General features: G+C 40.3%; 7 protein-coding genes across 29 annotated transcripts; 1 reads left to right on the forward strand and 6 right to left on the reverse strand.

Annotated features, from left to right (window-relative positions):
- Positions 1 to 13,983: 13,983 nt before the first annotated feature.
- cps1 (carbamoyl-phosphate synthase 1, mitochondrial) lies at positions 13,984 to 67,754 on the reverse strand. 2 transcript variants are annotated; one of them, XM_074659622.1, is made up of 39 exons: positions 67,566 to 67,754; positions 67,387 to 67,468; positions 66,264 to 66,373; positions 65,876 to 66,020; positions 65,204 to 65,293; positions 65,046 to 65,102; positions 64,868 to 64,960; positions 64,641 to 64,730; positions 63,586 to 63,714; positions 63,114 to 63,220; positions 62,579 to 62,720; positions 62,249 to 62,326; positions 61,249 to 61,347; positions 60,798 to 60,893; positions 59,418 to 59,607; positions 59,017 to 59,174; positions 57,796 to 57,924; positions 55,575 to 55,719; positions 53,787 to 53,997; positions 53,384 to 53,582; positions 53,080 to 53,256; positions 50,980 to 51,098; positions 45,125 to 45,266; positions 44,739 to 44,804; positions 44,471 to 44,534; positions 44,133 to 44,314; positions 42,240 to 42,434; positions 38,880 to 38,947; positions 34,643 to 34,718; positions 32,391 to 32,468; positions 29,956 to 30,063; positions 29,614 to 29,703; positions 29,078 to 29,248; positions 22,306 to 22,380; positions 22,090 to 22,188; positions 18,358 to 18,417; positions 18,048 to 18,160; positions 16,232 to 16,361; positions 13,984 to 15,376 (listed from the first exon to the last, which is right to left on the reverse strand). In XM_074659622.1, exons 3-39 carry the CDS (start codon positions 66,332 to 66,334, stop codon positions 15,263 to 15,265), a joined length of 4,356 nt encoding a protein of 1,451 aa, XP_074515723.1. In that variant the 5' UTR covers positions 66,335 to 66,373; positions 67,387 to 67,468; positions 67,566 to 67,754; the 3' UTR covers positions 13,984 to 15,262. The 2 variants fall into 2 exon arrangements, with proteins under 2 accessions (XP_074515723.1, XP_074515722.1); XM_074659621.1 differs by having other exon boundaries at positions 67,387 to 67,754.
- An 11,402-nt stretch (positions 67,755 to 79,156) lies between these two features.
- myl1 (myosin, light chain 1, alkali; skeletal, fast) lies at positions 79,157 to 85,956 on the forward strand. Its single transcript, XM_074659623.1, has 6 exons — positions 79,157 to 79,394; positions 80,912 to 80,939; positions 82,884 to 83,027; positions 84,337 to 84,510; positions 84,602 to 84,679; positions 85,420 to 85,956. Exons 1-6 carry the CDS (start codon positions 79,266 to 79,268, stop codon positions 85,446 to 85,448), a joined length of 582 nt encoding a protein of 193 aa, XP_074515724.1. The 5' UTR covers positions 79,157 to 79,265; the 3' UTR covers positions 85,449 to 85,956.
- A 556-nt stretch (positions 85,957 to 86,512) lies between these two features.
- On the reverse strand, positions 86,513 to 187,117 carry map2 (microtubule-associated protein 2). Of its 16 annotated transcripts, XM_074659626.1 has the most exons (21): positions 187,014 to 187,060; positions 186,650 to 186,738; positions 156,146 to 156,199; positions 141,658 to 141,796; positions 130,419 to 130,677; positions 121,767 to 121,856; positions 120,061 to 120,135; positions 116,259 to 116,474; positions 112,652 to 112,948; positions 108,111 to 110,987; positions 107,760 to 108,002; positions 106,243 to 106,380; positions 105,147 to 105,208; positions 102,866 to 102,997; positions 102,569 to 102,713; positions 102,222 to 102,278; positions 101,190 to 101,491; positions 95,228 to 95,320; positions 91,742 to 91,823; positions 89,526 to 89,638; positions 86,513 to 88,348 (listed from the first exon to the last, which is right to left on the reverse strand). In XM_074659626.1, the coding sequence occupies exons 5-21, from the start codon at positions 130,618 to 130,620 to the stop codon at positions 88,127 to 88,129; spliced, it is 5,346 nt and encodes a 1,781-aa protein (XP_074515727.1). In that variant the 5' UTR covers positions 130,621 to 130,677; positions 141,658 to 141,796; positions 156,146 to 156,199; positions 186,650 to 186,738; positions 187,014 to 187,060; the 3' UTR covers positions 86,513 to 88,126. The 16 variants fall into 16 exon arrangements, with proteins under 16 accessions (XP_074515727.1, XP_074515730.1, XP_074515728.1 ...); XM_074659629.1 differs by lacking the exon at positions 186,650 to 186,738 and having other exon boundaries at positions 89,577 to 89,638; positions 187,014 to 187,117; XM_074659627.1 differs by lacking the exon at positions 186,650 to 186,738 and having other exon boundaries at positions 130,419 to 130,673; positions 187,014 to 187,116.
- Positions 187,118 to 189,446: 2,329 nt separating this feature from the next.
- kansl1l (KAT8 regulatory NSL complex subunit 1-like) lies at positions 189,447 to 211,023 on the reverse strand. Of its 4 annotated transcripts, none has more exons than XM_074659644.1 (16): positions 210,807 to 211,023; positions 208,234 to 209,353; positions 202,955 to 203,108; positions 202,232 to 202,384; positions 200,911 to 201,014; positions 199,525 to 199,699; positions 198,297 to 198,471; positions 197,638 to 197,769; positions 194,907 to 195,053; positions 194,722 to 194,819; positions 194,336 to 194,448; positions 193,375 to 193,447; positions 193,181 to 193,281; positions 192,679 to 192,799; positions 190,332 to 190,578; positions 189,447 to 189,911 (listed from the first exon to the last, which is right to left on the reverse strand). In XM_074659644.1, the coding sequence occupies exons 2-15, from the start codon at positions 209,310 to 209,312 to the stop codon at positions 190,357 to 190,359; spliced, it is 2,847 nt and encodes a 948-aa protein (XP_074515745.1). In that variant the 5' UTR covers positions 209,313 to 209,353; positions 210,807 to 211,023; the 3' UTR covers positions 189,447 to 189,911; positions 190,332 to 190,356. The 4 variants fall into 4 exon arrangements, with proteins under 4 accessions (XP_074515745.1, XP_074515744.1, XP_074515743.1 ...); XM_074659643.1 differs by having other exon boundaries at positions 202,955 to 203,111; positions 210,807 to 211,021; XM_074659642.1 differs by having other exon boundaries at positions 202,955 to 203,132; positions 210,807 to 211,021.
- Positions 211,024 to 217,184: 6,161 nt separating this feature from the next.
- Positions 217,185 to 218,876, reverse strand: tas2r201.1 (taste receptor, type 2, member 201, tandem duplicate 1). Its single transcript, XM_074658812.1, has one exon. It carries the CDS (start codon positions 218,403 to 218,405, stop codon positions 217,389 to 217,391), a length of 1,017 nt encoding a protein of 338 aa, XP_074514913.1. The 5' UTR covers positions 218,406 to 218,876; the 3' UTR covers positions 217,185 to 217,388.
- A 576-nt stretch (positions 218,877 to 219,452) lies between these two features.
- Positions 219,453 to 236,908, reverse strand: heg1 (heart development protein with EGF-like domains 1). Of its 3 annotated transcripts, none has more exons than XM_074659646.1 (15): positions 236,125 to 236,908; positions 236,075 to 236,094; positions 228,301 to 229,879; positions 226,625 to 227,190; positions 225,767 to 225,880; positions 224,975 to 225,097; positions 224,763 to 224,866; positions 224,596 to 224,651; positions 224,217 to 224,377; positions 223,616 to 223,750; positions 222,595 to 222,637; positions 222,456 to 222,493; positions 222,203 to 222,290; positions 220,925 to 221,102; positions 219,453 to 220,789 (listed from the first exon to the last, which is right to left on the reverse strand). In XM_074659646.1, exons 1-15 carry the CDS (start codon positions 236,511 to 236,513, stop codon positions 220,646 to 220,648), a joined length of 3,738 nt encoding a protein of 1,245 aa, XP_074515747.1. In that variant the 5' UTR covers positions 236,514 to 236,908; the 3' UTR covers positions 219,453 to 220,645. The 3 variants fall into 3 exon arrangements, with proteins under 3 accessions (XP_074515747.1, XP_074515748.1, XP_074515746.1); XM_074659647.1 differs by having other exon boundaries at positions 228,301 to 229,567; positions 229,610 to 229,879; positions 236,075 to 236,907; XM_074659645.1 differs by having other exon boundaries at positions 236,075 to 236,907.
- Positions 236,909 to 239,864: 2,956 nt separating this feature from the next.
- Positions 239,865 to 260,118, reverse strand: slc12a8 (solute carrier family 12 member 8). 2 transcript variants are annotated; one of them, XM_074659649.1, is made up of 15 exons: positions 259,910 to 260,118; positions 259,209 to 259,283; positions 258,915 to 259,058; positions 258,275 to 258,421; positions 256,418 to 256,609; positions 256,081 to 256,312; positions 248,984 to 249,097; positions 248,668 to 248,755; positions 247,964 to 248,051; positions 245,464 to 245,610; positions 242,579 to 243,212; positions 242,377 to 242,474; positions 242,164 to 242,281; positions 240,567 to 240,627; positions 239,865 to 240,292 (listed from the first exon to the last, which is right to left on the reverse strand). In XM_074659649.1, the coding sequence occupies exons 3-15, from the start codon at positions 259,050 to 259,052 to the stop codon at positions 240,124 to 240,126; spliced, it is 2,226 nt and encodes a 741-aa protein (XP_074515750.1). In that variant the 5' UTR covers positions 259,053 to 259,058; positions 259,209 to 259,283; positions 259,910 to 260,118; the 3' UTR covers positions 239,865 to 240,123. The 2 variants fall into 2 exon arrangements, with proteins under 2 accessions (XP_074515750.1, XP_074515749.1); XM_074659648.1 differs by lacking the exon at positions 259,209 to 259,283 and having other exon boundaries at positions 259,910 to 260,117.
- Between the last annotated feature and the right edge of the window lie 1,057 nt (positions 260,119 to 261,175).

A 261,175-nucleotide genomic window follows, 5' to 3' on the forward strand; every position in this document is an offset into this window, starting at 1 on the left:
CAGAGGAGCAGCCTATACTGTAGCTTTTCAAAATGTTCCCGGAGAAAGAATCGTTCGTTCCTCAAACAATGAGGAAAGCGCTTCAGACAAGGTTCATATTAGTTAGTACTCATTATTTTTGTTCCACTGGGAGAAAAATTCTAATTTTCCTGCCACTGACTCTTTACAACACTCTGCATACTATTGAATGTGTAGCAGATAAAGGAGTTTTGGCTAATTGCCCATAGGGCAGGTAATCAATAGTTTGTGTTACTATGCTATCAAGATCACAGTGTCCTCCAAACAACTTTTTACTTAAACACATGTATATCCTGCATCATATGGTGCCTTACAGTGCATTACGCTCGGCTTTCACTGAATAATACTCAAAATGATTTGATGTTGTTTGACTTGATAATTTAAGCAGTCACCACACCGAAAAATCAAGGAAAAGAAGAAAGTCCCCATAATTTCCTACACCTGTAAAATTAAGTTCAATCAAGTTACTTACTTGATACTATGACTTTTTTTCATGAAAATTGTCAACATACTATACTATGACATCTTCATGAAAATTTTCGAAATACTGTACTATGACTTTTTCATGAAAGGTTTCCGATATACTACACTATTACTTTTTTTCGGAAAATGTTCGACATACTGTATGACTTTTTTTCATGAAATTTTTCAACATACTATAATATGACTTTTTTTCATGAAATTTTTTGCGACATACTATTCTATGACTTTTTTTCGTGAAAATTTTCCAACATACTTTGACTTTTTTTCATGAAATTTTTCGACATAATATGCTATGACTTTCTCATGATATTTTTTGACATACTCTATGACTTTTTTCATGACATTTTTGGACTTACTATACTATGACTTCTTCATGAAAATTTTCGACCTACTAAGCTATGACTTTTTCTCATGATATTTTTTGACATACTATACTATGACTTTTTTTCATGAAATTTTTCAACATACTATAATATGACTTTTGTGAATTTTTTCGACTTACTATAACTTTTTTCATGAAATGTTTTGAAATTGTGCACTATGACTTTTCGACATACTATACTATGACTTTCTTTGGTATAGTATAGTATGTAAAAACTTTCCCAAAAAAGTCACATTATATATCAAAAATGTTCACGAAAAAGTCATAATATAGTATGTCAGAAAATTTCATGAAAAAAGACAGTAAAGCATGTTGAAAATTTACATACACGTATATACATTCTATATACATCCAGCCTCTTACATTATGAAAAAACCTCTTAGTATTGTAGAACATTTTAATGTGTAATATACTGTATGTATATTGTGTTAAGCTGTGGACATAAGCATAGCCTAAAACGAAGTTTCCCTACTTTCTGTCAGCTCAGTTTCAGCTTTGATATTCTGCTCTCAAACAACTATCACAGCCGGATCATGGTGTAGTCAGACATCACGGGTTGCTAGCGCTGTTTGAAAGAGCTGTTGAGACACAGGAACAGCCGTGAAGAGAGAATGCAGTCGAGCTGAGCAGAAGTAGAAACTTCACAATTCAAGATCCTCCTGTGAAAGGCTAACTGACATTGAGAAGAAATATGAACATGAAAAATGTCACAGTGAAGATCTTTTAAGACTTTATCAAACAAAAATGTAAAATGTCAAGAGTTTTATTTAAGGTCATCAATTCTGTCATTGACCCTCATCCTCGCTGTCAAAGAATCTACTCTGAAATGTGAGGGTTTCAAGGTCAAGAGTATAAAACTGCAGAGCACTCTATTACACAAACTGGATATTTTCCCTCCAAGCAATGTTACAATGACTGCCTAGAGACATAATCTCACTTATTAACTTGATAGAGTGAATTTCCAAGATGAACTCCACCACTTGTTTGTTAGATGTGGTTCCTACTAAGTGTCTAAAGGGGCCAGCATATCATTTAAAATTGTCAGTGGATCTAGCATTAACATGCGATAATCACACTAACCCTTTAAGGTTTATCTTTCTATCTTAATGTTTAAAATAAATGTTGCATAAAAAAATAATAACAGTAGAATATCTGCATCCACGGATATCAGCTATGGTGTGCCACACGGTTCAATCCTGGGTCCTATTCTTTTTTGTATGTGCTTCTATTGAGCTCTGTAATATGTAAATATTAGGGCTGTCAAAGTTAACCCAATAACGCGTTAATGCAAATTCAATGTAACGCGACTAATTTCTTAAACGCATTATCGCATATTTGCGATATTTAGGTTGTAGCGGGCTCCGTTTTAAAGGTAGAGTTAAGATACTGGCAAATTGGCATTCTTTAAGTTTTGGGTTGCTGGAGAAAAAGTATAAAATAATGCCTGACAATAACTGATATATAAAATCAAACATTTTAATGTACAAATTGTCCCTGTAAGTATTTGATTTGACTTTTTCCCATGGCTATTGTCAAAAAGGTTAACAAAAATCTCAATAAATAATAATATTGAATCGCAATACTTGTAGAATCTCAATATATATCGAATCGGCATCCAAGTATCGTGATAGTTTTTAATCGGGTGATCGTCCCAGCCTCACTAGAGACACATATTACCCCTCTTATAGCCTCTGTGTTTATCTGTGTGCGTGCATACAAATAGCACATATGTGATCTGGAGAGAGAGAAAATAGAGGTAGGGACGGGTGCCACCTCCACTGAGTATTAAAGATGGGGATCAAGTGGTAATGTAATAAGGGGTAATCAATGAGGACTTTTATCTCATTATGGTTTTTGTTCCCTTACCCAAGCAGCCATTATCCCTGTGGGCGCTGTTGCCACTGCATTACTAACCTGTCGTACCTGGTGTGCCCCCCCTTTGCCAGACATAATAAATGTTATCGTTCCCCTTTGCCAGGGATTGTTAAATTGAAAACAGCTGACACAAGCTGCCAGGCATTGCATCAGAGAACAGACTACCTCTCTCTGTTTTAGCCCTAAGGCTTTTATAATCAAGTGCAAGACACCGGACAGCAAAGAGAAGAATGGCATCGCTGTCTCTGTCATGTGCACATGATTATCAAGGCTAAGAGACAGTTTAAAGGAACTTAAATTGGGTGATGTCAAAAATCAACTACAATGAACTGTAAAGATGCTTAGCATGATATGGTTTTAAAATGGCAATGCATCTTGGGATTTTAGGCTTTTTTTTTTTTTTTTTTTTAGCAACGCAAGCCTTGCCAACAGAGGTAAAGGGATAGTTTCAATGTGGCTCAAAAACAGAGGAGAGGCTAGGGATCAGACTTAACAGTAGCCCATGGTGAAATATTTACTCGGCCTAGATTCATATCTAATGAGCTTAAAGAAACCCAGTTATGCAACAGAGCCAATGTTAAATGTTTAATGTTGTGAACACACTGGAGAGACCGACACTCGTCTTTAAATGAGTTCATCTTGCTTCCCTCATACAAAGTCTTTGCGGAGCTCTTTAAGCTTTCTTCTTATGCAACCTTTTCCTATTTGTCCTATGAATATAAACCGTATGAATCAATCAATTTCAGAGTCCTGTCATACTATGCTCAGGCTTATCCTTTGAATACGTTAAGTGTTTTACAATATTGTTGCTATTAGTGATTATGTAGAGTGAGTCGGACCTCTACAGCTGCCTGATAAGTAAGAAGTTTTCCTCCATACAGTATGTCTAGCAGGCCTGCCTCGGTGGGAGCTGTTTGGTGATTTGAGCAGCACTGAGCCATTGTTCCTACACGTCTCTAATTAGCTGCGAATATGCCAGCTCTATTCATGTAGCTTGTCTTAATGTCCTACACTTTAAGGAGCCCACTCAGCACTCATCTGCACAGATCTGTACCCCAGGGCCGGAGAAAGAAAACCCAAGGATAAAACAGTGAACCCAGCTTGATGGGATAGCTTTTGATGAGTCTAATAATCAAACAAAGTCTGTCATTTTCATGAAAGGCTTTTTTGATTTTGTTTTTGAGGGCTTTTTTTTGCCTGGGCAATGTGTCTGTGTCACTAAAGGCGACGTGGCATAAGATGAGTTGCTTTGAGACTAATAAAGCCCTGTGGTTCGTTAGGAAATGTGGTTCAAGTGATTCTGTGTCAGTCTCTGTTAAGAGTTTGACTTTACTCAAACCTTTCATTAACAGTCGGACACTAACCCTGCCCTGATCAAAAAGGAAGATGAGTTGTTGGGGAGTTGCAAGAAGAAAACTTAAAGAGGCAGCAGGTGTGGAATTCAAAAGAAATTGTTCCAGTTATGTTTGAAATTATAAACCACTTTTAACGTTGATCTGAGTCACGGTAATCTTTCAAACTTATCGCCGTGTTTTTTCCCCCCAAAAAAACTTAATTTTCAAGAATATTTTTGATTCTTAAGGTCCAATCTGTGATCCAAATGTAATCAAACAACTACTGTATAGCTGTCAAATAAATGTAGTGGAGAAAAAAGTACAATATTACCCTGTGAAATGTAATAGAGTCGGAGTATAAAGTACACCAAAATGTACTTAAGTACAGTACTTGAGTAAATGTAATTAATTGTTAATGTTACGCCCAATACTGTTTATCAAGCTTTGTCAGACAGAGATGGACATGAGACCTAAGGATGTCTCTCACTTTTGCCCATTGCTGTTTTCTTTTCCATTTTTTTCTACTGCTTTACTCCAATTTAGAATACCAATCCGTATGAAAGTATCCAAGTTATGTATTTGTGCATGTAAACATGATAATCCTGATTTCAGTAACAAGCCCTATCCCAGTTTGAGAAAGCATGAATATCCTAGCTGGAGTACACTGATAGAAACTGGACCACTGTGGGATGTAAAGATCTTCCAGGTTTCTCATTAGTGTTTCCCAGGTGCATAGGTAGGTGCGTCATCAACCCAAGTTAGTGCCGCATCATCTTTCATAACTGGTGATTAGATGGAGAAGCTAAATTCAGAAGTGGTAAAGGTTGCTGTGTTCAGGCAGCCAAAAACCCAACACGGTTTATCCTCAACTGCTGAGGTAACTAGGTCAGCACAGATATACAACGAGAGGCTAGATGCAGATGGGCCAAGACATTGAAGCAATGCCTGGAGACCGTTGTAAACCTGGATAGAAATAGAATCGTGTAATTAAGGATATGAATAACCAGACTTTTTATGTTCTATTTGAACTTCACATCCCAGATAAGTGACCCGTCTCAAGGACCAGCAAGAGTTGCTAATGCAACAGCAAGGATAATCCCTCACTGGCTTCCCACCCACAATACTTTATTATGTTTGAATGTAATTATTGAATAAATACAAATTGTAATTGTAACAAACTGGATGGGCCCAACAAACACAAGGATTTCATCCAGGAGACTGCTGCTCGTGTCACTTTCAATCAGCTGATCATTCGTGTCCTGTGTTCACAACGTTCAGTTTCATTTTAACTTTACAAACGTAACCGTTTTAAGCCCAACCATGAAGTTTTCTTTCCAGATCCTAACTAAGTGTTTTTTACTTTGCCTACTTCTATCATTTTTCTCTATCAGGACATTGTATCATGTGTTGTCTTTGCATACAGCTGGTATTATCTACATCTGTAAACCCACTGAAAGCTAGGGGTGGAAAAAGAAAATGTGATTCACCTATGTTTCGCAATTTGTTTTTTACGATTTTAAAACAGATTTTTTAATGCTTTAATGATATATTTGACTTCAGAACATCTCTGACTAAATACAGGCTGCAAATCAAACATTTTTACTGTATCAATTTGGATATTTTCCAAAGTAAAAGTCCTTAGAAAACAAACAAAAAAATCGCAATAAATCATTATATTGAATCGCAATACAGATTGAATCGGCACCCAAGTATTGCGACAGTATCAAATCAAGAGATAGGTGTATCGTCCCAGCCCTACTGAACGCTGAATAAAGCAGCCTCAGTGTAAAACTGAGTGCGATGTCAGAACAGCCAGATACTAGTGATTGGGAAAAGCATTTATCCCTCCCAAAAAAATCAATACAGAGAAGGCAAAGTTTGACCAAATAATGGTGGTTACCAAACAGCTGTTCATTCAGGATATCAGTCTACTAAAGCACCACTGTCATTGTGGATTTATAGCAACGCCCCTCCCAGCTCTGTGATTGCTCAATTGATCACGTTTCACACAAACTGCTAAATTTACTAGTAAACCCATGCTGGGGTGCAGAATGGTTAGAGGCTTTAAAACATAATCCTATGATTCTCAGAGGGTAGAGCTTTCCCTGGTGTATGTTCTGAGCTTTGCTGTGAGTTCTAGCAGACTAGATTTCACTAGCTTCACAGTTGTGAGTGTGTGTATTGGGGGATGAGGGCGCAGCACACCTTATCTTTGGAATTCAAGACTAAGCCTGAGTTACAACCTTCAAGGACCGTACAGGGAAATCATCCCTTCATCACCAGAATACTAACGCCGATCCACCACGGCATTTAATTGCCACCGCCTCGCGCTAAACAAGGGCCGTGATTGAGCCTATAGTGAAAGTTTTGTGATGCTGATTGCAAAATATACTCTTTAAAGCCCTCATTCTTAAAGTCCACCCTTGAAACCCGGGAGGTAAAAACATAACAAAAGGGAATTTGCCATCACTGCCGTTTCTCTCGCAAAGTGTTCCTATTTGTACGTTAATAAGGAAGTAATTCTGAAGGTGTAATTTAAGTGGGCTCATCAATCAAGCTTACATATACGGGGATTTAATGTGATTCAGGGGTAGAGTAATTAGTGTGTGAGGCTCAGATTCTTCATTGTTAAGACATAAACAGATATCCTACCATTTAGACCGGCCAAGGCATTCATAGTGAACAGACCCTGAACCAACAGTCCTATAAAATAAGTGGACAGTGTTGCACCTGTGATTTGGCGAGGAAAAACTGTCATGGCCAATTTCAAAGGGGTCCTATGGGTACCCACGAGTCTCCCCATTACAGCCCACTTTATGATAATCACATGCAGTTTGGGGCAAGTCATAGTCAAGTCAGCACAATGATACACTCACAGCTGTTGTTGCCTGTTGGGCTTGAGTTTGCCATGTTATGATTTGAGTATATTTTTTTATACTAAATGCAGTACCTGTGAGGGTTTCTGGACAATATTTCTCATTGTTTTGTGTTGTTAACTGATTTCCAATAATAAATATATACATACATTTGCATAAAGCAAGCATATTTTCCCACTCCCATGTTGATAAGAGTATTAAATACTTGACAAATCTCCCTTTAAGGTACATTTCGAACAGATAAAAAATGTGATTCATTTGCGATTAATCACGATTAATCATGGAAAATCATGCAATTAATCTACAACTACATATTTGAGTTGATTGACAGCCCTAATACAGTACGTAGCTAACAAAGGCACACTATCTGGTAGCCAAACCAGTAAATTGATGTACAAGGTCCATCAGCCACAATACTGCATATCAGACTTGTCATCATAAGCAATAGTCTAATGAGCTAACTAACTAGTTTGAAAACCCTTTTTTTTTTAATTGCATGCCATGGAGGCCTTATCCTCATAGCTTTATAAGCAGGTTTACAAACAGTATGTGTGAAATGTATCTTCTATTGGAGACAGGATAACTCACTGTAAATGATTTTCAAACTCATGAGGTGAATAGAGGCTGTCAAACAATAGGTGACTTTATTGTAGCAGCATGGAAATACATTATGGCAATCGTTTCTTTACAGATGGAAACTCTAACCGTTTCATGGCGCGGGAAACAATTAAGCTGCACGATCACTACTGGAATGAGATAATACTACAGCTAATGGGGTGGTGTCTTGCTGTCAGAATGGTATTTACCACACACCCGGAACAGGGCAAACGATGAGCTGAGGCTCTGTAAAGCATTAAGCTTCCTGGATTGATCTACTGTATTCTCTTTATCAACAGAATGTGAAGAGCTTACAGTGTTGACATCATGTCAAAGATGTCTATGTATTGTGTTTTGTAGGGATATCTACTGAAATGAGCACGCTAACCAGCTAGCCCCGACCCGTCCTTTCTTGTAATACTACTTGTACCTCCAGAGGCGATAGTGAGTCACTGTAGTGTCCAGTCTGCCCTCACTCCAACCTGAGAGGACGAAGAAGTAGAGCTGCCCTGAGGGCTTGTCAATCGCATTGAAGGTTGCAGGGTCCATGTACATTTTGATAGTTTGTTTAATTGGATTTAATCGAAAGTGGCAGAAACGAGAAAATTACTTGTATTTTTGTTTTATCTTCCCCACCACCAGGAGACCACTTTGCTGGTAGGAGAGCATCGGGCGGCTCCAGGAGATGGACCTTCAGTTAGCTAAAGCTGTAGCAACTGAAATGCAGCCAGCGCAAACCCCAGCGCTGGGAGTCACAGCAGGCAGGCGCTGGATTTGAGTTGCTACAGCTCAGTTAACTGAAGGTCTGTCTCCTGGAGCTGCCCAGTGCTCTCCTCCAAGTCATCTCCTGGTGAAACGAAAATACATAATTAAAATATTTGTTCTCATTTCTGCCACTTTGGATGCAATCCAAAAAACAAACTATCCAAAAGTACTCGGACTGTAAAGCACTCGGTTAGTGGCACAGTACACACAAAGATGGCTAACGTGATCTACTTATAGGCCGACGCCACACATTAAGATTATAAGATAGCAGGGTTATTTTGATTGTCTCTCTTTTTATTTTATTTTTTTTATAACTAATGACTGTAAATTCAGGTTAAAAATGCGATAGGGTAGCACATCCCAGATTTCAAAATCAAGGAGGACAAAATACTAGCATTTCACTTGTTTAATTGGCTCACATCACACTAGACATACTCTTAAGCATTTCGGCACAGAGCCTTCTTCAGAGCATTATGTGATCACATTTTATGCTTATCGGACTTTAGGTCTAGCACTTCACCGTGAATCCCATTGTTGAAGTGCTACCTCCTTCACCAAAATGTAAATTTAGATTTGAGTGTGTGTGTGTGTGTGTGTGTGTGTGTGTGTGTGTGTGTGTGTGTGTGTGTGTGCTGGCTGGGGATCGTCATTCGCCAAAGTAGGCGACACATGCTCGTACTACATAGTCTGATGTACACTACTGCAAACCATTTTATGTACATCCATACTGCTGTGTAATTAAAAATGAATGAAATCAATCAAACACTTTTTTTTCTTAAGTAAAACTCCTCAAATATGTATTTGAATATACTTGTTTTTTTATATGGTCAAAAAGCAGATTGGGCCCTTTAACAACCCGTTGTCCAAACGTGGCACTCGGCCACCAACAACTATGTGACTCATCCCGAAGGGATGTGCTGTCTTCTAAGCCCTGCTTGCTCCTCACCTCCATAAATAATTCATTTAGCACAGCATGAAAAACGCATGTCAATTAGCCAGGTTTATTTTTTCCTCCAATGAAAAAACAGCGGGTCTCTCTTCATGCCAGCTTGAGGAATGTAGTGAAACAGTGCATTATTTAGCATTTCTGGACATGGCTGCTCAGACTACATGGCCTCATTCTTCTTGTCTGACAGTGTCAATTATTCTGTTTGATTTGAGCCGGCATATCTTTTTGGTTGGTGGGGATAGATTCTAAGTTTGCCAGCTGTGATTGGCTTTAGTTTCCATTACTCCTTTACAAGCCCTCATGTTCTATGTATCAACATTGGCTGCTGAATGTAATTACTGAAGGAGCTGGCTCACTATTCCCCTGTCTGTCTGGGTTTGTAATGACACTAACGATAACACCAATGGGCAACACATTTACTTCAATCAACATAGCAATTAAGAAATTCCTCAAAAAGCAAAAATAGAAACCAAACTTGACATAAAAAACGCTCGTATAACAACAGCTGTCTCATATGATCTAGTGTGAGAGACCAAAAAACAGAAGAAACTGAAGACATGCTTGGAAGTCCCGGTGGATTTTTAAGCTTGTTATCAACAATAGTTTTGTGTCAACAGCTCCAGTGTCAATGTGTCTCAATAATACAGTGCCACGCCATCTATACATTCGAAGTTGACGTCCATTTAAAAAAGTAAAAGAAAATTAAAAATTGTCAGTGGCACAGTTGGCTGTGCAGCTTTGATTAAGTGCAAATCTTTAGCTAAACTTGAAACATTCTCAGCTTAAGTTTACCTAAAATAGAGATGTTTTGTTGGTTGTCAGTTTACAGCAGTTGTTTTTCATTTTGCTCACCCAAAGAAGGCTCATATAGGAACTAAGAGCTTGGTGTACTCCTACAGAATTCAAGGCCAGCAGACCCAAAACAGATCAGTTTTTCATAATAACAGAGTAGGGTTACATTTAACAATGCTGTACTTTAATCAAAGTGGGATTTGCAGACATACTGCACAAGAAATAGGGGTCTACCTGGGAGTTACTGTCAGCAATGAACACCACAAGCCGCCCCTGTTGCTTGGTTACTGTGCTTGCAGTGAATCGTGACTCTGATGGCCTTGGGCTGCTGGGGTAGAATTAGTTCAACTGAACATGATTTGAGACTTTGCTTATACAGAATTTGATATTTTCTGTGTGCAAGAGTCAGTCAAAGGAAAGTATAATTTTTTTATTCTGTCTGACATAACAAGGAATCATGAATATATTTAGATTTCTTTCTCACTTCTGCTCTCACATTCTTGGCCAAAACCAAAGCCAAGAAAACCACAATTATACCAGACAAGTTACACTGAACTAAAAGCTATTCAAATGTTAACTTTAGGGTGAAACTCTAAAGCATGACGCCCCACATCCCATTTGTGCTTCCTCATCAGCAGTTGATGGAAAAATAAACTGTGGATTATTCATGGGTGATGTAGCTACACATTTTCTCCATGTTTTCCCCAATCGATTGTCAGTATTGGCACTTTTTACTTCTTGACTATAAAAATGTGTTTTGCTATATTAATGTGTTGGAAAAATACAAACATGTGCACATTCCTAAGGTCATAACAGGTGACACTCATTGCCCTTAAGGCCTATTTCTGTTTCGGTGTCGGTCACCTAGTTAACGAACTTGTAGCGCCTATTTGAGGACAAGTAACCCTAAAAAGGACAGAAGTGTCAGTCAGACAGACAATGTGAGATATACGACTGTGAGCCTGCACGCAAGGGTATAAATGTCATGAAACGGAGAGCCTCTGGGCTCTCAGCCTTGAACATTTATGTTGATGGTTGTTTGCCCACTTGCAAGTGTTTATTAAACCTTTAAAAGACTTTCTCTTGATTTTCGAGTCCTTCACAGAAATTGCCTCCACAATTAATTAATGTAATTCCTACAGAGATAAAAGTGTAAACTTGAATAATTATTCCACACAGCACGCTGTCATTTTGGGTCAGTTGATGGTACGGTAGGTGTGGAGGTGACCTGCCTGGACCCGCGTGGATACCCTAGCTTTCAGTTTATTCTGTTATGAGGGGAATGATTCAATGAAGGCCTGCTTTGACACATGCAGTCCTCCCTTCTACAGTAAATGTCATGTTGGCAACCAAATCAAGTTGTTTTTTTTACAGTCTAATTGGTCTTTTGGTCTTATGCCTAGTTCACGCTACACAACTTTAGCCCCGACAGCTTTTGGAGCTCCCCGACAAAAGCCCCAGATCAGAGGCAAGTTGTGTAGTGTGAACTGTACAGCGATCTGACGGCTTTGAAAGTCACGTAGTGTGAACTTGGCTTTAGTCGACTAAGATTTCTTTAGTTGATTAGTCCTTTTTCATGCTTTTATCACGCTGAATGACTTATTTCTAAGAAACTTTTGATCTCCGTTAAACACAAGACTTAAAGTGGCAGTTTGTGGGGGATTCTTTGTGGTGAAACTCAGTTTTACAGATCTTTTGTTTAAAAGTCTGACTTTTGCAGATCCAAAGCAATCTACGACACTAATTTAGATATGTTTCTGTAAAATGAAAAAAGAAACGTAGGGCTCCTATTAGACGTAACATCACTACCACTGAGCAGCCCGTACTCCAAAAAATGATGTTCCCATAAAACTAGATTGCATTCTGAATTATGTAAGGAAGGAAACATATTTTGTTGCAGATTACGTTTGTCTTTTACGTATCACAAACACCTTTGTTATATGTCTGTGGACGGCAGCAGCGAGTTACGTAGTACAACGAGCGATGTGCAGAGCAGGTGACGTGACCGTGAATGAAACATACTCATTTCTTGCGTTATAGTTTTGTTTTTAAGACATTTTAAGCCAAACCATGATGTTTTTTACTAAACCTAATCCAGTAGTTTTGATTCCTAAACCTGATTATTACGTAGAAAATACGTTTACCTCAAAACATATTTTGGTCATGCAGTTTCGTTGTATGGGAACGTCATTTTGTGTGAGACACAGAGTGGTGGTAATGAGTACAGTTCTCCACTGAATCTCAAATGAGAAAAGCAGTTTTGTCCTCTGGTGGAGAAGTGAGCTCATACTAACAGCGAGACCACATTTACTGTGTAGATACTAACTTCCCCCTCTAGCTTTTTAATCTATTTGTTCAGAGTGGGATGTGCTATTTGTGGATCTTTCAGTGCTATAGGTAGATGCAGTGGATGTTGCTTAAAATCCTCAGTTACCTGCACAAGCTGAGGCAGAGGAGTGAGGCTGGTAAACTTGCATCAAATAGCTGGAGGAAGGTTGCCAAGGATTTGCAGGCAGATCAATATTAGCGGTCTTTGGAGAGTTGTGTTGTCTGTAAATGGAAGCTGAAGCCGTTACGCCAACAAGGGTGCAAAATAACTTAGACTAACTGTATAGCCTTATAATAGCATTAGCCTTGTGTTAGGTTGATAGTGTATTGAAATCAATTTGTTGCTTGTGTTTAACCTTGTTCTATCACTTGCCCCAACGGCATAATCATGCCCTTGATACGTATGAATGATTTCAATATGCTTTAATGAAATTAGAGGGATTCAGGATCTTTAAAGGGTGTTAAGAGTAAGGTGTGTATGAAGAAGGTGGTTTACAGTTTTCAGTTTTACTGGCTATTTCTAAGTAAATATTGGGACTGCTTTAGATTCAATTGGAGTACATGTGCATTCTTGATGGTTTTAACCTACAGACAGCAGCACCACAGACATTCTGGACTTAGTTAGAAGGTGTGGACTTAACTCTTTGAGTCATAGTTTTTGCATTTCTGTGAGTCTACACATATAATAGCCCAAGTTTAGGTTACTCCACATTTGTGTCAGATTCATCTATTAGAGGGTTGTGCTATTGTTGGACTTTTTAAACGCATGCTGTTGGCATAACAGACTTTACTGATAGAAACCCTAAGTGTTTTTTATCTACACATTGCCCCATTTTAGAGTCAGTATGCTATATTTTTTTATTAACCTCTTGTACCAAACTATTCTTTGGAGCTTAACAGTACACCATCTCTTGTTCTGTTGCAGTTGTATTGTGTTGTGTTTAAATGGGCTGTTTAAAGCGGAGGCTGTGGGAGGGAAAGCATGCTGATCTTAATTAATGTCCAATGCAAACAACAAACACACACACACTGACACACAGGCCAACATCATGTGAGATAAGACTTCATTGCGTTTCAGTGGATTCTTAAAGAACCATAACAGGAACAACAACATGTAAGAGTGAGGGATTATTGCTATACAATGCATAGTTAGAGTGTGAAAGATACAGTACAGTTTATACACACACATAAATCCAAATATATAAATATATAAAGTTGTCATTAACTTCAAACCTTTAGTCTTGGGGTTCCATGATGGAGTTCTCAAAAATAAAATTATCCAAATTACCTTAATTTCAGCTATCTTATCTTCTTAAAAGTCATACATATAGTACATGTTTACTATATAATACATTTCCTATATACTACTTTTCCAACATAATTTGAAATCTATGTCTGGTTCAGACTACACGATATCAGCCAGATTATAGCCATGGCCATGGAAGTAAATTTTTCGGTGCATAATAAGTTAATGTATTGTAGTTTATTTTAGTAATTTATTGTTTTTTTTCCCGTCATTTTATAATATGGCTGAGGATAATTTTCATATTCCCAACGGCCTCATCTTTTTCCTCCTCTGACGACCAGCTACGATTGGTTGGGGACCAACGTTTAGTCTGTCATGTCTCTCGGCCAAGTCACGACAATAATTTATTACTCTCAATTGCCTAATCTGACATAGTGACCATCGTAACCGACAAAATATTTGTGTAGTCTGAACCAGAAATCTGCCCAAATCATAGGTATTACAATGAGCCCAGGGACAGCTGAGAAATTGGAAAAACATGTCATTGCATCACATTTACAGATTCAAAAAAAGAAAGGAAAAGAAAAATCATAAATTAAAGTGAAAAAATAAAACACTAACACACCAGCAACACAAGGTGAATGAATTATGAATTGAATTCCCTCTCTGGTACCACTTTATAATAAGTCACCCTTTATAAGGGGGTTATAAGTTGTAACTATTTATTAATAATAAGTAATTCTTCAAGACTTTGCAGCTCACTTATAAGCCATTAATAAGAACAACTTTTGGATTGCCAGGTTGTGAAACTTTTCTGTGGCTGGTGTTTATCCTCCTCCAGCATGACACTTGTTTTGTCTTTTTAGTTGTTCAGAGCACGAAGCCGCGGCCTGCTCGCTGTAGTCGACAGCCTCGTCTCAGTCTGCAGTGCCCTGAAGCCCCTCCCCCACTGCTGAACAAAGCATATTAGTATTGAACATGTCGCCTGTCCAAATTGCACCAAATTCGACATAGCACATAGTACACGCAAGGCGTCTTTCTCCATATCAGCATCAGTAAATCTGTGATCGACCTCATGGTCTGTTGAAGAAAGCCGTGAACATGCATCTATCCGAATTACTTACACCTGGCTTAAACTAGTCGCACCTCCTCAGCCAGGTTTGGCCAACGTATAAAGCCAGGATGCACTGATTAGCCGAGGTCTAGCCTCGCTTTCTCTCTTATTCTGGATTTCTTAATTCTGCTTTTGTTTAATAGTCCTCCGGCGACCCAAAAGTTGTTTGTTTTTTAATGGTTTATAGCTGATCTGTAAAGCATTTGTAAATTAATTTACTGACAAGTATTTAAAAACTTGTTACAACTTATAAACCCCGTCAAAAGGTATCTTGAACAGTGTCAAAACAGTGGTACCAATCTGTCATGATGCATCAACATCGTGAGTCTTTGTGTTTTGGTCTAGGGAAACTGACAGGACTACAACCCCTTCCACTAAAATAACTCTACTCCTTGACACCATGGGATGGTAAAACTGAATGTTTAAGAAACAATACTACGAACATTTGCTCCGATTTAATATTGCTGTTTTACAAAGGAAACCAAAGGGAATGGTAGGAAGCTTTAGCCCTGCTGGTTAGTACCTCTTCGTTGCCTTTCTTTCTCTCGGTAGTGGAAGAGGCTGGTAGTGTCGAGCTCACCCGCATGGCTGATCGCCTCCGCAAACAGTTTCACCACCTAATACACACAGAAACTAAAATTACCGCCTCGCAGTTTATGCCTCTGCCAATCAGTCAACTTGCAGTTTACATCCATGTCTGTCCAAAATGTTATTACTACATCATTTTATCCTATTAAGACATTTGTGTGAAATTGTCATAATTAGCATATGAATTCTTGAGTTATGGCGAAAAATGTGTATTGTGAGGTCACAGTGACCTTTGACCACCAGAATCTAATCAGGTTATCCTTGAGTCAAAGTGGACGTATGTGACAAATTTGAAGAAATTCCCCCCTGACATATCACATTCACGAGAGAGGGTGGACTGCACGAAATGTGTCTGTAACTTATTAATAATAATTCAAATGTCAACGTTATGAATTAGCGGCTGCCGGAGAAGGGGACCAACATTAATTGGCGCTGCTCCTGGCGACTAAAGGGGCTTTTGTCATGAAAAAACTCACCAAAAAAAACATCTATTTGGTTTTCTAAATGTTATTCGATCAATATGACAATACAGGCATGTGCAGAATAGGTATTTAGGAAAAGTCAGGGCAGGAGGGAAACATATCATATACAATGACGGTATAATTAAAATTTTGGAACCACAACGTTAAATGGCACGTGCTATTGCGGTCCAAGTGTTAATACTGATTGGATTGAGAAAAAGTAATAAATTGTAATATTGCGAAATGTTTAAAATTGCAATAATATCATGTGGTGACCTAAGTATCCTGATAATATGGTATCGTGGAGCCTCTGGTGATTCCCATCCCTATTGGACATCCACATAGAAAGTGGCAAATATCTCTTTTAAGCTGAAGCCCATCAAGTGAGTTTCCCCATTCACTGACAGTGTGACATTTACTGACCTGATAATTGGTGATGAGGGCAACACCGTGGTCGACAGCCAGTCTGCGGATGAGGAAGTTATCTTTCAGGTGGCGACTGTTGTTATTGGGCAAGTTGACCACCAGGTCAATATGACCCTCGCTGATGAGTCTATAAAAACAAACAAAGTGTCAGATTTGTGATCATGCAATTGAAACAAACAGTTTCCTGTAATTTCAGTTGTTTGTATTGTTGATCCCGTTAAGAATCAACCCTTAACTCTGCAAGTCTTTGCAGCTTTTAGCCACTTTCAGCATTTTGATTTGGTTCTGCAGACCACACAATAGTGCCCCAATGACTCTCACTCCCTTATGTAAAGCGGTTAACTGGTTCTAGCAAACTAGCTTAGACAAGCTGATGGTACACAGCCTACCCAGTACAAAATAACAGCGAGCAAAAGTCAACTAGAGACTGATGAAGAAAATCATCTAGCAAGCCAAAGTGACCCAGATATATCACTTAACTTTGTACATCAAACCGGATGGGTTGGGATGTCTGTACTATTCTTTTTCGGCTGGATGTGAAAGGCAATCTTTTACTAATATGTTTGCTTTATGAACTTGTATAAGTATATAAGGGCTCTGCTGCTGAGAGTTTGTCTTCCTCCTAGTGGTGAAAAATTTGCATGCCCACTGTGCCAAATAAAACTAAATCTTTTTTTAGGCTAGTTGGGTCGGTCGTGAGTCGGTTACACACACATAACTCTCATTTAAATGATTAGAAGAAATCCAATTCCTAGAACAATTAAAGCTTTTCAATGGAGTGAAAAAGAAAGTTTAGTTAATTAGAAGTTTCCTTGTTTATGAGATGTTTTCACTGATCATGTAAACATCTTGCAAAAAGGACAATTAACCTAAAATTACCCCCTATTATAGAAGTGTTTGAATTCATTTTGTTTACCTCTTATATATGATACTGAAAGCATTGCGCTCTCTCTCACACACACACACACACCTGGCTGTGTGGCCTTTTTTATTTGAAGGCCTTTGACAGACGGCATTGAATTAGTGCTGAATTCTAAGAAAATATGGAGGACAGACAACAGTAACAACAAAGGTCGTGTTCTTCCCCATAAAGAGCTGGCCTCTATGCCACCTTGCACAGCTGATGCCTGCCTGCCTGCCAGCCTTGTGTGCGTGTGCGTGTGCGTGTGCGTGTGTGTGTTTGTTGTTTTGGTCTAGGCCTATAAAATTCATTTTACATCCTCTTATTCGCCAGCTCATTTCCAAACATATAGTCCAGATGGCTTCATTTTATCATGATCGTGACTTGTTTGTGGAATTATTACCTGAAAATTATTCTACAACTATACTAGAATTATTCGATGTTGTCTGCACATTTGAAAAAGGTTTCTGAACAATGACTGGAGGAAATGCAATTTTTTTTTTTTTTTTTTTATTGGCCATGGACAAATGAAAACCAAGATGCTTCAGCTGCTTTTTTCATTTCCCCAAACTTGACTTGACATTGCTCTGACAAGACTTGCCTCATCCTTTCTATTCAAGCCCTAATTCTGACTCTGGACTTCTAACTCTGCTGCATCTTCTTTGATTTTGTCAGCATATTACAGAGATAATGAAGAGGCAATGCCCCTAGATCTTAAGGCAGTATCTGCTTAGATATTAGATTAGATATCCTGATTTATGTGTTACTTAAGCACTGCCTCAGGAAACCATAAGCAAAGTTAGCCTCAATGTTTTGGTGCAGAGTTTCAATTAGCTGACTTTGTTTTCCATGTTTCCTTGATGTGACAAAATGAAAGCATTAATTAAGTGTTCAAAACGAATATTTCCCAACCTTTTAATACTGGGCAAACTGGTGTCTTCTTCCTTATCAGAGGGCCAGGCAACTGGAGTGGCAGGCACATCATTGGCACACAGCCAGGCAGAAGTGGCTTCGGTAGCATAGAGCTAGAGGACAGAAATAAGACAATCAAATAAAAAACAATATTGAGGGGACTGAGGTAAGTCTTTTTTAAATTGTTTAATAAGGGCAGAAGCATAAGAAGCCGGAAGCTCTATCAACCAGTGTGGAAAATCTAGGATGAAAATATGATTTGAGATGAGAAGTCTGTAGTGTTTTCCACAAACAAGCTTTCAGTACTCACCTTGAATCCTTCCTCTTTCAGCTGGTGGGCTGTAGCCAGGAAATTGGGTCGGAACGATTGCTGGACGAGAGAGAAGCAGAAAGAAAGGATGAAACAAAATGCAGCATTAGAAATACAGAGAAAAGAAGCGTTTTCATGTTGATTTCTCTATTCATCCAAAATGGTTCACAGTAAATTGTAGGACAAAAAAAGTCCATCACGTACAGTTCATCTTTGAAATTAAATTTAAGAGAGTATTAAATTTCCACTCATCTCTTGGGCCCCTTTTCAAATCAGTAGTCATACTGTGCAATGGTCAGACCCTTTTCCTCTTTTCCTTACGTTGATGTATCAAATATTGTCGCATGATATGTTATGACACAGAATGTGACAGTCATTGCGGTGCACAAAATGGATTGCAGTACGTATACCTAGTAAATCTTCTCAACAGGTTCCCAAACAGAATATGAGAAATGTGCAGTGCTATGAAGCAGCTTTTTTTTAACATTGGACTGTCTATTTTCTCTCTCACTCTGCTGGGATGGTTTTGCAATCTGTATTTTGGTCACAATCAGCCAAAAAAAAATAGAAGAAGTTCTCTGACAGTAGATGTGTTTACTGTGACAACAAACAGCGACTGTGTTACAACTCAGAATGAATAATTTCCAAGCTTACCAGGAACTCCAGTTCCACTTCCTCTAAAGGTTGCTTTATTCCCTCCCTGAATGGGAGCATTTACTACATTTGCTTTGGAAATCTGGGTTTGGTGACAGCTTTAGTTTTTGAAGAATGTTCAAGTTTTGGTGTTTGCTGTTTATATTAAGGATGCCATTGTTATTTAGGGATGTTTTATTCTTCAATTTAGTTTTGTGTGGGTGATAAATGTCCCGATATATGGACATATTCTGTAGTGGTGTGGCCTGCCTACCCACAGCAACTTGCACTGACTGTTGTGAGGTTTGGATATGTGTTGTAGACCACCAGTGTGTTTTGGACATGAGGAGAAATAATTAAGGAATCTTGTACGGTCATTGTTTGTTGTTAGTCAAACTTTTGAGTTTCAAGTCTTTTTGGTTATGCACAACTGTAGTTCGACAGTTTCTCCAATTCTGCCTGGCTTATTTGTGGCCAAGTATCCCGGGCTCTCTCTGATTTTCAGTGCCAAAGTTACATTTATTCAATTTGGTTTTATTTTCTATGATTTCAGGATTTCATTTTATGCTCAGTTTTCCATTTGTTATGAATATATTTATTTATTTTCTGAGTAACTGATTCTTTTTTATAATTTATATATATTTTTTTCTTTTCTTAATGTTTAACTTGTCTGTGGCTGCTGACATGTTAGTATATGTGATTGTGGTAGTCAATTGACTGTGAATATATTTACTTGCCTTAGATTTGTTACATCTGCAAAAAAATATATTATCATATTTGTCACACAAACAACACAGGATGTAAAGGAAGAATACAAAAAAAACATGTTGTAATGCATTTATGTTAGACATCAGCTTCAAATGACCCACTTAATGGATTTCACCAAAAGTGCTGAAAACTCCTTTGTGAGTTTTTGCTGCTAATTTGCAAACTGATTATGCTCAAACTGGGTGCCCTTCAGCTTAGTAAACAATATGCTTGCTAAAATTACTGCTGTCTCACCAAAACCATTGTGATACGGTTTGTTATTCTTTGTATATTCTGCCTCACTAAGTCTTATACGACATACAGGTTTCTAATTTGGTGTGCAATTTTGACACACCGTCTCTGTATTGGTACAAAAAAAAGGTATTAATTAAAAAGACAGAGGCAAACAGTGAGAATTGGAGAGACTGTGACAGAGAGAGAGAGACAGAGAAAACAACTTTCCAGAAAAGCAGCAGTTTTATCACATTGCAGCTACTGTCTTTTTACTACTTTTTCTGTCTGTATGATACATCAAGTGTTTGCTATGAGTGTAAATTATCTTCCTTCAAATGACTCAAAGTAACCAATGTGTGTAGCACTAGAAACCTGCAGTAACAGATTCTTTTGGGCCAGCTGGGGCGTAAGAGGGCAACGGAAACCAGTTATCGGCCACGCGTGCTTTTAGACTATGCACAGTCCGCACTTTGTCTCAGTATGTTGTACACACATCAAACATAAGACGGACACAGCAGCTGTTCGTTCAGATTGATGATTTTATGCCAACCGGTTGAACCGGCATTTGTTATTATAACACGTTCTGTCAAATTGAAGAGTAGCCGACATCAGCAACCTGTGTCAACAATGTCTCAGCGCTAAATCCAGCTTGTCTTACAATAGTAATACACAATATGAAAATGTGATTAACATAATATTATGTTTGTTTATAAATGGAATAGCCACTAATGTCTGACAGGACACCCGCATCTGTTGAGTCGAGGCCCGGGACTTGGACATAACACCGGCAACATGAAGGAAATCAAATGCAAAATGTATCAAATAAAGACCGTTATAATCCTCCATCCTACAACAACCTTTCTCAAAACTATTGGAGGTAAATCACATCTGTGTTTCCTGTTTGTTCAGGCTCGTCAGCCTTGTTACGGTGCATACAGTACAGTATATGACCTCAGGCACTTGCCTTGAAGTGGACCTGTTCCCCAAGAGCACCAATTATACAGCTAGCATTGTGAGTGCTTTGTTAACGCTGCATTAGTCAAACTTGCAGTTCGGCAACCCAGGGTGGCAGCAGGACTTAATTACCAAAGCTCATGTAATGTGGTGTCATTAAAAAGTACAGTACTCAGGCTTACAGTTTGTTCTTTTCTGCAGCTGTGGATTTAGAAAGGATTGAGAGATATTTTTACAGCAAGTTTATCCAGCAATGGTTATTTTTACAAAGCACTTGGTTGATGAGATAAAACAGTTTGTACAGTACTTAACTAGTTTGTCATTTTTTGTGAGATGTTTCTCTTTACCATGGGATTCTTTAGAGTGATGATTATTGTTTGTTTGGATACTTGATTGAGTTCTATGTTTGGACAGTTCCTCTTATTCATTTAAGTAAAACCAGCCGATTAGACTGTCGTCAGGCTATTCAATAGGCGTCATCAGTCGCTATAAGCCCCAAACATATGGGTCAACATGGGCTTACTACATACATTTGTAGGTTTTATCATCTATTCATATGGTAAATAATAGAAAGAAGGTATAAAAGAACACGACAGCAACCTCTAACGACTGTAGTAATTATGACCGGAGCAGAAGCACAAGTCAGGCGCTCTAGTATCGACAGTGTGAAACTCCATAAGGGTTGGAGGGCGTCGCCCAGGAGACCGGAGTTCACATCCCGTTTTACGACATGTTAGAACATGTTGCTTTTAAGTTTCACTTTCACAACGTAGTAGGCATAGTAGGCCTCTACTGACCCACATCTATGGTGCTTATAGCGACTGATAATGCTTATTTACTGTCCTGATAACAGTCGAATTGGTGCAGCAACAGCATCATGTTTACTCATCTCCAGTTCTGATCTCTCGGGGTCATTCACACAGTGTCAATCGAGTGCTGTTGTCTTTAAGTCACATGAGAGTTGTTAGCGTTGCATGAATGGAGGTGTGATTCGGTGTGAAAGAAACTGCGGAGTACCAGGCTGGCATTGTAAGAAGCTGATAGCCTAAAAGATTTAGGCCACCTGTTCAGACTACAGTTTGCATTTGGTGTCTTGTGGGTAGGAGGCACCAAAAAGAAACACAAGCAGGAGGCGAGTGGACTTCCAGATGGCTGTAGTCTTACCTGAATCCCAATCAGGATGCCTTTCTTCGGTAGCTTAAAGCCTGTGGAGAGCATAGCCTTCAGGAACGCTGAATAAATGTTTGGTCCAAAACAAGCTACCTGCAATAAAACACACAAATGAGAGTAACTGTTAAAACTGAATCTCCATATTAAATGTGAAGAGAAAAAGAGACTGCACAACAGACATATTGGATTGTACGACTTGGAGGAGCTTACTTCTCCAGTGGAAGCCATCTCACAGCGAAGCACAGGGTCTGCATCCCTCAGCCGTGGCCAGGAGAACATGGGTGCCTGGTGACATAAGGGAAGAGGAGAGGGATTTGTTTCAATATGCTTTTGAATAATAGGTAATCATCACATGTAATGCTTGTAGACCTACATCACTTCTTTTGAAAAATCTCCTTGTTTAGTTGTAAGCAGTAGTTACTACAAGTCACAATGTCAGTTGGATCAGTTCTCCTGACAGTTAACCATTGGCCATGACTGTTGTTTATACAAGTTCCTGTTGATTAAACATGAAAAAATCCTACTGTTTTTCCAACAGCAGTGGAGGTATTATAAACTTCTAAACAGTAAGAAAAATGGCAATCAATAGAGAATCATTTCCAACATAAATGGCATCAGTCCACTGGATTCATTTCAAAGATTTCATGACACCGCTGCCACCTAGAGGTGCTTGCATTCCCTTAAAAAGTAACAGGTGAACTGAGCCTGTGGTCGTTGCATAATATGCATACGGGAAATAATGTCTGTTTAATGATGAATAAAGGCTCAAACAAACTAACAAGTGTTTTTTTCCCCCCAAATACTGCTAATTAATTCATTTTGTCTCACGCAAACCACCATTTTTGCTTCGACTACGAATGGTTAAGGGGTACAAAGAGAGAGGGGTTATGGTAACACAGAGAGAGTTAAGGAGATTAGCGCTTCAACTGCAGGTGAAGACAGACTAAATGGGACAATTTGAAAAGAGAGGAGGCTTTTCAAACTGCAGGCCACCGCTCGCTTTAACAGCCTGTTTGACATGCCGTCTCCACAGTCCATAACTGAGAAGAAGGTAGGAGGCCTGAGTGATAGAGCAACAGCAGGGTGAGCCAGAAGATGAGAGGGAGTGTGGAGGAGAAGACGGAAAAGGAAAGAAGATAGAACAGGAGAGGAAGAGAAAATAAAAATAGGAGAAAGAATAAATTGAGTTAAACCTGCAGTAAACAGAATGTTTTTGGCATCACTCGGCAAAAATCCATAATAATCTTTCAGCAAATTGTAATTCAAGTGCTCAGAGAAAACTAGACTTCTGCACCTCCTCTTGGCTCTGTTTTCAGGCTTTAAAAAATCTAGCCCATTAGAGGAGACTTTGGCCAATCACAGGTCAATGAAGAGAGAGCGTTTCTATTAGGTGTTCCTATTGGCTGTTCATTCAACGGAGGCATCTGTCAATCACTCGCCAACTCCAGCTGGTCGGCTGTGCTTAGTACTTCCTATACTGATTTCAACAAACTTTCTCATTTTACAGATAAACAGTACACTACAAGATGTTTCTGGAAACATTTGAGATGAGAAATAGGCATTACAGTAACAGAATATTGATTCGTATTTGATCAGCGCTGCCTAGTTTGACCGTTTGATCGGAGTTCGCGAGTGATTGACAGCTGCTCAGAGACGGCAAGGCTCCAACTCGGCTGATTGGTTGTTTTCCTCCGGTCTGTGAAATCTTGCAGATGCCATTAGGAGCACTGGAGGACACAGAGGCACATGTTTTTGTATTTTTCCAGATTACCCGTCTCATGCACTACTGTCAGGATATAGTGATCGTTTTATAAAATGACTTTTTTTAATCATGTTTGCTCTAATTGTTTACACTGCAGCTCTAAGTGTAGAGGGTAAATGAGAAGAATTGAAAGAAGAAGAAATGGAATAAAAGGAGGGAACAAAAACAATTAATGTTAAATAAACCTAACAATTAAAAGGAAGATGAAAAGAGGGAAAGGAAAAGATAGAATTATACATTTTAAAAGAGGATATGGGGAGTAAGGAATGATTGAAAGGAAAGTGTAGGAACAAGAGCAGAAGACAGTAGTTCCTCCTTCTTGTGTTACAGACAAATTAAGAGTGGGGCGCCGTGTGGGAAGCCATTCTTATTTCCCCATTTAAAAGCAGACAACCCCCATTACCTTGAAGAGAGAGAGAGGTGGTGTGGCGTTGTGTGGTTCATGCATAAGCACACACACACACGTAGAGGCAAGGGCCACTAGGGGGGGATTCATCCTTGAAGCGGGCTATCTAATCAGCTGAATGTAATGTTAGCATACTAATGTAAGAAGGGACGGCGAGAAGTGAAAGCAGACAGGGAACCAGCATCGCTTATCGTGGCTTTGTTCAAAGAGTCAGAGAGAGACAGAGAAGTATGCATAGATAAAATAGCAGAATGTAACCAAGAAAGAAAATGAAATAGAGGGAGGGAAACACACACAGAGAGGGAATAGCAGTGAGAGGGAACTTTTAATAGTGACGAGACAAGATACTACAATGTAAAGGAGAATTTGTGAAATACAGGACTAGACATTTGCTGTGTAAATCCAGAATAGTGGATTAGCACATAAATCCAATAAAAAAGGGGTTCCCCATATTACCCAGCAACCAAATCTGCAGCACTTAAAACTATGCAGCAGGAAGTGGAAATATACAAGAGCCGTTAGAAAAAAATGGCATCACTAACACCAGTGGAGATTAAAACGGTCTGAAAATGAGAAACCGTACACAAGCCTTCATGAACAGAATTATGAAAACCTCGGGGGTCTCAGTTATAATGGTTTGCCGTCCAATTGCAATGGTGTGTCTCTGGGACAGAATGTATGCTACACACAATAACCAAGGCTCCGTAACCACAACATCCAACCGACACAAACACCCCATCTCTCTATCCCACACCGACCGCCCACTCCTGAGAGACAGTACAATTGTGAAGCTCCACAACATGAACAATATTATCTTGGGGTACCAGCTGAGCTCCAGTGGAGAAGGAAATGAATAAAGTAAGACATTTCCACATAAGATCGTTGCTCACTATGGGCCTTGTTAGAGGTGGAAGTGGCACCTGTGTAAATGTCTTTATCTTCACAGCTGAATGGAAATTAACAGGTATATTTGTGCTAACAGATTTTTGAATGGCAATTCCCACATGTTTTACTGATGGCGGATATTACTACACCGTAGTTTCCGTTTTCTGAAAACTCTCTTGTCATTGGTATGCTAAGGAGAGCTAAATGGTTGGTATTGTAGGGCATTACCAGGGGTTTGGTAGGGTTTTCGTAGGTCATTACTAAGACATTGTTGGGTGATTAAAATGTCTACATGGCTAATGCTACGTGGTTGCTAGTGTTTCCAGGATGTAAATAGCTAGTGGATAGTATGTTCGGCTTGGTTACTAGGTCAGGCTGATCTCATACACTGCTCGTAGCTACACCTCCAAAAAGCAAGGTATTGTAATCCATACATTACCCTCGTAATTGTGAGCCAAGACAGGTGATTTACTATAAAGAGCAACAAAGTCCGCGTAGGAAAAATAATCTTTGTGGCTAGCGTGGGTGATTTCACCATTAACCTGAAGCTGGCTGAAGGTCTGAAAGAAAAAAAGTTTGAAAGAGAATCAAACTTTAACCAATAAGAAATTGTGAAAATTTAAAATTGTGGGAGCACTGTGTGTGAGACAATTATGTGAGATATGGTAATAGTGCGCAGTGATCCCCAAGCCAACGTATTGTCATACAACGATTCCGACGATACCTTACGAAAATGTTATTCCTCCTTTTTTGTTCGTTTTCCTAAGAATGCCCAGCAACACGTGTCAGTTTCCGCTCATTACAGGCATACAGTCTTTTCAAAGTAAACTTACGTCTTCACAGGAAACAACTTTGTTAGGTTTAGGCAACAAAACTACTTAGTTAGGCTTAGGAAAAGATTGTGGTTTGGCTTAAAAAAAACTCCGGAATTGCCTTTATTTAAGTACATAAGTTACATTACAAAGACATTAACGTTGACTTCTGGTTTCACAAGAGACTCGAACACCGGTCTCCTGGTCAAGAGTCTGGCGTTTTTTGACCCACCCATCCACCATGACCTCCTCCCTACGCGATGTTCGCTGCTCTTTATATTTCCTGGTTCATGATTACATGAATTACACACAAATTGATTTCGTGGGATATATACGAATTACAGTGCATTACTTTTCGTAGGTATAGCTACGAACGGTGTATGAGAACAGCCTGAGAACCAAGCACACTAAAGTATTGACAATATTTGACAGTGTGTAGAAATGCATTAACCATTACATTAAGTCAATCAACATCTTAACTAGCAGATATTTCTATGCCAACATGCTTTTGTTCAGGTACCCATCTGGTGGTATTAACATAACCTCCTCACATTGAAGCTTTTACAGAAATATAAGTTCAGTTTGATGTTTCTAGCCTGCCTTTTTCTCAAGTAATTGGGCGTACAAGAATGTGTCTATCACTAAAGTCACTAATGTCCTGCATGCCATGGTCAAGGGAACAAAAATATGCAACAGTTAGAAGTTATTTTTCTTCAGCCAATAAGTGCACACTGGGGACTGACACCAAACCACCAAATCCACTTCCTCCTCCTCAAAATGTTGTTTTCGTGCTCCTCTTCCTCTCAGTATAATAAATACCACTGTGTTATTGCTCCTATGAGTTTGTGTATGAGGTAGAGACGGAAATTACACAATGGGGACTTGTTAGTGAAGGGAAAACAACATGGCCTCAAATGAGGGACTGTCAGAGAGAGAAAAGAGACAAGAGCAACAGAGTGCGGATGAGAGGGAATGAGACAGATAAATGAAGATGGTCTCTCTGGATGGCAATGACATGAGGACAGTGTGGTTGAAGGCTTAGAGATCATGTTTTGATGCCACACACTTCAGGCTACTACGGCTGAATGATGGTTTTAGACGTCACAGTGTGTTTATAGTGGGGGACTTGATGTTGTGGCAGCAATAATGTGTTGAACAGGAAGAAAGAACTATCACTACTTCTATAAACTAATCGTCATGTATTGTGACAGGGTTTCCAGCAAGGCCCGTTTTGGTCGGGGGGCATGAAGTCTGTATCATAGACTCCAAGTAAACTCTGGAAGTCTTTTAAGCCTGGCGCCTGGAGTATTCAGAGCTCTGATTAATATTCCTCACCACTGTGCAGACTAGAAATTGAAAACTTTAGGTGGTGGGGAAGAGTGGGGGATTATACCTGCGTGATTGGCTCCAAACTACAGCCATTGTTACAGCAGCTCTGTTGTAATTAGAGGGAGAAATTACTTTGGAAAAAATAGCTTCGGAACAGCTGGCGACACGTAAACTCTCTCATACCCAATCTAAGAAGTAAGCCTTCCAGCCGGTATGAGAAAGCACCTACTACTCCCCCTCATCATGCCTAGGTGGAGGGATGGAGCAGTAATTGCTGTCTTTGTTACGTGATCCAATGGAAGCTGTACTAGCAGAACCTGCACTATCTATTAAGATATCATACATGTAGGGTTCTTAACATAGGAACTAATTGTCCGACCATTACTAATACATCAGGCTGTAAGAAGTTCAGAGACATGGTTATTAGGACTTGTTAGAAACATTTTAAAGTCACTTTTATACAACAAGTAGTCATTACCATTAAACCAACTATTGTGTTTGAGGCCATTAAATCTCTTAAGTCTTTAAGAATTACATAAACCTGTATGAATCGAGATTTCATGACATAATAGCCTAATAAAACCTTTTAAAACAAATTGTATGTTATAAAAAAATCATTTGTCATCAAAGGATGTTTTTTCTTGTAAATCCAGAAGTACTTGACCCAGAAACGGTGCCCTGGCGCGACTTAGTTTTATTTTTACGTTCGAGTCTTGTTCTCTCAGCACAGGGAAACGTTTGCAAGGGTTTTCCCATTCATTACCATGGGCCTTACTTGTACACTATGTACACTACAGAGGTGATTTTCCTATGGAGGCACTTGATCTTGATAGAATGTTCATGTTCAAGGTCAGTAAATAGACTAGAAGGCTAAAAAAGGCGTGTGCTTGAAGGAACAGTGATTTATTTTGTATCGTATAAATCACAAGTATTTTCAACATATGTGATTTCAAACTTGGGATAAGTTTTTCTGAATGTGAGGCTGTTTTTCCAGGAGTTCAGAATCATTATGTTTGGCAAAGCGCAAAATCTGATGTCTAGAAAAGCAGTAACAGGTCGACCTAAAAATGGTGGCTAGCCAAATGCTCCATGTTACGGTGGCCCTGAGAGCTCAACACACTCTAAATAGACACAACACAAGCAAATGAAGAAACGTCCAACTTGACGACACCCAAAAACATAAATTTGACTTCACACGAAAGCATCAATTTGACGACACGTGCACAGCATTTAGCAGTAACGGGTTGACCTAAAAATGATGGCTAGCCAAATGCTCCATGTTACCGTGGCCCTTAGAGCTCAACACACTGCAAATAAACACAACACAAGCATATAAAAGAAACATCTTCACCAACAAGACGACACACAAAAGCATCAATTTGACGACACATGCACAGCATTTAGAAAAGCGCTGCAAGAAGCTCACAAACACGATGGAAACTGTTTCCAGGGGACACTAAAAAGTGATGCACACAGCTCGGACACACTTGTTGCCATTGTTTTTGGCTTATGAAGTTATTGAAGTTGGCCATCTGTCCCTGCTTGCACTGGTACAAAACCATTTCTAACGGCAGCCCATTGTATAGCAAGCTTGTGTTTACACCACGAGGCAGAAAAGTCCTCACTCACTTATAATGCTATCAACTTCTTATTCATTGATTTACCCATACATCCATTCACTCTCTGTGCTCTATAAAAACTCAACATTAAAATAAAACAAATAAAGATTGAAGAAAGCCAGTCACACTGTTCCCAGCTCGCAACAGTTATTTCAGTTTCCTTTCTCACCTTGATGCCAACGTAGTCTACAGGTATGAAAGGTCTGTCCAGCGAGGGGAGGCTGGCCTCATCCAACGGCTCTCCCACCATCACTCTGGTTGCCACATTGATAAAGTCCACACCGATTGTTTTCGATACAAAGGGGAAGGAGCGCGACGCCCGCAGATTACACTCTATCACCTAAAAGGGTACACAACACAAACACTGTCATTTCGAAAAGACAAAAAGACACCCATTTATTGCAGACTTGTCAATGTACACATTGGCTAAGGCTAAAATTAACACACTCAGTGCAGATATGCAAATTGCCAAAGCACAAACATACTGCATAAGTGGCCAGAGTATATAAAGAAACATTTCCTGTATGTGTGCTGTAGCTGGGACAGCAAAACTGAAGGCAACAACATTGATCATAAAATCCATCCAACTTTGCAAATAAATCTGAACGCAAGGTGATTTCAATTTGTGAGTGAATTGCATTTGCTGCAACCAGGTGTGAAAATGTCGATCTATCACTTAGTCACACCCTAAGAAATATTACTTACCATGACATCATTGCCTTTAACCAGAAATTGAGTGTTAAAGGGCCCCGAAATTTCAAATGCCTGCGCAATTTTCCGGGTGGCAATTTTAACCTGAGAGCAATGAAAAATGAACACACAGATATATTATTTATGAGGCGGTCTTAAACACTTTCATCCCATAATATCTCCACATACACAAATCGAGAGCACTTTTTTTCCATAATGCACATTGTGTTTTAAATGCACACAGCATAGAGTATGAGTGAAACTGCTGGTTTCCCATTGAATACCAATTGGGTCATTAAAAAATGATAGTATAATTGGTATGGTTTGAGTGTGAATGCTGAGGGTGACTTCACTGACCTTTTCTAGCGCCCCTTGGCTAATAGACTGGGTTGGTAGCATTAGAGTGGCATCTCCTGAGTGTACCCCCGCATCCTCCACATGCTCGGTTATGGCGTGGACCAGAACCTGGACACAGACACGCAGTGATTATGTCACACTTAAAGTATTTGCATGCAGATCATAGCTCTAATAAGCGGCAGAAATCCCTACTCAAGGCAACCCAACTTTTGCAGCCTCGGTCTGTTCTCTGATGAGAATTTGTCAGACTTGGAGGCATATGGCCTCCAGACTTGATGTGTTTATACTTACAGTATGTCACAGTGCAAAATAGTATAAAAAAAAATGCAGTGTCAACATATATTGAGCCAGTTCAAAAGCAGTGAGTGCTAAGAAATTAAGTAATTAATAAATTCAGTCAGGGCAGATTAAAAAATATGCTCAGGACAAAGGGTAAATATTTGTTGACGCCGCACTAAGTCAGAAACAATGTACGCGGATATGCAGTGTCAAAAGAATAACTTCCAACATTTCACCCACAGGCGATGAGATTTGTATCACCAAGCATCTCTGTGTGTGTGTGTGTGTGTATATGTGTGTCTGTAAATGAGCTGCCGTGTCATTAGCTCATTTAAACTGCTGCTAACCACAGCATTCATTAGCACTCTTCAGATAGAGCCTGTAATTAATACGTATTATCTCTGACTTTTCCACTCTCCCACACACACACACACACACTTACACACAGGCTGGCCAGGAATAATGAGGCCTGTTTGGTATTCAATGAATGGACAGCTTGTTAATGTGATACTGAAGATAAAGAAGGGGGTTGTATTCAGGGAAAGTAGAGAGAGAAAATCTACCATACAACTGGATTGTCCACGTTCCAACCGACACCCTTGAAATGACTCCCACAGCCGAAACAATAGAAACACAGACCGGGCATTCAGGACAAGTACCTAGGTGGCTCTGTCGCCTAATGCAACTTAAAATGCTAACAATTATAGAGTTACATACGTTTTCAAAACCAGCTTACTGTTAAGGGACTGTAATATTTTAACGTACAGGAATCATCAGTCTGTGGGATTCCATGTGTCTCAGGAGTCATGTTTTCCTGTATCCTACATGTCTATACATCTATTTCTTTTGCAGATTTCCCCACAGAAAAAGAAAAATGTGTGCATAAAGACACACGTGTGTATTTTTATACTGAGAAACCTGTGGATTTTCATTTAACACTCATAATAGTATATCTAAAAGAAGTAAATGCAGATTAATTAGAGGATCCATTCTACACATGAGACGTATAAAAACACTGTGCTCTGAATGATGTCCAATAAAAAAAATAAATGAATTACCTTTTAAAAAATTCTTAAAATTACACCCACTCATACTCCTCATTGAAAAATCTATCTATGAATATGCAAATATTGTTAATTTGAAAAATGTAACACCTGGACACAAGATGTCTCCTATTTCACTGAAAAGTGTATTTCACTGTGTGTTCCAATACCCATACTACCATACTATTTAGTATAAAAGAAAAAAAGATTTAGTATGTCCCAATACATCAGTATACCAAAAATACAAGGATGGTAATTGCAAATTAATCACACATTTTATAACTGTGGAAAATCATGCAATTAATCACAATTAAATATCTTAATCAATTGACAGCCCTAGAATTTTGTAATAATACTGTGGAATACATTAAGTTGAACAATATGATAGTGTGTGTACAGTACATGTATAATAGAGCAACACAAAGCAGAGGAATACTACCAAAGAAAATGACAAATCTGTGGTGCATGCCAATCAGATATGAAAACAGTTTGTTGAACAAGAATCATTTCAATATGCTCTAAACTGATCTAATCTAAAAAAGAAAAAAAATATTTAGTATCACCACTTTGATGCATTTTGGTTTTAATGTATTCCATTTTCCCAATCCGAACTGTCTGGGCTGTAATGTCTTTTCACCGAAGATGAATGAGATTACTTCCACTTTATTCATCTACTGGGCTCAATATCTGTCCTACCTCTCCATTTAAACTGAAAAATAATGGAGGACTGAATAATGCCGGGCTGCGGAGATGAATAACAATGACACTGTTATAAATGAAAATATGGTCAAACAGGGTGTCAATATGAATAAAAGCAGTCTACAAATAATGTTGTTTTCCGGGCTGTTACACTGTGCAACATTATGTTACATTATGCAGAAGATGTACACTCTCCTAACATATTCTGAATAAAACCACACTCACTTTTTACTTATCTTCTGGTGCTTTGAGTAATTATTGCTGGCAGAAAATGATAATGCGTCTGACGCATGTAGTATATTTAACCTGTACTCTCAAAGCTTCTTCACATACACTGTATAGCAACACAGTGTCATTAGGGAGAGTAAGATAAAAGCTCATATAACTAGACAGAACATGTCAGTAATGTCTCACCTTTCCACCTTTGGCCACAGCATCCACCTCGACCTCCCTGGCACCGCGGATGAACTTGGTGATGACCACTGGATGCTCCTGGAGGAAAGACAGCAGGATGGTTATTCTATCAATTAATCAAAAGGGAAATAACTCGGCCTGAACACGGATGTTGCCTTTTGTGTGTATTGCTGTCTGTATGATTTTAGTTAGTGAAGATCTTATTATGGCTCTGTGCTCCAACACACTCAAATGAAACAAAGACTCAAAGTAAACTTAATTCTAGTGAGTGTTCACAGGAATACAGATTTTTTGCTCTGCTTAAGCTTTTACGATTGAATAGTTTACTGTTCTTTAAAAATCCAAGTTTGATACCTGACCCAAATCCAACTCCGCCTGTGATTCACATTCATTTGCTCAAGACTAGACTGTAGGCAAAAAGTGCAGATGGTTGCAGTTACAGGCCCGACAACCCATCTCCAGGGACGTCCCTGCTGATGTTTATGGGTCATAGACTTCAAACAACAAACTGTATTTACTGCAAAGGATTTGACACCAAATATTAATTATGATAACTTTTTTCAACTTGTCAAATTGCATTTTAATGCCTTAACGTTAGGACTTTTTATTAAAATGTCTACAAGTCCTACAGTGCTGATCTGACTTGGACATTAGCACCCTTAAATTATAGCTGAAGTTCATCAATTCAACCTGATGGTCATTAATGTGCTGGAGTACAGAGCCAACAAAAACAAAAATATGTGTCAATAATGTGTAACTGTCATTGTGCATATGTTGTAAGAGTTGAGTGTGAAACAAGAATATGTCCTTAAAGGCAGGGTGGGCGATCTAGAGAACTAGCAAGAGTACACTAGATTTTTAAAAATGATTCAGCGTAGAAAACGAGCCGAGTGTTGCCAACTTTTTTCCAGTGAAAGCAGTTAGCAGCACTAGCTTCTAACTTGCTACAAAATTCCTTTAATCTAAAGAGAAAGTCGCCGAGTCAGCAACACTGACAGTCCGTCCCTTCAGGCCTCCCTCCAAAGCCACTCCCCCACTATTATCATTACGAACATAAACACATAATAATGAATGTGAACGGCGAACATGGCTATTGTTAGTAATTGCGCATCCGGTGATGCGCAATGATAGGTAGACAGGAAGGCAGGCAGGTAGACGGGTATTACAGTCCCGCAAAAGCCATAGATACCAGATTTTTCTTTTTTTTTGTCAGAGCATTTGATGTATTGATTACTATCGGGATGTAATGAGAATTTCAACTAATGTGCTAAAAGTGTTTCTAAAATCTTTACCCTGCCTTTAAAGGGTAGGGTTGGTAGTGTTGTTCAAATACAATTTTTTGTTATATTTGTAGACATTCTCATTACATCCCGATAGTAATCAATAAATCAAATGCTCTGACAAAAAAATAAATAATAATACGCTATTTGTGGCTGTAACAGGACTGTAATAAACCCGTCTAATCATTTCATTCAGCCCGAATTAAATGATTGAATAGCCTGCCTGTCTACCTGATCGCACTCTGCCCGTGCACTCATTGCATGTCACCGCAAGCTGCTACCTTGACAGCTGTGAGCACTAACAATAGCAATGTTCGTTGTTTGCATTCGTAATGATCATTTTGGGGGAGTGGCTTTGGAGGGATATCTGAAGCGACGGACTGTCAGTGTTGCCGACTTAGTGACTTTCTCTGTAGATTTAGGGGCTTTTGGAGCTAGTGCTGCTAGCTACTTTCATTAGAAAAGAGTTGACAACACTGGGCTCGGTTATTCGGTTGGATCATTTTTAAAATCTAGTGTACTCTTGCTAGTTTCTCAGCATTACTGACTCTACCTTTAAGACCTGTGAATCCACTATTGACAGGCTTGCTTTGGTGCTGTGAAGGCGTGATATGGGCATGTGTGTGTGTATGCCTCTAGGGTAAGGGTCAGGTAGGGGCCCTTGGAGTGGCCAGGTGCCCCAAAGCCACCTGGGGGTTCAGTGAGTAAAGATGTACACACAATACTAGCCAACAGCCATGACAGCTGGTAGCATCAGTTAATTGAAAGCAGAGGGAGAATGCAACACAAAACAGAGAGTCTGATAGTGTGTGTTTGTCTGTGTGTGACAGAGAGAGTGATCACTTGTTCTAACAGCTAATGCAATACAATTCAAGACAAGTGAAAAATGAAAAGCCATGGTGTGACTTATGGAGGCAATATGTCTCTTTCACATGTGCAGGCATGAACACGCAGAGTTAACACGGATCGCACCTGGGACACCTGTGTGGCCTCCTCCAAGAAGCGTTTCATCTCCTCTTCTCCGTACACAACGTTCATCGCAGAGCCACTGGTGAGATGCAAGCAGGAGATAGAGAGAGAGAGAGAGAGAGAGAGAGAGAGAGAGAGAGAGAGAGAGAGAAAAGACGAGTGAGGCAGAGGAAACAAAAGGCCACAGGAGAGGAAGAGAAGCAAGCAAACAGGAGAACATACAAGCTTCAAATGATCGTTCAAAACACTCATTATTTCTCCGTTGCATCACTATTACCATCGGGAACAAGGTCTGGAAACAGTCAAATTAAGGAGAGAGAGGGAGAAGAACAGCTATTTAGGTCGAAAAGCACTCCAGGCTCTTGAAAACGAGTTCAGAACTTAGTCATTAAAAAAACAACAGATTTAGGTTTTGTTGTGGTTGTTGTTTTTGATTTGAGACTGCTAGCTGGGCTATCAAAGGGAGAGAAACAGGACAGAGAAAGGCCACCGGCTTGGGTCAGATCTTTATTCTTTAGCTGTCTGTTGCTCAGAGGCAGACATATGTCCAACCCCAAAATGAATTCTGACCTTTCATTTGAGTACCAGCCATAGAAGATTCATATGCATTTACATTCAGGCATATCCTTGACTCAGATGCCACATAGTTGCTGCATGACTGTTCTCTGGATTTTTAAATTAATCATTTAGGAGAAATGACTTAAATACAATTCTGCATGATGTTATTAAGAGTAAAATAAAGTTTTTATGTTGGTTCCTGAGAAAAATGAGTCAGCACTCTGTCGAAAGGCTTTTATAAGAATCAGATTAGTATGCATAAATATGTTTTTTTTCTCCATCAGTCTTAGGCTTCAGTCTTCAGGCTTATTCTGTTTTAGCAGTATTAATAGTGGTGATGATTGTTGTGACGGCAAAGTTTTTGTTGTTGTTAATCGTATCTTGTTTGCCTGAAAATGGTCAAATTTATATTTTTATACCAGTGGACGATGAAAAGTTGAAAAGAGTCGGAGTGACATAGAGAGTCGAGAAGTCCCGCCCCTTCCGATGGACCGCCAACGGACCTTATTCGAAAAAAAATCCATACGGTAATCAACGGCAAGAGACAAATAATTTTTTGATCCTGTTTGAATTGCGCCTGAATCACACATATGATGTTTGTCAGTTTAAAAGATTAAAGTTGCAGTTTGTTGTAAAACTTTGAAGTATCAGACTGTGAAAATACGTAATTAGAAAGACTACACACCCAAAAGTTGTGTAAGTGACGCCTCTCTCGCTGAAGCTACGATGCCTGTGTGTTTCGTACTGGGATGAACTCACACCAGCAACGGGTCTTGCTTGTTCTTTCGCTTCCAGGCTGATAAAAAGACCAGGAGTCGCTGGATAAAACACATCAGGTAAGATAACGTTTCATTTGTGTATGGAACATAGCTACGTTAACTAGCTGGCTGGTATCGGTGACGTATATTGTGCAAGACGAGAGATGTAGTTCACTGAGCGGTTACACACAAACACGATGGTACTACGACAAACTGCGACTTTCTTGAATAGCAAAATCATGTTTTAAATTGACGTGTGATTCATAGCGCAATTCAAACGGGATCAAAAAAATGTGTCTCTTGCCGTTGACTACCGTACATATTTTTTACGAAATTACCTCCCATGGGGAACACCGGAAGGGGAGGGACTTCGCCTCTTTGTTATTATCTTAAATAAGACTGACTTGTTCTGTCTATGTCGACAGCAAAGAGGTGGCAAAATTTAAAAGGAACTGAGGTGAAACTGTCCTAATACAAATCAAACACTGGATCTAAAATAAGACAGTCATTTTTGGTTGATGTTCACATTGCTATCATTTTGATATAGCAGGGAATAGCATCTGCCTTAACTTACGGCTAATGGTCAAAATATTTAAAAATGAAAAGCAATGGAGTACACATTTTAGAGAGTCATTTTTTAGACTGTCTCCACAAATATTATTTACAGGCCCAATGTTTTTTTTAGTCATCACCAAATCCTGATTTCATTTCAACACCTAAAAAATCCCCAGGGGGAAGGGAAATTTAACAGTTACTACAAATCTAAAACAAGGGGATCACAATAAATCTACCTGATGGATTTTTATAAAAGTGAGCGAGACAGTTTTCATGCTTGGGTTTATTACTTATAGGTCGGATTGGAACATTTCTCACCCACACAGACTTGCTTTCACATAGTGAGGAATTCCTCAGAACTACTGTGCATTTGCATTTTACTCAGCACTTGTAAACAGTGAAGAAATGAGACACTTTCCAAATGTTTAAGCTATGGAAAGACATTTTGGAAACCCTTTTACGTATAAAAAAGTTGGAGATGAAATAGCAAAACTAGAAACTAGTTTGAAAACTGTCTGATTGCTTGTGCATATCGTTGTACGGCCGTATCTAGCAGTGTTGGCACATCGCGGCAAATATATTTAATATATTTTTATAACCAAGAGGAATGATGGATTTAAGATTAAATAAGATATAGGTTATAAGGTATGATGTGAATATATTTTAGAGCTGAATACTTCAAACTTTGTGAGTTTTGGTGTGTGCGCATTTTACTGTTATAAAAATATGATGCATGAATCTGACAAGGAAGAGAGTGTTTGGTGTGGAAATGTGAGAGTTTGTGCATATGTACCGAGGCTGAGAAGAACATTCAAAAACCATTAACAACTATGTCAAAGTGAAAACGCTTTAGGGATGGGAAGAGATCAGAGGGAGTTCACCCTACGTTGATGCTGAGAGGAAAAGAGAGGAGAGGAAAGGCTAGGAGAGAAGAGAAGAGGCGAGGAGACGAGACAAGGGCAGATGAGAGGATAGGGTAGGAGAGAGAGGAAGGCGGAGGAGAGGAGAGGAGAGGAAAGGAGACGAGACGAGGGGAGAGGAGACGAGGGCAGAGGAGAGGAGAGGATAGACTAGGAGAAGAGACGAGAGGAGAGGAGAGGAGAGGAGACAAGGGCAGCTGAGAGGATAGGGTAGGAGAGGAGAGGAGGGTGGAGGAGAGGAGAGGATAGGAGACGAGGGGCAGAGGAGAGGATAGGCTATAGGAGAGGAGGGGAGAGGAGACAAGAGGATAGACAAGGAGAGGAGACGAGAGGAAACGCAAGTAGAGGAGACGAGAGGAGAGGAAAGGAGAGGAGAGGGGAGAGGAGACGAGGGCAGAGGAAAGGCTAGGAGAGGAGAGGAGAGGAGACGAGGGCAGAGGAGAGGATGGAAGGGGAGAGGAGAGGAGAAGAAGGCAGAGGAGACGAGAAGAGGGCAGATGAGACGATAGGGTAGGAGAGGAGAGGAGGGCGGAGGAGACGAGGGCAGAGGAAAGGGTAGGCTAGGAGAGAAGGGGAGAGGATAGACAAGGAGAGGAGAGGAAAGGCAAGGAGAGGGGAGGGGAGGGGAGACGATGGCAGAGGAGAGGAGAGGATAGACTAGGAGAGGAGACGAGAGGAGGGGAGAGGAGACAAGGGCAGATGAGAGGATAGGGTGGGAGAGGAGACAAGGACAGAGGAGAGGAGAGGATAGACTAGGAGAGGAGAAGAGAGGCTCATCTTTCTCATTAAAAGTATCCAACAGAAGTCAATATACAGTAGGTGGAAGAAATTGGAATTGCAAATAATAATAAACTCTGCATTATAAATAAACTCTAAATTATTAATGGTATGATTATGGCTACTTCAAAATCAAGTGGTGGATATCCCTTAAATTACTTTGATATTCTGTAGTTTTATGTGACCTAGTGTATGACACTCGATGATTAACAGGCACGGACAGAATCACTTTTAAAACAACATCACAGTTTAAACGTAAAACCATTAAAAGTCTCCCTCATACAAGTTTGTGCTCAGTGACACAGCCTTGATGAATACAGGGTCTCATCACGACATCTGCTGGACTAAAGTGTCACTGCAATATTAAATGAGCTGTAATGTGAGGAAAGTTCATTAATCATCAGAACTAAAATAGTGTTTTACTCAGTTAGCAATAAGTCTGTGAATTCAATATTAAGAAAATAAATATTTTTTTCTTTCATGCCTCAGCCAACCAGGACTGCACTGTTGTTTCTTAATATACTTTATTGACTAGAAATTGAACATAAAAAAACAAATTCAGATTATTTGTGTATACCAAAGCCACTACATTCATGGTTAAGTGCCGGCTGATATGATAATCTTATGCACTGTAACTTCAGAGTATGTTGGCTGACGTGTGTTAAAACTTACCTGAGAACATAGGAGGGGCGCAGCAGACAGGGGTAGCCCACCTGGTTGGCAAAGTTAAAGGCATCTTCCTTTGAAGGGAGAGAAAAGCACAGCAGATGTTGTAAGCTTTATTTATCATTTTGATTGATTAAGATAGCGTGTCATCATAGTGATTCCTCCAGAATAGTCTGTCACAATTTGGAGCCACTTAATAACACATGTTAAAGGGATAATTCAGGTGTTTTGAAGTGGTGTTGTATGAGGTACTCCATAGTAGGTGTATTACACTTCCTATTATCTCTTCCTAACTGGATGTGATGCGAACATCGGATTGTTTCAGTTTTTCCGCTCGCCCTGGCTCTATTCATGCAAAGTTTCGCGCTCCTCCAACCTAGTTCCACTGGTAAAAATCAATGCTGACAGTAACTGACAGTTAATCAATATCACTCTATGTAAAAAAAACACATTTTAACCACCTAAAAGAAAGGCCCACCTATCCATTTAAGTGTACGCTATATTTTCACCGCTTTATCTTGCCGTCAGACAGCCCCTTTCCTTTTCCTTTCTGACGGGGAACTGAACTGAAAGTGAAACGTACCTATGCTCTCTCCAAAGTCAGCAGGATCACATGACAAAAACAGTACAGATACGTTTCACTTTAAGTTCAGTTCACTGTCAGAAAATATTCTAAATGTAGCGTACACTTATAACGTATAACATTTTTTAGGTGAGCCTTTCTTTTAGGTGGCTAAAATACATTTTCTGCCGTCCCCGCCAACAGCACTGTATTGCTTTGCTGCGGTGCCGATGCATCCTGTCTGTTTCTCCAAACTGGGGGCACGACCGTCACCTACTGTAAGTAATACACCTACTACTGTATGGATAAGTACCTCATACAACCCCACTTCAAAACACCTAAACTATCCCTTTAAGTTCGGATGATATGGCATGAAGCTCTTAGCATTACGTTTTACACAAAGATTTCACGGTAGGGAAATGTGGTTAAAATTGTGGGAAATGCAGGACAAATATTGAAAAAGTTTTAACTGTTTACCACAAGAAATGGGGAGGTTTAAAATGTAAAAACATTTGATTGCTCCCAGACTTACAGTCACTGAGGTACAAATCATTTTTAGACAGACAAAGAAGAAAAAGCCTTCTAACAAACTCAAAAGCAACAGAAAGCAGCCTATAGTTCAACATAAAAGTGATTCTTAAAAAAACAAAAAGCACTTAGTAAAATAAAAGTAAAAAAAGAAAAGAAAAAGAAATACAAATTTGGTTGATCCATGGCCTGGAAAGCTCCATCACCTATCACCAGACTTTAACCTGAGCTTTGTTTTGCATTTCAATCTTTATGTAACTGTGTATTTATCATTAAGGAATTCATATAACGTTGGAACACTGTATGATTAGAGCCACTTGAGACAGAAAAGAAAGAATCAATATCAAATCAAGGCTGCGTGTTTGCACTTGTCCTTGTAACAAACCCTCTCATACACAATTTTACCCATTCTCAATTAAACTACACACATTTTTAAAGGCTTCAAGAATGAAAGGTGTACTCCAAAGTCTGCCAAGAACAGGACAAATCAAAAGAGTAAAAAGGGAGAGGATAGGTGCTCCAACAGTCAGAAAGTAGGGCTTTAATTCATCTCCCTTTTGATTTTCTTTTCTTCCGTTCAGTTCACATAAGGAATGAGAGAAGAAAGAGTCGTAGAAGGAGTCTAGCAGTGAGAGTCCTCCTCCTCCTCATCATCATCATTATCATCATCGCTCTTTCTCTCTTCTCTATCTCGCAGGTCTAGCTTCTTTCTCGCTATCATTACCCACTGTTCACTCGCCAGGTGGGATACCATTAACAAACACAAAATAGCCTCCCAGAGACGCAAGAACCATCTCCCCACGGCTCTACTGGAGTTATTCCAGCCCAATAAAAACAAACTGTTTCTTCAAGCTCGGCAGGGAAATAGAATATGTAGGTAGGCTCTGGAGAGACACAGAATTGTATCTGTGTGTAGCGGATAATCGCTCCTCAGTGGTAACTGAATACATGAGCAACGGTAATGGAAGAGACATATTTCAGCGCTGACTGCAGACACATTTCAGTGCTCCGCGTGGTCCACAGAGGGGCCTGCCAGTGCTTCGTTTCGTTCTGATGTAGCCGCCAGCTAGTTGAGAGGGCCAAACACAAGGAAAATGCTAAACAAGACAGTAAGTCGAGGGGGACACTGTTCTTATGAGGAGGAAAGTTCTACGAATAATGAGACAAGTTTGTCTGTAGGGGAAGGTTTGATGTTGTAGGGCTGTAACTAAAGATAATGTTATGTGTGTTTGGCGTGGATTTGAGGTGGCCAAATCAAAATACGTATTTTTAAATATATTATAATAAATAGGGCTGCTCGATTATGGCAAAAGTTATAATCACGATTATTTTGGTCAATATCGTGATCACGATTATTCAACACATTGACTTTGGAAACATCATAAATTAAGAAAGAATATTTTGTAGCCTACATTTTAAAGTTAAATGCATAAATCTGGTGCATTTTGGGAGCAAAATTAAGAGGCTAGATCATAATCTTTGGAAGCCAAAATCTTAATTGACTTTGAAATTTGATTAATTGCACAGCCCTAATAATAAACCAGAAAAAAAAAAACTTTTCCCAAACACACGCACCAGGAAAAAGTCTACAGTATGTTAGGAAAACCAGATTTATTTGGAAAAACCCAACTTTAACTTGTTAGTGATACCATAATACCTTCAGGAGACGTATTTTGGTACGATTATATTATTGTTGGTTAAGTTTTAGTTTGACTGGAACTTTAAGGGCAGAATATTCTGCATAGGCATAAAATGTGCCAATAACTGCTTTTCAAGGTTAGGACACGGTGTTACACCTTAGTTTTTAACAATACAATATGAGTTCTTATAGGGTTCTGTGTAAATGCAAATGTTAGACTTTCTTAAAGTAGATCCATATGTAAACAAATCTAAATTAGAAAATAATAATGACCTACATGGGAATGTCTTTTAAAAGCAAACATCATTTGCCTGAACTAACATTCTCCGAACACTCGGAGTTTACCTTCCTCTGCTAACTCATTTTCTGGTGGAAACCCTGAAACCTGTTAACTCGGGGAAGTCATCCTATTACCGTCTGTAGCCGGCAAAAAACACATGAGTGTTGGGAGTATTATCTTAGAGCAAGAGTAAATCTATGACACTGCTTCTTGGTGCTCAGGTCCCGCTCCACAACATTCACATACCTTGTAGGGGAGCAATTTGAAAAGATTTTCTAAGCACAACACATATCAGAAAATATCAAGCTATAATATATCATTAACGTCCCTACTATCCATTATTTATTTGTCTCTCACCAGGGAGCTGAGGGCCCTCCATGGGGCTTGGGCCACCCCGAGGTCATCTAGTATCCTGGAGAAGACGGAGCGTTCCTCAGCCCGGTCGATCTGCAGGGGGCTCGTCCCCAGAATCTTCACCCCACTGAGGTACAACGGGACGGCCAGGTTGTTGGGGATCTGGCCTCCGACTGACACAATGCTGCCAGAGCAACCCTGGAGAGGAGAGAAAAACAAGAATGTGTGAGCGAAACAGAGGATAATAACAGCAGGTATAATAAAAGAATAAGAAGTGGAAGGAGGAGAAAAAGGACAGGAGAGGGAGAGATGCTCTGTCAAGTCTTGGACCTCCTGCCACAGGCTTCAGCCAAGATTTACAGTCTGAAGCCAGCTTCCAATTATTCTGGCCGCTGATCACATAGTGAAAATATTAGACAAAACAACAACAAAACAGTTGATCTCGGTCGTGCCATGAGTTTAGTTGTCACTAGGGACAGTGTGCGTGTGTGAACAAAGTGTGTGTGCTCCTTTTAATAACAGCATGCAGCCCCCTTTTCCTGTCTAGCTGATCCAGGGGGGATGTTGTTTCCATGGCAATGCCAGGTTGTATCTCTTCATTATTCATGGGCCTGCTCTCCTGCTCCTGTCCAGGGTTTATCTCCATGCTCTAATGCCGTATTTATCACACATACACACACAGAGAGAAAGCAAGAGGGGACTGTAGCCGTGAGAGAGGGATTGATGGTAATGCCATCACCCTGAACAAACAAACACTTAATCACACTCTGATCCCATCGTGACTTTAACTAGAGTACAATTCCCCTGCGGGGGAAAGTCAGTGGACATTAGTACAAATGCAAACACACAACACAACATAAACACACAGATATCAACAAACATATACATAGAAAATATCAGGGCAATAGTTTTGCAAGTTGGGCTCCATGCATACCACAGACATACCTTATTGCATTGGGCAATAAGGTGAGAATTATATACCATTATTAGGGCTGTCAAAGTTAATGCAATAATAATGTGTTAACGCAAATTTGTTTTAACGGCACTTTTTTTCTTTAACGCATTAATGCAACTTGCGATTTTCAATTAACCTCTTAAAAATCTGACGGGCCGTCGTCGGGCCCGGCCGCTATTCAATCTTTCGGAGGTTGTAGCGGGCTCAGTTTTAAAGCTAGAGAGACTACACTGGCATCACATGAAACTAAAAAACCCAGGGAATCCATCGGTACCAACCATGTCATACTAGCCTGTTGTGAACTTGCGCTAAATTTTGGCGAGGAAAAACTGGCATGGCCATTTTGAAAGGGGTCCCTTGACCTCTGCCCTCAAGATATGTGACTGAAAATGGGTTCTGTGGGTACCCACGAGTCTCCCCTTTACAGAAATGCCCACTTTATGATAATCACATGCAGTTTGGGGCAAGTCATTGTCAAGTCAGCACACTGACACACTGACAGCTGTTGTTGCCTGTTGGGCTGCAGTTTGCCATGTTATGATTTGAGCATATTCTTATGCTAAATGCAGTACCTGTGAGGGTTTCTGGACAATATTTATCATTGGTTTGTGTTGTTAATTGATTTCCAATAATAAACATATACATATATTTGCATAAAGCAAGCATATTTGCCCACTCCCATGTTGATAAGAGGATTAAATACTTGACAAATCTCCCTTTAAGGTGCATTTTAGTGTGCTGCGCCGCTTTCAAATGCATATCAGGGACACAGACAACGTTCTGTACAACTGATCCCAGCCAGGAACAACTTAACCAGTTCTCAATAGCCGAGTCTAACAATGCACGACTTGACTACTACAGCCCTGTATATAGGTCATGTGTATATATTTTGTTTGAATTTTGTCAATTAAGAAATGGCGTGTTCGCATGTGTGTCCTAACCTCCTGTTGGGTGATGTCCAGGATGCGTTCCAGGGTCAACTCCTCAAAGTAAAGGCGGTCACACTCGTCAAAGTCGGTGCTGACCGTCTCAGGGTTGTGGTTGACCACCACCGTCTTCTTGCCCATCTGTCTCAAAGCTCTGATGCTGGACACCGCACACCAGTCGAACTCCACGCTGCTCCCTGGTGGATCAAACAGTTGATACATTTATCTACGTTGGCCATAAACAGAACGTCACAAAAACAGCATAACAAATACATAACTGCATATTAATGTAATCAGCAAAACTTTTATATGAACAACATGAAAATGATATGAAAGCGTATTGTTGAGCTCACCAATGTGGTAGGGCCCGCAACCAAGAACCATAATCCCCTGGTCTTTAAATTCCAGATCATTCTCCTGTTGGATCGAATAAATTGACAAAACCATTGTTGATGACGCACTCTTGTGGACATCAATAACTCTATAGCACAACAAAAACACATATCTTACAAATAATATTACTCATATTCTAATTAAAAAAAAATGTCATAACAAATTATTATACTGGATACATACTATACATCGTAATGGTACTATTCTCAGTTAGCAGAGCACACATACCTGACCGTGATAGGTACAATACAGGTAGTTGGTCATGGCTGGATACTCTGCTGCCAAGGTGTCAATCTGAGAAGAGGGATCAGATAAAACAGAGGTTAAAATGGGTCAGATGTCAGAAATGATAGACTGTTGTTTAAATATTATATATTTTTTCCTTTTGCATGTTTTGACCCAAGAATCAGGAATTACACTCTCGACAAAACACATCAATACTGAACGATGTGGAAAGAGAGTCGATGCTTTAACCTTTATGCCCCCTACATATTTTCATACTCCCCTCACTTACATTTGTGAACAAAGGAAATTGTGTACGAGTGTGTGTGTGTATTGATCAGGCAGAGTAAGTTATCTCGGTCTATCTGAAGAAGCAGCTCGGTGATGCTCACCTGTTTGACCCAAGGTTTGATGCCGTGAGTGAGCCTCAGCTCTCTGGCTGCACTCTCATTGGAGCCCAGTATCTGACCAACCTGCAGGTCTGAGAAGCCGTCTTGTTTAGCCTTCAGCAGCAGCTCCTTGGGTACTGTGCCACTGTAGGAAAAGACAATAAGTAATGGTGACTATACAACGATTCTTAACTTGCAGATCCTATCTTAACTGTTTGGTAACCATGGTTATTACGGTTAGGACCTGATTTAGGAAAAAGCCATTACAGATGAACAATTCCTAAGTCAATGTTCCTATCCTAACTTAAGATAGGAAAAGTGTCCTAACTTCCCAAAATCTTACATACACTCTCCTAACTTTAAGCTGTCCTAACTTTCACTTTTCTTCAAGAGCTGCCTTTCTCTTCGTATCACTTGTCAGTGTACTTATTTTCTTTTTAATGCATCATGGATGCCGGATATGGTGGAGACTGTGTCTGCAATCTTAGCCCACTCTCTCTCTTATCTCCAGAGTTAGTGTTGTTGTAAATTTCCCAAAAGAACATCTATGGATTTCTTTTCAGATGTTACCAACACCTTTAACTCATCTGTCTTGAAGTTAACTGCCCGCCGTTGTTTTTGCTCCATTTTTTGTATGTTTCAATGAGAAAAACAACGGTTAGAAAGTTGTTTATCGCGGCGAGATAAAAAAAAAAATAGTGTTGGTTGCTAGGTAACAAACATAAAGGTTGATAAGGGGTGTTGGATTGAGGATTTAGGATTTCCATACCTGAGATAAGATAGGATGAAGTGAGATAAGAGGTTTCCTAAAGTTAGTTAGGATTTGCATCCTATCTTAGACTCTTTCTATCTTAACTTAAGACTTAACATAGGACATTTCTGTAATACGGTTCCAGGATCACTGCCGAGACATTACACCCCATTTGCATTGGAACAACAATGCTCTTTTTTTTTGCCATAACCAAATCTCCTTTTATGCCAAAAGAAAAGCTGTTTGATTTATTCTCGTACCGCACTATGTCACCTGCAGAGTAGAGGTTACTAGAGTCTGTCAATCATCTCTTAAGTTTAAAAGTTTAATGCACAGTATGCCTGACATGAATGTGGTAGTGAGGAAAGGGAAGCAGAGGTAGTGGAAAAGACGGACAGGTGAGTTTATTATTGAATATTTTCTGTCTGCGGCCCCTCTCATATATCGGTGTATTTTCAAATCCACTGAACTAAGAGGGTCACTCCAGCAAGTGGGTCACGACTAGCTCGCCTACCCAGCGATGTGGACAGGGAGGAACAGCCAACCTCAGAGTGATCAATAACACATCGACAAGCATGGCACCGAGGTGCCAAAGCACCAGGTTGGCAAGTGCAGCCATTTAAAACCCACTTTTAATCGATAAATCTTTAATGCCAGCTGTGAGGTTAAACAGAAAAATGGTGGCAGAAATAAAGTATCAAGAGGCAATTTTGAACTGGACCAATTTATAAAAAAAAACATGAATTTACTTAAATTAAACCATTTTGGACCAGCTGCATTTCCATTTACTTTATTTGTTTTACTTAATTTACTGGTTTTGCATGTATTAGTGTATATATAGAACTTAATACTTATAGTCACATCTTGCTGGTTACCGTTTTATATAATGGCAAAGTAGAGTTTACAGAAAATGATGGGACAGGGAATGCTTGAATTATACTTACAGAATTTCTTTGTGAATCTGTAATTCAGCATTTTTAGTAGGAAGGAGGTGCGCTTGGACGGAAAGGATGACACAGACGTGCCATGGGATTTTCAAAACAAAGTAATCTTGAAGATGATGATACGTATCGAGGTTTTCTAGCCCACAAAACATCTAAAGGTCAGCTGGGTTTTGCTCAGAGTTAGGAAAGTGTGAAAAGCCAGCGACTTCACAGTGAGATGCCAGTGCAGCGACTGGACTCAGCTGATTTGGCCAAATTTTTTTTTACAGTGCATACGATATCTGCTTATTAAAATCACACTTGTTCTATTTCTGAACATGTTAAATAAACAAGTTTCAGTGTATGAAAACTCCATCGTGTCCCTTTGCTTTCTGTTTGTGTGCCAAGTTAAACTAAACACATGAATGCATGATGGAGTTGATATTGATCTCCTCATGTAACTCCCACTAAGGAAGCAACAAGCGGATTTCTTATAATGTCACAGTATTTTTTTTACCTCTAGGTAGAAAACGAATGAAGGGATTCTTATTTGTGGTAAACCACAACTTGCTCTCCCTCCTCCTTATCTGAATTATTTATGACCTTGTAGCGTAACAATATTGGAAATGTCAAGTGTGTTTTAACTCCCACTGCACACGGCCGGGCTGAGAAATAGCAAAGCCAAGAAACAATGAAAGGAGAGAGCAGCTGAGTTAGACTCACAGGAGGGAAAGACATTTGATCTGAGAGCTCGGCTGTCTTGTGTACAATTATCCTCTCTGAAAGAGCAGTTTAGAGCGAGAGGGAAATCCTTTGCATGCCGTGAACTTATGTACATCTGCCCTCACAGACAAATAAAACATGAAAAACACATTAAGACAGTGTGTGGTGTGTTTGTGTGTATTCAAAGAGTGAAGAAAAGGGACTGCCAGATATTTCCACATGTGCTCACAAAAACACACGCAGACAAACTAAATTTGGCAAGAACCACCTTCTGGATTTTCACACTTTTCATTTTCTAAATGATGTGATTCATGTCATGCACAGGGCTTGTATACCTAATTATCTCTGTCCTCATACGCAGGTCTAACAAAAATCTGATTTGTGGTTGTATGTCTATAGGAGTTTGATCATACTGTATTTAAAAAGAAAATGTCAATGCAGAATATGGAATATGATGGTACAGGTATAATAATGGTGAACAGGGGTTGGGGGAAAATGTAAGAATTGAGATTCTTATCTTCTAAGATAAATAAATTTAAAATTAAATTCCACATAAGGACCTAGATATTGCTACTGATGGACAATAATACACCAAATCAAAGTTTTCTCAAGCATCATTGTGTGATTTTCTGTACAATTTATTTTTGAAATTGGCAAGTTTCTGAGAAATAAAAAGGCAGCTCACCTAAGCCTCCTATTTTTTTGTATAACTTCAATTTGATGTTCTTGATTAGCACCCTTATGTACTGAATTGAGACTTGATTTTGAATCGAATCGTGAGATACCTTAACATTCACAACCCTATTAGTGTATAATTTGATAACCAATATATGGTTTCAGTAATTTTTCCAGTAAAAAACCAAACACCAAACATCATCTGGTTCCAGCAGTGAGAGGATTTGCAGCTTTTAGCTTATTTTACTTTAGTCTATAAAATGTCAGAATATGGTGAAAAATGTTGATTCCCAAAGCCCAAGATGACGTCCTCAAATGTCTTGCTTTGGCCACAACTCAAAGATATTCAGTTTACTGTCATAGAGGAGTAAAGAAACCAGATAATATTCACATTTAAGAAGCTGGAATCAGAGAATTCTGACTTTTTTCTTTAAAAAAATACTCAAAACAATTAGCCGATTATCAAAATAGTTGCAGATTAATCTAATAGTTGACAACTAATTGATTCATGGATTCATCTTTGTAGCTTTAATCCAAACTCTACAAAGAAAGTACATGTGCCTCTTGCACAAATTACGAAAAATAAGATGTCCTCACTTTGAAGGATTCTTCTCATCTCTATCAATACGTATCCTTCAGTCCTAACAGTCCAACACTCTTATGCACACAATGAGTCTGCTGACCAGTAGAGCCTGAAGCCCACCTGTACTCCGCTCTCCGCTCCATCAGTCTGGCAGCAGCCTACTGTTGTGTGCCCATCCCAGTGTCCCCTGCTTCAGAGGCAGCGGAGACTACAACTGCCTTCCATGTGTCAGCGTGTTGCGGTGGGCGCCCACCAGACAGTCCAGCCATTAATTATTAAACAGCGGAGTCAGAAGGAAGCAGCAGGTAACCTGTGGCTGAGCCATGAAAATTCACAGCGACTGTCCAGGTAAGAGCCCGAGGGCAGAGAGAAAGAGAGAGGCGGGTAAGAGGAGGTGAACCACCAGAGAGGGAGAGAGAGACGTGAAGAGACTGGGGTCCATCTCATTTTGAGGACCAACATTTTCCTATTGAAGAATATTCAATCATTTCTAGAAAGAACTAGAAATGATGGTGAGCATAACTTGCCAGTAATACGAATATTCATCGAGTGGATTGTTAACTGTAATAGTTAATCAGGATCCTGCTTTGTCATATCAAACAGCGCTGATTTGTGTTTTGTCTTTTTATGTTACAACTGTGGGACACAGATTTTCTTCTGAAAGCCGGAGTAATAATATGATTAAACTGAATTTATTAATTTAATACGAAGAATGAGAATGGAATTTCCCTGCAGGTTTTACAGAGCTGCGGTCAGACAATAGTCAATTAATCGTCTGTAGCGAGGGGCCAATTCTAACCTGCAAACCAACAAAATCTAGGGCAGAAATAATGAGACGGATAACCAGGAGATGAATGTATATGGTAAAGGGGTGAGACTGACAGTGAGTGAGCCAGCTTGGGAGCTAGAAATTATAATATATTCCATAAAATGATAATAATCTGTGAGTCTGCCTGTGGTGCAACAGACTGCAACTTTATGGATGGATGGACGGATGGATGTACTGTATTTTGGAGGAGATAGTTCCACTTGACTGGATATTTTCAACCATCAAAGAGAAGGAGAGAGTCGGACAGATACAATATAGTAAGTGTAACTTCTACTCTAGTTCTTGAGGATGTCACAGCACTATGTACACACTGCACACACTCACATAAGGACACACACACATAAGTATATTACTACTAGGGCTGTCAAAGTTAACGCGATAATAACGCCTTAACGCAAATCTGTTTTAACGGCACTAATTTCTTTAACGCATTAACGTAACATGCGATTTTTAATTGACCTCTTAAAAATCAAACGGGCCGCAGTCGGGCCCGGCTGCTATTCGATCTTTTGGAGGTTTTAGCAGGCTGAGTTTTATAGCTAAAGGGAAGATACTGGTATCATATGAAAATATAAAATCTAAGAAACCATGTCGTACTAGCTCGTTACAAAAAAAGGGTAAATAACGCTCCAAACTTACGTTCAATTTTAGGGAGGAAAAACTGGCATGGTGATTTTCAAAGGGGTCCCTTGACCTCTGACCTCATGATATGTGAATAAAAATGGGTTCTATGGGTATCGATTGACAGCTCTAATTACTACCATTAAACCACAGGCTAAAAATAAATCCTATCACTTGAATTCTTACAGTTACAGTGTGTAGGATTTGGTGTCATCTTTGGTTGCAGATTGCAAGAGTACCCCTCCGCTCACTTCTCCCTTTCCAAGACTGTGGTAATGTGAGGCGCAGACTGCAAAACCGTGCCAACGCCGTTCGCCTCGCTCAGAGGCCATCCTTACCATAATAATGTAAGTGCAACAGAAGTCAGACGGCAGCTGGTGGTACCACGGTTTTGCATTCTTCAGCTCAAGTTTCACAAGCGTGTCGCATTACTACGGTGGCCTTCAGATAACCCTCTCTAGAGCCAGTGCTTGTTTTGTCTGTTCTTGACTACTTTAGAAACATGGCGGAGCAACATGGCGGACCCGATGAAGAGGATCCGCTCCCTATGTAGATATGAAGGGCTCATTCTAAGCTAACGAAAACACAACGATTCTTAGTTTCAGGTGGCTATTCACTAATGAAAACATAGTTATAAATATTATATTCTATTTCTACCAATAGACCCCCGAAATCCTATAAACTGGACCTTTAATTCAACAGCACATGCACACACTAGCACGTTACAGAAATTAAAAAGTAACAAAAAGTTACCTGTTGTAGTTTCCCAGGTGTTTCTCCAGCTGTGTTATCCTGTAGAGTTTGTGGAGAAACCACTTGTCTATGGACGTCAGCTGATGGATCTGATCAACACTCATATCGCTGTGGAGGGCCTAAAAGGTAGAGACATGAAACAGACTCAGCATTACATTTATCATTCATTATCAATTTCATCATTCGTGCCCTTTATGGGATCATTCAGAGAGCAGAAACATCCAATAGGTTTCACTAAGTTTCAACAGATTCTTTAATAAATTGCTTGTGATTAAAATCATGTTACAAATCATTCAGTGAACTGCTATTGGATAGGACATAGGTCATTCAGAACGGTCTCTATAAATAATATGTTTTTATCCATTACTTTTTCAAGGACTCCTTCACGTTAAATCTATTGCAGGAACAATATATTACTCTGCCAATATTGACCTTTTATGAAAAATCTGATATCAAGCCAGCCTGTGTCATTAACCTGTAATATGACAGAGGTTCTGCCCTGACAACAGCTTGTAAATATGTTTTATCATTTTTATATTATACGGCTGAGCAGAAGAATCATTCCAGGTTAGTGTGGGAGGATTTTACTCAGCAGTCTGTAAAACTTGCAGTGATACCTTGCCCTGTAAATAAGAAGCTTCTAATCAAGCTGCGACTTTCAGAATTTTAGTGTCTCGTGTGATTTCAGAAGCAAATCCAGATGCAAACAGATGCAAATGCTGGAAAAAGTACAATATGTAACAAATGTTAAAGAAACCTGCTAATATTTTACATATCAGAAAACTACTTCTAATTTATTTTCCTCCAGTATCTTCTATCTATAATAATAATAATAATAACTGTTTAGGAGGATAGGTGTCTCTTATGGCCTTGGCTGTCTTCATTTGTATGCTTTCCCCACCATAACAAAATCCAGCTGGTGGGAAACAGAGAGGTGAGCTGAGAGTAACAGTGACTGTGCTGACCACCTTTAGGCATTATAGCTGGTGTTTGATTGCTTGGAGATAAGATGTGGATCATTAATCCCTAATGCTGTCGCCATCTTCAATGATCCCTCTCCATATTCAAGGGGACAAAATATAGCTCGGCTGTCGGGACAACAAGCTCGCACAGCTGGAGGTTTTGACACTGAGACGACCTCATTCTGCTCTTCTTTCAGCTGGTGATAAAAGTATGTTGAAGTGCTGGACCTGCAGATGTTTTTGACCTTGCGATAGTTCACGCGATGTCTCTGTGTTTGAATGATGGAGCTTGACCCTGTGTCTAGATGCACTTATAAAAGTGCTGTTTCACCTTCGTCTGATTCTATGAGGAAAAAGAAAGGCGAACAGCACTCTATTAGGCAAGCATGCGATTTGATATTATACTTTATTGCGATTTTTGTTAACTTTTTTAACACTAGACCATGGGAAAAAATGTAATCATACACTTCTGGGGACTTTCTTTGGAAAATATCTAAATTAATAAAGTAAAAATATTTGATTTTCAGCACGATTGATTGATTTTCAATCAAATATATTGATTCTGGCATTAAAAAAATCGATTTCAAAAACGTATTTTGTGACGTCACAGTGACCTTGATCTTTGACCACCAAAATCTAATCAGTTAATCTTTGAGTCGAAGTGGAAGTTTGTGCCAAATTTGAAGGAATTCGCTCAAGGCGTTCCTGAGATATCCTGTTCACAAGAATGGGATGGACGTGAGGTCACAGTGACCTTGACTTTTGACCATTAACCACCAAAATCGAATCAGTTCATCTTCGAGTCGAAGTGGACGTTTGTGCCAAATTTGAAGATATTCCCTCTAGATTCCATCTGTTCCTGAGATATCACGTTCACGAGAATGGACCAGACGGACAGACAACCAGAAAACATAATGCCTCCGGCCACGGCTGTCGTCGGCACGTAGGCATAAAAAGAGAAGCATCTCCTCACAATTACGCATTCACAACTAGACATGCAGGAAGGCCAGGGACTCATCTTGCTCCGCATTTCATGCTTTTTTCATGATGATTTTTCTGTAACACTTCAAAATGTGAATTTAATGAGAAAACTGTAGTGGGCATCATTTATTATTAACGTTATGAAAGATTAGTGTACCTTGGCGAGGGAGAAGATGCGGGTGATGGACGGCACAGCGAGCTCCTGTTGCAGGTCCTGGGTGTCGGCCCAGGCCTTCTTGAGTGGCAGCCGGGGCACGAAGCCATCCACTGATGGATGACACATCCTCAGGGCCTTCTGCACACTCTCCTCAAAGGTCCGGCCAACTGCCATCACCTGAATCCAGAACAGGGAAATACATGACAGAAGAATACAGACGTGTGAGTGTTGGGAATAAGGAAGCGGATGAGTGAGTGAAAGACTGAGTGAATGGGTGAGTGTTTATCTGTGGATCCTCCCCCACCTCTCCGACACTCTTCATGGCGCTGCCTATTTCATGGGACATGCCCTGAAAGCGGTCCAGGTCCCAGCGGGGGATCTTGGTGACGATGTAGTCTAAACTGGGTTCAAAGCAGGCCGTGGTCTTCTCCGATACAGCGTTCTTGATCTCCGGTAGGGGGATACCCAAAGCCAGCTTAGCGGCAACAAAAGCCAAGGGATACCTGGGAGATGGAGCAGGGAGACCAATATCAACTAGTGGTTGAAGTTTCTGCACTAAATAAGCATTATTAGCATGATCACACAATAATGATCTTGATTAAAACTGTGATGTTGTATTGACTCCTATACTTTGTCCTACTGAAAAGCTCCAACATCTTTTTGATTGTATATGTGTATATATGTTGTATATGTATGTATTCTCTCACCCAGTGGCTTTCGATGCCAGAGCGGAGCTTCTGGAGAGCCGGGCGTTAACTTCAATGATGCAGTACTCCAGGGACGCCGGGTGTAGGGCGTACTGGATGTTGCATTCGCCTATAATGCCAAGGTGACGAACCACTTTGATGGCCGTCTCACGGAGCATGTGGTACTCCTCGTTGGACAATGTCTGGCTCGGTGCCACCACTATGGAGTCACCTGAAGAAGAAGAAGAAGAAGAAGAGGAAGGATTTAAAGGTCTTAAACAATAATAATAATAATACATTTTATTTAGTGGCGCCTTTCTGGACACCCAAGGACACCTTACAAAAATCTGTTAAAACATAGACAGATAAAAAACAATATAAAAACAACAGGACATGACAGAGACATATTTGTACAAACACATAGGATGGGTGATGATGAGTTCTAGAGAGAGTAGGCCAGTTTAAACAGGTGGGTTTTCAGGAGGGATTTGAAAGATGTGATATTGTCAGACTGCCGGATGTGTGGGGGGAGTGACTCTGCAGTTGGTTAATGAGCTTAAACATCACATAAAGCAACCGAAGCCTCTTTCTCACATGGATTTGAATTTAAAACAGGCAGCAGCACATATCCCATGTAAAGCATAACCCTATACATCTCCACATTTTGCGGTAAATGTTTAAGAAACGTTGAAGAATATACTGTATATTTGGGTTATGTATTGGCAAGAATGTGGCGATACAATACACATCATGATACAGGGGTAACGATTCAATGTATTGCGATCATTTCTAATCAAATTTGAGGAAAACGGTCATAGTATAAAGAACACACACAGTAAAAAAAAAGTGATACCCAATTTATGCAATTCTAAAACTGTTTAGGGACCCCACTATACAGAAATATTAAAACACACATTTTTAAAATAGGCAACAAAACTGCATGACTTTTGCCCACAACTGCATGTGATTATCATAAAGTGGGCATGTCTGTAAAGGGGAGACTTGTGGGTATCCATGGAACCCATTTTCATTCACATATCTTGAGGTCAGAGGTTAAGGGACCCCTTTTCAAAATGGACATGCCAGTTTTTCCTCGCCAAAACTTTACCTAACTTTGGAGCGTTATTTAGCCTCCTTCACTATGTTATTAGGTTTTTCTAGTTTCATATGATGCAAGTATCTTCACTTTAGCTTTAAATCGAGCCCGCTACAACCTCCGAAAGCCAGAAGGGCGTCCGGGCCCGCTGTCTGGCTGTCAGATTTTTAAGAGGTTAATAAAAAAATCAATAGTGTTTTGGAGAATCGATACAGTATCGATATTTTCTTACACCCCTACACAGGAGAAGATCGCATTTTAGATGAAAAACACAACACAACATGTCTGTTTATGATTTGTAATTTGCAAAGACCACTTAAACCACCTTTATTCTTAGGTGCACTTCAAGTGTCTCTACATGTTCTGGATGTTGGCTATGAGAACTGAACTAAACCCAAAGTTTTCCTCCCAAGTATTGACCCTTAATGTTTTTTTATTGATCTACAGAAATAACACAAGGACTAAAACATCTACGTCATCCTGAACATCCATGAACAACCTGCTAGCATTGAAAAGAGCAAAAAGAAAACCCGCTCACCCTGAAGCAACCTCCCCAGAGAGAGAGAACGTATGTGTTTATGAGATAAACAGAATACAAACAGCAAACAAACTGAATCAAACACAGCAGAACAGAGACGCTGTAAACAATAGCACAGAACAGAGCACGACAGTCTGAAGACAAACACATCAGTATGTAGTGCATGCTTTAATACCTGTGTGAATGCCCAGTGGGTCGAAGTTCTCCATGTTGCAGACGGTGACGCAGTTATCGGCCACGTCTCTCACCACCTCATATTCCACCTCCTTCCAGCCCATCAAAGACTTCTCCACCAGGATCTGACTGCTCATAACCAGAGCCTACAGTACACAATATACACACAATGTTATCAGTTCAGATGCAGTGTGTCAGAATTAGCATTTACACAGCTGGTAGGCACAATAACATGAATATAATTCAATACAACAGCTCTGCAATGTAAATTCAACAATTGGAAACTTTACAATCAGTGGCGGTTATTTTAAGCACTGATACTTATTACCAATGCTTAATGCTTTATCATTATATAACTGCAATGAAAACTATATGGGATGTACGGTAAACATGTTTTAACACTCCCCCACATTGACTGATCTTGAGCCATTATCTGAATGTACTCAAAAACATTTTTAATTGACACACTGTTATTGATTTTACACATAAATTAACATTAAAAACAGATTGGGTGATATATATTGAGGCAATGACTACTCATTCAGTAGAAATAATTAATAATTAGATGTTATGTACACTAATTAGCTATTTTTTCTAATGGTTTAGCATAATAAATACATTGCCTGACTGATATTTTTTGTACTTTTTCCTTTCCAGTGGAGGATACTGTATGTTACATACATATAACTCCTCCATGAATCTTAATGTAAAACCAACTGTCAAAGGAAGGGAACATTTTTGCATATGAAGGAAACATAGATGGTTGAACACATGCAAACAACCGAGAGACAAATAACTTCCTTAACAATATAATGCAATTTAATACACCTGCACCATGAATTATATCCTCAATAATTAGAATAAAGTTGAACGAAGATCTCTCACAGTCTCATTAAAAACTCTAAACCTCAGTTACATCCAGTATGCTGTAGTATTTTTTCCATGATCACTGTATTGAATAGCATCAAATCACACAAGTGTTATTGTGTTGACTTTGTTATTGTGCCTATTCCGGTATAGATTTTGTACTAACTATTCTTCTTACTGGCTATGCTTCTTTTTGGGGCGGCAGTAGCTAAGTCTGTAGGGACTTGGCTTGGGAACCGGAGGGTTGCTGGTCAAGTCCCTGCATTGATTATTTACAAAGTGTGGACTGGTAGCTGGAGAGGTGCCAGTTTGCCTCTTGGGCACTGCCAAGGTGCCCCTGAGCAAGGCACCAAACCTCCAGCTGCTCGGGGCGCTTGTCCATGGGCAGCCCTCTCGCTCTGACATCTCGTCATTAATGCATGTGTGTAGCTCCTGTTTGTGCATGTAGTTTGGGCCTTTGTGTGTAATGTGTAATGTGATTTGTTTTTTATATAATAATATACTTGATTGCAGCTTCCCTACATATAATTGCACCTACAATGTAGAGTAAGGTGTGCAACTGGTCTGAATTCATAAAGGTAAGTAACAACAGATATCTTTTTAATTTATTAAGACTTGGAACGAAAATGTGGTAACCTGTTACAAGGACGTGTACTAACAGTTTGCACAATTACACATGCAATGGATAGAAATAAATATAATACTCTTTTTGATAACGCTGAGGACATACAGTAGGGTTAAAGGAATAAGTACCTTGGGTTTTCACTTTGAATCTTTATCAAAGGTCAGACAAAAGCCTCGTGAACTATATTTGCTCTGTGCTTCATACAAAACAGTCAAACAGCTGCTGAGCATAACTGGCACAGAAACATTTGCTATTGAAACTTCCAAATGAAACACAAAATAAATAACTTTAAATGCAAAACGGGGAAAGCAGCAGGACTTACAGCATGGCATAACAAGTATGCATCAATCAAACAGTCTGGCACAAACTGTTCATGTTGCAGCCTGTGATCACAGATTATAACCAATTCAGCTGTCAGACTATAATAGTAGTGTATATAATAGAGCTGGATACCGGATGAGCACAAAAGAATGTTGCTAAGCAACAGCAAACTATTCCCTTCTTGGCAGAGCATCAAAGAAACACATCTAAACAATTTCAAAGCTTTTATCTTTGTGCAGGTTAATGCTGTAAACACGGGTAAAGGTATAAACTAGAAAAGATTGTCAGTAACAGTCTGGGTAAAATGCTTCAATTGCTGATTTGATCAGCACGATCAATCATATGTAAAGAAAAGAAATTACAAAGAATAAGAATTATAATTGCACTACACTGCACCATTTATTCTGACCTTGTGGGCAGTTTCCTCCAGCTTCTCTTTGTTGGAACACAGACCAGATCCCAGACCACCAAGGGCATAGGCTGACCGTAACATCACTGGGTAGCCAATCTGCTCTGCTGCTTTCAAGGCATCAGGTACCTGAAAGATGAACACAAATATTACACTGTATTTACACTGCTCACTTAACACGTAACCCTCAGGCATCACTAGGGACATTTTTGGCTTTTAAATTGTTTCATCATTTTGGCTGTGATAATGCATATGGCATCAAATTTGGCAAGGATGACTCTATAAAAAACTGTGTAGCCAAAATACAGACACTCAGGCCCCTAAGGACAAAAATGCCCCCATAGAAACCCATTACACACACTATTTTTGATCCCACGGCCATTACAGCATAAAACCATGGATTCTATTATATCAGGCTTTCAATCTAGAGCCCTGGCTTCAAAACTATAGTTTTTAATATTTTCCACCTAATTGAGCCATTTCCTCATGTTTGTCATATAAATACACAATGTTCCTGGTTTCCACTGGGGGCATTGCTGCCGTAATATGGAGCACTGCAGAGTTTGATGCAATAAGTGCATCAAAACCAATGTTGTTGCTAATCATTGACATATCCCAAACTATAAAAAATAAAAATCCCTCTAGTAATTAATATAATTTTTTTCATAGAAAAAAAACCCAGTGGCATTATGTAAACAAACTAGCATGCACTGCTGCCCTTCTTTTAAAAAGAAGGGCAGCAGTGCATGCTAGTTTGTTTACATTTAATGTACTTTACTTAATTTATGCCTTCTATGAATTACGTTTTTATTGTATTTTATTATTATTTAATGGGTTTTATCTTTCATTTTATATTAAGCATTCTATGTTTTATATTTTTTTTTCTGGTTTTATTTTCCCTCTTAATGTTTGTAAAATAGTTTTTATATTCATTTTAGGAAGGGGGACGTTTTTGTCTCTAAGGCAGTAATTGTCAACTGGCTGTCTGCAGACCACATCCGGCCCGCTGTTAGCGGCCATTGTTGAAAAATAAACCCCGACATGGACATTTTTGTCCTCTAAAGACATCAAAGCAATTTTTTTTAAAGAAATGCACAAGGGTTTAAAACACACAAAAATACAGAATACATCTACACTACATATGCAGAATGTATATCATCTTTGTCTTACAAAATTTACAGAAAGAAGATGATCTTTTTTTTCTTGTTATTGGATCCTTACCGACCCCACAGCAAAACTGGGTGCAATCTTCTCATTAATCTCCATCAGTTTGTCAGCAAACAGTTGTCTGTCCTCTGTGGCCATGATGGACTCCACCGGGGTTCCTAGGACCTTCACCCCGTACTGCTCCAGGACTCCACTCTGGAACAACTCAACTCCTGGACACCGCACAAGACACCAAACCACACAGATGCACGGTTAAACATACAGGTAATCTAAAAAACATTAACTCAACCAGTAAGCGGAAAAAGTCTCACCGAGCATTGCATATGCCATTTAGTGAATAGAGACCTACAGTAACATGAGCTTCTCATACCTTTGGTGTTTGTTATTTCCTACCCTGGCAGTGCCTTGCACAGAACTCTACGACACATTGCCGCAAACAGTTGCACACGTCTCACCGCAGTTGAGTGCAGTCTGTCCACCCATGGAGAGCAGGATGCCGTCTGGACGCTCAGTCTTGATGACTTCAGTTACAAATTGTGGCGTGACCGGCAGGAAGTAGACAGAGTCGGCCTGCTTGGTGCCCACTTCATTGGTCTGAACCGAGGCTATGTTTGGGTTCATGAGCACCGTCTTCAGGTTTTCCTCCTACAACATCATGTCCACAAGGTTAATTATATTCTGTCCTCATTGTCACATTTATAACATCCATATCTTTCATTTTAAATGTGTTCAGCCAGGCATTTATTTCTGTTGCTTAAAATACAACTTTTGACAATAGACCTTTTTCACAGCAGACATTTTGACTTGTTAGAATAGAGCAGGCTTATTAAATTGGCGGCCAAATCCGGCCCTTTAACAACCTCAATCTGGCCCTTTGATCATTTATAAATATAAAAAAAGATATTAAAAAATAATAAGTTCTTCCCGTTCATCAACGTTACACCTTAACATACTAACGCTGTTACGGACTGTTAAAAGCAACGTCATTGTGTTTTATTTAAATAACCTGATTACATAACACCAAGTTTATGGGTGTTTACATTGTTCAATTATTAGAATATCATAATTTTTTTAGTAAGCTAATTAGGCCATTCATTAGTTATGTCTTATTAAACACAGAAATACTTATTTTCTTAAAACGTTTTAACCCAGGCTGTTTAAGCAGAGGGAATTTAGGAGAATCAAACTGAATAAAAAAATATGTTAAATGCAACAAGTGTTTATTAAAACAACAACCTACTAAGATTAAAAAGGTTTATTGTTTTCACATTTAAATTCCTAGCTTTTCAGATCAGACATAGGAAATGGAAATGTCAGGCAGCTTTGCACTTCAATGTTTTTCACCCTAATTTTATTGTTCACACCTGTGCTTTTCCTACTGTGACATGTCAAAATCTCCTCCGTGAAAACTATTTCCAGTGACTAGCATGGTTACCATACAGTATGCACACCAAATTATTCAAATTTGTATATGTTTATGTGTAAAACGTCTTCTGAAGGTTTAAAAAAAAAAAAAAGGTCTGTTCTAAATGTTGAATAATTATTTTTTTGTAATTCTCAACAATTTCTATGAGAAGACTAAAACCATTCAATCAGTTCAATACAGTTTTTGGCTTGGCAGACACATTAAAACAAACTCATCCGTCAGTGTCATGTAGCGCCAAGCCCCTTCGTTTTCACATACAGAAAACTTTTCAAATAAATTGTTTTTATGTTTAAAATCAGTAATTTTCTAAAACAGCAGGGTACTGTCGTTTTTAGTAAAAGAGGGGTAAATAGTATGATCCATTTTTTGGGAACCTTTCAGCCACAGATTAACATTTGTTATCTCTTACCTTCAAGGCCTTGATGGCCTGAGATCCAGAGTAGTCAAACTCTCCAGCCTGACCGATAGACAGACCACCGGAACCCAGTATGAGCACCTTTGACACCTGCATTTACACAAATAGACGGGAACACATGCAATGGTTAACAGCGTGCATGCAGTAACTAACAGCAGCTGCACATTTGCAATAAAACATAAATACATTCATTGTCTTCAACATGGTGACCCTGAAACTCCTTGACACGTAACTAATGAACTAATGAACTTTTTAATTGTTATTTTTCACTATAAATCATTATAATGATTATATGCAGCAACTTGTAAAATACTACATCCTGGTATTTCTTGTAAAGTGACCTATTTGATAAATTCTCAGATAGCCTTTTACACACCTAAAAACACATGCTGTTCATAAAGGTATACGTGAACCTGCTGGACCTGTGTGACATCCAGTACTATACCTTGGCTCTGGGAGGAGTGGGGGGTTTCTTCGGCATGGCTGAAACTATATTGCCATCTTTTCCTTTCTTGATCAGGGACATGAAGACATCAAAGAGGAACTGTAGAGACAAAGAAAAATACAAATATAACCACAGCTTGAATAGTATATTAACAGTTTAAGGAGGAGCCTGAGTTTTTGTTAGCCTCATGAAAGTGAATAAAAACATTAACATTGAACCCTGTACAGTATAATGGATAGTTAAATGATCTAGTACCTACAGTATATAAACTATTGAGTGGCATCAGTTACCACAGTAACAAGTAAAGTTGGAATGAGCCAGTTGTGGTAATTAGCAATTGCAACTGACTGTTTGTTGACAGACTTGCAAACTGTTACTCTTTTTAAGTTATATAGAAGGTAAAAGTATAATAAGTGAATCGTTTTAAAACATATTGCACTTCCCTGACAGTCAAGGACAAGATTTGTCATGGGCACAGTGCAAGATTTTTGTGATGCCCCCCAAAAGACAGACCCAGGAGGAAGGCGAGAATTCTCCAGCAGAGCTGTCAACTGCATGTTCTGGTAGAGAGGACAGGTCTTATTACTCTGCCTTAATATGACAGAGGTTACAACATACTTTGACCAGGAGTTGAACTACAGTCCTTGCCTGTCATGTGGGAGACAAGAACTGTAGCACAGAATCATCAACGCTTTATTGTAGGGAACAGGACGGACACCTGTGGCTCTGATGCCGTCAAACATCAGGCACCACAGATGAGTATACTTTTCACTGCCAGTGATGTAGTAACTGCCTTTACAGTATATCCTGTTATCTTTTTACCACTATGTCTGGTTTACATACCACACAATATACATATAAACAAATGCAACCGCATTGCTGCTTTAGACGTTTACACAAGTCCTGTTTCAATGGAGGACTTCGACTGTACGGATAGCTTTACTTAACTTTAGTATAGCATTCAGGTACTTTATGCAGCACTATCAAAGTCTTTAATTACCTCTGTGTCGGTGGGACCGCCTTTAGCCTCCGGGTGGAACTGGGCCGTGAAAACAGGCTTAGTGTTGTGCATGATGCCCTGGAAAATATGCAGAGTTGATGTAAGAAAAGTAAAATAAAGCCAACAGTATTCCCCATTTCATTTGTTAGGATATCAGAAACAGGTGAGTCTATTTTTGTAAAAATTTTATTTTGTGAACTACAAGGTCTGTAGACTTTGTACTCTACCATATGCATATCTTATTTGCTTGACTACATTTAGTCTGTAAGAGAAACTGGTGCTTTTTATCCCATAGAACAGAAAAAGACTTTCACACAGAGTGAAATCAACCTCATTGGTGCCATCATTGGCGTTGATGAAAAGCGGGCTCCACCCTGGAGGCAGGGACTCGCTGTCTATGCCGTAGCCGTGGTTCTGCGCCGTAATGAAGGCCTGGCCCGTCATCACATTCAGCACCGGCTGGTTCTGGCCTCTGGGGAACCACAGAAAACACATATTTCCTTCTTTTATTTGTTTTGGATGCACCCAGGTGACAGGATACACAGTCCTACAAATGGTGTCACACTGATCAACTGGTGGTGGCAAGACAAAGATGTGCTGCAATTCTCCCACAAAGGCCGGGAAAAAGAAGACCGCAAGCTAGTAAACGTGGTTGTAAACAATGCTGGATTAAAATATGTCGGCTTTGCAAATGTTTTATGAGGAAGGAAATGTACTTGACACGTTAGGATACACACAATGCGTTTTGATGAGTAACACTGAATGTAAACAAGAAAAGTCTACAGGGAACATTTATATCTCTATGGGGATTCTTTAAGAGTGAGCATATCGTGCCTTAATTATGCTTATCTATTAAAGAGTTCACCTGTTGCCCATAGGTAGCTTATATGACTGAGCTCCTGCAGCCAGAGCAGTGATCTGGTTGCCCATACAGATCCCAAACACCGGCTGGGGACGATCACTCTCCAGCACCTTCACAGGACAAAAAAAAATATTTTATTAAGGTACGCTGTAGATCAGGAATATAATCTAAGTCGTGAAAATAAAAAATGTGAAATGTTGTGGATAGCTGTATACTTTTTTTACAATATTGTAACTTCAAGAGTAAACAAGGCCCCTAAATAATATGAAACAATATGAAAGAAAATAATATGTAAAAGAAAGAATAGATTTACTCTTAAGTGTAAAATCCTTGCTTATGGGTGTGATATTCTAGCTGGGTCTTTGTAGCAAAGCAGACTACAACATGCAGCACTGTAAATAACTACTACTCTTTGTGGTTAAATCTCAAATGTTGCACAAACAATCAGAAATATGTAAAGAGCACCATGTCCTACCTTGCGGACATTGTGGATGAGTGTCTTTGCCAGAGACGGATCTCCTGGTCCGTTGGAGATGAATAGGCCGTCGTATTCTAGAATCTGCAAGTCCTGATCCCACGGTACGAGGTGGACCTCTGCACCCCTCTGCACATAGAGACATATAGAGCATACAGAGACTCTGTAATCTTATGGTATTGCTTAATGGTCATGTTAATGTGAAGACACCTAAAATAACTCTAAATTTGACACCACTTCAGAATTCATCCCTCTAGTTGTTAACATAGCTGTTACATGTGGTGTTATTGTAAATGACATCAAATAAACCCATGTCTTAAATGAATGCTCCAACTGTTACAGATCTGATCTGTCTAGACAAAATCTCCATACATTCACTAAATATAACATATGTTTGCTAAAGTCTAAAGACTCCAAAGTTCTTCAACAATAATAATATTAGTATATATATATTAGATACAATTAGAGCAAGAAAATGGCTCATTTTGTCCGACAAACTATCTTCAGCCTCCTTAAAATAGCAACATCACCATGGCTTTTTATGGACCAAGAGGTGAAAAATTGCGGTTACTAATGCTACTGCAAATGTGAACGGTCAGACGGCCAGAAACTCATCAACAGACCAATAAAAGGGAAATAAAGGAAGGAAAATATTTTTTTCTGAACAGACAAAACAGACTGCTGTAATAAAAGCCTGCAGGCTGCTTTTCATGACTTACAATCACAACCAATTACAAGCTAATATTAACACTATGAATAACAACAAACCATCAAATGGAGCATAAACATAAGAGAAGCTGTCTGATACAGCCGGATGAAACAAACAAACTACAGGATGGTTTTTTTTTTCAATTTTTGTAGCTTGTTAGACCTAACATTACCATCTCATATGTTCTAGGTCAGGTTACAGAAAACATGTGTTGACTTCCGTTCTATACTTGCGCAGAGGACATTCTGTATATCATAAAAACATAATTTCTAAGTGTGTAAACTAATGAGGATGCACACTCAACAACAACGATGGCATGTTTTTAGCCCGTCTTATTTTTCCTCACCTTAACCAGCAGGCGAATGATGTTGTGTTTAATACCACAGTCAACAGCCACCACTTTTATTGGGTTTCCTTTTCCAAAAACTTTGGTTTCCTGCAGGGTGGAGGGACACAGAAAAGAGAGGTCAACACCATTTGTAGACAGAAAACAAATTTGATGTGAGTTGGTCTATTGTACCAGGCCTATCTGGTATAATGGGGAAGTTAAATATAATAGTTGGCAGCAGTTACCTTGGTTGAGACCTCTTCTATCAGGTTTTTCTGGTTGGGGTCGGATATCTCAACAGGCTGCCCATCAAATTCAATCTTCCCCAAAGCTGTGCCCTGAGGAGGATTCACAATGACAGTGAGTAATCAACCAATCTATAAGTAAAAGAAGCAGCAGTTCAGACCTGTGCATTTACAGTACCTTATCTCTGATTATCTTGGTCAGCATTCTGGTGTCTATTCCAAACAGTGCAGGAATCTTTTAAAAAGGGGGAAAGTAAAATGTGTAAATTCACCAGCAGCAGAGTCAAACTCTCCTCTCTGACATTACACCAGATATTTGTCCATTTGAATCCAAACCTTCTCTTCTTGTAGCCATTGTCCCAAAGACTTGACAGAGTTCCAGTGGCTGTACTCGTGACTGTAGTCCTGAACAAGAAGACCAGATACCTAGAAACACCAAAGCACATCACCAACTTTAAAAAAAAGGTCAAAATAAAAAGCCACCGAGTAGCTCAGTCCATTAACTGCATAGGTGCGTTGTTTAACATGTGTGAACACATCATTGTAAATGGACACCCAGTGTAGTATAAACACAACCAAGCATGTGAGTCCACATCTGTATTTGGAATATATTCAACCTTTAAGAAAACTAGAAAATATTTACAACTGACAAACTGAAACCAGGGAAGTTTTAGCATTTTGCCTACAAAATGAATTAAAATGAGTCGATCATAACAAGATCAAGAGTCTAAAGCCACGCTGTAGCTCTGTGAGGCTGTACTAAGCAGTGCTTTGAGCTAAATGTCAGCATGACAACATGCTAACAATGACAATGCTATTTATGATGTAAACCACCATAGTTTAATGTCCACATTTCATGGCAATCCAGCCAATAGTTGTTGAGACATTTCACGTTAAAACCCACAAATGTGAACCTCACGGTGACGCTAGAGAAGAGGAAAAGTAAATCCATCACAAAAGTCAGTGGGGTTCATCCTCTGGGTATCGTGAAACCGCTGGGTTTCCTACCTGGATGCGGTCTGACTCCAAATTTTTTCTCAGGCCCAGTTCGTCCAGCTCCTCGCTGTTGGGTATCCCATAGTTTCCCACAATAGGGTAGGTCAGGGTCAGGATCTGACCTCTGTAGCTGGGGTCAGTCAGGGCCTCAGGGTACCTAAAGCAGGGAAACAGCAGGATATCATGATGCGGTGATGATGAAGCACATCATGTCATCAACATCTACGAAGAGAGAAAGTGCAGTGTAACTTTGTCTTGTAAAACTAAATGAATACTACACTTAAGATGCAAGGTAGTCAATCTCAAAGCATGGTTGATATTTTAGTATTCGTATTAAGTGCACACTTTTGTCTTAAATCTAACGTAGTTCCACTTATCAGCATGTCTCCTTCCTTCTTACCCCACCAGGCCAGTATTGAAGACGAGTTCCCCAGCTACAGAGGCATCATGCCCAAAGGAAAATCCTTTCATCCTGGTGCCATCCTCCAAGACCAGGTGGGCCGTCTGGGCCTGGGAGTTAAAAGAGAGCAGGCAGATGACAAGATAAATCTCCCACAAGAATAATGCATTCTCTTTATATGAAGCAAGTTTGGAAAGACCAAAGGCAAAAGTTTGAAATAGATGTGTTGGAAGACTTTTGAGTTTAGGAGTGATGGCAGCCAGTGAGACTCTGGGACTTCATGCTGAAAGTGCAGGACAATGTGAATTGTGCTGTGAATGCTGAGACTGACAAATCTGTTCTTCTCTTCTGTGTGTATGTGTGCTGTGTGATTTTTAGCCAGTGCCCATCACAAGAACCAGGACAAATTAGTACACTTTTCCTCTCTTATTAAAGACTCAAATACATTACAGATATATATATATATATATATATAACATGCTTACATATTGATATACAGTTACATTCTGTGAAAGTGAGGTGAAGAGAAAGTCAGATGTTGTGTTTTGTGAGTTAATATGCAGTAAGCTTTACTTGTCTGACCCCATACCAAACTGCATTCAAAATCCAGCAATTTACTGCAGTCTTTCATAACAGCACATGCAAATAGGTCAGACAAGTAACTTAATACATCTTATTGAATCATATGTGAGCTCCTATCAATTCGGCGTAATGAAAAACCACCAGAGAGAACTTCTAACAATACAATTACAACTTTTCCATCTGCTTCACGCTGCTACCTGCAGCCCACCATGCTGTTTCTAACGCATAGTGATTTAACTATAACTGGTAGCACAAAGGTTGAATTGCATTAAAATGATAACTTTTTGTTGTGCTAAATCTATGCCGAATATAGGAGTAGCTCTTGCTGTTTTTGAAAAACTGCTGTAAGTACCTGTTATATGTTTGTATATTTGTGTAAAGGCAAGAAATCGCAGAATTTATAGATTTTTCTACCGGATTCAGCAATGACATCCAGAAAGGCTCCTTTGGGCAGCACTTCTGAGGAAGTCTTGAACATTTTTCTTTCTTGCATTTTCCACTCAAAACGAACAGTTTTTTCACTCTTAAATCATTTTCTTACCTTGACACTAAAAAGTTGAGTAGTTTGTCTCAGCCACGTGTTTCCTGCTCTTCTGCCAACTTGTCTCAGAGTTTTAATGACGCTGTTGGCCAACAGGATTTTTGTCATGTTATAGCTTCAATTAAGTAGCACCGACGTGAGTGAGAAGTTTGCCGAAATAAAAAGGATAAAATATTTACACTGTCTAACAAAACTGTACAACTCTAGGCTACGTGTGAGTTTTGTTTGGGAGACAGTTTCGGGTGAGTTTTTTGGGGCTGCTCCCTCGTGCCGTTACAGAGAATGTTGTTTTCCTCAACGCACGAAGCGCACAGCGTTCTGATTGGTCGACAGGAAAAACGCTGACTCTGTGTTAAACGAGGGATGAACTGGGATTCACACCTGTTTAACATTTCGAAACACTACACATGATAGTAGATGAGAGCAATGAAGCGTTTTGCAGGCCAAACAAGTTTAACTCTTTCTGGTGTACCAATACATTAACTCATAAAATTGTTATATAGGTTATCCATAGTTATAGTAGGCCTACTAGTTTATTTGTATTAGATAAACATTTATTTTAGCTGTGTTTTTTTGTATTTAATTTGAGCACCATTATAAAAGCTGTCTTGAAACTTCAAATAACTTAATTTTTGTCTTGTTATTTATTTATTTATTTTTATTTTTATTTTGTCTGTGTGTTTTCTTTTTTTCTCTTTTTCTGAGGTTATATTTAGGGCTGTTAATCGATTAAAATATTTAATTGTGATTAATTGCAAATTAATCACACATTTTTAATCTGTTCAAAATGTACCTTAAAGGGATATTTGTCAAGTATTTAACACTCTTATCAATATGGGAGTGGGCAAATAATGCTTGCTTTATGCAAGTGTATGTATATATTTATTATTGGGAATAAATTAACAACACAAAACAATGACAAATATTGTCCAGAAACCCTCACAGGTACTGCATTTAGCATAACAAATATGCTCAAATTATAAAATGGTAAACTAAAGCCCAACAGATAACAAGAGCTGTCATTGTGTCAGTGTGCTGACTTGACTATGACTTGCCTCATGTGATTATCATAAAGTGGGCTAGTATATAAAGGGGAGACTCGTGGGTACCCGTAGAACCTATTTTCATTCACATATCTTGAGGTCAGAGGTCAAGGTACTCCTTTGAAAATGGCCCTGCCAGTTTTCCCTCCACAAAATGTAACCTAAGTTCTAAGCTTTATTTACGCTCTTTCACGACACGCTAGTATTACACGATACCGATGGATTCCTTAGGTTTTCTACATTCATATGATACCAGTATCTTCACTCTAGCTTTAAAACTGAGCCCGCTACAACCTAAAAATCGCCATTTGCGTTAGAGAAATTAGTATTTTGTCTGTATTAAATATTTTTTTTAAACAGGGGAAAAAACTGTGCCTTTTTGAAGAAAATGTTCACATTCTCCTTCATTTAAACTGCTGTCTTTCATCCTGTTTCTATCTGATGCTGTAGAAAAAGTGCTACATTGACTACTTATTTAAAAATTACCACACATGAGGAAATATTAATTACAGCTTACATAGGACATTGAAAAGGAACTAAAAGAAAGTGCATGCCAAATGACAATGAGTGCACCTTGCTTGCATCAAACTTGTGTGTTGTGCTTTCAGTGCAACAAACTCTTTTTTTCTGAAGCCAGTTGCCTGCAAAAGAAAAGGCACACTGACCACGAACAGGCTGCATGGCGGTGGGATTAGAGTGCTGCGTGTATTTGCTGATCACTGCAAGACCGGTCCTCTGTGGAGAAGGCTGCCTGACTGCCACTCTGCTGGGTTCAGCAGTCTGAACAAAGTGGGTGTGAGTAATAGGACTTCTGTGGATCAGGAAATACCCCCACACTCCAGAAATTACACATGTGCTCTCTGTTGAACTTATGTCACTGAATTCATATACATTTAAGCTCATTACCCACCCATTCACTTCTGATTTTGGTAGTTTTGTGTAGGTCTTCTGCATTTGTTTAAAACCCCTTTTTTTAACTTCCCTTTTGTCTAAATTCAGTCTGTCTCCTCCTGTTCAGTAGATCTGTGGAGCACTGGTGACATCCAGTGGTAACGTGTGCTAACAAGGTTCAGAGGGATTTGTAGTCAGTTAATAGTCTTGTAGTAGTGCGCTTGCTACATAGGTTAAAGTGCAGCTCCATATATATATGAGTTATAGTTACAACTGAGAGGCCTCTCGTATCGTTTAAATGCCAGCGTGTGCGGCAGAAGCTATAATGGCTTTGCAGTTCACACGACACCTACACTGAAGTCTACATTTGTATGTTTATGTCACGTAGGAAGTGTTGCATAAAAGTGAAGGATATATCTGCATTTACACTACAAAGTATTTATTCTCTGCTAAGTACCATTATTCTTATCATTAATGTGTTTATGCTCCAACAAACTACAACATTTGCAGAAGTATTTTTTGTTGAACAAAAGACTGAACTGAAGGTCACCAACCAGGTTAAATATAACAGATACTAAACCAGTCAAACTGTAATGGGTCCTTATGTGTCTGTGTATAATTTACTAAAGAACTGTACTTAAGTACAATTTTGAGGTACTTGTTGCTTAAGTATTTCCATTTTCTGCTACTCTATTCTTCTACTCCACTATATCTCAGATGGAAATATTGTACTTTTTACTCCACTACATTAATTTAGCTAATACTTTATACATACAAAAACATACAGTATGATATGCTTTTGTGATATGATGCAGTGATGTACTACTAGCCCACCCAGTAGTATATAAAGTATTTTAATTGACCCCAAATTCAAGGACGACAACATTAAAATGTATGTGTTAGTGATAAAAACAGAATAATATAATATTCTATAAGCATATCTAACTTTAAAAGGAGCCGTTCTGCATAATGAGTACTTTTACTTTTGATACTTTCAGTACATATTGCTGATAATACCTCTGTACTTTTACGTAAGTAACATACTGAACTTGTAATGGAGTATTTTTAGACTGTGCTATTTGTACTTTTACTTTAGTAAAAGATCTGAGTGCTTCTTCCACCACTGATATTTGTCTAAATAAATGGGATACAATGAAGTCCAGGCTGTTTAACCAGATTGATCATGATGATTGTTACTACTATTATGTCCTGCAGCAATGTAAGTTTTTATTAGGTTTATAGTGCTGCCCATGACATGCATTTTTTTTGGACTTTTTGGGATCTTATGTGACCACATATACTAGATAATATTCAACATTTGATGCCACTTTATACCTTTGCAGGAAAACAAACGTAAGAAATACAAATCCAGTCATTTGCCCATTGATATTATTTCCATTCTTGGGGGGGGGTTTGCAAGACACCCACCAGTGCTGAGTGATGGGGGAATATGTTAACACATATGTTAAAACAAGAGTGATTTCCTGCAGTAGAATAAAGTATAAACAAAGATGAAACAATTGTGTCTCCATTGTCTCCCAATCCTAGACATAATTCAAAAACTTTTTTTGTAAAAGACGCAACAGCAGCAGAGTTGTAGTGAGGATTGAACACACATACACTATCTGCAAAATATACTTTATCTCCACACATTTTGACCTTTAAAACTGTGTAATATGATTATTAATACCCAAAGCTTATCATATGAAGCCTTTAGGCTATCATCCCAGGCTTCCTACTTACACTATTATAAACTCTGCACACAAACTTATTTTAGCTTATTTTAATGAATTATTTTCCATTTCAAAATTTCTATTTTCAAACAGTTGTCTCCTCAAAAGGCAGCCCGGGCTACTTACTGTCAATGGTGGAACATTGCTAGGTGATGATTGGGAGAACATGAGACGCCTGTGCAATGTACTGTATGGCCCTTTATTACTGGGAGTGCTGTGATTAGCTGCCCTCTGAATTCCTCCACTGATTGGCCGGGGTGAGGACTAATGAGCTCCGGTGTCTGTCCCAGGCGGAGGGACCCCCACATTGTCTGCGGTTTCAAGAATGAGCTTCAGATGGTGACCGAGCTTAAGAGGGGACGTGAATAGACAGACAGGCTCCCTCACCTTCCTCTGTGCCAGGTTTCCAAGCATAGTCTCAGCCCTGAGGTGACAGAAATAATGGACGGTTGTTTCAAGGATCTATGATGGTGTTTGTTCAGTACAGGATTAGAGTAACGTACCAGTTTGAAGAAATTGGCACTTTATGTATCATTCTAAGCCAAGATAAGGCAAAGGGTTTGACATTAGACACAAAATAGATTGAAGAAGAGAATGAAATTTGCAGTGCAGTACAAAATAAGAGAGTGAATAGCCCCTGATTTAATCTAACAAAAGGGACTTGTAAACAGAAAAGCTTCAAGCCTCCATTTAAAAGAGTTGGAGAAGACTTCAAGCTTTCTGGCACAGATGCAAAAAACTGAACACTGCTTCCACACGCCTAGACTTTAACTCAGGGGTCATATGACTTGAGGGATGTGGATGGTAGTGATGGCTCTGAAATTGGTTCGCAAAAGGGTTCATTTCTCGAGGCTTCATCCGGGCTTCATGTGTGGAAAAAAAACACCTGTTGGTCAAATAGTGTAAAACAGGCAGATATGTGGCAGGCAGTGGTTTAACCAGGCAGAGGGCAGTGCATGTGCTTGTGTAACTAAAGGAAAATGATAGATGGGAGACACTTTTCGTTGTTATTCAGGAATAATAAGTTCTCAACTGTATTTCGGCTTCGGGCGTCTTCAATGACGTCATCGGTCTAAAACGATACAAGCCTTGATACGCGAGTTGGGATGACAATGGGTTGCAGCTGCTCCACCTTTATAGTTTGAACCTGATTTTGTTCTGTAGCAGCACTCTTTGGCTGGATTTTACATAGTAGTGATACTAGCAGTAGTAGCGGTAGTAGTAGTATTATCTGTCCTTTTTCCTGGACCAGAAGTAAGCCCAGTTCTAGATGACAAACAACCTATACAAATAGATATGTAAAATGATTGTCACCTTTTGTTATTCCAATCAATTATCCTCTCAACTAATCAAGTTAATCGTCAAAAGGGTCTATAATTATCACAAAGTGGTTCACTCAAGCCCCATTCAACTGTGACAGGGCTAACTTGTGTTCTATTATCACCATCTTTAGTATTGTACTTTGCTCCCATCCTGATACCGCGTTACAGTATATGTGCTGTGAAGTTAAAAGAAGACTCCCACACAGACAGCGTCACCATTCTTGTTTTGGATGATGGCAACTCCAGCGTTGTAAAAGGAGGACACAAGTCATCAGCTGGAGAAAGAGAAGGAGGAGAGCGTCGCTTAAGAACGCTATCGGATTCCCTTCCTCTGTAGTGAGGTAGTGTCCCCAGGAAAAAAGGGCAGCGATCGGCGCTTTGTTTAGCCTGGCCCTATCTAATCCCTGTGTGGCTTATGAGAGAGAGCGAGAAAGGGAAAGAGAGCATGCATCAGCCCCTTTAAGGAGTCATGGCCCCCGCTCTTAGAAATCCCAAGAAACTTCACACCTCTCTTTAGGGACTATAAATAGTCTCCATCTGTGCCCCCGGGCTCAGTTACAGCCTCATACCTTTTGGCATGGTTGGAGGGCAGGGAAGGAAGCACTCAGGGTTTGAAAAGGAGGAGGGGAGGGGTGGACAGAACCAGAGTCCAAAGGCTACTCTCTAGTCATCACACATGGCTGACTGGGTGACCTCTGCTGCATTTTTTGCGGCAAAGGAAGTCCATCGGCGCTCCCTGTCATTCCCTTCCCTACAGCAACTCTCTCGACGCTCCATCTCCCCGCGGGGAGGCGAAACGCCAACGACCTGGGAGCACGCGGCATCTTAGGAATCTTAACACCACACAGCACTCATCGCATGATTTTTTTTACTCAAGCTCAGGTTCTTCACATTTCATTAATCATACTTAACGTAGGGGGATCTCCCCAAGGTTGGGACAGGCCCTGTGTCTTCAAATCAGCTGTCTTTCACACAACCTTAATTGTACAGCTCACAGTTTCATGGTTGATGTTTTAGATTTTGTTTTACATTTCTTTATGACAATTCTGTGAACTGAGGGCGAATTGGAGAGATCACTAAAATTGCATTGCAGCAAGTGGGCACAAGTGCTTCAGATCACACCGCCATTCCTGAGAGGAGACTTTTATAGCGCATGTCCTGAAGCAAACCCCCGCCACCCGCCTAAGGAAAAAGCTAGAGGGTCAGGAGGTGACACAGATAGAAAGACCTCTCACATCTATCTATCCTTCAATCTAAACTGACACAATCCAAGGAAGCGTCTTTGTCTTAGCTGATGAAAATCAACCACGTTTTCTCTGCTCTATTCCATTAACATATTGTTTCATCCCTGCGTTCGAGACCTTGTAGCCCGCAGCATCCCTCTCTTAGCTGCTCATGCAAATTAGGCGAAATGATTTAAATAAAATGAAGAAGCCGGCTAATAATAGTGTTTTGTTTAAATGCACCTCATGTGTTCTGTTCCATTTTGTGCTTCCCATTACTGTTTGCTGATGCTTAAACATCCCAATTTCCCCATAGTGTTTACTGATGTTTCATCTCATCTTATTCCCATCGGGCACAAAATAATTTGTGTTTTGATTGTGTTTGAAACACAGTCGTGTGGGGAGATTGAAGCTGATAATCTTTTAGGTAGCATGGACTTTTTGCACACACACACGTTTGTTGGCTCAACTCTAAAGTTATATGACTGGTTGAATTAGAAATTGTCTGAAGACGCACACATGTTGGCCCCAAGTTAGACCAGCCTGCCAAAAAAAGGAACACAGGTCAAGTGAATATCAATAGCTGTGACAGCTGTCATTCATGGTCTTGGCCCTATTTATAGATCAGTATTGTCTGAGCTTGGAAGAAGAAAGACACTTCAGCCTGTTCTCCTTCCCAGGGCGTCAAATACCAACGCTTTGTCACAGCCGTCTGCGTTAGATACTGACGCACAAGGGCACCGGGCTTTCCATTAACTACAATGTAAACCCATCCGCTTTGAACACTCATGGAAAGTGGGCCGTGAGTGTGGCGACATAGATTTAAGAGCAAAAAGACACACACTATGCGCGTGGGAGGGAGGGCAGGTGGATGGGTTCAACAAACACAAGGCTTTCATCCAGGAGACCGCAGTTCATGTCCTGTGCATTACGTTACAATCAGCTGATCGTTTATGATCGTTTTGCCTTTTTTATTACTGAGCTTTAGTTTAATATCACTAATCCATTAAAACTGGGTCTTTGGCTCTAAACACTGAATTTAAATTCACGCAGGTTATAGCCATGTCCTCTTCCCAAATGTGCTTTATTTTGTTGGTATTCCAGATGTCACTATACAAATGGAGGAACTACTCCCAGTTCAATCCGGTCTCACAGGAAGGCTTATGAACAGAATGATATTACATGAAGATTTCTCATGTCATGAGGATGCATTTTAGGCTCTTCGCGTGTCATTTGCATGCAACGTCTGCAGTTGGGTTTAGGCAATAAAACCACTAAGTTAGGTTTAGGAAAAATGTCATGGTTAGCCTTAAAATAAGCACGCAAACTAAGTAAAATACATTTGGAAACAACTTAACATAAGTGCAGAAAACACTTCAGAAATGTCACTAAAAAACACGTCACAAATGTCACAAACATCACTAATGTAACTAACCAGACCACAACATGGTGAAATGATGTGAAATTAATGAAATTTGTTCTCCTGTCTATCATGCAGACAAAGGCTTTACTAATTGAAAACAAAAGACAGAAAACACAGCCACTGTCCCATGGACCTTAAATTGAATTTCCTCTTTCCTCATCCTGCCATCATGTTATGCCAGCCCGTTGTCATTCCCAGGGCATCAAATACAGAGGCTTTGTCACGCCCCTTGACGTGGAATACCGACGCAGAAGGCATCTGTATGAGATGCATCGGACTTTCAAGTAACTACAATCTAAACCCATCTGTGTCAATATTAAACGCTCAAAGAAAGTGCACGGGTAGTATGGTGACGTAGTTTTAAAAGTGAAAAAACACACATCAGGGCGTGTGTGAGGGCTGGTGGATGGGTCCAACAAACACAAGGGCTTTCATTAAGGACGTGTGAAACCAACAATGTGTTTGTCTTTCAGTTCACAACGTTAAGATTCATTTTCACTTTACAAACATAATAGGCTAATTTTAAGCCAAACCATGTGTTTTTTTCCTGAAGTAGTTTTGTTGCCTAAACCTAAGCAAGTGTTTTAGTTTGAATTGTGTGTTTGCTGCGACCGTAGTGGAGCGTCATAGTTTGACACGCTGGGCTTCCCAGTGAATAAGAAAGTGACGCAAATGTGATGAGTTGGGATGAGAATGTGTTGCGATGGCAGTGCTGGTCACCCAGGTTGGTTTTTTAAATAGAGCTTCACATGGCATGTGTCACTGTTGTGGCCTTTACTGTGCAGTTGAAGCCCCTTTCACCACTTTAAAAGACCTGACCTCACACCTCCAGTATGGCTTTTCCCAAAGGAGCGGAACACTGATGATGAATAAGTAAAGGGTTACATGCCTATTCAGAAGGAGAAGATGTTTATCTTCACTAATGTGATTCTTTGAATGACTCAGTAACAGTACACTAAAACATATTTAGAAGCCTGTTTGTTCAGGTTGCTGGAGAAAACGTTACCTAAAATGCCCCTAAATGTCTGAAATGGATTATTTGACTTCACAAGCAACTCTTTCTTATAAGGTATAATTCACACCAACAAATAAACTTGATCTGTAATTGTTTGTTTTCACTCACTGACCTGCTATCACATCCTAATAAAGCCCAACTCCTCCATGCTGCTGAATCCATTAAGACTCTATAGTGGAGCTCAGATTGGACTGCAGCACAGGTGCAGGAACTGGGGCAGAGTTTCTATAGGGGGCGGGAGTGAAGGGAAGTCAGACTTCGGAGAAGGTGCAGCGGGGTGCCGGGGGTGAGCCCTGATGACAGCTGAGGGACTGCGGCTTTCTCTGGCTTGCCCTCATGGAGATGGGGTCAGTGAAAGCAGGGGGGTCTGCTGTAGGGTGGAGGAATTTCTGCAGTTCCTTCGTCACCAGGCCCTGTCATGGTGGTGGGGGCACGGCTGCACCGCTGGCACTGGGAGACAGATATAGACAAGAATTAAGGAGACAGAATTTGCACTCTTAGCCTTGTCTGGGTTACTGGCATCAGCAGCTGAAAGCTCCACTACATCTCCATCGCCCTGGGCTTTTACGTCACATCCGTCCTGGGAGTGGAGGAGCCACTCACCCCACCGACAGACCACCAAATTGAACACAGGTGCTGCTCTATACCCAACGCACACTGACAGCGACTGAAATAAACAATGGATTATTATTAGAGCTCACTTCCACCACCTGTCCACCTAAAGCCTGCTCCTTTGACAGTTTCTCAAACACAAATTTGAACTAGTTTGGTCGGTTGCTTCTTGGCATGTTTTTTCTTTCCACAAACTTCCACTTGCATTTATTCCTTCTTACATTATCCACACTGTTTGGCACTAATACATACAGTATATATTCTAAATGTGTTTGTTTCATCATTTCACTGAAGCCAGATATAAGATGGTCATACTGAGTTAAATATGTTCTTATGGCTACACCATTACATAAAAGCAGATATTCTAGATATGTTGTGCATCATTGTATACACATTTGATTCAAATTTACCCCCAATGTTGAATAATATATATCATCATTTTGGAAACTCTGGGATATGTGCTATATTTCATATAAAGCTCAATGCAACGCTTGGCTACACAGCCGTTGGTAAAGATGGAGATGGAGCCATTGATGAGTCCAGCAGAGTTGCAGTCAGATATGAGTTACACCCACATCAGTAATATTATGGTGAATAAAAACGTGATCACGATAGGGCAAAAGAACCCCACGAAAATCATATTTTGGTACTTTGATGTATCCTTTTGAAACAGCTCATGATGCAAGATGTCAAAATGAGACATGACTCCTGAAGATGTGGCTTAAAGGATAAAGGTGGGAAAAAGTCAAATTAGGTAAATGAACAGAGTTTAAGTGGAGTTGCCCTAAAGTACAATACATGTCAGATCTACTCTGATACTAGGCTACAGAGCTCTTTTCTCTTTTCTGGGATGTCTTCCTCCCTATTTCCAGTAGACTATCTTAGTTATGACCATTCATTGAAACATTAATTACTACCTGGCAGAGGATTGTGTTTTTAGGGTGTGTTTGTTTACCAGGGAGAAGATGGTGCAACTCCACATTTGATTTCTTCACTTTATGGCGAAAAAGCTCTCCAACCTTTTTCAGCGCTCAATTTAGGCTCTAATGAGTCGTTAACTTTGAGAGGCTAGACACCCATTAGTGTTATTTATCACATGCGATTATAGAGGTGAAAATGGGCCCAACATTATTTGTCTTTCCCATTTTTTTTTTTAAAGCGCACAGAAAAAAACATTACTACTACTAATAATAATAATGATAAAAAAATTATACAAATTGTCAATATTTGTGTTTTAAATATGGAATGCACCCAGTAATATGTGTAGTTTGATTGTAATGTGTCATTTGATTGTAATGTGATTATATTTTGTATTAATAATCTGAATCTGTAAAGTAACTAAAGTTGTCAGATAAATGTAGTGGAGTAAAAAAGTCTAATATTTCCCTGTGAGATGTAGCTGAGTAGAAGTAGAAAGTAGCAGAACATGGAAATACTCAAGTAAAGTAGAAATATCTCAAAATTGTATTTAAGTACTTACTTACATTCCACCACTGAGTACATTTTATATTGTTGTGTTTTAAAATCATTATTTACTGCTCCTTTTGGAATAAAATAATTGTTAATTATTTAACTGCAAAGTAGTAATGTGTTTTGATACCTTCACTTTTTTTTTGCATTAAATCATACCAGGATGTTTGCCACCAGACGCCACTGCGCCAAACCATCCTCAAATAGCCGAGAATGTTTTCCCAGATGGGTCCAACGTCGTGCGTAATGGCGCGTAAAGCTGTGCGTAAAAGTGGAACTGTTCACTTAAGACAGACAGACAACTAAGACCCAAAACAAAAACAAAAAAACACATCACAATTATTCATACAGAACCCATTACAAAAAGGAGCATCTGTCCTCTGGATTTACATGTCTTTAGCAGCACATTCATTATTATTTAGCAACAAGATGGACTGATGGACAAAAGCGTTCTTTAGACTGATGCAGGTTAAATGTAGGGACTCTGAATCTCCTCTTGGAGGGCAGGAGTTGATATTCCCCATTTAAAACATGTAAGGGATCAGACGATATGCTGTTGGCAAGTCTGAGTATACTCTTGTTGCGAGCTGCTTGAAAGGAGGCTGTCACAGGTTGGCCAATGATCTTCGCGCAGATTTTGATTTGGCTATAAAGTTTAGTTGTCTTTCTAATTTTTTTTTTTTTAAAGCGCCAAACCATCCTCAAATAGAACCGAGAATGTTTTCCCAGATGGTTTCCAGCGTCGTGCGTAAAGGCGCGTAAAGCTGTGCGTAAAAAAGTGGAACAGTTCACTCAAGTGGTCTATAGGAAATCAACTGTCCCCAGGAAACCTTTCACGCCCTTTCCAATGTTTTCCTTTTTCATTATAGATATATGGCGGAAATAAACCCTTTCTGGAACGCAGCCCTATGTATTCCATGTTTAGAGAGAGGACCCATCACACACCCCTTCCACCAATCCATCCAATCCTTACGCAGGAGCAGCGTTGACAGGGGTCAAGAGGAAAAATAGCCACATATATAAACGCCCAGGCGGTCACTTCTTGCTCCGAGTCCCCTCCACACTGTGCTATACACTCCTTGTGTTGTCATCCGAACCGGGAATTGTCTGTGCTTCAGGAACAAAGTACTTCTACTACTAACTAGAAATGGCACCCAAGAAGGACGCTAAGGCTGCTCCCGCCGCAAAGGCTCCTGCTGCAGCAGCACCTGCACCCGCACCTGAGCCAGCACCTGCTCCAGCTGCAGCTCCAGCTGTCGACCTGTCCGCCGTCAAGGTACATATGACCGTGAAAAGCATGACTACACTGTTAAGAATTTCCCAGTAGAATAACAGTAAAGAACTGGCAGCAGGGTTGCCTTTATGTTACTGTAAAATTTACATTATTATACAGTTTGAACAGTTTTTTTTTTATTAATTTCACAGTATTTTACAGTTAATTTACTGTTTAAAGATACATTATATAGCAGTTTTTCACCTTTCTTTTACATTATCTTACTGATTTGTTTTAATGCACTATTTAGGTTGTATTTTTTACATACATTTTAATAAACATTATTTTTTGCGTAGATGAATAGACTTAGCAGGTTACAGACATATCAATAGTCACACTAAATACAATTAAATGCACTTAAATGCTGGCTACAAGCACAGAATGCAAACCATAACAACATGTGAGTGAAGAACAGAGCTAATTCACTGATTTTACAATCATGTACAATGTACAAGCCTCACATGTGCAGATCAGGTCCCAGAATTCATAAAAATACTGCATGAAACTGTTACTGATGATACTTTAGACAGTTGATCAGCAGTAAAGTGCTGTTTTTTTAAGAATGCATTATAGTCCTATGAGCGTAATTTAACAGGTTTTCTTTTGTATTAACAGTAAAGCACTGTTTTTAGCAATAACAGGTTAATACTGTTGAAATCCTGCTGTAAATTAACAGCACTTGTTTACAGTGTAGGCTACTGCAATAGGGAGGGATGGAGATAGGATTATGGCTGCTAAGGACTTGACTTTTCCACTCACACTCTAAAAGATGACAAAAGTAGACCGATTTTAGTGGTTCACTGAGGGATTTTGGTAGAAAACAAGCAATCTTTTGTCATTTATATTTCACACATTTCAAGAAAATGTGAGAATAACAGAACACTAATTTGATCAGAGGTGTCAATGTATTTACAGTGCAAAATGCAGCCTAATTGTACATCTTATCTTAGAAAGAAGACTGTTGTGTTGTTGGTTGTGTTCCAAATCTAAATTAAATTGTGTTTTTTGGTTTAATGCACATCCTTAATCACCTTGACATGGCCAGGTACCAAATATCACAACCAGAGATGACACATTTCTATGAACATCTACGAGTAGATGCACAGTTAAGAGTGAGTTAGTGAGAGCAGCAGCAGCAGGTTTGGATGACTATAGAGTAGAGTAGACTGAGGAGAATGACTGGGACCATGGATAGCTCACTTAGGTTTAGACCACGCCCACCACCTCTCTGGATTGGACTAACAGGATGGTGACTAATGTGTGATGGCTATGCAGGGTGACACCAAATGTGGACATGTTAATGTAGCTAAAGTTGGACCTCCACAGATCGGGTGCCTCTACGTGAAGCTAATTTTGGCAAAGAGACAAGTTTAATCCCGGTCCAGACCCGATTAATTAGTTAATATTAAGTGTAAATGCCTTTTGAATACAAGTGGTTATCGTTGTTGATTAAATGGCATGTCAAAACTCTTGCATTTGTATGTGTTGTACTAATACGGCTGCTGTGTTTTGGCTCCTAGATCGACTTCACCCCAGACCAGATTGATGGTGAGTACACCTCATTTTACCGTTGCTACCATCTGACACTCCACACAGCCCATAAAACTAATCCTTCTCATAAATGTCTCTTGGCCGATCAGAAAAAGCCATAAGTATAATAAATCACTATGTAGGAGATTAATATATTTGAAAGTAAAACAATGTAAATGGAGATTATGGTTACCTCGTTTTTGTGTTTTGACATTCTTGACATTCCTCGGTTGAAACAGATAAAAACTTGAATGAAACATCACAAAGTAAGAATAAAAAACATAGTTTCTTGGCTGCACGCCTTGCTAGTTATGTACAAAATGTACACATCATGGGATTGTCAGCTGTTGTTAATGCAACATTTTTCAAGTAATAGTGCATAAATAAAATAGTGTATTGTGCATTCAGTGCGAAACATCTGGAAACATCACTCCTAAAAAAACAAACTGATTGTGCAAACTGTTACCATCAAGAGTAGGTAAAACACAGTAAATCAGCTGGTTTCAAGTCAAAATTCATGCAGACCATATCACATATTAACCAGCTGATGCAAAGGGTTTCATGTCCTGACTGTCACAAATCAATTCAGCCAATCCCTGAGTCCTGATTGTCTATTGGCCGCTTGTTGGTGAGATATCAAACCATGGTTTAGAGGAATGGTTAATTACTAAACCTGCATGCTGTTGGTCCCATCTGACCCTGGGCAGGACACCACCTGACCAGACCTGTCGTCTGGCCGGCTGCTTGTTACGCTGCAGTCAGCATTCCCTACTTTTACTCAGCTCACCCGTAGAGAGCCGTGCCTTTAAAAGGAGGGGGCTCATATTCTCAGCTATGTTTATCAATTCTAAGGTGGTCTTTTAAAAGAGGCCACAGCGCTGCTGAGAGAGCGAGAGAGAGAGAGAGAGCGAGAGAGAGACAGCTGCGATAGAAATAGTATGAGTGGTGACAGAGCTTAGGAGTCAAGCCATAATACCACAACCTATAGAGACGTCTTGCCCTTGTTATATGGCGCCCTTGTTGTATGTTTCCCTTGTTTAGTTTGTACAGGAGCTGCCTCCACCTGCTGGCAGGCGAGCAACAGCCACAGCTATACTTGGTGACATGCAAACCACTGTCTCCAATTGTGGGGAAAACACATTTAACACATACTGTACTATATATATTTAATATAAAACGTAATTAATTCAAAATACATTTTGTAGCAGGAGCTGATTAGATTATTATACCTTAAAGGAGTTTCATTATTAAAGGGCCCGCGTGTCGCATTTCAACACATTCTCATCCCAACTCGTCACATACTGACTGCTGTGAAATAAACAAAAACACTTGCTTAGGTTCAGGCAACAAAACCACATAGTTAGGTTTAGGAAAAAAACAACATGGTTGGGCTTAAAATTACTACGTTTGTGAAGTGAAATTATGACATGACGTTGTGAACAAGTGACGCGAATGATCAGATGATTGTAAAGCGAAAGTGAAACGTCTCCTGGATGAAAGCCGTTTATATTTACATACGGAGCGGGTCCTCTTCACATTCATGGTTATCATGTCGGCCACGGTAGTTCTCCTACACGCATTGCAACCAACTGATACTTCTCTTTGGTGTGCCAACCTCAACGCTAGATGCCATCAAATTATCTTCTCTGCTCAAATATCTGCACCTTTAAATCTCGATATGATTTGACTTTGCAGGAAAATAATAAATAAATAAACTATTTTAAAATACGTAAATAACAAAAACATACAAATAAGCGCAAGCCAAGTTTATGCAATTAAATGTAAAATGCTGCTGAATAATTGAAAGTCCCTCAAACAATATTATAAAAATATGATATTGTTCAAAATGATGACATTACAAAGTGCAGTTTAGGCATTCACACACCTTACAAACAGAAATCACTTAATGAATATATTGGATTCATTGAGGTGATGAAATCCTCTCCTTCCTCCCCTCTGCAGACTACAGGGAGGCCTTTGGTCTGTTCGACAGGGTGGGTGACAACAAGGTGGCGTACAACCAGATCGCTGACATCATGCGTGCTCTGGGACAGAACCCCACCAACAAGGAGGTGGCCAAACTGCTGGGAATGCCCTCCGCTGAAGGTAAGAGACACATTCAGCTTTTCTTCTATTAGTGAATACGATTTTTAATATTTTAACACGATTTTTGTCATCATAGTAGGGTTTTATAGATTAAAAGTTTTGAAAATGTGTTGTCATATTTGTTTGAAGTTGATCATTTCATAGAAAATAATTCCTAAAAATGCAAATAATTAAATTCTTCTTGGGACTGAAAGGCTACTTCAGACTACTGGACATACAAGATACTATTTCTAGTCCTTCTAATGATAAAATTGTTGATGTTTTTTGTATAGACATCAGTGTGAGCTGCGTACTAGTCATTACTAGCAGCACTTTCAAATAAACATAGTTATAACCGAGTAGCTCATAGGGCAGATTTGTCTAAGAGATGATATTTAGAGTGTGTGGTACGCAGCAATGCATGGCATTTCTTTTGGTGCAACTTTAACGTGGGTACATTATGTATTATGAGGAAGAACATATCAGTACCTGCTTTTAAGTCGGGAACCAGTCATGTTCAGTCAAATCAGCTCTTTCCTCTGAAATCTGAAAACACATGGAGCACTTCTGTCACAAGAATGTCAAGCAAATACAGAATAAACAGAATAACTAAAGTAAATACTCACAGGCTGAAAATCCTACTTGTGCTGCTCCTGTAGCCAGAGGTTGAAACTGTCACCTTTTTGAATGCACTGTAGTAATATTAATAACAATTATACATTGTATTTGCAAAGTGCTTTTCCAGACCCAAAGCGCCAGGACAGATTTACACCAGAGGTAGAAGATGTACACCACTATGATATGTACTAATGCAACATCACAGTTGGGTGTGGTCACGTGCAAAAGTTCACACATCCTACTGGGATGGTTAGTGAGGTCAGACAATTTGAATCTTTCAACCTTTAGATTAGTCAGTGCAACAAAGCTTTTCTTTCATTCAAGGATTGGTCGAGTGTTGCTCCTTATATAGAGAATCGTACTTTTGATGCCTCTGATCTGGTCTGTGCAGACAGGTGATGATATGAGTGTAAATCTCTGTAACCTTTAAACCAAAATAGCCCCACGATGCTCAATCATTACTGACAGAAGCAGTACTGAACCTCACTCTGCACTGTGGCACAGTCAATAAGACGAAATGAAAAATAAAGAAATAACCAAAATCTGTCACAACACCTGTAGAGACGCAGCACCTGTAGTACAAAGGCGGAGATATATTATTGATGCTAAAATTGTGTTGACAAGGATTTTGTTGTTTCTATTGTCTCAAACCTGCGTGGCTCGTTCACCTCTGGATGTAACTGACCGTCATTTCGTGTGTCCTCTCATACAGACATGGCCGGCAAGAGAGTAGAGTTCGAGGGCTTCCTGCCCATGATCCAGTCCATCGTCAACAGCCCAAACAAGGCACAGTTTGAGGACTACGTTGAGGGTCTGCGTGTCTTTGACAAGGAGGGCAACGGCACAGTGATGGGCGCTGAGCTGCGTATTGTTCTGTCAACACTGGGTGAGTGAGGCCACTGGTGTGTCTCTCTGTGTGTGTGTGTGTGAGTGTGTGTGTGTTATTAATGCTGGTTGTCCTCTGCCGCCCCCTACAGGAGAGAAGATGACTGAGGGTGAGATTGATGCTCTCATGACAGGACAGGAGGACGAGAACGGCTGTGTCAACTACGAGGGTGAGCCACAAATTACGACATTATGACTACTAATAGATGCTAATATAACAATCTTTTATTTTTTATACCGTTACATTCCTGTAATTTCTATAATAATAGTACTTATGTTCATGAAAGAACACATTAAGAATATGAAAAAAAAATACATGTATCTTTCAGGACCTTTGCCTCGCTCAGTTTTTTTCTTGTACATTTATGACTTTAATCTCTTAATTTTTTACTCTGAATATTAACACACACACCCCTTCCGGCTCCATAATTATAATTTTTTACGTTATTATTTTTGCACTGCACCATTTTCAACAAAATTTGAAAAATAACCCTGATGATGTCACCATAAGGAAAGACGCTGTTGAACTGTATTATGGGAAGGATATCTCGACCTCTGCTGCTTCAATTTTGACCATTATTTTTTTAATCTGTCCCTTATGAGTCCCCCATCTTTATGGAAGTGCATTACTAAAGTACTGGAGTGCCCCTTTAAATGCATACTTAACCCAGAATGTGAGGTGTTAATTTCCACTTTCCACAAATATTTCAATAAAGCGAATATACAGTATATTTGATGGTGCATAAACCAGACCAAACACATTTTAAAGTGCTGTCGTCAATATCTAAACTGTTATATGTCATTTATATAGATCTATATATTCATATATAATTGGATAATTCTTCTCCTCACTCACTCATGTTCCCCCTCTTCTGTCCTCTCTGTGTGCTGCCCTGGTCTCCATCTGCAGCCTTTGTCAAGCACATCATGTCTGTGTAAGGACTCTGCCTCTGCGGTGGTGAGCATCGTATATGCGCAGACCCCATGGTGTCGCGACATCCACTCGCTGTTTTCCTGTACCACCTGAGGACGCAGGGGGAACAAAGGACTATGAGATGTCATTTCCTGAACCCTTCTTTTGTTTTGTTCTACACTTTTTGTGTCCAACTGGTGCTTTTTTTCCCCTCTCCTCCTCATCTTCCTGCTATTCGGGAAGCTGTCCTGATTTCCCACGAGAAGTTTTTTTTCCTCATCTTTCTCCCCCGTCTCATTGGAGATTTCTATCATCACTGGTTTTCAAAGTGGAGCAGTGATGGAGGGGGCGGTGGGATCATGACGACCACCCCCTCCCGTCACTTTGCGGTCTGGCTGGCTCTCTATCTGCCAGTGAAGTGACTGCTCTGGCCCAGGACTGGCCATCAAAATGAATTCACTCCTCGTCCAACCCACCCCTATAGGTCTTAACTTATTGTATCCTCTGCCACAATAAACTTTTCACAAACTCCCATTTTATTTCCAAATTTCTGACTCAGATGCATGTTAAAGGAATAGTTTGACATTCATACAAAGTAGTACGTCCCAATTGTATGCATACTGCATGCAACAGTATGTAGTTTGTAAGTGCAGCTGTAGTATGTACTAAAACTAAAAAGAAAAGTGATTTTGAATGCACCCTATGCCTACTCGCATACTATGCAATACATACTAAATATGTATATTATCATTCAACACAATGTGTGAATAAACAGTAGTTTGCATCTTTTCGGACGCACTGAGCAGTGATTTACGTCGTCTGAGACGTGTAACCATGGTAACCCATGCCAACCTCACGTGACCAAAACGCTGGTTTGTAAGAATCAAAGTCTAGTGAATAGTGTCCAGCGTTGCATACTGTAATATTTCACCGGAAAAAGTATGCATTTCGCATACTATTGGTTTCATATTAAGGTTTCTGACAAAACTAAAATATCTCACATAGTGTTTTAGCGTACTAAATAGCATGTTAGTGTGGAATTTCAGACGCAACATGTCTTGTAATCTAAATAGAAAACAGCACTCCAGTATCACTTTTTGTCCTTTTTATTGTCATTAATTATTGTAATTGGTGTCATATCAACAAGAGAAAAACTGCGTACATCTACTTGACCTTTTAAATACATTTACAGTTGCTGTAGGGTGGAGCGGGAGGTGGGAAGGGGGCACACGGAGATGGGGTATGCAGAAAAAACACAGAAGCAAACAAACAATCGCAGGTGAGGGCAGTAATTAGGCGGGAGGCAGGATATACCACAAATGGTGTCTGAAAAAGAAACTAGATCACCCCAAACACTTTTTTTCCTAACAGATGTAACAGGATCCGAGTTCCCTCGGCCGTTTTATTTTTCTTCATGAATCGTCTTTTTAATGGATTTTTCAAAATATTTTTTTTTTTTCCACTTTCGTCTCCCACATATTGCAACGAAACATCCAGTTACGGTAGCATACGTCGTAAAACGGCATGGGATCTGCACCAAACGCACACACACAGACAGATTTCAGAGTAGCTGCATGTTCTGCTAAATCTCAGGTCGCATTCGTAGCGTCGTCCTCTGTGGTTCAGACTGTCCTGATGAGTGCAACATCAGCCTGTGTTAGCGGAGGAACATCTGCACTGTGAGCTCAACATCTGCAGCTGTAAAGACGAGATACTTTTAGCTGCAGGTTTGTGGAATGAGCTCCGGTGTTTAATATTGTTCTGATGTATAAACAGGCGTCTAAATTGAACTACTGAGCGGGTACGAGTGTATGATGCTCTTCAACAGGACTGAGATGCATTCCTTAGCAACACCAAATCAGCTGTCTGACATTGTCACCAAGCATTACACTGTAAACAACTAATAACTACAAAACATGAACTGGTTTAATCTTTATCCAATAATTGAGGAAATAACTTACTAAAATCCCTTTTTTTTAAGATTACAAAATAGCCTCTTTTCATATTAGAATCAATACATGCTCGTCATAACATGACCTAGTTCTTGCAGTAATGCAATTTTACAGGTATATTTTATAGCCATATTGTCACTTCCTTTTAAAATGTTTTTAGGACATGTAGATGGCAAAGAACTTGTATTTTTATACATGTTTCTATATATATTTGTTAAATATATTATATATTGGATGACAAGAATGACTTGCAGTAAGGATGCTTGGTTTGTTAGGGGGGTTTGGCGTCCATGCACGTTTACTGAGCAAGAACAACACGTGCTGCATGGTGTGCTGGCCACATTACTTCTTATTTAATGTAGAAAAAAAGGCTGTAGCTTCTTCAAAACACTGATCCAGGACCAGTTAAGCCAATATCTGGCCCCCCCCCCCACTTTGTATATACCACTTAATCTAGGACCAGCGCTCAGACTGAACTATTCTATGCAACATCATTCAAAAAGAGAGAGAGAGGCCAACAAAATGAATCAGAAATATAGCACATATTTGGGAAATAAAGAAGACCAAAGTACTGTAGCTCCTAATTCGAGTCTCTACTTAGAGTTGAGTGATGGATCTGGAAGTGGAGATGTTTAGAGGCTGTGGTTTAGCTGAGGTCGGCCTCAGGGTGGCAGGAGAGGGCAGAAAAGTTTGAAGGGATCAGGGTAAGAGGATGTCTGGGGTTGCAGATCAGGAATCCAGAGGTCCAGTGTTCACAAACCCTGCTTGGCCAGAGCCGCGGTGACGTCCTCAGCCAGAGTCGCTAATTGCGGCGACTCCAGCACGTTGAGGCTGCCGGAGGACGATAGTTGGCTGTCCCGGTTGCGCTGGGGGGACTCCAAGCCAGACATGCCCGGCGACTGGACGACGATCTCTGCTCCGTGGTCCACTTTTGCCTTGGCTTGGTCGCGAAACATCAGCCTGTGGGTCTCAATCTAACGGAGGCAGGTGAGGTGGTGTGACGCGAGATGTGGATGATCAAGAATAAACACATCATTTTCATATCATGTAGAGTGAAAACTATGAGAGGTTCAAGCCCCTTTAATCAAAGGTCAAAATGTTTAACTTTGAAAAGTCATAACTCCTATGACGCAAGTCTGATTTACATGAAACTTCTCTGCAACCTCTACAAACTTGCATAAATAACCTGAGCCTGACTAAATTTTTTTTGCCATTTTGAATTAAAAATAAAATAAAAAATCCTCCTAAACCCTAGGTCTGCTACAAAATCTTCTGTGGATCATAACTGTACCAAGCGTATAAAACTTATGCTGATATCACATCGCGTTTTCAAGAAGCTGACCAATGAACTTTAAAAGGGTGGGGCTCAGCACATCAATAGACCTAAATCCACAACCGTTGGGCCAATCATCACGGAACTTGCAGGATATGTCCACATAAGCACGTGAAACATACCCTGAAAGTTTCATTCACATTTAACACGGGGGCGTTTCGTAAATGAATGAGCGTCCGTCCACTCATCATAAAACCAGTTAGTTATCTTTAATACAGGTGTCGGAATGTGTCAAAGGTCTAGACCCCTCGCAGCTTTCAACTTCTAACGGTCTGTGTTGGACTGAACCCCGGACTCAATACTTGCGGCTAAATTTTACATGTATCTTTGTGAGACAGCTTCAGAACAACTGCAAATAGAAAAGTTTAACTTTAGAGAACTGCACCAGTCTGTTTTCTAGATTTTACTCAGACGCTGTAGCTCTTAATCCTACGCTGACTTCAGAGCCTACCTGTATACTTGATCAACTTGGATGTTTGGATTAATCTGTACATTACCTATTGATAGTGGCGTATACTATACCTTTACTGCTACCTTCACAGATAAAGGAATACAAGTTTTTGGAAGATTGGCTTGTTGGAAACTCATTCCAGACTACGCACATATCCTTTAAGATTACAATAACGTTTATACAAATGGATATTACCATTCTCTTCACTTGACAGGTAAATTAACTGAAGAGTCTGTGCACCATGACTCGTATAGGAAATTACACTCAAAAAAGAAGTAAAGAGTGTTTCATACAAGACTTGAGACAATCTCTCAAAAACGTGTTGTTCCTTTAAATCATGGATTGGGAGCGTGGAGCTGACACTCACCGTGACACGGTTTCCACCAGGGGTGTGCTGAGCATTATCCATGGAACCCACCTTGGCTTGGGCTTTGTCTTTGAAGTCCAACTTCACAGTCTCTATACGCACATTACCGCCCCCTGGGGAGGAGTAAAGGAAGTGTTAAAACTGTACAGAGAATTGACATGAGAGATCAACTCAGGTTCACATAGACGGACAAAAGGTAAAAGAAAAGTCAAGGTGGTTGAAAAGTTAAAACCCTGGTCTGTTGAGACAGGTTTCATTGGGAAAGTGAATGCGTACTAATGCTGTACTGGAGGAGCGTGCCAGCTCAGCAAACCCTCAGTGAATAAAGGTTAAAAGATGGACAGAAAGGGACCAGCAGATGGAGCTGCAGGACCTCAACACCATGTGGGAGGGGAGATGGGGGCTACCACACCATGCAGCAAAACAGCAGGGACTCTGGAAAGCTGTCTGTCATTCAGTATCCCTGTCTGGTAGTGTTCCTAGATCTTTTCAGTATTCAAGGGCTAGGTGAGTTGGATCATAAACTAAACTGTGAAAACACTTTCCTGAGACCTGCATCATCCAATGAACGTCTGAAGAACAAAGCATCGTTAATAAAGTGAGCACAAGTCGTTGATAATGTGCGTGATTTTTTGGTCACTTTCACAGTTTAGTCAAAAATCTAAATTGGGTGTATAACCCTCTCCAGGTTTGACCCGATCCAGTTTATCAACAGCTCATCAGCATCCTGCTGCTCCACACTCACACACTCAGGTTAGAAATACAGAAAACGGGGAGGCCGCCAGTAATCACACCACCTCCCACATTCGACCGCCTGTGGACGGACACATCGAGCTGTCAATCCAAATAGAGTTTACTGCTTCATCTTCATCTGGCTGGAGTGTTATTTCAGGAGGTAAATATAAACTGCAAATTACATTCTTTATTTAAATTGGAATAGATTACACTTTATTGCCATTTAACAAACTGCCACAGTGTATTAAAGTTCATGGCTTGCTTACACACTGTATACAGGTAAACAAGTCTTACACCTACACCTAATTGGCCCCATTTACATCTGTACCTGGATAATGACGTCCGATCCATGGGCATTTGCATTTACCAATTTTCAATTGGCTGAGATCCTTTCTCAATGCTGATCCAATCACATTCGGATCACAAAGCAATCTGCGTGCTTTACCTTGCTTTAAAAGAGACCCACATAGACCTATTTTTGTATTATTTATGGGGGGAAAGGGGGTCTTTAGGGGCAGAGAGCAGGTCTTCAGTATATGCCACATAGAAAGCTGGGAACCTGAAGATTAATTTGAGATGCAGCTCAGCACTGTGCGTAGTTTGGAGTGTATAAGGGCTTATAACATTATGATAGATGTACTGTATATGATGGCCAATCCCATGCTCACTTATACCTTATAAATTGTAGCTCTGAATACTGTAGGTCTCTAATTTGTGATTGTAAAGTCTCATGAGGCTGTGATTATCTTAGAGGTCACCACAGGTCATTCCATATGGAGGGTTCAAATTTAAAGAAATGGTTTTACTACAATGAAATGGCTACTATGGGGACTAACATCATGACACATGAATACAGTTCATTGAATCCACAAGAGTCTCAGCTTTACAGTGATATCCAATGTATGTAATTCCAAGACTGTTTAGGGACCCCAGTATGCAGAAATATTCAAATACACCATTTTTAGTATGGGCAAAAATAACACATTTATACTGCACGCAAAAAACAGCATGGTTTTTGCCCAAACCTGCATGTGATTATCATAAAGTGGGCATGTTTGTAAAGGGGAGACTCGTGGGTACCCATAAAACCCATTTTCATTCACATATCTTGAGGTCAGAGAACCTCTTTGTAAATGTTTTTGAAACAGTTTTTCCCCGCCAAAATTTAGTCTAACTTTGGAGCATTATTTAGCCCCCTTCCTGACAAGCTAATATGACATGGTTGGCACCAATGGACGCCCATTCTAGCTTTAAAACTGAGCCCACTATAGCCTCTAAAAGACAGCAGGTCTCACAGGGTTAACATGGATTTCAAGTGCACCTAAGCAGTGCTTAAGAGTGCTGGACATGCCCCATATAAATTCATATTGCAAAGTTACGAGATTACATCGGCAACCTTCTGCTGACAAGCGTGCTTCTCTAACTTTTCTTCCATCCGTCACCCCCAGTGATCCCCTGAAGGAGTACAGGCTGGCTGTTACCTGGCCGGTGATGGATGTTGTCTAGGGAGCCACACTTGGAGGTCACATGGCTCAGGTCAATCTTCTTGTTCTGTATCATCACCTAGAAGAAGCAAAGTCATGAAAAGACAAGGTCAGAGCTTACAGTTCACAGTGAGGTTATAAACTCCCACTCATATAATGCTTACACAGAAAGATCCAAACAGTATCTTCCCTTTTCTGAATTACAGTGTAGAGAGGGATGTAGTATATCTGATCTGCACAAAACTGCAGCTGCTATTTGAAGAAAATGATTGGGTATCAGCTGAGGATTAAAGCTGAAGTTTTCACAGCGATATCTAATTGCATGTAATTATTAGAAAACACAAAGCACGAGAGCAGAATACCAGTGACTGTTAAATAACGGTCCTTGCGTTCTGCTGTGCAGGGAACCGCTGGTGTGTGTTAAAGCAACCGAACCAAGACTGAACACAAGCTATGTGCTGTAACTGTGTCCTGAGCTAAAAATGTTTTCTCAAAACCTGTCAAATATACACCATAACAGTCAGGAAGACAGGGAAGTAGGAATGCACAGTTGAAGGTGGCCACAGGCAGAGAGAAGGGATATAGATGCGTAGTTATGTGACACACCCTCGGGGATCTGAAGAGAAAACCACAGAGAGATACGTGAGGAGTGAACCGATGAGACGGCAAACGGAGTGGAGCCATAAAGCTTTAGACACAGCACAATGAACGGGAAGAGATATACCACGTCCAGAGCCACGCCTGTGGTCAGCAATCACTGTGTCACCTCACCGATTTAGTTGATATTGTAACCAATGATTTTCACTTTGGTCTGCTTTGTTACAGAGCCTGAGAGGAAAGAAAACGAACAGGGAAAGTGAAGCAACGATGACAGCACAGGTCAGCACAGGTCATGAGCCACGTTACAAACCACAACCACAGAGTACACTATGCACCAAAGCCTCTTCATCTACCAGGAGTCCCTCACACATGCACGACACCAGCAAAGATATGCAGCATGAGTTTAAAGACAGGGATGAGATGTGGTTTGTGTCGGCGTGGGTGAACATGTGAACATCAGACTGCAGGTTGGCTCGTCTCTCCAGCGATCGTATCTTTATGATTAACTGTACTGTTGGAATCTTTAACATTACACACTACATTTGATTTTTATTTTGAGTTATTCAAAAGAGAATCGATGAAGCCGACCAGTACATGTTGACATGCTTTAATGTAAAAAAAGAAAGCTTTATTTTTTCCCATACCGACTGTGCTGCAGCATAGTTTGCTCTGATTGGTCAGCTGGCAATCTGTTGTGATTGGTCAACTGAACCAAACTCTTTGGACTCCTTTGAACACTTTTGTTACGGCAAAACTGGGAACAAAGCAATTGGTGTTTTTTTAAGTGACAATATTCCACAAACACTTGTGACTTGTTAAAATGATTAACTTTTCTCTTTGGTTACACCACTATGAAATTTAACCAACACAGTTTAATAAACAGCCATGAATTTGCCGTGTCACATGATATTGTTCATCTCAGTCACAGATAAACTTTAATTGCAGTTAAAAATGTAATATGCCACTGGCATCACTTCTTTTTTCTTTTAAACCTCTTGGAGGGAAGATGATACATGTCACTGTTGCCCCGGTAACCTGGAGATGCAAATTAAAAGAGGTTTGATGAGAATAGACTATCCTGAGGGAGGTGATGTAAAGTCAAGAAAGACATTTTAATTGTCTTGTTATTATCATCAACCTGCACGACTGCTTTAATAATGCACATTACTCTGTGCTACATGAAGCGTGACGTTGAGGATGAGAGATGCTGGCAAGAATCTCTTTCTATGCCTTTTACTTTCTGTATAATAAAAGTGAAACACACAAGCAAAACATGAAATCAGGTGCAGCATGAGTGAGCGACTTAACTATAAACTCTACAGTGAGGTGGAAAAGCACAATGAAACACTGAAAAAACACAACACAACAGAGAGATGACACCGACACGAACACCGAGACAATGGACTTGCAGCACAAGACTCACGTTTCCACCTCCTGCCGCGTAGCCCCGCCTGTCCAAGGACCCACACCTAGACTGAACATGGCTATAGTCCAGCTTAACACTGGGGATGAGAACCTGCAGGGGCGGAGGTCAGGAATGAGGACGGAGAAGGCTCGGGCTTTCTGTTTAAATATTCTCTCCTAGACATCTGAGTTTGTTTGACTGTGATGTAGGCAGTGGTATTTGACCTGTTGCTCTAGACAAACAGCATTCAATGATACAATGACTCTAAGCTAACAGGCAAGATAGAGTCATCTCACTACCCAGCATGAGCTCTGACCCTTTGTGTCAGCCTGGCTTATGTCATCTAGAGAGGATCCTCTTTACTCTCGGCCCACCTCAAGAAATCAACATTATATCCATTAAAATACTGGATTCCCTGCAAACTAATGGTGCTTGAGCCAAAACAAGTTAGTGTGCCTTTCAGCCACAGGGGGATTTGTAGGTAATAATTACTGGCGTGGGTGCAGAGTATCATCAAGTTTTGAGATATTACTGCAATTAATTTGTTTTTACACATACTTTGAGTCCACAAGGGAACGCCGAACCTTCAGGAAATCTTGACATCACATTGTGCGTCACAAGAAGAGACAACTCCACAAGAACATACTTGAATAAGATGCCAGAATTTCCTTTGAGACTCAAGTAGATGCAAAATCAAAGCAGTGAAAACTTGAGACCATTAGTTTTTAGGGTGCGAGGATGATTAAATATGCGTGTGCTGCGATGGTAAATAGCTCTCTGTGACTGCAAGCAGAGAAAGCAGGAGTGAGATGCAGACACTGCAGAGTCGGTACAGTACATAACACTAACGATAACTACATTTTACCCAGCAGCACAGTAAAAGCAATGGGAACAACACTGGGTAGGAGAAAGACTTACATACAGACATATTCAACGCATTTTGAGAAGAAAGCGCTAAAAAATTTTAAAGGAGAGGAGAGAACATGAGGAGATAACCCTGAGAAGACCAAAGCAATACTTTGAAATGCTTTTAAATTAATATAATACCTATTATAGTAAAACCAAATGCAAAGAATTGAGTACAGACATACCTCTTCAATATGTAGGTATACATATATGACATAGTATCCTAGACAGATATATGACAAACAACAAGAGGAAGCTCCAAATCTCACATATTCACATAATGAGACGATGAATTAGATATATAAAGTTCAATGGTGAGAATCAAACAGCGGTGGAAAAATAGGGAGTGGGGATAAAAGACAAACTAAGGTACTATGATACTAGACCATCAGGCTAGCCATGTACTGTACCCAGCACAACAAAACCAACTCGTTGCATGTCACTATAATTGGACTTGGAATAAGAATATACAGTAGGATCACACTAGAAATACATGATGGTCTCTCCACACTTCTCCCACATCTAAGGATCAAAAGGGGGGAAACACTTGGTCACGACAGAGGGGTACATACATTGCCTCCATGGGGAGAGTGCGTCACATTATCCTTGGAGCTGCATTTTGTCTGTACTTGACTGAAGTCCAGCTTCTTGTTTAAAATATGACTCTATGGAGAAATACAGAGATAGTGTGGGCCTCTTACATGGTGGATGGGAATGAATGCTTATCACAACACCACTGGGAAGAGAGACCATAGAGGATACTGATGTACAATGTATATTTGTTATTTATAAAAAATGTTTCATGTAGATAAATGACATGCCCTCTACTGTTGATGATTTGATTTTTGATAGCAATTTCAAAAGAAGTCTTTAAAAAGTCTTCCTGTTTACAACAATCTCCTGTTTAACCCTTGCAGTATATATTTTGAGAGTTCCTCCAAACTCAACTTTCTCACCAACTTTAGTGCCCGATGAGCCAGTGGAACAAACAATCTGTCATTCACACTGATTATTATTGTATTGTAGGGGTGCAAGAAAACATTGATACACTTTACTATTGCGATATTGTGTTTTATGATACTGTGTCCCTCCTCAAAAACACAGATTTTTAACACTTGATTTTTAATTAATAGATACAGTCTGTATATACTGTAAATAAATATAAATGTAACATTGTCTGTTTATATTTTTTTATTTACTTAATTTACCTAAAGAATAACTTGTTTTACTCTGATTTTATGTTCTTCATACTATGACAGTTTTCCTAAAATCAGATTAAGAAAATCAATATATCGCCTTGCTTACAGTATCGCACCATATTGAATCGTAACCTCTGTATCATGATACGTTTATTCAGATGTTTGCCAATACACAGTCCCACTGTGTTCCCATCATGGTTAAGTTAATAAACAGGCCAGTTAGTTGGTGTATTCCTTTAAAGAGACCCTAGGTTGAAAACTACTGAGTCTGGACTGTGGCACTCAAATAAATTTAGACTTTTTACTCAAATATAATCACAAATAATTTAATTATAGTCAATTAATACATTTATCAATTTAAAAAAAAAACTATTTCATGGTAATCGATTACATTTCAATTCAAATGATGCATTCATAAACTCAAAAGTAAATGAGCACTTTATTTAAAGACGGACCTCTTGAATTTAAAAATATAGGCACCTAAAAACTGAATTAAGTCCAACCACAGCAGGAGCTGTGATTGGCTCGATCCCACACACGACTCCTTCGTACAACAGCTGTCCAAACAGCTCCTGCTGCTGCTCTGTGGGTTCATTAAATATTCAATATTCAAATATCCGTTAATCGTACAAAATAAAGAGTTAACAGAATTATTAATTGGTAAATTAAAGGATTTAATTAAATGCTTTTTTCCACGTTGACTTTATTAATGCCTCATTAAAATGCAAATGTAATCAATCAAGACCAGTTTCTCAAATGTATTAACTGTATTAATTGATTAGAATTAAACACTGTAAAGGTTTTCATTCACATTCAGTCACATTTCAACGGTGCTGAGGTGTACCAGCAGGTCTCGGGTCCAAGTCACACTGTGTGCCGCTGACAGGCACAGAGTAACGGAGATGAGGCGCAGCACTGACTTCCAGATCCAACGGGTCTTGTGTTTGGCCCCTGGTGGCATGTTTTGGTCCTTGTGCTTCTACGAGGACAATCATCGGACAGGTCAGTGGCCGGGCAGAGGCCTGCTATGGGCTGGGGGAACTACTTGGACCATAGAGCAGCGAGAAACTAATAGAGGTCAGGAGAGGAACATACTGCTGTCATGTGAAAACTGTTTTATGGGTAACTAAAATAGTCTACTTTGGGTGGAGAGGATTCTACCAACCCAAAAACCCACCAGAATACTGAAAATCTAATGGAAACTGAGCTTAAAACATGACTGTATTTCTTGGTTCTGACATTGTGGAAATAGGAGCTTACGCACAAGAGTAGCTCAGGAATATATCAGTCACAGAGGGGGAACAAGACAGATGTGGGTTGAAGTGGATTGAGAAGAGGACCACAGTCGAACCAGCTTTATTATTCAAAATTTTCTAACTGTGTGTGCAGGAATGTAAAGATGATCTTTGAGGTGGCCTTTGTATTCCCATTTCACGATAGACTTTCAACTGTTCTGCTGTCGAGGAAGAGGAAGAGCAAAGCACACCAGGGAACGGGATTACCACCCTGCCATACTTACGCGCCTCATCCAGTGGTAACAGTGTAGAAACCGCTGAATGAATTATTCATCTCTGTTAACTGTAGCAGCTAGTTTAGAAGATATAAAAACTGCATAGTGTGGTTCATAACATAAAAAAATCTGCATGACTTGCCCCAAACTGCATGTGATTATCATAAAGTGGGCATGTCTGTAAAGGGGAGACTCGTGGGTACCCATATAATCCATTTTCAGTCACATATCTTAAGGTCAGAGGTCAAGGGACCCCTTTGAAAATGGCAATGCCAGTTTTTCCTCACCAAAATTTTGCGCAAGTTTGCGTTATTTAGCCTCCTTCCCGACAAGCTAGTATGACACGGTGACCAATGGATTCCTTAGGTTTTCTAGTTTCATATGACACCAGTATGTTCACTCTAGCTTTAATACTGAACCCGCTACAACCCTAAACATCGCAAGTTGCGTTAAAGAAATGAGTGCCATTAAAACTAATTTGCGTTAATGTGCTATTATCGCGTTCACTTTGAGAGCCCTAATTTCTATGATTGTCTTGTAAATCACATTCAGTAGTTATTCATCCCTCTCTGAGGGGCTTTTGTTAAATCCACCTATGAGACACAAATAGAAGCCTTTAGCTTTGTCTAGACACTTCTTTCTGAATCTCACAAAACATAGAGATGCCATTAAACATCTTGAGTCATCTCATCAAAAGACCGTAAAGTTATTGCCTTAAGAGGCAAATTAAATTTAAATTTTTGTCAGACAGCTTGAGGTTAAGGAAAAGCTGCTCTGACAGTCACCCCCGTGTTTTAGACGAAAGCTGCCATCACCGTTTTGTGTTTGAATGGAGACGCCTAACAGTAGTGACACACACACACGTGCACACACATGCACTGTGGGGCGGTGGGTACACATTATTGAAGTTTGTCTAGACAGGATTTCTGTGCAAAATTCTCAGCTAAGGTTATGACATAAGAAATAATTTGATTCATTGCTGTGTCCATCTAAAATGAGGAAGTAACTTTCTTACAGGGCACACCGTGTTCCCGATAACAGATGTGAAAAAGTGTGACAGCTAAACACAAGCACACACAAAAACAAATTCTCCCTTAAGCATTAGCCAACCAATTCCATAGCCGCAAGACTACACCTGAAACACCTTCCAATGTGGCACTTGGATGTAAACACTGGACTATCTATGCCGCTAAGACAACTTTTCACAAATGCTCACATCACATCAGCTGACAACTTTTGGCTCCATGACACACCCTCTCTGCACAGCCTGCCACACTTGCATGTTAAGAACAACACTGCCAGTGTTGATATAGCATAGTAACTGATTATGACCCAGCATGCATGCTTGCACACAAACAGCACATGCAAGAATGCACAGAAAAACTCCACTCAGGCCGTTTCTCCTGCAGATGACAGGCAGGCGTTTGGAGCATGATCCCTCCCTATTTTGTGGTTGGCTGCACAGAGCGGAGCAGAGACCTGGCAAGTCATAAAGATGTCAGCCAAACGCTTATACTCCTAATCAGGCCATCAGTGGAGGCTTGTAAGAGCTGATGGCTACAGACACACTGCTGTTTTCATCACTATTCTTCCTGTTGCAGCGCTGACTTGGTGTTTCAGACTGGAACACGATATTTGTCAAACTGTAGTGGAGGGTATACACTCCCAAACACCCCGCTAATGCAGACTCTGTGCAGCACTGCATAGAAAACATTTGAAATGCAGATTTCTGTTAGCTGAAGTGCTTTCCTCAGTTCCCAGAGCTGGGGGGATAAACTGAAATAGCTCCGACACTCACTGAGATGTCAAAGTCAGGTCACTTTACTGTTTATTGAAATCTGGGGCCTCAGAATTGTAAAAGTTAGGGGTAAGACGTAACATATCTGACATAATAGAGGCCTGATTTTTACTTGAGATCTTGTCAACATTCAAATTATGGTGATATCATTCTAAGAAATGTCCACCTCAGCTTTTATCCTCAGTATTATTGATCCATGGATGGCAGCACAGCCAGAGAACCGAGGCACATTAGTACATTTCGGTATTTTATCTGACTGATGTTAAAGCCGCTTTAAGCAATGTTTGACCATTAGAGGGCAGAAAAGAGTCTACATCAACCTCACAGCAACATAACCTAGATATACTATAACTCCCTGTGGTTAATGTGTTCTCAAACAGTTCCTTACTTTTATATACATCCATGAGACACAGAGTAACACGGACAGCCCTTTTAGGGCGCTTTCACAAGTCATAGTCCGTTTGGCCAGTCCAAATCAGAGTGAAATTGATACTTTCGGTGCGTTTTCTATTTAGTCTGGTTCGGTTTCACAACGCAATAATTAAAGTGGACCAAATAAATGAATAAATTTGCTTAGGTGGGTTAAAGTAGCGAATTTATTTTTTTCGTCTTGAGAGCTACCTTCTATGACTTTGATATAGGCCTATTGCTGTAAAAGTGTTTTCACTTTGATTCCACATTGATCTAAGCTACTGTGCGCACGAATCCCTTCTCCTCTAGTTTATCTCGAATGACTTTATAAACGTCACTATTTTGTGGACTTTATTTAGCATATTCTGTATGTTCTCTTCGTCCCTTATGTCAAGCAAACATCGGACTTCTGCAGAAGTCCAGATCCGTCCTCTCCCCCTCATGTTAACCTGTCGTTTACCTGTATCCATCTCAACAAATGCCAACACAGGAAGCCTGCATTTGGTTCGCTTGGAACCACCTCTCACAAGCAGTCTTGGACCGGTTGTTTTGGTCTGCACCAGAGTACGATTATTGTGGTCACAGCTGCCCAAATGAACAGCACAAGAGTTTGATTAAAACTGACTAAATGTTGGCTTGTGAAAGCGCCCTTAGAGTCTTCTTTCTAGCCTTTTGACAAATCTGAGTCTTTGGTTCACAAATTACTGCGACACACTTGACTCTCTTCACATCTACCCTGGCTCTCTGCCATTTTACAAATAGCAGGAGTAACATAATCATGTGTGCGAGGAGCAGCTGCCTAGAGTTTTATACAGGGGCACTACTGGGGAGTCAACCATGCTGACTGGTGAATCAAAACAATGATCTGAAAGCAGCTATAAACTGCAAAGAACTGCAGAGCTGGCTGTTGGTTATCAAATGCATTATTCAAATCAATATTAGCATCAAAAGTATTGCTTTAAATAAGTTGTAGGCTAATCTTTCTCATAAGTCTTCATAGATTTTTAAGACCTGGAGAAACTTTGTAATTATTTCTGATGCACTAGCATTTTATGCATTGTAAGTTAAGAACAATAATGTCATCGGTGAGTCAGCATGTTTGAAGGACTAACATTGGAAAGAGACTAAAAAAAGACAATGAGTGTGGAGAGGTAGGAGAGAAGGGCCATGGGAAATAAACATATCAAGGCAGAAGAAAAAGCCAGAAGATGTTAAACACATTTTACAATACAATTCGTACTAGGACATTTACCGCGGGCCTCGGTGCGTACAAATGATATATATTCTATTTTTATTTTTTTTTCTTAATGCACAGATGTGGCAACATTGTAGTCTGTCTCCACTTTATTGCTATTGCTTCAAGATTTGAAGGAGAAGATGAAGAGTATAGCCTGGTAGGAGATAATCAAAAAGTTTCTTTGTATGCAGATGATGTCTACATTTTTATGGACAGAACGGGGTTTACCAGTGAAGTTGTTGATTTCTGTATATTATGTATACTATCAAAAAAAGTAGGAAAAATAGAAAAATATGAAACAAGTAAAAACAGGAATGCAACATTGCAGAGGTGAAAAAAATAAGCAGGCAGGTAGATAGAAGTGAGGGAAGAGCGTCACCTGTCCTCCTTTGGGCTGGTACTTGATATTCTCTATGGAGCCGATCTTGGACCTGATGTTCTTGAAGTCCGGCACCGGCTGGTTGATGATGCGGAGCTGCTTGGGCGTGGTTGCAGGTGACTTGGGTGGGGTGCGGACCACGGCCACCTTCCTCTCCTGGGAAATCAAGCTGAGGGAGCGTGGGGTTCCAGGGGTCCTTGAGGATGACGAGTAGCTCGGAGGGGTTCCTGGGGTGATGGCTGTGGAGCCAGGGGTGCGGGGGGTGGAGTGGCCACTGCGAGCCGAACGGGAGCGAACTGATTCTGTAATTGGTGGGGAGGAATACAAGGATGAAAGTTATTGCTGAAGGGGAAGGCGTGCTTTATTATATATCATATACTATTCTAATTGTCATATAAATTATTTTAACTCCAATTTCGGTGGATTCAGTGTTTCAAATGGGAAATCAGAATAATATATTGCAGCACTGTATATCAATCATTATCATTATATTATTGAGTCAATCATTATTTAATCAGATGCTGAGATTTTAGGCTTCTAAAGGCTAACTTCAGTATTTTTCAACCTGGACCCTATTTTCCCATGTTTTTGTGTCAAAGTGACTAATGGAGAAAACACTTTTTGGAATCGGTCCAGTATTGAGGGAGAACGCTGCAGCCGCCAGCCACTTAACAATCTGTAATGTAATCATTTGGGGCAGCCTGGCACCGTCAGTTTACATCACTAAAAGTGCTTGTTTATGCCACTGACAGGTTCAGATTGTTATTATAAGAGTCTGACAACATTATGGAAAGGACCTTACAGAGAAATTAAACCTTTTTTAAAAATTACTGATGTTATCCTTTAAAAGTCACTTTTCAGACCAACATAAATACAGTATTTAATGACACCAAAACATAGACTATTTCAAGTCTCCTATTAAAATATTTTCCCATTTACACTGAGTTACTAGTTAATTAAGTTAATCTTGTACAATTTAATGTAAACCAATACAGCGACCATAGTGACAGAAGTATGAAGAATCCCATCTACCTGTCATGCTAGGGGCTCGTCCTGTCCTATGCTCTGCCCTCATCTCTGTGCGAAACGCTACAGGAGGCAAAAGAGGAAATGTTTCAGATTTAGTTAAGGGGGATGATGAGGGGGGGAAGAAACAAAGAAAAAAAGGAGAATGAGGGGTTCTTCACCTGGATCTGGATCTGTGCTTTTTACAAGGAAAGTTGTAAATACAATATCAAAAACATTTTGAAATATAGTTACATAGAGATGGTGAAAGAGGACTGGAAAGAAATGGAGAATCCATGTATCTTATTGAATGCTAATACTACTTAAATACCGATACTTTGTGAAGTAAGTTGAGTAGAGGAGCTGCAGCTTACATGTGGGTCTGCGAGGAGCCGTGGAGCCGGAGCTGGTGATGGAGGTGGAGCTCTCCTCTTGGTCATGGTATGCACGGCGACTCAGAATGGAGGCATGCACTCGCGGCACAGAGGACCTTTTTTCAGGGCTCCAAGACCCACCGTCCTGTTGGGAAACAAACACCGGAGACAAGGAAGAATTAGATCCTGCGATTTATTTACAGTTTTATGTTGGCAATATTGCAAAATAAAAGTAATTTTTAAACAAACACTTTCCGGAACTCCTGCAGCTACGGTGCCGCTCTACCATTCACCTACCTTGGCTACGAGTCTCTGTAATACTGGGAAGCTTTGAGGCTCTGCTGAGGATGGGCGAGGTCTATCTAATGAGGCAGCCACTCTGGACATGGAGGTGGGGATCTTTGTTAGTGGCAAACGATGGACATTGCACTGAGATGGTGCAACGATGAGGCCCGGTGGATGGCACCAAAATACAGGACACATGGTGACAAAAGAGTGGTGAAAATAACAGTGCTTTAACATGCATTATCAGTGCACACAAGATCTCATGTATCTGTCGTGGGATGAGGAATGAGATATTAGCATCAGATCTTGTGTGTTTAACATTTAATGATCACAACAGCCATTCATGCACATTCATTGTGAACAGTTAAGAAATTTAAAATTTGTGACATCGAAATGCCAAACAACAAACAAAGATTTTGAAAAATATTGTTCATGCATATTTCATGTTACACTCCATGGTAACAGTACGTGTTGGAAGACTGTAAATAGAATAAGTAAATCAAAAGTGATATATAATGTGGGCTCAGAGTGACACAACCCACTTACAGTATGCTGTGATGACATGACATTTAAGAAATGCAGAAACTGTGTTATTTTAGACACAATAACTGTCATTACCATGGTGGAGGAGTAAAATGGAGTCACGAACCACAGCCGCTGGAGAAATGTCACAGGGTGATTCGACACCCACTCAGTAAAAAAAAACAAAAAATGCTCTAAATGGATCTGCCTTGTGCAAAAACCCATTAAACAAGGCAACAATGGCAAACATTTTACAAAAAGCAAATGCAACCGACATAAATATTTTTTCACAAAATACAAAAGGAACACTAACAGTGGTGTTTATACAGAAATGCAATGCACTGTTACTCATGCAGGGATTAGGGCTCGGATAGACAGAGGGGAGACAGCACTCGCTTAAACAGTATGTAATGTGTTTATCTGAATAGTTGATTAGGTTGCTCTGGAAGTCACTAGAGAAAATATGTAACAGCTTTTTTAATAAGTCTCAATTCTAATGATAATTATTCTGCCTAATTAATGCGGTGTTTATTGTTTCAGAGTGTGCACTAAGGACACACAAGGCAACTGCAATAGTTTCATATTAGCAGCAAGAGGTAAGATTTGAAATCTGTTGTGACTTTATTATGCATTCATTGCATACTGTAATACAATATCAGTAAACTGTGCACAGCATGCTCATGTTTACCAACCTCTCTGTTCTAAAATTCTTTATACTAAAAGGACAAAAAAAAGATAACAGCGGATCTAATGTTGGAGAGTGCAGTTTTCAGGAAACAAAGCAATCAGTCGCTGCTGTTGAGGAGAACGTTTTGGTTTCTATCTTCAGTGTTAGTTTGTTTTTCATCGCCCTCTCCCAGCTTCCTCCCGGGGTCACAGTTTACCCGCATTTCTCCCGATTTATGACAAATGTTCCCACCTTTTTTCCTTTTTGTTATCTCAACCTGTTTCTGGCACTGTACAGCGTGTATAAGCATTACTTTTTCCACCTGTACAGCAATAGAGCTACATCAAATGTCTTCTCCTGGCGGAGGAGAGCTGCTTGCGACACCGCTGTGCGGTTTGAGCTTCGCTCGCCACACATCAGAACATCACAGCAAAGCCGTTGTGGCGTGGCACAAGCCATTGGAAATAACGTGTTTCAGAGCGCAGTGGTGTCGTTGTCATGTTGTGTCTGAAAGGGCCTTCAGTGAGTGAGAGATGGAGAAAGAAATGGAGAGTAGGCCTACTCAGAAAAAGAAATACTCAAGCAGGGGCAAAAAAATATGAATGAATAGAAGATGAATAGTTCGTTAATTAGTTCACACCAGAGGGGTGAATTATTCAGTTTTCTTTCCTGAGAACTAGAAGTAGTTAAAAGTGGGCTTATTTAACAAAAAATGCTGTGCATTGTATTTATTATTTTGTTATTTTCATTCTTTACCCTGCCTTCACCCGAATGCAGGAAACAAAGTCTCTGAAACTCAAATTTTCAGCTTTGGTTTTGAAATCCTCCCTATTTTTTGAGGTCTCAAGGTTGGCAAGTATTTTCATCTTCAGGAGCAGTGGGCTGCTATAAAGCACCCAGGGAGCAACTTGGGATCTCTCAAGGTCACAGTAGGAGCCGGGAATCGAACCGCCAACCTTGTGGTTGAAGGACGACCCGCTGCTCTATACTGCAAACCTACTTGGCGATTCAGGCTGTTTGCAAGTAAAGCGTCGATATGGTATTTTTCTGAGTGGTTTCGGAGCCAGAGGTAATGCCATTGTTGGGTTGATGGAGTGTACTCACCGATGCTCTGTCACGAGACTGTCTGGCAACACTGAGAGGCTGACGACTGTCTGGTAGCCCCTCTGAGAGACAGACAGAAACAGAATTACAGGAATATTAAAACACACAGACAGAATACATATTTTGACCTTCATACACTGAAAGGGACGAACCGTTTTAATGTCCTACTTTGAAGGATTGTCATCATATTTGTATCCTTAAGGGTACAGACGTACAAAAGTACAGCTCTGTATTCCCAAACCTGGCGTGTGCAGCTACATGACAAATCGAATGTTATATAGGAGCGGGTTGCTGCCCCCTTGAGAGCTATGTTCTGCAAAGATTTGGCAAGATATCACACAGAATGGGGGATTTTGTATTATGTAAGGCAACCCTGGAAAATAATCTAATTGGGGCAATGCAGCAGTATACTGAGCTTTCATCATCAGTGACACAGAATTCAGCCCGTCAGGGGAAAATGAAGTGCAAACTGCCTCTGGGACATCTGAGTCTTTATACTATCCGGTCTATAGAACAAAACCATGGATTACTAGTTGCCTGGCAACCATAGGATGAAAGAAGGTTGAGAGGGTATGTTACATTTTATAGGTTTTTCACACCAAAAAACGTGCCCTTTATTATAACATAACCTTTAAATGATATGGAATAATTATCTAAAATATTAGTATATGAATGTGACAAAGCATCAGACCAACAACACCTCACCAAGAACATAAAAACAGATGGCTGGAACTGGTAACAGCAAGGAAGAATGGATATAAAGAGTATCTTAACACCAGCTGGAAATCTTGCTTTTGCTGACCGTACAGTAGTGATGTACAAGTGTACTTTCAAACACGAGACGTCAGTGAAACTTTCAGTTTGGTGTTAAGTTGCTCTTAAAAGAACAAAGAGAGGATGTGCACAAAAACAAATGAAGGCAAATGAAACGTGTATGGCAGTCAATTTTTTTATTGTGATCAAAAACAAAGAAACGACGGTTACCAACAAAACAAAATGTATGCTGAAACAAAAGTGAAGCTGACAGTGGAAGAAAGATGTGGTGGCTCTCCAGCAGAAAGCACTGGTTGTACGACAGACCAAGGCAATGTGTCACCTGTGGGTCTCCTTCTGGGACAGGAGTGGTGCTGGATGGGGCGGGTGTGGCGGACGCCTGGTTTTATCACGCTCCTCTTGGATGGGGATTTACTCTGAACCTCCATTTTCTTGGTCAGCTCGGCCTTCCTTATCACAGCTACCAGAGGAAACAGGGTCATTGACAAAAGCAGAGACAAAACAAAAAAGCAGAGACAGACGTTGAACCATATTCAATTATGAAATGCTGCAGGATAAAAATTCCCCAGAAACTCTTTTTAGTTGTCGTATTTGTTGAACTGTATTAAAAACAGCTGACTCAAATCACTGTGTCAGTGAGTTATTATGAGACTGCACATTTTTTGACACCAACAGTTGTATAGTAAACAATAAATCACAAGCTGCTGTGCTTACAGTGAAGAGAAAGCCCCAGTTAGGCACATGATGATTAGGGGTGTGACGATTCTTCGTTTGGTTCAGACCTCGTTTTTTGGGGGGTTGGAGGTGGCGGGTGAATAAGAAAAATTGGGGGAGTAATGTTCTGGGTTTTATTAAAGCTAGGGTTGGTTATCTTGAGAAACTAGCAAGAGTACACTACAACAGGCTGAATGAAATGACTGGACGGGCTTATTACAGTCCAACTCTAGCTTTAAATCAACTACAAGATTATTTCAAGAACACTAAAGAACACCGAGGCAGATTAACTTTATAAATGAACTTCACATACATTAACTAAACAAAGAGGACAAGTCTACACAGAAGATAAAATGTCTCCAGTGAGGCAGTAGCAGTTCAGGTTTTGCTGCTGTGAATAGACATATGTTAGTGAACACTGACACCTCCTGGATAAGATGCTGCTCAACTATCCAGTCAGTCACCTTCTGAAATGCGGTCGGCTCGGCACTTTATATCTGGGCTCCAACACACTAAGCAAATGCTTGAATCAATTGTTTTCAACAACTGAAAAATGCATATCCGCATATTCAGTGCCATGAAAACCCTGATTGAATTGTTAATTGCTAGAGCACGATCCGAGTTAAGCTGGGTTTATGCTCGCCGTAGTGTCCCCCGCACGAGGGTGCGCGAGCCAAAAATTACATCATCGCGTATTGAGCGTTAAGCGCGAAGGCTCCGCAAGCTGTCACAATGCTCGGTCCTGCACCTCTGAATTTTTTGTAACTAGGCGCCCGCTGCACGCGTGGGGGCTTTTCAGACATGACTGCCACAATAAGACAAAAGCAAATAACTTGAATTAAGAAGTAAAATAATGAAATAAAAAGACGGTCAATTCGTTTTTAAATGCTTTAAAAGCAGGAGATCTTACATTAATATACATATACATGGTTTGAGAACTGTTACACCCCCAATTATGATGTCAAGCCACTGTTTAAATGGCTTTACTCAATGGACAGCAAAAAGAAGAAGAGTGTATAACAATATTCATTCTATGTGCAGCAGGTATGGTGATAATCTATGACTACAATACTTATAAATAACTTCTACTTCAACTATATTTATAGTATAAGAAATCATGAGAACCTTTTTTCTTCGGGATGTCCTCTCTGGGGATGTAGACAGGTTCTTTGCGGACAGGTTTGCGTTCTGGTGTGGAGATTCGGCCTTTGGCCCGCCCTCCCTTGGCCTTTGGTTTGACCGGCTTTTCCTGTTTCTCTGTCTTCCTTTGTTGTGTTTGCTTGTTCTGGACCACAGCGGGCTTTTTGACTGAGCTGGACACCTTGGGCAAAGGCTCAATCTGCTCTGTCGCCATACTCTTATCATCATCTGCAGTGAGGCAAAGCAGGACAAAACGTGTGTGTTTATTTGAAGCAGAAGAGGAAAGAAAGGGGGGAAAAGAACAATGTGAAGGAATAAAGTATTAAGAGATCTCACCTTGTGTGTCGACCCAGGAGCTGTCCAGGATGGAGTCGTCCATTGTGGTTTCATCTCTATCGTAGCTGTCTGTCGGTGCTTCGCTTTCTGCGGTTTGAGCCTCTTTCTCAGGGGACGCAGGTGTCTCAGGAACATCTACAACTTCCTCTAGACTTGCAGCCTCCATGTCTGCTTCTTGGGCCAACTCCACAGACTCCTCCTCCTCCTCCTCCTCCTCTTCCTCTTTCTGGGCAGCGACACAAAGGGCTTCAGCCTCGGGAGAACCAGAGAAACGAACGCTGTGTCCCGGCTCATCTGCTTCATCGATGGTCTGGACCACGGTGATAAAATCGTCTTCAACTGTCACCACGGATTCAATGGCAGCACGAGTCTCTGGGATCTCCTTTACCACTGCTGCTCCCGCTTTAGCTAACACGTCTTCATCACCTTCCTCTTGCCCCTTTTCAGCCTCCTCTGGTTTTTCAGCTTCTTTCTCAACAGGCTTCACGGCTGCTACTTTCTCTCTCTCTTCCTTCTCTTTCAGCTCCTTTTCTATCTTTTCTTTCTCTTCCTTCTCTCTCAACTCTTTCTCTATTCTTTCTTGTTCCTCTTTTTCTTTCTTCTCTTTCTCCTCTTTCTCTTTCTTTTCTCTCTCCTCTTGCTCCATCTTTTCCCTCTCTTCCCTTTCCTTCTTCTCTCTTTCTTCTTTCTCTTTCCTCTCTCTCTCCTCTTTCTCTTTCATCTCCTGCTCCATCTGTTCTTTCTCCTTCCTTTCCTTGTCTTCCCTCAATATCCTCTCTGCCTCTTCTTTTTCCTTCTTTTCCCTCTCTTCTTTCTCTTTAATTTCCTTTTCTTTCTTTTCTGCCTCTTCCCTGATTTTCCTCTCCGCCTCTTCTTTCTCTTCTTTCATTTTCTTCTCGGCCGCTTCCTTCTCTTGCTCTTCCCTCATTTTTCTTTCTGACTCCTCCTTCTCTTTGTTTATTCCTAACACTGGTGAAACTGATCTTTTGGGGGAACCGTAAACTTCTCTTTGCTTAAGCTTCGAAGGTGAGAGCACCGGAGAGAGCAGCTTATCATCATCGATGTTGCTCTCCACAGACGAGGCAGGTGAAGTTTTGATGGGCCTGGCAATCCGGTCCTTGGCCACGCCGGTGAGCTGGTACACATCTTCGGCATCCACTTCTTCGTAGGCCTCCTGGTGGACAAGCTTCACTTTCTCACGAAGCTCCTGCAGCTCTCTTTCCTCCTCCACACTGAGAGGCCTGTCCTCCATCTCCAGTTTGCGGATCTGCCTCTCATAGTCGGCAATCTCGGTTTCTGCCGCTGAGCCCTCGCCGCTGGCTTGTCGTTCAGTCTCACTCGCTGACCTCCCGCCTTCTTCTAGAGTCACAGTGACCGTTGGTGTCACAAAGGACTCAATTGGCTGAGTTGGTGGTGTCTCACTTACAGATTGTTTCGACTGTTCATGTGCCACCTCCTTGCCCTTTTCTTCAGCAGAATCTTTTCTCTCTACTTGCTTCTGGTCTTTCTCTTCAGCGACATCAGCAACTCCTGATGGCTGGCTCTTGTCCTCCTCCACAGATGTGTCTCTGACTGCTAACTTCCTAGCTTGCTCATTCATTTTATCCTCCAGGACGGAAGGGTTGAAGACCTGTGCAGAAGCGTTTGTAGGGCTGAACACATCTGCAGGTGATGGCATGGGTCCTGAATATTCACTGAACACACAATAGCCCATCTCTTCCAGCTGGCTGTCACTCTTTCTGGCCCCAGGACTCAGTTCCCCTGAAACCATGCTAGCCAGCGGGTCATCGCCAAAGAGTGGAAAATCAGCTTGAATTGACTTTCTCCGGGTGATGTCTGGGTCAGTGTTGTCTGATGCCAGTCTGGAACGGGTACCAGCAAGGTCAAGCAACTCAGGCAAGTCTTGTGCCATGACTGTGCCATTTTTATAGGTGTTCTTAAGGGGCTGTGGTGATTCTGGCGAGTCTGGTTCAGGGCTGGTTTTTGAAACTGTTTCAGTAGTCCTCGGAGGAGATGAGGAATCTGAAGTGATTGAAGCAGCAGTCTCCAGGATCAGGGGAGGCAAGGCTGGGGGCTTATCCACGGTGGGTGTAGTGACTGGGAGGTAGTCTGCTGACTCGTCTAGACTTCCACTAGTGTATGACATGATATCTGTGGCCAGTGGGGAGAAGTTCCTAGGTCTGCCTAGGCCACTCGGATCCATTGCTCCGATGGTGATGTTAAGTGAGTAGCTCCTCTGGTCTAAGGCCAGTTTACCCGGGGAAAGCCTGCATTCATTACTCCTGTCAGGAACTGTGATCTCTCTGGTGTCTTCTGCTTTACTTTCTTTAGTTTTGGCTTTATCCTGAGATTCAGCTAGTGTGCTGTAGCTGATCTCTTGAGGCATGGTGTCAACTGCACTCTTCTCTTCACCAGATCTGCTCAGTTCGTAATAACCCTCGCCCTTACATTGGGGAGCCTCATCAACCTCCATGGCTGATGTTTCAAAATATGCTGACATGCCAGATCTGTCTCTGGCGTCCCTTGTTGAGTCTCCTCCTTGAGTTTTGTCTCCCAGTGAAGTGAAATCAGAGGGAGCACCGATGCTGCTGATCTCCACCACCTCCACTGACGGCTGTTTCTCCGACACCGTGATTGGCTCGCCATACGCAGGCTGAAGTGTGAGCGATCTGGTTTCTTTGGCTTGGGTTTGAACATTCGGAGGTACAAAGGATGGCATATCCATGGTGGGGCTCTCTGGTACAACTCGTTCACCAGCAAAGAACCCTTGCATCTGGGGCTCAAAAAACTCCTCTGGGCGTTTCTCCGATCCAATGCTGTCTGGGCTCATGGAACCACTTTTCTCGCTTCCCTGCTTGTCTGAGTCCATCTTCAAAGCTGAAAGGACATCTGTAAGTCGGCTGTATTGATCAACATAGTAAAGTAATGCTTTGGCATGCTGCGACTGAGATATTTATAAAGCAAGGGACTGGGAAAGCCGTTATCACATAAACAGGCAAAGCTCTCCTTAGAAACTTACAGCACAACGATACGGCCATCACTGAAGAAGTACGGCGAGATTATGGGGTCCACCAAGTCACAGATGGATGAGAATATGGCATGGTATGTGACAGAACCGGCATGAGGCAACTGTGATGCTGATTTATGGGGAACAAGCAATAATAGATGGAATGGATATCCATGCGACTCTTCAACACATCAGATACAAAAAGAATAGCATTTCTGTCATTCTTTGTAAGTACCATAGACTGTGTAAAAAAATGGACGACATGGCAGCTCCCCAAAAGTGAAGCCAAAACATCTCGATTGCCCCCTGGTGGCTGGCTGCAGTATAGGTCATAAATCCTACCCAATCCATGTTAACGGATGGGACATGGACCAAACTAAAAAGTCAAAGTGCACGACTAATACATTTTTTCCAAAGATGGTTTCTGTAATTTTAGGTAGTTCTTCTCACACTGGTGTATGTTCAAGTGTTATTTTTTCTGATAAGTCTGGTTTTAATTAGTTATTTGATGCTATAAAAAGGGGGTGAGATGTCATGATTGGCAGCTGTGAGTCTCTCTCGCTGACAAACTGCGGCTGTGCTCGACTCGCAATTGGTCCTGGCAGGTGACCTTGATACCACTGCTCCTCTGTCCGATCACTACTGCGCAGATTCTGGCTCCAAATGACGTCAAAATTTCGAAATGGCAGCTCCTGTATCTGGGATATTTTGGCTTCACTTCTGGACAGTGGGAGGAAGTGGAGGCACATCGTCCATCCTTATATTCAGTCCATAGTAAGTACAATGAAATGTTATGAGAATTTCACCACTTCTAATCTATCACATAGTTTCCTTAATATTAAATTAATTTTGGCTCTTAATAATGACTTTCATATGTCATTACATAATTGGCAGAAATACAGAAGAACCCTGCTGGTGAATGACAGAGAAATGCCATACATTGTCATTAACAGTGACAAAAAAACAAACATACAAAAAAATAAACGAACTGGAATTTTGCTGATACGAAAATGCATTTGATGAGACTATACCACACTTAACATGAGACAGCCAACACAAAAAATCCCCTGCAAATTATGTACACAGAATCATGATAATAATATGAGTGACCCATGTTTAGTAAGTATGATTAATGGTGACAAAAAGTGTGTCGCACTGGCATAAAAGCACCAAGCCACGTGTAAAACACAACGAGAAAACCTGTAAGCTTATAGCCGGTGAGAAAACAAAGCACTGTTACGTTCACTTCATCATACCAATACGAAACTGCCGGCCCCGAAAACCACAGCAAGAAAAAAGAAAATACAAGCGCAAAGATAGCACACAATAAAACCAGGTTAAGTTAAAAGAACGTGACTCTTTGCACCAACAAGCCTGTGTTGCCTCGCAGCCACAGCAGAGCGCAGGGAGGATTACTTGCCATTCAACCTGAATTATAATGCTTATGTCATGTGCTTATGGGTTCCTTTTGGCGTTCTTATACAGTGGACAATACAGTAACATGCAGGCAGGGAGAGCAGAGGGCAGGACACACCTGTCTCAGGGCTCTCCCCACCCTCTGCTTCCTCCTCCTCTCTGTCCATAGAGCTTTCTGCAGCAGCACTAGCTGCTTCGCCCGGCTCCAGGTCTACATCCTGGGCCTCGTCTATGGCCTCTGCCTGCTCTAAGGACTCAGCTTGCGGGCTGTCCAGCTCGGGCTCTTCCCCGCTCCACTGCTGCTCATCAAGAGCTGCCTCGGACTCTGCTGCCTCTGCACTCTCCTCCTCCTCCTCCTCCTCTTCCACCTCCTCCTCCTCCTCGTATTCAGCTGTAAGAGCCTCCATGGTCTCTTCTTCTCAAAAACAGGGTGAGAGGGGGAAACATTAAGACTACAGGCAACACAGACTTGGGTCATGTGAGAACAGAACTTATGATGGGACACTTTAAGCTCTGGGAAAAGATGACCTAACGTGTATGTCTGCTCACACATATAGGCACATTACACATATAGTACAGTGTTGTGTGTGGGTGTCTTTCCATTATGTTGTATGCGTTTCTTCTTTGGATGCTTAGTGTACCCAGTATGCAAGGAAACTACAGTATAAAGATATATTAGTTAAAGGCATGCATGAGATTTAGTTCTCAATATCTATCTTTTTTTTCTTCTCAGTATAATCTAGAAGCAGTTTTGTAAAAAAAAAAGTGAAAATAACATTTCCACTTCTCTCTTTCTCTTGCATACACCATGCCTTAAACCCATATTGACCTACCATCATCGACAACTGAGGTTGCTTAAGGAAAATGGAAACGTAAGTTGTAACACTTCATGGCCTAACATTGCGCTACTGTTGAAGCACTTCTTCTGTTCAGAGTACTTCTGAAATCCCTGGCTCTTTAGAAAAGACAACCCTGAAGAGCTGCAATCCATTACAGTAAAAAGCACAGTGCCTCAGATTCTCGACATTGCACAGACTGGAATTTTAACTTTGTAATGGTCAACGTGGGGGCGTGCAGCTTTGCTCTTCACCAGCCATTGCTGTAAAACAGTTTGAGTTCTTGCGTAGGTTATACATATTCTACTCAGCAGTTTTGCAGCCCGATGTTGCTGCATGTGACATAGCTGTTGGTAAAAACTATTCCCACTAGATTTTTTTTTCAGCTGTGATGAGGACTGGTTGGGGGGAGGCTGGGGGAGTTAAGACTCAGACTGCATTAACACTATACTATATATAATATATATCTCTTCTTTGCCATTTAGAGATACTTGTGCAATACTTAATTGGCCGATGCTAAGTTCCGCCCCCTTAATTACTGTTGCTAGGTCGGACAAGCTAGACAAAACGAAACTTGGAGAAGCCGGTTTTGTTTAATCGGGTGCCGCATAGTTTCTGGGCGCCAGGCATAGCTTCAAGAAGCCGACAGAAAGGACTACAGTATGCGATGGAAGGATATACTCAAGATGATAAACTCTACTCAGGTAACTTTTCCCGATAGGATTCTAGACGTTGTGTATATCAACATAATTACAGCAAAAGTAACTTTGGGGCAACGTGAAACAGAGATAATATAAATCAGACGAAATCATGCAGGTTCACCAGAAACGCGACATACACTCGGAGCTCCGGCAAAAGGTGGACAGCTCTGCGCCCGGCAGCAGCGGCTCCTCTCCGCCCAAGAGCAGAGCTTCGCCTTGCTGCTCTGCTGGGAGCCAACACCGACACCACGATGCTAGAGGCCCAGGCCATAACGTGAACCCGCCAGAGGGAAGGGAGGCACAGGAGAACCAGAACTGCACAGGGCAGACCGTCAGACCCTGCTGCTGCAGTAAAATACAAGGTTTTCTAAAGGGACTCTGGTGCTCAGAAACACTACTGCTTTTCTGTTTTTGTCCACAGGGACCGCCAAAATCAACACTTAATGAAAGTTCCTCATAGTAACTGTGACGATACGATGTAATGTGTCCGTGAAGATTGTTGACACCAATGTAATGTGACTTACATAGTAATGTTACCTTTGAACAGACAGCATATCTAAGTATTACAAGAAAGGGGAACGTTGACCGAGGTTCTGCCGGGTTCCAAGCTTGCTCAATTGTTGTTGGAGCACAGACCGAAAAGGGGCGGGACTTAGGTACGGTCAATTGCGTTAGTCTAACTTAAATATGCTGCTCTGGCGAGATGTATTAGAGGAGTAAAGTTCTATCGGGGTATGCTTTGAGAAATGAGAGGTATGTATAAAAAGCTTTTGTCCACTGTTGAAGCTGCCCAGCCAAAGGATTTATTTTGATGGATGGATAACGTAAAAGGCTATGTTGTATGTTTGTACAGCCTAAGTGTAAATACACTGAGGTGCTAGGTTCTTATGATAATAAAAGTGGAAGGTTGTATGCAGGTGGAAATGTGTGGAGGTGAAAGTCTTCCTTGTTGCCGCAGTGAGTGTGTAAGAATAGCTAAGTACAGCCAAATATCACAGAGGGTGCACCAGATCTGTCTACTCTGAGGTTGTCAAAATTAGATTTGCTCATGTATAGCTAAAATCATAATAACATGCTTACTGGATCATTCATACAAAAGTCTGTATACTAAACTATTTAAAAAGATATATTTTTTTGCTACTTAGTGGCAAAGTCTAACGAAATACTCTGCTTCACTCCTTGTTGGCGTTTAGCCTTTCAAAAACAACATTTTCACTGTGGTCAAAAAACTATATGTGCTCCCGTTTGACAAACACAACGGGAGGTACGCACCTGTATTAACGGGGCGGTCTAGCAGCAATCTAACCACACCATAAATTCCTTTGACCACAATAACAAAAAAAATGTTTTGGCTCTAACATTTAAAAAGATAAAAGATCATATTATGTATCTGCATTTGCTTAGCAAATCCGTCAAGATGTCATCACTTTATTTATGTTGACAAAACTGACGAGTTATATGCAATTAAATTAAATCAACTGATTTAATAAAAAAAGACTAATTTAGCTCATTAATACACTGAATCACTTTATTAAAATTGAGGATTTTGTTCAATGATTTGTCATTATTCTTTAGGGTGATGACGTCAGGGGGCTCAGCTTTTCTTAGATACAAGTAGGGGGGGCTTGGTACACATGGTACATCATAATTAAGGGGGTCAGAGGTCATCTTGAGGAATTAACCAAAACACAACTCTGGGAGATGATTGGTGTTGAGGAATTTGTGCAGATATTCATGAAAGCCATTTTGACCTTACTTTATGTTCCAAAGGTATACCTTGGTGGCCATGTGGTCTTCCTGATGAGAGCTGTAGTGTATTATTTCCATTGAGTGAATCCTACTTTGGAGACATCACTGCTATGTGTTGGACTTAACTGCATGACAACCACAGGTAGCAATGGCTTTGGGTGAAATAAATGAAAAAAAGAAAATATGACTGTTAAACAAATATGAAATTGCTCAGATTTTGAGCTAACAAACATCACAAGGACACACGAACACACACAAGGACAGACGAAGAGACGAACTGACGGACGGAGAGACGGGAGGACGGGAGGGATGGAGGTAGGAGGTCAAATCACAGAAGGAGAGGAAATTGGTGTTAAAAAGAGAAAGGATAGAAACAGAGTGAAAGAGAGAGAGAAGAATGGAGGGGGGGAATGGCAAAGAGGAACCATGCGTGGTTCACCTTCAATCTGTCTAAAGGCCACGGCCTGCCCTGTGGGGCGAGAACCCGAGTGCGTCCACTCTGGGCTGAACAACGGGTGCTCATAGTACTCCTCGTCGGAGTGGTAGGGGTCGTCCTCGGGCACGGAAACTGAGATGGAGGGGGCGAGGAACTTGCACCTCTCCCGAGAATTTTGGAAGCGGCGGAGAGGGCCCGCCTCCTCCTCATCCCCTACATCTACAAACAAGACAGACACAAGGAGAAGAACTGCAGGGAAATCTGGACACACGGACTGAAAGAGAGAGCGAAGAGAAAGGAAAAGATAGAAAAGAAGGAAAAGGAAGAAGTAATCAAAAACAAATGGAGACGCGCCAAAGAATGTCCATCTTAAAGGTGATCTGACATAATATTGAGTCTTCCAATCTAGAGGTTTGGCCATTTCGGTTCTTTACTTATTTCAATTAGGACTTTTTCAAACAAAAAAATCAACAACTTTCATAGTTAGATAAAAATATTCAACGCCAGTTAACCGCACCATTTACATTTGTTTTGTGTATTAATTTTTCTAAAAACTTTTTGGCATCTGTTGATAGGCAGAATTAAATTATGTAAAAAAATATAAGTAAAACATATCATGGAAGCATAGTATAGTAAAGCATAGTATCTTATATTGAAATGTTTAAGTAGGGCCATTGCAACACTTTATGATCGTTATCTTTTTCTTTTTTTTTCTGGCTTAGATCCCCAGTTGGAAGTTATTGCTGTGAGGAGGTCACACTAAATCAGTAGTTAAACTGGGGCCAGCTGTGGGAAATGATAAATGATTGCCATGTTCTTTACTAGATAAATTCTAAAGTTACTTCTTTTTTCCCCCCCAAATCTTTTCTATTGAGTTCTTTGCAGATGTGGCAAAGTCATCATATCAAATGCAGAGCATGGCAGGGTGTCCGTGACATGGTCACAAGGGGAAATAATAATAATAATAATAATAATAATAATAATAATAATGATAATAATGATAATAATAATAATAATAATAATAATAATAATAATAATAATAATAATAATAATAAAAATAAAAATAAATATGTTGACTTAAAAAAGGAAATAAAATGAGATTAAGCATATTGTTAAGTAAAAATAAAATATATATTAGTATTAGTAGTAGGTCAAGTTACTTCTTAAGATGGACATTTTTGCAGTTAGAAGGGAGATAAAGATTGAGGAGAAAAAAAATGACGAAAACAAAAAAGACAAATTCAAAAATAGACAACAAAAACAGAAAGAGTCACCAGGGAGGGGAATGCGAGAAGAAGACGAAGCTTGATTGTGAGCAAGAGAAACATAACACACGGGACATTGACAAGGAGACAGTGACGAGCAACTCAAAGGTGACAAAGCTTTGGGGGCAGCCAAACTCTGGGACAAACAAGATTAGTATATTGCATCATTCGAGGAAGATAACAATACAAACTGCTTCACGTATGGATGACTAATAAAAGACGTACAACACAGACACTTATAACAACAGTTATAATACTAATACAGCAGTAGTAACACAATCAGTAACGTGTGTTTTGCCACTGCCACTACATGAACAAACCTCCATACCTATACAAATCTCACAGACATCTCATCCTCTTTTAAGAACAAGGAGAAAACCTATGTGTAGTTTAAAAAGTCATATTTAAAAGAACAACATCTCTAATGTCATGAGACGACTGAGCCTTTAGGTACCAAGACCACAAATACAACAACACCCAAATAACTAAACCTCTTTTCCACTCAATCTGGTCAACAACACACAACACTGTCACCTTCTGTAGAAACCTGACCTAAATCCGACCTTAATTCTTATACTGTACACGAAACACAATGTTATCACAACTGACCATCTGTATTTGGTGCTTTATGACTGACCCATCTACAGACTCTCCTCATTACATTGCAGCCAGACTGCAGACTGTGCAGACATGAAGACAAAGGCCAAGCATGAAGCAGATTGAACATTCAGGTATACTGTACAACCATTTGTTGCAGGCAGCAGCACCTACAACTACAATTTAGAAGTCAAAGATAAAGGAACAAACTGTATCACAATTGTAAGAGGCAAAATTGAAAAGCAAAGAAAAGCAAATTCTGTTATAAATTTAAAGTATACAGTGGAAACCGTTTATAGTGGTCATGGTTACAGTGATCAACCGCTTATATGGATCAAAAAGCTTGAGACAGAATCAATTCACTTATAGTAATCCAGTAGTTTGCTTACAGTGCTCATTTTGGGTCTTTTCATACATGACAACATAATGGAAAAAAAAAAAAAAATTACGTTAGCCTAACGTTAATTCAACTTTTGTTTTGTTTTTTACTTTACTCCCTCGATACTTTGTCTCGCGGACTGACTGCTTTCCAGCTGGCTACCTGAGGCTGGCGCAGCGTGCACATTAAAATCATGATGTCAAAAAGAAAGTAATTTCCTCTGAATCAAAAACAAATGTGCACGGGGAAAAGCACCTGTGGTTGAAGCCGCCCTCATCAAGTGGATTGATAATGCCTGGTCACATAATGCCCCCAAAGTGAAACTCTGCAGATCCTCCAACGGCTCAGCGCCTCTGCAGTGGCGGCAGCACATGCAGACGAATGGTGCCCGCCTCCCTCCATGTTGCTACCGACAGGAGACGAGCCTCGGCAAATTACGCCGTTCGTCTGCAAAGCCTCACCCCAAGAGAGCCCTTGGTGAGGGTTTATAGTTATCCGCTTATAGTGATCAATTTGAACCGGACAGACGTGATCACTATAAGCGGTTTCCACTGTACATATATATTTAAAAAAATTAAGGTAACATTTTTATCGTCATTTATGAGCATTGCATTTATAGTCTTGTAATGGATAGCTAACACACACACACACACACACACACACACACACACACACACACACACACACACAAACACACACACACACTTAGCTATATGCAAATATGCCTTATTTGAGACTGGATGATCAGCTAGGCTAACTAGTTTACCGAGATGATTCAGTTCATCTAGACTTCATTTCTACAGTTCGTAGTGGCTTCATCATATTAGTTCATTTTTACGCCTTATTTTCGTTCCTAGGTTTCAGTCTTTGGCTTTGGGCAGCTATGTCTTCGAGTAACGCTAGTAGAGCTAAAACTCATATCTGTAGCCATAGCCACATACAAAATAAAAACCACACATACAAAAAAGACTGACAGGACAATCACAAGAAAACACCACGATTAGACATGCATAACAAAAGAGATAATTCAACCAAAAAGACAAACAACAACAACAAGTTGGAGGTTTTACCTAAATTGGCTGTCATATTAGTGTGTGGGAAGACGAGGTGTGGATGTTAGAAAGGGAAATGGAAGAAGAGGATGACAAAACAAGAGTGCACTTGTTGTAACAAGGTGGTCATGCAAAATGAGCGCTTCTTTCTTTTGGAGAAAAATGGCGATGACGATGAAGATACAAATTGTATCTCTTCCAGGTGTAACGATGAGGAGGAAGCAGGATTTAAGAAGAAATGTATGTCTGAAAAATGGAGAACATGTTCCTGCTTTTAGCAACTCTGGTGTGTACAGGTTTCCTGAACGGGGAGCAATGTGTGGTTTTTGCCCGCTGTATGTGGGGCATGCCCAGAGAGGGGGCGGTTAAAGTAGCCCCAGAGCCAACCAACATCAGTACGGCAATGTGGTTGCGATCACTCCAGGGCTTCAGTCAGGGAAAAGAAGGAAACCACAATCTCCTCCATTAGAGACATACTCTTATAAAACACACTTATCATATTCTTGGCCTACCTTGTTCCAGAGGACTAAAGTGCTCCGCAGCAGGTGAGGGGGGAGGAGAGGGAGGCAGATTTGTGGTGTCTTCAACTATAAACGGAGATAGAGGAAGAGGAAGAAACAGTATAATATAAATCCCAGGATTTTGAGCATCTGCGGCCGTTCACTAGGCTAGACCAACACTGAAGAAACCGTATTATCATCAAAAGCTGAAGATGAAGGAGGACAACTCAACCTCTGCAACCCCGTCATGCTGGCCATCAGCTACCAGTGAATTCAATGCAAACATTGTCGGATGGTCAGTTTAAAATTGATGCAGCAGAACCAGAGATATCGTCTTCTTCCTTGTCAAAACCTGTGACCTACATTACCCACAATGCTACTCGGCCACCGACAGTTTAATCAAAGTTTCGGGTGTGTTATGTCTGTAGCTAATGTAGCCTTGAGCCGCTCGCCTCAAGCAGAGTTGAGGAGTGGGCTACAGGGGTCTGCTAACTCCACATTCGTGAATATTTTTGCTTTCAATCTTGTAGTCTTCAGCCACAGGCAAAGCTGACTTAAGTGACATCACTTGAGGCAATTTATCTGACTTCATGCAGATCCTTCTGGAGCCACAAAGGCTTAAAAGGGCTGTACGACACATATGATACAGGGGTTACCAATCAATATATTGCGATACTAAGCAAGGGGATATATCGCAATTTTTAAAAACTGTCATAGTAAAAAGAACACACCGCCATATGCATAAAATCTGAGTAAAAAAACTTTCATTTACATGTGACATACTCTTCTCCCTGCAACACATCTTTTATGCACTATTTGCAATACGGTTGCCTTTTCAAGTTTACAATACTTAGCAATATTGCTGCTGCCCTGCTCACCTGGACACCCTGTTGTAACACTCTGCAAACCACAGTTGGAGGTTTTGAGTCTACGGGTCCACATGGGGATGGGGATTATTATCATCTCCTTTGTGCTGAGCTTGGTGTATGCTTACCGGGAATGATTGTTTACTTTGTAAATATGCTGTCTTTCCATGATAAAAAGGGGGGTAAAAACGTTTTGAATGACAGACCTGGCTTGTGTGATATGTTGTCCCATCATGTAGTTTGACTAGCATCTTGACTTAAAGGTGCTCTATAGGATATTCAGAGCATTAACATAGCAACAAACAACTATTTGCTATGTAAAGATATAGAAGAGTAATGTCTACCTGAGCAGAGAATGAAGTCTCTCTTTGTGTGTTGTAATCTGAGCTTTTCCTTGCTTTGTTGACATAGCCAGGCTGGCCATGCATGCTTCATTCAACTGTGACTCTTTTTCGATATACCGATCTGACAGAACAGAGCACGCTAAAAAAAAAGGAGCTGGGGTTGATTGACTGATTGAAGAAGTCTGTGCTCCAGTTTTTTGGGTGAGTGAAATTCTAACTTATATTTTTATTTATCTATATGTTAGCACTGGCACCGGTTTCTTTCCACTGTTAGCGCTGTTGTTAACTGCGAGCCGCCGGCTCAGCCATCGCCATGTTGAGAGCCGCGCAGAGGCAATACAAATGCTCCCAATCTCGCATTTAGTACCCTTTAACATTAAAGGTGTAATATTTAAGTAGCAAAATTAATGGGTGTTGCGGTTAGGCTCTAGCACCCTCTGACAGTTGGATGGAAGAAAGCTGCGTTCTGTAAGCGTGCGTGTTAAGTATGTGTGAGTGTTTGGCTTACCTGATGGCAGCCTTTGAGTCTCCTGCTCTCCTTTCAGCACCGCCACTGCCTCTGCTGTCACTTCCTGCACGATCCGTGCTGACACTTGCTCTGAACACAGACAAAAGTATATATAAACAGCATATTTAAAAGTTTAAGGAATTCATTTTGGTTTAAATCCCCATAGTGGCAGAAAAAAAATTATGCAGCAAATCCCAAGCTGCTCCAGTTCATCAGGGCAATGTGGTTGTACTGGGCAGCTTCCAGGTTTCAATCTGTGAAATAACTGTGCGAGAATGTGAAGCAGGATGTTTCCTTATCCGAAGCGAGGGTCAAAAAGTACAGAACTTGTGATTTGTGATACTCGGTTATACAGTATGAATAAAATGTACTTTAGGACAGTATGCAGCTCAGTCAAAATTCATGGGATATATCATCTAAAACCTGAAAACAATCTCATCTTCCGTCCCTTTCATTTTACTGTATTTTTTAATCATGTCATCGAAACCTGTGATGAAAGCCAGTGTGAGGGAGCTGAAATTGTTACCATAACTGCAGGGATTCTAGGGCTGCTGGTGAAGGCTCAGAGTGTCGCTATGGAAACCCAGCATCCCTAAACAAGTGCAGACTAAAAATGAAACCTGAATTGTTTAGCTTCTGCCAAGCAACACTTTAATGCATACTAAAACCATCCAATCTGGGCTGAATCCAACTGTATCAGCATTTTTTCAAGATTTTGTTACAGACAGAAAATGCATGGAGACAGAGGGTATGACCGAAAACAGATATAAAGTGTGCTGTTTGATGCTGGTGAATATGTTCAGCTGTTTGAGTGACGGCAGTGGACTGTGAGCAGCCAGACTGCAGATTCAATTTTCCTTCTTCCTCTTTTATCTACTCAAGGTGACACTGAAATGCAATTTCCGCTTGCAGATAGTTAACATTCATAAAATCCAATACTGAATTCAGTCTTTTGCAAGACAATGTGAGTAAGATGAGATTTACACTCTTCATTACAACACTAGCGTCAACATTTGGATAGAAGCTGTCAACACTGACTGGCTGTCTGACGCTGGTGGGCAGCGGGAGCTGAATGAGGACAGTACAGTAGGAAAAGGCTCAAGCTGACACCTAACAAGAGCAAAGAGTAGGTGAATTTCAAAGAAAGAGAAAGAGTTAAAGGGATAGTTTGGGTGTTTTGAAGTGGGGTTGTATGAGGGACTTATCCATAGTCAGTGTATTACCTACAGTGGATGACGGTTGGCACACTCCCAGTTTGGAGAAACAGACCATAGCTACCGCATGGAAGCAAAGCAATGTACTGCTGTGGACGGGGCCGACAGCAAAACGTATTTGAGCCACCTACAAGAAAGCCTCACCTAAAATAATCAATATCAGCTTAAGCGTAGGATATATTTAGAATATTTTGCCAGTTTACCTTGCCGTGAGACAGCTAAACAGTCTATGTTTCAGACGGGGAATTGAAACCATATCCTATGCTCTCGCCAAAGCAACCAGACTCCATTGATGAAAACAGTAATTTTACCTGTCCGACGGCAGTGAAAATATTCTAAATATAGCATACACTTAAACTGATATTGATTTTCTTAGGTGAGTCTTTCTTTTAGGTGGCTAAAATAAGTTTTGCTGGCAGCCCCGTCTACAGCAGCACATTGCTTTGCTTCTGTGCGGTAACTCCGGTCTGCTTCTCCAAATTGGGGACGTGCTGACCGTCATCTACTGTAGGTAATACACTGACTATGGATAAATATCTCATACTTCAAAACACCCAAACTATCCCTTTAAATTGGTGGCAATGATGTACACATGTGTTTTCATGTAGAAACATTACTTTTTCATCAATGTTGCCCCAACGGGGACACCATATCAAACTGGTCTACAGTTTCTACATTTAAGCTTACATCTGTCTGTATCTCTCAGTTTAAATATTGCATGCAGAGGGAACTGTAGAGTTCTAACCAAACCAACCCTCATTTGCATATTAGCAGTGGTTATGTGGGATTGGGTGGCAGTGTGATGCTTTTACTGCTGCTGTTTCAGGACCTTTTTCTATCCGGTATTCGCCCACACATCAACACAAACAAGCTGGCAGGCATACACACACATGCAATTACGCACACACATATACACACTTCTTCTTCCGAGAACACTTAACACAGCCCACTCACCAACTCAAAGCAGCCATTTCCCATTTTCAATAGCAAAGTGCAATATACATGTACCACCTATTCATTGCTTCCAGACAAAAACTCTTTCTTCCAAATCTGGAAAACAGAGCTGAGAGGTGTCAATGTCAAACGCAATCGATGGTTATGACATCAAATAACTAAAAACAGCCCTTATAGCTTAGACTTGGGGTCAAATAACGCTCCAGATTTATGTGAACAGTTCCATTTTATGAGCGAGACAACGTTTCCAAATTGGGTGCCTGTGCCTGAGGACTAACAAAATGTTATCAATCTGTTAGTACTGGACAGATTCCTAAACCCTGGGAATGACTGATTTTTTTTAAAACGAATGCATGGCACAAAAATCACAATATGCTCTGGTTGTGTCCAAGGCAAGTCTCAAAATATCTCAAAGCAAGACGTAAACACTCAAAGAAGCTATTCTAAAACTGCCATAGAATAGGGGAAGCAAAGCAAAATGATGCAGTTGAAATAAGTCACGACATTTCTGACCAGCTGCCGGGCAGGAGGGACAGCATCGGGGTGGTGAACAAGGAAAGGTTCAGCTATCCAGTAAGTGCACACTTACGTAACCAAGGACAATTGTGAAGCTCAGTGGTGGAGTGTAAAATGGAGGATAAGGAGAAATGACCTGATGAAAAATATGTGGCTAGTGTACTAATCCTGACTCATCATGTTCTAAAAAGGGCATTTTCTCTTTGTCCAAGTTTTCTATTTTTAAAATCATGCTTTTTATTGTAAACTGAAAAACACTACTATTCAAAAACAAAAGAGAGAAATAAATGGTAATAATAATAAAATATAAATAAATAAAAATGATAATAAATTAAATTTCTAAATGTATGAATAAAAGTAAATAAATAATAATGTTAATAATAAAAAAAGAATAAAAGAATAAAAGAAAATCTGAATCCCATAAGGATTTTAAGCAATGTTTTTGTAATTTAAAATATTTTTCCATCTGTATCACCCTTCATTTCACGCTCAGTATTTGAGTGTCGGTAACATTCAAGAAATGCAGCCTTTGCTGCATTAAGTTCTTCCCAAATTAGGCTAATCTATTGTAATAATATACAGCACATATTCAAGTTTAAAACTGATGTAATATTTTAAAAAGTCTTGAAATGGAAAAAAAAGAAAAAAGAAAAGAGAGAAAATCCTAACTGGGCAACTCCTTGTTATTCTTAAGAGGCTTCATGCATATGCCTTGGGAGAGTAAAAATAAAATGCAGTCTCTCTTCCAGACCCACATTTAAAGCGAGAAATTTGAAAGCAACATCGAGAGTTCAATGAGGCATCATGGATTTTTAGTCTTCCTAACAAATCCAGAAAAAATGCACATTCACAACACTGTAAAAAATGACCTTGTCACATCCACAAAGCTGGCTGGCAGTGATGACAACTAGCCCGGTCTGGTTGTCTCAGCATTTCTCTGACAGAGTGATGTCAAATGACAGAGCAGCCCGCCTCTCATTGGCTTTGACAGGAGAATAACCCACATGCACAAATAGCTGCTTCAATATACAGAAAGGTTGCGCCTTATCTGCGAATCTACATCCATAATCAACAGTAACAGCGTACATACACACAGACACACTCTCCCAATGAAGTAAAAAGCGTGTATTACCTGTATGACAGGCAGACTGAAGCTGAGGACGCTCCCTCTCTGAGCAGAGACTACGACTGGAAGCCCCGAGTCAACAGCCAGCCAGCCAGACACACACACACATTCACACACACAGCAGGACTGAGAGGGCACGGAGAGAGCAGGAGTGCCGTTTGGTATACCAGCCGGCGCCCAAAATGTGTAAAGCAAGTGGTTGCCATAGCAACAGACCGGTGGGCCACTGATTTGGGTCCCAATGTAATTCAGATGCCAGCAACATGCCGTAGTTATTCCATCCTCTCTGTCTGCAGCCTCCAGCGCAGGAAATGATGGCTGAACATTCACACCAATATTTTCTTTATACATGACGTGAATCGGAGTGAATCTAACAAAGCCTAGATTTTTGCCTACTGGAAACAAAAATATAATTTCTTAAAAAAAACATTTTGCATTCCTTTTTTCTAACACAATCACATTAAACCACGAACTGAGTAGGGCTGTCAAAATTGGCCAAAAATGGCATTCAAATATTTGTTTTAATCCTCTCCCCCCCCCAAAAAAAAACAGGTTTGAACGATTCGAATATCTGTTCTTGCGCATTCTGACCGTGACACCGCACGGCGCAGCACGCCGTTTTGAGCTTAACATTTGTTGGACGCCATGTTTCTATTTATTCCTCTTGCTCATTATGAAAACGCCGCAATGGACGAGGAGAGGCTGAATGGTGAAGTTGAAATACACTTCTATCTTCCCTGTATATACAACATCTATTATAACTTTCTCCATCTTGGAAAGTAAAATCCCTCCTCTGTTGCTCTTCCTGAGGATTCTTCATTCATTTTTTGTGTAGTATTTCTTTATCCAAATTGAGTCTTAGAATAGAGGATGTCGTATATGACAGATTGTTAAACCCTCTGAGGCAACGTTGTGATTCCAGATATCCTCAAACTTTGGATTTGTCCCTTTTTGTTTGCGTCCACACCAGAGCTTCATTTGGTCAAATCTCCTCTACGCTGCAGCCAAACATACTGATTCAGGCTGATGAGATGGAGGGACTTTAACAACAGAAAATCATGTCCAGGCTTCTTGACAGTGTGCCCAGTTACTTGCGTCAGCTCAACAACATAGACATCAGTCAATGCAATATCCCTAATATAACACAAAGGCCTTCCTTGATTTATGCAAGTCAACCACTCTCCAGAATAAGCTTAACAGCCCTTTGCATTCTTTCTATTTCTGTTAACTCAGTTCTGTTTCTTTCTGTCTCCCTCTCTCCATCTCTCTTTCTCTTGACCACTTCCAGCATGGCTGACTGGCTTTTTCTACTTTGTCTCAAAGTAAAGTCAAGAGGGCAATTTTGTGCTTCAATAGTTCTTGTTGTGTCTGAAGAGCTTTTCAGAGGGAGAGAGAGGGCACACTGAGTGCCAGCATCAGCCCTTCTGTCATCCATCCTAGCCCCACTGCTAATGTACAGTACAGTATGCTGACACGACGCTCTGCAGACAAACACAGCTTTGGTGACACAGCTGGTGAGAAGATGTGTTATTACAGATCACTGTCTGTAATCTTTAATAATGATCAGTGATATGTAATATGTAATATATTACTGTCTGTAAAAGCTGGACTCGAGGAAGCGTTTGTCTTCATGTGTAAGGCAACTCATTGATTTTATCCATATTATATTGCAGTGCATCATTATTACCCATTATTTTAGAATTATGTTACTACTAATAGTGGACATATTTGTCTTACTTGATTTCATGATCATGATCTGTGAGGGATGGCACATTTGTCGCAGGCTGGAAAACAATTTCAGTGAACAAGCTCTTGAGACAATTTGAAAGGATTTATATCAACTCAGGTCCATTTGCTGATGAGGACCATGAGATGGGAGTGAAAGCACACATCTACATCTAAATGCTGGGCTAAAGCTTACCGTAGATCCCTGGCTTCCACCTCTCAGAGAATAAAGTACTGTTTTCTTGTTGATATCAGTTTCAAGCCATTACTTTGAAGTTGGAAGGAGTCTGTTTACAGCTTTCATATCTTTGATACGTGCTAATAATGACCCAGAGGAACACATGAGGTCCTTGGCGGTTGCTAATTATGTCGGACCACTGATTTAAAAAGCAGCCTCTCATTTCTCTTAGAGAGCAATGCATTGAAGCAATGTCATGACAGCTCTTGACATAAAAAGTGTGTCATCTTTAACAAGGGGTGGTCCGGATAATTAGCAGGTTATTTACTAGATGTGTGTTTAAGACAAAAGTTGCTTGATTTCACCAACAGGAATTGACCAGATTACATTAGTTGTTGGTTTTGTCCTACTGGATTCAGTGGGGGTAAAAAAAAATGGTGATATGCAAAGAGGTTGAAATATTTTAGGCTCCTGTAGAAGCCACAGCTTGGTGGAGCTTGCTGTTGCCATGGAAATGTTTTCTGCACCCGCAAACGGCTAGTGAGGGTAAAAACGTTCTCCTATATTATGAAAATATTTCACTGAAATGTGTTTCTGAAAAACATTTGAGACAAGAAATAAGCCATGCATTTGCTGAATCTGTCTTCATTTTAGATCGACAACAGTTATTTCTCTGAGGCGGCGAGTCGCCATTCGCAATGATTTATTTTCATTTTTATTTTACGTTAAAAAAAAGTGGACGGTCACTGTTGAGCTTTATGAAACATAATAAACAATAAATATATTTAATATACAGTAAATAATATTAAGGATAAAAAGTCTTCAGATGAGTTGTCGCAGAGTTTGTTTTGTTACTGTTCTGTGCCACGACGGAGCCCGTGCAGACTCAGAAATAGCTGTTGACATTTACAGGTTTGATAAAAGGGTCTACCCACACATTGTGTTTACTGGAAAACTTGTTGACGCGTCTGTGGTGACAGTAGGCCAACAGAAACAAAATACATTAACAAGTAGGAAGGTAAATGTGAAAAAGCATTGGTCACAGATTTTTTTCAACATCGTCTTTGTTGAAATATAATTGGTTGTTATTCACAGTCCAAAAAAATCAAAATGGAAAAAAAGATAATAATTTTTATTCAAAGTAATTTCTGAATAGCAGGTTTTGTTCCACAGTTTCAAATCAGCCTGATTTGAGTGTTGTCTTGAGTCAAGTGTCCTTATGTGATTATTATATAATGAATTATAATGAAAGTGTTGAGAAGAGTTAGATCACTCTGACTCATCTCAACACTTTCAATTAGAAAATTTGATCAAGACTGAATGATACTTAATAATTAAAGACGGGCGTTGAGGGCATAAAAATGGTCAAATGCCAATGAGCAGATTTACTCAAAAATACTGTTATCAGCCTTCAAAACTGGTGTCAGTTAAGCCCTAATAATGGGGAGATGGGAGGTTAATTGGGCTCTTGTCATTGCGTGCTTCAGTAAATGGTCTTGTCTGCGGTAAGCTGCAGGCGAAAAAGAACAAAAGCCCTGGCAAAGTAAATTGTAGGGGAGCCGTTTCTATGGTTACACCACCGGTACATTATTGTTCTCCAGGGTGTGAGTGAGTGAGGGTGGGGTGGGGGGTTTAAGGGGGTAGCGAGACAGATTTTATGTGTTAATTATAGCACCGTTATTAACAGTATGTGATTCTAGTGAGGACTCAGAGTGCTGCAAACCCACGCACAAGAAGAGACAGGACACACACACACACACACAAACACATCACTATCTAGCACACATACACACCTAAAATCATCACATAACAACACACAAACACTGTCAAAAGTCGTAGACAAAGCTTACACATGCAGACACACTTTTTAACATACACAAGCATGCATATGCAAACACACACACAAATAAACCCTACAATGCATGGAGGGATAACGCAGACGTACTCTAATATGGACTTTAGCAAACTGTGAGCACTGCTTTCAAAGGGAACAAAACGAGCTGATCTGATTTGCCAGGATTGACACCAACTACAGTTCAACTACATAAACGCATAACTCACTGACGAAACACTTTTCTGTGTCATTATTGTGCCAGTAAAAAAATTAACAACAAAAATTAACCGACCAGAAGTGTATTAGCTGGCTAAACTGTCACTTGTGCTTGTATCTTGATTTCGATTTGCTCGGAAAATAACATTTCTAAAGATAAAACATGGGTTCAGTATGATAAAATTAAAACATTATGATATATTAAGTCAAAATGTTGAAATGACTCTCTAATGGTGCCCAGGTGGTCGAGGGTTTTAGGGCAGCAACCATAAACCACAACGTGCCCGGTCTGAGTCCTGCTGAGAACCTTCGTTGCATGTCGTTTCATATCTTTAGCAGAATAAAGGCATAAAATGTCCCCCCCATAAATTGTCTTTGTCGGTCAAAGTTATAAGATGCCCTGTCAAAATTATGCAATAGCGTCCCACTGCAGAGCTTCAGCCTCGGGCACCTCCAGCGCTGGGACCCATCCCCATCGCCAGGAGGACCCATGGTGGAAAATTTGGTGTGTTTATTGCAATTCCTCCAAGCTCGGGACTGGAAAGAGTGCGACGAAGGAGGTGGGCCGAAGCCTGGAGCTCTGCTGCTAGACCATTCTCAAATTATGACTTTTTAAGTCAAAATTAAGACTTATAAGTGGGGCCTCATCTATTTTACTGTTGCTTCCTAGGCTTCCATAGGATCTCTATACAATTTACAGTAAATCCTTTTTCCCCCTACACAACCGACCTTTACTATACCTGTGCAAATTTGCATTAAGTTGTTTCTCAATGCAATAAGCCCAATGACCCCATCACATCCTCTTATCTGAGCAATTCATAAATGCAAGTAGATGCCAGGTGAGCCTCTGATGACATGTAAAAATCTGAATATTATAAATGTGTCTTACCTGCAGTTATAGCGGGGGCACTAGTGAGTTCCCCATTGAAGCCATTCTCCCTGGCGGAGAAGGGGCCCGTGGCCATGGGGGGCTGGCAGGTCCTGTAGGCGGAGGAAGAGAAGCCATTGGCTCCATGGGTGCCAGTGGGCTCCTGTCCCCCTGATGGGTCCCACTGGGGGGCACCGTCTTCTGGCTGTCGACTGTCTGCCATGCTGGTGCTAGCTAGCAGCAGGGGAGGGTGGGCAAGGGGTGGGGTCTCTCCTTCTGGCTGACCGACATGAAAGGGGTAGAGGAGGGAGGAGAGAAGGCAAGGCATGGTCAAAACTCGGCATGTCAGTGTTATTAACTGCGACGTTAGCGATGTTTCATAAAGCAGAATGAACAGTGTGCAGACCAGAGGACACGGTGCATCAGTCACATTCACAAATCTCTTTTTGTCAGTCATAATCCCTGCTGCAGCTTCACTGTCAACAATTCTGAAAGGGCGTGTGCGCTTGTGTGTGTGTGTGTGTGTGTGTGTGTGTGTGTAGGTGGTTGTGTGAAATACTGTCCTTGGGTGTTAGCGAGCAAGTGACAGCCACTGGATTAAACCCTATTGATTTGTGTGTATATAATGACTCATCTAGCCAGTGGCCCAGGTGGAAATCACAACTGGCTGGAAATGAACAGATCAGACCTTGGGTTTGTGTGACTCACGTTGGGTTGCAGGGTTGTAAGGTGGGATCTGTTCAATCTGGCAAGATCCAGTTGCAGCGTTAGAAAGATAGTTTGAATCAAGAAGCCTTTGTGGCGCAATTTTACCTAATAATTTGAGTTGTTCTGATAGCAGAATCGGAAATGCGTCCGATACTGCCCAAAATTCGGTATCGGGTATCGACGAGTACGCCAGTCTAGACGCCATCTGTTTTAGAGCAGCGAAGAAGAACTGACTGCAGGTAATTTGTCACATGACGATAGCAAACAACAACAGTGCGGTGCTAGTGGAGAGTGTAACGGTAACGGCAAAGAGTATAGAAGCAAAGAGATGAAACTCCGATGTTTTTTTACAACAGCCGCTGCCGCCATTTTGGACAAAAAATGCTTACATTTCAAATATTTTACTGTTCAACAGGCCATTTCGGTAGAATATGACAATAGAATAGAAATCATTTTGTTTTACTTTTTTAGGGCACGTTTTAGGCAGACATTTTAGGGCACGTTTTACTGGCGTCCGGTAGTCGCCAGTCCAAAATGGTGGAAGTGTAGCTCTGCTGCAGGGCGCTAATGTTGCAATAAAACGAACAATTGACTTTCACTTCTTGTTAATATATGTTCTTTGGTAACGGTAGTCAGAGGGAGGAAAATGTCAGCCATTTGGCAATATTTCACAGTGGAAAATCCAACAAGTAAAACGTCGATATGTACAGTATTTAAGGCTTCCGTTACAAGGTGTTGCCAATTTCAACACCAGCAATCTTATTTTATAAACATTTCATAAACATTAGAGCACGACAACTTCACCAAGGCAGAGGGAGGACAAAAAGGCCGACCTGCAGCAGCAAACGTTGGAAACAACATACCAACGATGAGATAAATTCCAGAAAGATAACCCAAAAGCAGCGAAGATATTATATTTCATCATGCTGGTATCAGATCGGTAATCGGTATCGGCCGATACCGCAAGTTCCGGTATAGGTACCAGGAAGGAAAAAATGGTATCCGACATCTCTACTGATAATCTAACAGCAAATATTCCAAAAACAACACTTCAACACACTAGGAAAGGAAGAAGGGTATTGTGATGTCTACAACAAGTATTTCCAGTTTTGACCAGAACCTTACATGAATATGAAATCCCGTGCCGAGAGCAGATGATTGATCAGAACAGCATGGAGAGGAGATCAAGCAGAAATAAAAGGGGGGAATATTGATCAACCCACATAATCACCTGAGGCAGGAACAGGCAGTAAGATTCAATGATCTCTTGGAGGATATTGGGCAGAAGGTGGGGGAAACAGATGAATGGGTTTGATGTAACGTAAGATCAATACACAAGGTTGTGTACGTGCTTAACTCAGGCCCTGCTCCTCTTCTGTGGACAATTGAGTCAGCTGGATGTCTGTTGACCATTTTGATTATATCTTATTTTGTATTTATTCTACGTTGTTCCACTTTCTTCCAAGATGTTGACATTGATATCAGCCCATAATGCTTATTTGAGGCAGTATTGGCCTTCAAACAATCAAATTAATGTGGCCTTGATGTGAAAAGGATGGAGGAAACAAAGGGCCGAGAGAGAAAATGACAACTGTGATAAGTTGGGAATGGTTTAAAAAGCAGTGCATCATTTTTGCAGGAGGGTTGTGGCCGGTGGTACTACAAGCATTCACTGAGCCGCCTGTGTAGTTGTGCATAAGGGGATGTGTGAAGGAGCAATTTGTCATTTAACTCTGCAGTCCACAGAGACTAAGAGACTGAAGGGAAGTCTGCTGGAGAAAACAGGAGTCAATAACTGCAGCCTGGACCCACGGTACTGCTACAGTGAGCACTAGTCACTGCTTTCACAAAGCACTCAATACTACTGCTCACTGTCTGCACACTAAGAGGAAGAAATAGAATAGAGTACACTAAAATAGAAAAGAATAGGATACCATGAATGTCTGTTCCAAATTTCACTTAGTTGTTTTATTTTAAAAGTGTAACAATACTCTTTTATATAATTAATAGTGGTAGATACCAACCAGTTTGCAATCAATACAAAAATATGATATTTGGAACATGTCAGGTGATTTCAGCGAAGGACTACATGAGCTCAGCTGACAGGTCTGTGGGGTTACATTACATAAAAAATATTGAAAACCTCTGGAATAGAATAGAACAATGATTGAGCGCAGATGAACAGCATAGCATTTAACGGAGAGAAAGAATAGAGCAGAACTGAGTAGAATATGTGACGGCTGTAAGCCCCCTTGCAGCCTAAATGGATCAGAGTCAGGAGTCAATGGAGCTTTGCATGACTCAGCTCAGAAGGGAACATCAATGTGAATGAAGCCTCTACAGAGACTCCACAGCACACAGCACTGCACGGTCTCCTCATAAAATGCTCACTGCTGTCTCTGTCCAAAAAGCCACAGCGGTATATTTTGCATCGTCCCCTTAACTGTCACCGTCCCTTCTGTTGCTTGTCCCCCCACTGTGTCCCTGCTCGAGCCTCCATTGAAGAGCACTCTCAATATTAACAGAGTCATAAAATACAGAGATGAGACTGCTGTCCTAGTGCTATGTCGCATTGCTGTCTGTCTGAGGATGAAGGTCACTCTGAGCTCTGTGGCTGATTTCCAGACCCAATAAAATCATCCTGACTGGTGGCCATGGGCTCAGGATGTCAGCGGTGGTCCATGAAGGGGGGGGGGGACGTGTGGCCTGGCTTCCCGGAGGCCCGCTGTGTGCAGCCGTGTTTAGTCTGTATGTTTGTGGGCAAGGATGAGCTGTGCGTGTGTGAATGAAACAGCACCACCTTACGGGTTAAAGCCTGAAAGAAGACAACTGGAGCCATTACCAAGCATTGTGCAGACTCAGCATGCTGGGTTAAGAGATTAGAGAGGCATTAGGCAACATTATCATGTGAAACTACGCCTTATTCATCAGCCTGCAACACAAACTGGGGCTGCAATGCAGTACAGTGTCTCATCCCTACTAATTAACATGCCATGCATTTGCTCTATATCCCAAAAAATACTGGTTTCGGGCGCAATGTAACAATGTGAGTATGACAAGTGTGTAGCGAGGAGATAAGTGCAGAGGGTTGATAACACAGAGAAGAGAAGAGGAAACTAAAAAAAGAAGAGTCTTGTCAAGATCATTTTAGAAAAGAAATGATGGAGACGAGCAAAGAGCAGAAAATTGTAGATCACAGGATACCAGACAATATTGTCCAGATAATATACAGTACTGTCCTCGAGGCATTGTGTCCAGTGAGATGGCGATATGATAAAGTTAGACGTTCAGCGTCTCAGAAGACAGCAGGTCTGTTGCACTTGGCAAAAAGCCTGAAGGCACTTAGCCAGAGGGATGGCTGGTGCTCATGTGCTCCCTCTCTGTGCAGAGTTGATTAGTGAGCTGAGGCCGGACACTGCTGCTACTGGACATTTTGGATAGTGACATAACTCATTAAGGTATTACAGTAGTGTAATTAGCATTTAGATTTTAGCTACAGATCTAAATGTACTGCTCTGTACTTATAATAATAATAATAACACTAATTGGTCGTGATGCCAAGCATGCTTATATTAGAAAAATGATACTTTCTCTCAGAGGATTTTTTTCAGCTACTTGCATTTTCTCCTGTAAAATGTGTTTTCAACCGAAGCTAATCAAAGTGGTTGCTAAGCAACATGTGCGTATGTATGAATGCGAACAGTGATTATTGGTTCACATTTGTTTCACTGTGCACACTAATAATTCATAAACTAAGGCAATGTATGCCTCTAGAGTCTCAGGCTGCCACGTACTGCCTGAAACTGTTACACGTCCTGAAAGTGTTACGAGTGCACAGTAGGCTGAGTGTAAAGGTTCAACATCTCTGCTCCTTTTCACCTACACCTGCATACTGGCATATTGATCATTTCCAAGAATGATCAGGATTTTTGGGGCCGATCACCGATCGTCGGAAGCAATATCGGCCAGGCTGATCACGGCATCTATTTGAAGCAATTTTTCCGCACCAGTCATCAAGCGATTCTGCTCCTCCGCTCTTTGTGTGTGTGTGTTGGCTTGTGTCGCTCTCTGTTTAGACACAACTTACAAATATGTGGCGAGCTCTGCGGCGCCTGGCCCAGTGTATGTGAGTGTGTGTGTGTGTTAATTAAAGAGAAAGCAGGCAAATGAGTATTGAAAATGATTCAATTCAGAATCGATGGGTCATCTGTTTGGCTCTTCTGATTGGACTTTATAGAGACCACCGATCAAAGTAGAACGAAAATCGTCAGATATGGATCGGTGACTGATCGATCGGGGCAGCCTTAGTGACAAGCTGCATTATCCAACACATGGTCGCTGCGAGTTCATAATTCAGTAAATATGTTGCATTTTTTTACCCTTATGCAAGGCTGTACTGCAGTATTACTGGAAAAAAAGTTTGCATCAGAAAACCTGAAAAGCCTTGTACAGATGCTGCAGGGGGCAATTTCACTGTGTCCTCAGAATAGACCACTCAGGATACATTTCCTCCCTCCGACTGTCTGGCTAAAAACTGTGGCTCAGGAGGCTGAATGAATAAACCACAGACATACATGAAATCATACATTTTAAATTCTTCGATTTATGAGTTTTTCTTAGATTTTTATTTTGAGAAAAAGGCAAATCCTTACGAAGGTAAACATATATTTTCAATTTTTCAGTCATTTGTTTCCTTAAAAGCTTGATTTATGAAAGGAAAGGTGAAAGAGCATCATGATGACTTCCTGAAATCTGCACATTAAAAGGCCTTTACACACCGGGGCCGTGACGAATAAACAACACGAAAACGCAAAATAGTCACCTGCGAATATTATATGTCTAGGGCTTTTATTGTGAAAGGTAAGAACGGAAGGAGTGGATCTAGTATGAGCTGCCTGTCAAGGTTGAAAGGAGTAATACAATTTGTGTTCTTGGTTCAGACTATGGAGCCTCAATGTTGTTGATTTATAAATATATGCTCAACTCAACCCGTTCTGCACAACGTGATTGGTTGATTGCTTTACTCGTGGTGCGAAAGCTCAGAAAAATAAACCTTGTTAGGAAAAAAAAGTATAAATTTTTTTGTTGCGTAATATTTTAAAATACCCGTGACAAAAACAATAGATCGAAAAAATATACTGACATGCAAATTAATTGTACAAAAAAAAACTGCCGCCGGTTTGTAAAGGCCTTAATACCGTAAACTACCCAGTATAACCACAGTGTTTTATTGATGTCCACTGAGCTGCTCTAATGGAGCAGTTGGGGGTTTACTACCTTGCTGAAGGGAACCTTGAGCAATTGTCAAGGGAGGGAAAAGTGAATCTATGTATTTTCCCAATGAGGCATAATCCGTAGAAAATAAGTGATGTACAGTCAACAGAGAAGATATGCTGGCAGGTAGCGTCCAAACAGAGCACACAGACTCCACACTGCCATTCCCATGGCCTCAAAATAGCAGGTGGGCTTTCTGGCTGAAACATAAAAATAGTCCATTAAGAGACAGACTGCAACATTTTAAATTTTGATTTGGTGCTCAAATGCACTTGTCACTTGTCACATAGCAGGAAGAGCTTGGTGAAGTACAATTGCATGTTTTTTCAAAGGCTAAAAGTTTCTATTCTTCCCCACCGTTGCTTCTGCAGTACCAGCCCACTATCAAAGGTCAAAATACCTCTTAAGCCACAAAGCCAGATAAAATGTTACAATAACAAGACATTTTAAACCTGAATTTGTTATATAAAAGCCAATAGCACCAGAAATAAGTGTATTGTTTCTAAAATATGAGAGGCTGATGTGTTTTGTTAGTTTATATGGAAGTTACAGCTCATTGACTAAACACAGTGTTTATCTGTTAATTGTGTCGTAGCATTACGGTTTTGTATTGTTCGGGAGTTTTCATAGACTAACATGAATTATCTAAGCTTAACAAATTATCAAGCAAGAGCTGGCAGATATCAGTGGCTTGAAGGCTAATTACAGGCTGCTCCTACAGAGCATCTTCTTCACAACAAATAGCAATTAGTTTTCTGAAGATCAACTTGTCAGCTGTAAAAATTCTCCTGTTTATTTTCATTAGTTTCAAGACAGTTTTTCTCCTGTCAATTCAAGCATGTATCACAATGTGTGTCCGTCTTAAAGAGATGAAGCAGGACTGATAAACTGTCTGTGAACACATCAGCCATAAAAATTCTGCCCAGACAAGGTAATCACTGAGCTAATTAAGTAGCCCATTTGTCATTTCCATGGCTCTTATCTGCTTCTTCTTCTTCTTCTTCTCGTCTTTTGTCTGACTTCTTAGCTTTCACCTATAAATCTTCCTCCCACCTGTTATTCTTTCTTCCCTCTTCACCTTCCTCCACCTCCTCCCGTCCCTGTTCCTCCTCCTACTCACTCCTCCTCCTCCCTCTCCTCCTCCTCCACCTCTCATCAGGCTTCATCCTTCGCTTCGCTCTGCTCTCTCCCTCCTCATCTCCCTCCTACGATCTGAGCACTTTCACACACGCCACCATCTCACTGTGTGTGTGTGTGTGTGTGTGAGTGTATGTGTGTGCATGTGTGTGAGTCACACAGATGCTGCATTGCAGGGCTCTCCTCTCAGGGCCGTCTCACTGCAGGAGCCAGAGAGCGGGAGAGGAGCTTAAGGATGCAAGACATAGTTCCTCTAAGTGTGTGCGTGTGTGTGCAGGTTGCATATGTGTGAGGTTGCATGTTTGTAGATGTGCATAGGCATGCAGATATTTGAAAGAGATTGACATGCATATGCGTGTTTAAAGGAACAATTTCGGGAAATGCGTTTTTTTGCTTTCTTGACGAGAGTTAGATGAGAAGATTGATATCCCCTTCATGTCTGTATGGTAAATATGTAGCTAGAGCCAGCAGCTGGGAGGCTTAGGTTAGTATAAAGTAGGGGTGGGAAAAAAAAAAATCAATTCACCTATGCATCACAATTATTCTTTTTATTTTATTATTTTCAATGCCAGAATCAATATATTTGCTTCATTTGAGTCTATGTGGAGGTAGAAAGGAAGTTACAGCTTTTATTGTGTGAGTAACGTGACCTCATATCCGCTCCGTATCCGTCAACCAAAACAAACCGCAGCCGACCGCAGCGAGCCGAAACGAGAAAGTAGAAAACGGAGGAAGGTACGCGTGGATACGACCTGAACCCTCACATTTTAAATCCAAAGTGGTATGGAAGTATGGAAACACTTTGGGTTTCACGCATTACGAGGAAAAGCAGATCTAGACATCGCAGCTAAAGCTGCATGCTAACTCTGACATGGACAGAAAACGTTATCGTATCACGGTAACAGCCAGCCGTCACTCCCATCTCCGTGGTCAAATCAGCCGACGCTACTAGTGTTAAAAAATTCGGTAAAAAATCACAATACATATCGAATCGGCACATAAGTACCATGATAGTATTGAATCGTGAGATAGGTGAATCGTCCCAGCCCTAGTATAAAGACTGGAAATGTGCAAAAACCAAAGTGCAAAAACTTTTTAAAGGGAAATAGTATGGCACATTGTCATTTTTGTATGGATTAAAAGATTAAGATTAATACATGAGAGTGGTAGCAATCGTTTCATCTAAGTCTCGTCAAGAAAGCAAATAAACAGGTCCCCCAAAAGGTCAAACTATTCCTTTAATTGTTTCAGGCCATATTCTACATTTCTATTCTATCATTTCGAACGCGTATTTTAAACCCTGAGGCTGGTTTTACTGGAGCAGGAGAAACTGGACTATCTTGTGAATAACTGAGCCAAAGTAGTTCAGGGTCAGGTAAATTTATCCACGACAGCTGGATAAAATTCCTCCATAAAAAAGATCCTTGTATGTACAGGCTATCTGCAACATTATTTCTTTGTCAGGATATTTTTAAAACAGTAGAGATTATATTACCAAATAGGGTTAGATTGATATATCAAAATCATCATGTCAGTGCATATTTTTCACTCAACATCTTTACGTGTGTCCTTTTCTAAAACCTGAAATGGAACTCATCTCATGCATGCTTTAAGATGCTGTTTAAAGAAGCCCTTATTAGGGCAGCTTTCAGAGGAGAGGTGTAGCGGAGGTGTACTGTAAATGCGGCTTCAAAGGCTTTTCATCTAAGAAATATGCACACTTGTGATTTTTTGGCATGAAAGTAAAAAGATGTTGAACAGCATAAAATAATGCCTCTTAGCAGCTTCAATCTAGGAATTATGTTATTAGTACTGGATGGGCCTTTAAAAGCCTGTAACCCGAGTACTGATAGAAAAGGAGAGGGTACAACACAGAAAAACACCAGTTGCTTCCTGTTTAAATGACCTACAGTATATGTACGTTTTCACAAAAAGAGAATTATCATAGTTGTGTGAATAATGAGTGCTATCCTTTAGAAGCAATATTGTGACCTTGTCATAGCAAAGTCAAGGTGGTTGGTTGTACGTACAAAGTAACTGACTTTGACACTAGAGAGACTGAGGTTTGCATCCTGTCTCACACCTCTTCCTAACATACAACGAGCGAACTCTGGTGAATGGAGCTCGAAAAATTGTCCAGATATACTACAAGCAATGTCACTCTCTTTTACATAGAGAGAGAGTGATGTTGATTTATGTCAGTTATTGTCAGCGTAGATTTTGATCAATGAAAATAGGTTGGAGGTGCGCGAAACTTCACATAAATAAAGCCAGGGCGAGCGCTATTTCAAACAACCGACACTTCACTCAGCCTATTTGCTAACGCACGGAGCAGGTTAGGACATCGTCATTGGGGAAAAACAGAAACAATCTGATGTTCACTCATTCATATCGGTTACGGAGAGGAGTGATACCTACAGTTGGTTTCTTTTTACCATGACCCTATTCTGGGGAGGAAGGGGGATTTGTTCCATTCGTAAGCTTACAAATTGAACACAAATGACCCCTTAAATTATAACATGCGTCACATTGTCCATGACAGTGACTAAGGCAAAGTAGCAGTACAGGTTTTGGTGCTGTGAATAGACATCCATTAGCGAACACTGCCCCCTTGTGGATAAGCTCAGATGAAGACGCGGAAGACGGAACCGCAAAACACGAGATCGTGGGTCTTTGTGTCGCAGTTTCGGTCTCCGTTTCAGAACCGTCACAACCCTACACATTATTTTTCTCATTCTCCATTCTCGCTGTTGTTCTCTCACACACACTCAATCTACACCTATGTCCAGGTCCCCACTAAATATGGTCTTAAGTTGCAATGTGCAATTGTTGTATCTCATTTGTTCTCAATTAGCAAATATTGGAAGATGTTATTTACACCAAAAAATGTTATGTAAATCAGTCAGAAAATCTAATCTCTTCTTCAGGACTACTTTTCTAACATGTTCTGACCCTAATGTGCTGCTTCTGTCCAGTCTATTCAGTCTATTCTATCATGTTTCTGTCCAGTCTTGGAAATTAATACATAATGATTTTGCATGAAAATAATAGGAAGGAAAACCAGCAACTGACCCTCATACATTCACGCATACACAGACGATGGCAGGCACGCATAAAAACACTCTTATCCACCACCCATCACCGACCTCACTACCTGGAACTCTGTCTTTGTACAAGTGCAGAAAACAAAGAGAAGCCATGAAAGCGTGACTGCCTTTCAGCAGGCCTTGGTGCTGATCGTCTCACTAAAGCAGCTCTTCTCTTCCCACTCAGTACCCACTTCCCACTCACAGCTCCTAGCAGCCTGCACTCACATGTACATCCACCCACACAGCCATTTCATCTGCGGAGGTAACAGGCATTCTTTCCGTCTCTCTCTTTCTCTTGTTGCAAATGTTTCTTTTTCTCTCTCTGACAGGTATTCACCACATCTCAAATGTTTAGTATAAATGAATGTGGTTCTGATCAGGCTTACAATAATACTGTATGAGTTTTTGGCTGGTTTTGGCGTCATTCGCTCGTGCGTGGCGAGCCGTCACAGGTGCACTACAATGCTTTATTTCTCTGTGGTGAAACCAGGACTACATTCATGTCCTTCTTATTTTTTTTAAATAAGAGTATTTTCCACATTTTAGTTTTAAATGGTCATTAGGGCTGCACAATTTTGAAAAAAAATATCTAATTGCGATTATTTTGAGTGATATTGCTGCATCTCTGCAGCACCACATAATTTAATTCTAAATGGTATTTTGACACACATTTCACCTTTAACAAATATTGCGTTTTTTTTCCTCGTCCTGCAACTTGAAAATTGCAGTAGGACATATAGCGATTTCGATATAATTTTGATTAATTGTGCAGCTCTAATGGTCATACAGTACACACATTTGCAGGGGAGAGAGAGAGATAGCTTGTACATATGTACAACACCTAAGTATGTTAAAAGTCACTTGTTTTTCCTGGAGATGCAATTATTTGACAGCTTTTGTTATTACTTTCGATGGATCATCTGGTATGAATTATATAAGGAGCAAAATTTGATCAATGATTTAGCTGTAAAGCAGTCAACACATTTGGTAACACATATATATATATATATATATATACACTGTATATGTGTGTGGCAGGTATCATTGGTTACCTGGTTAGGTGGTCTGGGACTGGGTGATGAGTCAAGCTGGGTGCAGAAAAAATCTGTCCTCTCTCCAAATGTCACGGGTTTGACGTCAAGAATGTTAGAGGAATACCGAAATCCAAGGGGGACAGCCTCCTAGTCACACCTGGAAATGAGGAAAAAGCAGATCACGTTATTATTTTTTGATTCTTATTTTTTAATAAACCTGTATTTCAAAATTAGACTGTAATTACCAATGATTTAATTCAAACAGTTGGTCAACAAAAAAGCAGACCATCACACAAAAAACATTTGATGTAAAGATGTGGCTATTTCAGAAAAGTTGAAAGGAGGAGAGAAACAGGAAAGGTCAGGATGATTTCAACCACTCCACACAGATGAGGCAAAAAAAAAAAAAAACAGTATAACAAAGTGTAGTTCAACAGCACCACAAACTACAGCCGCCAAAATGACCATAAATCAACACCTCTCTAAAACAAAACTTAAACATTATGATCTTCATGCATGCATGATTTAGTGCAGGACTGTTGTGTTAGTTTAAGCTGGGTGTACCTAATAAACTGGCAACTGAGTATAAACAGTCATAACAACCAATCATCCTTTGTAGAGCTCATTTGCATATAAAGTCCTTCAGTTTGACACCAACATTTGTTGTTTGTGTACTGAACCCAGATGGATGCATGGTGATGTGGTGGAATTGTTAATTATTAATCAAAAAAGATGGGCACAAACAAATTACCAAATGTACCTTATATTACAACAAGCGCTACAAATCAACACCACAAACTGCAGCTTTAAAAAATCACCGTGACTAAACACCTCAGCGACACACTCGAGAATTATATAAACTTCACAAAGGTGGCGTTGAATTAATTACAGAATTAATTTCATGCTTACTCTATATTTCCTCTACTCAGATACACACTGCAGCTCATTATGTTTCTAATCACTGCCACCAATAATTTACTTTTGGTCACAGGACTCGTAATTCATTATTTCAAAAAAAATAATTTGAATGTTTGACAGTGAGTATTTTATGACTACTGAGCTCATATGAGGGTTATTATTAGGAGCAGCCGCAGGCACTAAATGAAGGAATACCTGGAGGCGAAGAACAGTTGTTCTGTTTTACTACTACTAATGTTAAAACTTGCCGAGGGGCCAAAGCTGCACAGCTTTGTTCACCATTCAGACGTATATTTCCCCCTCAAGCAGCACCGATGGCTGCAAATAGACCAGAACATTACACTTAACTTGAAATAATTTGAGTGCATAAGAGATGAAAGTGTCGCTCGCTTGCCAATATGTAAAATAATAAGACGACAAATACCAAGCGAGTGCTTTTAAGCAGATTAGTTTCAGGCATCTTAACATTTTAATTTGTGTACAGAACTGGTATAGAAAACTACAAGCTTTTCTGAGTAGTGTCTTTCTTTTTTTAAGCTCTACTTTTGCCAGAAGATTTAATCTCATTTTCAGAGACCAAGAAGATATTTGATTTGAATGATTGTACTCAGACATGTATTGTCATTACCGCTGTGTCTTGTCCAAAGCAATCAGCTAATGTAAGGACTCACTGTGACTGTAGAGACTATATTTTAATGGCAGAAGGACAACTTGACAGTCACGTCATGTTCATGTAGAAACATTTATCAAAGCTGCAAATTCAATTTTTTTTTTTCTTTCCCGCCTCACCAAATATACACATCTCAACCCGACTGTATATAAGAAGTGGATCTAGTGACGTCACATATTAATTTGTGGACTACGGTTTTGAAGCCTTGAGTTCGGCATTTTGGCCGTCACCAAATTGTTTTTTTTTGGAACCAGAAGTGATACGAGAGGGTGGAGCTAAGTACAACTGAACGCTGAATAAGACATTTTTAGGCAACCAAGATGTTACAATCAACTTTCATGAACTGAAAACACACTGTGAAAGGGTTAAAGTTGTAAGATGAAAACACGGACAACTCCCAGACCAGACAACGGAGTGTTAGCGACCTGTCAATCACAAGGTAGCCATGCCCTAAAGCATACCCTGCTTTATGGTCTATTTGACTCTAAATGGGACCATGATTTACTAAATGAACATCATGCTGTATTGAAGAAGACTTGAAACTAGCGATTGAGACCATAAACTCATGTTTACAATATATACTGAGGTAATAAATCAAGTAGACTTCATAGACTTCTATACAATCAGACTTCTTTTTGCTACCAGAGGAGTCGCCCCCTGCTGGCTGCTACCACTTTTCACTCTCTGAACTTATTCTGAAGGCTTTATTTCAACAAACTTTATCTTTCCATGACGACCTCTACTGTAGCTTTGTACAGTGTCTTGCTCTCCAACTGTATCACCCCATACTGCAATTATTGTCTGTATCCCACTAATGCTCTTGTGGTTTTATCATTAAATGAGCCAATAAATCCTTCCAAAATGTAGACATTTCTAAAGGATAAAAGTCTGTAATAACTCGTAATTTCTAATTTACATGACAAAGGTGACTCACTGCCACAACCATGACAAACCAGTGTACTTCCGCCTCTGCCAATTCTTGCTAAAGAATAATAAAGTCATACTTAATATACAATTCATCGTTATCAGCGGAGAGTTTAAGTGCTGCTGAGGGTTGTCACTTTTCCAAAGAATCAAAGCTGAGTGACTCAGCGGCACCAAAAGCCTTTTTCTTTACCATGTAACAAAAAGTGGCTTATATTCTTAAATCCCACTGAATAAAAGAGGAAGTGGGAGTTCTGGAGGAGAGAAGTAATAAAAAGTTGCTGGCACAACTTGGTTTCTCATATACTTGATTAAAACCGTGCAGCAGGAGTCTGATGATCAGACTGAACTGCCATTTTGTTTCATTTCATTCATTTCATCTCTAAATTTGAATCGGAGATGTGGGAGGCGACTCCAAGGTCTGGAACCAGGCTAGTGCAGCAGATTTGTATCTACTGCTACATGTACATGATTTAAAATATACTTCAAATAAATAACTTCATCTAGTATTGGACATCAGGTGTTCACAATTTTCGCTTATTCTGTCATGTGTTGATATTTGCTCCTTAAAAATGGGTATGCACATGCCGTGGCACATACAGTAACATGTCTGCACATGCTTTTTTGCCCTCATCTCCCAGCAGGTATGGCAGCAAGTAATATTTTTATTTATTTTTTGGAAAACGGCAGGCTGTTCTCATACATCGTTCGTAGCTATACCTACAAAAAGTAATGCACTGTAATCCTTACATATCCCATGAAATCAATTTGTATGTAATCCACGTAATTGTGAAACATGAAGCATAAAGAACTACAAAGGCTGTGTATGGAGGAGGTCGGGGTGGATGGGTGGGTCAAAAAACACTGGACTTTCGCCCAAGAGACGAAGTCAACATTGATTTATTTGTCGCGTAACTTCTGTACTTAAGTTACGCCACTTCCGGAGTTATATCAACCCAAACCACGATCTTTTCCTAAACCTAAATAAGCTGTTTAATTGCCTCAAATTAACTAAGTAGTTTTGTTGCCTAAACCTAACAAGTTGTTTGTCATGTAACGAGCGTAAAATGAGGAATAACTTTGTTGTATGAGGATACGTTGAAAACAGGGCACATAATACAACAAAATATGACTTTGAAGACAACACAGGTCATTCATCAGTCTTTTTCTCTTGCACACAATTTTGACAAATGCTGAAAGAATAGCTATACTTCTAATGCAACAAATATGGCAATAAGAAAAGTTATTCAACTTTTCTCTTGTGTTAGGAACCAACTCCGTCCATTCTGGTGTTTACAGAGAATAGAAAGTAGCAGAGCAGAGTGACTGTATTGAAATCAACGCCAGCCTGTGGCAAAGAGAGCCAAAGCCACGGAGCTCAGAAACCAACAATGTTTACAGAAGCAGAAGACACATTGGTGTTCTTTGCCTCGGTTTGACAACAGCTGAGGGTCACAAGTGAGTCATACATCAGACAGGGACCTTGGACAGGCCTGTATGTTCTCCGTGTAAATATGCAGCTTCATTCCCACACATTCCTTTACACCAGGAGACAACACACCTCGGGCAGAAGACGCATCTCTGAACCTTATTATGATGCTTAATGGTACTCTATGGTGCATTGTCTTTTTTATCACTTTTAGGTCTTTTTGAGAAGGAAAAGTTGTTTTATGAAAAAATAGATCATTTTTATAGGACTATAAACACGTGTGGCATGAAAAAGTCATAACAATGAATCACCCAGTGAAGATTGTAAAGCCAAAAAATTGCAAAGAAAGAGTCTGCATTAAAAGTCATTGTGAGGTGTACCACGCTGCCCTACATGATCAACCCATGTAACTTCAATTATGTTTGGTCAAGAGTTTCCAATAAAAATGCAAATGAAGTGCCTTGAAGCGAAATGACTCATAATTAATAGAAAGAGAAAAAAAAAGAGTAAGAAAAAACTTTGCTGGATGACTTTAGTAGATACAAAGTTGAACTGTGGTGACACAGCAGCAGAGAGCAGAAGCAGGTCGGGTGAATCTCTGAAGCCATGGACAGTCAAACGCACCAATTTGTCCACAATGTCATTACAGCCTTTGCAAAGCATCGCAGGTCTAAATTATATCATGTGTTTAGTCCACCAGTGTTGTAATTTTCACTTTTACACCAATCATCTTGAGTTGATCTGTAGCTGCCAAGAGCCCACTAGGAGTGTCCAGGTGGTCAACCATCAACCAATACAGATCAACTCTACTGTTATTTCGGTTTCCTTAATCATTACACAGAAATCCAAGCAGACCACGAATTCTGTCAGAGTTCAGTTGAATAAAATAGATCTGAAAATATGAGGAACTGTATTCATGTTTTATTTGTAAGAAAGAAAAACTTGAAAATCGGAAATGTGAGTCATGGTCTTGGTGTGCATTCTCACTTACATAGCAACACCATGACTGATTTATTACTCCACAAAAACAGGTTTTTGATGCAGTTAAACCCCAAAATAGTTAAATACATCGGGGCAAGATGAGAATGTGTTGCATCAGAACCATCTTAATGCAACACATTCTCACTCCCATATAAGTGGTGTTCATTTGTGAAGATTATCTTTCTGAATATAACGTGCAAGTATCATAAATGTGTGTTTGCCAGAGATCTTATTGTCTGCAGTAATTCTAAATCCAAAGGAAAAATCCCTTTGGCTTTTTGTCGAGGGAACCAGTGCGATTCTAACTTCCAGGTTGGCCTATAAAAATACGTCAACCTTGAAGCACTCTATATGATGTAACTATAAGCACACACGCACGCACGCACGCACACAAACACACACACACACACACACGCATAATAGAGAGAAAGAAAGTGCATGAGAAAGATTTGGACACACAAGCTCTCCTCCCCCGGTGTGAAGGTCCTTTCTGTTCATTTCTTATGCAACCCTGTATCTTTAACACACATACTCAGATCCCACAAACACACACATACCGATTAAGTGTGCGCACGCACACGCGCGCACACACACACAGACACACATACTGATTAAGCACAAACACACACACACATACTGATTAAACACAAACACACACACACACACACACGATGAAAGTGCTTTGTTCTGTCTCCTGGGACTGCACATCCAGCAGCCACCTGTCAGCCCATATTTAATGCAGTCTGCAGGGGGTGGTGTGTGTGTGTGTGTGTGTGTGTGTGTGTGTGTGTGTGTGTGTGTGTGTGTGTGTGTGTGTGTGTGTGTGTGTGTGTGCGTGTGTGTGTGTGTGTGTGTGTGTGTGTTGGTGCATGTCTGTGTGTTTCAGCTGGCCAAGCTCTTTCCTGCTTGGAAAAGGCAAGGAGCTTGTGCATTTGTGACTGGACCAGTGTGAGGAGTTAAAATATATGTGCTGATTCCTCAAGGCCATTCAATAACAAAAAAAACGTTTTGAGCTTTAGATTATTCAGTAATGCTGTAAAATGGGTTCCTAGAAGGTTTGATTTTGAATCGTATGGTTATGTAAAGCTTTAAAAATTGAACGAGTGTGTGCTCTGCAAGCTAAGGCCTTCACCTCTGCCTGTATGATGCTGCTATAAAAGTCTCACCAAGAAGAACTACAGCGTCATCAGTTTCAGCGAGTTCCCAAAATAAGACGTATGTTATTGCATTTGGCAAGGACAACCAACTTCCCCTCTCATGTGTCGGTACGGATGCGGTATGGATGACTGTTTATAAGGGCAGATGAAAATACCCACATTTCTGGAAGAGATACAAAAAACTAGGGCTGTACCCGAATCAGATTTTTTATTTTTTAATTCAAATCGCTTTTGGCTGTTCCATTTGAAGATTTAACTATGCTTTCTTATTTTTTTCATATTATCTGGCAATCAGAAACTTCCAGTCATGATTTCGGCCACATTAACATAGTCAAATGCAGTCCGCCTCAGTTTCATAATGAACCAAAACATTTTTTATATTTCTCAACTGGTGGGGTCCATGCAGTCTGCCCAGTTGAATTCACCTCGGTGGGTCAGGGACTGGCTCTTGGCTTGGAAACACCTGTACCTCGCCGCTTCCCAGGTCCGTGGACTTAGACTGTGGAGTGCTCGCTGTGCCCTCTCTCCCTACGGGGGCTGACGGATGGGGCTCCCTGCTCCCGGCATGACCGTTAACCGGGGCATACTAACCTCAGTGTGAGGTGTCTGCGGCAATGTCGGCAACCCACCCGACCCGTCTTGAAACACGGACCCCGTCTTGTTTACCACGCTTTGTGGGCGTGTCATCACTATTCATATCGAAATTGTTAAAAAAAAACATAATGTTATTCATTGATCTAGTCTTAAAAAACTCTTTAAAAAAAAGACTTAAAAAAGAAAAATGACGGCTCAACTTCAATTTCAAGTCCACTGACGGGTCACTGATGATGATTCGACTCATTGACTTCCAGGGAGCAGCTCTACAAAAAACTAAGATGAAAAGAAACTAATGACAGAACGCGAAACAAAAAAATCTTGAGTCACCTCAGAGTAAAGGAGATGAGATTTCCCCCACAAGTACTTACTGCATGAGTGGAACTTCTTGTTCCAATAGACAGTAATCCACCCATTAATTTCAACCTGTTCCTTACCATGTCCATGTGACAGTCTGCAAAAAAGCAATACCAAAATCACATTGATACCCACAATGAAGAATCTCTGCTATTCAATGGAAATTTTCCCAGAGTTAAAGCTGGACAAAGTGATTATTCTCCTCTATTAGCCTCTCATTTATCAGCCTACTCCTCATTAACCTGCTCTCCCTCAGAATTACTGGGTGCCGTGATCTACCGGAAATATATGAACGTGTGTGTCCGTGTGTGTGAACGCACATGCAGTTTGCAACTTTAAGCTTCAATCCTTAAAGAAAGAAAGACTAAGCATCCAAACACTGCCACTGGGTTTAAACGTGCATCATCACAACAAAACACATAACACTTACACGTTCTGTAGTAAGTGTAAGTTTTATGTGTGAGGTGCAAATACAACAGTTTATAGGAGAGATCTTTCCTTGAATTCTGTGAAACTGGTTAAATGGCGTTGGGTACACTGGGATTTGAGAATCCCAATTGGCTGAAATGTGTTGAGGAATGACAGAGTACAATCCTCTCGTACAGTTTTATGATTTCTGGATGAAATCCCGTGTAAGTAATGAAATAAATGGAAGAACTCTTATCCAATTTAAGCAAGGGAAGAGTTGATTGTAAGTACCGGCAGTATGAACTGCTGTGTCTCTTTATGCTGAGGCAAATTCCACTCAGGCTTATTCAACTTAAATTTCATTAATTCAGTCCATCAAACTTGGACAATACAGTCCAACAATGAGACATAATTGTCTGCAATTCAAAGCACATTATTCAATCCATACATTTGTCTCATTGTAATTTGAGCTATTGCTCATGAAGTAACATGAGTGGAATATGAATATTATAGAGGAAAAGGAAGTGGAGGTGGAAGAAGCTCTCAAATTATTCCTCCTATTTAAGTTCCAGTAACTACTGCCAGCGAAGCGTGTATGTAAAGACTAATTATGAGAGAGTTTAACTGCAGTGTATCCTAATCAAACCAAGAACAGGATTACCACCAGTCTTTTCTGTATCTCTAAATTAAAACATTTTCTTTTACAAAAGTATTCAAAATCTAGACTTTCGTTCTTGAAAAAGACACAACAGAGTAAGATACTTATTGGCTTTCTTGCTGAGAGTTAGATGAGAAGATCGATCCACTGTCCGTCTGTTCATTAAATATGAAACTAGGACAAGTATAACAACAAATTGAAACCGTATTTTTTCCCTGATAATGCTACATTGCGAACAACAAATCTGGGTTGAAATGAGAGCTAGTTAACGTTAGCTGTTAGATCTGTGCAGGACTGTGCGGCTTACCGGATAACAGTTTAAGTTAACTAGCTCTCGTCCTGCATTATCATGATGTGTTCAAATGTAATCTTGTAAAATGTAGTTTTGGTGAGAAACTTTTCTGGTATTGTGACTTCCCTAAATAAGATAATATTAAAACAATGTATCCTTATTAAGTTTTTATCAATTCTAATGTGATTAAGGAAACTATAGTGTTTTCATCTGATTAAAGCATCTTTCACACTGTTCTGTGGGTGCGTCTATCACAGCTGTCGATGACTGATGGGCACTACGGTTATACATTTTCAACTCCTCGCAATCCTTAAGGGGACAGAGCAATAACATCTCAAGAATTCATCCAAAACCGATTTTCCTTTATCCCAACAGCATACCACTCTGCTTATGAGGACATCAGAGGTGTAGAGGAGTGTAAATAAATATGCACTTTGCTCCTAAACATATCTGATCAGGAGTTTATAGATAGGATACAGCCTCGGTCTACAAGATGTTGAGCTCTTTTGGGCTCAGACTGAGAGAAAAAAGCTCTTCTATGGCTTTCAGGTTTAAACTGTTGCGTTCAACATGTTGCACAAATTACTATTTTGGGAGTATTGTTTCTAATACAGTCATACCTATAAAGCTTGTGATTGAAACGAAGATAACTGCAAATACTGTATGCAGAAAAAACATGCTCTATGTGTGTATATGTCATAACAATTCTTCATATGCATGAGTGCCTTCACAACAAAGACAGCAAAGGACACTGAATGGAAGTCGAGTAGCTGAGTGAGATGAAATAAGAGACGAAGAGATGAAAAGAGATGCAGAGCAGAGGTGGTCAAGAAGACAGAGTAAAGGAAATAAAGTAGTCTGAGGAGTGGGGGGAGTCTGGGCCATTACATCACTGCTGCAGTGGCTGACAACATGAACATTACTAACACCGTCTCTCTCGCTCTCTCTCTCTACAGTCAACAATTACTGCCAACAAACAACATATGGTTATCACTGTCTCACTCTCCTTTGCTTTACTATTGTGACTATTAATCAAAAATATTATTAAATTTAACAGAGAGGATAGAAGTCTCATGAAATCATACAAAAAATATAGGAATACTATGCAATATTATTCTGATGCTATAAATTGAATAAAAGAAGGTAAAGGTACTACAAGATATGCTCCAAGTCCTCATAGGAATATTAAAAGAATGCTACAGGAGGTTTGAAATGACAAATTAAGTGAACTGGTGCTCATGATTTGTGTTTATTTTTTAATAATTCAGAACTCGTTGATAGCATTTCTCACCCTCGCACTGCTTACATTTTTAATGCGGTCCTGTTGAATAATGTAACACATCCCCTGACGCTTTCATGACAAAAAAATTAATGAAATTAACTTTTTTCACTGCCTGCCACTGTGACAGACAAGTATTTTTTGTGTCTCGCACTCAGAAATTGTATCACTTTTGAAATCTATGCGGTAATGAAGGAATAACATTTTAGATCATTCAATGCTCAATATATTTTACATAAAAACATTATATACTGTGCATGGTAAATTACAGTGTTCAAATTACACCATGGCTTCCAGGGCAGCCCTATTTTTCAGGGGAGGGAGGGTACACAGTACTGTACTGTACTTTGTTATTGTCATCTATAGTGGTTGTTTGCATAAAAACACACAATTCAAATGATTATGATTATTTAAATATTTGCTTTGATATAAAAAAATCTTGTTAAGTCCCATGTACTTCAACATACACTTCTTTATTACCGTTTGCATACTGTTTTTGTTAGGAAGTTAAACAGGTCTTAATTCCCTCTCTAATACCTATTTTATATTGCTCTGAAAACATCTCCTTCAAACAAATAGATTTATTCAAGTTTCTTGCCAAAAACTGAATTTAAATTTAATAAAGTAGTAATTTACCTTTGCCAAATAGTCACTTTACAGAGCATAGCTTAAACGCCTCATAATTGTAACTCAACAGCACTTCAGTTAACGTGAGTAGCTGTGTTATTTAACCAAGCAGGACTGTGCTGCCCACCGGCTGCTAACAGGAAACGTTACGAGCTCTCCTCTTGTTGATTGCGTTCCTCGGGTTTAGTAGCACCATGCTTTTGAGCGCTTTTTTTCTCTCCGCAGTGTCTCTGGTCCCAAACAAACTGAAGCATGATACAGCATGCATATGCGTCATTGTGCATGCGTAACTGTCGGAAAGCATCAATAAGAGGAATCAATAGTCACGGAGGCATGAGATGCCAAAGAACCGGACAACTACGGTTCTTTATTCCCATCACTAGCGTTTTCCCTGCCTGCCAAAGTGGCGGATGTCCTGATGATTTCACCGGGTGCTAATTTCAGACCTTGCTTGTGCATTATCGTGTCATTCATACACCTTTTTGTGCGACCGGGCTGTGTAATTTGTACTGGGTCTAATAGCTGATAGGAATTGGACAAATGGCTTAGATGTAAACAAAGTGAAATATACCCGGGTCAGGATCGCCTGTCTTTCTTGTTGAGCCACTAGTGTGATGGAGGGGTGAGGAGGAAAGGGGAAAAGAGAGGCTAAACAAACAGGAGAAGGTCAAACAGACCTGCTGGGAAACGCCACTAACGGTTTCCCTCATGAAGACAGCAGGGGAGAGAGACGGAGGGAAGGCTTACATGTTTTCACATCAGATACTTTCATTGTGTTTGAATTTACACGTTGTTGTTGTTGAAAACAGCAGCGCCCTACTAGGCCATATTGAATGTCAGTTTGTGAGTTTGAAAGGGAGGGAGAAAGAGCAAAAGAGATGGTGGGGGTGAGGGGCACTAACGTATACAGAGGAGCTGAATGATCAATATCTAATGTAGAGTTATGAATATTTGAGACATCTGTATGAAAAACTGCCAGTGAATACTGTCACCTGTAGTCAGTTAGGACCATCTAAAAAGTAAATTAAATATGAGGAAAGCCTCATTGATGTGCTGTCAGTGATGAGGAAACTGCTTAGAGTAGGCGTTCTCAACAGCTCTTGCACAGAGGACTGTTTTTATATTGACAATGTTGTGTGGAGGGAAATAATCTAAGTTAAACATTTGTATATTATAAAACACTCCTCCAAAGAAACTCTCAAGCTGTTCTTTTTATTTTTATTTTACCATTACTAGGTAGTTTCAACAGTAACAGAAACACAGCACACACTGGCTGATGACGGACCGATGACCAATAACTCGTGTACTGATGACATGATGACCTACTTTGGTTCAAAAACAGTATGCTTTTGTTTTGGACATGACAGGAAGTGACAAGAAACAATGTAACACACATATAATATGCTAAATACAAGGTAATTACTGCACAAATTGCGTATTAAATTATGTTATTATTGTGATGGTTGCACTGCCATGGTCTTAATGCTGCAATTAGTGATTTCTAAATGCTAAGAGGGCAGAAAGTGTCCAGATAAACACAGCAATGATGAGCCTTTAGTTAAGCAAGCTGTTGCTGCTAACATGTTAGCATACTATTAACTTTATTAGTTCCTATGCTGGGAGCAGCTACTGGCTGTTTTAAACAAGCCAACTTTTTTTTTTTTTTTACTTTTAGCATTTGCAACCCTTTCAAATAAGTGAGTAAATTGATAATGCTATATTAATAAAAAAGCAACAAACTTAAAGAGGACCCATTATGCTTTTGTGCTTTTCCCCTTTTCCTTTAGTGTGTTATATAGTTTTTTGTTCATGTAAAAGGTCTGCAAAGTTACAAAGCCCAAAGTCCACGCCAAAGGGAGTTACTCTCCCCCACAGAAACACTGCTCCTGAACTGCCTGAAACGCCTTGCTTGAAGTCCCACCTTTTCTTCCGTAACGTGGTGATGTCACCAAGTAACAATTTTGCATAATATCTGCCTAGTGGCTAGTTCGGCAAGCCCTAAAATAAAGTTAGTTAGAGCGAAGCTGGAGCAGAAACAGAGTGTTTCAGACAGAGGATGATAAGAGGTGCTGCAGCACAGCCGGTATGAGAAAAGTAAAGTGTTTAACATTAAAGCATGTAAACATGTTCTAGTAGAAACCCAAAACACAAGTATGCACCTAAAAATGAGCATAATAGGTCCTCTTTAACAATGGCATATAGGCAATAAGGCCTGATATATTATACAGCATTCATTTCAATATACTGGATTCTATATCAAGTTGTAATTAAAGCAAGAGTGAATGCATCAGCAAATAGTAGCACAGCATCACTTACACACCCAGCAGGCCAACTGCTCCAAGAAAAAATGTTTAAAAATGTGATTTGGCTTGCTATCTTCGCCAGCCATTAATTTGTCTCTCCACCATTTCATGTCGGTCAGTGAGAGTGCAATTAGCTTGTGTGAGCTCATAGTTTTACACGGAGGCAGTAGATGACAGCCATAGCCGCCAGCGAACCAGAACAACGGTCTGCAGAGAGCTGTAGTTGGATCTTAATTCTCGGCAGTACCAGCAACCCTTTCACATTACAAGGTTAATCAAAAAATAAATCTGATTAAAGGGACAGTTGTTTTGAAGTGGGGTTGTATGAGGTACTTATCCATAGTCAGTGTATTACCTCCAGTAGATGATGGTCAGCACGCTCCCAGTTTGAAGAAGCAGACTGGAGTTACCACACAGAACCAAAGCAATGTACTGCTGTGGAAGGGGCCGGCAGCAAAACGGATTTTAGCCACCTAAGACATCAATATCACTATATATATATGTATCAGTATACACTATATTTAGAATCTTTTCGCCGGTTTACATTGATGTCAGACAGCCCTTTCCAACTGGGAAATGAAGCCGTTGTATCCATTTATGCTCTTGCAAAAGCGAGACTCCATTGAAAAAACCTGTAATTTTACTTCACAGGTGAATCCGAACTAACCAAAGTCACACAATAACACAAACAAACTAACCGATTGAGGCAGCGGTAAACCAGCAACCCCCCGTGTTCTGCAAAGTAAATTGACTGTGTTTTGTTTTTTTAACGGAGTCTGGTTTCTTTGGCGAGAGCATTGATAACGGCTTCAGTTCCCTGTCGGAAATATAGACTGAATAGCTGTCTCACGGCAAGGTAAACTGGCAAACTGTGCGGTGTCTCCTGTCTGCTTCTCCAACCTTGGGGCGTGTGAACTGTCTTCTACTGTAGGTAAGTTCAAAGAAGATTACCTGCTTACTTTTTGACATAAGAGCATGCCATATCAATGAAGGGCTGCAGTAAGTTCAACGGATCCAAATGATACATGTTTGATGTGTTCTGTATTGACTTGTTAGAAATTTTAGTGCAATTTTGGGTTCAAATTACCATCCATAAGGTTGAAAGTGTTAAGGTTGCACTACGGATTTTAAGTTCAGGCCAGCATTAAATAGCTGAGGTAATGTCGGTAAACTACACACAGCCATTATTCACCAACCCAGCCTGATTGTGCTGCTCTAACCAAAGGGATCAAAAGAAGCAAAAGATCTGAGGTTGGTGAGTCCATCTTTCTCTGGATGGAGTGCTGGACAATTTGAACTTCACCCTTTTAATTTGTCACTTCTAGTTGGCAGAGACGTCACTCGACACCAGAAATTAATTTGGACAAACAGAGTGAATCTACAGTGTCTCAATTAGTGGGGGATAATGTGGCTTTCCACTCTGTACCTGAACCATGTGAAAGTGACTCTGCCCAACAGAATGACTGTCTGGGAGTGTCTAGACATGTACACACACACACACACTCAAACCACAAGCCTGTTGTTTTCACACATATACACTCAACAAAAATGACTAAACCAGTGTAAAATAGAAAATGCATATGTTTGGGGTCTTTGGATGATTAATAAAAACATAAAAAACAAAAATCTAATTCAGTTACACAGACATACATTCCCCAGCATGCCAAGGTGACAGAGACAGACAGAGAAGCAGGTGGGACAAAAGAGAGACGCATCTATATTTTTCTGTCCCACAGTAAATTGTGTCTATATGAAAGCGGCACGGTGACGCAGCATCTTTGCAGCAGCACCCAAAGGCATATGCAGGGAAGAGAGAGAGGGAGAGAGAAAGAGACAGAGGGTCAGATGACAAAACAAAGAGAGAGAGAGAGAGAGAGGGTGGGGGGAGATACAGGATTGAGAGACTCACCTGGCTAGATGGGTTGTTGTCTGCGGCTCAGAAGAAAAGGCTAACATCCGAGACCTGAAAGGGTGAGAGAGGATAAGGGGAAAGAACAGTAGTGAGGGGGGATGGAGAGAGAGAGAGAGAGAGAGAGAGGGAGAGAGAGATTAGATTTTGCTGCCAGTACTTTGGGAGTGCAGTGGCAGGTGGCACCTTGGTTAACACACACACATACACACACACAAACACGCAATGTCAGTATATCTTTGAGACAGATGGAGAAGAAGGGGTAGAGGAAGAGGTGAGAAAGTAGTAAGAGGCGGCTGAGGTGTGACTGAGAGTGGTTTCCAATCAGTTGTGGATCTAGAGGAAGCCCTGTGCTATAGAGTACACAAGGGAGACATAGAGAAAGAGATAAAGGGAGAGCTTATCAATGTGTGTGCGTGAGTGTGTGTGTGTGTGCTTGTTGATGCCACACATGTGCAGCGTTCATTCGACGGCATCCACAAAAACTCAAGACGCATCTCCGCTTCTTGAAAGCTCCATGAAAGGGGGTAAACAGAAACATGCAGCTCCATCTAACAGATACACAAGAGCAGACACACACTGGTTGGTGTTAGTCCAACAGCAAGCCACAGTCTGAACATACCGATACATGTAGACAGACACTGTGGGTATATCTCAGCAAGAGGGCAATGGGTTCATGTCGATGTAAATGGCACTGAACTAGTAATAGACTACATAAATCATCCATGTCAAAATCCAGAGCAGCAGACATTTCCAATACTCAGTCCTTTTTTCTTACGATCAATTCGGACAGCAAAGTGATTTTACTTATTAATCCTGACGGTCAGGGTAAGATAGCTGCACTCCAGGGAAAGCTGAGACATGGAGTCGCTATCCATAATCTATCAATACACCTCGTGGGAATCTTTAATAAACCACCAAACTGACAAATAAACGACTAAACTCATTGTGGAGGAGCAGCATCAATAGCAAGGTCTAGAGCACTAAAACATGAAACACATGCAAGCTGTTACTGAATAGTACTGTAGTGTGAGGAAGCAGTCATGGATACAAAAAATATCCGTAATAATGTTGGGTATTTATAAAAATAAATTAAAAATAAAGATATCCCCCTTCCAGAAAAGTAGAATATTCGGCCTAAACTGCTGACTCAGAGCCCAACCAAGGTCCTTTCATTGAACTCATCCCCCTGCTGTGAACATCAAGGACATTCACCTCTGGGGAAAACCTCATCGTGATTGCTTACAATCTTCAAGTCATTACACAAAGCCTGTGACCATGGACACAACAAACATAGAGTGACCTTAATAATGCAGCCATTACACACAAGACGCAGTGCATTTGAACTGTTTGCAGCAGACATGGAATTAATGATCCTCATCCTCGGTTCATCCAGAGCACGTCAGAGATCAATGGCATATAAACATAGGAGGATGTCATCACCTGTAATTGGCAGAGATGGCATCCGAATACCTGATCTGGACCCTGCTGTGCCAAGAGGAATATGACAAAGCAGGAAAGAGGAGGCACAAGGTCATAAGACCCTTAATGTGCTTAATCTAGAACAAGTGATGTGTTCTTTACAACAGTAGTACCTTCATCAGGAAAACCTCAGCTTTTCCAAAGCACATCCACGCAGAATATTTGAGAATTCCTATATGAACTCCCAATTGTCTCTGAGAGGGTAAAAAGCTCGTCTACTCTTCCACGACCAGGATAGATTCAGGATTCCTCCTCCGAAAGTCACTCACTGGTACCTGTAGCCACATGCCCACAATAACACAGCACCTTTTTAAACATTTAGCTATTTTCAGTCTGAACACAACTTTCCCATTTAGGCTGAATCGTGTACCCCTAAAGAGACAGGGCAATAGGACCAGCAGGAGGAGCATATACAAAAGCCAAAAGGACACTTTGGGTGTCAGGTATAGGCATAAAGAATGAATTAAGTCCTGCCAAAAAAATAGAAACATATCTGTTCTGTCAGATGAACTTAAGACAGACAACTGAAAGATGTGGACAAGGCACAACTCAGAAAGACGGAGGGACAAGAGGTAGATGCAACCCTAATTTATTCAATTGTCATAAACACAAGGGAGACTTGCTTTGGCATGTTTTTTTGCATTGCGCAAGTTATTACCTGCCTTTATTACACGGCTGTTGTTGAATACTAGATTCTGATTGGTCAATCATGCGTTTTAAGGTCTTAATGCACAGTCAACCAGTAAGTAAGTGTGTGTGTGTACTTGTTTCACAGCTTCATCAGACTAATGCCAAATTGTATCTGATCAAAATGGAGACAGCTTTTCAGGAACACAACAGTTCCTAACGCTTTGAACCATTATCGCACGGTGTCGGTCTGAATTTCCATCATCATTTGAAATGTCTTGATTTCAGTAACCTTTTACCCTCACAATGTGAAGCGGTTCCAACAAGAACATTTTCTCAAGAATGGAATGACATACTGGGAATTTTTTAGTCTCCCAAAGAAACATCATTAGTATAAAAGCTTGTCCATTTATTTTAATATCTTGCTGTTGTAAGAACACACTATCGGTATATGAACCAGCCCCGTGCTCTTCGTGAGACACAATAGCGTATGCAATCATCCAAACAAATAACAATACATGTTCTAACTTGGTTGCCCTTTGCAGTTCACTTCCGATGGCTGGGAACTTACAAGACATCAGCAGGTTGTCCTGCGCAGCTTCTTGCCAGCCCCGCTGTTATTAACAAGAACTACTCTTAATCCGATCATGACACAGCTCATGATTAACCCTGAACCTGGTCAATGTGTCACAGAAATTACATCTGCTGTATAAAAAGTGTAATTATTTTCAGCAGGGAGCGCCCAATGGGTGAATAGATACAACCAAGATCTGAAGTCATGCTGCGATGACACAAGTGGTAAATAAAGTAAAGCAGGAACAGTATTCTTTTTTTTTTTTAATAAATTTTTTGGGCATTTCTGATTTAATAGATAGCGACAGCTTGGAGAGAGAGAGAGCGGAGATGACATGCAGCAAAGGGCCCTGGCTGGAGTTGATGTGTTTACCACACATAGACTTTACTTGTACTGGCCCCCCCCAATTTGGTGACCCGTTTTAGCATTTGTTATTTATCTGTCCGAGAGAACGACACCATCTGTGATCGATGAATTATGGCACTTTTGACAGAGCAACTCTCTTTGGTATGAAGTTGAGTTTCTCTCCTGCGACCCCGTTTGTACTCTCAGATATCTGCATTTCATATCAGTATTTATTTTAATGTTTCAGCCGTATGGGAATCGTGTTAAGTTGCTGCTGATGAAAACCCAACACTTCCTGATTTTGCTGCTTCATAATAAAAGCTTTTAAATAAAAAAAAATAACGAGGGACTTTTATTATGAAGACTTTATAGGAAAGAAATGTTTTCATCACCAATTAGCATAGCTTTGTTAGCCTTTATTCTTCCATTAAAACAAGTCTACTAATACTGCAGGGAGGAAGAGTAGGCGACATGCAGCAAAAAATAACGGGGGACTTTTATTGTGAAGAATATAGAAAATGAGTTGGTCGCCGCCGAGGAGTGGTTGGAGCTGCCTCAGCTGTCTGGGCTGGACCCACAGCGGGACTACGGTGGCATGCGGAGGCCTGACGTGCTGCTGCACTCCATTCACCCCGGACTGGATCCCGGTACGTGGGCGATGGACTTTTTTAAAAAAATCATAAAGTTGTGCATGCTGCTCAACACTTTAGCATCAGCATTTTAATTTCCTGTATATGATTCACCTATTCCACTGATTCTGCCCTTTCAGGGACATCCAAGCTGTGAAGTAACTATAATTCAACATCATGCAGACTGTTTTGACTCATAAAATGGTCTTCTACTTAGGACAGGTTTACTCATCGAAAGGAAAACGCATGGAATTAAACTCTGATGCGATGAGATTAGATTTAAGTAAGTTAATCAAAAAGAAGGAAGGAAAGAAGACAGACATGTGAAAACTTGATCCAGTTTATGTTTGCGTCTGCAAAATCCCTGAAATGAGATTCAGAAATCAAATTATGCGCTATCGTCAGAGGACATCAACATCCAGAGGAATAATGAATGATTTATTCCCAAGGGCACTTAGCTGCATATTTGCTTTGTCTTTAAATGGCAGAAAAGAACAGGCCTGTACAAAAAAAAATAATTGGTGCGTTACCCTCATTATGTTGACTAATGATGGCAGAGAAAGTCAAGAAGTCACTTTTTTTTTTACAGAAGACAAAACACAACTTCTTGTCATTGAATGCGATCCTCTGTCATCAATTGGTGTCAGTACGGAAACTCAGGTATCATATTATCACTGGTATCTAGCCTTATAAGGACAAATTCTCCCAATAACTGCCATAACTGTTGGGTCTTCTGAGGGTGTCATTAGCAATTGGAATTCATTTATTATGCCCAATTTTAGCCCCGTTTTCCTCCATCATCCTAACTAGCTTTCCACAAACAGTATTATGTCCTGACCTGTGTTTTGGTAAAACAGAAACAGACTCTGCCCTCCTAGAAAAGCAGCTAAAGCTCTTATGCCAACAGGATATACACCCCAGGAGGCAGCAGCACAAAGAAAGCATGCAAGTAATAAGGCTGGAGAAAAATTCCGGGAGAAATAGAGAAATGGAAGAAAGAGAACAACTATGCCACATCTCATCTAATCAGAGTCCATTAATCTGTGTTTTTCTCTCTCAAGTAGCATATTGTCTAAGTTTCTTTCCTCTCCCTTAGCAATAAACATGACACAAATCACATTTGGTTGTCACGATGGGGAGGGAGGGATGGCCAATTATTCAGTATTAAACTGTAGAATGAAACACTGCTTCATCACGTGTTTGGTATCAAAAGAACCAAAGCAAAGCAGACGTGTAAAGATGAGTCAGATGTTGGTATTGACACCAAACTGAAATAACTGACTGAAACTATTTGTCCATTAATTATGACTCACTCAACAAACAGTTAGTCTGCGACAAATTAGAGAATTGATTCATTGTTTGAGTTATCTATCAAGCAAAATTGCCAAATATACTCAAACATGAGAAGCTGCTGCTTTTGTCTGTTCTGTCATTTGAATATCTTTAAGCTTTGGTTTGTTGTTGGGAAAAGACATTTCAAGACTTCATCTTGGACCACCGTTTTGGCTTTTTTCAGATATTTTATAAACAAAACAATTCATCAGTTAATTGAGAAAATAATTGTGAGATTAATTGACGGTACGTTCTGTTCAACAATAGGGCTGACTTAAAACCAAATAAATTCTTAGTCGACTAACACTCATTGGATATTGTTGATTAATCGATTAGTTGATTTAATCGATAGATCTGTAAGTCTGTGGAGTTCCTCCACAAAGAATCACACAAAAGCACCACAGTAAATCTTGTGTTTATGGGAGATGTGCTCATAAGTTTCTTGGAAATGAGTCATTCACCATGAAAAAAGCATTAAAAATGACTAATCGACTAAAGAAATCTTAGTCGGCTAAGACCAAAACGACCAACTAGTCATTAAAGAGGGGGCAGCCCTAAATATTTGCCTACAAAAATTCGTACTAGCCGAACCCTTCATGAAGTAAAATATTCCTCAAGTTTGTTTACTTAGATTGACATATGGCTGCCAGTGTCATTCGCACTCACGATTACAGACACACAGACGTGTGCTGTGAGTGAGGTAAATTAGGTTTCAGGGCAAGCTCTCCTGTTTTTCCTCTGCCCTACTTTTTCCAATTATTTTAGAAACTGCAACTTTCCCTTCTACTGGGGTATCTGTTTCCATTCTGGTGCTATAGGGAGCAACACTGTAAGATACTCAAAGTCAAAACTATCTGATTCTTGCATGATTTCATGCATGAATATTCCCAGATTTGCAGCCATACTTATGCCTCGTTGTCTGTACTGTTTGTCTCTGTACTCTACAGAACAGTATGTGTGCATGTGTCTGTTTCTATGCGACTGCTGAGATGTTGGAAAAAGTGAAGCACAAGAAGCCAGCTGGTTGGGTCCTCCCCGGACTCTGTGGTCGATGCTGAACCCACATCAGACGCTCCTCAGCTCGGTGGGGTTTGAGAGATGCTGCCTTGAACTGTTCAGCTGTAGCACACACAGGGCCCACAGTGAAAATGACTGCTAACCGTCACTGTGATGATGTTTGAACAACAAGAGCGTTTGTTAATTTGCTTCAATTAGATGGTGTCTTAATTAGTGCTCAGGTGTTAATTCTATTATAACAGCTTGGAATAAAGAGGTCTATCTCTGACACAATGGACATGATGCAGTTTGAGTTGTTGAGTTGTGGCTTTAATTAATACTATAGACAATAACTCTCATATCTTTTACAGTATAGGCTTGAATGGAATTGTTTTTTTTTATTTCATGATATTTAATATTGGCACAAAAATACATGGCTATCACCACCCTTAATTAAAAAACTGGCTGTGCAGAGGTTATTGTGTGAACAGGGACTCAGGGGTTAATCAGTTTAGCAGGTTCACTGCTGAATACAACGTAACATGACCACCTAATATTCTGCTGTTTCATTACATTGCTGCTAGGATGCTCATTTGTCAACATGTATGGACTAAAAAGGTTTTAAGGGGATTTCAGCAAGTTGCAGTGTGTACCATTAGAAGTGCATGAACGTGTTGCTTGAGAGATTGACGGTGATTGATGGTTTGGGCAAATGATTCTGGCCTTAGCCCGTTTTTTAGACACGTTTGTGACGTGTTTTTCTGACTTCTGTTACGTCGTTTCCATTCATGTTTTTACGTAGTTTATATAATTATTTTTAGCCTTAGCCATGATGTTTTTCCTAAACCTAACTAAGTGGTTTTATTGCCTAAACCTTACTAAGTGGTTATGTTACCTAAACCTAACTGTGCTTGTTACCATAGTTTTGTTGCGTGGCGTAAAAATGACACGCAAAAGAGCCGTAAAATGACACACGAAAAGGCTAAAATGCGTTCTAATGACACATGGAATGTCCTTGTAATGTCGTCCTATTTATATGTCATCCCATGAGATCGGGTTGCTGACCCAGATATAAAGATTAGAAGATGAGATATAGAGATAGAGAAAAAAGGTAACTGTCATCAGATTACCATCCCTGTTTTAGGACTCATTCCTGCAGCACTCTATTGATGCTCATATTGCAGCAAAGAAGGCACTTGTTTTTAACAACTAACAAGTAGAACCAAGTTAAATGATCCCATCACTTGTCCAAAACAACACACCAAACACATTTCATAAAAGTCAATGAAGTGAAACCATTATTTTGTAGCGTCTTTCATTTTTCAGCGCAATAACAATTTTGAAAGTTCTGCAGCCGCCTTTTCAAAAACAGGAGCTCATATCTGGGTCTCATTATCCTGCCGGTTTGTTAGTATTTAAAATCTCAAGCCCCCAATGAGCCAGTATTGTTTCTAGTCAGCATAAAATCCTTAATTTAGCATATGCTGCCCTAGTTCAACATTTTGTCCTCTATTATTTTGTCGTTTCAAAATGTGTTGGTGACAAGAACTACTGTAGCTTTTTTTTTCCCATCAAGCCACAACCCTGAGATCCAATAACAAGAATTAATCCAGAGGAAAAAGCGTTAAGAATTATGTAAAAGCATAGTGCGAAAAAGAAATACAGTACAGTCAAAGAGCCATGCAGTTTAAAGCAGCTTTATGAAAGGAATAATAAATAAATAAATAAATAAATACATACCATTCAAAAGAACACTTGTCTTTCTTGTGTTTTTGCTGCAGTAGTAGTGAAACACTATATGGCTCATGTTATCGCAGTAAACACTGTGTCCACAATGCATATACTGTGTGAATGTACAGTATATGTTTTAGAGGGATAAATACTGAAGCACTGTGGCTCTTTCAGACAAGCGTTTCCTCCACAGTCGACCAAAATAACCGCTAATTTCCATTCGTAAATGGAAACAGAGAAAAGCAAATCAACTGGGGGATTAGGAAGGAGAGAAAGAGAGTGAAACTCTGAACAACCTTTTTCACTCCAAATTATGGAAGTGAATTTCCTCTCCCTGTTCTTCCTCCTGTTCAATGCATTTCATTTATTTGCTGTGTTTCAAAAAAAAAAGAGGTGGAAAAGAGTAAAAGTAATAACGAAGGCTTCACACACATTAAAGAATAAATGACCTTGTTTAAATTAGATTTTTCTCTCTCTCTCTCCTCTATTTGCCTCTGTCAGCCCCGCTATCTCTCCCTCATTTTGTCCTGAGCAGCATTTCTCAACAGCCACAGTGACAAAGAAGCCACCATGTGTACCGTCAAACAAAATGCTCGCCCTGTCGGCGTCAGACGTTGTACAGCTTCAGATGGTGGTGCTCTTTACAACAGAGCAAGCGTTTTCACAGCTTCTTTATGAGTTAGCGTGGGCTGCAATATAAACAGCACCACTCAATTATACTACCCGCAAGCTAATGAACACTCCCTAGTCTGTGATCATCTCGCACAAACACACCACATACCTATAGTAGAGTCCAAGCACGCACACACATGCGCAAACACGGCCGGCAGACATATGGCCAGCTTATGCTTGTGATCGCTTGCTGTTGTTCGAGTGTAGGTGGTTGCAGCTTTGACTGCCACTGTAAAATCTGTGGCGAGAACAATCTTCAGATCAGTGGTCATGTTATTTCTTTTATACTCATGAGTGTGTTTTTAAAGAGCACCACTGCTTATGGTGACAATCTAGCCGTGCTTTCATACAGCAGGTGAGCATCCTCAAGTCCATGACTGTGCAGTTTACCAACTGTACTCTAATGTATGTGTAATACTGCTTTCTTTTTTTGGCGATTACTTTATTTTTTTTACTTTTTTTTAGAATATCAGTCAGCATACAGAATAAAGCAGAGTTTGCACAGAATAAAGATACAACATAGCAGCAAATCTCATGAGCTATACAATTAGGTCTTGTGTCAAAAACGGCTTCCACACCCTTAAAAAATTGTTTTGTGAATTACGTTTGCTAAAGCAGATCTGTTCCATCTTAATACTGCTATCTTAAAAGGAAATAGTTAGCCCAACAAGGATTCAGTAAATGTCTGAATGCAATTTTTTTATAAAAAACACTTGTAAGAAGTTTACATTTCTACAACGTAAAGAGTCCATGGGAATTACTGAAATGTATTCACATCTTTAAAATACGTTTGGGACAGACTCTTAAACATGGCACCTTGAGCCATTTTGCCTCAATAAATGAGGATGTACAGAACACACAAAGATGTACTGTAGCGGGTGACCTTTGCTACCTATATTTAAGTACATCATGCAGCAGTAAAGGACTTAACTCATTTGGTCTCTCTTTGTCATGCTGATACAAGGGCTTTTTTTTTAGGAATCAATGGCAAATGCAGTGAGATCACAGCCTGCTATGACAGAGTTTTATAAATTTTATGTCAAAAAGCATATCATCCAACTATGGAACAATGACAAACAGGGTGAGAGGAGGAATACCTCATCAGGTGCTCTGTTAGGACCCGGCAATGCAAAATGTAACATGTTAACATGCCTACAATTAGGGCTGTCCACGACCAAAGAAATTAGCCGACTAACACTCATACGATTATGTCGACTAATCAATTAGTTGATTTAATCGACAGATCTGTAGAACTGAGTCTCTCCACAAAGAATCACACAGAAGCACTACTTTATATCTTGTGTTTACCACAGGTGTGCTCATATGTTTTTATAAAAAGTCATTCAGCGTGAAAAAAACAACTAATCGACTACAGAAATCTTAGTCGACTAAGACCAAAACAACCGATAAGTCAACTTATCGACTAAGAGGGGGCAGCCCTTCCTAAAATGTTTATGTAAACGTGTGTTAACTAGATGTTAACATACGTCCAATGCTAGGCAAATGAAAAGCAAACCTAGAGTGAGGTGTGAATAAGGACCGTGCAAAATGTGCTTCCTACAACTAAAAACCTGTCCTGTGTGATCACAGCCTTAATATCATTTCTGTCCTCTGGCCTACATATCTTACACTAAAGATAATTTTAGCACTAAAACATAATTGAGGAAACGGTGCTGACGCACTTGGATGTAGACCAATATTGTGTTTAATGTATCCTACCTTAAATACCATATGGGACTCACTGTAAAGCCTGTTCTATGGACCTCTAGGGCAGCGTGTGTGATTGTATGTATTACTATCACGGTCTACAACTATCATGGGAGCAGTGAAACAGTGATCTACAGCAAGCAGCACAACCACTGTTGAATTAACAACTGCAGGCAGGAAGCCCTGTTCAAGTGTGTGGGTCAGCTTTTTCTACATCTCAATGTTTAAACCTCAAGATGACGACACAAAGCCATAACGTTGTAACCATCCAAGGTAGACTTATCACGTGTTATGATACCTTGAAATGATAGTTTATGCTCCTGTAGAAGCCCCAAGTCTACATGATATCAACCTTGTTTGAAGAAATACAAGTTTAATTTGCAATGTCATGGAGAAGTACTACACTACCCACAATCTTAAAGTGTAACAGCAACGTCTTCTGCGAACGGCTAGTGAGGGTACGCTCTCGTACGTGCTGCTTCGTGGTCTGCTCCCGGGTTTCAAAACGGACCAACATGGCGGCTCGTTTGGAAACTTCTCTTACTTTTATGTAAATAGCTCACCGAAATGTGTTTCTGAAAACATTTGAGACGAGAAATAAGGGATGCAGTTGCTGAATCTGCCTTCATTTTAGATTGAAAACGGTTAGTTTAAAAGTCTTTTGAGAGTTCCCGGAGGCGGCGAGTCGCCATTCGCAATGGTTTATGGAATGAGTAGTTCCTTTACTCATAAAATAATTATGTACACAGTGTTGTACCTTTGCCCTTTTTTTCCATTTTCCAATTTTTTTTGCTCCGAATCAAATGTTTTATGGTCACGATTCTCGAAGTTGTTGGTTGGCTTGGTTCCATGCTTAAAACTCTTCATGTAAGGATTTTCTGAAATGTCAATGGAGTGAATGAATCATTGCACTGTAGCAGAGCAGCATCCCTTCTTCTCAGCTATTTGCATTATTTTGCCATGCAGTGACATAAACAAGGATATAAACAATCAATACTCCCTGAATGAGAGGTCAATCCCATTAACAAATTGGCTGAACATTTCGCATGTCAAAGTATAGTCCGACTGAACTCAGATTGCGTGAGGCGAACGAGGCAGGATCGATTTATGATTGTCCTTCCTCATAGGCCATTATATTCCATTTAGCTGCTTTGGTTTCAGGGTCCTGGTATTGGACATGCTGGCTCACTGTCACACCGTCATGACTCTCCATCTACTGTATATGTTTAATGTGTTGGAAACATAATTTGATAGCTGCTGCTATTGTGCTTTGTGACATTTAGGATGAAAGGGACCATGCATCCAGTTATGTTGAGCAATGAATCAGAAATGCATACACTATCTCTGTCTGCCTGTAAGGTTTAAATAAAAACATACACAATATTTATCAACAATATCTATCACATCTACAGCTGATACATCATAAAAAAACATATCTACTGGGATTTATTGTGTGTCAGTGTGTGCATTTAATGGTGTGTTTGTGAGGCGCTGGTTGGCTGGAGCTGGAGGAAGTGGGGAGGGTTGCTGTGGGTGGTGATGAGCAGCCGCTCAGTTTCCACAGCAACACCCTAACTCAGTCAGTCTCCATGGCAACTGATAACAGCATTAGCTGATTCAGCCTAAGTGAAGGTTCATATCACAGGGAAGAATTTTTATTTATTTATATTTTTTTAAATGGCTGCTGGTGAAGATGGGAAGTGGGGACTCCTGGGATACATTAGCAAACAATCCAGCTCCTTTAAAGCCACTGGACCAAATTTGCAGTGAAACAATGACTCATGACTGAAAATATTTTTGGTTAATGTGGTGAACTGTTAAAGATAGATTATCAACCTGTAATCTTAGAGCACACTGTCAATTTGAACTGTCAATCTTGTTCCGACTCAAACAAACAGTCTTAAGGCGTATTCTGACTGAACGAGAAGCAAATTTTCATGTTGACTTATTCACCACAAAAAGCAAATGTACAGACTATACCGACATTAGCAATAGCTAACCAGCAACGTAAGCACAGTGTGTTTGTTTGTGCGACAACTCAAGACTCTGACTGCTCTCAGAATAGGCCAGAAATCAAAAGTGGAGCCTTCGGTTGAGTATTTAATTGTTTTTGCTCGAGTTGAAACATTTTGACGTCAGTTTTTGCCTCATTTCGATTCATGCGGGGGTGAATTCAAGTCCACTCACATCTTGGCATTAGAGTGAAATCACATTTAGTCATCCCTTCATGCAGTCTAAAGTGATGTCAATGTGTTTTTGAAATGTATTGTTAAAAGTTTTGTAAGCAAGAAAAAAAGGAAATATCAGAAATGCTCCTTTTGTTTCAGCCGGCTGGAGAGGCGGGTCAACGTCTTGTCTGATTGTAAACAAACTTGTGCTGTATAGCTACAAGTCATGGGCATACAGCATGCTGTTAGCAGTGCTTTTGAAGAGTAAGAACCACACCAGCATCTAACCGGACCAAAGTGACATTTGCAGGTACATTCATATGCTCTTTAATGTGCTAACTGACATTAACAGTGTGCACTTTTTCCCAGGTGAATGTTTGTGTGGTGGCTTCAACAAGCTGAGGTGCAGGAGGTGTTGCAGGTTCATGTTAGTAAATTAGATAATGAGATTTTAGCAGGGAAGCTACTGTGGGTTGTTGTTCAAAGTCTGTGGCTCTTGTGTTGTGTAGCTGGCTGCTGTCTGGCTCAGTGTGACCGTCTACTCTGCCTATGATAGAACACTGATCGGCTATATTGAAATACGGTCTCTCCATCTGTATACGTAGATGAATTAATGGTGATTTGTATGCTGTAGTAGACCCAAGAATATGAAATTTAAATTCAGTTGGACTTCTAAATCAATGCATAATCTGGGCACCTCTAAAATTCACTTTACATTGAGAGTGAACACATCTTTAGAGGGGACACTGGTGAAGCAAATAAGGTGAAATAACATGGGAATACAGTCTACAACCCAACAAAATGAACTTCAGAGAATCAATAAGCAGTGACCAAAGACACTGAGGCGTAACTTCAACAAATGGTGCGGCACCTTTACCCCTGCACCATGAAATATGACCCAATTAGAACAAACACAACCAACATCAGGTGAATACAATAACTTGACCTTGGTTTTCATTTTCCTTCACTCTCGCCACATTTATCATCGCAAAGAAACCATAGAGGAAGGAGGAGCAGGAGGAGGTAGCGTAGCAACTGATGAGACACTAAAAGACCAGTGACAATCAGGTAAATGCTGAATTCATTACTGCAGGTTTGTAGGTCAGTTATGTTTATTAATGCGATTCTTTATAGCGTTGCGGTGCATACGTAAGGGATAATGTACAGCGAGCTGGTCATTGTTGTGAAATAAACCCAGACAGGGCGAAGCTGCACCGCCCTGACCAATCAGAAACAAAGCCGTGTAATCATTTGAATTATCCTGCAATCTTCCCCTTTTTCATGTTCAAAAGAGTATTACATTATCAAAATACTGTATATCTTACATAACATAGAATTAAATACTTTGTGTACGAACACAGGTTTTCATGTTTTGCTCTACATGACAAAGGACACTTGTTTCATAAAACAAGGATTTCATAAAACAATTAATACTGATCACTCAGCTGATGATGCTGCTCAATCATCTGTCTCCCTGTTTGTCTCACTGTTCAATTGTTTCATCAATCAAACACACAAGCCACAACATTAGGCTTGCCGCGGTAAATCGGTGTTGCCCACCGCCCCCAACATCGGTTTACTTTTTGTTTATAGAAATAAAATCCCATTTAGTTAATTTTTTCGGGTATCAGTGCAGTGTTATTAATATAGTCTGACGATGGACGCTACAAAGTGAAAGTGTCTGCTCTCACGGTCTCAGCACAGAGTAGGACGAGAGAGAGTTGACAGACAAGATGATGGTCGAGGATTTGGTGTCAAAGCGTAAAGCAAAAGTGCCTGTTTGGAAATATTTCAGTTTTAAACCCAGTGTTATAAGGGAACCATCACATTAATGAGGCAGGTGCTCGCGGTGGCACGTGAAAACCTGCGGCCCAGCAGCGAAAGCTTGACCAGAGAGGCCAGACACACAGCCATCCAACGTTAAAGATCGAAGTAAGCGCTATACAGATTTTGAGCGTCATCTTTTCTTGTAAAATGTCCGTTTACAAGAATCGTACCGGCGGGAAAATGTCCTCACCGTGTCATCCCTACACTACAGTCAGTCATATAACGGAGTCACATAAGAGTTCCTACACCTGTTTTTTTTTCTAGATGCTTGGACACTGAAGGAATGGCCAGATGGTAGCAGAATAAATTGAAATGGTGGCTTAAACCATCCCACCACTTCCTGATTAAAAGAGCCGGAGTGGGAATACCTTGCAGAGCTCCGATAATTACGACTGTTTACCAATTTGGCACCATATATCCATCTTGTTTTTCCAGTAACTTTGACTGTCTCTACTGATAATAAAAAAAGGTTTTCTGCTTTCATTCTGTCAGCGTACTCGTAACATGAATGTAAACCACCCAATGGTGAGCAATAATTATTGATGTTATCTCCACATCACAATTGGCTCACTAGTGCCAGGTTGCCATGGTAGCGAAAGAGGCACTTGATTCAACGGCTGAGCAAACACACACTGGCATATATGAAATATCCACAGGGAGGGAAACAATGAGAGGGAGAGTGTATCATGCTGATCTAGTCTTGCATTTCCGAGGCTGTCCCCTTTAAGAAATGACCATGGTGCAAACACATCCTTCTCTGGGATTCCTTCATCCCTCCCTCCCTCCCTCCCTCCCTCCTCCTCATCCCTCCAGCCCCTGCTGCTGAGAGAGGCACATGAACCCATGTGCTGCAACACGGCAGAACACTGCAATGAGCAAATCAAAGGGAAGGCGTGCCTGCTGACAAGAGGCACATGGATTGGAGACTGTAAAAGAGCAGAAAGCTTTACTGTGTGTGTGAGAGTGCATGTGTAAGGATGGTGGGTGGTTTGCCTTAATGGCTTCCACAGGGAGAGAGCAACTCGATATACGATTTTAGCAGCAGTTGTACGCCTAATGGTGTTACTCTGCACTACTAGTATTAATCTGGACCATTCTGAGTTTGTTGGGGCTCAACAGGGTAAGAATCTGATCACAAAGAGCGCATTTAGGCAGCCTGGGGCATCTTTTTGTAATTGTTTTCATTGAGAGTGAAGCGTTTTGTGCGCTGCTTTTGCGTTACTGAGCACCTCGCGTTTTTCCTTCCCGTTCTCATTCCCAGGGCGTCAAATACTGACGTTTTGTCACGGCCGTCGGCATTAGATACCGACGCACAAGGCACCCTTGAGCGTTGGTACGAGACGCACCGAGCTTTCCATTAACTGCAATGTAAACCCATCCGCGTCAATAGAAACGCTCAGGGAAAGTACGTCAGGAGTGTGGTGACGTAGTTTAAAGAGCGAAAGAGACACACCGGGCAAGTTATTAAGGCAATTATTAAATAATGTTTATCATAAAGTAATTCTCAATCATTTTTGAGGTAAATATTGGGGTTATTTGGCAGTAATTCCAAAGAAATTTCAAATAAGTTACTTGCTAAATATCACCTAATTACCATGAAATTTGCGGACCTGTAAAATGAAGTGTTACCAAGATTTTATTAGAATTAAACAATATTTTCTGTATCATGTCACATTAACGCCGATATTCTGTGTTTGGTTTGAGTCATGTCAATAACCCCTGATTACAGGCTGTTTGGTTAATCTCTACTACATTTGTTTTTTTGTCACTGGTCTTGTACATCTTCACTGAGAAAGGTGAAAGTACGTGTGTGCATTTCCAAGCTATTTAAATCTGAACAATTTGACCAAGTAAGAAAGGACTTTGCAGATTTAATTTCAATATCTTGCGCAACCACCTCCTCTTTTCTTCTTTCTAACCTTTTTCCCAATCACCAAATTCCCTTCATGACATATCCTCCGTGCAATAAGCCATTGTGTGTGAGAGCATGTGTGTGATCTGCAGTACAGTAATCCCATCCTCTGTTCCCCTGGTGTAATCCTGTAATTTCCTCCAGTAGGGAGGTTCCCACTCCAACACACTTAATCACACATAAACTAGCTCTTAATCCTGGTAATCTAATAACCATTGTATTGTGTGTGTTGCTCTTTGTGCAGGTTCTTTTGTATGTATGTATGCATTGTGTGTTATTATGTTAAGACAGGTGAAAGGGGAAGTCAGTATAGGCAGATTGAGATGATGGATGACTGGGTTGTGCATATTTTATCTTAACAGAATCTCATGATCAAGGCCTGTTACCTTTTGTTGTGCAACTCTCCCTAAACTGTAATCCAATTCTATATTTATGTATATTTTGCCATACAAATGTAAATTATAGGCAGAGGGAGATGAAGTGATATTCTATTATTGGTAAGAGTCGCATCCCTTTCTAATGTTTGGATTTTATTAATGTCAGCAAAATAAAATGTAGACATTTAGAAGCTCTCATCCAAATTAATCGAACACCTGATTTAAAGGACACTTATACCCGTTACTTAGTGTTTTCATTTAAAATTCTTATACTGCATATCTATCATCATTTTAGGACGTAGAAATGCTGCTGCTTCTCATAATAGTAGTTTCTCAAAACAGGCTGTATATTTACAGCAGCGCCTCCATTTCTGTGTGAATGAAAAAAAAAAATTCTAAATCCTTATTTTTCTTTCATTCATTGTCATTTTGGTCAGGGAGATTATGAAGGAGAATATTTTCCAATTCTTAATGTGATCTCTCTGAGGTGTTGATTCATGTAACTGCTTATTCAATTTTTTAACCCCCCACTTTTCTGTTTAGGGCATGTGGGCCAATAACCGGTTCCTCTGCCAAGCAATCCTCTTTTAACATCAGTGTGTTATCTGTGGTTGGTTTTTTGTGACTTTCTTCTACTGTAGATGGTTTGACTGATCAGGTCAGCATACGCACTGTAGAGTGAGGTGCCGTGCAACGTGTGAAGTCGAGCGTGATCAAAATAGGGTTTGGCAAGAGCAGATGGTCAAAGATTAAAGCCTAAAAGAAGGAAGCTGCTTCACCCTCCCCCTGAAGAGTCAACCCACAGGTTGCTTTAGAGAAAGAAGCACACACACTCACAATAATGGATCTGTGATAATCTTTGAAAGTGCCACAGTGAATTTCTCAAAATAAAGCTCTCTGGTGGTATTTGGAATAGTGTGGATCCTGCTCTAAGAAGGAATTGGTGACAGTCATACTGAAGTTATATGATAGGATTGGTCTGTCAAGAGGAGGAGAGTCTAGTGTAACACATACGATGACACAAAGCGTTCAGGAGGGTTCCAGGCTTTGCGTCACTAATAGCGCTGGTACGCCTTAAAGGTCAGCTCACCTTAAGCGAGCCTGCGCCACAGTTGATGCTAACTTCAGGGCTAACCCCCTTGACTTTAATCATAGACTTCATTTATGGATGGACTTGTCTCCACTTCCTCCCACTCATGCTCCCACTGTACAAAGTGAAGCCAAAATATCGTAGATACAGGAGCTGCCATCTTGAGATTATGACGTCATTTGAAGCCAGAGTCTGCGCAGTAGTGATCGGGGAGCTGGAGCCATGGTAACCCGCCCGAGCCAATCACGAGCTGAGCACAGTCGCAGCTCAATCATGATGTTTCACCCCCTTTTATAGCATCAAATAACTAATTAAAAACAAACTTATCAGAAAAATTAACACTTGAACACAGATCAGCACGATAAGAACTACCTAAAATGACAGAAACCATCTTTGGGAAAATTGTATTTGATGTGTACTTTGACTTTTTAGTTTGGCCCATGTCCCATCCGCTACAATGGATTGGGTGGGATTTATGACCTATACTGCAGCCAGCCACCAGGGGGCAATCAAGATGATTTGGCTTCACTTTTTGGGAGCTGTAATGTCGTCCATCTTTATATACAGTCTATAACTTTAACCAGCAGGTGGCAAGCAAGACACGGGAGCTTGGCTTGGGTCTTGAGGAGTTGTAGCATTTATTCTCCGACAGGCAAAACTGTACACACACTGCACTGCTACGTTCACGGCTACAACGTTACTCACTGTCAATCACACACGCTCTCTCTCTCTCCCTCTTTCTCTCTCTCGATGTTAAACACACAACCTACGCACTAGTTATTCCTTAAAGGAATTCGCCACTTGTATATGTATATGTTTAAAAAACATCTTAAAAATACATAATTCCCCGATGCTTAGGCCCGGCGTCAACATAGGGCTGAAGGGCTTGCAATACACTTGCGGAAACCTTGGGTTCAGAAAATACCAGATTAAAGAGCGTTACATCATCTAGTCATCTGTTCTAATGAACTACCAAGGGACGTCTGTGTATTTGTACATACAGTATGTGTTAATTTGTGAGTCTGCTTTTGCTCTGTGTGTGCGTGCGGGTCTGCACGAGTGTTTATGACATAACTGTAAGAGGGACGACTTGCTTCCCCAAAGACGACTGCTGAAAAGATGAAACGCAACACTTCAAAACAATGAGGGAATAATTCATGTTCCTTTTCTCGTGTCTAACTTGTAAGCTTTTACGCTCTGAATTCCCACAGATCTCCAACGAGTTCAGAACCGCAGATCACACACTTTACTAAGCGTCTGGTGACACTTCCAACAATATGGTGGGAAACTGGGAAAGCCAGCACGCCAGGCGATTATGACAAACAAAAAGTCAGACGTCAGCTGTGGCCAAATGGTGACTTAGCATTTTGTCTGTGTTATACATTTTTTTCACTCACTGTGTTTAAAAAAAACGAATAAATGTATTTCGTTTAATTTTAATTATATTAAATTATATTTCCAGTATAAAAAAATACATTTTGATTTCTTTCCTTCATCAAAGCGCAGACTGCATCACTTTCTCAGGTAACGTTTACCCTTATGATCAAGACTATAATCCTCATCTTGCTTGTTTCACAGCTAAGTAGCCTGATATTTCTTGTTAATCTGGAGCGTAGTGACATTTCATTAACCTCGTTGTTGTTAATGTGACTAGATGCCTCTCTGTCTATCCCTGGCGTGAATAAATGGACTTTTAACACATCTTAGGTGCATTTATACCTGAAATTGATGGGGTTTAGCATTTTTCTGAATACAATGCCATTATCCAGACGCGTGTTAATGCAGGTGGAGAGAAGGTCATAATGTTCTACTCGCTTGAGTGCTCTCTGCCTGTTTTCTCATTTAGTTGAGAAGAAAAACAGAGTTGTTATTCCTCTGCAGCGCTGTCATTCAGCAGCTCCTGTGTCTGGTCTGTGTTTCAGACCTTAGGGGGGGCGTCACCATCAACCTCTGCGCTCCATCAAGACAAGCCATTAAGAGGAGCAGGATGGATGGCAGAGCAGTAATATTAAAGCATTTAAGTAAAGCGATGCGAGATGCAATTATCCTGACAGAGGCTGTAAAACAACGCGATTTATGTAAGCTTATGTTGGAACCTCTTTTCTATTTAGCTCTGCTGTAGATTATTGCACCTTGATTGACAAGATATCTCAGATGGCAACTGCTATCAGATTGTGAGGCCTGTCATCGGAGCATGAAGAAATTCTTGACGGAGAGGTGCAAGAGGAAAACGTAGAGAAGATTTGGGGATATTCGTGATATATGACAGATATCCATTTCATTTTTAAACCCTTGTGGACACGGAAGTGGTGGGTGGTGGGAATTTGATGGGCACTGGGTGGGAAGATGGCTGTCTTTCGATCACCTCAGGGGTTTTTGGCTCTCTGATAATGAGCCAGGTGAGTCCCACTCTCTGCACTGCTCACACATTGTCCAATACTGTATTGTATCAGGCCTTTAATTGTTAAAGATTGTTAAAGATAAGGGTTGTCCAGCTGTCAACAAGAGACACTTAATCTGAATGGTTTGATCGTTTTGATCAGCTTCCTGATAAATATGTGTTTACGTACAAGTACAATATGTGTTATCAATAGATTTTGTATTTTACACTTAAAATAAACATACTTGCTATTTGTTATTACTATATTACCAAGATTACAATGGTGGTTATACTATTGAATGATTTCCAGTGCATTTTTCTCCCAGAACAGTGTTTCTCCAACTGACGGGCCATTTAGCTGTATTTCTATGCCCACGCACTCTTCTATGGAGCTTGTTATGAGGCATTCTGCAAAATTCAGGAAAACACTCAAGGGCAAATTCACAAAAGGATTACGCAGCTTTTGTGTCCGTTAAACCCAGGGGATCGATAAAGTATTTCTGATTCTGATAAACCTATACAAATAAGACAAAAAGAAACCTTGTAATTCTCAAAGTACCCAGACTGGGCTTTCCCGAATACCATTTTTTGGGCTTCGAAGCTTCGTTGAGAAATATTTGAAGGTATTCAAAGCTTCGAAGAGCAACGCAACGCAGCACAGCAGGCTGACACGTTCTTCTGTCTGTCTGTCTCCATGTCCTCCGTTTCAGTGCCCTGGACAGTGCTGCTGCCGCTCTATTGTACAAACACGCACCTCTACACACAACAAACACTGATATCCCTCTGAGAAAAACTAATTACAATGAATGTTGAATAGGAATATTGAATAATGTTGTGAGATTATTCCTCATTTCATCGGCTATTTGGGGATCCTTTTTGTAAAACAATTAGTGAACTATTTGTTGTTTTTATTTATGAATACATACAATTAATGAAACATTTAAAAGTTTTCTGAATCTGCACTTTTGATTTACATAATCTTACAGGGCAAACATTTCCAGAAGAATTAAATGTTCAGAAGAAGACTGATATGTGTAAATAACAAAATAATTATTCAACTATAGAAAGTTTTGTCTTTAAGCTTTTTGGGCGTTATCTATAGTAGCCTAATATTAATAGTCCAAAAGGATTTGAAATTGCATAGTTTCAAGTCAAAAACCTTTTAAAAACAATTTGTGGAGGACCCCCAAATCCAATATCTCCTCATATCTTTTATTCACGGTAGAAATTCATAATGCTGATAGCGGCCGATACACACGCCAACATGTGAATAAGGGGAGTACTGCCACTTGTTTTTTTCCCACTTCAAGCACTGTATAAACAAATAAATTTCTCCCTCCGTATAAAAGGACAAATTGCACTCAGCTGCAAAACTTATATCTTTTGTGAATCACACTTTGAGACGGGGCAGATAGTGGTTACAAGTGATGCGCAATTCATGGTGCTATCAGTGGCCGCAATCCATTCTTTGTGAATTTGCCCCTCAGTGTTACTGAATTAAATGAAGCAGGCTGAAAGAAACTAAATCACAGCATTATGTCACAGTATAAAGCCTGGGATGCACTAAAAGAAAAAATCACACAAGATATCAAAGTGAAAGACGCTGAGGGGGATTTTTTTTTCCTTTAACACAAACACAAAAAACTGTAAATGATACACACAAGCATACACTCCCACACACAGGCTGACGGAGTGGTATTGCACATGAACAGAGAGGAGAGGAGAGGAGAATAGTTGGGTGAGCTGTGACTCACCCTTATGTTTTTCTTGGTTCAGCCCACATGTTTTTCTATGAGCTCTCTATCTGCTGTACTGTTGGGTGCAGGGATTGTGGCTCTATTGAAATAGTTGCATCCTATAGACACCCTGACATCAGACTGGTGGCAAAAATAAATTCCCCATTCAAAAATTCTACTTGTATCTTTTATTTATTTATTTATTTATGCATTTGCGGCTTTTCTTTACGCGATACACAGCAGGAATACATAGTCTGCTTCCCAAACAAGCCCCGTCTCAAAATATGTGAGGATTTGCTTGTGCTTTGGAAGAGAGAGTCCACTGACATCTGAAACAATGACAGCTGGTCTGTTGTTATCTCAGCCAGCCTGCTACCTCGCTGCTGACAAGTGTTTTTTTTTTTTTATTAAGTAACTGCAAGGAGATGGGTCCTCATTAATTTTCAGTCTAGTTTTAATTCTAGAAGCAGTATTTTCAGGCTCTCAAGCGCCCTAAACAGGCTTTGCTACATGAGATTTGACATTAAACATAGAAAGGATTGTGCTACATCGTCTATATGTGCATATACAGACTACTCTGGTCTCATTTCATGCCACATCTTAAGCCAGAGCTTTAGGACATTGCATATGGAGGATGGAACCTGCCAAAATCAAAAAATAAATGAATAAATGATTCAATAAATAAATAAATAAATCATTAGTGTAGCAAAAATAATATAAAAAAATAAATGTAGCCTTTAATAAATTGATTTGTATTAATCCCCTAATTTATTTACTCTAATTTTCCCTTTTATTTATTTATTTATTTTTTATTTATGTATATATATTTTGAATATATTTTATTTATTTATTTGCATGCATAAATACAGATATACATTTAATAATAAATATAAAATAAATAAAATATAAATGCAAAAATACATAAAAAAATAAATAAACAAATTTATTACAAAATTATTAAAATAAATACATGAATAAAGGGAAGACTAAATAAACAAGGGAATTTTTAATATTATTTTTGCAACATATAATGATATATTTATTTATACATTTATTGAGTTATTCATTATTATTGTTATTATTATTATTATTTATTCATTTATTATCTATTCTGGCCAGTTCTGTCCTCCATAATTGCAGGGCTGTATTAGACTGCATTAGTTTTAGCTAGCTGTATCTAATAAACTGGCAATTGAAAAACTAACTACTAAAAATGACATTCCTTGAGAGTGTACAGTAGTTTCTCTGTAACTGCATTTTCTATCTGTGTCAAGCTCATAGTTTCGACACCTTCGTTTTAACCCACATTGATGAAGAGGTTCAGTATGCTACAAATAGCCGTGTTCTGGGTCTATCCTGAACCCAGAGCTGTCATGAAGACAGATAGAGTCCGGGTATTGGGACGGACTTTTGTGGGTTTGACGTGACTGATCTCAGAGTCCCACAAACTAAAGGCCAGTTAGCTGGACCCCAACTGTCCCGCAGGGGAAATAAAAAATCAAAGCTGAGGAACAGAAGCCCAACAGGACACTTAAAACCTGGCCATCATATCACTGTGCTGGGTAGCAGGTACAAATCTGTCAGTGGACAGAATGGATGTCCTTTAGCTGCAGGTCAGGTGAGGTCAGCCATACCACTCCTGGACCACAGCCAAAAATGGAAATTACTGAGCTAAGACTTGTCAATGATATGGCCTACTACCTGACAGAACTGTCAAGAACACTGATTACTGAGGTCAGCGCTCTGCAGTCCATCAGCATTTTAACGCTGATCAAGGATTACCGCTCACACTTCTTATTTTCTTTAATGATGGAACAACTGGTGAGCTTTTCATTTTATGAACATGAGATGATTGTGAAGGCACTAAAACTATAGGTAAAACATGAAAACTGAAAGGTAGTCTGTTCAATGGAAATACTGGATTGGGGAAACACTTCAGTTTAGTGCACTTTCTCTTGTTCCCCTTGAACCCATCATATGTGACCTTCATTACCACCACTTAGTAACACAGATTCCATGAATATGCTTATATTTTATGATATGAAATCCTTTATGAACCATCCAACTTGTGAACAACTGACTATAAGTTTGCACACAGCTTTCTGCTGAAAAGCCCTGGATCAAAACACTGACTACGTTTACACGCACACTAATATTCCACTATTATTACGAATATGATAATATTCCGAATTTGATACGGGTCATGTAAACAACATATTCCGGAGTATTTTCCGATTAAGACATGTGGGATATGCCGATATTATCCGGGTTTTAGGAGCATTTTTTTTTACATGTATACAGCATATTCGGAATATGCGTCTCAACTGGTTTTTTTTGCGGCAGTTTGCAACACACATTTCTGGTCAAAAGGAGAAACACACATACTTTTAAACATTATGAAAGACTTGGATAACAACAGGTTTTTGGATATGTGCAAATATCGCAACGCCGACCTTTTCAAGAAGGTGGTTGAAGGAATGAAAGAGGGAGGTTGTTTTTGTGTGGTCGCCATCGTTTACGTTAATCAGAGATGCACAGCTGCATGTAAAAAGGAATATTAGTGTAATATAAATTTTCATTATTTATGTAAACAGCTTAGTAAAAATATCTTCTTTTTCAGAATAAGAGCAAAATGTTGTACATGTAGTCGCTGACTCTACCAGCTAATAGTTGCATATTTGTAACTGACCCTGACCTGAAAAAGAAACCTACAGGTGTCAACACCAGTTTACTATCACACAGGCATTTTAGTCAAATTCTTAACAACACACTCAAAAAAATCGATTATTCTGTATACTGACCATGAAGCCGGACCGAATCTCAGGTGGAGACATTCAGTTGTTGCCATGTAGGTATCCTTGGCTCTCTGACCTCCACTGTAAAACGGAATATAAGCAGCCAGCTAATGTTCAGTGCCAAGCACTTTATCAATGACAAGCTAGTTGTTTATGGTCGCTGCATTCTACCTTGTTTTTTTATTTACTCTTCCTACCCTTGAAAAGAGAAGCGGTCAATTTCAAGTGCAAAGATAAGCCAGCTCATCTCAGTACTGGAGTCAAGGCAGTTTGCAGTCACTAGATGATTGTTTTGTTACCTCATTTATCCGTGTCTTTAAAAATATAACTCCCCAAACGAATTAAAGAGTCACATTTGGTAGCCATTATTGAGTTATTTCTGTACTGAACATCTGCTTCTTTGCTCCGCTCTCACCCAATCTCAATATAAACACTCCTGTGTAGAGATGGGGATTTTCCCCTCAAAGGGGTTGCCACACTTTGACTCAGAGCATGGCTTGTTTGAAATTACTCCACTTAAACATATTAATAGAAATGATATAAAATAACACAGTGTTATGGTTTTGAAGGACTGGGTTGTTGATTATTCCTAGAAAAATAGCAACTCTACATCTAAATAATTAAGAACTGTAGGTGATATGTTGCTACAGAAAGACGGTTGTGTGTAAGGGACTGATGCAATATTCATGAAATATAATGTTAATACAGTACAGTGCATTGCATTACTGTTGCCACAGGAAGCACAGGTGATTGGATGACTGCATATAAATATCAGAATGCTCAACAAGCATAGACTTATACTAAAGCACAGTTTATACTAGCGCTGCTAAACAAATAGTCGTTTACTGTAAGTCTTTCTTTCAAGCAAAATTGTCAAACATTACCTTATTACAGTTTGTCAAATGATGTCACATTGGGCTTTAGGAAATTGTAACTGACATTTTTCACTCACATTTGAGACCAAATGATTAATCTATTGCTAAAAGACAACAATCAGCAGATTAATCAACAATTAAAATAATAGTTAGTTGCAGCCCAAGTTGATAGCATAGAGCATTGGATCATCTTCTCACTACTTAAGCATGTTGACCAACGGGCTAATCTTTCAGGAACCTGGACTACTTCACTGAGGCAGAGAGAGAGAGAGAGAGAGAGAGACGGAGAGATTGGCAGCTAGCTGGCAGACATGCCGGGTTGAGTGTGTGTTGGTGCTGCTGCCAACGCTCCCACCGAGTGTCTCTCTTCTTTCATACAAAGAGTCTTTCCCACATTTCCTGTCTCACACACACACACACACACACACAGAGCATTACGTCAATCATTGAATGTGACAAGCGAGGACTGTCTGTGTATTTTTGTGTGAGAGTTTGTGTGTATGTGTGTGCTAGGCTGACTAAGTATCTTTGTAGGAATCAGGATTAGGTCGTCTCACTGACAAACAGGGCTTACGTAAAGCTGACCTACAGTATGTGGCACCGCATGAATGTGGACTGGCCCGCTGCTGCAGTGCTACCTAACCTTGCTGGTACCTCTAACTGGATCGCTCACTCTGACAGCCGAATGGACTGAAGACAATGAAAATGATAAATTCGGTGAATGTTCCCTTTGGATACCTATCCAAAAAATGTAGTATTCATATTTTACTGGTCATATTTCACAGTTTTGCCCATTCAATGCTAACATTTTACACATACTGTAAATTGCTGAGATGGAATGCACGACAACACGCAGCAGTACTGTACAACAGTCATTGAGTCTATTATAGGACAAGCAACACATGCGGTCAGACAACAAACCCCCAGTTTAACCTAATTATCCAAACGAGCTTATCAGGAGCTGAAAACAGAGATGAACATAACATTTATTACCCAAACTATCCACTGACTATGTCCACTAGACCTTCAGTGCAGTGGACAATTATATCTGGCGTTGGGAGTGAAGGTGAACAAACCTTCTCTTTGTCTTTACTGTCTCTTTCTATGTTTTTGTTTCCCATATCTCAGCAATAGGGATGTCACAAGAACCGATACTTTGGTTCCAAAATTCTGAAAACATGATGGTACTTGTTTTTCTACAGTACTGCAGCTATCGTAGATACAGTCAGGGTTCGAGACAAACGTCATCCCAGGGACGACAGCAAATGTGTTTTGGACACAGTAAACTCCCTATCGACGTGTCCAGGTGACACACCCTATTGTTTCCCTGATAATGCTACATTGCGAACAACAATTCAGTGTTGAAATCGACACGACGAGAGCTAGTTAATGTCCTGCTGATTTCAACATGGGAGGTGGGAGGCTGATTTATATTATTATGTCAGGATATCAGGCTCTATTCAGTAAAAATGAGCATTGGACGAAGGTAAATTCTAACGTTACCAAATGTAATTTTTGTCGAGAAACTTGAATCAATCCAGTTGTTTAAAGGAGATGTTTTCACATCAATATAAAATAGATAATAGAGAGGGAATTATGATCTGTTTAACCTCATATCACGAACCAGTCTGCAAACGTAATAAAGGACTGCATGTTGAAGTACATAGGATTTATTGTTTAACTTTTGTTTTTTACCGTGGTATCAAATTGGTATTGAGAATCGTGGAATTTCACCGGTATTGGTATCGACTACTACATTTCTGGTATCGGGACATCCCTGCTCAGCAAATCAGTTTGTGTCAGAGTGAAATGTTATCCTAATTGAATGAATGCCAAAGCTACAATAATAAAACCCTTTCAATCCAGTTTTCTCCGAGGTGAGCATCTAGAAACGGTCACTCTCTGTGCCTTAATCTCTGTCTATCTTAATTTTTTGTAACTCTGTAGGAGCCAGCCAGCCCTGCAAGCGGTTCTGTTTTAAAAGCACTGAATGTTTTGTCCTTTTCTCTCACCGAGTTCCTCTGACCCTGTTCTACTTTCCCTCAATCCTGCCAGTTAAAACCCAAGGGAGATTTTCAGTATCGAGACTACCGAATAGTTAAACCCTCACTAATAGATCTTCCCTTTTATTGATGTTTTTATATCCCATCTTTCGATCCATCTTTTATTATTTGGCTTGTTGTGAATAAATTGTGATTTTTTGGGGGGGGAGTTGGGTGGGGCTAAATAATATTTTTAATGGGTTCTATGTATAAATCCATACTTCCGGGACAAATGGGCTTTATTATCAGGCAGAGTGCACTCTTTATTAAACTAAAACCCCAGGCTATGCTAGACACTCACCTCATGCTTAATTTATTCACAAAAAACATCTTCATCCATTCACACCGCTATTGTACAAGCGGAGTTAATTTGAGTAGGAGCAAAGAAAGACCATGAAAAGGAAAGAAAACCCCTCAGTGCTCTGGTTCATCTTCTTATATCTGACTGACAGTCTTTCAATCCAACCTCCTACTGTATCGACCGCACACAACACAGGCAGTGATTCATTAGCCCAGGTATAGACCACCCATGCATCACCTTGACATCTGCACTTTCAGCTGCTGTCTCTGCACCTGATGAATACTTAATGCAGATTCACTCACTAACAAATTAGTTATCTAAATCAGCTTGTAATTTCTACTATGCCCTGTCACGAGGTGTTTCAGGATGCCTTTATGGTACTTTCTGGTAGAAAACAGTCACGTCACTGTAAAGACTGGCAAGCACGTCCCATCTCAGAGGTCCACTTCCCCTCTAAGGTCTTAACAAAACACAAACACAATCGGTAAACTCAGCCTGCCTACCTTGTCACTTACTCTGAGTATCACCAAATCTAGGATTATTCAGCGCTAAAAGGGGTCTTTTTAGCATTCGTACACACAAGAGCTGCCCTCTCTTAGTCGATTCCTTGTTTTGGTGTTAGTCAACTAAGATTTCTTTAGTCGATTTCTCGTTTTTTTTATGCTTTTTTCATGCTGAATGACTTATTTCCAAGAAACTTATGAGCACATCTCTGGTGCTTTTGTGTGATTCTTTGTGGAGAAACTCAGTTTTGCAGCTCTGTCGAGCAGATCAACTGAGGCTGCAACTCGTTGTCTATTAAACTCTCGATTATTTTCTCGTTTAATCGATTAGTCGTTTGGTCTATAAAATGTCAGAAAAAGTGTCAGTCAATTGAGAATTTGTTTGGTTGAGGATAGCTCTAATGCACACATACACGATCATAGAGTTGCTAACACAAGATGCCAATGTTAATGCACTTTAGGGGCTGCAAATAATAATCTACAGATTGTTTTAAAAGCATAATATGCAACAGTTGTGGGTTGTTGTTTGTAAACACACCGCATTCAACGTTGGCCCACCTCCACAGCTCAATGGCCAAGAGGGAGAGAGAGAGAGCAGCGATGGTCGAGCGAGCTATAGAGTGATACAGGAGTGCTGTTAGTAACAAAGCAGTGAATCAGAGAAATAAAAGGTTATTTTTTTATTGTTTCACATTCTCAAACACAAATAAACACACAACTAACTCCGCATAAGGGTACCGAGTTGCCGGATTTTGAATGAATGCAGCCGAAAGGCAGGCTGTCCTCTCTGCTTGGTGTGTGTGTGTGCCTCGGTCAAACTGACACACCGATAACAGCGCACAGCAGCCACCGCACACAGCAGAGGAGAAACAGAGGAACGGGGGAACTCACAGCGATGTAACAAACCCGTTCTCGTCCGTCAAATACGGCCGCAAAGCATCTAAAGGGGGACTTGTGCCCATCGATGTATATAGCCTAATGCTCGTGCCTTGGTATCAAGACGTCGAAGGCGTGACAAAGCAGTGGTATTTGACCACCTGAACGGGCTGCGTGTTACTGGCTGGGAGGTTACACCGCCACTCGGGGCACAAAGACTTTTTTGCAGATGCCCAGAAGAGTCCGGAGTAAAGCAAATTAAGAAGAAAAGAGAAAATACAGGCAGAGAGCTGGGTCTTTGTAGAAACAGACACCACCACGCACTTCTAGTGGGGCTCAAGTGATGATTGAGATGGCTTATTTTTTTATCAGTCTATACATTTTTTTAGGGAATTGTTGCATATTATACCTTTAAAATGAAAAATGGCTGAGAAAAAACAAAGGCTATGATATGTATACGTAGATCACAGAGAAATCATGTCAGAAGACAAAGCAGAAGATAAATTACCATGTCTCAACACAGACACACAACACACTATATGATAAATCTCCCAAACGTTTGCTCGTAGCCTCTCCTTCCTTACAGTCGAGCTAAAAGCATGTAATAGCCAAAGAATCCCTCGAGAGCGTAACACTTTACAGCAGGCAAAAAGCAGACCAAATGATATAGATACCGATAGACGACTAGCCTGGTCTTCCACGAGCATGAGCCCACTCCCTCTGAGGAGGAGCTGTTCATGACTCAATGCACCCCATGCAGCCTCATCCTGAATGCATCAGGCATTTAAATGTATCTGCACACACACTGTGGGCAAGTGGACATGACAGAGGGAAATCAATAGCCAGCCTCCTTTATGTAAATGAGATTGAACTGAAGCCTGCATGCGTGCACTGAATAAGACATCTATCATGTTTAAAAGCTCACTATTTAATATCCAATTCAGTATGAAGTAAAAGATCTCTGAGGTGTCACAAACCCAGACTGGGTTTTTTTTAGCTGCATTTGCTGTGTTGGGTTTATAATGAAGAGATCAGGTCTTGATTTGATTTCAAAATCCTCAACAATATAAATGCAGCAGCTAAAAAATGTGATTATTTTTCATTCATGGTAATGATGACAATAACAAACATGCACATATTGGGGTTTAAATTGTGTGATCAATCAGAGAGGGGATCAGCCAATATGACTCAGCACCTGGATTTTTTTGCACCCCTCTTTTCCTATTCTCTCTCTCATTAAGCAGCATTGCTCAGATTATAAATCACCTTTACATTTCTATATAGGGACATATTCTCAATGCATTTTTCACAGTGACCTCATGTTATATAGCTTCCTATATGATTATATATAGGCGTGCTACAGCATGGTAGCTGCAGCAGCAAGGCAAATTCCCGCAGTGACCGCAATAGGTAGAGGCTTTATGTAGCACAATGCAGACATTATCCTGTCAAACCCGTCAATGAACATGCATTTAAGTGCGTAATTGGACCAATAATATAGCTAAGGCAATTAACAACAAGGCTTACCTATAATGTCAGAGATTTCCTAGATCTGTTGCTCAGCTGTGATGTCATATCAGACTTAATTCCTGCAACACTGCTCATCTAAAACCTGGCTGGAAAAAACAAGAGATGATCATTCTCATAAGAGACTCCTGTAGAATGAACAATGCGCCCTTTTCTCTCCATCCATCCATCCATCCACACACAGAGAGAGAGAGAGAGAGAGCGAGAGAGAGAAAGAGGGGCACCTCATCATTTCTGCTTCAATGCTTGCTGAAAATGCTTCATTCAATCTTCTGTCAAGTCATTGCAATTCACATATGTATTCCTCCCATATATATCAAGCTGTTGTAGAAATAAATAAAATAAAGAAGTCTTTTTTTGTTACCTGTTCAGCGCAGTCAGTGTCTTTCAGTGCAACTCTCCTCTGGTCTGTCGGACACAGCTCCTCCGCAGCCTGCAGTTACCGTAATGATTGTGATAGTCGCGCCGTGACATTGTTACTGGTAATTACGGTATTGTGCACCACACGTTTTCTAGAAGATTTAAGACATAATTGGAAAAACAATTGTACATTCACGTTACATTAATTTGAATTTGGAGAGAATTAAAAGCAAATGCTTCATAGTCTTTTAATTTTTGACCATAAATTTATAAGCGAACCTGTTGTAATTAGCTTAGGCAAAGAGTATATAGAAGCAACGAGATGAATCTTCGGTGTTGTTTTGGTGTAGCTTTGCTGCCGGGCGCTGATGTTGCAATGGAACGAATTGATGTTCCAATTAACTTTCACCTCTTGGCAATATACGCTCTTTGGCTTGGGTGATGTGCCACGTTAGCTAGCATACAAATATAAAAATACAATAAAATAAAATAAATTTACAAAAAACACAAATATTTAAAAAATAATAATAATAGCTACCTAGCTATAGCTATAAACTGGGTCCACCCTCTTGGCAATACACTCTTTGGCTTGGGTAATGTCGTGCCACCTTAGCTAGCATACAGATATAAAAATAAAATAAAACAAATAAAAATAAAAATAAATACATAAATAAATAAAAAAAATACAAATATTAAAAATATATATATATAAAAAGTAATAATAATAGCTACCTAGCTAGCTATAAACTGGGTCCACCCTCTTGGCAATATACGCTCTTTGGCTTGGGTAATGTCGTGCCATGTTAGCTAGCATACAGATATAAAAAAGAAAAGAAAAAAAGAAAAAAAAAAGAAGAAAAAGAAAAAAAAGATAAATAAATAAAAAAATACGAATATAAAAAATATATATTTAAAAAAAAAAATATATATATATAAAAAAAAACTCCAGGAGGACGCCTTCTTTTGTAAAAAATATTTTGCAGCTAACGTTAACGGAACTGTTATAACAAAGTAATGTCAGCATTTTAACATATTACCATTTTTGATCAGGCATGATTTGTGCTTGCAGGAGATGTGCTACTTCGCATGCGCATAAAGTGGGGGATAAAGACACGCTCGCTACCCTCGGAAACCTTACCATTTTTCGACAAGGCAGCATAAGCATAAATCGTCAGAACACCTGTGTACTGGCATGGCTTTACTGTACACCATAAACCTAAAAACAAAAAACAGGTTTATCTTACTTACCCATTGTAGTAGCTATTTATCCAAAAGTGAATCCACAGACCTCACCGTGACCAATGTTCATTGGAACTACTTTCTAACATGCATGCATGGACAGATGGGGAAGCATACATTTACATTTAAAAGTCCTCCAGTAAAAGTCTTTAACAGTGGGCCTAGACAAGCAGTTATATTAATTACAGTATTGTTATATTGTCACATTACATTATACTGCATCCAAATGTTGGTATTTGTTCAAAATGGTCTCTGGTATGTAAGAGAGCACCCTCAGGAGTGCAACTGCTGTAGTTACACCCATGTAGAAGCTGCTCTTCGTAGTTGTGTCCATGATAGAAAGCTGGGACTAATTTGAAGCGATAAATTATTTACCTTCAATTCATCACCAGTTTGTTCTGTTAATTCCAGTTCAATTAACGTATTCTTGAGGGATTCTGTTTTAATGTTAACTGAAGCTGGCTTCTAAGGAGCAATATGGCCCTCATGTGGCCTCCAGAGGCTCATTTTAGCCTGCCAGCTATCAGGATCAGACAGATTTGGCTGGGCAGAGTTCAGGTGGAGCTCCTACAGGAGATGTGAGACGGCCGGATCCCCTTCACTTTTCATGAGATGAGAAAGCCTCTTGGTTTTTCAGTAAATATGCTGCTTTCCAATAATCCAGGAAATACATGTAATATCACCCCGGAGAAAGAATTAACACAGATTTGCATCAGCAGACATCTGAAGCAATGGAAATGGGAAAACTCGATTAATCCACCCCTACCATCCTGAAATAACATAATTACTATCTGAAAATTAATTTCATGTGATTGCGTTTCTAATTCTGGGCACCCTGTCTCTCATCCCTGGTATGAAGCAACAGACATGACACACATGAAGATGAGAGAGATGACCTTGACCACCATCTGCCCATTAGGCCTCCTGGTAGATGTGAAGGATATTATAAGAGGAGGCTGTGCATATGGGATCAAAGTAGGAGCTGTTTCACTGGGACTATGGCCCTAAAAAAGCGCTGACCTCCATGAATGTTAATCATCCAAATCGCTGAAATGACCTCACATTAGTTTGTCCTTCTAGTACTATCTTGTATCAATGACATCCTAGTAAAGTACACTTGGCTGAAGTTGCAGACGTGACTGAAATAGAAACCATGGAGAGATGCACCGGCTGGCAAAGTATGACATCAACCACTATGTTTACTAATGTTAATGTTTACTAATAACTTTCATAAAAAATATATATACCAAATGACAGCATCAACAGACAAATAAACATGAAAAAAGCACATGTAAATCAAGTAAAAGTTATATACTGTATATGTAAGTCTTCCTATACAGACTTTTTAAGACAACTGTGAAAATAAATAGTAAGAGACGACTACAAACAGTATACAGACCTGAGACTACAGTGGGGCTGTGCTGGTACATATTTCTTTACATACAGTACCTCTTATACATTAAAACCTGAATGTGTAGCAGAAGCTACAGTAGTCAATTTAAAAACTATTATGGTACATGCTACAATACTCCAAAAATACACCTAAAAAACACATTTGCTTTGAGCAAATAACATCAAATCACTTTTCTGGAATGTATTAAGTATCCCCGATTAAGGTTTCCCACGGCACATTTTCTCCTCATGGTCCCAGACGTGAGGAGATCTGGAGAGGAAATAAAACAATTCATTAATTTAATTGTCAGAACCATTTGAGTAATTGTCAAAAACACGACTCCTGCTGTTGACTCTCGACGTTTGATTGAGATCCGATGACTAACTGTATGAACCTTCCAATCTTTCTTACGGACTTAACTTCCTAAATTACTCTGAATGAATGAATTATGCCTTTGTTAATGATTACTGCATCAATCAATCAATCAATTATCAGATGTGTGTTGTGAAAAATTAAACCAGAAATCCATTAACAAATGAATGAATCATTTGTGCTATGAATTACTTATTGGACAGATGAATGAATGCACAGACGATTAAACGAATGACTAAATCAATTATTAAATGAATGATAAAATGATTTACTAAACTGAACTATTAAAGAGGGAATTCACTGTATTTCCCAACGTACATGTAAAAAGTAAGGCACTGCTCTCTCAGCTGTCATTGGGTGTGCTGCTCTGGCTTTGTCCACCAGAGGGCAGTGTAGCACCAGAGGACAGAGCTGGGGAGCGATGGGAGTTGGAGTTCTTTGATGTGGAGGAGGCAGAGCTACACTCTGTCCGCCCTAATGGGACATCTTCGGGGTCATCAGAGAGCAGGGCGTCTTCCTGGTCCTCGTCCAAAGGAAACACTCGTGGCTCCCAGGGTGTCTGAGGCTGCCGGAGGACAGAGGGCATATATAAAGGAATTTAGCAACATTCTTCATATATATTATACACATCTGTAAATTGAATATACTTGACATGGTGGCATGATTTAGAGTTTAGTATGTGCTATATGTATCACCTTCTAGAATATAAATTTAAATAGATAAATCAATTATGTATTGAGCCTTTTCATAAGAATGTACAACACATGTATATATGTAAGTTTTTACATGTATAAACTTTTTTTAATTGTTTTTTATTGTCAATGTGTGAACAGGATGCAACCTAACCTACAAAATGAGACCTTCTGCGACTTTCTGGGTTTCCTCTATCAGCCTGTAAACTGCTTTAAATGTGAAGAATGCGGGCAGGTTTTTCTGGGAAAATCAAACGGATGTGCCGTAATGCGCGCTCGCGAGTGCCTTTACTCTCTTCATCTCCGCTTACAGGGCTAACAGTGTGCAACGATAGCTAACATTCGGTTAGAAATGGAGTGCTCTAACGCCAACAAACGACCAGCCCCTCACCACAACTCGGACTCCAACACAAACTCCACAGATCCACGAAAAACACAAAGTTTAATGAAGCCCATCTTGCAAAACAGGAATGTGACCGACGTCGGGGGGAAAACTAGTGTTGTGGGACAAGCGTGTTCTGATTCTTACATAGAGCCCCTTTAAATTGTGAAATAACGTCCAGAACCCTGATTATTGCTCTTCCCAATAACAGACCTTGAAGGCTGTATCATAGAGGTGCATGGCTCTGATGCCTGTTTAAAAAATCTAACTGTTGTGCTTCAATCAGGGTTTGTATGGGTGCAGGAGTGCATAACAAGTGCAAAGCAGTGAAGTTGGGGATATTCGTGGTGTGGAGACGGTTGATTTGGACAGTCTGGTTTAGTAGCAACTCATTCCTTCTCCAATCAAAGCCAAGTGGCGCAGAGCACTGCAATCAGAGGATCATCAACTGGAGCAGAGTGGAGACAAGTGTCTGTGTAGGCTCTCAAGGGTGCATCTAGGCTATTTAACCCACACAATATGACTGGGAAAGAGTATTGATTAGTCTGCAACCCAGTTTTGCTGCTCTATACTCTTCCTCCCTCTTCTGAAGCACAGATAACAAACGTACATTTGACTGGAATGTTACAGAAAATCAGCAACATTTAGAGGTTGAAGTGATAAAATGATCATCTATAAGCAATATACATCTAAATTTTCCTTTTATAGTGATTATAAGTTAAGAAAAAAAAAACATTACCTATTTAATCAACTTATTTTACCTCCTTGGGACTTTTGATCACTTTGATGTCGCAGGAAAAATGAGTTAATAAGATCCTTGACCCACTCTGACCCCAAATTCATTATCGTTTGATTTTAATGGTGGCAATCCAGGAGGAGAAAGGATTCTTCTTTCCAGTGCAAAACTCATTTTATAAAACACCAGTTGGCATCAGTGTGAAAATATGTAATAAGTAATAGGTGTGTCTTTTATATGTTATTAAAGACGAATACTCAAATTGCAATTAAAAATATTGCGGGGCAATATTGTTTCGATAAAGTGAAGATACTGGTATCATACGAAAAAAGAAGACCGAAGGAATCGATTGGTACCAACCATGTCATGTTAGCTTGTCGGGAAGAATGCTAAATAACGCTCCAAATTTATGCTAAATTTTGGTCAGGAAAAACTGGCATTTTCAAAGGGGTTGCTTGACCTCTGACCTCAAGATATGTGAATGAAAACTCTGAGATGAACAGAGTGAAAACTGTATCTTATTAGATAAAACAGATGTTGACAAACTGCATCATTTTGAAAAAGGGTAATTTATCGCAATATATCTTATCACAAAATGTTTAAAATCACAATGAGATCGTATCGTGACTTAAGTACTGTGATAATATCGTAACATGGGGCCTCTAGTGATTCCCACCTCTATCAGATACGTGGCCACTATGTTGGAGACGTGGCATCATAATGTAACAGCCAATAGAAAACTGCTGTGTGTGACTCAGTGCGAGTTCCCTCCTATGGCACCTGAATCATCATACGCTGATATTCAGAGTTTGTTTGGGGGATTTGGGGTTTCAGCTGTGGTGCTTTTGATCTTACCATCCACTCCGCTGAGCTTTGCTGTTCATCAGTATCCAGCTGAGCACAACTCGACTCCACAGAGCTCTCCTCTCCTGATGTGCACATCCCGCCCCCACTGCCTGACAACCTGCTGCCAGATCTGGAGAGAAAAAAAACAAGCATTCGCCATGAAACTTCACTAGGAGATTACTCAACATTCCCCTTTCACACAGGCTATATTTACATGCAGATGAACAAACCAAGTGTGCAATAGTTGCGGTGTGTGGTCAGCACAGTGAGTTTAGGATTTAATCCAGTTGTCAAATGCATCTGTTTGTTATCATCTTCTGATAAAAGCATGAAATGTGACAAACACTGTCCGACATTTCTGATGTTTGAGAAAGGCAGTTTATTCTCCCTAACCCACCTGATGCATGTAGTTCACCTTGCATTTTGCATGTAACAGTATTCAAATGAGTGTGTGTGTGTGTGTGTGTGTGTGTGTGTGTGTGTGTGTGTGTGTGTGTGTGTGTGTTTCCACCTTTTAGGACGCATGATGCCCCATGACGGCCAGCGCAATTTCTCTCTCTGCTCTAAGTCCAGATGTCTCTGTGCAAAAACTTCATCAATGAGATCCTCCACCTGAAACACACACACACACACACACACAAATTAGATGATATTTTTATCACAAATCACAATAAACAGCTCATGTCCAAAGCGAGGAGACACTACCTGTCCATCCTCATCGTCCTCTTCCTTCTCTGCCTCACTGTTCATCAGAGACGAGGTGTCAATCACCCGCCAACTGCAAACAAAGACAGACAATGATGGCGAACAGTGTTCACAAAATCATTCCATTTCAAAGTATAAGCAGTGTGTTTAATTACAGCCATATTATTATGTATCAGACGTGCATTAAACGCCCCAGAAATTGTGAAAATTAATCGCGAGACAAAGTAAATCAAGCACTAATTCTTAAATAAAACCTAATTAATAAATAACTACTGTACATACACAACGGTAACCTTGCACGGCAGCTGGCTTCTCGTGATGTCACGAGATCATCGCAGGATTAAATGTCACACGAAAATCCATCTTGTGAGGCTCCAAGTAATGCGTTTGTGTCCAGCTCTCCAGACAAAGGACCAATCAGCGTCCTGTGAGGAGCTACTGCAGCTACGGGCGTGGTTTAGGTGTGTGTGAGACCCGGTAAAATGACACGGAGAGGCGACTGTTTGTTCTAAACAACTATGGCGGCTCCTAAAGAGGTTAGCGTAGATGTTGCAACAGCATCAGTTATATCAGAACTGGACATTATTTCTTTATTGAAAGAAGCGCAAAGAACGGCACTGAACGTGTGAAGTACGGCAATGTTTTCGCCTTCAGTTAGATTTGCTTAATTTGATTGACGGATGGTTCATTCAATCACCTGCCAAGTATTTTTTTTGAAAGTGCCTGCCCTTTTCCAAACAGTTTCCAATGAAGGCTTCTCAGATGGTTTTGTGAAAGTCAGGTTAACATAACGGAGGCATGATCAAGAGTCGAGACATTTTGATTCATTTTTGGGGACGATGATAATCCTGATGATGTTAGTTGGACCAGTCGTTTTCAAGAAAGTCTGTGATGGGTCAAAATACAAATCCAGCACCTCTAGAACTCTGTGCAACTCCGTTTGCTCAGTTTTGCTCCATACCTGGGTGTCAGGATGTCTTTGTACTGCAGCTTCTCCACTTTAGCCAGAGACATGGGGATGACAATGTTGTTAATGTTGTACACACTCTCTCCCTGGCGTTTGCGAACAAAGCCCTAAAAGGAAACATGGTGTGACAGTTCACACCAATGAGTCAGAAGTGCTCACACATTCAAAGCCCTTCTCCATCGCCAGGTTGCCGTGATACAGGTTTTCTGTAGACTGACCAGTCTTCTTTTTTTTTTAACTCATATGCACGTCAAACAATGCTTTTGAATGCATGTTGTAAGAGTGTGTTTTTACCGGTTTAATTCGAGTCTTGATTGGGGCATTACTGTATGTATCAATGAGGATTCTCACAAGTATACACGTTCACAAATGTGTGTTACCTGTGAGGTTGGCTTGCGTGAAACCTGCGTGTAGCTCTCCTCCAGCACTTCATCTGAACTGTCTGGGTCACCGAGCTGGTACAGGACATCTTCCTCATCTGGGTATAACACACACACCATTTAATCACAAACTGATTCACTGTAAATCTGGAACATAGGGTGACCATACACTTGCATACACACACCTTCTATCAGCCTGTGGATGCGTCTTTTTTTTCTTTTCCTCTGATTGGCTCTCCTGTGTCGACCCTGAGCAGAGCCTGCCGTCCTGATAGGTGACAGACCCAGAACTCTGCTTTTATGATGCCTCGCATGCTGCTTGTGTGTGTGACCTATAATGTGACACACAGACACGGAAACTGAGTTAATACACCACAGGGATTTCTTTACATTCCAAACGGCCTTTCAGTTCCTCAGGGATTTCACGCTTTGGTTGAAGTGTACAAAAGCTAATCTTTAACCCTTAGACTTATTATTTTGGCAGGGGGACTGCATCTCAGTTTCTATTCCTTACTCATACCAACAGCTTTATTTCCAGTAATCATAGTGCAGATAACTTGCCAGCCAAATGTAAAATATTTAATCTCTTCCTTTTTGCTTAGATAGGTGAAAAAAAAGCTTAAATCAACTGTGCTAAAGACACTTTGATGTTTTTTAGGGTCTTGAATAGATACTTTTTCTTTTTTGTGTTACCTTGCTCACCAAAATACTGCCTGCCAGCAGGGCTACAAAAGTTATAGATGCACACACACACTTATCTCAGCCTTAGTTCTAGTGTTGTTATAGTCAATGATGTCAGGAAAATGCTGCCAGTTTCAAACAGAACTTAATGCCTTGAATCCATCATTCATTTCATTAATAAAGTACATCATTTGTGTTGTAGTGCCTGTGCTTTCTATTCTTACACTGTACAAACAGCTACCATAGTTAACTATTAATCCATGTGCGTCATTAGTTATTATTCTCCACGCCATTTGCCCATATTTCCGTCTCCTTCTTGCTTAGACTGTTTATGTAATCTCGTTCTACTTTAGCTACGATCAGCTACGATAAGAGGTTTGTTGCCGTGTGCCAGACTTTTATTTTAGCTGACGTTTACTTGACAGGCCGTCAAAAGGAGAATAAGATCATTCGAGCTGACGGGAAATCGACGGAGTGGTGGGTGAGTGACGTCTTCATAAATTTCCAGTCTGCCTCCTTTGTGTCTCCTCCTTTACTCTCTCTCTCTCTACTTCTACTACATCACTTCATGCCTTTTTTCACCTCCCCTTTGTATTTAACACAATTTAAAACATAATGTTTAATCAAACTGCCCCGGTACGAACAGGGAATATTCTGAAGTCAACCAATCATTGATTGTTTTGGATCATCAATCTATAACCATGGGAGCAAGGGCCACTTAAAGCCCTAAAACCAGAGCCGCCAGAGATATGTAAGTGCAGAGGTAAATGATCATTCAGTAGCTTCACACTAATATACAAAGACACATATTGACGTCTGGTGAAATGCCACATGATTTCATTTCCACCTGCTGCTCAGTTAGAGGCCTCATACAGACCCAGTGGGATGTCTGACATACTAGAAAACCACTTATGATGCTACACAGGGAGATAACAAGCAGACACAGCAGCCATTTCATTCACAGTAATATTGTTTCCTTTCACTACAACCAACCTTTTTTGGTTTATTATTGTCAGAATTACTCATAATTTATTGTTTAGAAACAATGTAAACAAAAAATGAATTTGAGTCTATCAAAATGTAAATGTTTTGTTAGTATAACTAATATTCTATTTTTTTTTTACAAATTAAATGTTTACAATAGCTTTGAATGTAAAAATAAACATATAACAATACAATAAATTAAAGTAGGGCTGTCAATCGATTAAAATAGTTAATCACAAATTAATCACACATTTTTTGTCTGTTCAAAATGTACCTTGAAGGGAGATTTGTCAAGTATTTAATACTCTTATCAACATGGAAGTGGGCAAATATGCTTGCTTTATACAAAAAAATTGAAGTATATATTTATTATTGGAAATCAATTACCAGCATAAAACAATGACAAATATTGTCCATAAACCCTCACAGGTACTGCATTTAGCATAAAAAATATGCTCAAATCTATATTTACATGTCTTGAGGTCAGAGGTTTTTCCTTGCTAAAATTTAGCGTAACTTTGGAGCGTTATTTAACCTCCTTCACGACAAGCTAGTATGACATGGTTGGATTCCTCAGGTTTTCTAGTTTCATATGATGCCAATATCTTCTATCCAGCTCTAAAACTCAGCCCGCTACAACCTCCGGAAGATCGATTGCGTTAATAAAACAATTAGTGGCGTTAAAACGAATTTGCGTTAACGCATTATTATCGAGTTAACTTTGACCGCCCTGTATTAAATACAAATTATAACATTATTCCGTGCTATGCCTTATCACATTGGGACCAAAGCGCCACCAGTAATGTAGCTACATTCATTCTAATAAAAGGCACCATTGGAAGGTTTCTGACTGTGAAGCTGCAGCAGGTGGTGTTGACTTTGCACCAACATTAAATTACCATCAACTTCAAAAACAGACTTCATTGCACCACAGCAAAGAGAAGTGGATCAAAAGCCAGTGAGGCTCCTATCTGTTAGAATGCAGGTGCAGTCTTTTAAATAACACCTCTGCCTTCCTGTCATCTTCCTCATCAGTTGACTACGACAGAGAACAGAGCGGGTTACAAGCATGTTATAGCCCAGCTCAAAAGCAGCACCTAAACATATAGGCTCAGTAAGACGTACTGGTATACTGTGGCAATGACAAAACATGGTACATGTAGAGCAAAAGAGAGTAAGCGGAACATAAGAGAGGAGAGCACCATAGAACAGTACAGATGTAATCAATACTGGTAAAGGGCAGGATCTTACTGGTGTGCAGTGGAGTGGAGCTGCGTCTGTTGTAGTGTGCTGGACCGGATGGTTGGATGTTGATAACCAGAGGCCTTTGGGACCATTCTTCTCTGGCCAGGACCCTCTTGAAGGGGTGGGACAGAAGAGTGTCTGGAAGAGGACGACACAATTTTAAGTATGCCGTCAAAACAATGTTTTTCAGCAATCTAACATTTTTTATGATCAATTTCTCAGCACATTTCTATATGCAAGCATGCAATCGAGGGCAACACACACCAGCAGTGTACGACACGCGTCAAAGCTCCGACATCCATTGTCTTCTATGCAAGCCCAAACACCGGCAGCATCACGACGCAGAACAACAAATCAGGGAATACCACAGTTCTAGTCAATATGCCGGGTTATCACTACTTCTGCTACAGACGTCAACTGACAAAATGACCCAACATGGCCGGTGTGCGTTGCACCTCAGAATAGGTATGCCAAGTCAAATATGAAGCCAAGAAATGACTCTTGTGAACTACTCCATTCAGAAAAAAAGCAGATGAATCAATATTACAAATTTACTTTTCAAAGAAAAAAGTTGCTTAGCGTACACAAGTCTTCCTACACGTTTAAGATTGTATAGCCTTTTCACACTAGCCAATGTTGTGAAGCTGTGTTAATGTTTCACCTACCGAGTGAAAGAGACGACACAGGGTGACGTGTGGAGTTGGGGGTCCTGGAGGACAGGGCCCTGCTGGAGCTGCAGTCCGGACCAGAGCACAGGACTACGGGATCGCAAGATGAGCAACATGAACAGGAAGATGATGAGAGAGAAGAGGAGAGGGTGGACGTGAACCTCCCCGAGTCCTGAATCACAAGAGAGAACAAGAGAGGGAGAAAATTGGTAACACTTCATTTTACAGGTCCGCAAATTTCATGGTAATTAGGTGATAATTAGCTCGTAACCTATTTGAAATTTCTTTGGAATTACTGCCAAATTACCCAAATATTTACCTCAACATTTATCGAAAAATACTACCAGGTCATTTGATCCATTGGTAACATAAAATATTGATTAGTGCAGGTTTAAATAAAGATAACACAAAAGAATTAACACAAAACTGAATTTAAGTATTGTGTGTGTGTGTGTGTGATATTGTATATAATTGTACAATGATAATGTGGTAGCTCTTATTACTAGAACTGTGTGACGCTACAGTAAGCAGGGCATTGCCAACCACTTGACCTTTGACTTGGGCAAGAACATAGCAATGTCCCCAGGCTAAATAAAGGCTAGAGCTTTAAAATAATCACATTCACTTGTTTATTTGAAGCAAATCCAAGAGATATTACCGCTTAATTAAAGGCAGGTGTTGGGCTTTAAACATTAATTCCTGTTTAATTTGAGGAACTATTTTAGTGATATGGCATTCCAACACTGAAGCCCGACTAAGAGCCACTGCTTTGAAGCTACATTTGACATGAATAATTTTAATTAAATGAATGACTGAATATGTTTTACAGCTTCTACACATTGGCACACGCTTTTAAACATGTGTTATAAAACCCAAAAGTGGCTCTACAATTGGGATTTATAAGTGGTGCATCGTAGTGATGTAAATTCGGGCAGCAATACAGTAATCATGCAAAATTCTGGCGTCATCTGTCATCATTACTGTCTTTACTGTCACATCCTCAGATTAGCGAGGGGGGGAATGCAAATGCAACTGTATGCATCCATCTATTATCTACACCCGCTTACACTGCACAGGGATATGGGCGGCACTAATGAGCGGTTTTAAGATAAGAATAAGCGTGTGAGGTAAATAAGAAATAATACAAAACTGAACACATTGTAATTGAAACAGCAAATAATCCCAGAAATAAAATAGAGGAGACTGTGTGTGTGTGTGTGCCTACCTGTGGACTGCTGGGGTTGCATGTGTTGAAAGTGAACAGTTTAGGCTTGTGGTAGGTGACCACGGGTCTGGTCCGGGCACACACGCATGACACATTAGCTTTGAAGAGCCCCCTGGTCCCCAGTCTCCTTCGCTTAGAACTCCCAGGCACAGAGACGTTGTCTCCTTTCTGACCACTGAGAGGACGAGATCAGGTGAGGTCATGGACATGTCAGGGATATGATTCATGCTTAGATCACAAGTACTCAAAAAGCAAGTTCTTCCAATGTGCTGTTGGGCTTAGATCTTCTCTGAGAATAATAACCAGGAACAAAAAACACCTTGATACATGCATAAACAAGCAGAAGGTCTTTTTTTCTTCTTTTTTTTTTAAATCACGTGGCTTTTATCTTCAGAGCCAGACAGGGAGAGTTAAAAAGGCAGCAGGAAGGAAAGACATGAAGGGATGATTCAAGTCAGGCCAGATGGTGTGGAGCAACCAGGCTGTTTCACTGGGTTACATTACAAACAGGGAGCATGTTTTCAACCTTGATAACGTAGCCTGTAGCCTAGGCCTAGGCCTAAACGGGACAATGGACAAACCTCTTATCGGTATCACTTTCTCTGTTTTGAATTTACATGCATTTGCTTTATCTAACTTGTACGATCTGTCGTCTATTAAATATATCAATATATGATCTATTTCTCCTTAGAGAGCGTCTTATCTAATCAAGCATAATTTAAATGTACAGTGTGTAGGATTTGTGGTTGAAGATTGCAACCAAAGGAGTATCCCTCCGCTCATTCCTCCCTTTCTAAGACTGCGGTAACGTGAGCCACTGAGTGCCAAACCGTGGTAACGCCATCCTTACCATAACAACACTACTTTAGGAGCAACGGAAGTCAAATGGCGGCTGGCGATACCGCGGATTTGCTCTCTGAGGCTCACGTTGCCGCAGTTTCGCAAGCGTATCGGAGAACTACGGTGGCCTTCAGGTAATGTAAAAAAATGCAAACGGCCCTCTCTAAAACTAGTGTTTGGTTTGTCTGTTCTGGGCTACTTTAGAAACATGGAGGAGCAACATTGCGGACTCCGTGAAGAGGACCCGCTCCCTATGTAGATAGGAAGGGCTCATTCTAAGCTAACGAAAACACAACGATTCTTAGTTTCAGGTGATTATACACTAATGAAAACATAGTTATGAATATTATGTTCCATTTCTGCTAATAGATCCCCCGAAACGTTACACACTGTTCCTTTAAGAGTCCCATGTCTGATTATTTCAGCTGCAAATGATCTACTTTGGACTTGTTGCAGAAAAGTGACTAGCCCCCACATAGGCCTGTGAGTTTGCGTGAGTGTGTGTGTGTGTGTGTGTGTGTGTGTGTGTGTGTGTGTGTTCTCTACCTTGTGAAGGCTCTCTTGCCCTCCCAGGTGTGTGGTTGTTTAGATAGCGGTGAAAAGCTGAGAGGAGGCATCAGACTGTTGACAATCTGGCTGAGCTGAGCGCTCTGCAATGAAGACATCATCCATATACTGTAATGCTTTTCATAAATGATTCATTTAACATTATTGTGAAACAAAATTCATGTCTATAGTAGCAGTGAGTGAGTAAACACTCCATCCAAGGAAAGATATACTAATCAAGATACAGTGTTTAAACTCTCTTGGCACCTTAATATTGTTTGCTATAAGTGATTCTGGACTGATCAGACTGATAAACGTGTGTATGGTTTGTGGCGTTTGAAAGGATCAACAGTACAGACTCATTTTATTCAGGTACCTCGGTGCTATTCATGCTACCAAGGTGCAGCACTATGATTGACTATTGATGATTAATGATGCTTTAAGAATTACTCAGTTGCTTCACCGCAGAGCTGTGGCTCAAACGTGCTAACTGCTGCCCAGTAGTGATTTTAAACAGCACATATCTACATCCAATCTCAGACTACATATCAGCACAGAGTGGGAAGCTAAACATATCCACATAAATTACACTCTTAAAAGCACAACACAAGGTGCTTAAACATCCACTTTTCTGGTCAAACAAACTCACTTCCGTCAAGTGAAATGGAAATGCAGAGTTGAGGTTGTGTTAATGCACATCAGCTGGTGCAGGTGCAATTTTGTACTCATTTTGGCATAAAATTATACATGAGTATCTGCATGCTTTAGTTGGGGACACGGTTCCCTGAAATCGAAAAAATGCTTTAGTGCCATTTTTGAATTTATGTAAAATGTTTAATATACTTTTTTTTTTTTAAAACTAGAACAGATAAATAAATATACACAAATACACATCTAACTACATTTTTTTATACCATTAAGACAGTCTGTAACAGATGATTCCCAGCATCAGCTCACCCTCTACAGCCACAAGCACGAATACGGTATTTCCCTTTGAGCTGATTAAATACCTGTAGGCTTCATAAAGCAGCAGGAATTCATGCATTCCAGATTTAGTCTCTAATTTAGGACAATAACACAAGGTCAAGCAGCATGCATGCCTTAATTAATTAGTTTAATCTTCTCAACCTAGCAATGGGATATATACAGTATATATACAGTCGATATATAGATACACAACCTCCTGGGCTTTTCTACATTACAGACTGATAAACTAATACATTTAAAAGGATATTATCCTGACTTTGTGTATTGTACATTACAGGTGTGTGTGTGTGTGTGTGTGTGTGTGTGTGTGTGTGTACCGGTTCCTCCCTCCTACCTGTCTCTCTATGTTGTGCAGAAGGCGTGTGGGGCTGCAATGTTCAGTGTCAGCATCTGAGGCCGTGCTGGATAACCCGGCCATTTCTCTCAGCAGGGTCTGCTGGATCTGTCTGTCTGTCAGTGGCTGGGACTCTGCAAGCACCACACCACCCTTAGACACACACACACAAACACGAGTTAACCTTTTAACACTCGCCAGCCTTTGGGGTGGTCCGCCTGAATTAAAATAAATAGACTATTTATGATTTTTGGATCCTTGCAATGACTGAATTCAGACATCTAAAGGACTTTTTATTCACAAAGAATATTGTTTAAAAGTAGAGAGAGACAGCATATTTTCAAGTTTTCAATTGTATACTCTGCCATGCATTGTACCTTGATTATACAATTAAACAAAACAACAGGACATTCTCTCTGAAAAATGACCATAAGGACTGAAAAGATGAGAGTCTATAGATACATACAGTATGTAACCTTTCATAGCGATAGTAGTCCATGAACATTGGTTGCATGGCTTAATGCAGCTTTAAAATGTGTCTACAGTAGCTCACCTTTCTACAAGATACTTGCAGTAAGACAGCAAAATTTGGCTGACCCTATACATTGTCTTCACACAAAACTGACTTGTATCAAGGCCTGCCCTTAATAATTTATGGCTGCCAGTTGGTACATTATGTCAACCGCCCTTCATTGAGGTGCTTACAGAGGACCTTTGTCTTACCTTGGTAGAGCGAATGTGCTTGTGGAGCTCCACCAGTTGCTGTATCCTCCCCTCCAGCTCGGCCAGCCGTAGCTGCAACCAACTCCATCTGCTGCCCAGCTCAGCTCTCTCTTCCAGCCACCGCCTCTCACAGCTGCTGCTGCTGCTGCTGCTGCTGCTGCTGCTGCTGCTGCTGCTGCTGCTGCTGGCAGGAGAAACAGGGTGATGGATGACAGAGAAGGACACTTAGACCCATGTAGTGGTATTACAGTATTCCATTCATTCTTGTCAAATGGTGAAACGACCTCACAAGAAGATCATTCAAAAAGCTTTGGAATTTGTCCATGAATGTGGAAAAATGTCAATGAATGCAGTCGTGAACTCCAGTACGAAGAGTTCAGCATACGAGCATCATTGGCAGGAAAATGTGTGTCACCAGAGGGAAAAGTAACACAAAGAAGGGAGGTGGACAGAGATTGAGAGACACAAAGAGAGCACTGACATACCAAACCTGCAGCACTGTCATCTTATGACCTATTTTACACCAACCATGTTGCCATGTAGCGTGTGTAAATTGTTAAGCATCCCAACAACATGGGGGGGACGGGGGGGGGGGGGGGGGGGGGGATTTTGCGGAAGCACAAAAGCTTATCTAGGCCACAGAATAAAACACTGTTGATTTGTGTGGTGTGTATCTATAGTATGTTTCCATGGCACTAGCCTGTTCAGTTAGCATTTATCTTCTGTGTGTGTGTGGTTGGCTGGCTTCAGCGGGGCAATAGTTGCTATGGCAGTGCTCTTGGACCTTGGCGAGGACAGGGAGCGACTCCCCCCACTTCAAACAGGAGGTTAGGGCCAGTCAGAAAGCAGCTACACACAGGGGATCTGGCAATACCCTTTGGTATTGTGAGGTAGTTATTGTAATATTAGCCTGTTACGTCAATACCCAAAATGTTGTTTGCTTGCCTGATCACAATTAGACCCAGTTTATGGTAGATATGAAGGAGAACTTTTCAAATGAAAACAAAGCTTATGACTGGTTAAAGGGGACATATTGTGCTTTTGTGCTTTTTCCCTTTCCTTTAGTGTGTTATATCGTTTTTGTGCATGTAAAAGGTCTGTAAAGTTACAAAGCCCAAAGTCCACGCCAAAGGGAGTTACTCCACAGAAACACTGCTCCTGAACTGCCTGAAACACCTTGCTTGAATTCCTGCCTTAACATTGTGATGTCGCCAAGCAACACATTTGCACAATACCTGCCTAGCGGCTAGTTTGGCCCGCCCTCAAACCAAGCTAGTTAGAGCGGAACTGGAGCGGAGTCTGAAGAGTTTGGTTCGGTTGACCAATCACAACAGACTGGGCTTTTCGGGCCTAACTGCCAAACTTGAGGCTTTAAAATGGCAGTCCACTAACCATTGTGTCCACGTCCACTTCTTACAGTCTATGGGCACTTCAGACAGAGGCTGAATAGAGGTGCTGCAGCACAGTCGGTATGAGTTTTTTTTGAACATTAAAGCATTTGAACATGTTCTAGTAGAAACCCAAAAAATACAAGTATGCACCTGAAAATAAGCATAATAGGTCCTCTTTAATAACTGCTTCTGGACTGGGTTTCACTCAACCTTAAGCTAATATCCGTGTGTTAAGGAGTAGGCTCCCTCTTCCCTCCACCGACAATGACCAGACCTGGCTGCCCCGCGGCTCTTTCCAACTGTATAATGAAAAAATTCCTGGAATATTTGCCAAGCAGTAGGCGAGTCAGTGGGAGAGGACGGGAGAGGAAAGGTTGCCTTATACCTGTTAGTTTGCAAGTACGTATTTACATACATAATTTCCATGAAGATATTAACATCGCTGAATATAATGTGGTAATGTCTAACAGCCCACTGGCTATCCTCCACAGTGAGAAAGAATGAGTTTTCATAGCCAAGTCCTGGTTGAATAAGAGGCCAGCCCCAGCAAGTTGTTGTGGGTTTATGAATCCTCCTATTTGGATTGTGTTTCTTGGCTCCTGCAGAGACATTCTGGCTTTTGGGTGTGTCCTGCACTTCAACTTTCCAACACATAGCCCTTTACAAATACTTCCACACAGCACTGTACATCTAAAATTACAAACATACTGAAAACTGAAAATGTGCAACAGCTGGAAGTGTGAAGGACTGCTGCCCAATGCAGTGAGCAACGTGGACACATGGTTTCGAACCATCTCACCGCTTTACAAGTTCACACTTAGAATGTTAAAGGCCAACTATTTCCACATTTTCTAAAGGGGGACAATGTCTTGTCCCTTTTCCAGCGTGGAGATATCCTCTTCAAGGAGGAACTTGCCATAAAAACTCCCCAGGGGAGGTTTATTGGCAAAGCACAGAGCATTGTTCCACAGACTCGTACAAAAGGCAAGCTGACGCTTCCAAGATGACCGAAGCTGGCCAAATAAAAAGACTCACACACACACCACACACGCACAAAAAAACCTTTCTCGTTCCTGTTCTCAGTGCTAATAAACATGCCCCCAATTTTGTAAACAGCTCCTGTTTATTGCACTGATTCAGGAGGAAAACAGAAGGGTTGAAGAGCTACATCTAACTGAAGAAATAAAATGGTGCTTGCACTTTGAGCAAACATGACTTCACTCGTCCAAATAGAAAGGTCTAATAGGACTGAAGCCAAGACCAAGACGTTACCCCTCCTGTCCTAACCCTGACTCCACACTGACGTCCCCACATTGCAGACTAGTAAGTGTATTAACCTGGTAACATGATGTTGGTAACGTGGTGCTATAAGAATTAAACTGACTACTACCCCCACGCAGCCAGGAGAATAGCAGAATAACTCTGGCACAGCATATGTCTCTCTCAAAACAATCTCCTTCCCAAAGTATCTAGTTTCTGTTGTATTTTTGTAACACTTATCAGTTTAATTTTCAAATTAAATGATACGGGACACGGATATCTTTTTCCCTTAAATTTCTGAAGCAAATATGCAGTTTATCACTCCCAAATGTTTCCTGTCACTTTCTACTGTCAGCCAGAAAAATTATTGAAAAGGTTTGCAGTCAATTAATTGTTCAGAAAGGATGTGACAAGTAAATGTCCAGATACAGACTTTCATTATACTGTAGATCTGACCTGAATTTGACATGTTTGCACTTGGTCTGTTGGTCGTTTCATTTTGCGCCAATCATGGTGTACAGCATGCTGTAAACAAGACACCGGCATGTTGGATTTGTTTTGTTTTTGTAGCCCAATTGCTTCCATTCCCTGTATTTAATATTGCAGTGTTTCTCATTAACATATTTATTTGTGGATATTTGCCACAATATTAACCAGACCTATGCAAAGACTTGACAGGAAAAATATGTAAAAAAAAATCTGATGATAATAATTTGCAATGTGCACAGTTTTTCTGCAAGTTGATGTGGTCTTGTGGCTTGTTAGCACCACAAAAAACATCCTTACTGGACGTCAGAGCATAAAGGATTTACATCATTTTTCCTCGCATGGCTCTCTTTGAGCAAGGACACAAGTAGAGCAGCACCATCCATCCAAACCACACAACCACACACACACAGGTCACACACTTCCAAAATATTTTTCACTAGAACGAGGCGGAGCACGATGGCACAGAGTGGCTGCCATGTTACAGGCTTGCTGGCATCGCCGTGTTTATTTCCTAGCCTGTGGGTAGAGAGAGCTGGCTTGTCTGCTGAATGTACGACTGCAGCATGGAAAGACAACGTGTGTGTGTGCGTGTGTGTGTGTGTGTGTGTGTGTGTGTGTGTGTGTGTGTGTGTGTGCGTGTGTGTGTGTGTATGTGTGTGCATGGCTAAAAAATGTCATCACACTCTCCACAGCTGGGAGGACAAAACTCATGCTTATGACAACCGCACTGTAAACTTTGCTGAGGGCCAAGTGAAATATGCGCCTAACCCTGCAGAGCCACAGTGGACCTCATACACAGAGACAGCTGACTTTCCAAAACGTATACCGTCATTCTGAAATTAATCTCTCCAATTGACAGCATATTTGTATTCTTTTTCAAAGTTCCCTCTCGCTGTGTTTTCAGTGTCTTCGTTGTTCTGAATTTAAAGGTTGCTTAGAGTAAGAGTCCACCTCTGTGTAGTCTGAATTAAAACCAACGACTCCAGCGTGAACCACCGCTGAGTTCTTCTGGCAACCAAATCACAGAAAAGCATGATAAATCTTTTGGCAGCAAGAGAACAGTGAAGTTTGTGAAATGGTTTCTTATTGTTTTTATTCAACACAAGCATGTGAAATCATGTCTCACCACGACTTGATAAGCAAAATACGAGGTTCAGGGGATTTCTAAAGTCTCTCCTTTTTTGTGGTGTGTTTATTTAGCTGGAATAACCAGCTGTGACCCACTGTGGCTCTTAGAAATACTCAAAATAAGAAAAGAAAAGAGACTTCAATTTCAAGGCGGTCCACAACTTCAGAGACAAGGAAACTGGTCTCACTCAATTTGCTTGTAAAAAAAGAACCAACCCTTTCATGTTCTACATATGGAAAATGTGTTTTCGAACAAGCAATACAGCCCAATAAACAAGTACAAAATTTACAACCGAATCTGTTGATTGCATTTAAAATAGGGGTGTAACGATCCATCGATCTGGATCGATATAGCGATTCAATGATCAACGATTAAATATCATCGATGCAAAGTGAAAACATCGATACATATCGGCATCTTAAAGATACGCCTTTATTTTGAAATTCTTAACTGATAAAAAAACATTTGCACTTAAACATGAGAAATGTGGCACTTTATAGACAACAAGAGGTCTATTTGTATTGTTTTTATAAAAATAAAAAAATTATGTTTTTCATTTAAATGTCTGGAAGAACCCAGTAATAACATTGTCGAATCTTAATTTAGTTGCTTTTTGTGAGTTGATATAAATGTAACTGCTTGTGTTAAATATATATAAAACATAATATTGTCTCATATTGATCGTGGGCAACAGGATTGAATTGAATTGAAATCGAATCGTGGCAAACTTTGTGATATCGGCAAATATCGTACCGTTGTCCAAAGAATGGATATAATATTGTATTGTGATGAAACTTCACATCATATTTGAACTATATAATAAGAACACCTATAACGTGTTATGAAATGTTATATTTTTTCTAATGATTAGCAGCTAATTTTGATTTTTGTCTTGTGTCATATACCCCAGTTGCCCAAAGAAGCCACCTTCAGGGCTTTAGGATTTTAGTCATGTTGATTAATGTGTTTCACAGGACGCATGCAGCTAACTACGTCCACCTTCTACTCACACACGTGAAGTCTTGGTTCTGCCGTGGATCTTCTCCTCCTCTTGCTCCTCGTCTGAGCTGCTGCTGGCCGTGGCCTCAGAGTCCAGAGCCTCCTGCAGGCCTCTCAGCACCGCCTGGCTGGAGCGGCTGAACTCTCTGAGCTCTGCGAAGGAGCACGTGGCTGTGGACGACTCCAGCCAAGAACAATGGGGTTTACTTCCCACTATACTGGAACGTATGGAGTCCGGGCTGTCGAGAGACACGCCACCGCCGAGCTGATGGTGCCTTTCCAGCCCCTCCAGCTGCTGGGTGCAGTGAAGCAAAGCGTGCTCTCCCAGCAGGGCTTGCAGTCTCCTCTGCAGCCTCTGAGCTTGGCTCTGCAGCCCTGCCTGCCTGGAAATCTGCTCCTTCACGACCGCCTCGAGCACGGCTCTGGGTGCCGGCTGCTCGGAGTGCACCCTGCCACTGCAAGGCTGCGCTGAAGATGGAGGAGGACAGCCCATTCCAGCCACTTTCCCTTGTGTCTGTGTAGGTGGGGGCGCAAAGAAGGAAGTGTAGCCCTGGGAGTTTATCTCTCCATGGGAATATGAAGGAGGAACACTGGTGAGGATAAGAGGGGAGCGATGCACATCACCGCCATCTGGCCCACGTTCAGGAGCAGCGCTGTGTCCATGCAGCAGGCGAGCCTCTTGCCTATTGTGCTCAGTGAATAAAAACATGTCTGGTACACCTGGGAAGACGCAGGCCACCTGATGAGAGTTTCTCCGGCCTTTATTGAAGGAAAGGAAGCTGAGGAGGGAAGCAGGGCTGGGGAGGAGCACCGTCTCGCACTGGCTGGCAGACGCCTGCAGACGCGGGGACAGCACAGGGCTGGCAGGGACGTCCAGGGGGCTCACAGGGAGACAAGAGTCCAGAGAGGGAAAAAGGGAAAGGTTGAGCCACATCTTCTGGAGTTCACCGTCATCTGTCGACCTCATGGGAGACTCCAGCTCAGCACTATGCACGGCTCTCCCATCTGAGTCCATTCTGGCGGCGGCAGGAGGTGAGGACAGGTGGATCCCGTGGTCATCTTTCAGGATTTTGGTCAGGGCTGGGGCCATACCCGATGGTCAAGGCAGCAAACTTCACAGCCTTAAATCACCTGACAAGAAAAAACACATGTTTTGTAGTAGGGCTGTCAAAGTTAACGGGATAATAAGCGTTAACGCAAATTTGTCACTAATTTCTTTAACGCATTAACGCAATCGATGTTTCGGAGGTTGTAGCGGGCTCAGTTACTCAGTACTGGTATCATATAAAACCAGAAAAACCTAATCCATTGGTATATCAACCATGTCATAGTAGCTTAGGAGGTTACATAACGCTCCAAACTTACTCTAAATGTTGGTGTGTGTTATATTCCTAAGGGGAATTTCCAAAAGGGTCCCTAGATCTCTGACCTCAAGATATGTGAATGGGTTCTATGGGTACCCACAAGTCTCCCCTTTACAGACATGCCCACTTTATGATAATCACATGCAGTTTTGGGGCAAGTCGTAGTCAAGTCAGCACACTGACAGCTGTTGTTGCCTGTTGGGCTTGAGTTTGCCATGTGATTTGAGTATATTTGTTATGCTAAATGCAGTACCTGTGAGGGTTTCTGGACAATATTTGTCATTGTTTTGTGTTGTTAATTAGGGCGGCTGTGGCTCAGAGGGTAGAGCAGGTCATCCACCAATCGGAAGGTTGGTGGTTCGATCCCCGGCTGCTCCGGGTCACATGTCGATGTGTCCTTGAGCAAGAACCCCAAATTGCTCCTGAAGGCACAGCCACAATGTGTGAATGAGTATTTAGATTAGATCCTGATGGCCAGAGTTGAATGTGTGTGTGAATGCTGACATGTAGTGTAAAGTGGTTGGAAGACTAGAAAAGCGCTGTATAAATGCAAGTCCATTTGCCATTTTAATTGATTTCCAATAATAAATATATACATACATTTGCATAAACCAAGCATAATTGACCACTCCTGTGTTGACAAGATTAATTAAATAATTGACAAATTTCCCTTTAAGGTACATTTTGAACAGATAAATATATATTAATATTTTATTACAGAGATCACTGTTTATTAGTAGGAATACTAATACACCATTAAACTAAACTGTGGTGGAGTAAGACTGACAGAGTCACCATGGTGAGAACCACTACAGTGATTTAATACTGAGGGGGATACACACCACGGTTACGGTTAACGGGTCTACGGTATCTGGAAGCCTCGTAGTGAGAACTAGTGAATTAACGTTAACAGTCGCCTTGTTCACCGTTTATCGGCCACATATTTCGGTAACAACACGCACATTTTAGAGCACAACATCCTCATTTTGTTGCTGCTGCTCAGTTTATTTGGGTTAACTCTGGTTCCCCTCTGATTTATAACGTTTAGCTCATTAACTAACGGTAACTAACGGTAACTAACGGATTAACTAACTAACTAGAGGCGAAGCCAGTTACCGTTATAACCGTTAGTTTAAATTAACAATCACTTAAACTGTCCACTAACGGACATTAACCGTCAACACTCCATATAAAGTATGTTTAACATGAACGTTACTCACCTGAACAGCAGCTCAACCGTCGTTCATTACAGTCAGATTTAACGTTGAATATGACGTTAAATCTTTCTTTTATCGGTCCTTCCAGTGATTTAAATCTGACTGGTTTATCTGGCTATCCCCCTGGCTGTCCGACGGTGACATTTATTCTGATCTCCTCTCCTTTTAACTGCCTCCTTCTCCTCCTTCGTCCTCCTCCTCCTCCTCTTCTTCACTCATCAACTGCCGAGAGGACTGAAACACTCAGTTGAACGAGGAGGGGCTGGACTCGTGATGCCTTCATGGTCCACTTCAGAAGCTCGGACAAAGAAGAACACAGAGGGAAAAATTCCACTTCCCCAATTTTTTTATTTTTTTTTCTTATTTTATTTTATTGAGAAATTTACATACAATATGGCATCGTACAGAACAGTCCACAACTACAAGGGAACAGACAAGCCGGGAAATTGGCGTACAGTGCATAAGAGTGTGGATGAAGAGAGAGAAAAAAACAAAACAATACAAAAACAAAAGTAAGGGAATGTGTGAATAGTGCTAATAGTGCTATAGGGGTTCTCTGTAAGGTTGAAGGTCCTCAACTAACATTGAAAGCTTCATAGCATTCTTCATATGTTTCAGAGATGAAAAGTAAAGACACAGCTCCTTGTGAAAAACATAGAAATTTGGTCTTGATTTCAGGAATCTATTTTTATGTATACAAAAATTTCCAAGAATGATTATGGAATTGATTGCCAGGTCATGTACGGGATCTTTCACAATCGTACCAAATATAACATTTTCCTTTCTTAGATTAGAAAAAAATTTAGTGGACAACCAATAATGCAAATCATCCCAGAAAGCATTAGCAAAAATACATTTTTTTTTAACCCTAAACTCCATTGAGTTGCTCCGGGGATGACGTATTTTTGTAGGGCCAACCAGGATGTTGGCATCGCCCTGGGTTCCCTCGACAAAATGTCCATGGGATTTTTCTATTTGTTTTTTGGATTATTGCAGAATATAAGCTCTGTGGCAAACAAACGTTCCTGGTATACTTACACATTTTTATTCAGCAAGATAATCTTCACAATTGAACACCACTTTTATGATTTTTTAAATGCAAACGTTAGGCTAATAAACAAACTACACCACGGTCAAATGAACATGAGTATAAACAATGAGGCGAACGAGTCGGCATGATGACGTTTTGTAGTCTCATTTAGCCACAAATACAAAGAAAATAAAATCTCATAATTTATCACAATTTTTTTTAACTTAGCATCTAATAAACAATGAGAATTGAATTTCTAAATTATGGCAAAATATCTTATAATTATGAAAGCCTATATCTAATTATATTATAATAAATCATAATCATAATTAGGGGGAAATTATTTCATGATGTTGTGTTTTCTGATCGGTTTGTTTGTCTGTTTGTCAGCAGGATTATGGAAAAACTACTGGCCCAATTTTCATGAAACTTGGTGGAAGGGTGTATTATAGTCCAAGGATGTGTATCTTTACAAAAGGAGTTTTTTTTCAGTTAGTTATTTATTAAGTATGCAACAGCAACACAGCAATCATTTAAACTAGCCTACAAGAATGAGGAGGAGAAATGTGGAGCAAACATTATTAATGTTAGATACATTTTAATGATGAAAAATATACAATGACAAACAATAATATAAAACAGTAAAATGCACAACCTTTGCCGCTCGTTCTTCAAATAGTTTGCCACTAATCATCAACTTGTATTTTACAATGCTATTTCATAGGTCGTTCACATGTGTTTAATCTGGATTGCAATATTTCCGACAGATCCTGAAGGTATCATTTCAGATCATTTGACCTCTGCCAGCATCAAAGGGCAAAATCTTTGACAGAAATATATTTTTATCATTCTTGATGTTATGCAATTGAAATATTACTGTAGTACTATAGTGAAGGAAGTATTCAGTATTAGTAAAAGTGGCAATATAACGCTTTAAAAATATTCTGCTACTGGTAAATGTTGCATTTAAATATGTTTGGTTTGCAAAACTCAAAGTATTAAAAGTAAAAGCACTCTGTAAATAAATGCATATTAGGGTTATACTATTATATACGATTATTATTGTTCTTTGTATTAATGTGTAAAGTAACAATGTTCAATATATCCCCCTTGTAATGGATTAGAAGCATATAGTGGCATGAAATGGAAAAACTAAAGTAGACTAAAGTAAAGTTTGCCAGTACTTGAGAAAGTTTGTTTGTTACATTCCTCAATAACTTCCAGGAGTTAACTGTATTTTACTGTACTGTGTTTTTTTTAGGCTTTTGACAGTAAAATGAGTCTGTAGATTTCAAAAAGATCAGGAACCACGCAGCTCTTTTAGATGGGAGTGGATAGTAACTATAAATGAAATTACAGATGACAAATTCTGTAAAATATAGAGTAAGCTGGGAAAAGACTTCCTGACCTGTTTTGAGGAATCAGGATGACAGGAATAAATGAATTGAACAAATAAGTTTTGTTATTACGCATTTGAATATTATTAGCTGAATCTGACAGTCTTCCAGCTACTGAATTCTGAATTGATGCATATGAAAAGCAGAAAACAATCATTTACAGAGCTGAAAACACAATATAGACAATATATAAATGAGGGGCATCTAAAATCACATAAAAATATCTCTCATTTACATCTACATAGCACCTATGTAACACATGTTTTATCTGAGTAAACACAAAAATTAAACCAAAGTAAGCAAAAACTATGCATGCTGAACACACTTTTTGCAAGAAAAATTAACATAAGTAAATATTTTGACAGTAAGCCTAAAACGTACTATTACATAGTCATGGTACTTGTAGAAACTGTGCAGTACTTTAATTCACATGCATAATTTATGGTTATAAATTGTGTTACAAAATCAAATCTACATCAAGGTTTGACCTTTAAAACATGAAGCACTTATGGTCTCCGAGCTCCTACAATAATATTCCCTCAGCTCCATGTAGATTCATAAGTGTCTCAGGTTCACCTCACCAGAGTCCTGGTCTTCTGCTCTGAGCTTCAGCATCATCCTCCTGGTTCAGACTGTTGTACTTGAGGTGCTTTGCAGCACTGAGCTGCTCTGAGCCAGATGTGTGTTGCTCTCTGCCTGAACACAGCCTGACCAGCTCCCAGGTTGAGAGTAGTGCCTGACATGTACAAGTTAATGATGGTTAAATAGGTAAATAGACCCATGGACATGAAGCTGTTATTAGTAATAAACATGTACATAATCCAGACGGCACAGAACATGTACAGGACTCCCTGTAGGATGCCGGTGACGGTGACCCTCACCTGACCACTGAACCGTGGACCAGAGAGGGACTGTCCATTTGCTACCATACGACGCATGTGTCCGCTCAGGTAGACGACAGTAGAACCACTGGACATCACCATAACACACAGACAGAAAACAAAGTTGGCCTTCACCATGCAAAACACAATGATAAATATATTCAACCATAATTTAGACGAACGTAAATCATGACCCGTTGTGAAATTGGTGCTGGATCCAAATCCATCAGAAGGATAACTCTCTATAAACATGACAGTAAAATCCAACACACTGTAAAGTCTGTCAACAAGCCAAATGCAGTAAATGATGGATTTGATATTCTTCTTAATCCAGATGAAGAGAGCTCTCCGTGCAGGTACAATCTGGGTGTAGTAGAAGAAGTTCAGCCAAACAGAGGAGGTCATACTAGAGGTCAAACTGCAGATCGCCACCACATGTGCGACTTGAGCAACCTTTAGTAGTCGAGAAAAGAGCGCCACAATATTTGCCATCAGGTAAATTATTGTACAGCAAATCAAGGAGCCCAGGAGAAGCTTCAGAGGTTGTTTGATCCTTTCTCCGTGAAGTGGACGGACCATGCAAAACATGTAAAATGCATTAGCCACGATGTTGAGAAGAACAAGAGGCGCGTTAATGAGGACATATATTGAATAGTCCATTTTTAATCTGCTCGCTGTTTCCGTTTTGGTGTCTTCTTCCCTCGTAGTGAGCTTACGAATAAAGCCAGTACGGCTCTCCAACTCTATTCAATGTAACAAATCGGAGGTATTTGCATCTCATGCAAACCAGAATATGTAAATAAAGCATATTACTGTGAAATCACCCAGAAAAAGGAACACGGACATCACCCCATGTTTTTAATCCATGCATTGATCATTTATTTTCCCAACATGATTACTCGTGATTGTGTTTACAAAGTTTACAATGAAGAATGTTGACATTTTTATAACATCAATTAGAGAGAAAGTTGCCAGCATCTACTCAAACAGTAACAGGATCATATGAAGTTAAAGGGCCAACATCTGGCAAATGATATGACTTTGGTTCCTGAGTCTGAGTGGCTTTGCCACAACACACCCAGATGTGACAGGAATAGCAACAAAAAAAAACATAGACTAAAGGAGGGTTTTAGTTATAGGTTTATTAAGTATGCAGTAATATATCCAACAGATCATGAAGGTAACATTTCATAGCATTTAACCTCAGGCAGCATCAATAAAGGGTAGTATGATTGATAGAAAGGAATTGTTATCATTCTTGATGTTTGCCCTTAAATGTGATGTGGAGGAGTGCCAGAATAAACGTGACATGATGAATCATTATGAGCAGCAGTGATATTTCTGTGCTACGCAGCTTGAGGAAGCCTGATTATAATATATCAAAGACAACACAGTACTTTAACTCCCCCTAGTTAGCATTATTAAGCACTATTTGAACATTTAATCCATGCTTTATAACACACTTTAGTGCAGTTTTACAATAAATACATATGAAGCCTTTTCAGATGTATTTTCATGCATGTTAAGTGAATCTGACAGAAATCAAGCATTTACAGAGCTGAAAACATCATATATATTAATAAAGATATAATTTATTTTACAATTAAGGGGCCTTTCACACAGAACGTGGTTTGTGCTGCGTTCTCTGCTGGGTTCGGCTACATCATGGTGCGCTGTGCCCAAAGTTCAACCAGTTTGAACTGTGTGAAAGGCCCATGAGGGGGCATCTAACTGTATACAAACATAAAAACATAATCTCTCATATACATGTGAGGTATGAATAGAACCGGTTACACACATTTTATCAGAATAAATGATGAGACTATGGAAACTCAGAAAAGTTAACATGAGGAAATATTTCAACAGTAAGCATAAAAGGTACCTCTTATAAAAACATTATCATGGTTTGTTGAAACTGTGCAGTACTTTGTTTCACATGTAGTGTTCTTGGTTTAGACAGAAGATGCAGAATTTATGGTTATAAATTGCGTTGATACAAAATCAAATGTACATCAAGGTTTGACCTGTAAAACATGAAAGCAGTTATTGTCTCTGAGCTCCTACAATAATATTCCCTCAGCCTCAGGGGCGACTTGCATCCATGTAAATTCATAAGTGTCTCAGGTTCACCTCACCAGAGTCCTGGTCTTCTGCTCTGAGCTTCAGCATCATCCTCCTGGTTCAGACTGTTGTACTTGAGGTGCTTTGCAGCACTAGGCTGCTCTGAGCCAGATGTGCGCTGCTCTCTGCCTGAACACAGCATTTTTATAGAGCTGGGGGAGTCACAGGAGACGGATTAAAAAGAGAATGATCAGAATTGAAGCAGTAGAGGCCGAGATATCCTGATTCAAAGTCCCAAGCTCCAAAAACACAGGATTCCCATAATGCAACTCAACGGGGCCTTTCATTCAAGCCCCCAGGAAGAGCGCCGGTCGTTGATCCTAATTTTCGTAGTGGCCAAAAGGCGGTACTACAACTTCTGTGTCCGTCACGTGATGCTATTGGGCCCAAAAAGACTTTTCCCCATAAACTAACATTGGGAAAAAGACGTCTGTAACTCAGCAGATCATTTTTTTTTTATGAAATCAACTCTCAGTACGAACACTCTAATAACTATTCATGTGAATGAGACCCAGACCGTGACGACAGCGAAAACCGCGACGACAGTGGAAGCCGCAAGCTCATTCACATAAACGGAGGAGCTTTTAGGAGCTAATTATTTAAATAAAGGCTATTCAAGTGTTCATACTGGGAATGTTGATTTACCTAACAAAAAAAATCTGCTGAGTTACATATGTCTCTTTCCCAATTTAAGTCTATGGGAAAAAGTATTTTTTGGGCCCAATAGCATCACGTGACCGACACGGAAGTTGTAGTACCGCCGTTTGGCCTCTACAAAAATTTGATTCAATGTCCGGCGCTCTACTGGGGGCTTGGTTATGACGAGTAAACTGCACTTCCTGCGTAAAATCGGTGGAGTGCTCCTTTAATGATGTGGTTACACAAACAGACTTTTGTAAATTTTTGTATTTTTGAACAATAACAGGGTTTACATACCATCATTGCAGCTCTTTATGGTTTCTTTTTTATTTCATTAATGTGCTCATTATCTGCTGTTTGTCCCAGCATGAAGTGAACCTGCAGTGTTTTGCGACAACACAACCCAATGCTCTAAAGAGGGACATTTATGTTTACTTTGCCGTTCCATTCATCAAATTAAATCTCACACTGTATACAAATGATTTCAAGCAACACAACTATATCACACACCCAGTAATCATACTGACATTTGGACATCAACAGTTACAGTATTAGGTATTTCACCTGATGTATGATGGCTGGAGTGCATTTTCATATCATGTGTTACCATGCCAGCACCACACAGTGCTTTGAGTGCCTTCCAGCCGTCGGCTGCCCTTTGCCTGCATACAGCCTGACCGATGCCCAGGTTGACCGTGGTGCCTGATATGTAGAGCGAGGTGGCCGTAAAGGAGATCCAAGGACCGAAGACGTGAGGTGAGAGGAGGATGTAGGTGAACGAACTATAGATATAGAAAGTGCCATAGAGGAAGTAGAACACTCCTTGAGAGATCCCAGTGATGGTGACTCTCATCTGACTTTGAATCCTTGGAGTGGAGAAGCCCTGTGCCACACTTTTCATGTGTCTGTGCAGGTAGCGGCCCGTGGAAAAGCTAGAAACTGTCATTATGCACAGACTTAAAAAGATATGCACTTTGTTGATGAAGATACAAACTTCTTCTGGGAAGTGCAGTCCATCAAACTGATGTCCAGTCTCTGTACCGTTGATATAAGTAAACATCTTGACATTTAATATTATATTTACAGAATAAATGGCACCACTGAACAAATAAAGGGTCCCATCAAAAAGCAAAGCCATGTTCATGAAAGACTTGATGTTCCTCTTTACCCAGACCATGAGAGCGCGCTGTGCAGGGACGATCTGGATGTAGTAGTAGAAGTTCAGCCAAACAGAGCATGACATGCTATTGTGCAGGAAGAACAGCACAATCACCCACGACAGAATGGACATAATGAGGTGTTTCTTTTCCTTTAACACACAATACAGTAAAGCCAAAGAGACACAATAACCAATTGAGCTCCAGAAAAGACATCCCAGTAGCATCTTTAAAGGCTGCTTGAGTCTTGGTGCGTTGCGCGGTGGGAAGATCAAGCAGCATGCATAGAAGATGTTCGCAGCGAGGTTGAGGAGGATGAGAGGAGCGTTGATTAAAATGAAAGCCTGCTCACCCATATCAATGATTTCAATTTCCATTGCTGGTTTAGAAAAGTCAAAATATCAAAAGCAAGTTGTGTCCTCTGTGTGTGTCTGTTCAATTCTCATGAGCCTTACGCTGTAAGAGACCTCATAGGAAACTGGGACACCAACATAAATGGACCAGAACTGTCCCATTATGTAAACAACTGTACCCGCAAAGGAAGGAATATATTAGCAGTAACATGAGAGTCATTTGTTTGATGTAAATCACATTTTAGATATAGCATTGTGGTGCTGTTTTGGGGGTTGTTGAGGTGTACACAGTGTAGGGTTACCATGGTGACATGTGTCACGTCTGCTTTTACTTGACATCCTTAACGTTAGCTTGCTCTTATCTGATGTTACAGAAGCAAACGTTTTGTAAAGATGTAATGTTAAGTTGATAATGTGAAAACTGCTTCAAGGAAAATGTGATATGATAGTACTAGTTTTTAAGAATGACCTAATAATTGATTGAATCCCACCATATCGAAAGTGAACCAAGAACTGGAAGCAGTGACGTTAACATATTCAACAGTTTTTCACCAACTTTGCGAAAAGAAAAAAAAACATTAACTTCTCGTAGATCATAAATGTTTGAATATAAAACGACTCGTTGAAATCAGTTGAGAAATGTAGACGTTATAGTGCTTTTTATCCAGAAAAACGGCAGCTCCCCTGTTCACTTGTATGTGTTTACGGGCCAGACTGGTCCAATATGACGCCCACGTTGACGTACGCTCCAGGAGTCAATGCGGCGTCTATGTACAATATATACATCTATGCATAATTACAAAAAAATGGCATTTTATTTTTTTTTGGAAACTACTGTTTAGAAATATGACATTTTAATTATTTGTTCTGTTCTTGCTGCACTGTGCGCAAGTTCACTACACTGAAGTGTGCACTTCAGCAGCACATGTAATTTAGTTTGAACAATTTTAAACTGTTATAAATCCAAACTGTAATCGTTAAACAATACAAACTGTGTTTATTACAAGAACAGAAACTGATTTGAAATTTGTTTTTTAAATAATTTTCGTGAGAATGGAATGGGAGAGAAACTGCTGTGCAAAATGTTTTATTTAAATAAGCACGTCTGACTAAAACGCCAGAATCAACAGATGATATAAACACAAAGTAAGAAAACAGTCTCATAAAAAATAATAATACTCCGTGTCGGAAAATAGCAAACTAATTATGATACATCTTTACATTCTTTACAGTCAAACACTCACTGACAGTTATGATCCTTCTGGTAGACAGTTAATTACTCCTCACACACACCAATACTTTAAGACACACACACACTCTATCTCTCTCTCTCACACACACACACACACACACACACACACGTTTATCCCTCTTCAGTCTGTCAGTGTGTTTTTGAGATGTCCATTATGCTACATGTCGAGGATTTGGACACAGAGGGAATAAATAAACGTCGGCATCAGTTTCTATTGGCATTAAACCAAAACTTGGTGCATCCTTCAGTGGTTTGTTATTGACTTCAATACTTTATCCTCAGACTATTATCTAAGAAGATTATTTTCAAATCACAGCAGTGGCACGCACATATTCATATTTCAGCACTTAAAGGACCATATCACTGTTTTTGCATGTTCTAGTCTATTTACTCCACATCGCATTACTGCTGCTTTTTTTATATTTAATCTAAATGGCAGTCAATAATTCACAATGCTGTCTGTGAGCACCGTGAGTGATCTGCTTTTATTTATCACCGTGCATTAATGCAGTGCAAATTTTTCAAGCAAATCTGCACTGCGTTACCAGGCAGCAACGAGGCAGATATGATTGTTTACCGTCATGGATCACCTGCCTCGAGCACATCTCAAATTGTTTTTCGTCGTACAGTGAAGTAAATGAGAATCAGCGGCTGCCTGGGAGGCAGGAAAAAACACATTAAACAGTCTTTAACAAACACAGCAGCCATGTAATGTGTGAGCTGAAGTAAATGAGCTAAAACATGCAAAAACGCTGAAATGGTCACACAATAGCACTCTCAGGAAACATTTAACTTGCAAAAAAAGGTGCACTTACATAATATGCACACACACACACACGCACACACACACACACACACACAGACACACACCTGCATTTACATAGTTAGTGTGCAGCCCTGAATGCAGAGGGTCAAACGGGCTCTCACTGTGACAGAAAACCATTAAAACACATCACATCAAGTGTCAGTTTAAGAGATGTTTCTGTGTTTGTGTGTGTTGAGGGTGGGGCAGTTAGAAGTAGTCTCGTCTCCGTGAATCGTCGCTGATGAAGGATGGGTTCCACTGGGCGGGGTAGATGCACGAGTGGCGAGAACCCGGCAGGCCCGTGAACGGGTACAGGCCGTTTCTCTCCAGGTCTGAGTTACGCAACGCAGGCTGAGGGAAAGAGCACAGGAAAGAGAGGAAAAACGTAAAAGACGTATTTAGTGATTTATCAGTTGTATCCAAACACACAACTTGAACAATGAAGACAAATGGAGGAATTGGGAGATAAAATGAATGTCTCCTTACAGAGTAGTAGATGTCAGTCATCTGCAGCAGGTTCTTGGTGCTGCCGTTCTCTTGCATCTCGATGGTCTCCCGGCCCCACTCCGTGGATATGCGGTTATTTTTGGGGAAGTCTGCGTACGGGGACATCTGCAGGTCTCCGCTCTTGAAGATGATCTTGTTGATGTCATTCTTGTCTTTCCTTGGAGATCAAACATTTATAAAAACGTTAAACCTTTGCCACATTTCACCAAAATGATTCATTTCACAAAACTACTGAAAGTGAGGAACTGTGTTTTTGGTAATTTGGGTGAACTGATGCTTTAAAGGGAGAGTTTGCGTGTTTTGAAGCGGGTTCGTATGAGGTACTTATCCATAGTCAGTTTATGCAGCGAAGCAATGTACTGCTGTGGACGGTGCCGGCAGCAAAAAGTTATCAGTTTAAGTGTACGCTATATTTAGAATATTTTCACCAGTTTACCTTACCGTCAGACAGCCCTTGCCGACAGGGAACTGAGGCCGTTGTATCCATTTATGCTCTCACCAAAGCCACCAGACTCAACTGAATATAACTGTAATTTTACCTCACATAGCACACAGGGGTTGTTGGTCTACCGCTGCCTCGATCCGTTTGTTAGTTTGTGCTATTGTGTGACTTTGGTGAATCTGAACTAACCAAAGTCACACAATAAAACAAATAAACTAACCGATCGAGGCAGCGGTTGACCAGCAACTCCTATGTTCTGCGAGGTAAAATTACATGTTTTTTCAATGGAGTCTGGTTGCTTTAGCAAAAAGCATTGAAGCTTCAGTTCCTCGTTGAAAACATAGACCGTATGGCTGTCTCACGGCAAGGTAAACTGGCAAAAATATTCTAAGTATACAGTAGCGTACACTTAAACTGATATTGATTTTTTGAAGTGGGCTTTTCTTTTAGGTGGCTAAAATATGTTTTGCTGCTGGCCCCATCCTCAGCAGTACATTGCTTTGGTGGTGTGTGATAACTCCTGTCTGTTTCTCCAAGCTGGGGTGTGCCGACCGTCATCTACTGTAGGTAATACACCGATCATGTATAGGTACCTCATACAACCTCACTTCAAAACACCCAAACTATCCCTTTAAGTTACTAAATATTCAGCCAACAGATAATTACAGTTGTTTTATAATCATCAACTTGAAATAGTGTGGAACAACGCAGATTACTAAATCAGTATAAAGAGAATATGTTTAAGACTCAAAAAGTTGAATTGCACTGCAAAACAAGAGACGTTTTTGTACTAACAACAACAACAGCAGTCTTACTTGCAACAGGTGACAATGAGGGCGATGATGAGGATGAGGAGCAGAGCGCCCCCTGCAGGTGACACCACGATTGCAATCAGCTTGTAAACTGCAATGTCAAACAACAACATATTAAATGCTTAACTTTAAAAACATACGTTAAGATCACAAGAGCAAATTTGTGACTTTAGTTAAAAAAAACATCTTTTATTGAAGCTGAATATGTTACTGTATATTTGACTGTTCAATGCCGGTGATTTTTAGGGCCACTTACAGTTTCCACAGTTAAATCCTCCGAATCCGAACATGCACCTAAAAAGTAGGAACAGAGTCTGCGGTGAGAATGTGGGCTGAAATCGTTCAGTATAAGTGGATCGATACTGTGAGGAAAAAATAAATTAAATTGAACTTACGGGACACAGGTGCCATTTTCCAGCTTGTAGCCATCCCCACAATCTGAAACAAAAAAGTCCCATTACACAGTTTGGTATAAGAAGTTGCAAACAAAGCCAATACTGTTTTGCTGATATGCTTTGTCCTTAATTTCATGTTCATTTCCTGTTAATTTCTACTTTTTAATCTATTTTTTTTTCCTCAGTATTTTTTTTTTGTCAGGAAGGAAATGTTGTCATCTTTGTCAGGTTAATATGTGGTTTGCTTTTTCATTTACTTTTTGTCATTGTTGTATTTAGTCATTCACCCCAGGTGAATAGGGTAAAAAAATTAACTAATAAATATCGCCATGAAACTTCCCCAGTTGATGACTTACATTAAGGTAAGTATTTTTTGTATAACAAGTTTTCTGAAAATGTAGGTTTAAATATGCAAATGAGGCATTACCTTATCATAAATCTGCTAATTTGCATACATTTCCAGAACAGAAATCTGAACATTGAATAAAGCCAGGTTCAACATTCTTCTTTCATTCGGTTGACATATTAGAGTGAAAGGTTTTTACTGGGGATTTTTTTGGATATCTCTTTTTATCACTCCATCAATCAGAAAATACTGTCAACAGCAATAAAAAATCCATTTCTGCCATGTTTTTAGGAATAAAATGTTCTATAAATCAGGCTATGAATGATATATGAACAAACCCCTCTGTAAAACCTTCATAATATAGATAGGAATGAAACTGGAAAGTTTGGTGAATGTAAGAGCTACTGAAGTGGAGACACTTAAATTCAGACAATTCTTTTTTGTATTACATGTTTTTATGAAATGTTATGTTTAAATATGCAAATGAGGCATTATCTAATGCTAACTTTTAGCGAATTTAGGAGAAATCTACAGATACAAATAGTAGTAAATAAACACCTAAATGTGTATTTTGGATGTTTTCTTTCCACTAGTCTGAAAGAAGACTTGTTATGGAAGCAAAATAGCACAGAAAAACCTATGCACTCAGTGAGTAGACATGCACACTCAGCTCACCTAAGCAGGACAGGTCATCAGGGTCGTGTTTGTAGTATCCTTCAAGACACTGGCAGTTGGCTGTGCCGCTGTTGTCTGTGCAGGCGGAGCGCTCCGCATCACACTGAGTCTTCTGGGCCGCGCACAGGCTTTCCGCTGGAACACAGCGTGGACACGATTAGTCACGACTTGGACAACGTGAGTAGTCAAGAAAACACCAAACCAGCTTCCTTATTTCCCTCAACTCACTATTAAGTTTCATCTCAAGAGGAAGTCAGAATTTATTAACCTGCAGTTCTTGGTTCACAACAACCATCCAGCATAAAACTGTTACTGTGTGTGTGAGCTCATAGTGATGTTACTGTTGTGGTATTGCACGCCTGTCCTTTGCTGTTATTGTAGGATTCCCTGTAGTACGGGGTTGTGAAATTTAGCAGCTGGATGATGAAGTTTTTGAGTGATGTAATGATAAAACTGTGGGAGCTGTTTTACGACTAAATTGTGCCCTCTAGTGGCGTAAACTTTCAGAGCCCTCAATCCCATTCAGGCCAGTTAAAAAACTGTATTAAATTTGGTTAAAATAAGCTTCCTGATGATGTTCATTATTGGCTGTTATGTTTACCGTGATATGTGAGCTGGTGGTGCAGCACCATCCGGCAGTGGGTCAACGAGGAGCTGCAGTTTCTGAGAGACATCTGGATGCTGTTGTGGACCTCCGCGCTCGTCACGTCGGTGGAAATGGAAAACATGTTGACAGCTGCGATATGAACCCCTTCCTCTCCTCTGTGGGGAAGAGATCAGAGGTCAATGCATGACCAAATGTTGCATCATTTAGATAAAAACAAATCATCGTTTCCTCTTCCTTAGTTTAGATTTACTCTGATGAAGGCATCTGGGATGTGAAGGCCAGGGGGGTAAATATAATCAGAACCACTTTGTCCTTTTGTGATTTTTCGAAAATGTAACAGAAATGGAGTGGATTAGTGAGACGAAGAACTTACTTCTTACTCAGCGTCGAGCGGCTGTAACCTCGGAGGACTGACAGCGAAGCGTTGAGCTGAGGTGAAGACAGGAAGAGAGTGTGTAGCAGATGTAATAAACATGAGCCTATTGGAGGTTTTTCTCAGAAATGAGCAGAGACAATGCGGTGATGTGGACTGCCTCTCACCAGCTGAATGATCTCTCTCTGGATCTCATGCATGGTGGCGCTCTTCAAGATAACAGGGTCATGTTGCTTTCTGTTAACGCTGAAAGTTCCCAGAAACGTCTTTGCTATGGAGGAGAAAAAGAAGGCCCCTTTACATATATACTTTATGTTTGCATACTTTCATCATTGTGACTGAATTATTGTTTTACTGTTATGCATTAAAGGGGTTTTACCTCTGGTGCAGGTGCGTCCGTCCTCCAGGTCAAAGCCGAGCGGACATTCACAGCTGAAGGAGCCTCGTGTGTTCACACATCTGGACCCGACGGGGCAGGGGTCCCTATGGCACTCGTCCACATCTGGACACACAAGTGGAATTTTCAATTTGGATTTGATCTCATACTTTTCTGGAGATTTCATAATAATAATAGTAATATTAATAATAATATTACTATTATTATTATTATTAGTAGTAGTAATAATAATAATAATAATAATAATAATAATAATAATAATAATAATAATAATAATAATAATAACTTTATTCATATAGCACCTTTAAAAACTGAGTTTACAAAGTACTTTGACAGACAAAGTAGGGCTGGACGATATGGACAAAATCTTCTATCACAATATAGGCAATTTCATATCTTGATAACGATATATATCACGATATAGCATGTTTTCTTGTAGTTCCATAAATGAATAGCTTATTTGTGTATACTCCTGTGTGAATTAAACACTTGACAAATGAAAAGTATTTTCTCATTCTAAGAACTTGAGTGCAAAATGAATATAACAGTTTAAAGTGAAATTATATAGAAAAAAAGAAATAAATAGACCTAACCTATTGCAATAGAAACAATATACAGTAGAAGATTATATACGATAAACATTTTTATATCGTCTTGACGACGTATATCGCCATATTGCTCAGCCTTAAGGCAAAGCAAAAGTAGGATACAAGACAATATAACAACAGATGTTGTTGTCAAACTGTCAGGAGGAAGAAGAGAAGAGAAGCTCACCCTCGTTGCAGGTCGGTCCTGTCCATGCCTGCTGACAGTGGCAGGTGAACTGATGCCCTATATAGCTCACACACATCCCTCCGTTCATACAAGGGTTGGACACACAAGGGTTTCCTGCAGGTCAGAGACAAGAGCAGGCTTTTATTTTACCATAAAACAGAAGAAATCGAACCACTAAAAAGTTAAAAACAATGTAATAATTTGGCACAAACTGACATTCATTATGTCTCATCAATCTCATGATGTGAATTGTTCATAATGCACATTTTCACATCTGACCTAATGTCAGTATTTTTCTTTTTTTCTATTTGGTGTGCTTTTTTTTGCATTGTTTCTCAGTGCTGCACATTACAGGAATTTGAAAATGCATCGACTATAATATAGCACCTTCTTCAGACCAGAGAGAACAGATCTGTGGTCATTTGAATAAACTAACTTGCTAACTTTACTTTACTCTCCCAACATTTGAGCAGAAATGTTTTGCTCTCCCTTTTGCTGAATTCACACCAGTGGGGCGAGCTGCCATGCAATGTCTATGAAAAGCTGTGGCGGCCGCTCCCGAGCTCAGTGAGCTACGGCCGTTTGATTCTGCGGCAAAGTGCGGCCAGACAAAAAGTTGGAAACCTTTAACTTTTAGCGGTGAAGTGTGGCCAGAGAGAACCCACAGCCAATCAGTAAACAGATCCAGTTACTCCTGTGACATGTTGACCTTTGTTACAAAGAATTTCTTCCTGCCTGAAACACATAAATATTCCTCTCGGCAAGCTGCACTTTGCCGCTGCCTGGTGTGAATTAGGTATAACACCATGCATTATGCAGATTGCTATTTAAAATGAAGGAAGAGTGTAGACCACTGACTTGGTGGCGTTGGTGCCTTGGTGGGTGATGTCGTCGCCACCAGCTCTGTAGTTCCTCTGTCTATCTGTTTCCCGGTGGTCTGCAGGGGCTCTGTGCTCTTGGTTGTTGTGCTGTGGGTGTAGGTGGCGGTGGTGGCGGTGGTGGTGGTGGTGGTGGTGATGCGCTGTCTGTGAGTCGTGGTGATTCTTGGAGGGCCCGTGCTTGTTTCTATCTGCAGGGTGGTGGCGTTTGTGGGGTTAGCCATCCGAGTTGAGGGTCCCTGGGTTTGGCTGGGTGACACACGATGAGTTGGGTGCGCTGCAGAGGTCAGCAGGGCCGTGGTGGAGGCCGTGGTGGAGGCCGGGGTGGAGGCCGTGGTGGAGGGTGTAGTAGTGTACGGGATGGTGGCCTTGGTAGGTGACCCCGGAGTAGAGCTGCCAGCGGTGCTACTGAAACTGGAGGATGAGGTTGCAGGTACATGAGGAGGGGTGGTGGTGGTGGTACTGGGGGTAGTGGTGGTAGCAGTGGTGGTGGAGGTGGAGGTGGAGGAAGTGGGTTGGAAAGTGTCTTCCTCTGTTATCTGTGATCTGTTGAAGAGAAAAGAAATAAATCAGATCTCTTACAGACTTTTGACAAGAATTGAAAAGAGCATTTAAGAACAATTTTCATCTTTACAACATCAGGACCGACATGATAACTTTATTGATCACTCATCATAGAGAAGCTACGTTGTCAGCAGAGGGCACTAGAGATAATGATATTAGCTTGTCAATCTCCCAGAAACTTGTTGCATTCCTTTAAAGCTTAAAGAGCAGAATTTGTCTGTCAATATAATGTTTTCTAATAAAATGTATTTCTAAATAATAACAATATATTATACAAGGGATAAGGTGTCCATTATCAGAAATTAATGGACGACGTAGAGGCCAGAGCGCGTCGAACGGTTGCCTCTGTGAATTCCATTATTTCCTGATTATGGACACCTCGAAGGGCATTATCCTGCGTATACCATGGTCACTTGCTAAATAAAAAAATAAAGTCCATTAATTTATATTTTCATGCATTTTGCAACAAAAATCTAAAGTTTTTCACAATCCATTCACTCCGTTTCCCTGGTAACCCTGAAGGTTTGTTAATACCTTAAAAAGTCATTACCATCCCCCATAAGGTTCATATGTAATGGAAACATTTTCACTGCTACAGTAAATAGGACGGACCTTAGATATGACTTGACAGGAGATATTTCTAGTCCGCTGAGCATATAGAAACCTTTGGCAAGAGTTTTACGAACAAGTGAGAGGCCATGTGTACTGCCGACAGCAGCCTGAAGTAGCGAGTTGAATAGCAAATAGGATGCGAGATGATTGCTTGTGGCGGTATAAACTTACATCTTGCAGCTTGTGTGTTACAGTCGCCACCCTGTGGTGTTCAGAGGATGATGCACAGAAGATATTTTTGAAGCCAGCGCATTTATTTAGAACGGTGAACAGACAGTTTCACAGGAACAACTTAGTAGTTGTCCATTATCAGGAATTAATGGACACTCTGTAGCCAATCAGAATCGAGTATTCAACCAGACCATGGTATAAATAGCAATAATGATGAATCCTACTCTGTGCTGCCGTGCTTGTGCAACAACCAAATACCTTTCAATGAACCATTATCCTATTATTTATTTAATAATGATAAAAACATACCTTTCTGTAACAGTAACAGGTATGGTGGTGAGGAGGACCTCAGTAACCAGCACTGGAGTGTCCGTTAGAGAGTCGTCCACTTCAGTTGTACTACTGCTGACTGTAGGGGGCGCTGTGGTCAGACCCAGGCCCACATTGTCCTCCCTGGTCTGGGATGAAACCCCCTCGGTGCTCCCCTGGTTCTGAGTGCTGGAGCTCTGGGCTCCGGTGGAGGACTCGGTGGAGGTTGTAACATCAGACCCCTGCTCTGTCCCTGAGTTTGTTTGACCTTCTGCAGGCGAGGTGACAGAAGGTGTGAAGGAAACGGACACTCCAGATTGGTCGGTGCTGAGCTCGGTCACTCTGAGAGGTGGTGTCGAGTCAGAGGTCTCCTCTGATGTTGCGGTGTATTGATGATGGGTGGCGTTAGGTTGTGCGGTTAAACTTTGGGTCCCTCTGGGCCCCTCTGGGCTCCCGGTCTCTGGAGATGTCCCCTTGAAGGAATGGGTCATGTGCTGGTCTGTTGTGTCCCTGCTGTCAGTCCTGGTGGACGGGGCGCTGTGGGTGTAGTCCTCAGTCTCTGTAGCGCTAGCAGAAATACCCCAGGTGGAGGGGGGCTGATGGGAGTTGGAGTCCTCTGTAAAGGCAGAAGATGTGCTGTTGCTGGAAGAGGAGGTGACAGACAGCAGGGTCCTCTCCCCAGCTCGGCTGTTGGCGGTGGAGGTGTAGGTGCTGTCGGTGTGGACGGCTGCGTGGGACGTCGAGGCGTCTCCCAGTCGGAGGGTGGTGTCTGGGCTGTCCTGGGGGAGTCGGGACTCCTCCGTCAACATCCAGGAACTGGCCTCCCAGGACACCGCAGGGGAGGCGTCTGGCACCTGGTCTTTGTTAGTAAAGTCCTGCAAGTCCCTGCTGCTGCTGCTGCTGCTGCTAGTGCCGCTGTTGCTGCTGCTAGTGCCACTGTTGCTGCTGCTGCTAGTGCCGCTGTTGCTGCTGCTGCTGCTGCTGCTAGTGCCGCTGTTGCTGCTGCTAGTGCCGCTGTTGCTGCTGCTGCTAGTGCCGCTGTTGCTGCTGCTGCTAGTGCCGCTGTTGCTGCTGCTGCTAGTGCCGCTGTTGCTGCTGCTGCTAGTGCCGCTGTTGCTGCTGCTGCTGCTAGTGCCGCTACTGCTGCTGCTAGTGCCGCTGTTGCTGCTGCTGCTGCTAGGGCCGCTGCTGCTGCTGCTAGTGCCGCTACTGCTGCTGCTAGTGCTGCTACTGCTGCTGCTGCTGCGGCTGCTGTCGCTGCTAGTGCCTCTACTGCTGCTGCTGCTGCTGTTGCCGCTACTGCCGCTACTGCTGCTAGTGCCGCTACTGTTGCTGCTGCTGCTAGTGCCGCCACGGCTGCTGCTGCTGCCGCTGCTGCCGCTGCTACTACTGCTGCTAGTGCCGCTGCTGCTGCTGCTGACCTCTGTGTTAATGAAGTCCTTCCAGTCCCTGCTACTGCTGCTGCTGCTGGCCTCAGTGGTGGCTACAACCAGGGTGGAGGTGAGTGGCTCAACAGACCGACTGATGGCCTCTAGTGACCTGCTGCTTGTTTCTGTGAAGGTTTGTGTTTGCTCAGTGTCTGTGGAGAAAGAAGAAAAAGAAATAATATTATCAAGTTTGTGCGAATACACTGAGAACATTCGGAGGCCTCTTTATTTCTGTTTCACAATATCATCGCTTTTTTCTCAACTTATATATTTTTATAAAACATATTTATGAAAATACTCCTAACGAAGGTCCAGAGGGACAAAATCGTTAGTTCGATGCTGAACTAGTCGATTAATCAAGAAAAATACCTTGAAAAGGCATTTATCAAGCACAAATGCCAAGAAGAGTGCCAAGACTTCTCAGAGGTGATGAATTGCTGCTTATTTCTGTTTTATATTTTAAATCATCAAACATTTTTACTGGCAGCATTTAACTTGTAATAAAAGTCAATTCTCTCTGAACCAGGGCTACTTAACTTCATGATCAGGCTGACATTTAGTTCTTCTAAACAATATTCATGATCTGTTTCTGTACTTTCAATTACAAACTATTGTAGCTCACTTCCAGCTGTGACCACCAGAGGGTGCTCAGCAGGCTGTCTGTCATGTACAGACTGCAGAAAGGTGGTGGTGGGGGGGAGATGCTGTCAAGTACTGCTGCTTGCTGCAGAGGCAATGATTTTGGGTGGAGAACAATTGGCAGCCGGGCTCGTCTGCTCTAACAAAGGCTTGAGGTCCTAAATATGGCGGTGACTGTCTCTGTTGGGAAAAGGCCATTTCCTTCCTAAAGCTGAGTGAGCACAAGGCACTGGCAGAAAACTGTCACCATGGATCTGGGCGTGTTTTCATGTTCAGTGTCTGTGGAGAGCTTTTTTTTATTTTAGCTTGGCTCAAAATTGTTGTAAAGTCATAAAAAAACACCAAAACAAGTGAAGCGTCAGGAAAGAATGTTGGGTAACACTTCTTTTTACAGGTCTGCAAATTTCATGGCAATTAGGTGATAATTAGCACCTATTTGACATTTCTTTGGAATTACTGCCTAATTATCCCAATATTTACCTCAAAATCTATCAAAAATTACGTTATCATAAACATTATTTAATAATTATATGCTAAAATAGCAAATAATGGTTAAAATAGGGCCCTTAGGCTTGAGAAGCAGCTGCTCTTCATCGAAGGTGGAAAACCAAAACTAATAGAAGACACTTCTGATCAGGCACAAATCTCACCATTGTGTGACTTATTGTCTACACAAATGTAACCTGGTAGCTAATGTCATGATTCAGGTAATTATTTTTAAAGACATTTCAAATAAGTTATTTGCTAATTATTATTTATTTATCATCAGACATGTAAATAAAGCATATCAATTAACTTTGTATTATTTTCTTGGAAAATGTATTAAATAAATTAACAGCTATTGGGGAAATAGCAAAATATAATTATTAAATAATGTTAATAATAAAGTAATTTTCGATAAATTTTGAGGTAAATATTGGGGTATTTTGGCAGTAATTCCAAAGAAATTTCAAATAAGTTACTTGCCAATTATCGCCTAATTACCATTGCTATAAAAAGCAGATTGCTGCTGGCGTATTACGAGACCTGGATACAGCGTTGGAGGCGGGCTCCCGTTCATATCTATGAAAGTTGCTCAGTGGCGTATGAAGCCAAAATGGCTCGACTTCCGACTGGCAAAAGTGCCCGGATCTTCCGGTGATCTTCCGCATCCATTGGGCCCATGGAGCAGGCGCAGTAGCGTCCCCTCTGTCACATGGCTCAGTCACGGGGTCACAACCGTCGCGGTTGACCTCCAGTTTGGGTCTCATTCACATGAACGGAGGAAGGGAAATAACTCTGGATTCCTCTATCGGTGCATTTTACAACTTTTAGGACCTAATGATTTAAATAAGGGCTATTCAAGTGTTCATACTGGGAAGTTGATTCACCTAAAAAAAAATTATCCGCTGACTTACAGACGTCTCTTTCCCAATGTAAATCTATGGGAAAAAGTATTTTTGGGCCCAATGGCATCACGTGATGGACACGGAAGTTGCAGTACCGCCGCTTGGCCACTACAAAAATTGGGATCAACGACCGACGCTCTTCCTGGGGGCTTGGTCTGTTTGTGTGTGAGCTCTTTCTCTGATCTAGAGGTTTTGTCTCTGCCCATCAGTGATGCTGTGCTGTCTGACAGCCTGTTATCTGGCCATTCTCCACTAGCCCAGGACTGGAACAACAGCACTCTGAGGAGATGAGCGTCGGTCGGTGCTGGATGGCGTCCTGACAGCCACCAGCAGCCACCATCCAAAAACCAGTGGAGGGGAGAGTTCAACTGCGGAACAGCCCGTCCACTGGGAGTCTGTGTGGAGAACTGGGCCACTGGACTCTATTTTCCGCTCTCACTTCCTCTGCATGTGTCTCTCTCATTATTTCATTTGCTCGCTCTGGATCCAGTCCGGGCAGCAAAACTCAGACAGGAACGTGGTGTTGGCAACAAGTGGGGAACACTCCCAGATCCTCTGCTGTTTATCTCTCAGGTCTCGACCGTTAACATGGCTGTCAGTGTCGTCTCTTCACATTTGTTATACACCACCAGCTCTGTGGCTAGCATATTAATTTAGGCAAATGCAGCAGGGTTAGCATATTAATGAGGATGGTCGCTGGTATGACGTAGTAGTGAGGTAAATATACTGGTTGATATTTTGTTGCCAACAGATCAAATAGGTCGTGTGTTGCTGCGGACTTTTGCTTTATTCACTGACCAAATATTGAGCTGTGTTTGTCACCAGATAACTGTGACCCAGTTCGGGTCAGGAAAGGTGAATCTGGGTGAAGTCACAGTGAGGAAAGTGAATCATTTCCACTTCAAGCATGACTGAAACCCAGCAGAAATCTCAATGGACAAAAAAGAATGAAAAAAAAATCTTCATAATATCCATTTTAAGACTTGTTAGAAGTAAAGCCTGTGTCCACATCTCAGTACCACGGTCAGTTCTGTGTATACGTCAGTTTATTAGTGCAGTTTACGTCAGGTTCACTTTGGGTTTAAATGCAGTAGCCAGTGTGTCATAATCTCCCTAGAGGAGTATAAACTGATACAATATTTATAGTCTGATATATCACTAAAATTAATAAAATATAGCATCACATATGTAGTGCAGAGTTTCATATGATTATACTGTTGCCATGGAGACAAGTACCATCAAAAGGTTTTTTTAAGTTTCCATTACAAAACTGCTGAACTCATGTAGAAGTAGTTTAGTAGGTTGTATACTGTATGGTATACTGTGTTGTGACCAATTGGCAAACTGTAGCATTAGTAGTAGTACAGTAGTAATAATGGTAATATCATGTTAAAGGTCTTATTGATAACATTTTTACGTTGACGAATCATTTAAAAAAAAGAATACATCCACAGAGCATTAAATGCACAGTCACACATGCGTGAAATTGACAATCGCCTCCCGTTCACCTCCATTCTAGGCGAAAAACCATTTGCAAGCAAATTCGCATCTTTACATTCGAAATGCAGCTCAACTTTGGTGAACTTTCAGTTTGAAAATCGCCTCGGCAGGTGATGGTCACTCACCTGGATTCGCAGGACCGTGTTTTTAGAAAGGTGTCAAATAAAAGTATGGCTTTTTCTGAAAAAAATTATTACGATTGTGAATTAATCTTTTTGAAAATTGACGGGTCCAAAATTAATGTTTTGTTTATCTCTGTTGAAGATATCTGACGTTCAGTTCCCACTTCTAACAAGGCTTGTGAGCCAATAGTAAAACGGCGATGGTATCACATGGTATCTCTGGGTCGCCAGCGATCAAGTTGAGTGAAATGCAGTTGCATCGGAGCTACAATATATTTTACTCATAAAGAGGTAGTTGTTTTGTGGTACAATTCTTTGGTATCATGCTTGCCAGTGGTTGCATTATGCATCCTGATATTCAAAATTATTTTTCTGAAACTTCTTCATGCGTACTGTCAGAGCTTAAATCCTCTTTGTTCCCTCTGGCTGGGGTTTAAATTCAGAAGTATTTTGCAGCGCTGTATCTAAGCCTTGTAAAAACATCCCTGTTGTCTCTCCAAAAAAGACACATTTATCAATTATAGCCCTTGATTCTTCTACTGTTTTCTCTTCTCGCCATAGGGTGACTGAGTGGTCTCTACTGAACTCTGCTGACCATGCTGCACATGTGACAAGATGCTCGTGACCGATGGATACAGCGATCCATACACCTTAATATCAACACCTGTATGAGCTGGTGAACAGATGTGGTAACAGCAACACCTCGGCTCTAACAGGAAACCAGCAAAGGAAGTGAGGATCAGATTTGACATGTAGCTGATGATAGGAGAGACACATTCATGAGAGGGTCTCTGAGGGTTCATTGGTTTCCGCAAACTTGTTAAACTGGTGAACCCCATTATGGATCATGTTAACTATAATCCCCAGTCTCCCATCAGTCGTCGTTAATTGGAGAGGTCTGTCAGTTTGAAGTGGTGGGAAGATTTCTATTCCAAAAACATAAGGAAAAAAAGAAGTAATCGATCTAATGGTGGGTTTATCCTCCTCTGTATCAGATCTAGGGCTGCAACTAACGATTATTTTCATTGTTAATTCATCGGTCGATTATTTTCTGAAGTCCTCAAACGTCTTGTTTTGTCCACAACTCATAGATATTCAGTTTAGTGTCATAGAGAAGTAAAGAAACCAGAACATATTCACATTTAAGAAGCTGGAATCAGAGAATTTAGACTTATTTTTTATGTCCGTCTGTCCGTCCCATTCTCGTTAACATAATATCTCAGGAACGCCTGGAGGGAATTTCTTCAAATTTGGCACAAATGTCCACTTGGACTCAACAATGAACGGATTCGATTTCAGTAGTTAAAGGTCAAAGGTCAAGGTCACTGTGTCCTCACAAAACATGGTTTGGCTTAAAGAATTATGCTAATTATGACAATGTCACAAAAACGTCTCATAGGATAAAATGATGAAGTGATGACATTTTGGACCGACATGTATGTAATAAACAACTTTACTGGTTGGCGGAGACATACAACCACAAGACGCCAATTATAGTTTCTTAAAAATTACTGAAACCAATTAATTATCAAAATAGTTGCTGATTAATTTAATAGTTGACACTGAATCGATTAATTGATTGATCTTTGCGACTCTAATCAGAACCACAGATGTGAGAGTGCAGTATGAGCCTTAAAAACACTTTTATACTGAAGTAGAAATGAAACAATAGTCGAGGAATCAAGTAGCGACAGGAAATTAAGCTGCATTCATCGATTGATTGCTAAATTAATTTTTTAAAGCAAAAATGCCAGAAAATGTATTAGTTCCAGCTTTTCAAATGTAAATATTTCTGTTTTTTTTCTACGATACTAAACTGAGTACTTTGGGGTAGGGCTGCGTGATAAGGAGAAAATCCAATATCACAATATTTTTGACCAAATACCTCAATATCGATTTTGCGACAATATTAGGGATGACTATTGGTACTTTTTGGAGATTTTTGATAAATAATCATCTGTAATGTAGATATAATGACTGAGCGGGTAAAGGCAAATAATAGAACAACTAGAACAGTCTGGTAAGTTTACATCACTTTACTGTAATGCAGCCTTTAAAACCAGGGAAAGACAACAATTATGCCATAATTACGATATCCAAAATCTAAGTACGATATCTAGTCTCATATCCTGATATAATATCGATATATTGCCTAGCCCTACTTCAGGATTTTTTGAACTGTTTGAATATGTCAAGTTAGGCTTTACGTTTCTCACCATTTAAGACAATTTATAGAGCAAGCGTTGATTCAATCAATGGAGAAAATAATAAACTTAAATATATACTGTATATAAGTGTTAATTACAGCTCAGGCAAACTCAGTATAGAGCAATGCACATGTTTGATGACACTGTCTAGGATGCATAGTTAAATTAATGCAACAGGAAATCATCACTTTAGATATATACATATAGTTATAATTAAGATATTATTGCTATCCTGCACAAAATATTGAGACATCGCCCAATTGTTATCAATGAGCTTTGCTGTTGTATTCCTATTGTAAGTTAATCTGCAAACTAAAGCTTATTTTAACAAGGTGCAAATGAAAAGTAGACATTTAAAGAGACTTTTTTGCATTTTTCTGCAGGGGAAATAACTTCTCATGTGGAATAATGTGTGTAAACTCAATAAAACGGAAGTAACTTGCAGTCTAATCAGTTGCACTTGTTGCAGGCCTGTATCAGTGTGATCTTACCGTGCTGTCCTGCAGCAGACGCAGTGTGTGTCTCTGTCTCTGCAGCAGCAGCAGTGTGTGTCTCTGTCTCTGCAGTGTGTGTCTCTGTCTCAGCAGCAGCAGCAGTGTGTGTCTCAGCAGCAGCAGCAGCAGCGTGTGTCTCTGTCTCTGCAGCAGCGTGTGTCTCTGTCTCTGCAGCAGCGTGTGTGAGCAGGATGTTCCTCTGTGATGCTGATAAACTCTCGCTGGAGTATGAAGTTGAAGTTGCATTGCTTTCCTCGTTACCGAGTTCATCTGTGGAGGTTGAGACATGAAATCCCGCCGTTACCGGATCCGTGCTGTTGTTGTTACTACTACTGGGGGTCCCTGCCCCGAGGGGCCCCGGTAGACCCAGCAGCAGCAGCACCGACAGAGACAGAGACACGCCGAGGACGTGATTGAAAAAGAACCACGTTTCCATGATTCCCAAGACCCCAAAACGGTCGCCGATAGTTTCCGTAAAGTCGAGTAGAGGCCGGGGAGTCCTCCGGGGACACCATGGGAGGAGCGCTGAGCTACTGGGAGAGTTTCAGGAGAATTAGATGAATCCTGGTGCAGGTCTGGTGAGGAGATCCGCTGCTCGGACGGCGGGGAACGGAAGATAACAGAGCCGAGAAAGCAGCAGCCTGTTATCACAGCCGAGAGACCGGACTCCTCCTACTCCTCCAAAACACACACACACACACACACACACACACACACACACACAAAACACACTGTGGTGGTTTTTACTCTGTCCTGTTATTCAACCCCTGTGGCTGCATTTGCTGCCTTCAGGTGTCCTGCATTTAAAACAAATGGAAATGTTCCTTTTTTTCTTTTTTTTTAGCCATCAGAGACTTCAAGATTAGAGACAAATCATCCAAGACACTGCTAATTCCTCTGCTCTGGATGATAAAAAGCAATCCACTATTAACATTAAAAAAATGATAAAATGATAAATCATATTATCAAAATCTCAGGTAAAGTCATGACAGTAAAAGGTACCCAGCCAACATGGTTACGTGGGCCCCACATGGGTAATGCTGGGGGTACCTGGGTTCCAAGTGGGTATATGGGCCCAAAATGGGCATCTTATCTGGGGCCCACTTGGGTTAACTAAGTAGGTCCCACATAGGCTCCCCATGTGGGTTCTAGGTGGGTCACTAATGGGAAAGTAGTGCATGGGCTCATTTAATACCAATGTAATACCCACATAGAACTTAAACCTGGGGCCGAGACGGGTCTTGTGTATGTTGCCCAGATCGGGCCCATATAACACCCAGTGTACTCCTGCATGAAACCCACAAGGGCAATTGACATTGGGCCAACATGGAACCCATGGACAATCCCATATAGGGCCCATTTTTCAGCCCATTTAATACCCACATGGGCCCCACATACAAATGTTGACTGGGTAGAGACCTAGAAAGTCACAGTAATGACACACTTAACTCTTCATTATGACACCCCCTCAGTGGTGGAATGGACCTGAGTACATTACTCAAGTACCGTACCTACAATTTTGAGGTACTTTACTTAAGTATTTCCATTTTATGTAACATTATACTCCACTACATCTCAGGAGGAAATATTGTACATTTTACTTCACAACATTTATTTGACATTAGTTACTAGCTACTTTGCAGATTGAGATTCTTAATATAAAATATAAATCAACTAATAAACTAAGGTGTAGCCTATTATTAAGTAATATATAATTATTAGTATGTAAGTATATAAAGTTAAAATGCAACACTGACGTGGTGAACACATTAATGCATCATTAATTAGACCTATAATACAATAATATAATAGCCTACATATTATTCTGCAGCATGAGTACCTTTACTTTTGGTACTTAAAAGTATATTTTGATGCGGATACTTTTACACTTTTACTTGAGTAAGATTTTGAATGCAGGTCTATTACTTGTAGCAGAGTATTTTTACACTGTGGTATTACTACTTTTACATCATCTGAGTACCTCTTCCACCACTGCAACCTATAAATGTTTTATCATTTATAAACGTATTTGTTTTCCTGGTGGGAATGGGTTTGAAAAGGCACAATGCTAGCAGCCAGAGTGAGCTTTTGAATGCTGATACTCCTTGACAAATAGGGGTTTAGTAATTATAGAATAATACAGGACGATACAGGCTATTATGCAAAAGTAATGGAGACGGAAAATCCTGGTGCAATACCTCAAGAAATTAATTAGTTTCTGGTTTCTTTCTGGTTACACAGCACTGAACTTCCCCGACTGCAGGCAAATATTTGAATTTAGGTAACCAGGCGTCATTAAAACAATTATTATTGAGGCTGCAACAATCAATTAATGCAGAGAAACAATAAATCGGTTTTAAGGTATACATCTCCAACACATTCAACTGCAAAGCATCCCACATGTCCGTTAGTGAATCCTGCTGTTAAAAGGTTATCTTTTAGCTGCATGAAGCCAGACTGCTTAGAGGAAATAGTGTTCTGGGTGGGATCAATCAGGACAAATTAAATATATAAGGTTGTGAAATTTAATTCGCAGGGTGACAAAATAAGTTGCAATCTAAGCAAACAACAGAAACCTAAAGACACACAGAAAAGCAAAGGTCAGTGATGGATGACATTTGATTCCGCAATCTCTTAAGGCTTTCCAGGCAAAATAGTATTATCTAAATTTGTGTTAATAATTTATCATTGAACTAAAATTCATATATTAAAGTTTTACAATGTGCATGGTCCCATTCTTCAGCCCACCCTTAATGACTGGTAAGTAAGAAGCAGCTCCACTGCTGAGAAATGTTATGCTCAAACCATCGTCTCGCTGCAGATCGAGTTTTTGGAAAGCAGTCGATGAGGAGGAAACAAGGTACTAGTATCTTTACAGATGATGATGTGCCGGTTACCGGTTGCCGCTCTGATAATGAAATTCTGAGAGGAAGTGGTTTTCACAGCTTTGATGTTGAGCTGCTAGAACAGCGACACAAACAATTCACCCAAATAACATGACCTTGTGTATTACTGACATACAGTATAGTCAGCTTGTGTTTTAAAACAAAACAAAAAATCACTTGTTATTCCTTCTGGTATAACTGAGAGCTATTAGCTGATCGGCTCTTTATACTCAATCAAAAATGTACCTCTGACAATAGAATGCTGGCTGTGATTAGAGACTCGAGTGGTTCACATTCATGGAGAAAACTTCAATGATGGATGGTGTTCAATGATCCATTCAAACATTTAACAGCACATTTTGGTTTAGATTTAACCCACTTTTAAGCTTGCATCTTTAAACATGGCACATTTTCCTTCATCACTGGTGTGGTCCTGCATTTAAACATTTCGATTTCAGATTGGTCTGATGGGTGTGTTGTATTTTTATTAAAACACAATATCTACATCAGTCATTCTTAGAAGAAACTTGGGAGTAGGCTGTTGATGTATCGTCAACAACAGTTCAGTGACCACTTCTGCATTATTCATATAACACACTGTTAACTGTATTTCTTTAAACCAGTTTGATCTAAAAGCTTATTTTACCTCCTGATCTTGTTTTTATATTTTCCTGTAAAACATTTTCAAAGAAGTGAAGTGTGAATTTCTTCTGAGTCTTATTTTCACAGTCTTTGAATCAGACTTCACTGATTAATATGACAATTTTGTCATTTGTTATTTCTAAATTATTGCAGGTCTGCCAGGACGCATACTCTACCTCTGAAATGTGACTGACAACTTGGAAAAGCAAACTAATAACAACCTGGGAAAAATGTTCTATGAACAATAAACTGTACACATGCAGAAGTAAATTAACATTTAATTAAACCTTTTGTGATACTTCAAAAGTTAAACCCATAAAGTATATTAAGACAAAATAAGCTATTTTTACTTTTTACTTTTATGGAAGAAACATGAACTGAGCCACTGAATGTCTCTGTTAAATACAATATGTGTGCAGAATGTGGCCCACAGGGCAACATGAGCCACGGTTTGAGGCAGTGAGTGTGGTTTCAGGCTGACAGCTGTATGACATGTCACAGAGGTAGTGTTTAAGTCAGTCAGTGGAGTGGTGGTTGCACCATCTTGCCTGCCCAGATGAAAGAGGAATGGTGATGGCGGTGACGAGAGGCAAAGTCAGCATTTTCCTCCGTCAGCTGCTTGGTTTTCAGCCCGACCGTGGACAGAGAGGGGGTGACTACGATCTCATCCCGAGGAGGTCCTTTCCTCCTGAAAGACACAGAAATAGTGACATGGGAAATTACCACATAACTGAAAAAAATGTACAGATAAAATGTCTTATCTTACATTTTATGACTTAGTAATACAAGAATTAATAGATTACGACAAGTATAAAAAATTACTTTAGTTTCAGTCTGTGCTTTGTCAATGATCTGGACAGACATTTCTATGATGCATGAAATCTCTTATTCATCCATCACTCACTCGTTCTTATAAAGTGATTCCTGGCTAATTATTTTGTACCATAACAACCACACAATACCTGCAAATGCTACTCAATGTTGATTTGAGCCACGTGAAAAAGCTGAATCGAGCCGCGATACCTGCAAATAAATCAAAATCCAAACTGTTATCTGGAGAAATGAGATCAATGATTTAGTTAATTTCAATACTAGCCACATAAAACCACAAAAATATCATATGAATATGTTTAAATTTACTATGGAAACCCTTTTCATTGCGTCAGTATTTGAAGTTGCTGCTACAGTGCGGTGAGAAACACACAGCATGGCATCGACCACCTGTGGGGCAAGTGTTTAACACTTGCAGAGTTGGCGCTCAGACATGTGGTGAGTCAGACTGTTCAGGCTGTACGCTGTGCTGTGGTGAGGTTAATGCACAGGTGCTGGTGTCCCATCCAGCTATTCTAGAAATCCTATAAGCCACAACAGCTGCCAGCCTGCCAGGCAAAAAAGATCGTAAGTGAAACTCCCTGAAATGTGCCAGAGTACATTACCAGGTCGCATAACAACTGAGCACGGGGTGACCAAATGTAAATGCTTACTGAAAATCAAGAGGTCTTTTGTTGGACATTATAAGTGATAATTTAAATGATCTTAATAACACAATAAAAAAATACCGGAAGGAATCAGCTTATATAAAAGGCATAACTTGCAGACTACTCCCGTTGTAAAAAGCCTAAAATTACACAAGTTTATGGAATGACCTTGTAAACGTGTTACAAAAATAACACAGCGGGCATAAACAAGACGTTTCCTCCTTTCAGATGACAGTAAACCATTTAAGTAAATATCTAAAACAGAGAATGTGTGATGAAATATGTTCATTAAAAGCATAAAGCAAAAAGCATAAAGCAAAAACTGTTAGAATTCTACAAAAATGCTTTTCTTATCTGAGGTTATATTGCCAATGAAGCCATGTCCCATTTTTCATTTCAATACAAATGCTAGCCTACACAACACAGTCTACTTTGCAGTTATAAATAGAGCTGCAACAATTAATCGATTAGTTGTCAACTATTAAATTAATCGCCAAATATTTTGATAATCGAATAATTGATTAATCGGTTTGAGTAATTTTTTAAGAAAAAAAAAAAGTCAAAATTGTCTGATTCAGTCCATCCTAGGAAATATGGATTATAGGCCACAAAAGTAAGCTAACATTAGCTATATGTGCTAAACTCAATGCCGGCTGTGGTGTCAAAAAGCTTTGTACAAATGCATCTTATGTCCAAAGTTCACTTTGGCATACCAAGCTGGAAAATGCTGCACGGTGCAGGTGGTACATATGTGTGAAAGACACAGAAAACTGTCCACCATTATGTTACTACAGCATTTCATCAAAATGGATTTTTCATTTGTAATGCTTTTTATGTGGGACTGTCCTGTCCAAGACAGGACATTTGGTCACCGAACCTCAACATGAAGCCAAGCTGAGGTAACCCCTAAATTGCGAAAACAAAAATTCTCACAAGACTCGCTGCCCAATGACCTCTCCTAAAATTAACCATTCAAGACCAATGAAAGAGTTTCGCAATTCAAAAGGCTTTAACTTCTTGACATGAAGTGTTTTAACAGTGTTTTAAGTGTTTTAACAGGAAATGAACTGATGGAAATCACCTGTAGGCAGTCCAGGACTTGTTTTCCCGATGTAGAAGAAGAGCAGCAAGGCAAAGACTATGTTTGCTAAGGCGTACACCCACTGAATAACAAACATAATCAATATGGAGCTCAATGCCTGAAAGAAAAATGACATATTCATTAAATTCTGTAAATACTATCCGAAACTATTAGAACAAAAATAAATTAAATGTAATGAAATGTGTAGCCTACCCCGATAAGAGCAGCCCAGTGGTTGCAGAACTTTGCATACGGTGAGTCCTGTATGGGTTTGATTTCAAAGCTCTGTAGCTCCGCTTTACCTCCAGCACCTGAACGATTTAATAAAGGGTCAGGTTACTAAAAATCAGGTACAACTAACTTCTATGATCTCTACTCCTGTCTCATCTAGTGTTTGATAGTTAGACCTGATCACCTGTGCTGTGATTGGGAGGGTCAGCAGATGAATCCTGTTCAGCATGGTGTGTTTTCACTTGGTGTTCTCCTCCACACATGGGCTCCACACCTCCACCACACTGCACCTCAGCTTCCTCATGTGGTGGAGCTGAACTCATCTCCTCTCCTCTCTCTTCTGTGGACATGTTGCTGTTTAGGTCCAAGCCAAAGCTGTCCATCAGCATCTGCTTAGTAGTGACGTTAGCCTTTTTGCCCTTGGAGGAGGTCTTCTCAGCCCCGGCATCAACATTTGACACGGGGGGAAAGATCTGGTCCATGTCCTTGGTGAACTCCAACAGAGTGCCTTTACCCTGCGGACTCTCACCTCCACTACCGTAGCTCGGGAGAGCGGCCTCGATCAGAGGCCTGGAGCTCTGCCTGGTGGACCCACGCTGGTTTCTTTTGGCCGTGACGAAGGTGTCCTTCTTCTCTTTAGTCTGCAGCTGAAAGGTCATGGCCACGCTGAAGTAGGAGTAGTCGATGATGCTGTAGGTGAGCATGAAGTTTATGGAGACGATGGGGGCCAGCACGTTGACCTGACCGATGAAAATGAAGGCCAAAGTCAGCAGACTTGTCAGACAGATGGCTGCTACAGGAGTCTTGTTTGGGCCTTTCTGTTAGAGAGGAAGAGAGTGGCACAATATGGAAAGGCATTACTGTCTAATAAAGAACCTAAATAACCAAAACTGGTGATTTTTAATTTTTCTGATAAAATTAAGGATTAAGTGTTCCTTTATGGGTTGAGAAAATATGCTTACATAGGTAAATGAACCATTATATTCTGAGGCTAAATCGACCATTTAAAAAGCCATTGGATTATCGGAAAAAAATGCATTGTCACAATGCTGAAATCAGACCCGTTTTTAATCAAAGGTACGGTGTGTAACATCTGGCGGTGAGGCTGCAGACTGTGTGCCAAGCGTGTAGAAGAACTACGGTGGCCGACGTGAAAAAGTGAATGGCCCTCTCTAGAGCTGTTGTAAGAGTAGCGTAGGTCATTGGGAGTATGTGGGAAGTGAGTTGTGAAGCAAAAGAGAGAGAGAGAGTGGCGGCGAATGTGAAGACAGAGTTAGTTTAGCTTTGAGAATATCAAGTGAATGTACAGTGGAAGTTGCAGTTCATGCAGAAATAAATGCTGCAGCTCCTCAAGACCAACAGAGGTTTCCCCGTGAACCAGCTCCGTGAACAGACGACCCGCTCCGTATGTAGATATAAACGGCTCATTCTAAGGTAACAAAAACACAACGATTCTTATTATCAGGTGATTATGCACTAAAGAAAACATACTCATTAATATTATATTCAATTCCTGCCAATAGATCCCCCTAAATGTTACACACTGTTCCTTTAAAGTTGATGTTTTGGAGATAGATGGGTTTCACAGGACAGTGACGCAATGTAAAAGTGCACATGCCTAATGTCCGTAAATCCACACAGTGCGTTCCTCCTGACTGAGATTTTGTAGCTTTGAAACCTTCAACCTTTAGTCCAAATAAAACTGTCACTTATGGACACCAAAGGAGAAACAGACTCCTACAGGGAATGATGACATGGATCTGAACTTAAAGTCATATTTAAGTAATATGAAACCAAACCAGTAGAAAGTTAGCATTGGTTTGTTAACCAGCTTGCTTTCACCTCCCAGGTCCTATGACAGAGTTTAAGGAGCGCTGCTGTGTGCCTGGCGGGCCTCCAGAGCACACAGCGGAGCGGGGCCCTGCCCGTCGCCCTTCCTGCGTTTGTTCTGATGCTTTGATTTGGGCCAAGATGTCTAGGGCCTCATTCCAGCCCGCTGAGAGAGGTCAGACACCGCTGCCACCCAGGGAAGTCTGAGGAAAACTGGGGGTGGACGGGGTCAGGGTGTCAACGTGACTCTGTGTGTGTGTGGTTGTGTAGCAGCAGTGAGTCAAAACTCTCGCTGTAATGGAGTCAGTCCACTCACTTCTATAGAGTCTGCACTCTATAGTTAGGCAGTCCTGTCACTGTTTCCTGTTGAGTTCACCCACCACACCTCCTGCACGTCCACACTACACACACTTATTAGCAGTCGTGAAGGAAGTACTCTTAAAATATTTCACTTTGAATTGTAGTAAAATAGAAGTATAAAGTGGCATGAGAAGAAAATACTCAATACCAAAAATTTGTACTTAAGTAGTGTACTTGACTCTATGCTAATATGATTTACCTAATAGTTCAGTGATTATTTAAAGCAATTATTTAAAGATGTATTTTAGTTACTGGGGAATTTTACTGTTTGTTTCATGGATGCACTTTTTATATACAAGTCCAGAGTGAAGTCATAGTGAGTGATGCGGTCATTTATTTTATTTTAGCTCAATTCATGAATGATTATGTTATGAATGAGTAGTTCGTTAGGAACAAATCTTCTGACAGTCAGCATTAATTACTAACGTGTATGTCTTAGCCTAGTGTTAGCGGGGAGACAAATTATAATTTGAGCGTTTCACTGAGCTTTTTGACGGGTTCACAGTGGTTTGACAGTGTTATCAATAGAAGCAGTTTGCTCAGTTGTCACGGAGACAGATTTGTTGACATGTGAGCTCAGTCGCTGTTTATGATTTCATCCAAAGTACTTTCTTATCCATGTTGGCTTAAAAGTTGAGCATCAAACTTTGACACAATATCACTGAAGGCTCGGCAAAAAGCCAGTTAAGTGGATCAATAAATGAACTTTGATAATTAAATTATATTGTTTAATCATGCATATAAGTGAACTCCCTGGTACATAAACACACACCCTCACTACATAATCTGCTTTTACATCATGGTGACTCTAGCTAATATTTTTCAGTATACTGTTGCCTCCCTTCCTGACTCCATCCATCCATCCATTCATCCACCCACCCCTCTTCCCAGGAAGGCCAGAGCGGGGATGACCCTCTCCTGGGCGATGCACTGGAGGATCCTGGGTGCTCCGTACAGGCCGCCCATGCAGGAAGCCAGGGACGAGATGTAGAGGCCCAGCAGAAAGAGGAAGCCCACCAAGGAGACCTGGAGGAAGAAGGAAAACAAACAGAGGGTGGAAGAGGATGGGGTGGGGTTGAGAGCTCACAACAGCTACACCCTGTTCAGTTCCGCTGCAGCCAGCCCCTTATGAAAACAATGAGGACGAAACCACTGATGAAGAAGTCAAGGATCTTATAAAAGAGTCAGTAATTGGTTAAAGCAAAACAACTGGCAGAGAGTTTAGCTGCATCAAGACATCTCATTGATCTGCTCTTCCCCACAGCCCAACACTTACGCCCACTTTTTTATGGCACATTACAAAGCTGTGAACAGTCTTTGTGCTGTTGTATGTGCATGAATTGAACCTTCACTCTACTCTGCACAAACTAAACTCATGAGGCCCGGTCTTCCTAACATCAGTTGTCCATATGGAGAGCAAACCCAGGCTCAATGACGCCCAGAATTCAGAAGTCAAATGTCAAACCTCCATTCAAAAGACATGTAATATAGACAGCGTGTGAGACTGTTGCAGCATGATCTGTTTAAGTCAAGTGTTCAACAGACGACCCTCACAGTAGGATACATATATGCAAGAGAGTAGGAGAAATTAATTAAAGCTACTGAAATGATTTACGAGTATTTGTTTCCAGAGCTCTGTGGCTGCTCTGCTGCATTTCACGCTTGACATAATACGATTTTAGACATGTGTTATGGGACTGTCAAAGACGCCTACACTGCATCCCCACTCCCATCGCTAGGGACGTCTGACCACAGTGTGGTCTATCTCCGCCCTGTCAACCAGAGGCTGCTGGAGAGGGAGAAGCCTCAGATAAGGGCCGCGTGGAAGTGTGGAACAACGACAGCATAATGGCTCTGCAGGGATGTTTCGACTGCATGGTAATGGAGGTCTTTAATTGCCCTGATGCTAATGATCAGATTATAGCAGTGTCTGATTGCATACATTTTTGTGTAGACTCTGTGATACTCACTAAGACTTTTAAAGTGTATCCTAATAATAAGCCTTGAGTGTCTATCAAATTAAAGAAACTTAGAATTCTTTTGCATGCTTTTTCAAATATTAGACTTCACAATATTTAAGTTATAGTCAAAATAAAGAAGGCTTGTGTGCTGAAACATGTCATATTAAGAAATAAAATGCTAAACTTTTGTGCGTTTGGGGTACAGCTATCCCAATTTACACATGTGAATAACATTCTGTAAGCTCGCCATAATCAGTGTGACACACAGTCAATTTATGATTGAAAAGTAAAATCAGTGATCTATCCAAACCCATAGCATTTGTCGACAGTTACAGATCTGAATACACACAGACTGCTGGTGAAGCGGGATAAGACTGTCTACTGTATACACTTCGGCTGTCACAATTTACTTGGTAAGAATTAAACAAATATCTTTGCATACAGTACCTGCAAATAAAATACCAATGCATTGGTGAGAAAGGTTTATAAAAAGCAGAACAGAAAATTATTTGTCTGACCAAGATCCCTGTACTGAAATAGTCGGTCTATTCCAATACACACACTTACGGTATTTGCAAGTAGTCAAATCCGTATTTCCTGTTATTACCACAATGCACAAGTGCCCGTTAAGACCGCAAGAGTGTGGAAGTTTATCAGAGCTCAATGGAACTTGCAACATACAAGTAACAGTACAGGACACAAACCAGCTCAGACAAAATAAGCAGGATCAACCATGTACTATTAAAAAAAAAAATGTGCAGAGGAATAATATGATTAATAAAGCACATAGGTCTACTGAGAGACTTAAAGGATACCATATTTAATATTTATCTTGACAAAGCCAGATATGTGATATTATTCTTATCGGTCCAATCAAGAAGAACAGATGTTCATTTTACGTGATAACACCTGTGGAGCAATAACTTTGTAGTGCTTGGACGTAAAATAATAATATTCTTGCTGAATTCAAAATGTCATAAACTTAAATTTTTTCATGTCTGTTGATTATTATCGGTCCTAAAACCAGCCTCTCTTGGCTCTCTACCACCAACAGCTGGACTGCCGTGGAGCTATACATCCTGATGCATGTGGGATACACTTGGTTCTGAATAACGCTTCAAAGCTATATTGGGAAAAGTGCACATCAAGTGAGGATTAAGTGGACTGTGTGTTCTACCTGGCAGAGTGTAAAAGTGCACTTAACTGTTTAAGACGGCTAGTGTGGGTATTGGGACAGACACAGTAGTTTTCTATAATTTATAAGTAATATTTGAGTGAAACGTCCATACAGTCAGAACCTGAACTAACCACACCACATCAACAAAGTGAGGCATCATGGGGAATCCCCTTGCCCCAGCCATTCTGTTGAGAAAGCCTCTCTCTAACAGGGCAGGATGGAAACAGAGGGGGGAGTTTACCTTTTCTGCTATCAAGAAGTCATAGCGCAGAGCTTCTCTGGTGCAGATGGCCCCGAGAAGGAAGACAAAGACCAGATACAGGAACCACCTGCGGGTCACCAACAGTACGACACACGGGATTATTAACTGCTGCTTTCCCACAATTAATAGGAAAATTGTGTCATCACAGCTCCACAAGTGACATGCTGGGAATATGGGTTTGTTTGTTCTCTCCAATGAAGGTGGGAAAAGGTTGCCCTTTTGATAAGAGACACCACAAAAGTGATCTGAGAGCACCACAAAGTATAATCAAAACATTTGGAAAGTGCGATTTTGGATGATTCATACCTTGAGGGAGAGACTCCGCAGTTATATATTTTAAAAAGATCCTTGTAGCATGACGTGTAGTTGATTAGAAATTTGTAAGATAAAATTATTTTCTGACATGTTGGTACAACAACTTAACATTTTTCTCAGGCTGTATGATTCCACAGTATTTCCGTCTGTGTACTTTTACAGCCTTGGTCTTCATTTCTTACAGTGTAATTACTTTCACTGCAGGTCAGTCTCTAAACTTTTAAATTAGTTGTGGTCTTGCGCACTTAATTGTGTAGCGTTTCCATGCGATGTTTTCTTATTTTACAATATATTGTTGTGTGTGTGTGTGTGTGTGTGTGTGTGTGTGTGTGTGTGTGTGTGTGTGTGTGTTGGGGGTGTCGTCATACGAGGTGAAGACAGCTGCCAGCGTTCCCACAGGGATGTTGTGTTCAGGCCGCTGAAGGTCTGAGCTCATGTTGAAGCCTGCCATAACCCCTACACACACACATACATACATATGCATAAACAAACCACAAAAATGTACACAACATACTGTACAATGCAAAATGTATTTTTACCCTGCATGTAGCTGCAAGAAGACAGTTAAACTTAAAAGGGCAGATACCATGAGGTATTCCTAATTCATACTGTACATGTGCTATGCAAACTGTATGTTTTTTTCACACAATATTAGATAAAAAAGAGATGATGGGGCCAGCTCACCCGTAGCAGCAGGGAAGAAGACCCCAAAGACCGTGAAGAAGTTTTCTCCTGGGGTGTAATCTGGCATCGTGTTGCTGCTGAGCAACCCGGCTGAATAACCAATGAAACCGTGCTCTGAGAGACGAAACAACAACAACACAAGCACGTCAGATCTGAGCCTTATGCCAGGATCACCAGCATGTCTTCACTGAGTAAACAGTCCAACGTATCAATAATGCAAACCTGTCAAATGCCTGACAGAAGACATTGTGTTATGTTAAATAACTTGAATGACATGGATTTGATGATCTATACGATCTTTCTTGATCTTGAAATTAACTGGGCAATGGGAATGAAAAGTGTTTTATAGATCAAGAAACATTTTGCCATTTAAGTGTGTTTGTTTTTTCTGTTATCCAGATTGTGATTATTTAAATTTTTCAATAATGTCCTCAAATTTGTATTATTTGACAAAAAATACCTTTTTTATGAATAACTAAAATTACCGCCCTGCGGCTGTATGCCTCCGCCAACCAGTTCTGTTGCAGTTTGCATCCACGTCTGTCCAAAATGTCATCACTTCATCATTTATCCTATTACACATGTCTGTGAAATTGTCATAATTAGCATATGAATTCTTGAGCTATGGCCAAAAACATGTCTTGTGAGTTCACAGTGACCTTTTGACCTCCAAAATCTAATCAGTTCATCCTCGAGTCCAAGTGGACGTTTGTGCCAAATTTGTAGAAATTCTCTCCAGGGCTTCCTGAGCTATCACGAGAATGGGACGGACGGGAGCATGGACGGATAACCCGAAAACATAATGCCTCAGGGCCACGGCTATTGCCGGCGCAGAGGCATGTCTCATCCCAAATAATGCCCATATAAGATGGAATTGCTTTAGATTTGTTTTTCTAACAATAAATTCTGAAAAAGCAAAACTTTGAAATCAACTTTCCCCCAATGACTACAGTGTTAAACTGCAGGCTGGTTGCTGTACAGCTACCTGCAGCTATAGTATGATTTAACTGTGATGTAAAAGTTCTCATTACTGTGGTGTTTTCATTTTCTTTCTTCCTAGATGATTATTGTTGAGTTTTTGCACTGCATTTCCTGGAGATGTTGAGACTGACTGGATATGTAAACACATCACGTCTGCTCCAGAGGATTTTCCAAGGAAAGACCTACAGTACCAGACACCAGGTGTTTAAAACAATATATAACATACTGTAGGTTTGAACAATATTGCATTTTATCAGCAATAATTATAGGTTTCATACTTGGTACAGGACTAAAGGAGGCTGGTGGACAAAATAATATTCTTATTAAACTTTTTAAATTCGTCCAGATTTATTACAGCACTACCTGACCTGGGATTTCATGACTGCAATTAGAGAGTTTTTAAAATCACAATAAATAACAATAAAAGTGAGAGACACTTTATTCAGTATGCAGTCTAAAGTCAGGACAGGTCAGTTGAGTCTAGGTCTGTTTGTTGAGCGTGCAGGAGGAGAGATTGTTCTGCATTGGTGGGGGCCATTTGAACCACACAGTCTGAAGGGCAGGCCTATGTTACAACACCGGACATTTCCCCCTTGGTTATCTTGCGATGGGAAAGAATGTGTTCTCTCAGATTAATGACATGTTTATCCAAAAGGAAGTCACCACCCTTTTCAGAAGCTCAGCAGCTTCCAAGTTTGAGAGAAAGAATGAGAGTGAGCGAGAGAGGGAGACAGAGAGTGAGAGAAAAGAGAGAGAGAGAGAGAATGCCATTTTTTTCCTTTTGTTTTAGACAAAAGCCAAAACCGTAAGGGCTGGATAGACTAGTTACTCCAAATGCACATGTTCTTCAGGAGATAAATAAAAACTGACATCAAATGGGATTAGGTACTCAAACTCTCGTTCACTCCGTGACCCTGTGAGGACGCCCTCTGTCCAAACAATCAGAATCTAACAGTCAGTGTCCATGTCTGCACCGTGGGCTCCACACCCATATTACAACATACACTCCAGCATCCAACCATGACTCCAACCGGACTCTCTCACAGTGTTCAATTGAGTGTTAGAAAACTATTTCTATGAAAACAAATTCATTGCATGGATACACTGCCAGAGTGTTTGATCCAAAGTACTGTGGACAAAAACGGCAAACAATTATGTCTTTCAAGTAGATATTTTGTGCAAGTTTTCCATTTTCTGGTGAAACTGCATATTCACGTTCTTCATACCATGTTCCTATATAAAGGCATGGTCAGATTGGGAGCCCCAAGGTAACACATTTGCTGTTGGGCCCAAGTTGCCTTCAAGTACAGTGCACACAGCAGATTACAGATGGCAGCTTCCTTACATTTTGCACTGTGACCCAGAAATATATTTTTGTATGTCAGTCAGTTTATGGTCATTTGATGAAACAAACATTATACCTGCTAAACATCTGAATGTTAAAAGTGGTGTCATTATGGGCATGCAAGTATGCAGATGTTAGCATGTAGCTCAAAGCACAGTTTTGCCTAAGTACAGCCTCACTGAGCAGTGGTGCTGCCAAGGGGTGACCAGGTAATAATTGACCACCTCCATAATAATTGTCAAAAGTATCGAAATTGTGTCATAAATAAAAAAAAAGAAGTTTTTTCATAAGATGTCGTAACGTAGCATAACGATGTCATGACAAGCATACAATGCAATGACATAAAAGACAGAAGCCTTAGCTTTCCGCTGCAAAAAGAATGAATGCTCTAGCTGAAAAGGTCTTTATTTGACATCTATTTAAACAAGATCATGCAAACAACGATCTCCCGCAGCCATTACGGGGAAAAACTCTGGCGCCACCGCATGTTGTCACCACATTTTGTACCGAATATAACGTAACGTAATGACGTCATCACGAGCGTTTAACATTAACTGTAAAATGAGAACCCAAAGTATATCAGTATGCGATTCCTTAACTCTCTATTTTGACATGGTTTTCAACTAGCCTACATACTACAACAGCATAAAGGCCTTTACACACCGGGGGGCGTAACAAATAAACAACACAAAAATGCAAAATAGGTAAAAAGGTAAGAACGGAAGGAGTGAATCTGGTCTGCGCTGCCTTTGTCAAGGTTGAAAGGAATAATGAAGTTTGCCATCTTGGTTGGAACTACGGAACCTCCATGTTTTATAATCCTTCTTAACCCAACTCAACCCGATCTGCACAACGTGATTGGTTGATGCCTTCATTCGCGGTAAAGCTGTAGTGAAAACATTCAGCATTATATTGTGTGAAGAACAAGTGTATCGGCAGAGTGGGGCTCCTCTCTGAACTCAGCATTCCTCTGATACACACTGGAATGTATAGTCAGATTACATGAGCGTCTGAGGCCTCTCCCCTCCCGTCCGACTGACCTCTCACTCTCCCACACTAACCAGTATGAACTGCTGCTGCATGTTCAACAGGGCAGGCTGTGGTGTTACAGAGGTGGGGCAGGTCCCATTGGGATGATTGAGAACTATATATTATAGAGCGGATCACAGGGAGGGATGATGTAGCGGTCTCTGGAGTAGCAGCAGCCCTCAGATCTCAGTTCCGGCCTTCTCTCTTTGTCATTTTCCAAAAATGTGGGTGAGTCTGGTTAACACCCTAAACCCCAGACCCAAGCAGCACATTATGGCTTCCTGTTGTGAGGGGAATAGGCTTCAACTAAAGGGACTCTGAGTTAAAGCATCAGATTGTATTTCATCAGAGCACAATCAGAAGGTTTTGCGGTTGAATTGTTTGGCTGCAGAGACAATATGTTGGCAGTGTTACTGACCAAACTAAATAATTTACTGAACAAAGACATGAATTGTCCTCCCATCAGGGATGACACAGCACTATTCTGAGCTGTCTTACATGCTTTTAAAATTATACCTGTCACATTACTGCAGGAAGGACTTGTCATCATAAGTCACTTAACAGATCCTTGAGGCTGTGGAAATGAGGAAGCCAGGTCAGTCTACAGGTGAAGGGTCATGTACGTAATAACACACCTAAACCCTTCTACTCATGATAATAACACAGGGCTGTCAGCTAGGGCTGCAACTAATGATTATTTTCATTGTTGATTAATCTGTCAGTTATTTTCTCAATTAATCAATTAGTTGTTTGGTCTACAAAATGACTGAAAGAACTCAAAGTTATTCAGTTTACTGTCATAGAGGAGTAAATAAACTAGAAAATATTCACATTTAAGAAGCTGGAATCAGAGAATTTTGACTTTTTTTTCTTAAAAAATTACTCAAACAGATCAATCACTTATCAAAATAGTTGCCAATTGATTTAATGGTTGACAACTAATCAATTATTCGTTGCAGCTCTATTGTCAGCATCATATTGTAGACATTAAGACAGTGGCCAAGAGTGTATATTGATAGAATAAAGTAGATGTCTACTAGATGATTAGCCCCTTGGCGTCATTTTAGGTTTAGGCAACAAAACCACTTTGTTAGGTTTAGGAAAAAATTACATGTTTGGGCTTAAAACTACATTTGCAAAGTGAAAATAAAACTATAATTTATAACGAACAGCTGATTTTAACGTGAAAGTGAAACCTAACACACTCCTGGATGAAAATCTTGTGTTTGTTGGACCCATCCACCTTCCCTCTGGCCAGCCCTGTGAGTGTCTATTCGCTCTTTAAACTACGTCACCACACGTCCGACGCACTTTCTTTAAGCAATTACTGTTGCTGCGGATGGGTTTTCATTATAGTTAATGGAAAGACCAGTGCGTTTCATACAGGCGCTGAAAGGTGCCTTGTGCGGCGGTATCACATGCCGATAACTGTGACGAAAGCGTTGATATTTGACACCCTGGGAATGAGTGTGGGATGAATCTTCAAACATCTTACTTTTGTCTGACTCAACCCCAACACCCGAAAGATATTCAGTTTACAATGGTATAAAACAAAGACAAACAGGAAAAGCTGGAACCACAGAACGTTTAGCCTTTTTGCTTGAAAAACACATGAAACCATTAATTGATTAATTGGTTAATCATTCATCTCTAACTCCATTTCAGATCGACAATTCGATGTCCTGTTTTGCTTTAAACACCAATATTTGCCAGGCATACATACAACAAGCCAATATCCCATTATAGTTTTCATATAATATGTCACTTGGCCGTACCGTAGCTATGGCAGTGATGTACCATGGTGTCTGAGAGTGCACATAGGGGACGTGTTATCAAACTGTGACCACGTGATTTTGGCGGTGGCTCCTTTCCTTCAGGATGTGCCTCGGGCCAGCGTTCACTGAGTGCAGGCTAATCTGGGCTGCTTCAACAAACTAGTGGACCTGCTGGTCCTCTGCCAACCATGAGGTCACCACAACACACACAGAAGCTCTTAATTGGAAAAACCTGGAGTAGCCATTATGGGTGGTTCTCCCACAATTCCTCAGAGCTGCAAACTAGCCTGTGCTTTGCTGTAATATGAAGAAGGCTGGAGGTTGAGAGTGGTGGACAAGTACAGGTTAGGGGTGGGATTAGAGTCTGTTGTTTTTATTTTTAACTGGGGTATGAGAAGTTGTAAAGCTTAATCTTGGACAAGTATAACGAGTTCCTTTTGGTTTGCTGGGAAATAAAGCAAAAAGGACAGTTCACTATAATATATACTGTATGTATATTGTTTTTCTGTGTTTATGTAAAGTATAGTGACTTTTTTGTGCCTATAATGTCCTATTCCCATAAAGACTGGCTTTTTGCCTCCTGGAACCACTGGACAGGACGTTGATAATCAGTGAGAACAGGAAATGTGGGGAAGGACTTCCTGACGGCCAGCAAAAGAATACAATCTAGTCAAAAAAAGGCAACGTTTCCTCACCACAAAAGAAAAAAGAAAAGAAAAGAAAAAAATCTTCTCAATAAACACACTAAACTTGGTTCAAGCCACAAGAAAACAGCACATCACAGAAGTTTCTAACTAAACCAACGAGCCACTGAGGGCAAAGAAACTTATCACTGGAGAAAAACAGGTTAACTGACAAAAACGGGTAAAATTTGTGCCAAAACGTTTGTTACTCAGACACCAGCCTCATGAAGAAGTTAACTGCAGGGATCTAGTAGATCAGTAGAGTATAAAACCAACACTGACAATAATAAGTGATGCTACAGCTCCATCTACTGGCCTCAACAGATCACAGCATTCAATCAGTATATCCCAAATCACAACATAACTGCATTTTTACCAATCAGTAATAATGCTGTGGAAACTAGAAACAAAAGGAGCTAAGATGAATTTTACTTTATTTTGAACACAACCTACATAATAACATTTCTCATGAGTTACTGAGTAACAAAACACACAAGGCTCTTTTGCTACATTAACTCAGAACTCAGAAAGAGCAAGATGTGCTTTTTTCATATTTCATACTTATGTTTATGCTGCTTTTCTTTTCTCCCCTGTCAAAACAACAACATCCACCAGTTGATAGCCTTACTATCATCAGATCACTCTTGTTTCATTAGCGTTCCCTAAACAATCCAGCTCATTCCCCTTTTCTACAGCAGACATTTAGACTTGTTAGGAGAGGTGGGACTAATAAAGTTAAGGAGGGTTTGGGTTCAACAGTTACTGCAGCAATTTACTTATTAGTTACACCTGTGTTCGACAAGTCAAATAGTCGGTTGTGATGAAGTTGTTTCTCTGTGTGTTTTTCCCCCGGTGATGTGCTGCTACAACATGCCAACCCTCTACATCCTCCATCCTGACCGCTTAATGGTGGGATGATCTGACCTCTACAAAACTGGAGAAAACACAAACTGAAGACCCGTACCATCCATCTCCACATCTGTCCCTTCCCCACAGCTGTCCATCCAACTCTCTCACACACACATATACACTGTAAACACCTTTAGCAGGATCCTCTTATACAGTAACTGTTGTAGTGATTTTGTTTAAATGGTATTCTTGATGGTTTGGCTACTCACTCAGTTGATGATTGAGGGATGTTCACTTATTTTTCTGTTGAAACTCTGATTAATGTGATGATTATTTTGGCTCAAAATACCCAGAAGACACAAAACATCAATACTGATTTAAACCTTCCCATGATCCCTGTTCTATCTACAGTATATTCATGACCCCCAGCCCTACCTGGGTCAAGGTGCGTGAAGGTGCCGATGACAAAGTCCAGCGTGGAGACGGCGAGCACGGCCAGCAGCAGCAGCTGGAGTCGGACGATCCACTTGACGCCGGCCAGGTTGATTCCAAGCAGTGCCAGCAGCACCGCCGCCGACATGCCGCGCACCGCCCACTGGCTCTGTAGACCCAGCAGCTCTGCCACCGACTCAGAGAAACCGGTGATGTACATGGCTCCAGCTACGCACTGCAAGCAGGAGAGGGGAGACAACATAAGTAAAGGAAATGTGTGGATCATCCTTCAAAAACAGCCACTCAAGGCAAAGTGAAAGTGTGGAGATTAGTTACTCACCTGTCCAAACACATACAGGAGGCCCACGGTGCCCCCGACCCTGCTGCCCAGGACGGTGGAGATCATGGAGTAGATTCCTCCACTCCCAACACCGCAGTGCTCACTCACTCCGATCCCCGACATCACCGTCACTAAGGCAACCAGCACAACCATCGACACCAGGAACATCCCGAGCAGCACGCCCGTGTTTCCCTGGAGGATGATGGGAGGCAAGATGACACTAAATGTAAGTATGTGTACATTGACAGTATGTAACTCATCTACAGCTGTAAATTGAACATTTTATAATGATGTAAAGCTTGTACTATGCTGTATCTGCACGCCTAGACTTTCTATACTGCTTATATGCTTTGTATGTAATTCACTGCACACTTTGTCCATCCTGTGTACATGCTTGTATCTTTTTTCCAACATTTATTCTTTTTATGTGTCTGCACATTTTTATTTTCTTCATTTGTCTCAGTATCTTAAGGGGAGACCCCCCAGGCAAAAACATTGTTTTTCATGCACTGGTCAATTTTGAGATTTTGCTTCCATAACATGTCTTCTTTCAGACTAGAGAAAAGGAAACATCTAAAAAACACATTTAGGTGTTTATTTTACTAGACTTTGTCGATTTGCTTCTGTAGATTTATCCTAAATTCACCAAAAGTAAGCATTAGATAATGCATAATTAGCATATTTAAACATAAAATTTCAGTAATACAAAAAAATGTTTTAATGTAAGTAATCAACTGGGGAAGTTTCAAGGGATATCTGTTAGTTAAATCTTTTACCATATTCACCTGTAGTGTCTTGCAAAATGCATGAAATATTACTATACATATCTTTAAAGATTGTTTGTTTGTTTTTTCTCCGAGCCAGAAATCTCCACTTTAGTAGCTCTTACCTCCACCAAACTTTCCTGTTTCATTCCTATCTATATTCTGAAAGTTTTGACAGAGGAGTTTGTTCATATATCATTCATAACCTGATTTATAGAACAATTTATTACTAAAAACATGGCAAAAATGGAATTTTTACTTTCTCGCTCTATTTGCTGCTTCAAGTCCCCATAATCTGATTTCAGCTTCAGTATTCAGGGAAACTAAGGATGAGAAACGGTGTACATGTTTGGAAGACCTTCTGGTGAAATCAGGCCCATTAAACCAGGGGAAACATTCAATCTTTACTTTTGCACAATAACGAATCAAGTAATTCACGATAAGACGCATCTCACTCTTGCTCAAGAAACCCTGTCTCCCACACGGCAAACTGTGTTTTAGCTGTCAAGTTGAACCCAAACGAATGTAGCAATTAAGATCACAGGGTCTTTGTAGTCGTGTCCTGTGATGACACATGCACATTAAAGTGGTTGTGATCGACTGACAGGGTGACACATGCTTAATGATGCCTGCAGCTAAAAATCAAAAAATCGACAGAGATTGTGTGAAGCACGCAGCAACAACCAGGCATGAGGCTAGATATGGTAAAAGTGAAAATATACACAACATACAGTCCTTTCAGTGTAGGAAAGCAATTATTTAAAACAAATCTCTATTAGTGGGGGTAATCAATTTAGGAAGACCATCAAAATAAGAGCACATTGAATAGTTTAATCTTGGGGCAGATTCTTTGTTGTTTTCAGAAGATGATATTCAGAGTAAGAGAAGGAAATTGTGGGTGCTGGGGTTGCTCCAATTGACAAAATGTCCAACATATGATCAATTCACATTTAAACAAAGTCAATTGAACCTTAGGCCAAAGATTTTTTTACAGCTTCAATACTAGATAAAGCCATAATTAGTGACACACCTGTACCAGAGAAAGGGAAGTAAGGGAAATAGAGGAAGAGAGAGCAACACAGTGTATACTAACCACCAGGTAGCCGGTACGTAGGAATAGCACCACCCCGAAGATGTTGATCATGCAGGTGGTGAAAACTCCATCCCAGGTGCCGAAGAGCACCGGCTCCCACACAAACAGTTTGATCCTCCACCACGGCTGGCTGGACTGCTGGAGGCCCTGACCAAAGACACACAACAGTCAAAGAGCTCGGACAAAAATTGGGGTTCTGCATATTCTGCACCCTCAGCCTGGAATTTGCTCCAAAATGACCTAAAAAAATCAAGGAGCTGGTATCATTAAATATTTTTAAATGTAAAATGAAGGCTTTAGAAGCAGAATCTATGGCATGTCAATGTCAATGTTTCTGACTCCCAGAAAAGTTCCTTTTTGTCCCCCCATTTGTCTTTAGATAGTTCTCTTTTAATGCACATTTTAGTGCTTTCAGTGTTTGTGAATTGTATTTTATCTCTATTTGTGTCTGTGTCTGCAACTTTGTGTTCTTGCTGCTGACCGTCTTGGCCAGGTCTCCCTTGGAAAAGAGGTTCTTAATCTCAATGGGACTAACCTGGTTAAATAAAGGTTAAATAACAATACAAAATAAAAAAGAACTGGCTGATTTAAATATTTCAACAAGAAGAAGTCATTACCATATTCATTTTGAGGACCATACCTGTGCATCTTCGTGAAACAGATCATGGACGTGTGTGTTTGTGCTGGTAATATCAGGGACTCCCTCCTTCAGCAGTCCTGCACCGTTTCCCTCCTGGTCACAGGTGTGCACAGTCCAGCCCATTGGCTCGGTTTCCATTACAACCTGCAAGTGTAAACAGTTGCAACACAGGTGTGTCTGTTTGCTCTAGGTTAAACATAATGTAAAACAACAAACATGAGGAAATTCAGCTTAAGGCTTGAATGCATTAGTGACCACATAAGTGAAGATAGATGAGCCAGTATTGGTCCCCACCTATCCTGGTTAAACAGCAAACAGGTGCAGAGCAAGGACACCCGGATGTAGCAGGGCGCGCTCCCAACACTGACCCTGGATAGACGTCAAATAATGAAACCAGCCAGGCTACTACTGTATTTAACTTAACAGCTGGCTAAAACAATAAATCAGTCTAATAGAATAATGGAAGGTTTAATTAGCATTAAACAGTGGTGAACAGATTTTTTTAACTACAGTTTTACCTCAATGTTGAGCTATAAATCAACTGTTTAGGCACACAATTTGTAGACTGTTGAGCAGAGAGCATCCAAACCAAACCTAATGAACAAACTTGTCAATTTTCTGTTTCCTGGTAGCAAAAGTGAAATAAGCTCCAGTAAATCCTCAGAGTTACTGGAATTAGCTCTTAAATGAGGCAATAAGCAATTCGGCATCTTAATTAAATACAATTGTATTTCAATTTTTATTTTTTCCCCCCTGAATTGCCAAAAAAGTAAAGTTTGTGGCAGGAGAGTGCAACAAAAAGTCCAACAAAATAGGTGCTTGTTGGTGGGCTTTATGTGCCATATTGAGGAGCACCTACAGTATATGCATTCAGAAAGGTCTTAAAAAATAACATTTTACAAGGCAAATATTTTAAATAAGAGTTAACACATTTTAAATAGATGCTGTCTCCATTCATGAAGCATCTAGGCTAAACTCCAGTTAGCTGCACTTACCTTGTACAGAGTCCCATATCATTCCATGCTGAGGAAATAAAAAGAGGAATAATCAGCTACCAAAACAAGAAAATCAGAAATCAGTTCATTTTTCCTCAGATATATGACTCCAGTCAGTAAGAACAGGACTTCCAGCTCCTCCTGCTGTAAACACCATGTGTTATTAAAACGTCAGCAGCAGCCTGCAGGTCTTAACTTTAGTTAACTGTTAGCCAACCGACCTATCAGGGTGTGTTGCTGCTTTGCATCAGGATCCTGTGTTAGTTTTGGCAAGCCCTTCAGTATGTTGACTAATGATTACAGCTGGAAAATGCACGTACCACAAAACTTCCTTATCTTTTTATTTTGTGAGATTATTTCCTAAAACATGATTTGGACTCCAGTTTTTGGGAAAGGAGATTATGTTTTGAGCCATTTATAGGCATGTTTCTGACTATTTCTGCCAGTCTACAGTCAGAAATAACAAATAGGCCTATACAAAAAAATCCTGAGTGTATGTTAGGTGATTTAACACATCAGAAAAAGTCTTTGGATGTATCAGGCAGCAAACCTGGGGATTTTACTAACCCTCTGAGACCCACAATAGACCCATTTTTGTCTATTTTAGGGGGGTACAGGGGGTCTTTAGGGGGATATAGCATGTCAACAGTAGATGTCAAATAGAAATTGTGTACATCATCTGAAAGGAACCTGAAGATTAATTTGAGATGCAGCTCAGCACTGTGTGTCAAGTTGTTTTAGTCATAAATCAGAAATAAACATGCATTAATTATTTAAAATAAATTGTTAAAGTGTTTGAGAGCTTAGAACATTATGATAGAAGGATATGATGACCACCCCGATGCTCTATTATGTCTCATAAATTGCTGCAGCAAGTTTTGGGTTGATACCATTTGTTACAAAGATTTGCAGCTAAATTTAACCATTTTTTTTTACCACTCGATAATTGATAAAAGAAAATGATCAATAATCCCTCCATAATACCACATTAAGTCACCAAGACCTTGAGGAACACTATAGAAAAATCCGTGCTGTGATTTGGTTTAAAAAACTTTAGACATTTTGAGATTTCTGCAAGAATTTAATTTTTCATGGGGATTAGATGGTGAGCAATTCTGTTCTGGAAACTGCTCAGAAACCCCTTTATTGTCAATGTACTAAGGAAAGCCACAATGCCCTAGGTCTCTTGTTTGTGGTTGTAACGTTTTACGAGGCTGTGATTATCCTAGAGGTCACCACAGGTCATATTATATAGTGAGGTCAAGT

The sequence above is a fragment of the Sebastes fasciatus genome, chromosome 14 (genome assembly GCF_043250625.1).
Source record: "Sebastes fasciatus isolate fSebFas1 chromosome 14, fSebFas1.pri, whole genome shotgun sequence".
In the NCBI taxonomy this organism is placed as follows: Eukaryota; Metazoa; Chordata; class Actinopteri; order Perciformes; family Sebastidae; genus Sebastes; species Sebastes fasciatus.

Excerpts from the sequence above, each read along its gene's own strand:
- cps1 (XM_074659621.1), bottom strand. The coding sequence starts at position 67,494 with ATGACAAAAATCCTGTTGGCCAACAGCGTCATTAAAACTCTGAGACAA. Across the intron at positions 62,721-63,113 it reads AAGCTACCTATGGGCAACAG|AGGCCAGAACCAGCCGGTGC; the intron begins GTGAACTCTTTA and ends GTGGTTCCCCAG. Across the intron at positions 15,377-16,231 it reads CCCTCATCACCAATTATCAG|GTGGTGAAACTGTTTGCGGA; the intron begins GTCAGTAAATGT and ends TGTGTGTATTAG.
- myl1 (XM_074659623.1), top strand. The coding sequence starts at position 79,266 with ATGGCACCCAAGAAGGACGCTAAGGCTGCTCCCGCCGCAAAGGCTCCT. Across the intron at positions 79,395-80,911 it reads TCGACCTGTCCGCCGTCAAG|ATCGACTTCACCCCAGACCA; the intron begins GTACATATGACC and ends TTTGGCTCCTAG. Across the intron at positions 80,940-82,883 it reads CACCCCAGACCAGATTGATG|ACTACAGGGAGGCCTTTGGT; the intron begins GTGAGTACACCT and ends TCCCCTCTGCAG.
- map2 (XM_074659627.1), bottom strand. The coding sequence starts at position 130,620 with ATGGCAGACAGTCGACAGCCAGAAGACGGTGCCCCCCAGTGGGACCCA. Across the intron at positions 112,949-116,258 it reads GGCCTTTAGACAGATTGAAG|AAGAGACCATGGAGGCTCTT; the intron begins GTGAACCACGCA and ends GTTTTTGAGAAG. Across the intron at positions 102,279-102,568 it reads GGCTCCTCGCAGACCCACAT|CGTTTCGCACAGAGATGAGG; the intron begins GTAAGCTGCAGC and ends TGCCTCCTGTAG.
- kansl1l (XM_074659641.1), bottom strand. The coding sequence starts at position 209,312 with ATGGCCCCAGCCCTGACCAAAATCCTGAAAGATGACCACGGGATCCAC. Across the intron at positions 199,700-200,910 it reads GGCAAGAGAGCCTTCACAAG|TGGTCAGAAAGGAGACAACG; the intron begins GTAGAGAACACA and ends TCGTCCTCTCAG. Across the intron at positions 194,820-194,906 it reads CATCCACAGGCTGATAGAAG|ATGAGGAAGATGTCCTGTAC; the intron begins GTGTGTGTATGC and ends TGTTATACCCAG.
- tas2r201.1 (XM_074658812.1), bottom strand. The coding sequence starts at position 218,405 with ATGGAAATTGAAATCATTGATATGGGTGAGCAGGCTTTCATTTTAATC.
- heg1 (XM_074659645.1), bottom strand. The coding sequence starts at position 236,513 with ATGGAAACGTGGTTCTTTTTCAATCACGTCCTCGGCGTGTCTCTGTCT. Across the intron at positions 222,291-222,455 it reads AGGATTTAACTGTGGAAACT|TTTACAAGCTGATTGCAATC; the intron begins GTAAGTGGCCCT and ends TTGACATTGCAG. Across the intron at positions 220,790-220,924 it reads TGACTGACATCTACTACTCT|CCTGCGTTGCGTAACTCAGA; the intron begins GTAAGGAGACAT and ends TCTTTCCCTCAG.
- slc12a8 (XM_074659649.1), bottom strand. The coding sequence starts at position 259,052 with ATGGAAACCGAGCCAATGGGCTGGACTGTGCACACCTGTGACCAGGAG. Across the intron at positions 256,313-256,417 it reads TCCTGTATGTGTTTGGACAG|TGCGTAGCTGGAGCCATGTA; the intron begins GTGAGTAACTAA and ends TCCTGCTTGCAG. Across the intron at positions 243,213-245,463 it reads TGGCCTTCCTGGGAAGAGGG|AAAGGCCCAAACAAGACTCC; the intron begins GTGGGTGGATGA and ends CCTCTCTAACAG.